Raw genomic sequence first — 288,358 nt, forward strand, 5'->3', positions numbered from 1 at the left:
CTGCTTTTAGAAGAAGTGAGAAGTAGCTATTCCCTTTAGAAATTCCTAAAGCTGTGTGTGTGGGGATTGGGGTGGGGGGTGGGGGTAGGCTGTGACGGGGGAGGCAGGGAAAGAAAGAAATCATGACCTGGATTTAAAGTCAAGAACCAGCAGGTGTTTTGAATGTTGGTTTCCTTTTATATTTCCCTGATACTGTTCTTTCTGGATTCTTTGCAAGACAAATATAATACACAAGTTACGAGTAAAGTTCTTAAAAAAAAAAAAAAGATGTAATTAACCATTAAATCAGAACATCATATTATTGCAGGTAACCCATTAACCCCAATCTTTTTCCATTTTATCTTTTCTGGACAAAATGTAGGTTAGTAAAAAAGGAAATAAAAACAGTATATCTTCACCATTAGAGATACTGCAAAAAAAATTTTTTTTAAATTTTAATAAATCTCAGTGTTTGGTGATTGGGACTGATCAGGGTGATTTACTTTCTAATTGATCTAAGAAGCTATTGATTTGGTTTCCAAAGAATACAAGGGCTGGGGGAGGGTCAGGAATAGGGCAAAAGCATTAGAATTGGTACAGGGTATAAACTGGAAAGAAAAGTGGGATATGTGCCTGGGGACCTTCCACTGCTGGAGGAAAATGGCACCATCACCTTGAGAACCCCATCCCTTTGTGGCTAATTCTGCGGCTGCCTCTAGGGAGCACTGCCCGATTGACCTCCTGACACATTTCATGGAATTTTGCAGGAACTTCACAGTGCTTGTAGCTGAGATAGAGGACTTCATGGACAGGGAGGCCTGTTCAGAAAGTGATATCCCATTTCTAGCCTCGGCTTTAAGGTAACTCAAAAGCTCTGCCTTCTGCTCATAAGCTGCTTTGGGGGGACTCTGGTGAAAAGTGTCTGCCTCAGTGTCTTTCTCTTCACTGGCTGACTGGGCACAGATATCAACTTTCCATAACACATTTCCTCCCAGACTGCCTACCTCTCTCTCTCCCCAACCCACTGATGGATGAACCAAGAATAACATCTCAAGTATTTCTGTAGGATCAAAAGTTGCTTTAGCCTATGACAGAGTCCTCCATGTCTCAGCCCCTTTCTGGATAATTAAGGTTTCTGTCTTTTGAGGTTACTGGCCCCTGGACCTCAGAAGTTAAAGAGTTTGTATGCTGTTTCCATCAGTGGGTTCAGAGTGACTTACTGAATTTGAGATGCCTCAACATGTAGAAGGATGGTATTGTGACAAATGGCAAGCAGAATTACAAATGAAGTTGACAGGCTAAAACACAGGAAAAGAATGTTAACAGAATTTCATTTATTCCTATGAAACTTAAAGTTCTACTCCATTAAAAAAATCTATAATATGCATATATGATAAAGGGAATATGGTCTAACAGGACTTTATGGGAAAAGATTTGAGGATGTTAACTGACAGTCTAGGGGCCAGTAGGAGCACTGGAGATGTTTGGGGAGCAACCCTGACTTAGACATTATAAATAGTAACATGTCGCCCTGTAAGAACTTCTATCTCCCAGGTCAGTTACATGAAGAATCCAGGCACTCTATTTTGAAAGAAATGTTCATGAATTGGATGGAAAGACTAGGAGAAAGGGAGCCAGAATGTAAGGACTGGAAACCATCTCCTTTGAGAAAGAAATCAAGAAGCTAAGTGTTTGCCCTGAGGAGTGAAGGCTTGTAGGAGACAAAGCTATCTTCAGATGTTCAAAGTGTCATCATGAGAAAGAGAATTGACTTGCTTTACATATTTGATTGTATTTTGGAAGACATAACTAACAACCCAAGAAAGTTGGTCTTGGCCCAGTTAAAAGAAAGAACTTATCAATGATTTCAGTAGGTCAGCACAGAAAAGTCATCTCTAGAATTTCTTCCCGTTGGCTTCTCATGAGGACCTTCTTCCATGGCACTAAGCCTGTCCCCCCATGGCCTCCAGCAGAAGGACTGTATCTCTGGGCATTGAGACCTCCCTTCCCGCTCAGTTCTTTTCCAAGATGCTCATGGGGCAGTGAGGAAGAAGGGGAGGCTCTGGACACCTGGAAAGGAGATGATGCTATGGATAGGACTGAAAAAAAGCAGCTCAGGCTCTCCCCAGAGTCAGTATGGTGAGGGGACATCCATCTCCCTGCTTCATTGTGCTTAGTTATGCCATAAAATGAAGGAAGGGCTAGATGTTGTTTAGTATGTTTAGATGATGTTTAGTATGAAAAAGTAGCTGTGAAAAAAAAAGTAGTTGTGAATAAAGTTGATTGGCTTAAAGACTTGCTTCTATAGTTAGAACATGGTGTGTTATATGTATACAAAAGTGAACAATTTCAATTCCAGCATTGAGAATCTCATGGAATGGCAAATAAATTTGCTGAAAACTGACTCATCTGATAATACTGCAGATACATGAGTGCATTCATTAAATAAACATTGATCGAGTACCAGATCTGTGATAGGTACTGTTATAAGCACCGGGAACTTGGAATACACTGGGGAATAAGACCAATCTCATGCTCCAATAAACAGCGTGGAGGCCATCAGTCTCTGGAGTGCTGGCGAAAGAAGTTAGCCTGGACACAGTGTGAAAGAGGAATAGGAGTGGGAGGAGAGAAGGAGAATTCAGACAACTCTTTTCAGGCACTTTGCTGAGAAGGGAAGAAAAGGAAAGGGACAATAGCGGGAAGACAGGGCTGTACGGTGAATGATGTAAGGTTGCCAAATAAAATACAGGGACCCCGATTAAGTTGAATTTCAGACAAACAGGAAGGCTTTGTTTTCAGTTTTTGGTATGTCTTAAATATTGCATGATGCTGCAGTCCATGGGGTCGCAAAGAGTCGGACACAACTGAGTGACTGAACTGAACTGAAATATTCCATGAGACACACACACAAAAGTGTTACTTGTTTTTCTGACTCTAAAATTTACCTAGGTGTCTGTGTTTTTACTTGCTAAACGTGGCAACCTTAAACTTAATGGATACCAGACATGTTGTGAGCTAATGGGGGTGACCCATAGAGTGAAGACAAGAGAAGAAAGTGAGGAGGCTGGGATTCAGTGGATGATGGGGGAATTGGCGTTTGGAGGAGCAGGAATATTATCCCATTGTGCAAGGAGGGGAAACAGAACACAGCCCAGATTCAGGTCAGTCTGTAGAGATGCAAAAACTGACAAATTTTCTGCTTCTGAGAAAAAATTGATTTCAAATGAGTAGGTTACCATTTCTTTAGATTTATTAGCTTAGGATTTTCTAATATGCAGCAAAAATATTTCGCAGTCAGAGAAGTCAAGTTGCTTGGTCATATATGACTCTTTGCAAATTTTCCAGGCAAGAGGACTGGAGTGGGTTGCTCTTTCCTTCTCCAGGGGATCTTCCCGATCCAGGGATCAAACCCAGGTCTCCCGCATTGAAGGCAGACGTTTTACCCACTGTACCACCAGGGAAGCCCAAAGATTGTCTAATTTTGTGCTTTTTATAAGATGAGCTCTGCTTCATTTTCCATGGCTTGAAAGATACATTCAAATTAATTGTGTTTGTTATTTGGGGTATCATGGGCTTCCCAGGTGGGCCAGTGGTAAAGAATCCAATTGGCAATGCAGACACATAAGAGAAATGGGTTCAATCCCCGGGTTGGGAAGATCCCCTGGAGTAGGAAATGGCAACCCACTCCAGTATTCTTGTCTGGGAAATCCCCTGGACAAGAAGCCTGGAGGGCTACAGCCCGGGGCTTTGCAAAGAGTCACACGACGAAGCACACGGACAATGGCTGAGTGGTAGGGAGCTATTTCTTTTACATTTTTTATGGCCCAGAATATAGTCCATCTTGGTGAATGTTCTGTGAGTTTGAGGGGAATGTGTAATCTGTTGTGGTTGGGTGAAATAGTCTAAGAAGGACAATTAAATTCAGTTGATTGATGGGGCTGTTCTGTTCAACTATGTCCTTACTGATATTTTCTGCCTGCTGGGTTTGTTGCTGATAGAGGAGTATCAAAGTCTCTAGCTATAATAGTGGACTTATCTGTTTCTCTCTGCAGTTCTATCAGTTTTTGCCTCGTGTATTTTGTTGCTCTGTTGTTAGGAGTATGCGCAGTAAGAATTGTTATATCTTCTTGGAAAATTGGCCTCTTTATCTTTTTGTAATGCTTCTCTTTATCCCTGATAAATTTCTTTCTCTGAATTCTGCTCTGAAATTAACATAACTGTCCCAACTTTCTTTTTATTAGTGTTAGCATGGTATATCTTTCTCCATCTCTTTACATTTAATCTATGTGTTTATATTTAAAGTAGGTTTCTTGTAGACAACATGTAGTTCAGTCTTTTTTTCCCCCTATCCATTCTGATGTTCTTTTAATTGGTTTATTTAGACCACTCACATTTAAAGTGATTATGACATGTTTGCCATATTTGTTACTATTTTCATTCATTTCTGTTTTTTTGTCTTCCATTCTTTTAATACCTTCTTTGCTTTTATGAGCATTTAGGGCTTCTCTTGTGGCTCAGCTGGTAAAGAAACAGATCTGCTGGTAAAGAATCTGCCTGCAATGCGAGAGACCTGGGTTCGATTCCTGGGTTGGGAAGATCCCCTGGAGAAGGAAAAGGCTACCCACTCTAGTATTCTGGCCTGGAAAAGTCCATGGACTGTATAGTCTATGGGGTCGCAAAAAGTCGGACATGACTGAGCGACTTTCACTCACTCACTCACTATATCATTCCATTTCTCTCCTCTCTTAACATTTCAGTTTTACTTCTATTTTTACTTTCTTAAGCAATTGCCCTAGAGTTTGCTATACACATTTATGACTAGCCCAAGTCCACTTGCAAATACTATACTGCTTCACAGGTGATACAAATACCTTGTAACAGAGTTTCAAGGTAACAGAGTTTCAGCTTTACATGTTGCATTGAAACAGGAAGACTTGATGGTCAATTAAATACATACACATGTGCTACCCAGACATACCTGTTCTCCTATATAGTGTTGCCCAAGGTTACTGTGGGGGCTTCCCAGGTGGCACAGTGGTAAAGAATCTGTCTGCCAATGCAGGAGACACAAGAGATTCGGGTTTGATCTCTGGATCGAGAAGATCCTCTAGAGAAGGAAATGACAACCCACTGCAATATTCTTGCCTGGAAAATTCCATGGACAGAGGAGCCTGGTGAGCTACAATGCACAGAGTCAGATATGACTCAGAATCAGATATGACTGAACCCATGTGCGTGTGTCCATGGTCGCACGCACGCACGCACACACACACACACACACACACACACACACGCTTGCCTGCAGCTTATTCAAATGGCTTTCAAATTTGGATGAAATTCCTTCCAGGCTTTTCCCTATGCTTCTTACTTTACATAGCTGAGAGACATAGCATATATATAATTTTCTATCCTGTTTTCTTTTTTTAGCATTGTCATAAACAGTATCTCATGTCACTAAAGACCTGTGTTTAGACCTGTTTTATGTCTAAATAGATATATTTTTCCCAAAATTCTTTATAATTCATTATCTTATAGCTTGACTATATCTGAGTTAATTTCTTCACTAAAAACATTTTTCCTTTAGTAACTTGATTACATTTTTTTCTTTGTAAAGTTTTGTGGTTGGCAATCCTGTTTCCTCTAACACTCCAAAGAAGGAATTCCTGGTTCCTTCACCATTCTTGCCTAAGTATGAAAAGTGTAATCAGTTCTGGAGATGGAACTTGGAGATCAGGGTATCAGCATAGTGGGGTGAGGCACCCCTTCTGGGTTGCTGACCTCTCATTGTATCCTTTCAAATGGTGAAAGGGGCCATATGTTTTTCTGCATGATATTCCTGTCTGTGGATCTACCATAATTTTAACCATGTCCCTGGTGTTTTGCTCTTGTAAATAATGCTATGATAAATATCTTTGTATATAAATGGTCTAGTTTTCAGATTCTTTCCTTAGAATAAATTCCTAGAGGTGAAATTACTGAGGTGAATAATCTGAATAGATTTAAAGAGTCATATTCCATATCATCAATTATTTTTTAGAATTCCTGGGCCAATTTATATCCTCCAGGTCCACCTTGAGAATACATCTCATTGTATCCTCACCAGCATTGAGTAATACAATAATTTTTTGTATACTTAATATTTTATAATTTGACCAATAAAAGAGTTTCCACATACTTTTCATAGTAATCATTTTATATCTGTATAATATCCTATAGTTGTATTACCTTTCCTTGACCTTGTTCTTTGCTATTTAGTGTTCTTTTCTCAATAGGTTACATTATCTTCAATAGTGAATACTGGAAACAACTATTACTTTTCCAGATTATTTCCTAAGGGTTTTTGCCTTTGAATTAATTTGCTTTCAATATATATGGAATTTAAGGGACTCTTTCATAGTGTGATGAACATAATTTTCTGGAAGTCATCAAGCAGACAAATCATTTTTCTCAAGGTGTAATTAAATGTGTGTGTGATGTGGGTGGGGGTAGGGGAGGGGGAGGGGCGGTCAGTGAAGGAGATGGAATCTCTTGGCCTCTAAGTTCCCTTCCAATTCTGTGTCTCACTACCTTGTCCCCACATCCTAGGCAGTCTTGCTGATGAAGATTTAAAGCAAAGAATTCCAAGCCTGGAGGGGATCAGATTTATTATTATTATTATTTTTTGGCCACGCACACAGCATGTGGTATCTTAGTTTTCTGACTAAAGATTGAACTCACACCCCCTTTTTTGGAAGTGCAGAGTCTTAGCCATGGACCTTCGGGGAGGTCCCTAGATTTATGAATATTTTTAATCCAAGCTGAGCTGCTTAGACTGATGTGACTGATATGACAACTCACATTATCTCCTTGGATTTCACTGAAACCCCTCAGATGCCTGTAAAAGTAATTTATGTAGATAACATTGAATGTTAAGCTAAACATCTCTGGGCAAAAAAATTTTAAATATTAGCCACATTGTATACCTTAAATGTATAAAATTTTTGCCAATTATAATGGACTGAGAAGCCTGGCAGGCTACAGTCCGTGGGGTCACAAAGAGTTGGACAGGACTGAGCAACTAATACTTTCACTCTCAAAGCTAAAAAAAGCAAAAACTGTTCTCATCCTCAGACTGTCGTGGAAGTCTGATTTGCCTTACATGCAAATTGCTCCCATCATGCAGGTCTTATCCACCAGACTCCTTGCCATCCCCCACCCCACCTCTAGCCCCACTCCTGGGGTTCTTCAAAGGGGATTGCCCATGGAAAGCTGGAGGTAAGAAGTTTGGTTCTATTGAGTTGGCAGCCTCCCATGTGACTTCATCCAGAGATGGGCTGGAAGGCTGACATCTCTGAATGCAAACTGGAGATGTTATGGTACTCTGGAAGGTTCCTTTTGCCCCCTGGAACATTTAACTCTTGCAGTGGTGTGTCATCTGTGGAATTATTTTAAAATATTAAAAAACAATTCTTAAAATTATGAAAACCCCCTGCTTCCCTGACATTTATTTAAGTGTTCTATAGAATCTGAAATATCCTCAGTATAAGCCCTGTAGGTTACTATGTCCGAGGTTTGCTCATTATCTTAGCATGGAACACAGCTGTCATTCAGCCTCGTGGCCCACTCTGTTGTTTGTTCTCACTGCTGGGATGGACTTTCAGAACTGACCAGTAGAAGCTACATTTTGGTTCCTTTCTGGGAAAAACACACTGAGATATCATCATAGTTCCAAAAAGATCCATCAGAGTTGCTCTCTCAACAAGACAGCTTCTCTGCATTTCCTCAAATCTGGCAAAACCCTGGTGTATCTGAAGGTGAGAAATCTGCCCTGGAGCCAGGAATTAAGTAATCGAGCAGAAATTTTTATTTTTCAATTCAGGTAAAAATGTACACTTGCCCAGAATTTCATTTATAGTGTGTGTACTCAGTTGTGTTTGATTCTTTTGTGACCCCATGGACTGTAGCCTGCCAGGCTCCTCTGTCCGAGGAATTCTCCAGACATGAATACTGGAGTGGGTTGCCATGCCTGCTCCAGGGAATCTTCATGACCCAGGGATCAAACCCGCAGTCCCTGTATTGGCAGGTAGGTACTTCACCCCTGAGCTATCTGGGAAGCCAGAATTTCACTTATAGATAACCTTAAAAAAAATCGCATTGAAAAGAAAAATGCTGATGGAAATCAATAGCAATGCAATCTTCAGATTCAAGATAAAGTTGAATAAATTGAATTCAGCATCTAACAATGGGAATGTTATGTGTATTCTTGAGTGAGGCATGGAAATGATGGATGTCTATCCTGGAACAGGGAGATAGAAACAATGAAAAGTCAATTTCAGTTTCTGGGACAACTGAATGAAATAACTGTATGCCAATTTAAAAAGCAAGTTATCCTGCAATACTTTCATTAAAAATGTGTTTCCCCTGCGACACAGTGTTACTGTAGCTGGCAGTATTTGCCCAGGGAAATACATTCACAAATCCATAAAGGGAACTTCTGAGGATTTCGGTGGCAGTGTGGTGTGGAGGTGGGACTTGGAGCCAATCTAGGGGTCCATTCCTGGGAATGGGGAAGTGAGCTGAGATTGCTCATTGGTAGAACCCTGTGTAGCAGCAAGACGCCCTGGTCTTACCAACATAGAAGAGCAAATAGGTCTTAAAAACATCACCAGTGTGTGAATAAAGTAAGAGGTAGAATGAGATCTAGCTTATGTGAATTGAAAGTACCTACACTAATAATAGTACTTTATATTTTACAGGAGCCCATTTAGGCTCTATAGGGTTGCCTTATGGGATTAAAACAGAGAGATGGGGGTAAAAGTGAATACAGAGTAAAATGAAGACAGGCTGGACTGACCATTGACTGTGTATCATACATTTCCCCCCAAATAAATAAGTGAGTACAGTTCTCTTAAGAGAAAACAAATACTTAAAATTTTGATTTATTCAGTGATCCTAAGAATCAACTTGATAAACTAATTTAGGCATTAAAGTTTGTTGCTAGTGCATAAGACACAGAAGTTACCTTCCTCTAAGTAGTTTTCTGTTCAAGATTTTAAATTCAAGGATATTTAATTTGATGCATAAAAAACCACTCTTCTCTGGAGTGAGTACTAAGATTCTCCCAGATACTTGTATATCTGCTTTTATTTCTCTCTCTCTCTCTCTCTTTTTTTTTTAGTAGATCTAAGTAACGTACTTATTTTTTTTCATTTATTTTTATTAGTTGGAGGCTAATTTTTACTTCACAACATTGCAGTGGGTTTTGTCATACATTGACATGAATCAGCCATGGAGTTACATGTATTCCCCATCCCGATACCCCCTCCTACCTCCCTCTCCACCCGATTCCTCTGGGTCTTCCCAGTGCACCAGGCCCGAGCACTTGTCTCATGCATCCAACCTGGGCTGGTGATCTGTTTCACTATAGATAATATACATGCTGTTCTCTCAAAACATCCCACCCTCGCCTTCTCCCACAGAGTCCAAAAGTCTGTTCTGTACATCTGTGTCTCTTTTTTCTGTTTTGCATATAGGGTTATCATTACCATCTTTCTAAATTCCATATATATGTGTTAGTATGCTGTAATGGTCTTCATCTTTCTGGCTTACTTTGCTCTGTATAATGGGCTCCAGTTTCATCCATCTCATTAGAACTGATTCAAATGAATTCTTTTTAACAGCTGAGTAATATTCCATGGTGTATATGTCCCACAGCTTCCTTATCCATTTGTCTGCTGATGGGCATCTAGGTTGCTTCCATGTCCTGGCTATTATAAACAGTGCTGCAATGAACATTGGGGTGTATGTGTCTCTTTCAGATCTGGTTTCCTCAGTGTGTATGCCCAGAAGTGGGATTGCTGGGTCATATGGCAGTTCTATTTCCAGTTTTTAAAGAAATCTCCACACTGTTTTCCATAGTGGCTGTATTAGTTTGCATTCCCACCAACAGTGTAAGAGGGTTCCCTTTTTTCCACACCCTCTCCAGCATTTATTGCTTGTAGACTTTTGGATAGCAGCCATCCTGACTGGCGTGTAATGGTACCTCATTGTGGTTTTGATTTGCATTTCTCTGATAATGAGTAATGTTGAGCATCTTTTCATGTGTTTGTTAGCCATCTGTATGTCTTCTTTGGAGAAATGTCTGTTGAGTTCTTTGGCCCATTTTTTGATTGGGTCATTTATTTTTCTGGAATTGAGCTTCAGGAGTTGCTTGTATATTTTTGAGATTAGTCCTTTGTCTGTTGCTTTGTTTGCTATTATTTTCTCCCAATCTGAGGGCTGTCTTTTCACCTTGCTTAGTTTCCTTTGTTGTGCAAAAGCTTTTAAGTTTCATTAGGTCCCATATGTTTATTTTTGCTTTTATTTCCAATATTCTGGGAGGTGGGTCATAGAGGATCCTGCTGTGATTCATGTCGGAGAGTGTTTTGCCTATGTTCTCCTCTAGGAGTTTCATAGTTTCTGGTCTTACATTTAGATCTCTAATCCATTTTGAGTTTATTTTTGTGTATGGTGTTAGAAAGTGTTCTAGTTTCATTCTTTTACAAGTGGTTGACCAGTTTTCCCAGCACCACTTGTTAAAGAGGTTGTCTTTTTTCCATTGTATATCCTTACCTCCTTTGTCAAAGATAAGGTGTCCATAGGTTCGTGGATTTATCTCTGGGCTTTCTATTCTGTTCCATTGATCTATATTTCTATCTTTGTGCCAGTACCATACAGTCTTGATGACTGTGGCTTTGTAGTAGAGTCTCAAGTCAGGCAGGTTGATTCCTCCAGTTCCATTCTTCTTTCTCAAGATTACTTTGTCTATTCGAGGTTTTTTGTATTTCCATACAAATTGTGAAATTATTTGTTCTAGTTCTGTGAAAAATACTGTTGGTAGCTTGATAGGGATTGCATTGAATCTATAGATTGCTTTGGGTAGAATAGCCATTTTGACAATATTGATTCTTCCAATCCATGAACACGGTATGTTTCTCCATCTGTTTGTGTCCTCTTTGATTTCTTTCATCAGTGTTTTATAGTTTTCTGTGTATAGGTCTTTTGTTTCTTTAGGTAGATATACTCCTAAGTATTTTATTCTTTTTGGTGCAATGGTGCATGGTATTGTTTCCTTAATTTCTCTTTCTGTATTCATTTGAATCAGTTCTAATGAGATGGATGAAACTGGAGCCCATTATACAGAGCAAAGTAAGCCAGAAAGATAAAGACCATTACAGTATACTAACACATATATATGGAATTTAGAAAGATGGTAATGATAACCCTATATGCAAAACAGAGAAAGAGACTCAGATGTATAGAACAGACTTGTGGACTCTGGGAGAAGGCGAGGGTGGGATGTTTCAAGAGAACAGCATTGAAACATGTATATTATCTAGGGTGAAACAGATCACCAGCCCAGGTTGGGTGCCTGAGACAAGTGCTCGGGCCTGGTGCACTGGGAAGACCCAGAGGGATCGGGTGGAGAGGGAGGTGGGAGGGGGGACCGGGATGGGGAATACATGTAAATCCATGGCTAATTCATTTCAATGTATGACAAAAACTACTGTAATGATGTAAAGTAATTAGCCTCCAACTAATAAAAATAAATGGAAAAAAAAAAAAGAAATGCAACGGATTTCTGTGTGTTAATTTTATATCCTGCAAATTTACTATATTCATTGATTAGCTCTAGTAATTTTCTGGTAGAGTCTTTAGGGTTTTCTATGTAGAGGATCATGTCATCTGCAAACAGAGAGAGTTTCACTTCTTCTTTTCCTATCTGGATTCCTTTTACTTCTTTTTCTGCTCTGATTGCTGTGGCCAAAACTTCCAACACTATTTTGAATAGTACTGGTGAGAGTGGGCACCCTTGTCTTGATCCTGATTTTAGGGGAAATGCTTTCAAGTTTTCACCATTGAGGGTGATGCTTGCTGTGGGTTTGTCATATATAGCTTTTATTATGTTGAAGTATGTTCCTTCTATTCCTGCTTTCTGGAGAGTTTTAATCATAAATGGGTGTTGAATTTTGTCAAAGGCTTTCTCTGCATCTATTGAGATAATCATATGGTTTTTATCTTTCAATTTGTTAATGTAGTGTATTACATTGATTGATTTGTGGATATTAAAGAATCCTTGCATTCCTGGGATTAAGCCCACTTGGTTATGGTGTATGATATTTTTAATATGTTTTTGGATTCTGTTTGCTAGAATTTTGTTAAGGATTTTTGCATCTGTGTTCATCAGTGATATTGGCCTGCAGTTTTCTTTTTTTGTGGCATCTTTGTCTGGTTTTGGAATTAGGGTGATGGTGGCCTCATAGAATGAGTTTGGAAGTTTACCTTCTTCTGCAATTTTCTGGAAGAGTTTGAGTAAGATAGGTGTTAGCTCTTCTCTAAATTTTTGGTAGAATTCAGCTGTGAAGCCGTCTGGTCCTGGGCTTTTGTTTGCTGGAAGATTTCTGATTACAGTTTCGATTTCATTGCTTGTGACGGGTCTGTTAAGATCTTCTATTTCTTCCTGGTTCAGTTTTGGAAAGTTATACTTTTCTAAGAATTTGTCCATTTCATCCAAGTTGTCCATTTTATTGGCATAGAACTGCTGGTAGTAGTCTCTTATGATCCTTTGTATTTCAGAGTTGTCTGTTGTGATCTCTCCATTTTTATTTCTAATGTTGTTAACTTGGTTCTTCTCTCTTTGTTTCTTAATGAGTCTTGCTAATGGTTTGTCAATTTTGTTTATTTTTTCAAAAAACCAGCTTTTAGCTTTGTTGATTTTTGCTATGGTCTCTTTAGTTTCTTTTGCATTTATTTCTGCCCTAATTTTTAAGATTTCTTTCCTTCTACTAACCCAGGGGTTCTTCATTTCTTCCTTCTCTATTTGCTTTAGGCGTAGAGTTAGGTTGTTTATTTGGCTTTTTTCTTGTTTCTTGAGGTAAGCCTGTAATGCTATGAACCTTCCCCTTAGCACTGCTTTTACAGTGTCCCATAGGTTTTAGGTTGTTGTGTTTTCATTTTCATTCATTTCTATGCATATTTTGATTTCTTTTTTGATTTCTTCTAGGATTTGTTGGTTATTCAGAAGTGTGTTATTTAGCCTCCATATGTTTGAATTTTTAACAAATTTTCCCCTGTAATTGAGATCTAATCTTACTGCACTGTGGTCAGAAAAGATGACTGGAATGATTTCAATTTTTTTAAAATTTTCCAAGACCAGATTTATGGCCCAGGATGTGATCTGTTCTGGAGGAGGTTCCGTGTGCACTTGAGAAAAAGGTGAAGTTGATTGTTCTGGGGTGAAATGTCCTATAGATATCAATTAGGTCTAGTTGGTCCATTGTGTCATTTATGGTTTGTGTTTCCTTGTTAATTTTCTGTTTAGTTGATCTATCCATAGTTGTGAGTGGGGTATTAAAGTCTCCCACTATTATTGTGTTACTATTAATTTCCTCTTTCATACTCGTGAGCGTTTGCCGTACATATTGTGGTGCTCCTATGTTGGGTGCATATATATTTATAATTATTATATCCTCTTCTTGGATTGATCCTTTGATCATTATGTAGTGTCCCGTTGCCATTTACTTTGTTGTTTTGGGTTCACGTTTATACAGCCTTTCTGTGTTTCCTGTCTAGAGAAGATCCTTTAGCACTTGTTGAAGAGCTGGTTTGGTGGTGCTGAATTCTCTCAGCTTTTGCTTGTCTGTAAAGCTTTTGAATTCTCCTTCATATCTGAATGAGATCCTTGCTGGGTACAGTAATCTAGGTTGTAGGTTATTCTCTTTCATTACTTTAAGTATGTCCTGCCATTCCCTTCTGGCCTGGAGGGTTTCTATTGATAGATCAGCTGTTATCCTTATGGGAATCCCTTTGTGTGTTATTTGTTGTTTCTCCCTTGCTGCTTTTAATATTTGTTCTTTGTGTTTAATCTTTGTTAATTTGATTAATATGTGTCTTGGGGTGTTTCGCCTTGGGTTTATCCTGTTTGGGACTCTCTGGGTTTCTTGGACTTGGGTGGCTATTTCATTCCCCACTTTAGGGAAGTTTTCAGCTGTTATCTCCTCGAGTATTTTCTCATGGCCTTTCTTTTTGTCTTCTTCTTCTGGGACTCCTATGATTCGAATGTTGGGGCATATCACATTGTCCCAGAGGCCCCTGAGGTTGTCCTCATTTCTTTTGATTCTTTTTTCTTTTTTCCTCTCTGCTTCATTTATTTCCACCATTTTATCTTCTACCTCGCTTATCCTATCTTCTGTCTCCGTTATTCTACTCTTGGTTCCCTCCAGAGTGTTTTTGATCTCATTTATTGCATTATTCATTTTTAATTGACTCTTTTTTATTTCTTCTAGGTCTTTATTAAACATTTCTTGCATCTTTTCAATCTTTGTCTCCAGGCTATTTATCTGTAACTCCATTTTGTTTTCAAGATTTTGGATCATTTTTATTATCATTATTCTAAATTCTTTTTCAGGTAGATTCCCTATCTCCTCCTCTTTTGTTTGACTTGGTGGGCATTTTTCATGTTCCTTTACCTGTTGGGTATTTCTCTGCCTTTTCATCTTGTTTAGATTGCTGTGTCTGGAGTGGGCTTTCTGTATTCTGGAGGTCTGTGGTTCCTTTTTATTGTGGAGGTTTTACCCAGTGGGTGGGGTTGGACGATTGGCTTGTCAAGGTTTCCTGGTTAGGGAAGCTTGTGTCAGTGTTTTGGTGTGTGGAACTTGATTTCTTCTCTCTGGAGTGCAGTGGAGTGCCCAGTAATGAGTTTTGAGATGGGTCTATGTGTTAGGTGTGACCTTGGGCAGCCTGTATGTTGACGTTCAGGGCTATGTTCCTGCGTTGCTGGAGAATTTGCATGGTATGTCTTTCTCTAAAACTTATTGGCTCTTGGGTGGTGGTTGGTTTCAGTGTAGGTATGGAGGCTTTTGGACGGTCTCTTATTACTTAAAGTTCCATGTAGTCAGGAGTTTTCTGGTGTTCTCAGGTTTTGGGCTTAAGTCTCCTGCCTCTGGATTTCAGTTTTATTCTTCCAATAGTCTTAAGACTTCTCCAACTATACAGCACTGATAATAAAACTTCTAGGTTAATGGAGAAAAGATTCTCCCCTGTGAGGGACACCCAGAGAGGTTCACAGAGTTACATGAAGAAGAGGAGAGGGAAGAGGGAGATAGAGATGAGCAGGAGGAGAAAAGGGGGACTCAAGAGGAGAGAGACAGATCTACGCAGTTGTCTGTTCCCAGAGTGTTCTCCATAGCCCAGACACCCACAAAGATTCACAGAATTGGATTGGGAAGAGAGGGGAAAGGAGGAAATAGAGGTGTTCTGAGGTAGAAAATGGACAGTCAAGATTGGGAGAGAATAATAAACACACTCCTGAATAAAAATGGGAACTGAATATTGGATTCTCAATGTCCACAATTTATATCATATACTGAAAAACAAATATTAAAAATCTAGAGTAGAGGTTAGACTCTTAAAAATATTATGTTAAAAACAAAAACCAAAACACACAAAAAAATTTTAGAAATATATATGAAGTTTGGTTTAAAAATAGGGCTTCTCTTTTTTTTTTTGTAAGGTTATAGTGTAATGAAAATGAAAATTAAGGAGTAGTAGAGGAGTAATAGAGGACTTTAAAAGGAAATAAGAGAAAAAGAAAAATAGAAGAGAAAAAAGGAAAAAAAGAAAAAAGGAAAAAAAAGAAAAAAAGAAAATTTTTTTCCTAATTAAAAAAATCATAAAAATCTATGAAAATGAAAGTTAAGGAGTAATAGGGATTTTTAAAAGAAAATAAAAGAGAAAAAATAATAAAGAAAAAACTTTTTTTTAAACTAAAAAAAAAAGTAAAAATATATCTAGGAATTTCTCGGGAGCTGTTGTGCTCAGTGTGGGTTCGGTTCAGTTTCAGATAGCTCCTCATTCCAGCTTACACTTCTCGATATCTGCAGGCCCCTTCCGGTGTAGTCGGTATTACCTACAGGGATTTTAATCTGTTGCACCGGTGCCTTCTGAAGCGGTTCCTTTTGTTTATTTGGTTTCTGTTTGCTGGTCTCTTCAGTGCCTAATTTCCACCCTGACACAGGCGGGCGGAGGTGGTCTCTTGTTCGGGTTGCTAGTTCCGTCGTGCTGTGGGGAGGGGCTGGTGCTGCTTTCCCCGTCTACGCTGCTCAGGCTCCCAGCTTGTTCTATATGGAGCGTGCCCTGCGCTGCGCGTGGTTCCAGCCCTCGGGTGTTCCACAAAAGCGCGAAACAAAAAGCTGCGCCTGCTTTTTGTGCCTTCCCTGTCTGAGCGGCTCAGGCAGCCAGGAGTTTGACGGCCGCACTGTCCCCGGGTGCGGCGCGCCTTCTCCCCTCAGCGGTCCCAGTCTCAGTTTCCGCCCGCGCCAGTCGGGTTTGCGTGCACCTTCTGCCCTCCGCGTCCCCAGCCCCAGTCCCCACCTGCATCGGTCGGGTGCCTGCGCCCTGTGTCTCACCGCGACCCTCCCTGCGGATGTCGACCATCCAGAATCTCAGGAGGTCTTCGATTAGAAACTGGAGGCCTGTTTGCAGTGCGGTAGGGGATGTGGTCCTTGGGGCTGAGCCTGCCCCTTTCCCCTCCCCGCTGCCTCCAGCCTCCGGCGGGGCTGGGTTGGTCCGCAGCCTGCGAGCTCTTCTCTGGACTTGCTCGGTCCCTTTGTTCTGCGAACGGCTGGCAGTGTGTTCGGGCCGGTTAATTTTCTCTCTCTCTTTTGCTGTCCCACAATTTAAGTTGGTTTCTCACAAAAGCTCCCTCCGATTGTCCTCAGGGCACTCAGGCCCGGTCCTTACCCTAAGTAATGCCACCTGCTCCTCTCCATTCCACCCCCACTTGCTGGTGGCGGGCGCGGGCATCTGGGGTACTTTTCTGCTGGGAGTTGCTTTTAGGCACATAATCTGTGGGTTTTATTTATTGTTCCCCTCCCAGTCAGGTTGCCTTCCGAGATTCAAAAACTTCCCCCAGACCCTCCAGTGTGAGGGTTTCCTGGTGTTTGGAAACTTCCTCTATTAAGACTCCCTTCCCGGGACGGATCTCCGTCCTTAGCTCTTTTGTCTCTCTTTTTATCTTTTATATTTTGTCCTACCTCCTTTCGAAGACAATGGATTGCTTTTCTGGGCACCTGATGACCTCAGCTAGCGATCAGAAGTTGTTTTGTGAAGTTTGCTCTGCGTTCAGTTATCTTTTGATGAATTTGTAGGAGAGAAAGTGGTCTCCCCATCCTATTCCTCCGCCATCTTGGCTCCTCCGTATATCTGCTTTTAAAAATAGACTTTTACTTTTTGGGTCTTTAGGTTTGAAGCAAAACTGAGTAGAAGGTACAGAGACTTCCCATAGATTCCTGCCTCCACAATGCAGAGCCTCCCCACTGTCAGCATCTCCCACCAGAGTGATACATTTGTGACAGAGCCGACATTGACACGTCATCATCACCTGAAGTCCATGGTTTATATTAGCGTTCACTCCTGGTGTACATTCTGCGGTTTTGGACAAAAGTATAATGACATGTATCCTCTGTTATTGCCTCATACAGAATAGTTTTACTGCCCTAAAAATCCTCCATGAGCAGCCCCTTCATCCCTTCCCATCTCCAACCACTGGTCTTTTTTTATTTTACTGTCTCTATAATAGTTTTGCCTTTTCCAGAATGTCACATGGTTGTAATCATTTAGTACGTAGCCTTTTCAGATTGAATTCCTTCACTTGGTAATGTGCATTTAAGGTTCCTCTCTGTCTTTGCATGACTTGATAACTTGTCAGTTTTTAAAAGAATATTTGATTTCATCATCTCCAAAGTATAATTATTCCCTATATTGCATATATTGCTTATAACAATACAAAATTTGAGAAAGAAGCTACTTGCTCAACCAGTGAAAACAGAAATATTTACTTACTCTTCCCGAATCAGTTTAGCTCTTATTACTCCTTGGTAGGAGTGAACATGTCACAGAAGAACTGTAACGAATGCATTTGTGGGCTTGTCTGCTTTTGCGGGGAGGGAGAATGGCTTCTTTGACTGTGGAAACAGCGTGACTGCATGTTTATCGTCCACCAGACAGTGTTGCCATCTGTGCTATGGCTTTTTTCATTGCTGGCACTGTATCAGTCTGGCCAAAAAAAAAAAAAAAAAAAAAAATCAAGTTTTTTTTTTAAACCTTAGCCTTTTCAGTAGCTTATTTTGTTTTGTTTCTTTGGCCATGCTGGGTGGCACGCAGAGTCTTAGTTCTCCAACCAGGAATTGAACCCACGGCCCCTGCAGTGGAAGCTCAAAGCCCTAACCACTCGACTGCCAGGGAATTCCCATTTCAGTACAGTTCAAAGAATGCATTTCCAGATATGCTATAAAGCAAGTGTGTTTTGTAGCCAGACAAGCATTAACGGAAGCCAAGTATTACATCTTATGTGTCATTTTTTTTTTCTCAGGTTTCGGCATAGAGGTTTAGGACACCTCGATGCAAATTTTAAAAGGTGCCCATTCCTCAAGGAAATCTGGGTAAGTGGATGTGAATAACCTGAACTACACTCGAAGAGCTTTCTAGATCCCAGTGGGCAGCAGCTTCTGCCCCACACTCGCTCTTGCGCTCATGCGCACTCCAGGCCCCAGGCACCCTGCCTTGGGTTCCCAAACACCCTGTGTTCCTCTCCCCAGGACCATTCAGAGTCAGGTGGGGAGCAGGGAGGACCTCGCGTGGCGGTGTCAGGCAGTAGGTAGGGAGTGGAACAGTGAGGGAAGTGGGCTCGAGGACCTAGTTGTGGCCAGAACACTGTGTGCATGCTCTCCTGAGTGTGTGCACAGCCTTGCGTGCAGTGTGGTTTTATTAGAGGGCTTTTCTAGAAGGGGGACTCCTGCCACCCCAGGACTGACATGAGAGCCCTCAAGTCCTGCATTCCCCACCCCTGGCTTCCCCCAGCTCTCACACAGTAAGTCTGGCTGCAATGGTGCTTTCATGCTGTGCACAGTTTGTGTGTGACCCTGGGGCTGGCATCTGTCACCTCCAGGCTGCATCTTCTCAGGCAGCATCTCCACCCTCTTGACCTGTTCTGAGAGGAGAGCCATCCTGGGCCATGAAGAGGTGCAGAAAGGCAGCCTTGGCCTTCCTTATTCCTTCTTTAGGTTCACCGCAAAATTGTCCCCAAGGGTGACTCACTCCATGTGCCCACAGCTTGAAGCTCCATAGGAAACCATCCTGCCTATCTGTTCACATTCAATGCTTCATTGCAAACCCTGGGCACCAGACTCCCCTTGATTTCAAGTTGAAGCTGCTCACTTTTCAAAAAGCCATACTCTTTGTATTAGTTAGTTGTGGTTGCTCCAACAAAGTACTGCAAACAGGGTGGCTGAGACCAATACGGATGTACTGCCTCACTGTTCTGGAGGCTGAACACCTGAGAGCAAGGTGGTGGTTCCTTCCGAGGGGCGTGGAGGGAATCTGTTCCGGGCCTCTTCCCACCCCTCACCCTGCCTCTAGCAGTTGCTGATGACCTTTAGAAATCCTTGGCTTGTGAATACATCACCCCGACCTCTGCCTTCCTCACATGCATCCTCCCTGTGTGTGGTATGTGTGTATCTGTATTGAAAATCTCCTTTTTACAGAAGGACACATCAAATTAGAGACCTAATTGACGTCTGTTCCAGGGTAACCTCATCTTAATTCATTACAATTGCAATGACCCTATTTCTGAATAAGTTCACATTCCAAAGTCCTAGGGGTTACAATTCCAACATGAGTTTTGGGGGACACATGGAATACTCATCCCATAATACTCTCTCTCAATAGCTTTCTTCATTTTGACCTGGTAACAGGAATCTCCCAGATAAAAAGATCTCCTTCAAGATGCAAAGAACAAGACAAATATTTCAACAAAGAGGTCAACAAATCATCACTGTGGAAATAAGCAAAGACCACCCAACTAAGAACAAGAAAATACTATTTATTCTGGGAGTCAGCCACCATCATTTATGTTTGGCAGAGACTCAGATGTAGGCAGGGGCGTGGGAAGGCTTGATGGTGAAAGGAGGGAGGCTTTGGATATTCAGGTGTGCTCCATCAGAGGCTGTAGGCCTGGGATGACTGTCGATGGACTGGGGAGGAGTTGGGGCATTCTGTATGACTGGTCAGGGGGCAGATATTTGGCTTCCTGTGCTTGATCCTAAACTATCTGAAGCTGTCCATTATTAACCAAACCCTGGCTGTCTGAGCCAATTGCTGTGGAGGTGGTTTGATTTCCTGGATTAGTTGCTGAGGCTGGTGGGTTGGCTTCCTGGACTGGTTGCTGCAGATTGTGGGTTAAAGTTCTGTTTTTATATATGATCTGGCCCTTGTCCATTTGTATGTTGAATCTCTCATCACAGAATCAGCTTTTGGGCTAGGTCTGCTAGGTACTTGTTTCCACAAATGACTTAATTATGTGTAGTTATAAACTTACGAAAACAGTAATTTTAAAATTTCCCAACCTTGAAACCTCAAATTTCCACAAGAGCCTCTTTCTTTGTCTTCATAGCTCTCTCGCTTCACTCTGGTGGTTTGCACAGGCCAAGCTCCTGGGTCTCCTCTGATGCACTAACTCATCAGATGTTTGCTGAGTTTTTGCTGTGTCCCCAGCTCTGGGCCAGTGGAAGGGATCAGAGGTGGAAGACATAGTTTATGCCTTCAGAGAGACCAGTGAGGGGGCAGGCGGGTAGACACTGTCATCCACAGTGCTCAGTTGTCCAAGATAAACAGAGCCAGATACTAAGGTGGTGAGGACAGGTGTTAACAGGAACTACTGCAATAGAGAACAGAGTCTAGGATAAAACTGCACAGAAGTGACTGGGTGTTTTACAGGGAAATGAGGGAGCAGGGGTGGGTGAGGGGGCCTCAGTAGAGTCAGGGAATTGAGAAATTACAGAGTGGGTGAGTGTGAATGCTGATAAGGTCAGCTCTGCTTGCTCTCTGGCAGTCATTGAAGTCAGGCTTCTGTCCCCCCAACAGAGACTGGAGGAAGAGGGAGACAAAGGCCCTGTCCTTCCTGATTATTAAATTTTAAAGGAATGGCTTTCAGGTCTTGAGGTGTAGGAGATACAGATGGGTGAATGGATGGATGGATAGACAGCATCAATATAGAGACATCTCGACAGAGACATTGATCTCGATAGAGATATCTCGAAGGGAGAGAGGAAGAATTCACAACTAAGCTCTTTCTAGTAAATGCCCTAAGTATGGTCAGGGCCTCTTGTCAGGCACTGGTTGGAAGAAACAGCAAGTTCTTCTGGCAGCCTTGAGCTTTCTCAGACAGGTACTTTAAAGGGGGCTAGGGCCATCCTAGGGATACAGTTCTTGAGCTGTTACAAACTGGGTTAGTGTTTGTTCAAGTCTTTAATATGGGGGGATGGGTTGGATGAAGTTATTTATGTTGAGAGTCTGTAGATTGTATAGACCAAGTTGAGGCCTAGTGGAGAAGAAGGCTCAAAGGAGTTTGGTCAAGGGGAGAGTGTGTGTGTGTTTCATTTTTATTTTATTTTTGACTGTGCTGGGTCTTTGTTGCTGCATGCAGGTTTTCTCTAATTGTGGAGAGCTATTCTTCATTGCAGTGCATGGGCTTTTCATTGCGGGGTTTCTCTTGTTGCAGAGCACGGGCTTTGGAGTGCGCGTGAGCTCAGTAGCTGCAGTTCGAGGGCTTAGTTGCCCCGAGTCATGTGGAATCTTACTGGGGCAGGCATCGAACCTACATCCCCTGTACTGGCAGGTGGCCTCTTTTGGTATATGTTTAATTTATTTATTTTTAATTGGAGGGTATCTGCTTTACATTGTTGTGTTGGTTTCTGCCATAAATCAACATGAATCAGCCATAGGTATCCATATGTCCCCTCCCTCTTGAACCTCCATCCCACCCCTCTAGGTTGTCACAGAGCACCGGGTTGAGATCCCTGCATCATACAGAAAATTCCCACTGGCTCTCTATTTTACATATTGTAGTGTACATGTTTCAGTGCTACTCTCTCAATCTGTCCGACACCCCCAGTGTGCCCACAAGTCTGTTCTCTATGTCATTTTGTCTATTGCTGCCCTACAGATAGATTAGTACCATTTTTCTAGATTCCATGTATATGCATTAATATATGATATTTGTTCTTCTCTTTGTGACTTAACTTTCTGTATAATGGGCTCTAGGCTCATTCACCTCACTAGAGTTGACTCAAATTCATTCCTTTTTAAGGCTGAGTAATATACCATTGTATATGTGTACCACAACTTCTTTATTCATTCATCTGTTGATGGACATCTAGGTTGCTTCCATGTCCTGGCTGTTGTAAATAGTGCTGCGGTGAACACTGGGTTATATGTGTCTTTTAAAATTGTGGTTTTCTCAGGGTGTGTGCCCAGAAGTGGGATTGCTCTGTTATATGGCAGTTTTATTCCTAGTTTTTAAAGAAATCTCCATACTGTTCTTCATAGTGGCTGCACCAATTTGTATTCCTACCAACAGTGTGGGAAGGTTCCCTTTTCTCCACACCTTTAAGGGGAGAGAAAGTCTTTGTCACAGTGCTGCCCTGGAGGTGAGCACAGGCCACTGAGGTAGGGTGTACATGTGTGCATGCTTGTGTGTGTGTATATGTGTGTATGTCCAAAGAGGAGAGGATAACTTGACTTGGAAGACAAATCCCAATAAACCAAATGAATCCAATCAGGAGAGAGGGAAGGGATGGAAGAGCAAGAGCAAGTCCAGGTTTATGGGACCTAAGATGTATGTGATTAGAGTGCCCTCTTCTAAAAAAAAAGGTACAAAATAAGAAATACAAAACTAGAAGGTCTTGGAGAGGGGCAAACAAGAAAGAGGACCAGAAATTAAAGCTTCTCTTGTTGTTGCTCAGTTGCTAAATTGTGTCCAACTCTTTGTGACCCCATGAACTGCAGCACACCAGGCTTTCCTGTCCTTCACTATCTCCTGCAGTTTGCTCAAACTCATGCTCATTGAGTTGGTGATGCCATCCAACCATCTCATCCTCTGTCACCCCCCTCTCCTCTTGCTCGCCATCTTTCCCAGCATCAAGGTCTTTTCCAGTGAGTCGGCTCTTCACATCAGGTGGCCAAAGTGTTGGAGCTTCAGCTTCAGCATCAAGTTTGATTTCCTTTAGGATGGACTGGTTTGATCTCCTTGCTATCCAAGGGACTCTCAAAAGTCTTCTCCAGCACCATATTTCAAAAGTATCAGTTCTTTGGCGCTCAGCCTTCATTATGGTCCAACTCTCACATCTGCCCATGACTACTGGAAAAACCATAGCTTTAACTAGATGGACCTTTGTCAGCAAAATGACATCTCTGTTTTTTAATAGGCTGTCTAGGCCTGTCATAGCTTTTCTTTGAAGGAGCAAGCATCTTTTAATTTTGTGGCTGCAGTCATTGTCCACAGTGATTTTGGAGCCCAAGAAAAGAAAATTTGTTATTGTTTCCACTTTTTCCCCATCTATTTGCCATGAAGTGATGGGACCAGATGCCATGATCTTAATTTTTTGAATGTTGAGTTTTAAGCCAGCTTTTTCACTCTCCTCTTTCACTCTCCTCTTTCACTCTCATCAAGAGGCTCTTTAGTTCCTCTCTTCTTTCTGCAATTAGAGTGGTGTTATCTGCATATCTGAGGTTGTTGATATTTCTCCTGGCAATCTTGATTACAGCCTGGAATTTCACATGATGCACTCTACTTATGAGTTAAATTAGCAGGGTGACAAAGCTTCTCTTGGTTCATGGCAAATCTGCCTCTTGGGAAGGGTATGTTTCAGACTGTGTGAACAAGAAGAGTGAAGGCTTGGAGGATAGAGAGAGAACTAAAAGAATTCATAACTGGGTGTGTGTGAAGGATACAGAAGAGAAAAAACTAGAGAAGATCCTATGGGTCAGGTAGAAATATGGTGTTTACTCTGTCAGATGTGGGTAGTCACTGGAGGATTTTAGGCAGGTGAAAGTGACTAAATTCCTTATTCACGGGTTAGACAGATCACTCTGGAAAGAAGTGCAGAGGATGGACTGAGTCAGGTAAGGCTGGTTGTAGACTCAGGGAGAGGTTGTCTGCCTGGCCCTCCTGCCACACACTGACGAAGACCCATGAATGTCACTGTATGTCCATATGTGACTTCAACACAGAAGTCAGGACTCTGACAGAAAGAAACATTCTTCATCAAAAACATTTTTAGACTGTTCTTTCTCTAAGTTTAAAAATATGCATTTGTGTATTTTTGTGGAAAAGAGGCCCAAGTTACCCTAAGACTTGTTTTTTATTAATCTTGCATGGCATAATGTTTCATTTTAAATAAAAAAATCATATATTTGGTTTATTTGTCCTTGGGTATCATGCATCTGAAAAGGAATAGATTTAAAAAGTCAGATAATTGTGCCACACCTTAATGTTTAAAGATTCTATTTTTTTTTTTTAGTTTTTTTTTTTCTTTTCATTTATTTTTATTAGTTGGAGGCTAATTACTTCACAACATTGCAGTGGGTTTTGTCATACATTGACATGAATCAGCCATGGAGTTACATGTATTCCCCATCCCGATCCCCCCCCCCCCCACCTCCCTCTCCACCCGATTCCTCTGGGTCTTCCCAGTGCACCAGGCCCGAGCACTTGTCTCATGCATCCTACCTGGGCTGGTGATCTGTTTCACTATAGATAATATACATGCTGTTCTCTCGAAACATCCCACCCTCGCCTTCTCCCACAGAGTCCAAAAGTCTGTTCTGTACATCTGTGTCTCTTTTTCTGTTTTGCATATAGGGTTATCATTACCATCTTTCTAAATTCCATATATATGTGTTAGTATGCTGTAATGTTCTTTATCTTTCTGGCTTACTTCACTCTGTATAATGGGCTCCAGTTTCATCCATCTCATTAGAACTGATTCAAATGAATTCTTTTTAACAGCTGAGTAATATTCCATGGTGTATATGTACCACAGCTTCCTTATCCATTCGTCTGCTGATAGGCATCTAGGTTGCTTCTATGTCCTGGCTATTATAAACAGTGCTGCGATGAACATTGGGGTACATGTGTCTCTTTCAGATTTGGTTTCCTCAGTGTGTATGCCCAGAAGTGGGATTGCTGGGTCATATGGCAGTTCTATTTCCAGTTTTTAAAGAAATCTCCACACTGTTTTCCATAGTGGCTGTACTAGTTTGCATTCCCACCAACAGTGTAAGAGGGTTCCCTTTTTTCCACACCCTCTCCAGCATTTATTGCTTGTAGACTTTTGGATAGCAGCCATTCTGACTGGCGTGTAATGGTACCTCATTGTGGTTTTGATTTGCATTTCTCTGATAATGAGTAATGTTGAGCACCTTTTCATGTGTTTGTTAGCCATCTGTATGTCTTCTTTGGAGAAATGTCTTTTGAGTTCTTTGGCCCATTTTTTGATTGGGTCATTTATTTTTCTGGAATTGAGCTTCAGGAGTTGCTTGTATATTTTTGAGATTAATCCTTTGTCTGTTGCTTCATTTGCTATTATTTTCTCCCAATCTGAGGGCTGTCTTTTCACCTTGCTTATAGTTTCCTTTGTTGTGCAAAAGCTTTTAAGTTTCATTAGGTCCCATTTGTTTATTTTTGCTTTTATTTCTAAAATTCTGGGATGTGGGTCATAGAGGATCCTGCTGTGATTCATGTCGGAGAGTGTTTTGCCTATGTTCTCCTCTAGGAGTTTTATAGTTTCTGGTCTTACATTTAGATCTTTAATCCATTTTGAGTTTATTTTTGTGTATGGTGTTAGAAAGTGTTCTAGTTTCATTCTTTTACAAGTGGTTGACCAGTTTTCCCAGCACCACTTGTTAAAGAGGTTGTCTTTTTTCCATTGTATATCCTTGCCTCCTTTGTCGAAGATAAGGTGTCCATAGGTTCGTGGATTTACCTCTGGGTTTTCTATTCTGTTCCATTGATCTATATTTCTGTCTTTGTGCCAGTACCGTACTGTCTTGATGACTGTGGCTTTGTAGTAGAGCCTGAAGTCCGGCAGGTTGATTCCTCCAGTTCCATTCTTCTTTCTCAAGATTACTTTGGCTATTCGAGGTTTTTTGTATTTCCATACAAATTGTGAAATTATTTGTTCTAGTTCTGTGAAAAATACCGTTGGTAGCTTGGTAGGGATTGCATTGAATCTATAGATTGCTTTGGGTAGAATAGCCATTTTGACAATATTGATTCTTCCAATCCATGAACACGGTATGTTTCTCCATCTGTTTGTGTCCTCTTTGATTTCTTTCATCAGTGTTTTATAGTTTTCTATGTATAGGTCTTTTGCTTCTTTAGGTAGATATACTCCTAAGTATTTTATTCTTTTTGTTGCAATGGTGAATGGTATTGTTTCCTTAATTTCTCTTTCTGTTTTTTTCATTGTTAGTCTATAGGAATGCAAGGTATTTCTGTGTGTTAATTTTATATCCTGCAACTTTACTATATTCATTGATTAGCTAAAGATTTTATTTTTGCATAGGACATTGATATAGAAATGCCCCAAACTGGATATGCCCTGTGTTACATAGTCTGTAGCAGTGCTGAGGACCACATTGATCCCTGAGGGCAAAGTTTTTTAAATGAAAAGTATGTCTACCGTGAGGCAGATCCTGCTGCTTATCACAGGAGACTCTTAGGTGGATGCCAAGCCTCGGTTTTCCCTCTCAGGTGTTCCTTTTTAATTTTCTGACAAGTCTTTGCTTTGCTAGAATAAAGACATCCTATGTTGAGGGTAGATCTGAGAGTTAGCATCTGGGTCACATAACCATCAGATGATATAACCATCTTTCTTTCCAGTCTCAAAGAAAAGAGTGATTGTTTGGATCTGATCTAACTTTGCTTTTGTGAAAGAAAAGCAAGTCACAGAACGCCTGAATTTCACTGTGACAGTGGCAGCGACTACATGTAATTCCTTTCAGTGTAGTCTAAGAGTCTACTCGTTGTCTCAGACGCCAACTGGTGCTCTGACTCTCCCCTCGTTAAAGCAGCAAATGCAGTCTGGCCACCGAGGTCCACACATGCATAAAAGAGATGAGAGCCCCACTGCTCTGGTTGCAAGGAAGAGCCTCACACCCACTTACTTACATGCAGAACCTCAAATAGCTTCCTGAGCTTTTGTAACCTGGTTTGCCCACATGTGTTCGATCCAGTTCTTACATTTTCCAATTAGAAGGCTGATGCTCAGCAAGGCAGCATGAGTCACTTCTGTTCATGTTCTCCAGAAATAAATCTTAATCTCCCTTCTTTCTTTTTGAGACTGTGCTCTTTCACTATTGCACAGATTTATTTAAAAAATATTTGCAGATATTAAAGCAAAGTTGGTTTCACACTGAATCTTTTCATCTTGAAAGAATTAAACCGTCATGTATGGTGGAAACTGCTTGAATTTCTAAAAAGGTGAAGCACCACCCATGTGTACATCCATGATGTAGCTCAGGCTTTTATAGATACTTGTGTCCATATCATCAACACTCTGGAGTAATAAGTTCATCCTGTTTCATTGATTAAACAACTAAGATTCTAAAATGATCTGGCTCTTCAGAAGAGAGCAAACTGTGCTGGGTGATCCCTTCAGTTCAGGGAAATTTATTCAGACTTTCTGAAAGAGCAGTAGGGTGGCTTTGAATCATTTGCCACTTCTAGAAAATATTTCTTCCCATTTTGGAGGCCTCTCACTTTTCCTTTTTGTATTATGATTATTTAGAGTTTATCCAATCTAAACACATATTCACTGTCAAAAGGCAAACATGTGTTCTTAAACAGTCACTGTCTGTCTTTCTTCTGATGACCCCACCCGTCTCTCCTTCTGACTCCCGCTGGAAGAGTTCACAGTGGTGCTGACATCTGGGCCCTAACTGATTGTCCCTAAGTTGGCCAGAGCCAAGGGGCTCCTCCAGAGGTCAGTTTTGTCAACCGGCTCCAGAAAAACGGAGGTTCTGGATGCAGAGCGACGATCAGAAAATTTGTCTAGGCCAGGAATTTATTCATTTGTTTATTCATTCACTCATTCATTGGATAAACATTAAGAAGAGCTTTTTATACCCCCAGAGCATGAGGAAGTACAAGCCGATCATGACGAGGCCTGTCGTTCACAATGACTGTGCTCAGGGCACCACACAAGAGCCCGAAGACCACCAGCTCCTGGTCCCCAGAAGACAAGCCCAGAAGCTTGCAGGCAGAGCAAGCATTAGAGCTGGGCTTTGAGGAATGGCTTTCGTTCTGGAGGTGGAGGTGGAAGGCAGCCACCCCTGCAGAGGGAATGGCAGCAAAGAAGTGGAAGATGTCAGGATGAAGGGAGAGACGAGCTGGGGGCGGGGAGATCCTGAAGGCAGTGAGAACAAAGTGAAGTATTCCTGACGTGGTGATGGGCTGGGGTAATGGGGGCCAGACCTAGGCTGCCGGCAGGGAGAATGGGCAGGCTTGACATGAGGAGCCGTCAAAGGAAGAACAAGAGCCCAGGAAGCGTCGGATGTGGGACTGAGGAAGCTGCCCAGGTGGCGCTCACATGTTGAAATGACAGTGATGCCTTGACTGAAATAAGGGACAAAACACAACACTTGTTTTTGGTGAGAAGGTTCTGAGTTTTGTTTTGAATGGGGTGACTATAAGACTGAAGTTTATGTTTCTCATGTACCACATACTTGGAATGCAAAAGAAAGTGATGCTCAAAATACAAGCAATTCCCCACTCCCCACACAGATATCCAAGCAAAGGAGCCATCAGGGATATGTCAGGTTATAAAGGACCCAAGTACCTTTTCAAATTAGGTGTGTTGGCAGCACTGGTCTTGTCTTTCTTGGATCCCTGTCTCCTTTCCTTTTTAAAAGTAACTGAAGGTTATAAGGGTAACAAGACTTTGGGACTTCAGTGGTCGTCAGTGGTTAGGATGCTGAGCTTTCACTGCCAAGGCCCGGGTTTGATCCCGGTCAGGGAACTAAGATTCCACCAGCCACCCGGTGTGACCGAAAAACAAAACAAACCCAAAAAACTCCAAACAAACAAAAAGGGGTGAATGGACTTTGAAATATTGGAAACCACATCAGCACTCTCCCCTCCTGCTATTACCCACAGCTTGGTGATTGACATTCTTGGGACTAGGATTCTAAGTCTCAGGCTTGCAAGTCCTTGGGCTCATCTGGAGTGAGCTTCATCAGTTTCTCCACACAGAGCAGGATGAGGGTGAGAAACAAGAGACTCCAACCAACAGCTGCGGCGATCCAGCCGTATTCATCTACTCCCGTGTGGCAGCACCGGGCTGCTTGTGGGCAGAAGTCAACGTCTGGGGGAGAGAGGGCAAGAAGGACAGGGTCACCCCAGCCTCCCTCCCCCCTAGGCTATTCATAACATCAAGACCAGTAATAACAGGATAGCCCCATTTACTAAGGCATGCCCTGCCCTGTGCTAAGAGCTCTACACATGTTCCCTTATTTTTCCTCACGAAGTGGATAGGCACAATTATTCCTCCTGTTTGACGTGTAGGAACTGAAGCTGTCACCTGCCCAGGGTCACAAGATGGCAGAACTAGAACTCAAACCCATGTTTGTAGGAGTCCAAAGCCACATTTGTAGCCTCTACATATTGCTGCCTGTTACTCTCCTTTGTTATGCCCAGAAGTAAACACAAGTGGTCATTCAATGGGGGCAGAGTCAAGGAGCCAAACTTAGAATAAAGCAAACTTCCTATTAATTAGACACACACCACAGTGGTTGTTTTATGAAGCACTAGGCTCCTTACCACTGCAAATCTTCAATGGAAGGTGAACAGAAAAATGCAACAGGTACGAGAATGAAGCTCCTGCCTTGGGCAGGAATTGGACTGGCTGATGTTTAGGATGTTTCCACTCCCAAACTTCTATAAGCATTTGAAGTCAGGGAGTCTTTGACTGTTGTCCTGAGGATGGGCCATTAAAGCCTTCTGTACCAAAGAGTGTGAGCTTACATGGGGACCATGGCCAAGAGAGCTTTGTAGACGTGCCTGGCAGACAGTTCTGGGGCCATGAACAAACCACACTGGGGCATGCGAGGGTCAGGCAGGCGCTCAGCCACTCAAAGCCAATGAGCAGAAAGCAAGGAGGCTTAACTGTCCCTCCCTGTTCCGAGATGCGCCCTGGGCTGGGGCAAGTGCCAGGAGAAGCTTACTGGGGCACTGCTCCAGGGTCTCAAGATTCTCTGGATGGTGGACGGTCAAGGTCGAGTTGCTGCCGCCGCTTGCTTCTGGAAGAAAATACAAATGATAGTCTCAGGCAGTAGGAAAAGCCATTCTCAGGCATAGAGTTGGCAGTCTTTGTTGTGAATCACTAGTGAGCATTATGAGTACTTTAGAAGTTCCAATAGAGGTAATGTTGAGATTTCATGCAGCAAAGTTCTGTTACAGCCTGAACTTTGTCTCCTAAATCTGGTAGTGCTTTGTTATGGAAATAGGGCTTTAAAGATGCAATTAAGGTTAAATGGTTAAATTAATCCAGTGTGACTGGACACGGGGATGGGAACTCACAGAGAAAAGACAATACGAGCACCCAGTGCAGAATGGGACGATCTGCAAACTGAGGAGAGAGGCCTCAGGAATAAACACACCTGGTGACACCTGGAGCCTCCTGATCTGTGAGAAAAGAGGCTTCTGTGGTTTCAGCCACCCAGGCTGTGGTATTTTGTTGGGCAGCAAACTCACACACTCCTCTTTTCCTACCACTTCCTATTCCCATTGACGTGCTTTATCTTTCTATCTCATCACCCTTCTGTCACCAAGGGCCTCTGCTTAAGCTGGTTTCTATGCAGATAAGTACATCTAAGAAGTGTTTTGTTTTGTTTTCTTCTAGCATATATTAACACAGTCACTTAAAAATCTGCCATGTCTTTTCATAACTAGCTTCAATTTCTTTCAAAAGCTTGAACTAAAAAACATCAAACTCTGACCTTGATTCTTTATTTCTGATAATTATGATGTTAGTACTCAGAAAAAGGGTGTGAAAAACGTCAACACCCTACAAGCAAGTTGAGAGGTTTCTAGTGTATACAGCACTTAGAATTATACAGCCCTTGATTAATAAACAGGGCACACAATGATAAAAAAAACTTTAGCAGAAAATATCAGAGTTTGGGGAGTGGGGAGGGATTACAGAGATGAACATAAGGACCCACAAGGGAGAGAAACCATGGGCCGTGTTCCCTACCATCACTGAGAATAAGAAAGTAGGCAGTCTGGGTCCACTCTGTCCAACATGGTGGCCTCAAACCAGAGTGGTATTTTAGTTTATTGAAATTAAATGAAAGCTTCAGCTACCTGGTCATACTAGCCACTTGCCAAGTGCTCAATCCTGTGGCTAGTGGCTACCATGTTAGAAAGATAGCACAGATATGGAAACTTTCCACAATCAAAAAATTCTGTTAGAAACAAACTCACAGACTTAGAGAACAAACTCCTGGTTTCTAGGGGGCAAGGATGTGGGGGAAGGGATAGTTAGGGAGTTTGGGATCAACATGTACACACTGCTATATTTAAAATGGATAACCAACAAGGACCTATTGTATAGCACAGGGAACTCTGCTCAATGTTCTCTGGCAGCCTGGATGGGAAGGGAGTTTAGGGGAGAATGGATACATGTATACATATGGCCTAGCTCCTTTGCTGAGCCCCTAAAACTATTACAACATTATTAATCAGCTATACTGCAATATAAAATAAGAAGTTTAAAAAAAGTTCTGTTAGACAATGCTGACCTAGGTAGAGCAAGACCAAGAGAGCATTTGAAAGAATCTTCCTGGAAATTGTATGACTGTTAAATCTGCTTCTTTGGCAATGACAGAAAAAAAGTTTGGAAACTCTCCAGACCCCACTGACTCTAGGTTAGCATGTCCTTCAAAGGCGCTTGCTGTCACATAGCAGAATAACTTAGGAGGAAACTCCTTGATTAACCAAAGCCATGAAATTTCTGCTCAGACTAATTTTAGACCACCCCCTCCCCAGCACTCCAGTGTCCTGCTAAAGTATAGTAACTACCTTGATGCAATCTGATTGCTACTGTAAATTATTTACAGCTAAATGCCTCAGAGCTTGGTTTTTATTTGCTTTGGAAAAATTGATTCCTCCATGTTTTAATTTCCCTTGTTACCCGAATAACTTCCTTGACCCTGACTTTCATCTCCCCTCTACCTTAGTAGGAAAGTGGTCCTGGTCCAGAACTGGTGTGTGGAAAAAAATCAAGTTAATGAAACACTAGTAGTAGGTTAATCCATATGAAATCACCATTTCTATAGGTCCAGAATTATTCAGTATCAGACATTTTATATGGTTCAAATTGAATAACCTAGTATAAATTCTGAAGAATTGAAACGTCACACACCTCCCTCATAAGCAAAGCCAGCCAGGAACTGGTCCCATTTGGAGTCACTTCCAAAGTAAAGGCTACTGGAAGGATCCAACCATTCATGGCAGTGAAACTGGTCAAGTGTTTGAGGCCTTCTCCTAAGCAAGGCACCTCCAGGGTAAACAGAAGACACTCTTACTTAGAGAGGGGTGATATTGCAAAAGTTAAAGGAACATGCTAACCTTTGTTGAGTGTTTGAAATGAAGTGAAAGTGTTAGTCATTCAGTCGTGTCTGACTCTTTTTGACCCCGTGGACTGTAGCCCACCAGGCTCCTCTGTCTGTGGAATTCTTCAGGCAAGAAAACTGGAGAGGGTTGCCATTCCCTCCTCCAGGGGATCTTCCCGAGCCAGGGATCGAACCTGGGTCTCCTGCATTGCAGGCAGATTCTTTACTGTCTGAATCACCAGGGAAGCCCCACTGGAGTGTTTACCACATGCTATTTCATTCAAAGTTCTTTATGTGCAGTTACCCTATTTCATCTTTACAACAGCCCTGTATGATTACATACGTACATCTTTACAACAGCCCTGCACTATGATTATCTCCACATTAGGTATGAGGAAACTGAAGCCCAGGGAGGGGAAAGAATTTGCTCGAGATCACACAACTAGCCAGTTGTGGAAGCTGAAGCTGAGTTGAGGCTCAGAGGCTTGAGAGCCCACCCTCTGAACCTCCCGAGGAGAGACTGTGAGGAGAGAGATGGATACTGCCTGGCGTGGGGGACAGTGAGGGTTGGCTTTGAGAGAGGGAGAATCTCTCAGGGAGCAGGGCAGGATCTTCTGAGGAGCCAGGTCAAAGCCAGAGGCAAAAGCCAGGACCATGAGAATGGGAGCAAGTTCCCTGATGTGCAGAGCCCAGCCTGGGAGGGCACTTCCTAACACCCCCCCTCAGTCTCCCTAAGAAAGTGGGATGATAATCCAACATCTCCTGAGCCAGGTGAGATGGGGGAAGGTTTAACAGCAGATGGCAGCTTCGTGTGTTGAGGTTTGGTGAAAGTTGCAAAGGATGCCCAGGGTCAAGGGATGGACGGAGGTCCTTAGATGAGAGGAGGGTATGAGAGGGAGGATGACAGCCACAAAATACAGAATTGCAACACAATTACCCTGAGCAGGCACCGCTGAGACACAGCAGCAGCCCAGATATGCCGTTGTCGGTGCATCTCTCGTCTCTGACGGGAAGGACTCCTGGTGGCTCCCATGTTGGCTGGCTCTGGTCTCAGGTAAACCCCCTTCCCACCCTACCCTCTCCAGCCTAATCCTTCAGATGAGAAAGCCCTGTTTCCTTTTTGCTTTGAGCAGGACCAACCCGAGCCAAGGAATCCTCCTCCTGCCTCCTTCTCTCCCCCACCCCCCCTCCCTCTTCCCAGCCTGGCGAGAATAAAGCTCACGGTTCTACCTGCCAAGTAAACCGGGTGGAAGGAGAGGAAGGCCAGGCTGAGGACCAGGGAGGCCCAGGGTGCCAGGTGGAGGCGCTTCATGCCGAGGAGAGAGGCTTCTGTGTGCACTGTCCCTGCAGAGGCGAGCTGAGGACCGCCTGCCATGCGCCCCGTGTGTGTCTCGTCCTGCGGGAGCTTGAAAACAACGCTGGCAGAGGTGAATTTCTGCTCTGTGTTTGGGGGAGAGGGAGGGGGTGGAGCAAAGGGAGCTTGGGCTGTCACACCTGACTTTCACCTCTCTAGGAGGGAAGCTGAGCTGTGTTGGCTGGGGGAGGAAGAGATGGTGACTTTTGCAGTTCTTACTTAGCTTCCATTTTGTCCCTGCTGAGAAAAAAGAGGACAGGGGAGGCAATCTGGGCCCTGCTGTTTCCTTGAAGATGAGTTTGCTATCTCTTTCACTTGCAGGCTTAAGTCCTATATTCCCTAGTCCATCCTGTCCAATATTTTCTGAGCCCCTACCCTCTTGCTAGGGGTTTCCCTGGTGACTCAGACGGTAAAAAATCTGCCTGCAATGCAGGAGACCCGGGTTTAATCCCTGGGTCAGGAAGATCCCCTGGAGAAGGGAATGGCAACCCATTCCAGTATTCTTGCCTGGAGAATCGCTATGGACAGAGGAGCTGGACGGGCTACGGTCCATGGGGTCACAAAGAGTCAGACACAACTAAGCAACTATAACGCACACACACACACACACACACACTCTTGCTAAAGTCTGGAAATACGTGCTTTCCACTTTGCTTCTCAGCAGCAGTGGGCATCACCTGCTGCCGCATAAGGAAGATAGCATTTGGGTTGGGTCTTGACGGATGATTAGGGTTTTGACAGGCAAAGAGGAGAAGGGGGCCTCATAGGCAGAAGGGATGGGTAAGCAAAGGCCTGGAGGTAAGAGATGCTCAGAAGTCCACTGTGGCCAAGAGGCTGAGTATCCCTTGTGTCAGGCTCTGGGGCTGAATTGTCAAGAGACCAAAGGGAAGTTTTGTGAAGATTTTGAACTGAGTAGTCATTTGATTGAGGGGGCTTCCCAGGTGGTGCTAGTGGTAAAGAACCCATCTGCCAGTGCAGGAGAGACATAAAAGATCTCCGTTCTCAGAATTGAAAGAGACATGTGTAACCCAATGTTCATCACAGCATTGTTTACAATAGCCAGGACATGGAAGCAACCTAGATGTCCATTGGCTGATGAATGGATAAGAAAGCTGTGGTGCATATACACGATGGACTATTACTCAGCTATTAAAAAGAATGCATTTGAATCAGTTCTAATGAGGTGGATGAAACTGGAGCCTATTATACAGAGTGAAGTAAGTCAGAAAGAAAAACACCAATACAGTATATTAACACATATATATGGAATTTAAAATGATGGTAATGATGATCCTATATGTGAGACAGCAAAAGAGACACAGATGTAAAGAACAGACTTTCAGACTCTGTGGGAGAAGGCAAGGGTGGGATGATTTGAGAGAATAGCATTGAAACATGTATATTATCATATGTGAAATGAATCGCCAGTCCAGGTTCGATGCATGAGACAGGGCGCTCAGGGCTGGTGCACTGGGATGACCCAGAGGGATTGGATGGCGAGGGAGGTGGAAGAGGGGTTCAGGATGGGGAAACACATGTACATCCATGGCTGATTCATGTCAGTGTATGTCAAAACCACTACAATATTATAAAGTAATTAGCCTCCAATTAAATAAATTAATTAAAAAACAAAAAGAGATCTGGGTTGTGTCCCTGGGTCGAGAAGATCCCCTGGAGGAGGGCATGGCAACCCACTTCAGTATTCTTGCCTGGAGAATCCCATGGACAGAGAAGCCTGGTGGTTTAGAGGAGCCTGGTCGGCTATGGTCCATGGGGTCGCAAAGAGTTGGACATGACTGAAGCGACTTAGAAGGCATCCATGCACAGTTATTTGATTGAAACACCATCTTCAGTCCAAGGCATTCATTGAAGGCCCACCATGTATGTGAAAGGCACGATCCAAGGCATTTGAGACCCAAAGATGACTAAGGTTCAATCCCTCCTCTTGATGTCTGCTCACAGTGCAGCCGTGAGGCCAGGCAGTGAGGAAAGAACTGGGAGGCAATATGGCAGGACTCAATGTGGGTCTCTTCCTGGGTGATGGGGATAAAAGAGGGAGCAGGACTTCTACCTGAGAGGAGCAGGGAGAGACTCACAGAGGAACTGACCTTTGGGCTGGGTATTGAATTTCACGTGTGCAAGTGAGAGTAGATGGACCTCTTGCGTGAAGGAATGACACCTACAAAGATGGAAGAACTGTTGTGTGTGCTGGCTGGCCGCCGTGGTTTTGCTATGGGCATTATGTTTCTGTGCAAGCTTGGGTCTGGTTGAGAGAGTGAGGGATGAAGTGTAGCTCATTCAAAGCTCTGTGGCGGCATTACAGGAAAGGGGACCCCTCCCAGGGCTCTAGAGTGGGCTCTTGTCTAACACTCAGAAGTGAATTGTTTGAGGAGATGCAAGTCCTGACAAAGTAAGAGACTTTACTGGAGTGGGGTGCCCAGGCGGAGAGCAGCAAGGTAAGGGAAACCCAGGAGAATGGCTCTGCCACATGGTTCACAGTCTCAGGTTTTATGGCGTTGGGTTTAGTTTCTGGGCTGTCTCTGGCCAATCATTGTGCTTGGCCTGTAGTTGACTCTGGGTCCTTCCTGGGGGCTCAAGCAACTCTCAACCAAGATGGATTCCAGTGCAAGGGCTTCTGGGAGGTTGGCAGGGCACATCCTCTCCTCCCTCCTCCTTTTGCCTCCCCCCACCCCCGAATTCTCCCAGTTGGTTTCAGCACCTGCCTCATGTTCCTTATGAGACCTCCTGTTGTGAGATAACTCATGCAAGTGGTTATCATTGTGCCTGGCCAGGGTGGCTGGTTTTAATCAATGGCTCCATTCCAGGAGGACTTGTAAGCCATGGGTCAAGCCCAGAATAAGGATATCTTATTGTTATATATTGGGCTTCCCTGGTAGCTCAGGTGGTAAAGAATCTGCCTGCAATGCAGGAGACTCCGGTTCAATTCCTGGGTCAGGAAGATTCCCTGGAGAAGGGATAGGCTACCCACTCCAGTATTCTTGGGCTTCCCTGGTAGCTCAGCTGGTAAAGAATCTGCCTGCAATGCAGGAGACTCCGGTTCAATTCCTGGGTCAGGAAGATTCCCTGGAGAAGGGATAGGCTACCCACTCCAGTATTCTTGGGCTTCCCTGGTAGCTCAGCTGGTAAAGAATCTGCCTGCAATGCAGGAGACTCTGGTTCGATTCCTGGGTTGAGAATATCCCCTGGAGGAGGGCATGGCAACCCACTTCAGTATTCTTGCCTGGAGAATCCCCATAGACAGGAGCCTAGTGGCGTCCATGGGATCCCAAAGAGTTGGACAGAACTGAGCGACTAAGCAGAGCACATTGTTATACATGAGCCTGGAGGAGACACTTTTTTCTAATCTACCCAAAGGTACAAATTAACAGTGGCCCTCTGCTCTTGGGTTTGGGAGCTGGGAGCAGAAGTGCTTTAGGAAGGCTTATCTTCAGGCAGTGTACCAAAGTCCAGTTTAGACCTACCACTCGTTTGACTGTTCAGCAATTACCAAGCTGCTGCTGTATCCAGGCCCTTGGGAGTGGGGGTTAGGGGGTGGGGGTCTGATGTGGGTAAGGCCACATAGCCCCTGTCCTCAAGAAGCTCAGGGTCCAATGAGGAAGATGGATGAATAGTGAAAACACAGTGAGATAAGTGTGGTGAGGAGGGTTGGGGCCTTGAGGATTCACAAAACGTTTCACAATGGAAGTGGCACTTTGACCTGAAACTTGAGAGATGTGTAGTTTGCCAGGCACAGGAGAAGGGACCAATGTGTGCTTGGCCTCTGAGGCATGACTATGTGCCTCTTGTTTGGGGAGTAATTACTGTCCTCGGGTATGGGCTGGGTCACTGTGTGTCTGGTTAGACTGAGAACAGATTGTAAGTGGGCCTACATGCCAGACTGAGGAAATTGTCTAACATATATTTGGGGCACCTACAAGGAACTTGTAGACGTGGTCACCTTTGTATTTCAGAAAAATACAGGATAAAGGGTGGGTCTGGGTTCAGAGAGATTATCCAAGAAGCTGTTGCAGAAATCCCAGACAGACATCAAAAGACAGACAGACAGACACACACATATGTGTGTGTATCCCCTTTATGAATAACTAGCTTGTTGTGGCGAAGGGACTTGTATAACTCAATGAAGCTATGAGCCATGCCCTGCAGGGCCACCCAAGAGGGACCGGTCACAGTGCAGAGTTCTGACAAAATGCGATTCACTGGAGGAGGAAATGGCAAGACACTCCAGTATTCTTGCCACGAGAACCCCATGAACAGTATGAATTGGCAAAAAGATGGCACCGGAAGATGAGCCCCCCAGGTTGGAAGTTGTCTGGTATGCTTATTAGGGAAGAGCAGAGGGCAATTACAAACAGTTCCAAGAAGAATGAAGTGGCTGGGCCAAAGCAGACACGATGCTCAGTTGTGGATGTGTCTGGTGGTGAGAGTAAAGTCTGATGCTGTAAAGAACAATATTGCATAGGAACCTGGAATGGTAGGTCCATGAATCAAGGTAAGTTGGATGTGGTCAAGCAGGAGATGGCAAGAGTGAACATCAACATTTTAGGCATCAGTAAAGTAAAATGGACAGGAATGGGTAAATTTAATTCAGATGACCATTATATCTACTATTGTGGGGAAGAATCCCTTAGAAAAAGTGGAGTAGCCCTCATAGTCAACAAAAGAGTCTGAAATGCAGGACTTGGGTACAATCTCAAACCAACAGAATGATCTCAGTTCATTTCCAGAGCAAACCATTTGGTATCACAGTAATCCAAGTCTATGCCCCAACCACTAATGCTGAAGCAGCTGAAGTTGACCAGTTTTATGAAGACCTACAAGACCTTCTAGAACTAACACCAGAAAAAGGGGTCCTTTTCATCGTAGGGGACTGGAATGCAAAGTACTCAAGAGATACCTGGAGTAACAGGTAAGTTTGGCCTTGAAGTACAAAATGAAACAGAGCAAAGACTAACAGAGTTTTTTCAAGAGAACGCACTGGTCACAGCAAACACCTTCTTCCAGCAACACAAGAGACGTCTCTACACACGGACGTCACCAAATGGTCAGTACCAAAATCAGATTGATTATATTCTTTGCAGCTGAAGATGAAGAAGCAAAAACAAGACCTGGAGCCAACTGTGGCTTAGATCATGAACTCCTCATTGCAAAATTCAGACTTAAATTGAAGCAAGTAGGGAAAACCACTAGACCATTCAGGTATGACCTAAATAAAATCCCTTATGATTATACAGTGGAAGTGACAAACAGATTCAAGGGATTAGATCTGATAGAAAGAGTGCCTGAAGAACTATGGATGGAGGTTTGTGACACTGTACAGGAGGCATTGATCAAGACCATCCTCAAGAAAAAGAAATGCAAAAAGGCAAAATGGTTGTCTGAGGAGGCCTCACAAATAGCTGAGAAGAGAAGAGAAGCTAAAGGGAAAAGAAAAAGGGAAAGATACATCCAACTGAATGCAGAGTTCCAGAGAATAGCAAGAAGCGATAAGAAAGTCTTCTTAAATGAACAGTACAATGAATTAGAGGACATCACTTGAATGGGAAAGACTACAGATCTCTTCAAGAAAATTGGAGATATCAAGGGAACATTTCATGCAAGGATGGGCACGATAAAGGACAGAAACAGCAAGGAGCTAACAGAGGGAGAAGAGATTAAAAAGAGGTGGCAAGAATACACAAAACTGTACAAAAATGTCTTAATGACCCAGATAACCACGATGGTGTGGTCACTCACCTAGAGCCAGACATCCTGGAGTGTGAAGTCAAGTGGGCCTTAGGAAGCATTACTACCAACAAAGTTAGTGGAGGTGATGGAATTCCAGCTGAGCTATTTCAAATCGTAAAAGATGATGCTGTTAAAGTGCTGCACTCAATATGCCAGCACATTTGGAAAACTCAGCAGTGGCTTCAGAACTGGAAAAGATGTTTTCATTCCAGTCCCAAAGAAGGGCAATGCCAAAGAATGTTCAAACTACCACACAATTGCACTCATTTCACATGCTAGCAAGATTATGCTCCAAATCCTTCAAGTTAGGCTTCACATAGCAGTATGTGAACTGAGAACTTCCAGATATACAAGCTGGGTTTTGAAAAGGCAAAGGAACCAGGGAGATGCTCTTGATACCGTTTTCCCCTTGGGTCCCCACAGAGATGACATTACTTAATAGATTGAACACTTTCTTAGATTTTTTTCCCCCCATTTTTGATCTCTGTTCTCGACACTTCCCTCACAGTACACCCTGCAGTGAGCTTCACAAACTAGGGCTGGTTTATCTAACAGGCACTGAAGATGACAGCAGTATGTGGGGTCTACGGGATTCTCAAGGGTCCCGAAAATGTTTGAGACCTGAAAAATGTTCTCCGATCCAAAATATGAACAACAGCAGCAACAACCAAATCTTTTCCAGCAAAAATATTTATTTCAGGAATTCCTGGTGATCTAGTGGTTAGGACTCGGTGCTTCCACTTCAGGGGGCAGCTAAGATCCTGAGTGCTGTGGCAAGTATTAAAAAAAAAAAGAAAAAAATTTATTTCAAAAGCAAAGTTATATAATTCATTTCAAACATTTAAATGGAAATAGTTTAATGTAGGATGTTGTGTGCATCCTAATATGTTTAATGTGAGCAGAACACGTCCATCCAAAATGGTCAGAGCTTGGGACATAGATTTGAATCAGCCCTGGATGGGACTGTTGTGATGAGGGTTTGAAAAGCACACACCCATCAACTTAGATGCATCGTATTAGATGCTTCAACTTAGACAGCATTGTATCAAGTCATACAACAGAAAGTAATTCTGGGCAGCAGTGGATGTAAAGGCGATGGCAATGACCCCCCGCCTTTTAAAAACACATTTTTAGTTCATTTGGGCCTGCCTTAGAATAGATATTTGCAAGTCAATTTAAAAACCAAACCAAACATTCTCTTATCAATAGATGAAAAAATTTTATTATCCTAAAATAGGATGGACTTGACTGGTCTCTGATAGCTCATTAATTCCCCAAAGAAGGGCTGTGTGGTCACTGTTTTATAACATTATTAGCTGTCTTTCATTTTAACACATCTATAAATAGTAAATCCATGCAGTTGGTTACCTTGCCTCATCTTTCATTTTACATCAGGTTTGCTTTGGAAACTATACCAGGAAGTTGCATTGCTCAAAGCTAGACATTCTGCAGGAACTTCCTCAAGATTTTTTTTTTTTCTCTCATGGTTGAGATGGGTGTTTGGTTACGCACACTTTTAAGTCCAGACTAATGTGCTTGTGACCAAGTTCCAAATTGGGGTTGGGGTGACCTAGAGGATTGGGTTCCAGGGCCCTCCAGGGCTGCCTCCAATTTTATCTTTTTTCCTTGATACAATTTCCTTTGAAAAAGAGAAGAAGGGGAACAAAGTGTTTCCTGTACTAAATGATTGAAAACCAGGATTCTGTGGCCTGGAATAGACTCTGTGTTTGGGAAGGATATTTTATGTTGAGAGAACTTTCTTTGTGATTATATATATATATATATATATATATATATATATAAAATTTATTTTATTGAAGTATAGTTAATTTCTGCTGTACAGCAAAGTGATTCAGTTGTACATATATACAATCTTTTTCTTATTCTTTTTTTCACTATGGTTTATCATAGGATATTTAATATAGTTCCCTGTGCTATATGGTAGGACCTTATTTATATATTCTATATGTAACAGTTTGCATCTGCTAATCCCAAACTCCCAATGCATCCCTCCCCAGCCCCCCTTGTGATTCTGATTGGCCCCTCTAACTGCCCCTCCATCTCTGGCTTTGAACTTGGGGCTTTCATTTCTGCTTCATCCACTCTGAGAATCATCACTCTGAGAACACTCGTGTCTGCTGTCTCCTAACTTCCCAGCAGAGATGAGGTCTTTGGTTCTTCCTATGTGTGGCTTTGTCAGTATCCCTTTTCACAAAACAAGGTCAGTTGCTAGTTGCTTATGGGACTAGAACACCTAGACCTTCCTCTGAGCAACACTTGGTTTATGGAGGAGCTTCAGTTCAGTCCAGTGGCTCAGTCGTGTCTGACTCTTTGTGACCCCATGGACTGCAGCACGCCAGGCTTCCCTGTCCATGACCAACTCCTGGAGCTTGCTCAAACTCTTGTCCATTGAGTCAGTGATGCCATCCAACCATATCATCCTCTGCTCTTCCCTTCTCCTGCCTTCAGTCTTTCTCAGCATCATGGTCTTTTCCAATGAGTCAGTTCTTTGCATCAGATGGCCACAGTATTGGAACTTCAGCTTCAGCATCAGTCCTTCCAATGAATATTCAGGACTGATTTCCTTTAGGATGGACTGGATTGATCTCCTGGCAGCCCAAGGGACTCTTAAGAGTCTTTTCCTACACCACAGTTCAAAAGCATCGGCTCTTCCGTGCTCAGCTTTCTTTATTGTCCAGCTCTCACATCCATACATGACTACTGGAAAAACCATAACCTTGACTAGATGGACCTATGTTGGCAAAGTAATGTCTGCTTTTTAATATGCTGTCTCAATGGAGGAGCTTAACTTCACCCAGTGTCATTCAGTTATGGGTATATGGTTTGGAGAGAATGAGGAGTACCCTAGTAAGAAAAATGGAGAACTACATAGAGTCCAATTTGAGATCATATGGTAGAGTTGATAAAAGGAACAATGTGACCAAGGCCTGGAGCCCACTATTTGGATCATTTCCAAGCAGTTACTGGGGTGACCCATTCAGCTTGCTCTTAATCCACAGTTGCACTAGAGGTTGGTGATACTGTGGCCAGGACAGAGGTGGGTTTAACAAAAACGAATGTGACTTCTGCTTGGCTAAGTCCATTTTCCTCCTCGGCCCTGGATTTTGTTATTTCCCTTCTTCTCAGAGTATATTTCTGAATTTTCATCCATATGGAAGTTTTCCAGTTATCATTTTGTTTTTGACTTCTAGCTTAATTCAGTTGTAATCTGCAAACATACTTGGATGACTTTAATTTTTTTTATTTGTTAAGAACCTTTATATGGCCATGGAGAAGGAAACGGCAACCCACTCCAGTATTCTTGCCTGGAGAATCCCATGGACAGAGGAGCCTGGCAGGCTACAGTCCATGGGGTCTCAAGTCGACATGACTTAGCGACTAAACCAACCACTATCATATGGCCAACTTTTATGAATGTTTGATGCTACTTGAAAAGTCTGTTTTGTGTAGTTGTGGGGATTTCAGGATTCTGCCTTAAGTTGATTAGATTAAGAAGGCTAATGGAAAAAAAAGAGTGTTAATTGTGAATAGCTCACATCTTCTATCTTAAATATAGCGGTGTGTCCATGTCAGTCCCAAACTGCCGATCTACCCCTCCCCTCCCCTGTAATGGTACGTTCTTTCTCTAAGTTGGTGAGCCTGTTTCTGCTTTGTAAATTTCTAAATAAGTTCATTCGTGTCACTTTTTTTAGATTCCACATATAAGCCATATCATGATATTTGTCTTAGAGTGAATATAATTTAAAAAAAAAATCTGTGTCAGACAACTTCAGTATCTGCTCACTCGATCTATTTCTACTGTCTATTATTTCTGCTGGTTTTCATTCGTGTTGTTGTGTTTCCTTGTGTATTTTTTATTGTATGAAAAATTATAATTGCACATGATTGTTTGTAGAAATAACTTGAGATCTGGGATGACCTAAGATGACACATGATTTTTTTATTTTTTTGGTTGCTTTAATCAGGTGCTTGTGGGTACAACAATATACCCTTACGTCAGTCCATGCTTAGTAATTGTGATGATTTATAGCTGACTTGTAGACTTCGTTCAGGTCAGCTTATTTTGGTCACCTTTCCTTCAATGGGGCAGCTCTTTAGAAATTTTTTTCCTAAAGGAAATAGTCAGAGGTGAGTGTACATACACATGCACAAAATGTATGTCCAAGGTTCTCCATCTCAACATTACAATATTTATGATGATAAAAGTTTAGAAGTGGCTTATAATGGAATAAAATGTTAGACACTTTTTAAAATTGATATCTTTGAATGACATTTATTATTCGGGGAAACACTTGCTATACAATACAAAGCAGAAGAAGCAGGATATAAAACTGTATATTCCGATATCACTCCAGTTTTGTAAGACCTACGTATACAAAGAAAAAAGTTCAAAAAGCACCCTACCAAGATGTTAGCAGTGAAGTGAACGTCGCTCAGTCATGTCTGACTCTTTGTGACCCCAAGGACTATACAGTTCACGAAATTCTCCAGGCCAGAATACAGGAGTGGGTAGCCTTTCCCTTCTCCAGGGGGTCTTCCCAACCCAGGGACTGAATCCAGGTCTCCTGCTTTGCAGGCGGATTCTTTACCAGCTGAGGCACCAGGGAAGCCCAAGATGTTAGCAGTAGTCATATCTAAAATTAAAAGAAAGTTTTTATTTTCCTATTCACATTTTTTATGTTGTTCAAATCCTCTATAAGGAATGTGTATTACTCTTAAATCAGGAAATAAAATCAAGTTATTACATTTTTAAAAATAGTAGTTCACAGGAAAGCAATGCAGTCACACTGGAGCAGATAGACCATAGTTTGCAACATCTGTCTGATTGCCTGGGGAAAATTTCAATGTCAGGAAATCTTTCCCATTTAAAAAATAATCTTATTGAAGTTTCAAGTTGCATATGCTACAGAGAACTGCTTACTGATAGTCTCTGTGCTTGAGGTGCCCAAGGTGTATAACAAGAAGTGCAGACACATCCAAGAAGACTGGAAATAAGACTCAGAAAAGAACAACAGCAACAACATAGAATCTCAGTGTTGGAAAGGCACCCACAGGCCTCCTGGCCCAATCCTTCACCCATAAGAATTCTCTTCTACAAAAAAGTAGTAGGTTACAGTTTTGTATTGCAGTGTTTGACCTCTCAAGGTTATTACTTGGACTTCACTAAAATGTGTCAAGTGACAGGTTTATTACTAACTTTGAAGGCAGCCATTTCCAAGGTGGGGTAGCTCCAGCTGGAAGAAAGTTAGTGAGTTACTAGCCCGGAGCCCAGAAGGGCGTGCTAAGGTGAGGTTAATCAGCGATGGAGGGAGAGCCTCTTTGACTCCCAGCCTCTCCGATTGGCAGTGTCTGGCTCCCTTCAGGTTCCAGTCTGACCATTTGTGCAAAACGCTTCTGTTGGCAAAACAGAACTTGTGGTTGGCTTCAGCCTTTGTTTGATAAACAGAGATGTGTGTTCCCAAAAAGTAATTTTAAGCTAAGGTTTTTGGGAAATAAGCTGCATGTTTGTAATAAACAGCCATTTTTTTTTTCCAGTGTTGTCTACGTGAAACTAAAAAGGACCAGGTAGTATTCAGCTGAGTGAGAGTTTGTTGGCCCTCTCGTTCCAACATCTGACTTCTCTCCTCCATGGCCTTGCAGCCTCTTCTGTGATATTCCATCGCTCTCTTTCTCTCTCATTTTCTCATCTCTCCTGCCCAGGCTGCCCAGAACCTCTTAAGGTCAGCAAAACCAACCCTGAGTCAGGAGTCCTGGATTCCAGTTTTCATGTTGTCACTTCCTGTGGGAACTTGGGGGAGTTACATCACCTTGCTGATGATGTTACCCGAGAGAGATGGTGGGTGTGGGTGTCCGTCTGGGAAGGAAATCCATGAAAATAGAAAATTCAAGCCTGGGGGAAAGTCCAAGGAAATGCTGCCTTCAATCCAATGTGGGAAGACCTTTGTCTGGGGTCCTCGGGACTCCCCAGAGGGAATAGAGGGATTTTGCTCCATATGGTGCCTACACAAGGGATGGCAAGTCCTATGAGAAACAAACTGGGAAGTTGTGGGGCTGAAGCGAAAACCTTGTGTCAGGAACCCTGGCTTCTGCACCCAACTGTGTCCCCGAGTAGCTCTGTGATCTTAAGCAAACCCCTCACCTCCCTGGGCTTGTTTGCTTATCTTTAAAGTAAAGGGATTGGATTAGATCTCTAAGTTTTCTTCCAGCAACATGATTCTATGACTCTGTGCTCAATATTGTATATTAAATAGAGAAAGAGAAATGAGCTAGTACCCTTACTTTTTTTTTTTTTAAAGAAAGTAGAGGTAGAAATTATGCTAGGAAGAAGCTCCCTAAGAGAATTTATTTGTAAAAAAAAGATTTTTCTTTTTAAAAAACTTCTGTTTATTTTTAATTGAAGGATCATTGCTTTACAATACTGTGTTAGTTTCCACCATCTATCAGCATGAATCTGCCACTGGTATACGTATGCCATCTCTCTCTTGGTATGTATTTATTTATTTTTGGCTGCACTGGACCTTCCTTGCTGCACGCAGGCTTCCTCCAGCTGCAGCGAGCAGAGGCTACTCTTCACCATGTTTCAAGGGATTCTCACTGTGCTGGCTTCTCTTGTTGTGGTTCTCGAGCTCTGGAGCGCAGGCTCAGTAGGTGCGTGGATTTATCTGCTCTGCGGAATGTGGGATCTTCTCAGACCAGGGATTGAACCCACGCCCCCTGCACTGACAGACGGATTCTTAACCACTAGACCACCAGGGAAACCCCCTACTAGAATTTAGAGTAAATATTATTACAGAAAAGGTGAGTCACTGGGGAAATGCTCCCCAGTGAAAAAGCTAGAGATGCAACAGGTAAAGTCTGTCCATGACAAACCTAGAGGCAGTATGTTCTCTTTGTGATGAAATTTTATTTTCCTAAATCTCACTCAAGTCAGACTGTGGCTTAAAGACAAGAATGAAAGGGCTGTAAAGTAGCTCTGCTCTGGAGAGAAGGGAAACGGAGTCAAGACCGAGGCATGCTGAGGTGGAGAAAAGGGGAACCAGAGGGTGCCATGATGGAGGGTCTTCTCGGGAACAAGGTGGTCATGGGTTGAGGGTGGGAAAGGCAGTGGGATGGTGTGGAGGGGAAAGAAAAACGTTGCTGTCCCTGAGAGAACCAGGAAGGCTCTTACTCAGGGCATGATCTAGAGGATGGAAAGCTGTAGAACAACAGTGAGGGCTCAGTGGACACTGGATGGCACCAATACATCCTGAGACCCATCACTGGAGCAGGTCCAAGGCCCAGTGGGAGCAGAAATGCTCACGGCAGGGGACGGTCCTGCCTCCAGCCAGCATACATAGTATGGTTATTGGTGTGCTGACAACATAGACTCATGAATGTTGCTGTCAACAGACTGTGCATGTTGTTATGTGTGTGAAGCTGAATGTCATTTCCTCTCTTTTGAACAACTTCGAATCATTCTCTCTCCATCTCCAGCGCTATCTCTGTTAGAACCTGTTGCGAAGACTCCTTGATGGTGGGTTCAGTGCCTGGCCTGAAGCGGACAAGTGCTAGGTAAGTGGATGGTAAAATCAGTTCTTTGAATGAAGGTGATCAGGCCAGGTTTCAGTTCAGAGAGATCAGATATTGTTTTAGAAAAATCAGGTTGCTACTGTTGCAGCTGACCTATTTTTGGAATTTCTGGCATAAATTTCATGCAAGCATTTTGACTTTTCTCCACTTAACCCCTTTTCATTTTTTTAAAGATGTGATTAACATTTTAAAAAAATTATTTATTTTTAATTAAGGGATGATTGCTTTGGTTTCTGCCATACATCAACACCCTTTTCATTTTTCAAATTATGATATCCTGTAAATTGATCTAGTAGAGCTGAACATGTGGTTGTGCCCAGTGTCATCCTAATCCCAGGTCCAGGGCTATGAGAACAAAGGAGGCCCTTTGTTTAAGGTCTGCCTTGAAGGTGTATGAGGTGAATGCTTCCCCCTTCAGCTTCTCAGGAGCTATTTTATAGACAGTCTGTAGGGCATGAAAGTGTCTTGCTAGAAGCCTGCATGGATGAGTATGTAGTGGCTGCAGCTGGCATCGTGCCCCAGACTTTCTAGAGAGGACAGTGGTATTAAACACTCAATCTCAGAAACAATGTTCATTTGGATAGTATAGGGGATTATTTGCTGTAAGTGGTAAAAGATCTACCTGCCAATGCAGGAAACACAAGACATGCAGGTGTGACTCCTGGGTCAGGAAGATCCCCTCATAGGAAATGGCAACCCACTCCAGTGTTCTTGTCTGGTAAATCCCATGGACAGAAGAGTGTGGTGGGCAAGAGTCCATGCGGTCACAAATGCGGACACGACTGAGCACTCATGCCTTTGCCCTTAATAAGGTTCAGTTCAGTTCAGTTCAGTCGCTCAGTTGTGTCCAACTCTTTGCAACCCCATGGAGCACAGCACGCCAGGCCTCCCTGTCCATCACCAACTCCCAGAGTTTACTCAAACTTATGTCCATGGAGTCGGTGATGCCATCCAACCATCTCCTCCTCTGTCGTCCCCTTCTCCTCCCACCTTCAATCTTCCCCATCATCATGGTCTTTTCCAATGAGTCAGTTCTTTGCATCAGGTGGCCAAAGTATTGGAGTTTCAGCTTCAGCATCAGTAAGGAACTACTTAGTAAGGTAGTTTCTCTCAAGACCTAATGCCAAATTTAACTGTTATTTGGGATTTTAAATACATATATATTTAAAATATTAAGCTTCTTTTCTTTTTTTCTTATTTATTTTTATTGTAGTATAGTTGATTTACAATATTGTTCATTCCTGTTATATGGCAAAGTGACTTAGTTATATCCTTTTCTGTAATAGTTTATCATAAAATTTTTTAAATTGGAGGATAAGTGCTTTACAATATTGTCTTGGTTTCTGCTGTACAAAAACGTGAGTCGACTATCAGCATATATATATATATATTTCCTCCCTCTTGAACCTCCAGGCCCATGCCAACTTCCAGCCCTTTATACTCTTAGAAATTACTGAGAGCCCCAAGGAGATCTGACTTATGTGGATTCTACCAACTTGATACTTATCATACTAGAAGTTAAAACTGAGAAAGTATATTAAATTTAAGTATATTAATTTAATATACTTTAAAAGTATATTAAGTCATCTGAAATAATATTGACCTGTTATATGTTGATATAAATATATATTTTAAGGAAAATAACTATATTTCCCAAAGCAAACAATTTATGGAGAAGAGAGGCATTGTTTTATTTTTGCAAATATCTTTAAGGCCTGATGATACAAGACAGTTTTCATCTTTTGCATCTGGTTTTTCATTCAATCTGTTGCTGTTTGTTATTTTTGAGTATATTAAGAAAGTCTGGCCTCACTTAGATTTTGTAGTTTTAAAAAGAGGGTAAATGTTTTACCAGATTTTTCAGAGAGCTGTGGATATTTTTCTTTGATACTACACCAAAACTTAACAAGTAGTAATTTTTAAAAGCTTAGTTGCAATGTGGGATCTGAAACAAAATCAGTGACTTTTTCATTAAAACCTACTGGCTAATCATTCACTTTCGATGAATCATTTGCCTGTTCATGATTTTATAACATCATCCTGTAGTCATTTGGAAAATATTGGTACATTCAGTTACGCAGATCTTCCAATGTTGTCACATTTCATGATATGATACACTAAGAGAAGATCATGTTTATTAATATCCTCACAGAATTAGCCCCATCAGAAAAGTTTTTAGTCTTAGGAAGCTGTCAAATCTTGGTGGCAGCTAAAAGTTTTCTAAAATTGTATCTTCATCATTGGCAACACATACTGTCAGTTGTTTTCCTTTGAAGTGACAGAATCATTTGGATCCTTTTTTGGGAAAATGCCTGCCAAATGCCAAAATCTGTCAGCTGCTCTTTCAAGTAAAAAATGCTGTGAAAATAGCAGCTAATTCAGCCTGCAAGTCAAATAATTGCTTTTCTTCTTTATGCTGTAGAAGTGTTTTTTGTCTACTTTCCATACTGTCATACAGGATATTAAAAATAAAAAACATTTCCTCTTTGGCCTGGACCACGGCTCCAGTCTCATAACTGGTGCACCCAATGCTATTTTTTCCTCCTCTTCGATCCACCCTGTCATTAAAAATGTATTTTCAAAGCTTCACACCTATCTAGGCCTTCTTGTTGCTCTTGGGACAAAGACACCATCTGTTTTTAAATTATTATTTATTTATTTGGCTGCACCAGGTATGCAGGATCTTTGTTCTTCGTTGCAGCATGTGGGGTCTAGTTCCCTGACCAGGGATCAAACCTGGGCCCCTGCACTGGGAGTCTTAGTCCCTGGACTACCAGGGAAGTTCCAAAGACACCATCTTTAACACGGGTCCTGAATTTCCTTGTCCTTCCCACCTCCCCAGCTTCATCTCACAGACTTCCTTCCTTCTCCCTACACTGTGTATTCTGCCTTCTCTCCCCAAGAACGCCTTCCCTGAGCCGAGGCTGGGTCTGGTTATGCAGCTCAGACAGCGTGTACCCTCCTTCAGGGTGTTCATTCCAGTATTTGACACTGTTGGTCCCTGTGGTTATTCGAAGATTTGATGACTGAGGTGAGAGTGTCTCAGCTCTGAAGCCATCATCTGGTTCAAGTCCCTTCTTTGCCATGTACTAGCTGAGTGACCTTGAATAGGCCCCTCTCTCTGCCTCAGTTTCTGAATCTGTAGAACAATCAATCAAGAAACAAGGATCCTAATCTTACCTATGTCTTAGGTTTCTGTCTTAAATTAGCCCATGGGAAGCAACATCTGCGTGTTAGCCATTCACATTAATTAGGATTGTTGTGTCCAACTCTGCCGGGCTCCACAGGAGCAGGAACTGTTTTGCCTGCTTTATTCTAAGCAGTACCTAGTACCCTCCCTGGCACATTTTCTTTTATTGTCATTAAAACTTTGATTTTAATTGTTTAACTGTCTTCAAATTAATAAATGGATGTGAATTTTAAAAATCAAGTAATAGGAAGGATTTATTTTAAAAAATGCTAAAGTCTCCTGCTATTCCATCTAGTTTGTTCTATAGGAAAGACTTCTTTTTTAAGATTTTTTTTAATGTGGACCATTTTTAAAGTCTTTATCAAATCTGTAAAACTATTGCTTCTGCTTTATGTTTTGGTTTTTTGATGGAGAGGCATGTGGGATCTTAACTCTTTGACCAGGGATCAAAGCCACACCTCCTACATTGGAAGGTGGAATCTTAACCACCGGACCACCTGGGAAGTCGCCCTAAGAGCTACTCTTGACTTTTTTCTTCTTGTGTTTACCTTCAACATGTTCAAATAATATGCTCACATTGTTATTCTTGATTTGTCTGTGTTAGGCATCATCTATTGACTTGTATACAGCTGTCCCTCTTAATCCCAGGTTTCCCCTTCTGTGGTTTCAGTTGCCCTCAGTCAACTGTGGTTTGAAAAAATAAATAGTGCACTGTTCTGAGTCGTGTCATAAAATCTTGTGCCATCCTGCCCTCATCCTTCTAGGATATGAATCTTTCCTTTGCCCAGCCTGTCACGTTGCCCAGCACACTTGGTTGGTTATCAGGTTGGCTGTCAGGGTATCAGAGTGCTTATGTTCTTGAAACCCTTACTTTACCGAGTCATGGCCGCAAAGCACAAGAGTAGTGATACTGGCAAGTTCCTCCTTAGTGGGTGGTTATAGGCGAGAAAACAGTATTTGTGAGGAATTGACAGGACAAAGAAACTTAGATTTGGGGTGTCCAGCTAGTGAAGACTCTAAACAGCGTTTGGGCTTGGGGCAGTAAATTAAAGACGTCACAAGGTTTATTCACATGGGCTTCCTGAGTTCCCTGTCTTTGGTGATAAGGGTGTCCTTCTCCAGAGGCAGGGAGAGAGAGCATCTTTCACATAAGAGATTTATTTCCTGCTTTCAGGGAGACTGGGTGGGGGTGTGTGTCAAAGTGTCCCACTTGAGTTGACTTTCTTAAGTAACTTTAATTCACAGAGTGCCAGTTGCTCAGTCATGTTTGACTCTTTTCAACCCTGAGGACTGTAGCCTGCAAGGCTCCTCTGTCCATGGGATTCTCCAGGCAAGAATACTGGAGTGGGTTGCCATTCCCTTCTCCAGGGGATCTTCCTGACCCAGGGATTGAACCCAGGTCTCCTGCGTTGCAGGCAGGTTCTTTACTGTCTGAACCACCAACATGCTATTGAGGCACAACTTGGGGTGACCTACCCTGGGCCCCAGCTGCACCCTGGCTAGGAGGAGCAGGAGTGCTTGGCTGATCAGGTGCTGGCAGAGGTGAACATTCTGATTATCTCATCTGACAGTACCCCAACACAGGTTAACGAGGAATGCCTTGTTACCACAGGTGGGCGGGTAGCCCAGGCGCCCCACTTAGCCTTCTCTGACACTACCCTGGGGATACTGCTTTGGTGTAACTGCGTGAGGGAAGAAGTCTAGGCATGGTGGCCTGTGGCCACATTTTTTTTCTGGGATGTTTGGCTGGGTTAGAGTGATCCTATCTGAAAGTCTTTCTGGCTAGCCTGCCCCCTTCCTGTTCCTTTGGCTAGAGAGAGCAGGCTTTGGAAATTTTTTCTTTTTTTTTTTGTCTGCATATCTTGCTGGATTCTGCAGCACTGCATCTAGAATATATGAAGCAGAATAAAACCCATAGGACACACCCCTGCCTTGTTCCTCAGACCTGGAGGTCCTTAGACAGTCTATCTTCTCTATACCTTTTGGAGCCTTCTAATATTTATTGTATATATATTGTTCAGGGTTTTTACTTTTTCTTCTTAATAAGTAAAACTACTTCTACTCTATCCTTCCAGAAGCAGAAGTCAAAGTAATATTTTAAAACTGTTAATCTAGGAATTTCCCTGGAGGTCCAGTGGTTAAGACTCTTCACTTCTAATGCAGAGAATTTGGGTTTGATCCCTGGTTGGGGAATTAAGATGCCGCATGCCACATAGTGAGGCCAAAAAAAAGAAAAAAAAAAGAATAAAATAATGTCACTTACCTACTTCAAATTTCCCAAAGGGCTTCCCAGTGTGTTTAGAATAAAATCCAACTTTCTTATTGGCCCATCAGCTCTCACATGGGTTGGCCCTTGCCTCCACCTGACACACCTCATATGACCTCTCCCCACCCCTCCCTTGTTCCAGCCACACTGGCCTCCTTTCTGTTTCTTGAATGTGTTGAGCCTTTTCAGACCATAAGACAATATCATGCAGTGGTTGTAAACACAACCACTGTGTCAAATGACCTGCCAAGAGTGACTGTGTGACCTTGGGCAAATGACTTAGTTTCTTTGTGCCTCCATTTCCTCATGTGTAACATGAGAATAAGAACACTGCTGTAGGGTTACTAAGAAAATTAAACGGGCTAATACAGGTAAAGTATCTAATTGTGTTCTACAGTCAAAACAATGGCAAGAACTCAATAGATATACTAGCTATTGTGATGATGTCGCTCCCCAGTGTCACACCCTTGCTCTCACATCCAGGTTCCTGCTGCCTAGAATACCCTTCCAGCAGCTTCTTTTTGCAAAACCAGCCCATTAAAAAATCTTTCACATCTCAGCTCAAATGCTATCTCCTCTCAAATGAGAGAGGTCTTCCCTGACCATCTATCTAAAATAATCTCTCTTCATTTTTCTAAAGCCTAGCTTTCTATAGTTGCACTCTTTGTAATCTGCAATATCTTGCTAACTTATTACTTGTTTACTGTTTGCCTCCTTACATCTGGACATAAGCTTCATGAGGGCAGGGCCTTGTCTCTCATCTACTGCCCTATCCTTGAACCTAGAACAGGATGGCACATAATCTGTACTGTTCCGTCGCTCAGTCGTGTCTGACTCTTTGTGACCCCATGGACTGCAGCATGCCAGGCTTCCCTGTCCATTACCAACTTACGGAGCCTGCTCAAACTCATGTCCATCAAATCAGTGATGCCATCCAACCATCTCATTCTCTGTCATGCCCTTCTCCTGCCTTCAGTCTTTCTCAGCATCAGGGTCTTTTCCAGTGAGTCAGTTCTTCACATCACGTGGCCAAAGTATTGGAGTTTCAGCTTCAGCATCAGTTCTTCCAGTGAATATTGAGGACTGATTTCCTTTAGGATAGACTGGTTGGGTCTCTTTTCAGTCCAAGGGACTCTCAAGAGTCTTCTCCAACACCACAGTTCAAAAGCATCAATTCTTCGGCACTCAGCTTTCTTTATGGTCCAATTCTCACATCCGTATATGACTACTGGAAAAATCATAGCTTTGACTAGATGGTCCTCTGTCAGCACGTAATAGTGAAGTGAAAGTGAAGTTGCTCAGTCGTGTCCAACTCTTTGCAACCCCGTGGACTGTAGCCTACCAGGCTCTTTTGTCCATGGGACTCCAGGCAAGAATACTGGAGTGGGTTACCATTTCCTTCTCCAGGGGATCGTCCCAACCCAGGGATTGAACCCGGGTCTCCCGCATTGGAGGCAGACGCTTTAACCTCTGAGCCACCAGGGAAGCCCCAGCACATAATAGACCCTCAAAAAATATTTATGAATGGATGAAAGAATTTGGGTCTTTTACAAGTACGTACTTACTACAAACAATGCTACAATAGACATGATTGTAATTAAATTTTGATTTGTATCCTTAAATTATTTTTTTAGGATGAACTGAGAGTTCTGAGATTATTGGGTCAAAGGACAAGCATACTCCCATTCAGACAGATTGTGCCAATTTAGAGTCCTGCCAGTGTCATACAGGCATGCTGACCTTCTGCACCTTTGATTTGGGGCTCTAGGAGAAAAAAATAGCAAGTCTGAAAATAACCTCTCCTTCCTATACTTCCACACACTAAAGAAATATCTAAGATCCTGTTCTATTTTATAGATTAGGACACTGAGAGAGAAATGAAAGTGATAGTCACTCAGTTGTGTGACTGATAGTCACACGATAGTGACTCTGTGACCCGATGGGTTATAACTCTCCAGGCTCCTCTATCCAAGGGCTTCTCCGGACAAGAACACTGGAGTGGGTTGCCATGCCCTCCTCCAGGGGATTTTCCCTACCCAGGGATTGTAACTCGTGTTTCTTATGTCTCCTGCGTAGGCAGGTGGGTTCTTTACCACCAGCACCACCTAGGACACTGAGACCCTGGGATTAAATAGCTTCCCCAAGGTCACACGTGGTCACAGGCAGAGATTGGGTCCTGACCCAGGCAGTTTGGATCTCAACTCTGCTCTTAACCATCAAGATGTACTTTTTCTGTATTTGCTTCTCTGTTATACCTGAGCACCAGGACCTTTGAGAGCTACTGTTCCACCCACTGACCAAAAGACACGGCACTCAGAGTTGGGGCGAAGAGCAGAATGGAAGTGGGGAGGAAGGGGGAGAAAGAAGAGGGAGGCACCAGTTGGGGCAGGGGCTTGGTCTGGAGCTCATCTGATGGGAGAGGCAGAGTCAACGCTGGCGATGCCTTTGGTAGTTTTCAGTTCTGAGCTTCCTGCTTTGGTTTGCCAATCCTGAATTCAGCCTTGGAAGCTAGCTTTGCCCAGGTGAGTCTGGACTCTTGAATGGGTCTGCCGGGTTGAAATGGGTGGTGTGGCCAAGTTCTGCTTCTTAAGAAGCCCAAGTGGTACCTTTCCTCCAGGGCTCTCCACTGCCCTAGGTGCAAAACAGCTGCTTCTTAGATGACTGTTTGCAAATTGCATTCACCCTTCTTCTCTGTTTCCTCCCAACTAAAGCTAGATTTTCGCCCTGTGTTCTCAAAGGCAATAGTTCTTATTTGGTCATACACAAAAATCACCTGAGGGGCTTACTAAAAAGGCAAATTTTGGACAACCTGGGAAATTGAACACTGATTGGATATTTGATATTAAGAAATTATTACTTAATTTTTACATGTGACCATAGTATTGTGTGTGTGTGTATAATATATACAGAGAAGAATCCTTATCTTTTGTATCTTTTGAATATTTCGATATGCACGTATTTTGAAAGAAAAATATGATGTATACGATTAGCTTCAAAATGGCCCAGAATGAGTAGGAGAAATGAGTGGGGATTAGAGGATACAAAATTCAACAACTGCTGCTGCTGAGTCGTGCGTACATGGCGGGGCGGACTTCTTTATGCTATTCTCTGTATTTGTGAAGATGCTTTAATTTTTCCATAATAAAGTGTAAAAAAACCAAAAGGTACCCTCCATATTCCAGGGTACATTTTACAGGCACCCAGTGTGGCTGTGGGGGGATCTACTCACCTCACCTGGAGAAAAGACTTTACAAAGGGAGCTCAGGTGGCCTCTGCAGAGAAACAGCCTCACTGACTCACCCTTCACGCCTCTGCCAGATAAACGGGAAAGAGCAGTCCTCAGTAAGGAAACGGTTCATCGCTCAGCTGGCCCTTGTCAACTCACCTGGGCCGCAGGAAAGCTGAATTTTAGCTGTAGTGTATATATTTAGATGGGTTTGTATAGTCTCCTTTTGAAGTGTTTTGTAAATTAATTGTTGGTAGGGTAATGAGTGTGATGTGTTCCCCCCCACTTTGGTTTTCCAAAACTATTTTTTAATGTTATCTCATTTCTCCAGCGAAAAGAAGTGTTTTAATGCTGTGTAATAGACAACGTGGCTCAGCTGGTAAAGAATCCGCCTGCAATGCGGGAGACCTGGGCTCGATCCCCGGGTTGGGAAGATGCCCTGGAGAAGGGAAAGGCTACCCACTCCAGTATTCTGGCCTGGAGAATCCCAGGGACTGTAGAGTCCATGGGGTCGCAGAGTGGGATACGACTGAGTGATTTTCGCTTCACTTCAATAGATATTAAAACGCAGGAGGGTTATCTCTAGGGCTCTTCCCAAACCCTCCCCTCACTGGGGGGTAAGTGTCTTCCTTAGAGAAGGAAGTCTGACCGCCGTGGTGCCCCAAGGTCGTGGCCGAGGGCACGGGTGGGGCGGGGGAGGGAGGGGGCGTGTGAGCAGGGCCGGCCGGCGGGGCAGGTTTGTCCTAGCCTCGGACAGGCCGGTGTTGATACAACACAGCCCGCCTCGGGCTCTGCGAGCGCCGGGGGAGGAGAAGCCGCGGGAGGGGCGCGGCGGTCGCTGGGGGGAGTCGCCTGCGGAGTCCGCGGCCGGGCTGGTCGAGTCCGCGGCCGGGCTGGTCCCGTCCGCCCGCCGCTCGCGAGCCCTGCCCTCCCCTCCCGGCCAAGGAAGCCGCGGGAGTCCCGCGCCCAGGACCCGCTCGGACAAGGCTGGGGTAGGAAGGGAGGGTGCTCTTGGGTCTGCAGGAAGCTCATGTCTTCTTCTGTGTCTTTTCTATGAAAACTTTGTGTTGCTTGCTAGAACCGGCCGTGTGAAAAATACATTCATCTGGGTGTCTGCAGGCAAAAATGGAATACTAGATTCTGCATTCGGGAGGGTCGGAGGAGATTTTTACCTCTACTCAGTAAATCCGGAAATGTGTTTTGAGCCTCTTCTTTGGGATTGAGCTAGACGGGTGATGGAGTGAAAAAGAGTTCTGATCTCGTGGGTTTTTCTGGCTAGTGGGCAGAACAGACAGGAAGCAAGTAATTGCAGATGATTGTATTCGGTTATATTCTAGGAGGGCTTCCCAGGTGGCTCAGTGGTAAACATTCCACCTGCCTGTGCGGGAGACATAGGTTTGATCCCTGGGCTGGGAAGATCCCCTGGAGAAGGAAATGGCAACCCACTCCAGTATTCTTGCCTGGGAAACCCCATGGACAGAGGAGCCTGGTGGGCTACAGACTGTGGGGTGGCAGAGTCGGATCTGACTTAGCCACTAAACAACATATTCTGGGAGCATAAAAAAGGGGGCTTAGCTCGCTCTGAGTGTTGGGGATCGGGAGAGGAGTATGGAAGAAGAGGATTCTTACCCCGAGAGGGGGGAATGACAGGACTATGTGGGGTATGGGGAACACAGGGTGGGGAGGAAGGGGTTGAGGTTCTTAATCTTGGGAAAGCCTGAACAAAGGTCCTGAGGGGGTTCTCAGAGAAATTCGGGGAAACGGGAAGGGAGGGGCGAGGCCAGAGGATGCACACAGCCCTTCCTTGACTACGTCAAGGGTTTTAGATTAACCTGTGGGAAAATGGGACAATGGAAGGATTAAAACAAGGGGGATAAACCCAGTGTTTATACATTATAAAATTATAAGGAAAAGGGACTCCTTCTGGGATGTGTGATGGTTCTTCCAAAGGTTGGGATCTGAGGAAGACAGTTTGGTTTGGCAGCAGTAGAGCAATCTGGAGGGTCTTGGGTGAGAGTGGGTGAGTATCCTTTTTCCTTATAGAGGACATACAGATTTATTTCATTCCTGCTGACTGCACAGAGTTCTGTTGTATCAGTTTAATCTTTCCCCTGTTGATGGATATCTAGGTTAGGTCCATTTATTATAATTAGTAAATACAGTGTTGTCAGAAACATCCTTGTGAGTCTATTTTCCCTTACATCTTTGAGTTTATCTGGGTGAAGAGCAGTGGAAATCTTGTGTCATGGATATGAATAACATAAAGTTTGGTGGATACTGACAAATTGCTCTCTAAAAAAAACTATACCAAAAAAATGCTCTACCAATGTACACTTCAAGTATCAAGTGTCTGAAAATGCCTGCTTCCTCACACTTTCTCCAAATGTGAGTTTATTAATCATATTTTAAAATCTTTTGCCAATCCGATAGGTGGTGAAAAGTAGTACCTTGTTGCTTATGTTTTTAAATTTAGGAGAGATGCCTGTTGCATTTTTTTCTTCTGTTGGATTTTAATATAACTCAGCAACACATTTGTTACCTCAAATATCTTTGTGTCCCACAGACCAAGGTTGAGCCAACATGGCGTCCATATTCCGAAGTGAGGAGATGTGTTTGTCACAGCTCTTCCTCCAGGTGGAGGCTGCATACTGCTGTGTAGCTGAGCTTGGAGAGCTTGGATTGGTTCAGTTCAAAGATGTAAGTACTGCATTCATAGGAGACCAAAAGAAGGTGGAGTTTCCACTTGTTGTTGGTGATTAAGGTCAGGGAGAAGCGCCCTGGGCTGGAGAAATGGAATTCAGTGGTTCTCGTTCTTCTGGCTAGAATTTGTGATAACATTGGGCAACTGACTTGCAAACATTTCTCCCTTCCTCCTTATGTGTCACCTCTATAGAAATGTTTTGAAACTCTAATATAATAAAAAAGATGACATTGTATTTTATTTCCTATGTACCTCTTCAAGACATTTGATATATCCAGTGGGCACATGGATTACCAACTTTATTATGAGGGCAAAAAGCACTGCTTCCTGACCAGTTAGTTTGAGGAAAAAGTATCTTGGGAATCCACAGTCCCTTGAGGCTGATATTCTCCAGCTAGATTGTACTTTTTCCCCTCCCAGTTTTATTGAGATATAATTGACCTATAACACTATGTAAGTTTAAGGTGTTTGGCATAATGACTTGACTTACATCATAAGACTTACAATTTACTCTCTTAACAACTTTTGTATATAATATACAGCAGTGTTCATCATATTTATCATGTACATTATATCCCTAGTACTTATTTGTCTAATAATTTAATTATCTAATAATCTATCTCATAATTAGATAAAATTATTTCTCTAATTATCTAATAATAACTTATTTATCTAACAAAAGGCAGTTTGTACCTTTTGACTGTTTTCAGCCAATTTCTCTGTTACCTCACCCCCCACCTCTGGTAACCACAAATCTGACCTCTTTTTCTATGAGTTTGTTTGACTTTGAAGTATGATTGACCTACAACACTGTTAGTTCCTGGTACACCACAATACCAGCATATCAGTATTTCTACACATTTCAAATGATCACCATAATAAGTCTGTTTACTGTCTGTCACCATAGGACTTTCTTAAGTAAGTCGGGGTATCACTTCCCAGAGGCAATTGAGATCCTCGCCAAAAGCTTTTGAATTCAATTTATAAAATGAGACTCACTAAGTCCATTCATTTTCTCACTAAAGTCCAGTCAAAACTTAGCCCTTCAGAGAAGGATCATGTCTTTGCAGCCCTAGTTCCAACTCAGGACCTGACATGGGGTAGTTCCTTAATAACATTTATTGGGATGAGCTGAGGGGTCACCAGCACAGAAGGATGCTGACTTTTTCTTGAAGACCAGGGTCCATTGCATGGAGCTGAGCTATTTTCAAGGTCCTATTGTATTCATGACTCCATTGAGGAATTCAAAGCAATTGGGATAGTAAATGCAGCTAAAACTTAAGAGAAGTTTACCGAGGCCAGAGCTTGAGGCATTTGGGGAACTGAGGGTAAGAATATCAAGGTTTGTTTTGACTGGAACTCTCCTGTCTTATGCATGGAAGTATCTAGTCCTAAAATGATTCCAGCAACATTCTGCAGCATTAATAATAATAATAGCCAAAGAGAATGTGTTGGCAGCCGTTGCTACTAATGTGTGCCTTGTGGCTTTCCCCTCCCTCTAGTTAAATGTGAAAGAGAGCCGTTTCCAGAGGAAATTTGTGAATGAAGTCAGAAGGTGTGAATCATTGGAGAGAATCCTGCGTAAGCCAGTTTTCTGCTTGCAGTCTGAATGTGCACTGGCAGGGAGGGAAATGGTTTGCAGGGGTGATGTCCTGCAATCTGCCCCTATGTGTGATACTGCTACTCTAGGTGGAGGCAGATCCTGGTTGGGGGTAGAGGGGGCTAGAGATGGGGGCCAGGTTCTGTGGCAGGTCCCAGGGCAATTCAGGCAGCTGAGCTGGGAAACACATCTGTCCTACTTGACCCCATTTCTTAGGTATGAGAAAACACTTTCACCTTGGGCTTTCTGGTGGGGTTTCATCCTTCAGGTTTTCTGGAAGATCAGATGCAAGATGAGATTGAGATTCAGGTGCCTGAGAAGTCTCCGCTGACCCCTTTCCCACGGGAAATGATCATCCTGGAGGTAGGTTCTTTCCGACTTTACAGAGGATGGTATCGAAGTCTGTCTCCTGCAAACCCTGCAGGCCTCTCATGGTCCTCTACACCATTGCTGAAGGCGTGGATGTAGGTTTATGTGTTGGTCCACTTTTCAGTGTTACTCCCCCAGGAAAAGCCCCCTGTGCAATTTTTAAAGTCACTCTTGCATCTGTTGGTGGCCATGTGTGTTGTTTCCATGTCTTGGCTATTGTAAACAATTTTACAATGAACAGGAGGATGCCCATTTCTTTTCCAGATATGATTTCCTTTCCTTTGGATAAATAACCAGAAGTAGAGTTGTGGGATCCAGTGGTTTGCTTCTTAATTGTCTGTCTGATGCATTGGGTCCACTCTGGATTGAGGCCTCTTCTCAGATTGGCTTCTGAGGTCAAGTGGGAGAAGGTAGCAGTTTTCTTTAGCTAAGGCCTGTATGGCTGGAGGACCCCTCCCTTTCTTTCCCTTCTCTGTCAATTTGCTTTTGTAAAACACTGAGTATCGCTGTGCACAAGACACCTTGGTGAAACATGGCCTTGCCTCTAGGAGCTTCTAGAGCAGGCTGTGGGGAGAGGAGAGAGGGTGAGCCAGGGGGAGAGGATGTCAAAAGGTTACTGTTGTTGTTCAGTTGCTAAGTTGTGTCTGACTCTTTGCAGCCCCATGGACTTCAGCATGCCAGGCTTCCCTGTCCTTTACTATCTCCCAGAATTTGCTCAGACTCATGTCCATTGAGTTGGCGATGCCAATCCAATTATCTCATCCTCTGCCACCCTCTTCTTTTGCCTTCAGTCTTTCCTGGAATCCAGGGTCTTTTCCAATGAATTGGCTCTTGGCTTCAGGTAGCCAAAGTATTGAGGCTTTAGCTTCAGCATCAGTCCTTCCAATGGATATTCTTTAGGGTTCTTCAGTCCTTTAGGATTGACTGGTTGGATCTCCTTGCAGTCCAAGGGACTCTCGTATCTGTACATGACTATTGGAAAAACCATAGCTTTTGACTGTATGGACCTTTGTCGGCAAAGTGATGTCTCTGCTTTTTAATATGCTGTCTGGATTTGTCACAGCTTTCCTTCCAAGGAGCAGCATCTTTTAATTTCTTGGCTGTAGCCACCATCCACTCTGATTTTGGAGCCCAAGAAAAGAAAATCATTTACTGCTTCCACATTTCCCCCCTCTATTTGCCTTGAAGGGACCTTGCCTGATGGGACCAGATGCCATGACCTTAATTTTCTGAGTGGTGTTGAATTTTACACCAGGTTTTTTACTTTCTTCCTCTTCACCCTCATCAAGAGGCTCCTTAGTTTCTCTTCACATTCTGCTATTAGAGTGGTATTATTTGCATATCTGAGGTTGTTGATGTTTCTCTGGGCAATCTTGATTTCAGCTTGTGATTCATCCAGCCTGGCATTTCACATGTTGTCAAAAGGTGGGCACATCCAAATCCTGGAAGGCCCTGTTGGTTTTTTTTTTTTTTTTTTAAAAGAACTTTTTATCCTCAAAAGAGAAAGGGCTCACGAAGAGAGGTGAGCAGGTATGGAAAAGCTTCATTGATTGAGCCTTACCTCTGGCTGGATTTTCTCATGTGTTTTTTTTGTTTTCTTTTAAGATAATTTAAAATTCTTGAAATTGTTGAAGCCACCAGTAGTGTAAATCTAGATTCTCTAACAGAAACATGAGACTGGCAAGACTGACAACTCCACTTGAATATATTTTGGATCTTGTCATATTAAAATCTGGATATTTGAGGAGAAAGTTTTAATCCATACAAATAGGATTTCCATAAAATCATCTCCAGTTTCAGTCTTACCACTAGTTTTCTAATACCAGCCTGGTTAGTTACCAGCTCCACTCCTGCTGCCATCCCCCTCACCTTCCCAAACACCTACAGATGTTTTTGTAAACTGTGAGCTGGCTTAATGGCTCATGTTTCCACCATAATCTTTTTATATGTTCTTTTTCAGATTCTTTTCCCTTATAGGTTATTGTGTGCATGCCCGGTCACTCAGTTGTGTCCGACTCTGTGACCTCATGGACTGTATCACTCTACTTTGTCACTTCCCTGCTTGAGAGTGTTGATGGTTTCCTTCTTGCCTGAGTCAGGGCCATCGTGGCCAGCAAAGTCTGCTCTTCTTGGCCCTGTCCTGCCTCTCAGGTCCTACAGGCTCCTTGGGCTGGTTCCTTAATTGTATCCTACTCTTACACATTGCTGAGGATCCCAAAGAGCTTTATTTATTGATATTTACTGCTGGAGAAGACTCTTGAGGGTCCCTTGGACTGCAAGGAGATCAAACTAGTCAATCCTAAGGGAAGTCCACCCTGAATATTCACTGGAAGGACTGGTGCTGAAGCTCCAATACTTTGGCCACCCGATGCGAAAAGCTGACTCATTGGAAAAGACCCTGATGCTAGGAAGGATTGAAGGCAGGAGAAGGGGATGACTCAATGGACATGAGTTTGAGTGAACTCCGGGAAATAGTGAAGGATAGGGAAGCCTGGTGCTGCAGTTCACGGGGTTGCAAAGAGTCGGATACCACTGAGCCACTGAACAACAACAACAACTGCATTAGGAACCAAAACTGAAAAAAGTAAAATATTTCTTAATTCATTAAAAATAATATCTCCAAAAAAAAATAAAAAAAATAAAAATAATATCTCCTTACATGTTAATATTTTTAATGAAAAATAATTATATTTTCAAAGAAAAAACTTTAGTGAAGGGTGATGTTGTTAGCAAATTTATTATGTTTGGCCTAATAGAAGACTGACTTCATGTGCTTTGAATCTGTTGTGATATGTTCTCATTGAAGTATATGAAGAGAATTTAGTCTTGAAAAATAGGTAGTTGGAAAAGGGAGGAGTGTTTTAATAATCTTTTCAAATAATTGTGGATATTCTTTGATATTACATTAAAATTTGACAAGTATGGGGACTTTTGCTTTTGTTTAACAGGTAACAAGTATTTTTGTTTTCAAATTGACATAAGAGATTCAGGTTCAATCCCTGGGTTGGGAAGATCCCCTGGAAAAGGAAATAGCAACCCATTCCAGTGTTCTTGCTTGGAGAATCCCATGGACAGAGGAGCCTAGCTCCTCTGTCCATGGGGTCGCAAAGAGTTGAATGAGCACTAAAATAACCAGTATCATTTGGAAACAAATATACTTGTTACCTGTTTAACAAAAGCAAAAATCTCCATGCTGATACGTGACTTGCCTGAATGCCTTGACTTCTCGTATAGCTCATTTTCCTTCCCCAGAGTGTTTTCTGGTCCTCCCCGTTTGGTAAGGGAACTCCTGAGAGTGTATGACCATGGCTGTACTTGTTGTTCAGTTGCTAAGTCATGTCTGACTCTTCACAACCCCATGGACTGCAGCATCCAGGCTTCCCTGTCCTTCACCATTTCCCAGAGTTTGCTCAAACTCACGTCCATTGAATTGGTGATGCCGTCCAACCATTTAATCCTCTGTTGTCCCCTTCTCCTCCTGCCTTCTATCTTTCCCAGTATCAGAGTCTTTTCCAATGAGTTGGCTCTTCACATCAGGGGCTGAAGTACTGGAGTTTCAGCTTCAGCCTCAGTCCTTCCAATGAATATTCAGGGTTGATTTTCTTTAGGATTGACTGGTTTGATCTCCTTGCAGTCCAAGGGACTCTCAAGAGCCTTCACCAGCACCGCAATTTGAAAGCATCAATTCTTTGGTGCTCAGCCTTCTTTGTGGTCCATCTCTCACATCCATACATGACACTGAAAAAGCCATAGCTTTGACTGTACAGATCTTTGTCAGCAAAGTGACGTCTGTACTTTCAGCTCTACAGTCTTGTTGAGTTTGACTGAACAGGCCTTTCAACTTCAAGCTACATTGTGATGCTCTGCATACTTGATATTATTTGTTGTGGTTAACGTACAGTAAATGTCATGGTGCTTTCTGCCTGGCTTACTTTCTTTTTCCTCCTGCAAAGACTGCTCTGGAAAAACTGGAAGGAGAGCTTCAGGAAGCCAATCAAAACTATCAGGCTTTGAAGAGAAACTTCCTAGAACTGACAGAATTCAAACACCTCCTGAAGAAAACCCAGGACTTCTTTGAGGTTGTAATTTGGGGACTGTGTATTCAAGGGTCCTTTTCTCTAGAACCTCAAATTTCTATTTTGACAACTGGTTGGTTTGGAATAAGAGTAAATTGTGATGTTTCTGTCGTCTGGCTGGGCTTTGGCTAACGAGGGTTAGGGTGGCATGTGGCATTGGTTGAAATGAATGCAAAAATATTAAGGAGCTCACTAATAAAGTACATGGCCCAAATGGCCCAGAGAGAAATGGAAGTCAGAAAAAAGCACAACAGTTAGTTTGAGCAGATTTGGGATTTTGGTAGGAAGAGACCTTGTTTTAAATACAAAGTTAAATCTTTATTTGAAACAGAAAACTAGATTAGGTCTAAGCATCATGTCATCTGAATTCTATTTGTAGAAAATTGAGTAATTATATAAAAGCAGACAAAGCCATGCAATGTGGGTGATTTTAAGATAGTCTAAGTACATTTAAATGAAAATAGTGATTCTTTGATTTTCAGACGGAAGCCAACTTAGCAGATGATTTCTTTGTAGAAGACACTTCTGGTCTCCTGGAGTTAAGACCTACGCCTGCGTACATTAGTGGAAAGCTGGGGTTAGTGAAACTCCTGCTGTAAAAGTGATGTGTAGATGGGTCCCTGGTCTGTATGCTCAGTGCCTGGCGTGTGGTAGATTTCCCTGACTGTTTGAGTGAATGAATGAATGGACAAATAATGACTGACAAGAGGACTATTTCACATGATTATAGGCCTCCATCCAGTAAAAAACCCAAGTCTAACCTGACTTGGTTAGTGGAGTTGTAGGTAGTATTAACCTTTTTGGTGGTGAGACTGACATTCTTGAGTCTGAAGAGTGCAATGTTTGTATTGTCTCCACGTGGGAAGGATGTAGTGATAACTGTTTATATGGAGTTTCTTAACTGTCCCTGTCTTTGGAACAGGGCTGTGGGATACATGTTTTTTTTTTTGCCTTGTCTCTAAAATACTGTTATAGATTTGGAGTGTGAAGTTTGAAGTGTAATTAGCAATGAGGTAGTTGGGCAGTCAAGTCTTCCACAAGTAATAGAGTACAATAATACCTACCAAAATGTGTGATGATTCAAAATGGTGGGATTTCATTTACTGTTGAAGTAAAATTGAAAGTGAGTTTTGGAATTCTAGTTCTTTATTCAACAGATACTTAGGGGCCTGCTATTTGAGGCATTAGACATTGAAATTGGAATGGAAAGGAAACTATGTTTTGAAAATTTTCGATCAGAAGATTATGTTACTGCATAACATACATTTACAATAATGGGCCAATGTAAGTAACCATTTTAAAGTTAATGTGGGGACTTCCCTGGTGGCCCAGTGGCTAAGACTCTGTGCTCCCAAAGCAGGGGGCCCGGGTTCAATCCCTGGTCAGGGAACTAGATCCCACGTGCTGCAACTAAGATCTGGTGCAGCCAAATAAATAATTAGATATAAAGTTAATGTGAAAAGTTCGAGTTAGAAACTTATCTAGATACCTAGATGATTGTATAAGTAGAGATGTGTATAAGTCAATACATATATTTCAGTCTTAGTACATTATTTGTATAAATGCATAGAGACCATTTTGAGCAGATTAAACACTTGCTTCTTTTAGCTACAATGATATAATGAATGGTCTGTCATATTGTTAATTGCAAATAAGTGAATGTATAGTATTGGGATGATTAAGGACATGTGGACATGTCAAAGGAAACAGGAGGTCAGAGGGGAGTTGGGGTACATTGGGACTGGGATCCAAAGTGCTAAGCAGGGCCATGTCCTTCCTTCCTGCTCAGAGGGCAGTGGGCTTCTACCTTCTGGCTGCTTATCTTCACATCCCATGGGGTCTTCTTCCTGTACCCACTTCCTGTGCCTCAGTAACATCTCTTCTTCTGACTGCTCAGGTTCACAGCCGGTGTGATCAACCGGGAGAGGATGGCTTCCTTTGAGAGGCTGCTGTGGCGAATTTGCCGAGGAAACATCTACGTAAAGTTCAGTGAGATGGACACAGTTCTGGAAGATCCCGTTACAGTGGGTATCTCAGGCTGCAGAAAACATTCTCTTAAGTTTCCTGTAGCCCCACCAGAGGGGTTTGCCCTGCCAGGGGGGTTTTGTTCTCTCAAATCCTGAATCTTTAGCTCTATGAAGTTAATATCAATTTCCTTTTTTTTCTCCTTTCTTTTCTTTTTTCTTCCCCATCCCTTCTTTTTCAAAAATACCTATGAAAGTTCAGCTCCAGGACTGAGTCTTGTTAGCACCTCATAAGTGGTCATTCCTCTAAATGACTTAACTGGACCAGTTCCTGGAAACTTGGCTGTACTGGTGCCGTATGGGTCGGCAGCTCTGTCTTCATCACAGAGCACTGATCACTGATGTAGGTCAGTGTGTTCCAAGCTCCAGGGTGCACTCAAGCAGAAGATGTTGTTCAATGGGAATTCTGATTCAGTGGGTCTATGGTGGTGCCCAGGGGCCCACATTGTTAACCAGCTTGCAATTAGTTCCTGGTAGTCAACAGACCATATATTTGGAATGAAGATTTTGAGGGTCTCCTTCACTGACTGCCACATGTTACTGCCACTAATTTTGTAGGATTTGCTTCTTCCACCTCTCTGGTTAGTATTTAAATCCAGTTTTTAATTCCAAGAAGCTTGGTTTATTTCTTAAAAAAATCATAATCTAATCTAGAAAATAAGGGTTAAAAAATGCAATTTTATTTCATGGAAAACAACTTCATAGTTAAATGTGATTTAAAATAAGAAAAAAGTTTGTATTTAAAAAGCACAACACTTCACCATTCTCATGTCTTTATTTTTATTTTTTTCTTGTGTTCTTTTTCTGTAGTCCATAGCTATAGGTAGGTGTGATTTAATATGGTGGTTAAAACATGGAAATCTTTTTTTTTTGTCTTCTGTTGATTTTAGATAATATAAATGCCCTCCTGTATTATAGTAGGTCCTATAAATATTAATATTTTAAAATGTGACATTAAATCATTACTTTTCATAATCATGTTTTGACATTCTGTAGTCCTGGTGGTAAAGAGAGTATTTATAAAGTAAGATGACTTTAGCCTGATGACTTTGAAGGCCACTGAGCAAATGGTGTGTGGTCAGAATGGATTCCTGGGTCTGGTGAATCCAGAGACAAGAAGATCTAAGAGATTCAGCAAAGGACCATGGGTGGGAGTGCACTCCATGAGTGAGGGACCTTTGGAAATAATGTAAAGCAGGCGGCTCCCCGAATCCTAAAATACCCCTTTCCTGCTCCCATGAGCAGCTACCAAACAGAGTTCATTTTGATATTATTTTCAGTTGGTGCCTAATGTTTCCATTGAGTTGATGTGACATTCACTGTTTTTAGACACTTAATTTCCAATTTTTCCCCAGAATATAGACACTATGATAAGCATCTTCATGCATGTGAATTTTTGTTTACTTCTGACCTAGTTCCATGATATGAATTCAAGGAAATAGGATTGCTGGCTTAAAGGGTGTGGGCATGTTCATGACCCTTGATGGGTCCTGACAAATAGCTTTTCAGTGGAGTCATACCTGATTCCAAAGATACCTGAGACGTAAGTCATGTGTGATGAGTGTGTTGGATTTGTTATCACTTTTCCAACAATGGGTTTCATCATTTTACCTTCACTCCCCACCCCAAACTAAATAAGAGTAAAAAAGTGCATTTCTTTGCTTACAGTTAAGGTTGAACATTTCCATATATGCTTGTGAAATACCCATTTTCCTTTTCTTATGAAATGTCAGAATTGGACTTTAAAAATGCGTTTAATCAGTGTTCCTTTGGGCATATACAGTAAGTATGTGAGTCAAACATTAGACCTGGCTCTTCATTGTTATTGTTCAGTTGCTCAGTCGTGTCTGACTCTTTGAGACCCCATGAGCTGCCACACACCAAGCGTCCCTATCCTTCACTGTCTCCCGGAGTTTGCTCAGACTCAGGTCTATTGAGTCACTGATGCCATCTCACCGTCATCCGCTGCTGCCTCCTCCTCCTTTTGCTTTCAATCTTTCCCAGCATCAGGGGGGTCTTTTCCAATGAGTCGGCTCTTCACATCAGGGGGCCAAAGTATTGGAGCTTCAGCATCAGTCCTTCCAATGAATATTCAGGATTGATTTCCCTTAGGATTGACTGGTTTGGTCTTCTTGTTGCCCAAGGGACCCTTAAGAGTCTTCTCCAACACCACAGTTCAAAAGCATCAATTCTTTGGTGCTCAGCCTTCTTTCTGGTCTGGCTCTCACATCCCTATATGTCTGCTGGCTCTGTCTTTGTTAAATGTCAAATACCATTCATCCCTGAAGTATAGATGTTGTTTATGAGTTAACTCTGGTGAGCTAGGTCAGCTACTTTTACTTTAAGCCTCGCATATCCTGAATTCCCTCTCTTCTGCATGTTTATTAACACATCTCTTAAACACAGGGCTCAGAGCTGGATACAAGGTTCAGCTGTGATCCCTCTGGTGTAGCAGACAGTGATGTTGTCCCTCTGAGGCTGTATCAGCCTGCCTGAGGCCCCACCCAGCCTACCTCCATGGCCTTGACCTCAATCATAATATTACGAACTTGAATCAACTGGGAGAAGTTGAAGTTTTCCAATTTTAAATTTAGAAAAAATAAATTCTAAACACACACATTTTACTGTTCTGATTTTCCAGAGAGAAGAAATTAAAAAGAATATATTCATCATATTTTATCAAGGAGAACAGCTCAGGGAGAAAATCAAGAAGGTCTGTGATGGGTAAGCAACTATTAAAGGTTCTTTTCATCAGCTGTTTGGGTCAGGATTAGTTCAGGGTCTGTGCAATAAATCCAAAATAAACTTTCCTGGTGGCTTAGTGGTAATGAATTCTCCTGCCAATGCAGGAGACATGGGTTCAGTTTCTGGATGGGGAAGATCCCCTGGAGAAGGGATTGGCAACCCTCTCTGGTATTCTTGTCTGGGAATTCCCATGGACAGAGAAGCCTGGTAGGCTATAGTCCTTGGGGTGGCAGAGAGTTGGACACAACTTAGCAATTGAACAACAAGGCTCGAGTAGAGCTTCTTTGAGGTTGCTTAAGGTTTAGAATAACTTTCCCACGTTTGATAATAGTGCTAGAAAGGCAACTGCTTTCTAGTAACTGTGGGAATAGGAACAGAGAGATCTTGATGAGTAAAATTTAAAAGGTCGAAAAAGACGTTTCAGTTGATTCCTTCACACCCCCTTTATCATCTGCTAAAGAACAAGCAAACTGCATGCTTAGTTGTTTCTGAGGTTACTGAGTCATCTTATGTGCAGCCCCTTAGAAGCAGAAATTCAGTAGAGAAAAGACACCAACACAGTAAGTTCTGGGGAGAAGAAGAGACTAGTCAAGCTTGCAGTCGTTTTTATATCACAGTTGGTGGGTTTTGTGGTTTGAGTGGAGCCCATTCATATAATAGAACCACAGGTTTAATTCAGATGGTGTGAGCAATGTGTTGGGAACCGTAGGATGAGATCCATTGTCTGGCTGCTCACTAGATGGTTACTGTGGGGGAAGGTGGTCATCTAACCAAAGTGGACAAGGGATGGGTTAGTAGAAAAGGATGTGCCTGTGCTTCTTGGCAGTCACCCACGTGTGTCCTGTGGAATGTTTGAAACACAGGTTTCGAGCCACTGTGTACCCCTGCCCAGAGCTGGCGTCGGAGCGCAAAGAGATGCTGCAGGGTGTCAACATGAGGCTGGAAGATTTATTCACCGTGAGTGAGGCGTTCAGGCGTGTGACATAAACACCTGCCATTTCCTTGCTCCAAGGGCCCTTGCTCCAAGGTTGGCTGGAATGTCTGCTATGCTTGTCTCGCTGTTGCTGCAGAAGGCTTCATAATTAGGAGATGGATGGCATTCACTAAGCTCGTGGTGATTCTGCTTGTCAGGGCTGCTTTGCCTGGGCTTAGAGTTAACCACAGCCCTTGTTAGCCTTCAGTTCCCCACCCAAGGCTGATAAAAGGAACCTTTTGTTGCCAGATTGGCCTAGGCCACCTCTATGATATAACTCACTAGCCAATGAAGGTGAACAGCCAGTCTTGCTGATTTTTTTCTCCATGGAATTGCCTGGTTGTGTGAGCCAAGCAATTAATTCTGTCAAGGCAGTGAGTCAGGTTTCACATATGAACACGCCCCCAGTTCATATCCTCTTAGTGAATCTGTCGTCACTTAGGATGACTCTCAAAACAGGACTTTTCTTCAATAATAGTCATAAGCTTTGTGAGTAATCCCTGAAAGCCACTGGCCTATATCAAATGGTGTATTCCAGATCAGCCCTGTCCAATAGGTGGTGGCAGAAATGTTATATAACGTGCGAATCCAGTATCATAGCCGTGAGCCACATGTCACCCCTGAGAATTTGAAATGTGGTTGGTGCACCTGGGGGAGTGGATTTTATTTGTATTTAATGTGGCTGCTGTATTGGTCAGCACAGTTCAGGTCCTCGATGAGTATCTTTAGAAATTAGATGTGTGTGTGCTCATCTTCCCAGAAAAAGCAGTATTTGATTCTCTAATCCTCTCTCTTCCCTCTTTGTCACTTGTCAGGGAGACTCTTTCCTTGAAGCAATTACCCCTGAAGTCCTTTCCCCTGAATATTTTGCTGGATTTTATGAAAACTGCATGAGGAGGGACTTACCTAGTGGTTCAGGGGTTGGAACTCTGTGCTTCCTCTGCAGGGAATTCGGGTTTGATCCCTGTTAGGGAATGAGATCCTGCGTGCCAGGTGGCACAGCCAAAACAAAGCAAAAGTCTCATGAGGAGGATGAAAGTTAGGCTAGACTTACACTTCGGTTTCAGATGTCTTGGGTAGCCCTGTGTAATGGTTACTGAAAGGGTTATTGGGTTGTATAATCAGAACAAAAACTGGCTCCGTTTAAACAAACCCTATGTGGGCCAGATCACCTATCATTCCTTCATTCATTAATTCTCTTGCCATTTATTGGAGAGGTTTGGTATGTAAGGCATTTCGATAGATGTATTAGTTTCCTTTGGCTGATGTAACAAATTACTGCAAACTGGGTGGCTTAAAATAATGAAATTTATTCTCTCGCGGTTCTGTGGTGAGAAGTCTGAAATCAAGGGGTCAGCAGAGCCAGGCTTCCTCTGAAGGCACTAGGAAAGGATCCTTGCTTGCCTCTTCTGCTACAGTTTGCATGTTTGTATCACCCCAAAATTTGAATGTTAAAAACCCAATGCCTAGGACTTCCCTGGTGGTCCAGTGGTGAAGAATCTGCCTGCCAATGCAGGGGACATGGGTTGAACCCCTGGTCCAGGAACTGAGATGCCGCATGCTGGGGGAAACGAGGCCCATGCAACACAACTCCTGAGCCCCTGCTTCCTCCAACCCATGCTCCCTAACAAGAGAGCAGCCCCTGCTTGCCACAACTAGAGAAAGCGCAAGTGCAGCAATAAAAAGCTTGTGTGCTACAACAAAGGCCCAGTGCTGCAAAAAATAAAAGGCAACAAACCCCCACAAAGACCTAATGACCCGGATGATGGTACTGGGAGATGGGGCCTTTGGGAGGTGATTAGTTCATGAGACTGGGGTTCTCCTGCATGGGATTAATGCCCTTTTAAAAAGACCCTAGAAAGCTGGCTTCCCCCTTGTGCCATGTTGGCTTAGACTTTGAAGTCTGCAGCTGAGACAAGGGCCTTCAACCATGCTAATCTCAGACTTCCACCTTCCAGGACTGGGAAAATTTTTTGTTACGAAGCACCAGTCTATGATATTTTATCATAGCCACTTGAGTGGACTATGAGGCATCTTCCCAGCCGCTGGTGGCTGTCAGCCATCCTTGCGGGTCCTTGCTTTGTTGATGCGTCACTCCAGTCTCTGCCTCCATCTCATCCATCTTCCCTGTGGGCCTCAGTGTCCAAATTTCTTACAAAACACTGGTCATACTGGAATAGTGCCCACCCTACTCCAGCGTGACCTCATTTTAACTTGATCACATCTGCAAAGACCATATTTCCAAGTAAGATCATGTTCCCAGCTACCAGCCTTAGGACTTCAGCATGTCTTTTGCGGGGACACCATTCAACCCATCACAATAGTACTCTAAGGAGTTTAGAAGAAAAGAAAGATACAGTCCTGGCCTCAGGGCTTTAACCTCTAGTGCAGGAGGTCAAGGCCTGGTGAGAACTGGGAGGCAGAGGAGTGCCCAGGAGCCAAGGACGCCTCCAGGTCTGGCTATCCTGCATTTTTGCCATGTTATCTGGCATCTCCCTGAGTGTCCTTTGTTTTGCTGGGTGCTGTTTTTTTGGCCAGGTGTTAACACAGACAGAGTCTCACCGTCAGAGCCTCCTGCAAGAGGCAGCTGCCAACTGGCACTCCTGGGTCATCAAAGTGCAGAAGATGAAGGCCATTTACCACATCCTGAACATGTGCAACATCGACGTCACCCAGCAGTGTGTGATCGCTGAGATCTGGTTCCCGGTGGCAGACACCGTGCGCATCAGGAGGGCGCTGGAGCAAGGCGTGGTGCGTTGTGGGAATGGGGGGGCGGGGAGGGTCATGTCCAGTTGAGTGGGCCCTCTGCCAGGTGTTCAGATTGCTAACCTCCTAAATCATGTGACCCTTACCTGGTAGGATTGTCTCTATCTTTACACCTTCAGTCCTTACCCAGTGTGTGGGCACGTGTCAGAGATGCCTATTCTTCTCAGTGCTTGACCCACAGGCAACATTTCTTTGATCTTAGCAAGAGTGTACTGGGCACTGATGTGCTGTCACTCCGTTAGCTTTGTCGGGCTGGAAAGACAGATAACCAGACACCTGCAACAATAGCCAGAACTCAGGGAGTGGATGGCGCCCCATGCCTGCTGCTGTGCTAAGCACTCACACGCCTTGTGTAACTCCTACCGTGCTCTTGAGTCCCTCTCTCTGCCCGGTGGGGGGGCCTGTCTCATCACCTATTTGCCCCACTGAAATTTGGGAGAGGGTCGAGGCCATTAGGAATATAGAAACAAAATTTGGAAAGTGAACAAACTCTTGAGAGAGTAAGTAGGAAGGAAGGGAGGAAGAGCAGAGGGCTCGGAACTGTGCATAACGTTTGCAGGAGCTTGAGGATGGAGATTGCCAGAGAATCAGGAGGAACTCGACTCTCTTTGACAACTCTCCTTTAAGATAAATTACATAAGTACTAACTTCAGATGAAATCATGAGTCTCAGGTTAAGAAACTGCCCCAAGTTCACCGAGTAAGTGACAGGAGTCAGACTGTGATCCATGTGCTTACACCCAGCCCATGGCTTTCTTCCTAACATCTTCTCATATGTTCTTTTCACAGGAACTAAGTGGCTCCTCCATGGTCCCCATCTTGACAGCAGTGCAGTCTAAAACAGCTCCTCCCACGTTTAACAGGACAAATAAATTCACAGCTGGCTTCCAGAATATTGTAGATGCATATGGCATAGGCAGTTACCGGGAGATGAACCCAGGTAAAGGAATCTGATGTGTTTCTCAACCAGGCAGCTTGAAAGGAAAATTGAATAAGATTTATCACAGCGGTGGCCTTGGCAATTCATTGCTTTGAACTGTGACATTCCTAAAATCTTACTTGGTTTTCTAATGCCCCTGAATTGTCTTTTGAGATGGTGATTAGCGAGATTTGCTGCTTGACAGGATTTCACCTGTTCTCAGGCAGACAAATTCAGTTTTCATTTTCTTACTGATTCAGTGAGGGTCATCTTAGGCATCTTCATAGTCACATAGTGTTGTGTGGGAGAGATGGCAATGGGCACAGATAGGACTTTTAGTCAGAAGACTGGATTCTCAGTGATACTGTATCACTGAGTCTGATTTGTAAAGTAAGGGGGTAGACCAGATGTCCATTAGCCAAGCAGTTCATGGTGCTGCTGTTCCCCAGCCTGAGTCTGAATCTAATTTGTGACCTGTATTGCAAGGTCCTGTGAGTAACTGCTGGAGGTATGTGGTACATGTGAATGGTGGTAGTGGACAGGGTACAGAAAGCACTTAGAGGAAACTGGTTTTAAATCCCATTAAACTTTGTGATCTTGGGGAAAGTCACTTTTGTTGGTGGTGTTCAGTTGCTAGATCATGTCCGACTCTTTGCAACGCCATGGACTGCAGCATGCTAGACTTCCCTGTCCTCCACTATTTCCTGGAGTTTCAAACTTCTGTCCATTGAGTTGGTGATGCTGTCCAACCATCTCATCCTCTGTTGCCCCCTTCTCCTCCTGGCTTCAATATTTTCCAGTGTCAGGGTCTTTTCCAATGAGTCGACTCTTCACGTCAGGTGGCCAAAGTATTGGAGCTTCAGAAGGTCACTTAGCTGCTCCATAACTCAGCTCATCTGTAAAGTGGGGAGTAATAATATTTACCAACTGAGGAGTTAATGTATGTGAGGGCTAAGTGAGTGTCAGGGGCGGGGATGGTGAGGGACGACAGAGTCAGAAAGACGCAAGGGACCAGCTTGTAGGTCATGGAGCCTGGTAGGGAAATCTTTGATGTGGGGCTGAAAGAATGTTGGGAGGACTCAGGCCGCTGTGATCTCACCTCTACAGCTCCCTACACCATCATCACTTTCCCCTTCCTGTTTGCTGTGATGTTTGGAGACTGTGGTCATGGAACTGTGATGTTCCTGGCAGCCCTTTGGATGGTCCTTAACGAGAAACACTTGCTCGCTCAAAAGTCGACCAATGAGGTGGGTGCCCATCAGCTGTCTCACTTGTTTCCTTGCAGGTTATAAGTAGAATATAAAAAATGTGTCTGTTGTTTTCACTGTGGAAATAACATGTTTTGAAAAGTAAGGGAAAGAGGGAAAGTTAAAAAAGGGACTAGAATTCAGCATAAAAATTCCTGGCCAAAGGTAAATCCTTTGGATGGTTTGGTACAGTACCGTCTTTGTTTATTGTATTTTTTCAATGAAGTATTGATCTTTTCCTTTACTTTTCTTTCCAACATTGATTTTTTCCCCCTTTGATTAGAAAAGCGATACATGTTTCTTGTAAAAATTGGGAAAATACAATAATCTAACTACCTAGAGAAAATTACAATTAATGCTTTTTTTCTGTGCTTATACACAAGTATATAATTTTCTAAAATTGAGATGAAATAGTCCATGTTAATTTGTAGCTTGCTTTTTTTTTTCACTCAAAATATCACAACTATTTTTTCATGGCAGAGCCCTTCTACAATCAGCCCATTCTCAGCATCTTTATGTAACACTGAGAAATCCTGAATATCATGTCTTCACATCAGTTCACACTTGAAATTTCCATATTTTCCATGAAGTCCCTTCACAGTATTGTGAAGATTGAGATAACTCAAGCCTGCATTGTGTCAATTTAATCAGTTCAGTTCAGTCGTGTCTGACTCATTGTGACCTCATGGACTACAGCACACCAGGCCTCTCTGTCCATCACCAACTCCCAGAGCTTGCTCAAACTCATGTCCATTGAGTCGGTGATGCCATCCAACCATCTTCTCCTCTGTCGTCCCCTTCTCCTCCTGCCTTCAATCTTTCCCAGCATCAAGGTCTTTTCAAATGAGTCAGTTCTTCACATCAGGTGGCCAGAGTATTGGAGCTTCAGCTTCAGCATCAGTCCTTCCAGTGAATATTCAGGACTAATTTCCTTTAGGATTGGCTGGTTGGATCTCCTTGCAGTCCAAGGGACTCTCAAATCTTCTCCAGCACCACAGTTCAAAAGCATCAACTCTTTGGTGCTCAGCTTTCTTTGTGGTTAATCAGTTAGTATCAATTTGTGTCCATTGTAGTACAATTTATAAACTGGATGCATACCTTTTAACTCTATCCTGAATTTTAAGAATACCTGCCATCTTTAATACTAGTTGACTTAAGTCAAGCTAGTTCAATGATGTCATAGCTAGTCAATCATAAACAGGGTTAGTGGGAGAATCAACCTATGTCCAATAGTGTTTTCCATGACAAGCATCTTGACAGATATGCTTTCCTATAATTAATATTGGAAGTCTCATACTTAAGCAGTTTTGAGAATGACTGATGTATATCAACCAGTCTTATAGAAAGTGCTTTCCTTTTCTTAGTGGATGTGCTTAGAGACTCAGCATTTTCAGTAAAAGTGAAGTGTTAGTCCTTAGTCGTGTCTGACTCTTTGCAACCCCATGGACTGTAGCTCGCCAGGCTCCTCTGTCCATGGGATTCTCTAGGCAAGAATACTGGAGTGGGTTGCCATTCCCTTTTCCAGGGGCTCCTCCTGACTCGGATCGACGCGAGGTCTACTGTATTGCCAGCAGATTCTTTACTGTCTGAGCCACCAGAGAAGCCCCCTCAATGTCACAAGTGTAGGTGTGACTTGCATACAATTTAGCAGCGTAAGTGGCAGCTCTGTTCTTGTCTCCTGGAAGGAGTGAGACAGCAGCTGCTCACTTTCAAGCGCATCTGTTACAGCTGACACTTTTCTTCAGTTACATTTTCTAACCAAGGCTGAATTAAAGGCTGTGAGGCTATGTGGTTTGTTTCCGCAATAACTGCCATTTCAGGACTTTTCTGGATCAGCTCTAGAAGCTCAGGAAGACCCGGGTGGGTGTGCCCTTTCTGTCTGGATCACTTTGACCCCCACCTGGCGGCCGACACGGCCCCTCTGTGCAGGACGCCTGTGTCTTGGCTGCAGCTGTCCGGTGGTGCTGGGGCCTCCTTAAAACTCGTCCCTGGGGTCTGGTTCAGAGCCCACTGACGGTTGTCCTCTGACTTCCTGGGGCCAGATTTGGAACACCTTCTTCCATGGGCGCTACCTCATCCTCCTCATGGGCATCTTCTCCATCTACACGGGCTTGATCTACAACGACTGCTTCTCCAAGTCTTTGAACATCTTCGGCTCTTCCTGGAGTGTCCAACCCATGTTCAGAAATGGCACATGGAGGTAAGTTGGGACAGAGGTGGGTCACTCACTGGTCATCCAGGTGGACTCAGTTCGCATGCCCGGGGCCTTCTGTGCCTGGTTCTGTTCAGAGGTGCGCCCACCAATTGAACAAATACTTCAGCGTTATCTATGGAGTGTGAGACCTTGTATCACTTCCTCAGTTAACTGTGCTGGTTACTGTAATGCATGGAAAGTTTTTTCAAAACTTCAGTCAAATTATGTAGGTATCCTGGAATGCATCCCACTCCCAGGCAGTGTTGTGTAAACAAGGGTGGGTCAGGTGTAAACTGGGCATCAGAGTAGCAGTCATGAAAGCAAGAAGACTTTGGGAGAAGAAGGTGGCATTGAAACTTTCTTGCTTGACCTGGAATTGGAAAGAGAGTGAAATTATGCATCTACATGCTTAGGAGGCTTTGCTTGAAGAGAGACTGATGCAGGTGTTGAGCTGTATAAATGATTGGTTTCCAGTGTTCAAAGCCCCAGGCTTAGCAGAAGGGCATTATCTTTGACTGCTCAGAGCAGCTTGACTGGTTAAAAGCAAATAAAGAGGTTTTGCACTGCTCGTCCCCTGTATTTGCCTTGCGGGTGACAGGGTGAGGAAGGCAGGGGATATTGTGGGCTGGCTGGCAGGGAGAAGTCTTGGCTTTAGGAAAGAGAGACCTGGAAACTCTCCGCATCCCCTCGCCTGAAGCGCACTTCCCACAGGCATCCCTGGTTATTGTGCTGTTAATCAGACACACAGTCATCAGAATGGAAACAGCACTTCCGGAGTGGAGATTGGGGAAAGGGAGAAAGATTTTCGAATCTGAGGAGTGGGTCAGTGTGACGAATTGAGGGAGGAGGACAGTGGAGGAGAGGGAGCTTCGAGGGAAACCCACGGGAATGTTGACGGCTTTGTGGTCTTTGGGGGGCCCCGGGCTGCCGGCATCACGTGAGATAACCAGGGAGCTTCCAGGTTCCTTTCCTGTTGTTGTAGTAGCTCAGTCGTGTCTGACTCCTGCGGCCATGTGGACTACAGCCCACCAGGCTCCTCTGTGCATGGGATTCTCCAGGCAAGAGTACTGGAGTGGATTGCCATTTCCTTCTCCAGGGAATCTTCCCGACCCAGGGATCGAACCTGTGTCTCCTGCATTGACAGGCAGGTCTTTACCACTGAGCCACCAGGAAATAGGGGCTACATACCAAGGCTGGAAAGCCTCAGGTGATGTTGCCCACGTCTGCCCCACAGATGCTTCAGGTCAGTTTCAGGTTTCCCTGTCTTGCCCTGGAGCATCCGGGGAAGTGACAGGAGAGCACTGCGAGAAAGGAGAGGCAGATGCCTGACCGGATGCACAGTCCTTCCTCCATGTTTTCTCTCTCAAGCACAGTAGGACTTTCTATTGAAGGCATGTCAAGGGTCTTATTTGCTTGCTAAATCTGCGCTGCATATTGTAAGTGGGGAGAGAGAAAACACCATCCATCTCATCCCAGGATTTCTTAGGAATGATTCAGCGCAGGGTTCCTTTTGATGTGGAGTGTCCTAAGTGCATGTGAGGTCTTGCTGCTGACTGAAGGGGGCTCAGAGGGGCTACGGTAGTGCTGGGGGGTGTGTCACTGAGGCTCCGTGAATCTCCTTTTAGTCCCTCTGCTGGGTCCAAGTGCCCTGTAGTAGAGGACAGGAATGTTAATAAATAAATAAAAATGAAGAAGAAAACATTTTGCAAGATTCCAATTACAGATGGCCATGTCTATGGTTTTTTTTTTTTTTTTTGCAATTAGTATCCTGGAGAGATGCCTGGAAGAACAAAACTTTCATCCATTTGAAGACAGCTTGCTTACTGCTGCTCTTCAGGTTTGCACTCATAAGCATAGTGATGGACTCAGAAACGTGTTAAATTGGCAAAACTTGATCAAATCATGCACGCAGATTTTCATTTGCTCTGGAGTGTGCCTGGGAAATGTCGGAGTCCGATGTTTGGCTGTCACTCTGCAAACGTGGGTCAGAATATTGTTCTTTTGTGTACAGGCAAATGACCTCTGCCCCCAATTCTAGGCTTTTGAGGCCATGACTGGACTAAGGCCCCAGGCTGGGTCCCACATCCACACATGGATGGGCTTCAGCAAGGAGGCGAAGGGAAGCCACAGGCATCCATCAGAGTGGCAGAGGGCACAGCAGAGGGTTTTGGTTACTGGCTGCAAGCTAAGTCTTGGGCCTGCTTACCCTGACAGTGGGCTAGAGACACTGTCACAACCTCCTTCACTGGGGACCGTGCACCACTCTCAGTAAGAGGCTATTAGGAGGGCTTCGAGGATTTGGCCTCAGGGAGGATAAGGGGAAGGTTAGGTCATTTTTGTGGTTTGGACAGCATCCTTATCTTGAAATGTCCATGTTTTGACATTAGATATGATTGTGGAATGGTCTTGTTTTTGTCTTGGTCCACCATGGTCACACTGTGGCCTTATCTGATGTTCTGTGAAATTGCTTATGTTCAACGGCAGATACTATGGCTTGGCTGTGGGCACCAGGCCAATTTCCTCTTTTTATTTTGTCACACAAACACATCTCTGATAGTGAAATCCAGGCATTTGCACTGAGGCATGCCTTTTGGACGGGTCTGGGTGTGAGATGGCCAGTCAGGCCCAGCTGCCTCCACTGTTGCTGAGGGCCTGGTCAGCGTACCCAGGCTTCCTGAACTCCCCGCACTGGGCTACAAATACCACCACCACACTAGCTGCAGGAGGGAGGGGATGTGTTTCTAGGCAGCCTAAATTACCAATGTTCTGTTCTTCATCCTTTCAAATACTCAATCTTGGGTCCCTCCATAGATATGTGCTCTTAAAAACAAACAAACAAAATTAAGCCCTAATGTTCTTAACCCCGTCAGGTTTGCACAGACAGTAAGAAGTTCCTGCTCTTTGACATTTGTACTTCTGAGTGAGAAAGGGACACAGATTTAAAGGCAGTCAGTGGACCATAATTTTAGTTCCCGGAGGTCAGGGACCACGTGTAAAAGCCAGTTCACTCCTCCAGGATCAGCTCTTGTGCCCCCAGGGGAGATTCCCCAGGCTGGTCCCAAGGCTGGATTTTATTTTTTCTATGCTTCCCTGGTTGTTCAGCTGGAAGAACCTGCCTACCAGTGCAGGAGACACTGGAGATGTGGGTTCAATCCCTAGGCCAGGAAGATCCTCTGGAGAAGGACATGGCAACCCACTCTAGCATTCTTGCCTGGGAAATGCCGTGGACAGAGGAGCCTGGTAGGCTACACTCCATAGGGTCGCAAAGAGTCAGACACAACTGAGTGTGCATGTACGTATGCTCCTGTCATCCCTTCCCCTGCCTCTTTTTTGATGTAGGATAGTTTTTTCTTTACCTCATCAGGCTGAGAGCCCTTGGGAAACTCAGACTGTGACCTCCTTGGGAGCCAGAGGGTAATTTCTGTAGCTTAGCACATAGTGCTTATTCAGTGAGTAAAAGTCAGTTTCTTTGTGACCCCATGGATTGTAGCCTCCAGGCTTCTCTGTTCATGGGATTTTCCAGGCAAGAATACTGGACTGGGTTGCCATTTCCTCCTTCAGGGAATCTTCCCAACCCAAGGATCGAACCCTGGTCTCCTAGCATTGCAGACAGTGTCTTTACTCCCTGGGCCGCCAGGAAAGCATGGTTATTTCTTAATTGGATGAACCAGTTGGTGAGTCACACCAACAGATAGGCTTTGATTGGCTGCTTGCAACTGGATGACTGATGTTCCTGTAGTGTTTTTCCTACCTCTGGTTGACCACTGGCTTTGTTTTTGTTTTTCCTTTCGCTCTCAATAGTATGCAGGTATTGAAAACGAATCCACTGTTGCAGCTGGACCCAGCCATTCCAGGAGTGTACTCTGGAAATCCATACCCGTTTGGAATTGATCCGGTAATAATGTCTTCTGAAGTTAAATATTATGTAAAATGTCTTGCTGAGGAGATTTCTTCCCCTCCTCTGTGTGGAGGGGAAGAAAGCGCTAGAACCTATGAAATCCACAAACATGTGTTGAGATAGAAGAGCAGGTCATGGAGGTGTTTGTGATATACTACCCCAGATTTGAGTCCACATCCTACCTGAACCCTATATCCAGCCACTGGGCCATTTTCCCTGCAGTTTCCCAAACATCTGCCTCTTTCTTCTCAATCATACCCTTGGTGGTTAACAATTGCTTCTTTAAAAGGCACTTGTTTACCTGGAAAATATGCTTATTAGATAAGCAATTTAGCATCCTAGCCAGGTTCCCAACTTTGGCATTTTCTTCCAATGATTAACATCTTAACTTTTTCCTAGAGAAGTATGGATTTGCTTTTATATTTGCTTTATTTTACTGCATAGAATTAGAGTTTTAAAAAATGTATTAACTCTGATTGGTTTGTTATATCTACCTCAGTTGGATTTGAGCCAAACAAAGGTGTTCCTTTGCCCAAACTTCAGGTGCAAAGCGATTTCGAGGTCACGCACGCATGTTAGTGCAAAGCCACTGGTACTGTGGCTTTAGCACATATCACCACCAGATGGCAGACTTGTGCTCCAAATGAGCACAAGCATCTGGACCTGAACTTGGCAGATACGGTTCGTTAACGTTTTCTCTATGCTCTTTTTGTTGAAAGAGAACCTGAGAACACAGTTTTACTTGCTGACAGTTGAGAGGAATAATGTTGCTGTTGTTCAGTCACAAAGTCATGTCTGACTCTGCAATCCCATGCACTGCAGCATGCCAGGCTTCCCTGTCTATCACCAACTCTCAGAGCTTGCTCAAACTCATGTCCATTGAGTCGGTGATGCCATCCCTCTGTCGTCCCCTTCTCCTCCTGCCATCAATCTTTCCCAGCATCAGGGTCTTTTCCAGTGAGTCAGCTCTTTGCATCAGGTGGCCAAAGGATTGGAGCTTCAGCTTTAGCATCAGTCCTTCCAATGAATATTCAGGGTTGATTTCCTTTAGGATTGACTGGTTTGATCTTGAAGTCCAAGAGACTCGCAAGAGTCTTCTCCAACACTGCAGTTTGAAAGCATCAATTCTTCGATGTTCATCCTTCTTTATGGTCCAATTTTCACATCCATACATGACTACTGGAAAAATCATAGCTTTAACTATACAGACTTTTGCTGGCAAAGTGATGTCTGCTTTTTAATATGCTAAGTTTGTCACAGCTTTCCTTGCAAGAACAAGTGTCTTTTAGTTGAGGGATCATACTGGCCCTAAAATTGGTTCTCTGATCTCTCCTCTCTTGGGGTTCACCCTCTCTTCAGTTTTGAGTTCTCCCACTTTCTGCCTGCCTCCCCTCTCTTATAAAAACAGCAAGCATCACCCAGGATTGGTTTTTACTTGACACTTGCATTTTATCAAAAGAGGTTAAGTCCTTGAAGGCTTGTTTGTAAGCTGCAAGGTGCTAAAAATAAATGCAAGTTGTTATTTTTGTAGACTGGAAGGCTTTATCTTTGGTTCTAGGAGTTTCACGAGTAGCAGGCAGGCAGAGGAGGAGTATAGATGGGTGTGATTTTTAAGGTCTGATTGACCTTCCTTTCCTTTGAATATCATTGCTTCTACCGTCCTGTCTGTTCCCTTCACAGCCCCCATCTGATGAATCAGCAAATCCTATCTGCCCAATTTTGCTCCTCACAGACAAAGGGAGAATAGTGTACTTAACCTTTCAAAACTGAGTAATCCAGTCTCTGCGTGCATGCTCAGTTGTGTCCAGCTCTTTTGCGACCCTATGGCCTCTAGCCTGCCAGGCTCCTCTGTCCATGGGCTTTTCCAGGCAGGAATACTGGAGTGGCTTGCCATTTCTTCCTCCTGGGGATCTTTCCAACCTAGGGATCAAACCTGCATCTCCTGTGTCTCCTGCATGGGCAGTGGCTTCTTTACCACTAAGCTACCTGGGAAATGGTTTAGTCTCTGCTCTGCATTCAATTTTGTCATCTGCCCACTAGTTAGAAAGAAAAATGTGAGGGTGAAAGGCAAGGCGGGTGTTGAAAATAATAAATTTTTCCCTAGTGACATTTAGATTTTTAAAATGTTTTAGTCTTTTTATTATAAAGAAAAATAATACATCTTCAACACAATGAACATGAGTTTGAGCAAACTCCAGGAGATGGTAAAGGACAGGGAAGCCTGGTATGCTCCAGTCCATTGGGTGGCAAGGAGTAGAATGTGACTGAACAACAACAATACATGTGTTTAAAACTCCATATAATGCAAAAATTATTAAAAAATGGGTTGGCTTTCTTGCCTTTCCTGTTCCTACAACCTGATTCCCCAGAGAGAATCTCTTTAATAGAACATTTCTGTGCTTATATTATTAATAGCACTTATATATATTAATGAAGGGTTTGATTTTTACATAATGTAAATTTCTACAGCTGCATTGATTAACTGTTGAGCGTCTATTTGTGAATCAAAGTGCAAAATATTTGAGCATCAGAGCTGAGGGGACTGTCTAAAAGTGTTTGTAAATATTTTATAATAAATGAACATTACACAGTGGTTAAAAGCCTGTGATTTAGAATCAGAAAGCCTGTGTTTAAATCTTGGCTTTTCTGTTACTTGTTATGTGGTTTTGAGCAAATTATCATCTCTGTGTCTCTGTTTCCTCGTCTGTAAAATGGGTATAATAATAGTCCTTATAGAGTTTCTCAGATGAGGAAATGGATTTTATAGGTAAAACACCCAGAAGAGTCTGGTGCATACAGAATAAATGCCCCATTTGCTGTTATATTACTTCTCCCTGAATGTGTAAATAACTTAGTCTCCCTGATATTTTGTAAATATGCTTATCTGTCAAATGGAATCACTTAAAACTATCTCATAGAGTTTTTATTAGAATTGAATGAGATAAATACACTTAAAGGGCTTAGTATGTACCTGGTACTTACCCGTGAACATTTTTAGCTTTTCCAGGCTGGGTCTAAAGTGTACAGGTAACCCTGCCGTCACCGTGTTGAGTGATCCTGTGGGTTTTGGCCAGCCAGGCAGGCGAAGGGATGAGCAGAGGGTGCAGGACAAGCCTGGTGCAGCTTCGATGCCAAGGTGGTTGATCAGGGTAGTAGAAGTGCTTTCCTGAATAGCTTTCTGAGGGCAAACATAGCTCTAGCGCCTTCTAGACTCTGGTCTCATGTTTTTCTTTCTTTAATTTTGGGGAAAATTGCTTTACAAGCTCGTATTGGTTTCTGCCACACAACAATGCAGATCAGCCGTACTCACCCACACACTGCCTCCCTCCCCCTCCCCATCCCCGCTTCTAGGTCGTCACAGGGCCCCAGGCTGGGCTTCCTATATCAGAGAGCAGCCTCGCAGCAGCGGTCTGCTTTGCACATGGTAGTGTGTGCATGTCAGTGCAGCTTCCGCCGTTTGGTCTCTGTGCTTCTTGTCTTGTTTCCCTTCCAGATTTGGAACTTGGCTTCAAACAAGCTGACGTTTTTGAACTCCTATAAGATGAAGATGTCAGTTATCCTGGGAATTGTCCAGATGGTTTTTGGTGTTATTCTCAGCCTTTTCAATTACAGGTAGGTTTTGTGATGAGCTTTCTGCCTGTTGGTCTGACCACGTCAGTGATGAGTGGTGGCAGAGCCACCAGTTTGGTCCTGTGTCCTTCTGTAAGTTTCCTTCCTAAAGTATGTGAAAGTGTAATTGCTCAGTCTTGTCCAGCTCTTTGCGACCTTATGGCCTGTAGCCCACTAGGCTCCTCTGTCCATGGGATTTCCCAGACAAGAATACTGGAGTGGGGGAGCCATTTCCTCCTCCAGGGGATCTTCCTGATCCAGGGATCGAACCTGGCTCTCCTGCATTGCAGGCAGATTCTTTACCATCCTGGGTCTCTTGGCTTGAGCTTGGACAAGCTGACTTGCCAGAAATGATACCTCTGTTTCTCCTGAGCTGAGTGCACCTTTCACCTCAGAAATATTTGAGAGTTCAGAAAGAGACTGCAAGCCTGCAGTGCTATCGTTGTTGCTGTTTCGCCTCATAGTTGTATCTGGCTCTTCACAACCCCATGGGCTGCAGCCACAGTGTTTTGTGTGTGCAACCCGCCAGGCCTCAGGTGATGCTATGTCTGGGCTTAGCCCCACTGCATTCGGGCCAGAGTGCCCTCAGATTCTGAATTCCACTTGGTATCATTTCTTCATACTGGCAGCAGCCTCTCTTTCACTTCTTTGGTGGTTAATTTCTCCATCTATCCTTTCCATTTTGCTCTATTTCTACCAAAGCTTCTCAAACTTGTATATTTGTGCTAAAGTAGTAAATGCTTGAAAACAGCCTATTTAGAAACCCTTCGTGGACATGGCAGCTTGTTGGTATCCCCAAAACCCATCTGCCAGAAGGTCAGTAGTGTACTGCAGAAATGATGCAGGGTTTAGAATCAGAGATTTGACATCCAGCATGGCAACCCACTCAGGTATTCTTGCTTGGAGAATCCCGTGGACAGAGGAGCCTGGCAGGCCACAGTGCTTAGGTCGCAAAGAGTCGGACACGACTGAAGTGGCTGAGCACGCACACAGCACACGTCCGCTGTGTGGTCATAGATATGTTGCTGGACGTGTCTGTGATCCACCAAAACCCACCTGCAGGAGGTCAGCACCGTACTGCAGGAGTGATTCAGGGTTTAGAATCAGAGATTTGACACACTTGTAGCTGTGTGATCGTAGATGTGTTGCTGGACGTGTCTGTGATCCACCAAAACCCACCTGCAGGAGGTCAGCACTGTACTGCAGGAGTGATGCAGGGTTTAGAATCAGAGATTTGACACGCTTGTAGCTGTGTGATTGTAGACGTGTTGCTGGACGTGTCTGTGACCCACCAAAACCCACCTGCAGGAGGTCAGCACCGTACTGCAGGAGTGATGCAGGGTTTAGAATCAGAGATTTGACATGCTTGTAGCTGTGTGATCGTAGACGTGTTGCTGGACGTGTCTATGATCGTTTTCTTCCGCAGAGTGGCAACAGAGGCGTCAGAATGGGTCAGTTATTGTAACAAACAGCTCCGAACTCTCAGCGCCTCCAGACCAGGACACATGTCATGGTGGGCCACTAGGGGTGCTGCTCATCTTATCCTCACACTGGGACCAGGGCTGATGGGCGGCCACCACCTTGAAGTTGCCGGTTGCTGTGGCAGGAGAGAGTGGTCAGTTACACACTGACTCTTAAGCTTCCACCCAGAGTAACACATGCCACCTCCGTTCCCGTTTCATTGACCAGAACCAGTCATGTGATGACCCATGTCTATTGGAAAACCAATAGACTAGACACATGATTCTACTTGAAAAATAAGAACTATTTAGTGAATAAGTGAATGACAGTGCCTTGGTACTACTGCCTGCCTGAAAGTGCTGTGAGAATTACACGGAGGTAAAACCAGGATAAAACCAGGAAGGACTTTCTGGGTGGACTATGATTAGCATCACGTGTCAGGCCAGCCTCAACTATCTCTCTCAATCCTGCTTTATCATAGGGTCTCCATTTTCCCTGCAATAGCTCTTATAATTAAAATGTCTTTCTGATGTTTTACCTGGGAGTCCCCCAGCTTAGTCTCATGGGACTCTCTCTGTGTCTGAGAGCAGGAGCTGACAAATATTCTGTGTAAAGAGCCAGGTAGTAACTATTCTAGGCTTTGCAGGGTAGGTGGTCTCTGTCCCTGCTACTCAATTCCAGTGTTGTAGTGTGAATGAACACTGCCACAGACAGCACGTAAACAAATGAGTGTGACTGTGTTCCAGTCAAACTTAATTAAAACTGAAATTTGGATTTCCTATAGTTTTCATGTGTCATAAAATATTATTCTTTTGCTTTTCCCCAAAACATTAAAAAATACAAAAACCAGGCTGTACAAAACTAGGTAATGGGCGCAGTTTGGCTCATGGGCTGTTGTTGGCCAACACCTGTCTTAGAGCATTCTTTTGAGAATAGCTGTCAAGCCTTGCGTCTGTATCCTTCTGCCCTTGACTGTGTAGATATGAATTGGGTCTGCACAGGAAGCTGTGGCCAGGTCACCAGCTGTCTGTGTGAGCCTGTCCTTTGCCTCATGACTTTACCTTCTAGACCCTGGTTCTCTCTGACCCTTTTGTACAAAAGCACCTTTCTTTCTCATTTTTCCATCCATGCATCATTACTACTTGCTTGGAGAGAGGATGCAGGGCTTCAAAAAAAAAAAAACAAACAAACAACTTGGTACTTTGAAGAGAATGGTGAGTGATTGGCATTCCTTCAATGTTCTGTCTTGTATGTGTGTTTTCCACCCCCAGGTTCTTCAGAAACACTCTGAACATCATTCTGCAGTTCATCCCTGAGATGATTTTTATCCTGAGTCTTTTTGGATACCTGGTCTTCATGATCATCTTCAAGTGGTGCTCCTTCAACGTCTTTGTGTCCCGACGAGCCCCGAGCATCCTTATCCACTTCATCAACATGTTCCTATTTAACTATAAGGACCCTTCGAATGTACCTCTGTACCAACATCAGGTACTTCTGGGCTTTCTTTTTCTTTTAAGCATTTCGATTATGTCAAATCTCTCCTGCTCTTGGGTTTTACAGAGAGTAAATTATCTGTAAGACTGAGCCATCTCAGCACCCAACGTGTTCGGTTCTTCAGATTTCAGAAGGCCCTGATTGAATGACTGTCCACATGCTGAGGGCAGTGCTCTGAAGCAGCTCCAGTGGTTTCTGTTTGGGTAATGCACCTGAGGGGTTATAGCCATGGGGTTGAAAATTGGCTTGTACGTTGTCTGCGAAGAAAGAGAAAAGTAATCTTTCAAATTGATTGGCTTGAAACTGTAAGTGGTCTAAATAGTACCTTAAAATGGAATAATCTTTTATTATAAAGGTAAACTCTAGTTGTTGTTTAGTTGCTAAGTTGTGTTCAATTCTTTGAGACCCCATGGACCATAGCACGCCAAGCTCCTCTGTCCATGGGATTTCCCTGGTGGTCCAAAGGCTGGGTCTTTGCACTCCTGGTGCAGGAGGGCCCGGGTTCGATCCCTGGTCAGGGAGCTGGATCCCACATGCCACAGTCAAATAAATAAATATTTGGTGGGCTTCCCAGGTAGTTCAGTGATAAAACAAAATCCTGCCAATGCAGGAGATGCGTTTGATCCCTGTGCCTGCCTTGAGTGGACACACCACACCACCGGACTGACAGGTCTCTCTCTGCAGTGGGAATAGCCCACGATGGGAAGGCTAATGGGTCTACTGAAACGTTTCTCATCTCTCCAAATGAAGTGTGGTTGATCGTGTGTATTGATTATGTGTAGTTGATCCATATATTGATCATTTGTATCATATAAAGTATGCTGTACAGTCACCTTAAAATGGTAAGAGCTTTCCATTTCGGTCTTACAGCAAGAAGTCCAGAGTTTCTTTGTTATCATGGCTTTGATCTCTGTGCCGTGGATGCTTCTGATTAAGCCATTTATCCTTAGAGCCAACCATCGGAAATCCCAGGTAAGCACCATCTACTTCAGTTCCCTCACTGTGGGTAGGAATACGGGTTCCCTGGAAATTTAAGCCAGGGGTTTATAGAGAATGCTGGGTTTACCAGGGCCTGAAGGGCCTGCTGAGGTGAGGGTGGTGAGGTAAGGAACTGGCCCACCCCAGGTATGCTTCCTTCTGCAGAGCTCAGCTTTTCTTTGGGGTCATCTTATTTCCAACATAATTATTGTTCAGTTGCTAAGTTCTGTCCGACTCTGCGATCTCATGGACTGCAGCACGCCAGGCCTCCCTGTCCCTCACTGTCTCCCAGAGTTTGCTCACACTCATGTCTATTGAGTCGATGATGCCATCCAACCATCTCCTCTGCCAGTCTCTTCTTCTGCCTTCAGTCTTTTCCATTGAATCGGCTCTTTGCATCACATGGCCAAAGTATTGAAGGTTTCAGCATCAGTCCTTCTAATGAATATTCAGGGTTGATTTCCTTTAGGATTGTCTGGTTTGATCTCCTTGCTGTCCCTGGAACTTTCAAGAGTCTTCTCCAGCACCATAGTTAGAAAACATCAACTCTTAGGCACTTTGCCTTCCTTATGGTCCAGCCTAATGGTCACATTTAAATCTTATGTGTTGTGAGCTGTGCTTGGGGTGTGTGTGCTGAGTCTATGGTTGGTTAATAATCTCTAGGTGTCAGAACATGGTTTTCTTTTCAGTTAAAAATAAGTCTTATACTACAGGTTTGGTGTGTACTGAACATTGTTTTTCATAAAGCTGTGGGCTTTTACTATGTTATGTTGGGCTTCCCAGGTGGTGCTAGTGGTAAAGAACCCGCCTGTCAATGCAGGAAACATAATATGACAAGGGTTCGATCTGGGTCAGGAAGATCCCGGGAAGGAGGGCATGGCAACCCACTCCAGTATTTTTGCCTGGAGAATCCCATGGACAGAGGAGCCTGGTGGGCTGCAGTTCATAGCGTCGCAAAAGTCGGACATGACTGAATCGACTTAGCATGCATGCACTATATTATGTTACAGATCGTGTGAGGAAACTAGAGGAGTAAACAAATTCAAATAAGTCCGTTCTTGTTTATTTGTGATTTTCACTCTATTTCTCAAACATCAGTTTCAGCCCACTTCATCCTTTTGTTTAAATTTCTCCCAAGCCTCAGGTTTATTCAGGGGGTGATAAAGAATTTACTGTTGGCCTAAATCAAGTAGGAATAAGGAAGATCAACTGTCTAGGGAGTTTTGAGTCTAGAAATGACACACAGATGCTGTTTGAAATGATCAGTCTCTGCTTCCCTCTGATAGTGCAGAAGATTAAATGGGCTGTTCTGAGATCACATGTATTTTAAGTGGTTGTGAATATATTTAGATAAACCTTTTTTTCTAAACTCTGACCTGGCTGACCTTTGTGTCAGGGATCTAGATCGGATGAGGCTGAAGTTCAGGAGGTTCGTCCCTAGGTGGCGCCCTCTTTCTAAATCACATGCCCCTCCCACTCTTTCCTGCCAGCCTTGACTAGATCTAAAGCCTGTCTGAAATATAATTTATGTGGGATATAAACATATAGGAAGGCAAAGCAAAGAGTACTTGCTTATTGTTTGGTTAATTGGTGAGAGACCAAAATGATGAAGGACATCTGAGGTGGACCAGTGTCCAAATAGGTGATTGGTGTTTGAAAGGAAGGTGGCAAATATCTTTTTTGCAGACATAGATGCAGCTGTTTTTCCTAGAAGCTCCACCTGCCCGTAATCCGAGGGCTGGGTTCCTGCTGGCTGTCCAGAGCCCCGGGAATCTCAAACCATAGCTTATCTTATTCTTTGCTCAGCAAAACTATTTAAATAGTGGTGGAACTTAAAGTGATGGATTTCTCCCTTCTCCCCATGGATGACTGGTACAATGGGGAAGGAAGTAGAGGTGTTTCTGTGGTCTGCCATCTTGGATGGTACCTCCTAGACTGGCTCGGGGGAACAGGAGCTCCCAAGGACTGCTTGGAGGTTTGTCTCCTTGGCCCTTGGAGTGTAGGGCTGCTGGTTGATTCCTTAGGCTGATTAGGTGGTCCTTTCTCATGTTAGAAACATTTCCTCCCACCTCCATTCATGAGATGATTCCATAATGGAATTATTTGGCCTCTTCCCAGTTCGCTCTATGAAACCTTAAAGAGGCCCAATACATAGACATTGTAAACAGATTTGTTCTGATGGTCCTCAGGGGATGTGAGCAGAGGTCCCATTTCCTCAGGCTCCTTTGTAATACTACTATGCTGGGTCCCTGCAGAAAGCTAAGAAGAAACTATGGCAGAAAGTGAAGAAGTACTAAAGAGCCTTTTGAAAGTGAAAGAGGAGAGTGAAAAAGTTGGCTTAAAACTCAACATTCAGAAAACTGAGATCATGGCATCTGGTCCCATCACTTCATGGCAAATAGATGGGGAAACAGTGGAAAAAGTGACAGACTTTATTTATTTTGGGGGCTCCAAAATCACTGCAGATGGTTACTGCAGCCATGAAATTAAAAGACTTTTGCTCCTTGGAAGAAAAGTTATGACCAACCTAGACAGCATATTAAAAAGCAGAGACATTACTTTGCCAACAAAGGTCTGTCTAGTCAAAGCTATGGTTTTTCCAGTGGTCATGTATGGATGTGAGATTTGGACTATAAAGAAAGCTGAGCACCAAAGAATTGATGCTTTTGAACTGTGGTGTTGGAGAAGACTCTTAAGAGTCCCTTGGACTGCAAGGATATCCAACCAGTCTATCCTAAAGGAAATCAGTCCTGAATATTCATTGGAAGACTGATGCTGAAGCTGAAACTTCAATACTTTGGCCACCTGATGTGAAGAACTGACTCATTGGAAAAGACCCTGATGCTGGGAAAGATTGAAGGCAGGAGGAGAAGAGGGTGACAGAGGATGAGATGGTTGGATGGCATCACCGACTCAATGGACATGAGTTTGAATAAACTCTGGGAGTTGGTGATGGACAGGGAGGCCTGGCATGCTGCAGTCCATGGGGTTGCAAAGAATCAGACATGACTGAGCGACTGAACTGACTGACTACACACATACAAGTACACAACTGATAAGGGCACGTATTAGTGATGTATCACAACATGAACACACTTGTGTGACCAGCACTCAGGTGGAGACTCGGAGCATCATCAGGCCCCGAAGCCCCTTTGTGCCTGCTTCCTGCCCCTCTTGCCCCAAGGTTGATCATCATCCTGATTTCTAACACTGGAGGTTAGTTTTCCCTGTTCTTGAACTTCATGTAAATGGAATCATGCACTGTGCCTTCTTTTGGATCTGGCTTCCTTCATTCGATATTATATTTGAGAGATTATATGTATATGATTGGCATATAGTATTCCCTTGCATGGATGTACCACAATTTAGTTATCTATTCATGTATTGATAGTTGTTTTTCAGTTGCTCAGTAGTGTCCGACTCTTGCCACCCCATGGGCTGAAGCCCGCTAGGCTTCCCCTGTCCTTTCACCATCTCCCAGAGCTTGCTCAAACTCATGTCCATTGAGTTGGTGATGCCATCCAACCATCTCATCCTCTGTTGTCCCCTTCTCCTCCTGCCTTCAATCTTTCCCAGCATCAGGGTCTTTTCCAGTGAGTCGGCTCTTCACATCAGGTGACCAAAGTATTGGAGCTTCAACTTTAGCATCAGTCCTTCCAATGAATATTCAGGATTGATATCCCTTAGGATTGACTGGTTTGATCTCCTTGCTGTCCAAGGGACTCGCAAGAGTCTTCTCCAGCACCACAATTTGAAAGCATCAAAGTATTGGTAGTTTTTTTTTTGCTTTTTTCCAGTGTTAGTAATTAATAGATAGTGCTGCTGTACACAATTTGTCTCTGTCTTTTTGCACCCGTGTTTTATGTGTTTTTAGAAAGGTGCAAGTAGCTAATTTAAAATTAATTACTATTTTATTTCAGACAGCATCCAGCTCAGACATTGTGAGATATTTATTAGGGGGTGTAGAACAGTATATTTTGAATGGGAAAAAGAGTCAGTGAGATTTATCAAGTCCCCCAGATCACACTTCTACACAATTGTTTATGCTTACTTGAAACAATTTCAGGATATGTCCAGAGAAGGCTAGCATTTAGGGGATGGAAATGGAAAAAATTTTCTTCTGTTTCTTCTTTGATATTTTCTTCTTTAAGTTGACAGAGAGAGAAAACAGGATTTCAAGAAGACAAAGTAATGTTAACTTGAGTTCTTTTCCTCACCATGGGGCAAGGAACCACAGGCCAAGGGAAAAGGCTGACCCAGAGCCCCCTCTTGTTACCCGGCACCCTGGAATTCCTGTCCAGAGGGGCTCAAGCCCACTTATGGGTCATACAAAGGGCCAGCCACACCACTGGGTACCGCTGACCCTGGTGTGGTCAAGGAGCAGCAGTTTGTGGGGGAGTGTGGGTGGGACGTAGACGTCTTGGGTGGGAGTGCCCACACATGTGCCCACAAGGCCACGGTCCCTGTGCTGTGAGATGAAATCAGAGGTGAGAAGGGAAGGGCGACATGCTATGGGCAGGGCCGGCTCTCCTGTGTGCCCTGGTCCTGGTGTGGGACGCTGAATTTGCACCTGGCTCTCCAAGCTCTTGTGAGAATTTATTTGCCAAGATAGAGGCCAGAATATACTTTGTTTGGGACTTTGTTGGCTTGATTTATACCTAAAAATAGTTAAACATGTGTCATGTGGACTTTCATTTGTACCCTGGCCTAAAGGTCTGCAAATATTAGGTGCAGATGTGCTGAAGACAGAAAGCTAAAGATGCTTTCATGCCTAATTTGCAATACCCTACCTGTGAAGCCATTCTAGGAACAACTTTGGCCATGGGACATTAAGTTTCAGGGTGACTTGAGTTCAATATTCTTTTCAGACTCAAGGATAAAATCAGGCCAAATTGAATGGCAACTATGCCTAGATTTTTTTCCCCTTGAATTCTTTTCTTAGCTATTAAAAAAAATTATTATTATAAGTTTTTATTTTTATTTATTTTGGGCTGTCCTGGGTTTTCATTGCTGCACGGGCTTTACTCTAGTTGTGGAGAGCAGGCGTTACTCTCTAGTTGCAGTGCTTGGGCTCCTAATTATGGTGGCTTCTCGTGTGGAGACCAGGCTCTAGGCACACGGGCTTCAGTAGTTGCAACTCATGGTCTCAGTTGTAGCTCCTGGGCTCTAGAGCACAGGCTCAGTAGTTGTGGCACATGGGTTTAGTTGCTTCCCAGTAGGATCTTTCCGAATCAAACCCATATTTCCTGCATTGGCGGATGGATTCTTTACCACTGAGTCACCAGGGAAGCCTCTTAGCTCTTTTTATAAAGTAATGCTTTTATTTTAAAAAGTGTGTCTGTGCTGGAAAAGTCATTGTCTAGTCCACCTGGGCTGTGTAACAAAATACCACATCCTGGGTGGCTAAAACAATAGATACCTATTGCTCACAGTTCTGAAGGCTGTATGTTCACGACCAGGGTGTCAGTATCGTCACCTTCTTGTGAGACCACTTTCCTGGTTCACTGCTGGCGTCGTCTCTGTGTGCTCTTACCAGATGGAGCTAGGGGGCTCTCTGAAGCCTCTTTTATAAGGGCACTAATTCCATTCACGGGGATTCCACCCTCATGACCTAAGTGCCTTCCAAAGTTTCCACTTTCTAATATTTTCATTTTTGGGGGTTATGATTTTAACATCAACTTTGTGGGGGTCACAAGCATTCAGACAGTAGCACTCATTAATCCCTCCTGGTTAGTTTTGCTTGTAGAAATCTGGCTGTTTGGGTCACAAGACTGTTGGTTTATTGTAAAGAGCATGATTAATCTGGCACCTTCTGGAACACCATGGAGAAAAGTACATGCCCCGGATCAGACTGCCTGCTGATTCTACTCTGCCACTAACTAGCCTTAACTAGCTGTCTAATCCTGTGGGTTCATTTCTTAACCTTTCTGTACCATAGTGTACTTTTCTGTACAATGGGGGGATAATTGTGTTTACATAAAAAACATTGTTACAAAGCCTAAATGAGATAATGGAGAGTTTAGCACAGTATCTGGAACATAGCTAATAGTAAGTGAGAGCCTTTATTTTATAGAGAATGTTGGCAATCCTAAAAGTGAATCTGAGATTTCATGTTCTTGTTTGCTGACAGCTGCAGGCCTCCAGGATCCCGGAAGACACCACGGAGGACTCTGAAGGTGACAGCTCTGGTCACAGTGCTTCTGCAGGTGTCCCCGGGGCTCAGGATGAGCACGATCAAGAGGTATTTAAGGGAGTTCCCTGGTGGCCTAGTGGTTAAGGTTTGGCGCCGTCTCTTCCATGACCTGGGTTTGATCCCTTGTCAGGGGACTGAGAGCCCAGAAGCTGTACAGTCAAAATATTATTGAAAAAATGGCTTATTTAAAGAAAAGGTATTTTTGGACTAGACACCCTATGAAGGCTTGCAGTTTGTACAAATTCTAAAGGTCAGTTGTAGCCAGGGAGGATGCTCACGTATTTAACAGCCAGTAGTGTGTGGGCACCAGCCCATTAGATTGGCCTTAAGCAGTAGAGCTGGGAGGGCTGGGAGGACCCTGCTGGTGGTGGCCCTGTCATCCCTAAGTCATGGGAAGTTGGGGAGGTCCCAGGGAAGTGGGAGCACTTGAGTTTACAGCTACCTACCAACCAGTCAGGGGGCATTTTTAAATTTTGCCCAGGTACTGCTCTGAGTACGAGGTGCATATCAACTTCAAGTTTAGTAACATAGAAGCTCCTAAATGTTACCAAGGACCCCTTGGCTCAGAACTGTGCTGCTGGGAATCTGCTGGTTTATTTTCCCCATCAGTGCCCTCACTTAACAACAGCAGAGCCCAAATCTGGTCCCTTATCTTGAAGCAAGAGGTGGGTTATTAATTGCCGGTCCTCTGCCCCAATGTAAGCCAGAGCAGCTGCCATCGCCTGCTCCTGCCTCAACCTTGGCTTTCTTGACTTTGTTCACTTATCTTTGTGACATTGCCTCGCACATGAATTCCCAAATTGTGTTCTTCTCTCATGCCTCCCTGTCCCTTTCTGTCCAAGGGCAGCCTCTCCCCTCCTTGGGAATGTGCCATGTTTCCCCAGAGAAGGCGGCTGACTGTTTTTATCCCATGACTGAAGTCACCCACAGCCCTGAACCCTGGGTTGGGGGTTTTAACTGGAGCTGTCTTCTAATTCTGGAGTGGAAAGAGGGTTCCTGTGAGGCCTGAGAGATGCTATAAGTAGCTCCATTTGTGGTATTAATTACTTTTTAAAAAAGTATTCATTTGTACCAATGGATAGTCAGAATTACTGAAAAATTGGATCATGGAAAGTTTTCCCAACAAGATTCCAGATATAGAGAGTAACCCTTGTTAGTGGTGATTGATACTAGCAGGTCTTTGAGACCTGCTGGCATGTTTTAGAATCCAGCCCACACATCTTCTGACTCATCAAGCCCCAGCCTGTCTTGTACAACCTCCCTCAGCCATCTTCCTCGTTCGCCTAAGGATATATCTGGTCGGTGTGCCCCTGCCAGCTCCTCCATGAACTGGCTGCCCTTGTGGGGGCAGCTCCAGGCTCTGCTGGACGGCTCTTTCCCCCAGTACAGTCATACCTGGGTCTCCCAGGGCAAAGCACATACGGGCTCGACACGACTCAGCCACACCTCTCTCTGACTAAGGTTCATTCTTCACCAGACGTTCCTATGTTACTGTGACCCCTCTCCAGGTCTCCCCCCATGTCTGTCCTCACCAGCGTTTAGCCCAGCTCCAGGTTAACATCTCCAGCACACTCCTCCAGACTCCCAAGTCCACCCAACACATCTGACACCAGCCACAAGTCTGGGGGTGGGGAGCCCTCAGATTCCCACGGGTTGAGTCATTTGTAGACAGTTCACAGGGCTCAGGAGAATGCTATACTTTCAATTGCAGTATTATTTACAGCCGAAGTCTGCACAATCCTCCGAAGAGGCACGTCAGTGGAACCTGGCCCTGGAAGGTTCCGGATGCAGGGCTCCCGTGTCCTTAGGGTGCACAGCTCTCTCGGCGTTGACCTTGACATGAGGCTGTGTTACTGTGTTGCTTACTCAGGAAGCTCACACTGCTTCTGTGTTTCATGTTTAATTGGGGTGTCATTACGTAGGCGCGACTGACCCAAGTGCAGTCCAGGTGGTTGCACTCAATCTCCAGCTCCCTCCCTGGAGTTGGGTTTGGGTCGATAACATGTGGCTCAAAGTCTCAAGTCTCTAACCACATGGTTGGTCTTTCAGGTGAGGCCAGCTCCCACTTCGACTACCAAGGGCCTCTGTATAGATACCTCATTAGCAAAGATGATGAGGTGTGGTCCCAGGGGCCAGTGCAGCTTGAAGATAGACTTTTCTTTCACTTGGGAAATCTCAAGGGTTTTGAGACTGCCTCCCAGGAGCCAGGACTGAGCGAGACCTGTCTTTGGCTAAGGTTCATTTTTCACCAGACATTCCCATGTTACTGTGACTCTCTCCACCTATTTCCCCCTCATTCAACTAGAAATGTCTTCACAGCAGAGCCCAGGCCTTCTCCATGTATCATTTGTAACATGTTCGCGTAGAAAGTACTTGATAGAGTAACATCAGAAATTCTGTCTTTCAGTTCAACTTTGGAGACGTCTTTGTGCACCAGGCCATCCACACGATCGAGTACTGCCTGGGCTGCATTTCCAACACAGCCTCCTACCTCCGGCTTTGGGCCCTCAGTCTGGCACATGCGCGTGAGTGAGTGGGCTGCCCAGCAGGGTGACCATCCCACGTCCCTTCCGAAACAGATGCAATGTACTTGGAGGCGAAAGTGCCTTCTGGGTTGTTTCTGGTGTGCTTGCCAGCAGAGTGGCTCTTCTTTCAAAGTGTTGCTAGAAGTGACTTTTTTTCAGTAGGTCTGGCTTTGTGTTGCTGAAATGGTTACCCTCTGTATCAGCTTCCTATTGCTGCTGTAACAAATTATCACGAATGTAGCAGACGTGACTGGGTGACTAAGCACAGCACACAGCAGCTTCCAACACTGTGAAATGGACTATCTTACAGTTCTGGAGGGTGGAAGGCTTCAAAACAAGGTGTTGGCAACTCTGTCTTTTCTGGAAGCTCTTGGGAAGAATCTATTTCCTTGCCTTTCCTAGTTTCTACAGGCCGCTTGTATTTATTGGTAATGAGTCAAGCCCCAAGAATGACTTAAATCTGGAATCTTGACTCACGGACTTACTTTGTAAAATCGCTCTTGATTTCTGCCCGCATCTCCAGTCTTGACTATTGGTGTTTACCTCCGTGCCCCCACTGGCTCTCTGTTATGCCACCCCCCTTCCCATTTCCTGTGCAGTGGCCTCGAGGAACTGCCCTGAGGCTCCTGAAGATACCACCCATCTGGGCCCCCTGTGTGTTTGCCCTGCAGCTCCCTCGCTGTAATACTCTTCCCCAGCCTGATGTCCCATTCCTCCTTCAGAACTCAGCGTGGTTGGCACCTTTGCTCGTGGTCCTCCTCCCTGGCCCCCAGTCTGGAAGGTGCCCTTCCCTAGGTTCTGGGGGTGCTCTGACCCAGTACAGACTGTAACCCTGCCTTGTTAGCCTGTCTCCCTACTAGATTGGGAGCTCCTGAAAAGTAAGGACCCTGGCTTTTAACTCTGCATTCCCAGCCCTGGGCATCATGCCAAGAACAGAGAAGCCAGGCCAAAGTGTGTGCTAAGTAAATAGAAACCAAAGCAGTGAAAATGAGCCTGGTTATTGATTTACAGCAGAAAAGCAGGTGCTCAGAGTTAGTGTGCTCTTGACTGCTTTGGCTGCTTATTTGCTTGTACACACCCCTGTGATGATAGTGTCTCCCTGGAAGAGGGAGTGAGAGGACTCTTTGGTGTCTCTTCTTATAAGGGGCACTGATACCATCATGAGGACCCTACCTTTGTGACCCCATCTAACCCTAATTATTTCTTTTTTTTTTTAAGGTTTTTTTGATGTTGACCATTTTTAAAGTCTTTATTGAATTTGTTACAACATTGCTTGTTTTATGTTTTGGTATTTTGGCTGCAAGGCATGTGGGCTCTTAGTTCCTCAACCAGGGATTGAACCTTTGGCCCTGGCTTTGGGAGGCAAAGTCTTAACCACTGGACAACCAGAGAGGTCCCCTATTCACTTCTTAAAGGCCCCATCTCCCAAGTACCATCACTTGGGGGTTAGGGCTTTAATATATGAATTTGAATTCAGTACATATTAAATCATACTACATGTATTCTTTTGTGTTTCACTTCTTTGGCATTAGATGTTCCTTCATGTTGCTGCTAGTAGCTATGATTTGCTCACTTTCACTGGTGAGTAGTGTGCCATCATATACTTGTCCTCTTGATGGAAACTCCTCCAAAACTGCTGTAGATGACCGTAGGCAAGTAACCTAGGGTGCAGATGCCCACGTTCTCCACTATGAGTGGAGTTGCTGAATTATAGGGTGTGCAGATCCAGGATTACTGTATGAGAGTAATCTGCATTTGCCCAATAAACCACATGGTTGAGAATGTTTCTCTTGTGTCTGGCAGAACTGTCTGAGGTGCTCTGGACAATGGTGATGAACATTGGCCTTCACATACGAGGCTGGGGAGGACTCGTTGGGGTCTTCATCATTTTTGCTGTGTTCGCTGTTCTGACGGTAGCCATCCTTCTGATCATGGAGGGCCTCTCCGCTTTCCTGCATGCCCTGCGGCTGCACTGGTATGAACTGCTTGTAGCGTAGATATGCTCTCAGGAAAGAGGGTGGGTGGGAGGGAAGGCTAGCTGACTGGGTTCAAATCCTGACCTGTTGTGTGATGTTAGCAACTCCTGTGCCTTTTTGGAACCTTAATTTAGTCCCTTCTTGGTGTAATATTAAATGATGTCTTATACACACACACACACACACACACACACACACACACAGACTGCTCTAGAAGACATGTTAGTTCCCATTCACTCCTTTTAAATGTTCATTTGTTATTATAATTGGCTTCAAAATAAGGGACACCCCAACTATTGGTAAGATGACGGATTGGAAAGGCTCACAGAGGGAGATGCTGAGTGAATCTGAGCTCTCTGGCCCTTGTTGCTGAGTGTGGGAATTATACTAACAGAACAGGCAAATAGTTCTCGGAAAAGGGAAACTCAAGGAGGGTACCCCCCAGGAGGAAGGCTCTCACTGGAGGTCCTTGACATTCATAGATGTGTCCAGAGATGATTGGCCATCACTGGACTGACGAATATGCAAACATTTGCTTAGGGTTCTGTTTCTTTCCCGGGTCTCTTTTCAGCCAAGAATTTTGGGTATGTCGTCTCTACTAAAGCATCAGGTTTCCCATATGTCCTGACCAGCCTCTCCTTAGCTTCACTGAGGCTTCCTCCCTCTATCTTTGGCCATTGTTCATAAGGAAAAGGTTTTCCATCTCACCCGTTGATTTGAGAGAATCATAGCCTTCCCTGCCTGAGGCTATACTATTATTTCTACCCATGTCATTAGAGAAATGCCCTCTGCAACATAATAACACAGAAATGACCATTTATGGTATCTGTTCTGTAAGTTATAAAAGTATAAGTCAAGGCTCTGTTGGTTCTGCAGTTATGTAAGCTCCACAGTTTAAGATCAGGATGGAAGCAAACCACCTTGTACAGCCTGGTGATGCGTTGTCTTGTGACCGTCTCCTCAGACAGTGCTGCCCAGAAAGGACTTCCCTGGTGGTTGGGGGTCTAGGGGAGGTTATGCTGTGGTCCCTGAGGTCACTAGTGAAAGCCTGGAGAAAATGGGGCGCGGAGAAGAAGGTGTCAGGGGGAGGCAAGAGAAGGATTTGAAAATAACCCCCCCCAAACCTCAGGATTCCTATGGTGACTGCCAGGGGTGCCTTCGTCACCTGGTGCTTGATTTTACACTCTCTCCGCTTCTCCCTTCCGGCTGCCAGCCTCTCATTTCTGTGTTCAATTCCCCTTCTCCTTGTCCTCAACAACAGGGTGGAGTTCCAAAACAAGTTCTACACCGGGGCTGGTTACAAGTTCTCTCCATTCTCCTTCAAGCAAATCCTGGATGGGACAGCTGAGGAGTAGCTTCACGTCTGGGGGCTGTGGCCACCTCGTCTGCTGGCCACCGCCTTCCTGTTCCAGTGTCCGTGCCAGTGAAAGAAGTTTCGTCTTGTCTTTAAAGTCAGCCTGCGCACGGCCATCAATGGAATGATTGTTCTCACTGACTGGAGGCAGGAAGCCCTGTATTATTTATCTGTAAGCCCTGGGATTTGATATGACTTCACCATGTCATAGAAAAACTACATGGGCAAGTCATTTCAACCTGGGGCCTTATTGTCAAATACAAAAATGATTGCGATGAGGGGAGTGGGAGTGCCAAACTCATGTTTTCATGTGATTAAATTTGGGGGCCATTCACTCTTTCTTTAAGATTTTTTTTAAAGAAAAGTATTCTGTAAAATTTAGTACTGATAAAATGATAGGCCAAAGCTAAACAATAGAGTTATACAAACAAATCCTAGGGAAGGATTATGTTTTTTTTTTATTCCTCATTTCCTCCTTCCTCAAACACCTTCTTTCCCTTGTCTGGGGTTAAGCTTTACAGGATTAGGAACTTTCTCATGAATTTTCACTCCAGGTGAGGAAGAACAGATAATATTCTCTGCTGAGAGGGAGGGCTGGCCCCAGTGTGGCTCTCTGAATCATTAAATCCTGTGGAATGAAGTGTGACAACCTTCAACAGTGATTTTGTTTATTCTCAATGCACATTATGCTGGGGTAACTGGGGAAAGGGATCATAGGCTTCAGCAGGTTCTAGAAAATGGCTTGCAGGGAAGGAGATGGCCGGACAGCCTATCCTGATGCTTTCTGGGTCAGTCAGCCCCAGAGTCATTTCTTAGGCACCCACATTGGCAAACTTCCAAGAGCCAGGTGTAGAATAATATGTGTTTTGTCAACTAGTCTGAAGGGCCTTTATCCAGGTTCATTACCATCTTTATGGTTAACTATGGGGTTCTCAGGTAACTCAGTGGTAAAGAATCCACCTGTGAATACAGCAGATAACAGGAGATGTGGGTTTGACCCCTCGATTGGGAAGATCTACTGGAGAAAATGCCAACCCACTCCAGTCTTCTCGCTCAGAGAATCCCATGGACAGAGGAGCCTTGAGGGCTACAGTGCACGGGGTCACAAAGAGTCAGAAATGACCGAGCACGTGGTAACTCTATGGGTAGAATTAAGTGTCATTAACACTGGTGTCATGCTTTATAGTTTACAGAGCACTTTTATGTAGCATCTAACTCGTAATCGGATTTCAGAGGATCTGACCAAATGCAAAATGGTCTTTTGGACAGATCTTTTTTTAATCTCCCATCGGCCTCTCTGCACTGTGGGGTTGACTGGTGCTCATGGAAGTGTCCGTTACCTTCCATGTCAAGTGTCATGGCTTGTCCAGCACAATTTAAGGCACAGTTAGGTGCTCCACAAGTATTACTTTAGTGATTAAAACAGGCTGAGTCCAGAAATAATAGTTGGAGTCAGAAGATGTATATCTGAGTTCCCACTCTGGTACTTCATCAGGTGTGCGCTCGGGCAGGAAATGGAGGTGTTCCTGTCATTGCCAAACTGTGAATGGCACTCTCCACCCCTGTGGGTTGGGGAGGGTGGTGCAGTCATAGAGCACCAGGTATGCAAGGTGTTCGGCCAGTGGCACTGGTGGGAGGAAAGGACAGACTAAAGCTGGGTGTGGTGGCAAATTAAGTTCATAAATGCCCATGCTGCCAAGGTCACCAGATGGTTTCAGACTTCTCAGTTCATCACTGCCCTTCTCAATGGCTATCTAAAAATATGTGATGCTTAGGTGAATCGCAGTGTTTTGCCCTGTAATTCTAAACAGTGATGACTGTGAGAACAGGCGTGAAGGAGCAAAGCTGTCCCTTCTGCCCCTTGCCTGGACCCCTGCTCTTTCAGAAATTCCCAGTCTCCCTGCGATTGACATAGCAGTTTCCTCCAAGGATTGGCAGTCTCTCTTTCTCAATGAGAGATGTAATTTCACCTTTAAAAAGGGATTGGGTGAAGGGCTGCTGAGAAGAGGGTGTGACCTGAATGTCATTCATTAGCCCAGGACGCTGCGTTGTTCTTCAAAGAATCTGTTCACAGAACTGAGCCGAAAGGAGGAGAGAAGATCTGAGAGCCGGGTTTCTTGGAAAGGGAAGTCCAGAAGCCCACAAGAGGCCCTGCATGGTCCAGCCTCTGTGTAAGACTTGGCTGCAGTAAGGTAGAGAAAGAGCTTGAAATAAGCAAGTTTTCCAGGAAGTATACAGAGGTAAGAAACTGTGACGGGCAACATAGTTCTGGGTTTTTTCTGCTCTGGGGGGCTTAGGGCATTTGACCATTAGTGCTTGGCTGAATACAGATGAAGTATAAAAATTTCACTCTTCTTACTGATGATATTGCAAAACAAATTACATCACACACTCAAATTCAGTTTTTAAAAGCTTTACATGGCCCAATCATCTCTGGCTAAAAAATTAAGCACAGCAAAATGCAATAGAATAAAATGTCCATCAGTCTCTTTGAAATTGTTTTAATGAAACCTGAACTCCTTCTGAGTCCTGGAGTTTCACAGTGAATCCTCAATGTGTGAGTTCTTTGAAGGTGGGCAATGGTTACTTTCCATTGAAATTTTTCAGGAGTGATAGTGAAGGATGTGAAGCGTTCTTCCCCATGTTAATCCATATTCTTTTGAATTGGTCTGATGGGTTGTCCATCCACCATGCATCCACCAGTCCCTCCATCCGTCACTCCATCTCTCCCTCCATCTGTCTGTCCTCTTCCTAGGCTAGAAGGGATTTAGAATGACTTAGGGAGCCGAGGAACAGAAAATGCTAACTCAGCTCTTCCAGAGTTCCATTTCAGCATTAAGATTGCAAGCTCTATCTCTCAGTAACATTCCTCAGTCATATCCATCCCTGAAACATTTTGTCCTGTTTATGAAAACATTTTATGAAACTTTGGCTGAAATGCAAGAAAACAGAATACTTTCCTTATCTGTTAACTTCAAGTTAGTATTTGAGTGTCCTCTTAATTTCTTTGAATGTAAGCCCCTTTATAATTCACAAATGTGAATACCAAAATCCTAAAAATATCCTACCCCTGCGGGCCAACCCCCGCCCCCAGCATGCCCCCACCAAAGGAAACTTGCTGTTGAAGGCCCTCTATAACTTACTAGGGCATGAATGAGGAGTTTTTCTGTTGCAGGTAGTTGGAATATTTGTTTTTTTCCCCCCCACCCTTTAGTAACCTGCACTGACATAGAGAATACATCTGAGCCTTGACCGTCTTTAAGGGCTGGTCTTGCATTTGAGCCAAGACGTCTTCAAGACAGATTGATATTACAGTCGGTGAAATTGAGCAGATTCACTCCTTTGAGAGAGTCACACATGACTGCCAGCTTTTTTGTCCAGCTTCTCACCCTTGCACCAACTAGGCTTTTCCACTTTCAAAAGGTCTTTCTTTCTGTAAAATATGCTGATTTTACAACTGAAAGCAATGTACAGCAAGAGCATTTTTAGTGAAAATTAATCCATTTTGTTTTGCCCTTCGTAAGTGTAAGGTGATTGAATGGGGTGGGTGTTACTGTTAAATATCCGATGGGAGTTTTTTTGGTCTTATTTTCCACTAGGCATGTGGCACATGCGAGGTCTTCCTAACACCACTTAAGTTGACTCTTCAAGTGTAACCAGTCTATTTTGGGAAGCAAGCTACCTTCCTCTCCCCCCCACCCCCCAATTTGGATAGTTTTTCATTTGAGTCCTAGGTGTTCTCATGTTGGCTGAATATTAGTAATAATTGCCTTTGGAGAAATACGTATTTGATAACTCTGTAGATGCTTAACTTACCCTGAGTGCATTTGACTTGTGACTGTGGTGAAATTTTGTTAATACTTTAATGAGAAACAGTAGCATCATGAGTGCTTGTGTTGCAGTGTGCACTGTGTCATATTACACAAGCATCGTTTCGTTTAATCCTCAATCCACTTAAGAAAGTTTATCGGCTAAAAACACACATACCTGGCTAGTCTGAGTATAGTGGTGTTTACAGTTAATCATAGCTAGTTACAGGCTTCTTTATTCCTTCTATACTCCCATTGCTTCACTTGACAAGCCTAAAGAAAATACAGAGACACACACACAAGAGAGAGCTTTTTTTTTTATCTCCATGGAAAACGTGTCTGGTGGTGAACAGATCAAAGCTGTAGAAGAGTTCCACATCATGGTCGTCAGGTCCCAGGCTCTGTTCTAGCTTATGCTCAGACTTAGCTGAGAGTTTCCATCTTTCCAACTTCATATTTGTATCACCACCCAAAATGGCTGCTGAAGCACCAGCCATCGTGTCTCCATGATCCAGGCAGGAGACAGAGGGGGCAAAAGAGGACTTTCTCAGAAGCATTCCCCAGCAACCTCAACCTGTATCTCAGTGGTCACCCAATCAGCAAGGTTCAAGGGAAGACTTGTTACTGGGAGGGCAGCAAGCTGCTTCTCCTGAAGGCAGATGGTATTATTTTTATTTTCAGATGAGGGAACAGAAAAGTTTCAGTTGCTATCTCACCATGGCTACTACCAGCTTCCGTTTCTCCCTCCCTGCTTCCTCTTTCCCTTCCTTCTTCCTTCTTACCTCCTTGTCACCCCTAATTTCTCTTCTCTCCTTTTCTTCCTTCTCTCCATCCCTTTCCCCCTTCCCTTTTCTTCCCTCCTTTATCCTGCCTTTTCTTTCCTCCTTCCCCCTTCTCTCCTTCTTCCCTCTCTCCCTCTTCTCTTCTTCCTTCTTTCCTTCCTACATTTAATTTATGGCTCACATGGTAAAGAATCCCCCTGTGATGTGGGAGACATGGGTTCGATCCCTGGATTTGGAAGATCCCTGGAGGAGGGCATGGCAACACACTCCAATATTCTTGTCTGGAGAATCCCCATGGACAGAGGAGTCTGGTGGGCTACAGTCCATGGGGTCGCAAAGAGTCGGACACGACTGAGTGACTAAGCATGCACACACACACACAGAGGATACCTAAAGATTTTAATTTCTATAACTTTGTCAGTTATTATAGAAATGAACAATTTTCCAGTTTTATTTGCAATTTCTTTATCCTCTTGGGAATTGCCTGGTTATAGTCATATAATGTGCTCGTTATTCCACTAGTGTCTTAACATTTTTTTTCTTGAATTTATGGTTTATATCAACTACAGACATCTACTACCTATATAATGGCTCTTCTTGTTCTTTTAATTTTTGAAATTGTGCTAAAAAATACACATAAAATTTACCTTTGCAGCAATTATGAAGTGAACAGTTCAGTGGCATTTAGTTTTATAATTTAGTTACACAATTTTGTGCAACCATCAGCACTAGCAATGGGGGCTTTCTGTGCCAGGCCACCTTGTAGACTTGTGGCCAGTCAATGACTTGATTGTTTCCAGGTCAAGAGCCTATCCTGACCCAGGAGGTCAAGGCCAGTGATGGAGGGCAGGTGGGGCTCATGGCACAGGGGACAGTGACTTAGGGAGCCCTATGACACATCAACTGTGCATCTTCATTGGTTCATTTCTTCCAGAATTTTCATGGTAACAGACATAACCTTTCTAAAAATTAAATAATGCAGAAAAGTGTAAAAGGAAGAAAGAAAAAGCCACCCTAAATTCTACCAGCCAGATAATTCTTTCCTCACCTTTTTCTCTTGGCCAAATCCTCGTCCTTCAGGACTGGCTGTCCTAGGTCCCAGGACTGGGCAGACCAGGGCCTCCCTTATGTTGCCAGAGCAACCTCTGTCTACTACCCCTGGACCACGTGGCTCCCACCTCAATACTTGACTTTATCTACCGTTTGTATGTGCTTTGGGGACAGGAACCCTTTTCACTATATTTTATTGTCTGATACATGGTGGTGTTCCATAAATATTTGTTGAAAGACAAAACACCATTTCAGACCTATCTCTGGAAATTTCTATGTAATTATATATTTAAATGAAATTTTATGAACTGGGATCATTGTATATATGCTTTAGGTACATACATTTTGGGAAATGCTTTTTAGCACCAAATAGACTTTCACCTAAGAGCTTTTAAGTGGCATTTTGTTATAGGAGTGTATTGTATTATAATTTGTTTGGTCACTCCTTGACAATCATCGTTGTTAATATAACAGTGTGTTGAGCTTTCATACACTTTATCTTCATCTACCATTTTGATTATTGCCTTAGGATGAATCCGAGAAGTGAAACTGCTTAGTCAATATTCTTTCATCTTTGCCCAGCTGCCTTCTGAAACGGCTGTAGCCATGTACTCTCCTATCAATATCAGTGCCTGTTTCACTTACACTGGGTGTTATTTTTTTGTTGTTGTTCTGGTTGCACTGTGCAGCATGTGGGATCTTAGCTCCCAACCAGAGATGGAACCTGTGCCCCCCCTGTGTTGGAAGCACAGAGTCATAACCAGTGGACCACCAGGGGAGTTTCTACATTGGGTATAATTGATCTTTTATATTTTTTCAAATTCAATAGAGGAAAATGGTAACTTGTTTTAATTTGAGGGCATAGTTCTTGTCATATCATGGAAAGCAAGTAGTATGATTCTCTTCTTCAGTCAAGAAATAGATGAGGACTTGCCTGGTCATCCAGTGGCCAAGACTCTGTGCTCCCAATGCAGGGGGTTCGGCTTTGATCCCTGGTCAGAGAACTAGATCCTACATGCCACAACTAAAGATCCCGCATGTTGCAATGAAGGTTGAAGATCCAGTGTGCTGCAACTAAGATCTGGTGCAGCCAAATACATTAAAAAAAAAAAAAAAAAAAAGAAACATGAAATCACAAATGTGAATCTCCTTTCCTGCAATCAGCTTTAATTTAAGAGATACTGTGAAGCAATTATCTTGGACCTGACAGCTTTTGCCAGGCCCTCTGTGATGAATCACTTTGCTGATAAGAGAAGGGAAGTTTGTAGTATGTTTATGACCCACGGAGCTACCTAATTGGTTAAAACAAACACGTTAAATTAAAACTCGTCTACTTGGTAGTAAGTGGCAGATTTCCTGGGTTTCTCCTCCTGCCACTCAATACTTTAGTGAGCAGACTCGCTGGAAGACCGCTTTATTACTCTTCTAAAATGTAAGCCTTTATGATTGTTAAAATTGTAAAACATGTTTAGATTGTTATGAGAAGTCATAAAACTTGACTGGTAGAGATTAAATGTTGATTGACGATTGAACTTACTGTTAAGCATTTTAGTTGTAACTGAACTTAAGATGAACTTACTAGGATTTTCAAAAATTATTTTCTCACCAGACTAAATTGTTTTATTCTCTAACACTGTGCTGTGCTTAGTCAGTCATGTCCGACTCTTTGCAACCCTATGTATTGTAGCCTGCCAGACTCCTCTGTCCTTGGGGATTCTCCAAGCAAGAATACTGGAGTGGGTTGCCATCCCCTCCGCCAGGGGTTCGTCCCAACCCAGGGATTGAACCCAGGTCTCCCACGTTGCAGGTAGATTCCTTACTGTCTGATCCACTCTAGCACTGTAGATGGCCATACTCACTTTTGGTTTTTAAGTCTGCTGTCATGATATGCATGGCTGTTCTTTAGGGGAAAAAAATTGGATATAATTGACATATAAAAAAATTCACCATTTTAGAGCATATATAATTCAGTGATTTTTAGTATAGTCACAAGTTTGTACAGCCATCACCACCATCTAATTCTCACTGAGTAATCTCATTGTCATATTTTGGTTAAGTTAGTACTTCATCTCATCTGGAAACATGATATTCAGTCAGAGCTAATTTTTAATGTGTACTGAAGTCCTGTTGATAATTAACCAAAGGTGATTTTTCTCATAAATATTTTAAAAGTTACCAGGCAAAGAACACCCCTCCAAAAGGTGTTTGGACAACAGTTGGAAAGAGAGCATTAGGTATTTCTGGAACATTCCATCTTTGTAAATTTCAATCTCTCATATGGTCCAAGAGACCAATTATTTTTACTTTTTCCACTCTGTGAAAATAACGGCCTTTTGTACTTTTCATGATCTCCTTTGGGAGAGAGCATTTCACGAACTCATTTCTGAGCATTATTGATTTCTCTTCCATCTGGAATATTTCTGTGTCTGTGACAGAGTTTTAAGGAAACAAATAATATCTACTTTATAGTGTTGTTGCTTTTGTGTGTATCTTTGGTGTCCCCAGCTAGATTAAGAGCTCCTTAGGGCAGGGGATGTGTCAGAGGCTCCTACAAACCCTCCACAGGAGCCCACACAAAGACACAGAGATGGCACTTGGCAAACATTGATGACCTTGACTTGCTTCTTGGCAACTGCTCTGCAGATATTTATGTTCTGGGAAAAGGGGATCTTTGAGTTCTGCTTCTGCTACTTACTAGTGGTCTGATATTGGGAAAGTTACATACAAATCTCAGAACCTCCTTTTTGGAACTATTTATTTTGAAAAATGTTACACATCTGCAACAGTGGAGGACAGTCAAACCCCAATGTACCCACTACCCTCCTTAAATAATTTTTACTATAAGGCCATTCTTTTTTCATCTACACACCCACCCCTTCTGCACTCTATTCCTAACCCACCATTGAATTATTTTAAAACAAATCCCAAACATTGTTGTATCTGTAAACATTTCAGCATATATCTCTAAAATATAAGGATTTTTTCTACCATAGCCATAATGTCATTGTCACACCTAATGATGTCATCACTAATTCTTTAATATCATCAAACTTCCAAACTTTCTTAAATTTCCCTGATTTTCTGTCATCTTTGTCATCTCATTCTCTTGTTGTTTTATAATTGACTTGTTTGACTGAAGATCCGGGCAAATTAACTCATTTATTTGGTTGGTTTGTCTCTTTTCTGTTAGTCAATCCGTTCTCCTCTCCTCTTTTTTTCTTTCCATTTATTTATCTAAGAAGTTGAGTCATTAACCTGTAGATCTTCTCACATTTTGGATTTTTCTTTTTGTATCCATGTTGTGTAGTTTGCAGCAATGAAATTAAAAGACACTTACTCCTTGGAAGGAAAGTTATGACCAACCTAGACAGCATATTAAAAAGCAGAGACATTAGTTTGCCAACAAAGTCTGTCTAGTCAAGGCTATGGTTTTTCCAGTGGTCATGTATGGATGTGAGAGTTGGACTATAAAGAAAGCTGAGTGCCGAAGAATTTATGCTTTGAATTGTGGTGTTGGAGAAGACTCTTGAGAGTCCCTTGGACTGCAAGGAGATCTAACCAGTCCATCCTAAAGGAAATCAGTCCTGGGTGTTCATTGGAAGCACTGATGTTGAAGCTGAAACTCCAATACTTTGGCCACCTGATGTGAAGAGCTGACTCATTGGAAAAGACCCTGATGCTGGGAAAGATTGAGGGAAGGAGGAGAAGGGGACGACAGGGGATGAGATTGTTGGATGGCATCTTCGACACGATGGACATGGGTTTGGGTGGAGCTCGAGATGACAGGTGGACAGGGTTTTGGTGGACTTTGGTGATGGACAGGGAGGCCTGGCGTGCTGCAGCTCATGGGGTTGCAAAGAGTTGGACACGACTGAGCGACTGAACTGAACTGTGTAGTTTAGCGTTGTTTCTTCATCCTTTGTATGAAATGATGTATGTGTGTTAGTTGCTCAGTTGTGTCCGACTCCTTGTGACCCCGCTGACTGTAGCCTGCCAGGCTCCTCTGTCCATGGACTTGTCCAGACAAGAATACTGGAGTGGATTGCCATTCCCTTCTCCAGGGGATCTTCCAAACCAGGGATCAAACTCTGCTCTCCTGTATCACAGGCAGCTTCCTGACCATTCGAGCTACAGGAAGTATAAAATGGTAGGTAGAGCTAGAGGCTCAGTCAGACCCACGTTCAGTTTCTTTTCATGAGACTACATCACAGGTGATGTTGTATATCCTTCCTCTTGTATCTCATCAGGAGCCATGTTGCATCTGATCATCTTTAGTGGCATGAGGGGCCAGCATCAATGGGGTCAGGGGTGTTATTAGTCTTATCTGTTTGAATAAAGTTCTCTATCAGCTTTTTACCTAGTTTATCAGCCATTGATGATCATTACTTGGATCCTTTATTTTGTTAGGAGTTGCAAAATCATGAACTTTAATTCCATCCTTTCTGTATGTTTTAGCTGAAATGAAAGAATACTTTTGTTTCACAGACTGGTTACTCTAAAATACAATCTGTACAAGAAAGGCAAGATACTTACTAGTTTTCAGAATGAGTTGTTTTCTTAGTATTCTCCAAAGATGATCAGTGAGATTACCATTTTAGCAATCCTATGAACAATGGATTTTGATATCTCTGGGCTTTAATTCTTTGCAGCGATTTTTCTTCTTTAAATATATACGTGTGTGTATGTATATATATATGTATCTATAATACATAATGAATTCATTGATATTTCCAATTCAAAATTAGAATGTAAAGTGTTCACATAACTTTTGATTTTTTGTATATTCTTTCTCTTACACTGAAATCTTGGTTCCTAATAAGAGTAACATAACTGCTTTATCCTACAATATGTACTTGTATCAAAATAATGATACCAATATTATTGCTAACAGTATAATTAGTGAGAATAGATTAGGGAATCTGTTTATCCTACCAGGGGTGTAGAATGAAATTACCATTATAAACCTATTTAAAATTTTTTTCCGCTAATTTCAGCTTTCCTTGTTTTATTCTTGTTTTGATGTTTAGGGTTAAGTTTTTTTTTTTTTTTTTTTTTTTTAAGGATTAAATACCCAAGGTGAAAATTAGTTAAGTCGCTCAGTCGTGTCTGACTCTGTGACCCCGTGGACTGTAGCCCACCAGGCTCCTCCATCCATGGGATTCTCCAGGCAAGAATACTGGAGTGGGTTGCCATTTCCTTCTCCAGGGGATCTTCCCGACCCAGGGATCGAACCCACGTCTCCTGCATTGCAGGCAGACGCTTACCCAAGGTAGAAGGGATAAAAAGAAAATCTATGGGTTTCTGTCAGAATTAAATGAAAATAAGGTGAGAAAGAACACTATAATATCTGATCATACTGTAAACCATAGCATTTATGGAGCAGTAAAGCATTGGCTATTGTGATTATTTCTCTGCCCACCCTCATTCCCAGTCAGAGAACACTATTGGTTAAACTGTCAAGAGCTCACCTGGCCCCCGATCCGGGTTGGTTACTAGCTTCTAGGACTCTTCTTTCATTTGGCCATTCAACCTCTTCATGATTTAACTTCTCCATGTTGCAGGTTTTTCACTTGTAAAATGGTGATAAATTACAATACCTACTGCACTGGTTTTTGATGAAGATTAAAGGAGAATATGCACTCGATTTTATTTCTTTCCTTCTTCCTTCCCCAGTTTCCTGCATCTTCCCTCTCCTGTCTCCTGTAGGAAAGCTGTGTGGGGAATCCAAACCGTTTGAAAGATGTCAGCCAAGCAGACAGAGCCAGTCACTGTCATTAGCCTTCGGGAGCTGAACCTAGGGACCTCAGAGCCACAGTCGAGAGGTAAGGGGACCACAGAAGCCTCTGGTCCTCAAGTTACTGTTGAATCCCTCCTCTTCTCTGTATTTACTATTTTTATAGCAACAAATTGGTTTTCCAACATTCTCCAGAGTGAATGATGATCCATACACCTTGCCTCCCCACAGAGGCTGTTCCTTTCACTCTGTTTTTCCTTGTTAGAGTCAAAGACGTTCACTGTGGAAGAAGCAGTGGAGACCATCGGATTCGGACGCTTCCACATTGCCCTGTTTCTGATCATGGGCAGCACGGGGGTGAGTGCTTAGAGCTGATTTATAGTTGGATATAGGAGTGTGTATCTGTTAATCCCAGACTTCTAATTTATCCCTCCCCTGCCCTTTCCCTTCTGGTAACCCTAAGTTTATTTTGTATGTCATGAGTCTATTTCTGTTTTGTAAATAAGTTCATTTGTCAATGCTCATTTTTTAAAAAAGGTTTAAATTGAAACACTGGGAAGAGTTTGACTAATTCTAAGTCAAATTAGACACATGGTTAACAGTTTACGCGTAACTATCACCTGGATACCTGTTGTAGTTACAGATTCACTGACCCCGCAGCTGGTACCCCTGCAGGCGTGTGGTGCCACTGAAGGTAGCCGAGTCCAGGCCCCACGTGTCTGGGCTGTGTGTGTAACTGCATCACGGGAGTCGCAGTCCGTGACAAGGACTCCGAGGCCTCAGACGCCTCCAAGGTCTTCAGCGGTCTTTTGCAGAGCTGCTCCTCCACGACTGCCCCTAGCTTCTGGCTGGTCCTTCTCCCATAAGGCTGTTAAATCAGAGTGGGACAGAGCCTTATCCCTAATTGACTTATTTCCTTCTAAGACTCTTGAGAGGAGTGGAGTCCAGATTAATACTGACCTAACTGCTCTAGATGAGTTTAACATATAAGTATTCTTCTGAGATCATCAGGTCACTTCTTACACATGATATTTTTTGGACTAAAAAGTACCAACTATTTGAATTCTAAACATGACTATAATACTCTCCAAGGAGAAATGAGCCATTATGATATATTTCAAATTCCCACATAGTAGCTAACATTAGCCATGACTGTTTCATCCCAGACCGTCAAGTTACACAAATACAAGAAGTACCATAATAAACACCCCATACAAATATTCTGTGATTATTCATAGAATGTGTCTCAAACAAATGCACCTTTCCCTCCCTTTAATTTCCCCTTTTTCTTTTAATGTCCTTCAGACCCTGTCAATGATATCATTATTCATCTGTTCCTCCAGGCAGAAAACCACAGAATGATCTTGGAATCTTCCTTGTTCATTATTGCGTTGAATTTCTATCATCTAATATTTACTTCTTCCTTTCCCTGGGAGATAAACTCATCCTGCAATGAATTACAAGATATGGACAGAGGAGGATATTTCTTTCAATAGAAAATATAAATATTTAGTGGTACATCTTACACTAATTTTACTTAACAGTCATTCTTTCCTGATGATGAGCTCTTATTATTTTGTATTCATTGCTTATTTTCTAACTTTCATGAATCTTGCCTCCCCATTGCAGCCTCTTGAAATCAGGGACTATTTCAACAATCCATTTGCAAAGGATACACCCTGAGATCTTGAGGATGACAAGTATAGGACAGCAGTGTTGGGCTGATGTAGATGCTGGTGAATAACTTGGGTCATCTGCCAAATAAGCGACCCCCACATAACATCCTCGTAGTGTTAAATGCAAAAACATGAAACATCACAAGGGAATACATGTCATAAATCTTGAGGGACCCTCTCAAAATTGTTCAAACCATAAATGTTACATCCATGAAAACCAAAGTTGTTCTGTGCTTCTTTATCCAACTAGCAGGACTGAGTGGGTATGTAACAGGTAGATCCTCCTTAAGTGGGGGGCAGGAAGGAGGAGGTTAGGACTGGAAGGATGACAGGCAGACCTGGGAAGCAGGGACAACAGGCCCGCACTTGGACACCGTGTTTTCCTTCCTTCTTTTTGAGGTTGCCGAGGCCATGGAGATCATGTTAATAGCGGTTGTGTCTCCTGTCATCCGCTGTGAATGGCAGCTGGAGAACTGGCAGGTGGCATTAGTGACCACGGTGAGTGCCCGCTTTCTGTGCCGAGAATGAAGCAGCTGAGGCCCCAGGGTTTCCGCTCCCCTCCCTCGTTCCCCTGGCGGAGGGCCACGGAATCCCTCTCCACCTGCTGTTTTGGTTCTCAAACTAGCATTTGAGGCCATTCTTCCTTTTCTCTTTTCCTCTAGGGAGATAACCTTGAACTGCTCATTTTCCAGACCCTAGCAGGAGCCCAGAAGAGACATAAATCAGAGAAAGTGAGCCTTGGCCAAATTTGGGGATTCACAAACTGATAAGAGTTTAAAAAAAAATCAAGTGGCTGACCTAGAGTTGACATTGAAAGAGATACATATTTGACAAGGAAGGCCGTTAGAAGAAGAGTAAAAGGAAGCAGGGGGCTTCCCTGGTGGCTCAGATGCTAAAGAATCTGCCTGCCCATGAAGGAGACATGGGTTTGATCCCTGGGCTGGGAAGATTACCTGGAGAAGGGAATGTCTACCTACTTTAGTATTTTTGTCTGGGAAAACCGTTGGACAGAGGAGCCTGGCAGGCTACAGCCCATAAAGTCGCAGAAGTGTGGACATGACATCACAACTGAATAACAACAACCAAAAGGGAGCACAATGTGTGACCCCAAAGTACACCGCTTTGGCATGTGGATTATTTTGAGCTGAAGGCACTTGAGACCAAGCAGACTCAAGAGAAACTTTTACATTTCCCTTAACTACATAAAGAATTTAGATAGGGGGCCTGGCTCTCAGAGACAGAGAGTTATTGCCAGAGATAACTTTCATCTGAATGACCTATCCATGTGGCAGTGCAGACATCTAATTACCAGACATCTGTTCTTCTCATTGTCCTGTGAATGACTTTCCTCCCCTTTGAAGTCCCAGGCGCCCTCCTGTCCCTCAGCTCAAAGTGGCATATAAGCCTCAACTGTCCAATGTGCCCTTGGGTCTTCTATTTTTGTGGGATTCTTTTATGTACAAAATTAAACTTGCTTTTCTCCTCTCAATCTGCCTTGCATGCTAAGTCGCTTCAGTTGTGTCCGACTCTTTGCCACCCTATGGACTATAGCCCACCAGGCTCCTCTGTCCACTTGATTCTCCAGGCAAGAATATTGGAGTAGGGAAGAAAAAAAAAAGAACCCTGGAATGGTTTTCCATGCCCTCCCCCAGGGGATCTTCCCAACTCAGGGATCGAACCTGTGTCTCTTACATCTCCTGCATTGACAAGTGGGTTCCTTACCACTAGCGCCACCTGGGAAGCCCCTCATTGTGTCAATTTATCTTAAATCAATTTAATTATTGGACCAGTCAAAGAGTATAGAAGGGTAGAGGGAAAATTTTAATCCCCCAACAAGAGGCAGAAAATCTTGCCATCAACTATCATCATCTTTCATAAAAAGAAAGGCCATGTGAATACCAATTATCAGAAAGAAAATTATTCCAGAACAAGAGCCCTTCATAGTTAATAAATTTGGATTTATGCAAAATGTGTCACATTGTTTTCATTTCTACCGTTTTGCTGAGGATTAGGTTTCGTTATGGTATGGCATCCGTCCCAGGCTTGGCGTTGAAAACATTGGCTTTTCCCTCCTTCAGTCATGTCCTAGAAAGAACAGTGCACAGAAGAAAAGGATGGCTTTTGTGGTTCAAGTATAAATATGATTTTTTTTTTTTAATTAGTTCCCTGTGGAAGAAATGCTCCTTTTTTCTAGGACCCCTGCTTCTACCTGGTGTCAGCGATTTCAGGGGTGGAAATCATCAACCTCTGACATCTTAAAAAGGAGTCAGGGGAGAGTTTTGTGAAAGCCTATTTTTCAACTTCCAACCCCACCCACATTTCCAGTCTTCTTTGTTTAGACGGATGAATGCTTAATGTGGTAAATTAGCATATTGTAAAAATGCTGCTTAGAGGATAACTTCTTCTCAACCCACCTCCAGATGGTGTTTTTTGGCTACATGGTATTCAGCATCCTCTTTGGCCTCTTGGCTGACAGATACGGCCGCTGGAAGGTAGGCTGGCTTTAAGGGTGATCTGGAATGTTCTTTTGTGTGTTCTTTTGTGGTGATGTGACCACTGTTTTTCTTGTGGGTTTTTTTTTTTTTTTTTTTTGTATTTATTTATTTGGCTGCAGCAGGTCTTAGTTGGGGCACACAGAATCTTTGATCTTCATTGTGGTGTGTAGGATCTTTAGTTGCAGTGTGTGAACTCTTAGTGGCAGCGTATGGGATCTAGTTCCCCGACCCAGAATGAAACCAGGGCCCCCTGCATTGGGAGCTTGAAGTCTTAAATCACTAGACGTCCAGGGAAGTCCTACCACAGCTTTTCCTTCATGGACATTTTTCTATCAATACCCTAGTGAGAGAATATGGAAATGTCCTTCTTTGACACCTTGTCTTTTAGCTTTGTCATCTTTCCCCGAGACTCTTGTCCCTGTAGCTGATCCTTGTACTCCAGGTGCAGCTGATGGATGTGCATAGTTAGAACACAGCAGACAGAATGTGGGGACTGCATGTATAAACATGTGTAAACATAAGCAGTTTCGCATTAGTTAACTTGGGTATAGCTTTGAAACTAACCCACTTGCTTGATGTCACACATACTGAGATTCAACATTGAGACACAGAACTATGTTTTCTGATGATAAACCCAGATCTACCTATCTTGTCTGATGTTTGGTGGGGAAGACCTCTCTAGGTGTAAATACAAATGAAGACAGACCTAGGCTTGGATGTGTGTTTCAAAGTGCACAAAATATCAGATTTTGACAAGTGAATATGAAAACACAAGTTTTGCAAAAAAAAAAAAAAAATGTAGAGAGCACAAAAAGGCATTTTACAAAAGGAGACATACAAATTGTCAAGAAACCTTGAAAAGAGTTCAGTCACAGGAGTTATCAGAAGCAAAATTACATAGCGAGATAGTTTTTTCATTGTCAAAGCCATAAGGTTTGACCAAATCGTCAGGTTCATAAGGAATTTTTCTTTTTCTTGAAGAACACTGCAAGTGTCCAGACACCCTCATGTACAATTGATATAATTTTTCTGACCATCAATTTGGCAGCATAAACCAGGAACCTTGAGAATACCCAGTCTCCCTGTCTGACAGTTTGCCTTCCAGAAATCTATTTTATTTAGATCATCAGAGAACCCCAAAGATTTATGCACAGTGTTTCTCAGCTGATTTTAATAGAAAATATAAAACCATTTCAACAGTCAATGTAGGGGAAAGGTTTATGCATTTCATTATATTATGTGTGTTATGGTATGTCTTTTCACTGGAGTATTTTGCAACTATTAAGGATATATTTTCCCTTAGAAGCAGTGAAAAGAGGATAAAACTATGTTAATAGTATTTTCTCTGGATTGGAGAAGCAAAAGTGATTTAAGTATTTTTATATCTTTTCTTTTTTCCATATCTTCTGCTATAAACTTGTATTATTCTTATAATTACAAAAGAAGCAAATCCCTTAAAATTTCTCCCTATACTCATTCTGCTTATATTCTCATACTCATGTTTAGCCCTGGTCCTGCCATCCCTGTTTGCTGGGAGGGTGAGTTTTGCGTCCTGGTTTACACGTTCAGTTTCCACCTATGAGGGTGGACACCTTGAACGAGTTTTGACGAGTGGTCTAAACTTAAAACGTTGGGGCTTTCAGACAATAAAATGATATGGATTATATTTTCTGATGATTATGAGAGATTAGCGAGTTCTCTAAAGATTAGCTCCACAGAGAAGCAAACATCTGATGAAATTAAAAATCACCTTCAGAAGTTAAGTTTCTTCCTGCCCTTCCATGGGAGCAGATCCCATTAATGTCTCCTTTTGTTGCTTCAGATTTTGTTCATCTCGTTCCTGTGGGGAGCTTACTTCTCCTTGCTGACTTCATTCTCTCCATCGTACATCTGGTTTGTCTTCCTGCGGACCATGGTGGGCTGTGGCGTGTCTGGCCATTCACAAGGGTAAAGATTTTAACTAAAGGCCCCCCGAGGGAGATATTATGAAAACCCATAGTCACATTCACTGTGGTTAAGAGACTAAGAGCATCAGTAGGTTGCAAATGTATAGACTTCACTTGTACTAATCTTTTTTGAGTTTTTTTCCCCTCTGGTGATGGCTGCTTATCCCACTGGAAATTCTTTGCCCTTGAAAATGATGTTTGATGGTGAGGCTAGCAGGGTGTTAGATCGAGGATGTGTTAATTTCCTTGTTCCTAAGGCTGATAAGCATTTTTTTTAGATAAATAATATTTTGTGAGACTAACTGCGAAGAAAAAGGGCCATACAAAGTAGGTAGTAAAAATGGTGTCAACCCAAACACAGTTTCACTTCCTTTCGACCCAAACACAATTTCTTGGGAATTTCTGAGAGACTTTAGTTTGACCATAAGCCGCTGTAACACTCAGGAATAACCATTTTAAAGTGCCTGTAACTGAAGACCATTGCGAAGTGAGTTTGCAAAGCAGGTGAGACATATTGAAACAGCTGGGCTGCTGCTGGCTTTTTCTCTGCCCTCGGTTAGTTGCGTAATGTCTCATCATACAGGGTGTGAAAGTTGTTAAACAAAATGTTCAACAACTTGGAAGCCTCCATTTAATTAAGGCTCCTCCAGCTATTCTCTCCTGCGTGCCTTGCAGCAAGTTGCCCTTAGAATATATTAGGAGAAGTCAAAGCACCTAATTATTACCCTAATGGTTTAGAGAAAGAATTGTTCTTCCCTAGAGGATAAGTTAAACATCACTCTGAGCTCTGGCACCCTAATGGAGTAGAAGTAGAATTTGAAAACATCCCTTAGGAAGCAGCTCAATAAATATGTTGAAACTCCATACCCTGGTTAATAACGGCAACAGAGAAGAACAATTAGAAAATGGATGGGTTGGAAGTCCGTTTATTCTGCTGTTCAAAAAATTAATATGGACTTAATTAGAAACCTGTGCTTTGACTGTCATCATTCGTTGGAAAAACTATTTACCTTCTCTTGGGTGTATTTTAATTTCCCACATATGTTTTGGTAAAGGGAATTGGGCTTGACAAAACATTTTGCTAGTGTGTCTTTCTCTTGGTGAAAGAAATAGGGCTAATATCTCTTAAATGGTAGAAGGCTTCAAATAACTTTGGGAATAAAAAATGTAAACAGAAGAGCACTTAGAAGTTTATTTTTTATTGTTTTCTTTTATGGGTTAATGATTATATTTTAGTGTATGATTGCATAGGGAAAGCTTCTGTTTCTCTTTACATACTCAATACTTAAATACAATACTGCTGACACCAAATGTGTGGATTTTTTTTTACACACCAGCAAATCCTGCAACATCAGCTGGGTGTCCTCCAACATCAGAACATCAACATTCAGTTCTGACCCTCACTGAGGTTAGTGTGGACCTGACAGGTTTAGGGCTCAGTCCCAAAACACTCCTTATTTGACTTATATTCAGAGTACACAGTGCGAAATGCCCGGCTGGATGAAGCTCAAGCTGGAATCAAGATTGCCAGGAGAAATAGTGATAACCTCAGATAGACAGATGACAACATCCTAATGGCAGAAAGTGAAGAGGAACTAAAGAGCCACTTGATGAAGGTGAAAGAGGAGAGTGAAAAAGCTAGCTTAAAACTCAATATTCAAGAAATGAAGATCATGGCATCTGGTCCCATCACTTCATGGCAAATAGATGGGGAAACAATGGAAACAGTGACAGACTTAATTTTCTTAGCTTTCTTTATAGTCCAACTTTCACATCCATACATGACTACTGGAAAAACCATAGCTTTGACTAGACTTTGTTGGCAAGGTAATGTCTCTGCTTTTTAATATGCTGTCTAGGTTGGTCATAACTTTTCTTCCAAGGAGTAAGCGTCTTTTAATTTCATGGCTGCAGTCACCATCTGCAGTGATTTTGGAGCCCCGCCTCCCTCACCCCCCCCAAATAAAGTCTGACACTGTTTGCACTGTTTCCCATCTATTTGCCATGAAGTGATGGGACCAGATGCCATGATCTTAGTTTTCTGAATGTTGAGCTTTAAGCCAACTTTTTCACTCTCCTCTTTCACTTTCATCAAGAGGCTTTTTAGTTCTTCACTTTCTGCCGTAAGGGTGGTGTCATCTGCATATCTGAGGTTATCGATATTTATTCCAGCAGTCTTGATTCCAGCTTGTGCTTCATCCAGCCCAGCATTTCTCATGATGTACTCTGCATATAAGTTAAATAAACAGGGTGACAATATACAGCCTTGGCACACTCCTTTTCCTATTTGGAACCAGTCTGTTGGTCCATGTCCAGTTCTAACTGTTGCTTCCTGACCCACATGCAGATATCTCAGGAGGCAGGTAAGGTGGTCTGGTATTCCTATCTTTTGGATAATTTTACAAAGTTTGTTGTGATCCACACAGTCGAAGGCTTTGGCGTTATCAATAAAGCAGAAGTAGATGTTTTTCTGAAACTCTCTTGCTTTTTCAATGATCCAGCAGATGTTGGCAATTTGATCTCTGGTTCCTTTTCCTTTTGTAAAACCAGCTTGAACATCTGGAAGTTCATGGTTCATGTACTGTTGAAGCGTGGCTTGGAGAATTTTGAGCATTACTTTGCTGGCATGTGAGATGAGTGCAATTATGCAGTAGTTTGAGCATCCTTTGGCATTTCCTTTTTTAGGGATTGGAATGAAAACTGACCTTTTCCAGTCCTGTGGCCACTGCTGAGTTTTCCAAATTTGCTAGCATATTGAGTTCAGCACTTTCACAACATCGTCTTTCAGGATTTGAAATAGCTCCACTGGAATTCCATCACCTCCACTAGCTTTGTTCGTAGTGATGCTTCCTAAGGCCCACTTGACTTCACATTCCAGGATGTCTGGCTCTAAGTGAGTGATCATACCATTGTGATTATCTGGGTCATGAAGATCTTTTTTGTACCGTTCTGCTGTATATTCTTGCCACCTCTTCTTAGCATTTTCTGCTTTGTTAGGTCCATACCACTTCTATCCTTTATTGTGCCCATCTTTGCATGAAAATTTCTCTTGGTATCTCTAATTTTCTTGAAGAGATCTCTAGTCTTTCCCATTCTATTGTTTTCCTCTATTTCTTTGTACTGATCATTGAAGAAGGCTTTCTTATCTCTCCTTGCTATTCTTTGGAACTCTGCATTCACATGGGTATATCTTTCCTTTTCTCCTTTGTTTCTCATTTCTCTTCTTTTCACAGATATTTGTAAGGCCTCCTCTGACAGCTATATTGCTTTTTTGCATTTCTTTTTCTTGGGGATGATCTTGATCCCTGTGTCCATACAATGTCATGAACCTCTGTCCATAGTTCATCAGGTATCTGTTTATCAGATCTAGTCCCTTAAATCTATTTCTCATTTCCACTGTATAATTGTAAGGCATTTGATTTAGGTCATACCTGAATGGCCTAGTGGTTTTCCCTAATTTCTTCAATTTAAGTCTGAATTTGGCAATAAGGAGTTCATGATCTGAGCCACAGTCAGCTCCTGGTCTTGTTTTTGCTGACTGTATAGAACTTCTCCATCTTTGCTGGCAATGAATATAATCAATGTGATTTCGGTTTTGAGCACTGGTGATGTCCATGTGTAGAGTCTTCTCTTGTGATGGTTAGATAGCGTCATCAAATCAATGGACATGAATCTGAGAGAATTCTGTGAGACAGTAAAGGAAACAGAAGTCTGGCGTGCTACATTTCGTTCGGTCGCAAAGAGTTGAATACAACTTAGCAACTGGACAACGCTCCTAGGACATAGCTGTGTTCACCAGCCTGGAAGCTCTCTGAACCTTATTTGTTAACGGATTTTTATGGAGGCTTCCTCATGTAGGCGTGATTGATTATTAATTTGTTTTCCAGCCCCTCTCTTCTCTCCAGAGGAGGGGGGATAGGGCTGAAAGTTCCAAAATTCTAATTATGGCTTAGTGTTTGAAGACCAGCCATCATCCAGGATGCATCAAGCATCACCTCCTTAGAATAAATGATGCTCCTATCATCCAGGAAATCCCAAGGTTTTCAGGAACTCTGTGTCAGGGACTGGTGTCAAAGACCAAATATTAGCAGGAACCAGGGCTTCCCAGGGGCTTCCCTTGTAGTTCAGTTGCTAAAGAATCTGCCTGCATTGCAGGAGACCTGGGTTCCATTGCTGAGTCCGGAAGATCCCCTGGAGGAGGAAATGGTGACCCACTCCAGTATTCTTGCCTGGAGAATCCCATGGAAAGAGGAGCCTGGTGGGCTACAGTTCCTGGGGTTGCAAGGGTTGGACACGACTTAGTGACTAAACCGCCACCAGGGCTTCCCTGGTGGCTCAGACAGTAAAGAATCTGCCTGCATCTCAGAAGGCCTGGGTTCAATCCCTGGCCTCAGAAGGCCTGGGTCAGGAAGATCCCCTGGAGGAGGGCATGGCAACCCATTCCAGCATTCTTGCCTGAGAACCCCACAGACAGAGGAGACTGGCGGGCTACCACCCATGGGGTCGCAAAGAGTTGGACATGACTGAGCATCTTTCACTTTCAGGGACAGAGACCAACATATGTATTTCTTATCATTTTACAGTGATGAATTTTTTTTTCTGAATTCTTTATCAAAGAAACAAGAAAAATTATGTTTTTTTTTTTTTAGAAAAGTTTATTTATTTTTGGCTGTGCTGGGTCTTCATTGCTTTGTGCAGGCTTTCTCTAGTTGTGAGCAGGGACCACTGTTTGTTGCGGTGCTTGGGCTTCTCACTGTGGTGGCTTCTTGAGTTGCAGAGCATGGGCTCTAGGAACACAGTAGTTGTGGCACGTGGGCATAGTCGCTCCATGGCATGTGGAATCTTCCTGGACCAGGGATCGAACCTGTGTCCCCTGCATTGGCAGGCGGATTCTCATCCACTGTGCCACCAGGGAAGTCCAATGACTGTTTTATAAGAAGAGTTATTTGGTTTTATAAAAGCATAATTGTGTTTTCCCCCTTCCTGTTTAGGCTAATCATAAAGACTGAATTCTTGCCTACAAAATATCGAGGCTACATGCTCCCCTTGTCTCAGGTGAGTTAAGACAAATTCTACCGAGTCTTTGGATCCTGTACAGTATGGTGTAGATGGTTTTTCTCCTGGTCAGTTAATGGTCCTTTGATCAGCACACTCCTGTTACTTGGTACCAGCCAAAGAGCATTAGGGATGCTTGACCATAGAAGTCAATTCCAAGGCGTTCTGAGCTAGGACGTCTATCATCCAGCAGCAGCATTTAGAGCACGGTAACCCCTTCCTCAGGATACAGTCCACTGGCTGGTTTCACTAGAATGACAGTCGCTCAGGAATGCATCTGCGATGAACATTCTCTCCCCATTGAGTCTTCAGTGGAGGCACATAGAGTCTCCCTGTGGACAGTAGTGTCCATAACTGGCCTGTGCCTGTGAGCACTTTTGTAATAGCCTCCTCCCAGCTGAGCCATTTCTCTAGGTGAGAAGATGAGGATGCTTCCCACCCCGCCTCAGACCCCTGCTGGCTACTGACTAGAGGTTTTGCATCTGAAGCTCCATCAGTCTAGGTGCCCTTGTACCATCTTTGATGTCATCATCATCCCAAAGCCCTGACTTTCAAAGGACCCTGGAAGGTGATGACACTTCCCGCCGAAGAATATATTAATATATTTGGCAATGAATAAAAGAGTAGGAGAATATTTAAAATTGTATTTTTAATTTTTCTGACACTAAATTTAGACAACAACAAAAAAAGTAGGCAACCAAATGCTGTCTTTATATCCCTCCCAGTTTTCTTCTTATCTTTGTCAAGATAAATGCCCACACTTTCAATAGTTAGGGGTAGGGTTTTACACTTAATGATATTTAATAGACATGATCTGGTTCAGGCTCATCTGTGAACATTTTCTCTTCCATCTGCAACTCGCTTTTGTCATGATCCCATGTCATGGCATGGTTTTATCTTCTCATTGCTGGTTTTATTTTTCAGGTCTTCTGGGGTCATCTAATTGATGAATCCAATGATTTTAGGTGGCTAATGGGTTGGCCAAAAAGTTCTTTTGGGTTTTCCATACATCTCAAGGGGAAAACCACACTTTCTGGGCAACCCAATATGTTTCTTTCCACAGCGCCCCCCCCCCCCCCCCCCCCCCCAAATATTTATCTACACCAAGAGCATCTTCTTGAACTTCAGACCCATGTAGTCAGTTACCTGATAGTCTCTTGAATATCCTGCAGGCTCCTCAAATATATACAACATTCATAGACCTAATCTTTGCTCCTCCTCTGGAGTCTTTTATGTCTGTATTTCCACTGCCAGCAAACACTGTCCCCTCAGTTGTCTGAGCCACACACTCAAGAGCTGACCTGAACCCCTCCCTTCCCCTCGCCTCCATTCAATCAATCACAAAGCCCCACTGATTCATCTCCTATTAGGGTACCTCCAACTGTAGTGTGTTTGTGCTTAGTCACCCAGTTGTGTCTTGTTCTTTGCAACCCCATGGACTGTGGCCCACTAGGGTCCTCTGTCCATGGAATTTTCCAGGCAAGATTACTGGAATGGGTTGCCATTTCCTACTCCAGGGTATCTTCCTGACCCAGGGATTGAACCTGCATCTACTGTATCAGCAGGCAGATTCTTTACCGCTGAGCCACTATGGAAGCCCTGGTGCAGTGTCTAACAGCAAATCCTATTGCCTTTACCTCCAAAATATGTGCCAAATCCATCAAACAGAAAAAAAAATTTTCTTCTTATCATTTCACTACTAAAATCCTTTTTAGTGCCACATATCCTGTTACCCGGTCTGCTACAGTGGCTTCTTACTGGCCTTCTTACAATTGCTTCTTCAGAAAGATCATCCCAGATCACGCAAGTCACTTCTTTTTCTCATAGCTCTTTCCACTTTCTGAAATATTCTTGTTGTTTTAAAAATAAACTTCCTTGGTGATGAAATAGTCACCCTGTAAGTAGCCCCGCAAAGGGTCTTTTAAAATATTATCTTCTCTCCATCTCTGTAAGGTGGAACGGAATTATCATCTATTCTTCATCTTCCACTGGGAAAATAATGCTCACGATAACACTTGGAATTGTTTTAATTCCCAACTCATGAGGGTGGCTGCCATGTTCTTTGTTGATATAATCTCAAGATAAATTTTTCAGGACAGAAAGCAGTATTGAGAAATATTTATACTACGTTACCATTTTAAGCAAGGAACAAAACATATCCTCATTAGCTTGTGTACATTTAGAACAGCTTCGGAAGGATGGAAGAAACTGGTGATACTGGTTTCTTCTGAGAAGAGGTACTGGATGGAAGGAAGCTGAGAGAAAAGAGCAATCCATTCACAGTGCTCTCCTTTGCACCTTGAGTTATGAGCCAGTGGCTATATTTTTTATTCAAGAAAAGAAAGTTTATGTCTTGGGCCCGAGGTGTTTTTAAACTTTGATGGCATTGCTGTCCCCTGTCTTGCCGAGCCTCCCACCTGTAGACAAGAAAATGGGGTCATGGAGAAGTGAAGTGGGGTCATGGAGAAGTGAATAGCTTCTCCAGCTCATCCAGGCCTGGAGGTGGGGCGGCTCCTCAGTCAACGACTCTGCCCCGTCTCACCCTCTTACAACGCAGGACGGGGCGCTCCTGGAGTAGGGGTGTGGAGTGCATTCAGTCAGTTCAGTTCAGTCGCTCAGTTGTGTCTGACTCTTTGTGACCCCACGGACTGCAGCGCACCAGGCCTCCCTGTCCATCACCAACTCCCAAAGTCCACCCAAACCCGTATCCATTGAGTCAGTGATGCCATCCAACCATCTCATCCTCTCTCATCCCCTCTCCTCCTGCCCTCAATCTTTCCCAGCATCAGGGTCTTTTCCAATGAGTCAGTTCTTCGCATTAGGTGGCCAAAGTATTGGAGTTTCAGCATCAGTCCTTCCAGTGAATATTCAGGACTGATCTCCTTTAGGATGGACTGGTTGGCTCTCCTTGCTGTCCAAGGGACTCTCAAGAGTCTTCTCCAACACCATAGTTCAAAAGCTTCTATTCTTTGGTGCTCAGGTTTCTTTATAGTCCAACTCTTACATCCACATGTGACTATCGGAAAATAGGAGGGCTTTAACCTTCCTTCTCTCCCCCAGGTTTTCTGGTTGGCCGGCTCCCTGCTCATCATTGGCCTGGCCTCTGTGGTCGTCCCCACCATCGGGTGGCGCTGGCTTATCCGCATTGCCTCCATCCCTGGCATCATCCTCATCATGGCCTTCAAGGTGACCAAGCTCATGGGCTCCCTCTTGACCTCCCCTCTGCTTGGCAATGTGGCCTTCTTGGCCCACAGATATCTTTCTCATGTCCAGGACCTTTCTCCTTTATTTAAGTATCTGTCTCCGTCAGTTTACATGAAAAGGGTATTTTGGCAGATTTAATGCACAAGCCATCATGAAGCTGTAAATGCAGGATATGTTTGGGGGAGAGCAGGCAGGCAGGGAATTCTAGAGTTAGGGGTGCTGGGGGGAGGCCAGCTGGAAAGACAGGCCTGTGTCCAGGTTACAAATAGCCTGGAGGATCAGGGGCCCTGGCTGTGTGGAAGGGGTGGTGTGCTGGGGAACAGGTACATGGGTATGTGGAGGCTTGGTGGGAGGGAAGATGGAAAAGGTCAGAAAAGCAGTTAGATTCGATTAATCAGATTAATCCTGGTGGGTGATGAGGATGACATGAACTGCCCTCTGGCTGGGGAATGGGGAAGAGGATACTGCTGGGGGAGATGCTTTGCTGAGAAAGAACCCACTGGTCTTCACTGGGGGGAGGCATCAAGGGCAGGGGGCCCTTCCAGTTGATTCTCAAGGTCCTCATGTCAGTGGAAGGCTGTGCTGTTTTCTGAGTGTGGTGTTCAGAGTATGCCACCATCAGTGGGTCGAAGGCCTCTACATTCAGGATGGTTCCTCCACCTGTGGTTCCTGCACTGTGAGAGTTATGGGGTTCCTGGGGAGGGCCTGGGTGATGGAGCAGCAGAAAGGCACCAGGGAGCCCTGGGCAGCAGCTCCAGATTGAGCGTAAGAGTTTCATTGTATTAAGTAGGTTGGGCCAAACTGCGTGAAGCTCGGCATCCATCCACTGTCATCCTAGATAGGACTATGAGAAGGAGAAGGCGACTTTTTGTTCTACCACGACTGCGCTGGTATACCTGCCGCATTGTTGCCGTGAAGCTTGCTACACCCTTCCCCATCTCCGGAAACTGGGATGGTGCAGTATATGGAACTGTGATAGCCGTATCTCTGGGGTCCACAGCAGCTGCAGCTCTGATGTTCTTTGTCACCTATGCCCAGTTTATTCCTGAGTCTGCTCGGTTCAATGTCTCCACTGGGAACACGCCGGCTGCCCTGGCTACGCTGGAACGCATTGCCAAGATGAACCGCTCAGTCATGCCAGAGGGGAAGCTGGTGGAGCCCATCCTGGTGAGTTCCTCTCCAATCAGGGGTCGCCAGAAATCCCCTTAGTGGTGGAAGGTGAGAGGGAAGGCGACCTGAGCCCTCCAAGGGCAGGATTAGGAAAAGAATGGAGGAAATTGAGACTAAATCCAGCTCCACCTTAAGCCTGGTGGAGCCAAGTTATGCAACTTCACTTTCTTTTTCCAAATTTTATATAGTTGATTTTACAATGTTGTGTTTAATTTCTGCTGTATAGCAAAGTGACTCAGTTATACATATATATTTTGTTCATAATTCCTTTCCATTTATGGTTTATCATAGGATATTGAATACAATTCCATGTGCTATACAGATAAAATAGTCCACATCTGCTAATCCAGGATTCCCAATCCTCCTTGCCCCTCTACCCCTCAACAACCACAAGTCTGTTCTTTATACTTGTGAGTCTGTTTTTGTTTCATAGATAAGTTCATTTATGTCATATTTTAGATTCCACATATAAGTGATATGATATTTGTCTTTGACTTACTTCACTTAGCATGATAATCTCGAGGTCCATCCATGCTCCTGCAAACAATGCTATTACTTTCTTTTTAATGGCTGAGTAGTAATCCACTGTGTTGTGTATATGTATACACACACACATATACACACACACACATATATATTATATATATACACCATATCTTCTTTATCTATCAATGGACATTTAGGCTGTTTCCATGTCTTGGCAATTGTAAATAGTGTTGCAATAGGTGCATGTATCTTTTTGATTTATAGTTTTGTCTGGATATATGCCCAGGAATGGATTGCTGGATCATATGGTAATTCTATTTTTAAAGGACTTTAAGGATTCTCCATACTAATTTCCTTAGTGGCCACACCAATTTACATTCCCACAAACAGTGTAAGAGGGTTCTTTTTTTCCCACATCCTTTCTGGCATTTATTAATTGTAGACTTTTTATTGATGGCTATTCTGCCTGCCTGCCTGCCACCACTTTCCTCATCAACAAAATGGAAATAATAGCACCTGTCTTACAGAGCTAGTCACATGATATTGCCACACTGTTTATAGCTGAGAGATTGTTCTATAATTTTATTTTCCTTGTGTTGGCCTTGTCTTACTGATATCAAATGTATAAACCTCATTAAATGAATTTTTAAAAGCAAAATTTGTCATTTAAATCTATTTTTAGGGTCATTACCTATTGAGAGTTATCGATGTTTTTTACTTTTTTATTGTTGTCAAACTCAATTTTTACAGTTCCTTTTTTGTCTCCCTCCACTTTGTGTTGGGTTAATTTGGTTTCTTATTTAATATGTAAATGATGGATCTGTGTGTGTTTAATTGGATATAATAAGCATGGAATAGATCTAGCTTTGCCATATCCAAATAGCTAACCAGTGGCACTGATGTATTTTTGAATAATCCATCCCCTATGTGTTTGAATTTATTGCTGAATATTATGTTCTAAATGAGCTTCCCACATGGTGCTACTGGTAAAGAACCCACTTGCCAATGCAGGAGACTCAAGAGATGTGGGTTTGATCCCTGCGTCAGGAAGATCACCTGGAGAAGGCAATGGCAACCCACTCCAGTATTCTTTCCTCGAGAATCCCATGAACAGAAGACCCTAGTGGGCTATGGTCCATAGCGTCGCAAAGAGTTGGACACGACTGAAGCAACTTAGCAGGCATGTTCTAAATATTAGGTTTGTTCAAATATATATGGGATTTATTATATACTAGAACATTAATTGTTGGTCTCATATAACAATTATAGTATTTTATAATAAGTTTTCATACTTATAAAGTATGTACTCATTATCAAAGTTCTTTTTCAGAATTTTCCACACCATTTTCTCAGGCTTATTTTTTTCTGTTGTTGCTATTGTTGTTCAGTCACTAAGTTGTGTCCGACTCTTTGTGACCCCATGTATTGCTGCACACCAGGCTCCCCTGTCCTTCACTGTCTCCTGTAGTTTGCTCAAATTCATGTTCATTGAGTCAGGGATGCTATCTAACTATCTCATCCTCTTCAGCCTCCTTCTCCTTTTGCCTTCAATCTTTCCCAGCATCAGGGTCTTTTCCAATGAGTCAGTTCTTCACATCAGGTGCCCAAAATATTGGAGCTTCAGCATCAGTCCTTCCGATGACTATTCAGGGTTGATTACCTTTACAATTGACTGGTTTGATCTTGCAGTCCAATGGACTCTCAAGAGTCTTCTCCAGTACCACATTTTGAAAACATCAATTATTTGGCGTTCAGGCTTCTTTATGGTCCAATTCTCTACCATACTTGACTACTGGAAAACCATAGCTTTGACAGAACAGACCTTTGTTGGCAAAGTAATGTCTCTGCTTTTTGATATGCTGTCTAGGTTTGTCATAGCTTTCCTTCCAAGGAACAAGCATCTTTTAATTTCATGGCTGCAGTCATCATCTGCAGTGATTTGGGAGCCCAAGAAAATAAAACCTGTCACTGCTTTCACTTTTTCGTGTTCTGTTTGCTGTGAAGTGATTGGACCAGATGCCATGATCTTATTTTTTTGAATATTGAGTTTTAAGTCATCTTTTTCACTTTCCTCTTTCACCTTCATCAAGAGGGTCTTTAGTTCCTCTTCACTTTCTTCCATGAGAGTGGTATCATCTGCATATCTGAGGTTGTTGATACATCTCCTGGCAGTCTTGATTCAAGTTTGTGATTTAACCAGCTCAATATTTCACATGATGTTCTGTGTATATAAATTAAATAAGCTGGGTGACAATATACTGCCTCGATGTATTCCTTCCCCAATTCTGAACCAGTCAGTTGTTCCATGTCTGGTTCTTAACTGTTGCTTCTTGACTCGCATATAGGTTTCTCAGGAGACAGATAAGCTGGTCTGGTATTCAATTCTTTTGAAGAATTTTCTACAGTTTTTTGTGATCCACACAGTAAAAGACTTTAATGTAGTCAATGAAGTATGCTGTAATTAGTAATATAATGTAGTAATGTAGTCTGTAGTAAGTAATTAGTAAGTAATGTAGTCTGCTTTAATGAAGCAGAAGTAGATGTTTTTCTGGAATTCCCTGCTTTCTTTATGATCCAACAAATGTTGGCAATTTGAACTCTGCCTTTCTAAACCCAGCTTGTACATCTGGGATTTCTCAGTTCATATACTGCTGAAACCAAGCATGAAGGATTTTGAACATAACCTTGCTAGCATGTGAAATGAGCACAGCTGTACAGTAATTTGAACATTCTTTGGCATTGCCTGTTTTTGGAATTGGAATGAAAACTGACCTTTTTCAGTTCTGTGGCCACTGCTAAGTTTTCCAAATTTGCTGACATATTGAGTGCAGCACTTTCACAGCATCATCTTTTAGGATTTTAAATAGCTCAGCTGATATTCCATCACCTCCACTAGCTTTGTTTATAGTGATGCTTCCTAAGGCCTACTTGGCTGTACACTCTAGGGTATTTGATTCTAGGTGAGTGGCCACATCATTGTGGTTATCCGAGTCATTAAGATCTTTTCTGTATAGTTCTTTGTATTCTTGCCACCTTTTCTTAATCTCTTCTGCTTCTGTTATGTCCTTACCATTCCTGTCCTTTATCATGCCCATCCTTGCATGAAATACTCCCTTGATATCTCCAGTTTTCTTGAAGAGATGTCTAGTCTTTCCCATTCTGTTGTCTCCCTCTATTTCTTTGCATTGTTTGTTGAAGTAGGCTTTCTTCTCTCTCCTTCCTGTTTTCTGGAACTCTGCATTCAGTTGGGTGTATCTTCCCCTTCCTCCCTTGCACTTCACGTCTCTTCTTTTCTCAGCTATTTGTAAAGCCACCTCAGACAACCACTTTGCCTTCTTGCATTTCTTTTTCTTTGGGATGGTTTTGGTCACTGCCTCCTGTAATTGTTACAAACCTCCATCCATAGTTCTTCAGGAACTGTCTACCAGATCGAATCCCTTGAATCTATTCATCCCCTCCACTGTATAATCATAAGGGATTTGCTTTAGGTCATATCTGAAAGGCCTTGCAGTTTTCTGTACTTTCTCTAGTTTAAGCCTGAATTTTGCAATAAGGAGTTCATGATCTGAGCCATAGTCAGCTCCTGGTCTTGTCTTTGCTGACTGTATAAAGCTTTTCCATCATCAGCTGCAAAGAATATCATCAATCTGATTTCAGTATTGGCTATTTGATGATGTCCATGCGTATAGTCGTCCCTTGTGTTGTTAGAAAAGGGTGTTTGCTGTGACATGTGTTTTCTTGACAAAACTCTGTTAGCCTTTGCCTTGCTTCATTTTGTACACCAAGGCCAAACTTACCTTACTCCAGGTATCTCTTGACTTCCTACTTTTGCATTCCAATCCCCTAAGGTGTTAATTTGGTTATTTTTTTGGTGTTAGGTCTGGAAGGTCTTGTAGGTCTTCATAGAACCGTTCAACTTTGGCTTCTTCTGCATTAGTGGTTGGGGCATAGACTTGGATTACTGTGATGTTGAATGGTTTGCCTTGGAAATGAACCAAGTGAACCAACCAAGATTGAATGATTTTTTTTTTTTTAGAAGAACTTTAAAGTGGAGTGGGAGTGAGATCTATTTAAGCCCCTGTTTTCATTTCCTTTGGATATATACCCAGAGGTGGGGTTGCTGAATCATATGGCAGTTCTGTTTTTAATCTTCTGAGGACTGTCCATATCACTTTCCACTTTCCACAGTGGCTACACCAGTCTATGGCAGAGCCTGATCTTGACCCAACTCTTCCTCCATGCCTCAGATGGGTCCAGGGCAGCAACAGCTCTCCCCACTCACCTCCCCACATCTTACTCCCTCAGGCATCATATGACCACAACAGGAAGGTGATGTCAAGGGTACCGGTCTTCTGTGTCCTGCACACAAGTCAGAGGTGGGCTTTTCTGGGTGTTCCTGACTTCCCAGGACATCACTGATGACAAAAGCATTGTAATCCCACTGCCACCTGACCTGGTGCTGGATGTGTTGTGAGATAGAATGTGCTTGATAATAATGCAAAAATGAGAATTAAATGCCCCAAACTTCCTCACATTCAGTTTTTGTTTGATAAGGTGTTCTCACTTTGCTTTGTGGAGTGTTTCCCCTAATTATTCCACATGCCTCAAAACCCACTTGTGAAACAGGAACCTTGAACTTTCTTCCAAGAACTAAGGATGCTTCTGTTATTCTAATTTATTTTCTGGATTCTGGAAATAAAAGTTTGTGGTTCAGAGGTCAGGACCCTACTATTAGGCAGTATCAGCTCTCTCCTACCTTTCTACTAAGATACTGACAATTCCATTTTATCATGCAAAGCACAGTGGGAAGACTAGTTGCCAGGCAACAGGGATTAAATGAAAGAAGCTATTATGCTTTGTAGAAACTGGCACATAATGTCTAACTGGCTGTGAAATTTTGATTGTCAATAGCATAAAAAATAAAATTGGATTCAGAGAGAGAAAAAAATTTAGAGACAAAACCATGGACACTGAACGATCATAAGAGTCTGATTGTAGAGTTTTTTGATGTGGACCAGTTTTTTAAAGTCTTTATTGAATTTGTTGCAGTATTGCTTTTGTTTTGTGTTTTGTTTTTTTGGCCAAGAGGCCATGTGGCATGTTAGTTCTCCAACCAGGGATCAAACCTGCACCTTCTGCATTGAAAGGTGAAGCCTTACACTGGACCATCAGGGAAGTCTCTGATGTGTATTTTTTTTTTTTTTACCCAGTAGTTGTTCCAGGACTGTGGAGCACTGAGGTGCACTTCTTTCCTCTTTCCCTTTTGCCTCCTCCCTCTTCCACCCCTCCTCCTTCCGTCTCCTATCCCACTGGGTATTAGTTCATTTGGGCTGCCATAATAAAACAGCATAGACTGGGTGTCTTAAACAACAAATATAATTTTCTCACAATTCTGGAGGCTAGATGTCCAACGTCAAGGTGCTGCAGAGCTGGTTTCTTCTGAGGCTCCTTTCCCTGGCTCTTAGATGTCCGTCTTCTCCCTGTGTCTTCTCGTCATTTTCCCAGTGTGTGTGTATTCTGATCTCTTTTTATAATGACATCGGTCATATTGGATTACAGTCCACCCTGATGACCTCATTTTAGCTCATTTAACTCTTTAAAGACCCCATCTCTGTTCTCAGTCATCTCTACAACCACCCCCTTCCCTCCTTCCTCTTACATCCTTCTCTTTCCTCCCCCTTTCTTCTTTCTCCCCCTTTGTTTCTCTTGACTTCATCTTGCTGCCTCCATCCCTCAAGCCCATTAAATGATTCTTCTCCACGGTGGTCTATTGAGCAAGGCCTTGTGAATACAGAGCTGTAAGCGATGGACCCTGCCTTAAGTCTCCTAGATCTGGTTAGAGTGGTGAGACTCACACAGGAGAGTATCAATAGCATAACAGAACCCAGATGCCTGGAACCGGGTGAGTGGCCCAGGCAGCAGGGTGTGGAGGATCAGAGCAGAGAGGTGACCGTGAGCCAGGTTGGCAGAACCACCTGCGGAGAGGTGGGGACTGAGAGGAGAGGCAGCCTTGGGGAGGAAAAAGGCCAGGCAGGAGGAATGGTGTGAGCTGAGACCAAAGGTAGGGATGAGCAGTGAATTCGGTCACATAGCTGCTTGTTAGGATGCTGTGTGGAGGAGGCCGGGCAAGATGCTGTGGGCGGTGGAGCCTCTGCAGCTTCACTCCCGAGATGCTTTGGGGTCTGTCTGAGGTCAGGCCATGCCGTGAAGGGGCTGAATAAGTCTATCCATTTGGGTTGTATGGCCAAAGGTTCAGAACCAAATGACTTACTGGGATAAAGTTTGTCTGTGTATATATAACTCAGCTTTCTGAATCTCCAGTGACACTTGGGGAGGTGAGGGGGCCATAGTTGTATCTAAACCCAAGGGACATGGCAGAGAGGCAGGTGGGAAAGAGAGAAAGACCCAGATTGGCTCTGTCTCCAAACAGCTGTATGATCTTGGGCAAGTCACTTACCCTCTCTTGGCCGTATATTCTGTGTTGGAAAATATGAGGATAGGGCTGGATCAGAGGTTTTCCAAAGATGAGTGACCAGAGTCCTGAGATATAAAGCAGATGAAAGTGGAGTGTCAGTGGCTCGAGTCCACCCCCAGTGAAATCTAGGAGCTGAGACTGAAAGTTACAGGGCAAAGGACCTCTGAGTTCTCTGGAAGCTCTTCCTGTGATAACAAAATCCAGGACTCCCAGACCACACTTCTGGTCTCCCTGGTCGGGGGGCCAGGGGTGAGATGTTGTAATCCCAGGTGGATTTGTGAAAAAAGAGTAGTTGGTTTTCAGCAGAGCACCCTCCACCTGAAATATTCCTAGCTTTACATAAAAATCCATTACTGCCTAATCCTGTATAACTCAGCCTTATTTTGATCCAAACATACTTAATAGGCACTGGCTATGGACAAGAACTTTTACTAAAGACTCACAAAGAAATTGGACACTGTATCCTCTTTTCAAATTTAGGCCACTTGTTTTTTACACGAGGCTCACACTTTTTAAATATTAGGGTTTCTTTATCTTAATGTTAAAAGAATCTCCATCAGTTTCATAGCTGTTTTTGTATCCTCCAATTTTCTGTACTCTAGTCTACCTCTCACCAATACTGGTGAGAAGGAGAAGGGTGAAAGGGTTAGAACCTTAAATTCAATGGGTTGTGCTTGGTACTTGCCAGTGATAATAAAAAGTATGCAAAGACTGATTGACTGAGACAAATGTGTTAAAGACAGTATTTATGGGTTTGGGTGGAGGAGATTCAGGGAGCGGAGTGGCCATCTCTCTGCATGACATTTCCACATTGTTCTTGCTTTCTCTGATCTAAAATTTTAGAGTCACCTTTGCCCATATTTAACCTACTTAATCTGTCCTGTCTCTCCCTTTCACTACCCCAGGAAAAGAGAGGAAGATTTGCAGACCTGTTAGATGCTAAATATTTACGGACCACGTTACAGATCTGGGTCATATGGTAAGAATGGTATTATTTCAAAATTAGGTTTAGGGAGGTTCAAGAGGGAGGGGATATATGTATACTTATAGCTGATTCACATTGTTGTATAGCAGAGGCTGATACACCATTATAAATAAATTTTACTCCAGTTAAAAAAAAAGAAAACCTAGGTCCAAATAAACAAATATTTTCAGCGGGAGAGAGTCCACTGAAGTAAATTCCTCCTGAGTTTTCTAGGGAGAAAACACAAGGCAGATACCAGTAATGCCTTATCTTTTTGCTTAACACCACAGACCGAAAAATAGATATAAAATAACAGTATAAAAAGAGAGAAAAAAATCCGAATCATCTATAACCAGGTTTTAAAAAATTTTTCATTTGAGTTCTCTACTAACCTTTTGCAGCCTGGTCTCTTCCCTCATCACTTTCCTGGAACTGATCCTTGAGGTCACTGAGAGTCAAATTCAAAGGAATAGATTCAATGGTTCTCTCTGTGCAAAGATTTTCTAAACAGGATACAAAAAGTATTAACTCTAAAAGAAAAGATTGATGAGTTTGCCTACATTAAATTAAGAGCATGAAAAGTATGCCACCAACTGAGAAAAGAAATTTATAGTATATTATGTCCAACAAATTATATATACATGTTACATATATTATTAATATATGTTACTATTATATAACTTATTTCAACAAGAAAAGCATACCTGACCTGGTAGAGAAATAGGTCAGAGACTTGAACAGCCACTTGACGAAAAATATGTATCAAATAAATACATGAAAGCATGGTCAACCTTAAAGTCTCCAGGGAAATACAAATTAAAACCAAATGAGAAACCATTGCAAATCCACCTGAATGGCTAAGTTAAAAAGACTGACTGTATCAAGCGTTGGGAAGGATGTGAAGTAACTAGAATTTTTATACACTGATGATTGGATTTCAAGTCAGCATGACCACTTTGAAAAACTGTTTAACGATTTCTACTGCAGTTGAAAGTATGCATAACCTATGGCTCAGCAGTTTCACTCCTAAATTTTTATTAAACAGAAGTGCCAAGTAAAATAAAATAGCATTATTTTATTTGTAACAGCTCCAAACTAAAAACAACCCACATGCCCATCAACAGTATAATGGATAAATTGTATTATATTCGTAACATAGAATACTATACAATAATAAAAATGAGAAAACTGGTGCTCTGCCCTCAACATGGCTCAATCTTACAAATGTAATAGTAAGCTAAGCAAGTCAGACACAGAATACATAATACGAGCTTCCAGTTATAGAAAGATTCAGAACAGTAGAAACTTAACGATAGTGTTTGAACTCAGGAAATTGGCTGTCTCTCTGCCTTTCCCAGATATAATCACTGAAAGTACGTTGATGTTTCTCCTTTTGAGACTTTTTAATTTTTAAAATACTCTCAGTATTTGGAAATTAAGCAAAATTTAAAGTTACCTTAATAGCAAGGTGATTATTGTCTTCTTTTTAAATATTTCATGATGAGAATTTCCAAGCTCACATGAAAGCAGAGAGAATCCCATGATGAAGTCTGATTTACTTGCCACTCAGATCTGAGAATCACAGATATTTACCCATATTTGCTTTGGCTGTTTTTCCTGTTCTGAAGTATTTCCAAGTAGGCCCAACGCTTCATTCCATTTCATTCCCAGGTACTTCATTAAGAGTCTCAACTACTTGAGGACCTTTTCTTAGATGATTCCAACCCTATAATCACACCAACAAGGTTAGCAATTGTGGGAATCACCTAGTGCTTCATTGGCTAAGACCCTGTACTCCTAATGCAGGAGGCCTGGGTTTGATCCCTGGTCAGGGAACTAGATTCCACGTGTTGCAATTAAAGAGCCGCAACTAAAGATATTATTTGCCACAACTAAGATCCGGTGCAGTCAAATAAATAAAATTAAACATGAAAAAATATTAACAATCATCACTAGTATCATGCAGTGTGCAGAATATATGTAATTTCCCCTAATTGTCCCCATATGTCTTTTACATGTGGCTTTAATAACCATTTCCGTAAAACAGGCATGAGGGGGGCTTCTGGGAGGCTGACTTTATTCTTTTTCTTCACTTTGATATATGAACTTTTCTGTATGTTATGTTTATATTTAAATAAAATAAAATTTTATTTTATTTTATTTAAATATAAAACATTTATATTTATTTTAAATATATAAAAATATTTAAGAATAGACCAAAAAAAAAAAAAAAAAAGAGAGAGAGAGAGAGAGAGCCAGAGGAAGGAAATATAAAGCAAAAGCAAAAACCTTGCATGGCTTCCTGACCTCCGAAAGGCAGAATTCTAAAGATGACCCCGGAGATTTCCAACACCTGGTGATTCCATCAAACACTCACTCGACTGTGGATGTGAAGGCAGAGCATAGATGTAACAAGTATGGTTATCCGACCTAAAACAGGGAGCATAGCCTGGATTAGCCAGGTGGACGCAATCTAATCTCCCGAGTCTTTAAAAGTAGAGACGTCTCTCCAGCTGGAATCAGAGCTGCAGCCGAGGAGAAGGGTGGGGTGAGACAGGAGCACAGGGCGGACGCGACTGCTGTTGCTGGCTCCGCAGACAGCAACAAGGGCGCCTGCAGAAGCGGAGGAGCCCTGGTCAGCAGCCAGCAAGGACGTGGACGTGCGTCCTACAGCCTGTGCAGCTGGGTTCTGCCAACCGTCTGGATGAGCTTGAAGATGGATTCTCCCATAAATAGTGGAGCAGCCCCGCCTACACTGGCGTTTCTGCCTCCTGAGACACCGAGCCGAGAAGTCAGCCAGACCCACTGAAGTGCTGACTTCCAGGACTGTGAGATAACTGTGAACTGTTTAAAGCACCAAGTTTGTGCTCACATGTTGGAGCAGCTGCAGAAAAGGAAACTGTTACCCAGTCTAAGCTTGTGCTGCTTGCTGCATGACAGGCAAGTAGAAGACAAGGTGTTGAGGCAACTTATAGTGACTTTATCCAGAATGCCAGCAGACTGAGAAGATGGTGGACTAAAGTTTTAAAGAACCATCTTAACCTAGAGTAGCCTTCAGGCTGCTCTTTAGCTGAGGGAAAGATGATGGTGGGAGGGTTCGAGATGAAAGGGTCAGGATGAGTTGCAGACTTCTTGGAGCCACTGGCCTTCAAGGGAAGCTTAGCCTTTCTTTGTTCTGTTTGCTCACAAGGCTGGATTACAAGGTTTCTGCAAAATTTCAAATCTGTATTGGTTATTTTTATTCTACTGCCCTTATCTCTGCTTATTTGCAAGGTTTCTAGGCTGAAAACGAACTTACCTACAAGTAGTAGGTATAACTAACCCGGGACCGCCTGGGATGGGTACTTAATAAGCTGTTTGGGCACAAGCAACAGTGCTCTGATAGCTAACTCTGTGTATTCAGGGCTAAAGTAACAGAGTACATGAGCTGAAGAATGAGGGGGGCAGTTTCAATGTGGTGTTAGTTCTGTTCTGACTCGGTGACAAAACTCTCTCCTGGCCTGAGGGGTCCTCTGAGCCCTTTCTGCTTTTTCTTGCAAATCCATTTCTCACCGTGCAGTCTCTGGTGAAGGCCACCCTCCAGTCTCCCCCTGAAATGTGACCCCACTTTCCCCTCCTCTTCTTTCCCCTTCCACACACCGTGCTTTCCACCTGGAAAGCTCTCCCTGCCTCTCCCCACCTCTCATGGGGCTACCCCTTCTTCAGGCCTGGAGACAGACTTTCCTGATGTCCATCTTTTCTTGCTTCCAGGCTGGGCATCTCTTTCGCCTACTATGGGGTCATCCTGGCCAGTGCCGAGCTGCTGGAGCGGGACCTAGTCTGTGGCTCGCGGTCCGAGTCCGAGGTGGCCGTGACTGTGGGGGTCTTGGAGGAGAGCCAGAGCCCCTGTTACTGCCACATGTTCGCCCCCTCCGACTACAGGACCATGATTATCAGCACCATTGGCGAAATTGCTCGTAAATGTCTCTCTCTGTTGGGTGGCTCTCTGTTTTGGGTGGGGGACAGGCAACTCAGAGCCTCACAGAGAAGAGTGGCCTGTCATACACTTGGCTCCTGCCTGGTAGGACTAGACGAGTCCCCAAATCATGCTGACGTGTCTCCAGTGTGGATGCAAGTGGGGAGGGAGGACGAGTCTGGAGACATGAAGCTTTAATTACTTTATCGAATCAATTCTAAGATGCATTTCCCCACATTGTAATATCTCTGCAACTGGGATGTGTCTTGCAGTGACTTGTTAGGTTTCCCTTTGGAAGCACTGTTTCTGCTTTAATAGGCATAAAATAATGGTACTTAATCATTGGCACCTTGGATTTCCCTGGTGGTCTAGTGGTTAAGACAGCAGGGGCGGTGGGTTTGATTCCTGGTTGGGGAAGTTCCACAGGCTGCATTAGATAACCCCCCCCCAAAATTCATGGCATCTTGAATTTGAAAAAAACAGCATAAAATATTTAAAATATAGATCGAACAAGTGGGCAGTTTACAATAGACATATATGCAGTAATACACATCCTGGACATAAAACATACGTTGCATACACCAATACGTGTTTGTCTCAGACCCACACGGGAAAAGGATGTGAAAAGAGCATGATGTTGATGACAGTGTGACTCTTCTTGGCTGCAATACCCCTGAGGTTTGAATTAAGTTGTTTCTTTATGAAATGACGAGGAGGAAACCATGCCAGTGTGGTAAATGCCATTTGCTGTCAAAGTTCTGAAAATTGTCTTTGTTTTTTTTTTTCCAGTGAATCCTTTAAACATCCTGGGCATTAATTTCCTGGGGAGACGGCTGAGCCTTTCTATTACCATGGGATGTACAGCTTTATTCTTCCTGCTCCTCAATATTTGCACCTCAAGGTATTTGCTCTCTGGCTGCTTTGGAACAATCTAGTTTTGAGCGGTGGTTTTAAAATGAGGTCTCTTGGGGACTTCTCTGGTGGTCCAGTGGTTAAGACTCTGTGCTTCCACTGCAGAGAGTGCAGGTTTGATCCCTGGTTGGAGAACTAAGATCCCATATGCCCCATAGCCAGAAAACAAAAGTGTAAAATAAATAAAATGAGGTCTCCTGACCCATGGCCTTCAATGCGGGTCAGGAACAAGTCCCTTTCCCTAGGAAAGTAGAGTACGAGCTGCCTCTGCCCTCCTACTCCTTTTTTCCCCCGTGAACAGGACTAGCCTGGGGCCATTCAGTTTGCTCACCAAGATATTTAGGATCTTTTTACAAAGTTTCCTGGAGAATGGGGAACTTGGTTGCTGACCAAATGAGCTGCACTGTTGTCAAGACAGTGATGTAGACAGCATACCTGTGGTGGGAAAATTCATTGCACTCTGAATTTGTGACTCTAGGGTGGCCTCATTCATAATCTGTATGACTTATTCTGCACACTGTACCGTTCTCCAGGAGTGGTCACAGAGGTGTGCCCGTCTGGGGTGGGGGGCAGGCTGGAACGGCACACTCTGGGGGAACAGGATTGAAGGTCTGGGTCAGGTTTTGCTTTCGGACCCCACGGTCAGGCCAGCTGATGAGCAGCACCCCGGGGTCCTGGCCTCTGTGGGTGTCTGTGTGTTGGCCGCTCAATGCACCGGGATGGGGGCCCCGGAAGGTCTTCCCGTGCTGCCTCTGATGTCTCCCTTCGGTTCCCTAGTGCCGGCCTCATCGGCTTCCTCTTCATGCTGAGGGCTCTGGTGGCAGCCAACTTCAACACCATCTACATTTACACCGCTGAGGTTAGTTTTGGGGAAGGGGTTGCTTACATCAAGGTGTTTGTCTGTAGATAACGCATCCCTGGCTTCTGCTGACTTTTGATGAGTTTCTAAAAACATCCTATTAAAATGACATCAGAAAGTGTATTTGATGTGGTCTTTCTCCTGCCCCGTGGGGTCTAGTGAAAGCCAGTCTCTGAGAAGAAAGATAGGACCTTTTCCCTTTCTCACTAAGTCACATTCACATTAAAAAAAAAAAAAAAACACCTCATTGCCCGCTTACCCTGCTTCCTGAAGAAATAGGGCCCATATCTGCATGTTGCTGATAAAATGTAAAGCACCCTATTTCTCTCTTTTTGAAATTAGAATGTACTTTTCAACTTTTTTCTTTTGAAAGATCACATCCCACTCTGTTGTTTTTTGTGTGTGGCTTAAATTCAAATATAAGAGTAATTTATCTTTAGTTTATTGAATTATTCCATATACTTAATACATCTACTTCTGAGGGGGCTCCTCAGAAAGCCCCAGTTTAAAGAGCAAACATTCCTAGAAATAAGCAATGTCTGAATAGGAAACAGTATTTTAACTGGCTTTGTCTTTCATTGAGCTAAAGAAAGTGGTACTGTAGGGACTGCTAAGGCTGCATTCATTTTCATATCAAGAAAGGTAAAAGTCTGTTCAAAATACTGATATTATATATCAAAATCATTAAAGCCACAGGAAAAAAATATTCTTTTCCTCTCATGCAGATTAAAAATAGGAAATTATAACATATTTGACATATATCAGTACATATATTTCGTTTAGTTCCATTGACAAAATCTTCTAAAATTATTGTGAATTTGTAAACTTAAAGGTCTATATGTATTGTGGTGTACCTCTAAAATTATATTTGGAATATTCAATTTAACATTTTGGAATGTGTTCATTTAAAGGGTTGTTTCTAAGTATTTTCCCCCTGATACTTATGGCTTAAAAAAAAATCAAAGATGTGTACCAGAACATGATTGTCTTGAATTATTTCATCTCCTAGAATTGTCAAAACACAAAAATATTGATATTAGAGCAAAGATCATCTCTATGTATCTGAATCCATTGTTTTCAATAGCCAGTAACCTCATTTTCCACAAAAAAAGAACTCCAGGAAAAGGCACTCAACCCCTACGTCATCTTTTATAAATACAGCGGTTTCCCCTGGGGCAGGATAGCATCTTGTTGCATCTGACAGATGGTGTGTAGAGGGGTCACATGCTTTACTTTGGTGAATTGATAAAAACTGATCAGTACTACATAGCATTCAGAGAAAATTCTCCAAAATTAAGAAGCATTCTTTCATATATTCTCCCTACATATTCTTCCTATAATCTTCTTTATTAAATATTTGCCTGTCAAGGATTCTGTATCAATAAAGTACAGATTTTTGGTGGTGGTTTAGTCAATAAGTCATGTCCAAGGGTTGCAACCCCATGGACTGTAGCCTGCCAGGCTTCTCTGTCAATGGAATTTTCCAGACAAGAATACTGGAGTGCGTTGCCATTTCCTTCTCCAGGGGATCTTCCTGACCCAGGGTTTGAACATGGGTCTCCTGCATTGCAAGTTAATGAGGTCTTGCTATAAATGAAACAAAGCAGACTGTGCCATATGGTTTTGCAATGCAAACACGGTGGATGATGTAGTTTGTATCTGACACTTCAGTCAATTCACTGTATCTATATTAAAGATTTGCTTGGATTGTTATTATTTGGGGTATATTTTCTTTCCATTCAGTAGAACCACCTTTATATGTTTATAGCTCTAAGGTGGAACTCTATCTGATTCCAAAGTTTAGTTTTCTAAAATCAGTTTTGGAATATTAAACACATATTTTGGAATTTTCTCACTGAAAGGATGATTTCTAAATGTTTATTATCTGATAGTGTTAAAATTCAAAGTTGTATACCTGAGAAAATGAACATCTTCTATTCTTATCCTATCTATATAGACTATTTGGCCTTTTATATATTATCAAAGCCTGACCCGGGGAGGGAAGAACAGAAGACTTGGGAAAGGAGGATTCTAAACTGATGCTTTCTACACTGCCCCCACGCAGGTCTACCCCACGATGATGCGTGCTTTGGGGATGGGGACCAGCGGCTCCCTGTGTCGCATTGGAGCAATGGTGGCACCATTTATATCCCAGGTACAGCCCAGCGGTCTCTATAGAAGGATGGATATGTCTAAGGGAGGTGGGGAAACAGTGGCCTGGGTCCCTTCAGGTTAAGGGTTTAACCAAAGATTTGTCTACTTGAGTTTCCTTGAGGTGCTGTTTTCTCATTGGTGAATTTGGTGGGAAAAGATGCTAAATCAATGCTTCCAGTCAACAGCATGTATTGCATCATATGAAGGGTTTGGATTTTGCTCGACATTGTTAGCGGAAGATCCCAAAGACACGGATGACCCAGGGAGCTGGAGCCGTTGAGTGACAGTGGGCTCCAACTCTGCTGTCAAGGGTGCAGTTGAAAAACAGAACACAAGCATGCTGGGAGGCTGAACCAGGGTGCGGTGAGGTGGCCCTGGGAAGGGGAAGTCCGGCACTCAGGCAAACCAGTTGTAGGCTGGGAGAAAATCCAGAGGTGGTCGGGACCATGATGGGGGTCCTTGTGTCAGGAGGGAATCAGGTAGATATGGTAACCCACATGGTCGTGGTTCCTCAGAGGGACCAAACAGCTTGCCCCTCGGCACTGGTCGTTCTGTTTGGCCACAAGAAGTGGAAATCAGCCTGACCTGGCTGCAGCCAAAAACAAGAGTGGGGTTGGGCCTTGGGTGGGCCTGATCCAGGCCGTGAGCCTTGTTGGGGACCCAGGCTCTGCATCCTCACATTTGTCTAGGGCCTGTGGTCACTGAGCATTCAGACTGTGCGCCCTCAAGACCAGTGTGCTGTGCTTGCCCATGGACCTTGCCGCCTTACAAATCCCAAACATCTCTCCTTAGATCCAGCTACCAGAAGATACCAATGTGCTCTCTAAATCCCAGAAAGATGCTCTCCCTGCATCCCACTGGCCAGGCCTGGTCAGGTGTTCATACTTGAGCTACATCAGTTACAGCCAAGAGTCAGGCTTATGCACAGAAGCAGCTGGGGATGGGCAGTTTTTGGATAAAGTTTTGGGTTGACATGGACTGAGCAGACTGTAATGTGTATTTCCTACAATTTAACAGAGGATTTTGCTGCCACTTTTCTTAAGGCTATCTTGGGTATGTTTTGCCGACTCATCTTTATTTATTTAAAAGTTTTATTATTTTTGGCTGCGTTGGGTCTTAGTTGCAGCACTTGGGATCTTTCATCGTGGTGTGAAGGCTTCTTTCTAGCTTTAGTGCACAGGCTCACTAGCCCCTTGGCTTGTGGGATCTTAGTTTCCCCACCAGGAGTTGAGCTCAAGTCCCTTGTTTTGGAAGGTGGAGTTTTAATTGCTGGACCCTCAGGGAAGTACCCACCTTGTCTTAATTTAAAATGAGGGCAGATTTGGTCTTGCAGTTTTGCTTTTCAGAGTTCTTTTGTACTTATTATTTTACCATTTCAGAAAAGAACAAAATGGTGAATGGCAGTAGTAACATATTGATCCTGTTGATCACACTGAGGTATAGTTGGTTTTCCAGACTTTAGAAATAGAGTCTCTTGGGCTTCCCTGGTGGCTCAGAGGGTAAAGAATCTGTCTGCAATGAGGGAGACCTGGGCTTGATCCCTGGGTTGGGAAGATCTCCTGGAGAAAGGAATGGCTACCTACTCCAGTATTCTTGCCTGGAGAATTCCGTGGATAGAATAGTCTGGCGGGCTACAGTCCATGTGGTCGCAAACAGTCAGACACAGCTGAGCGACTAACACTTGCTCAGGCCCTCAGTAAGTGTTAGCTAATAACAGTAACAATGATCAATAACAACCAATGCAATGTCACAGTCTTTGTAGACTGGGACCTGGGGACCGGAGTCGACAAGAAGGACGCAGGGGACCCAAATCTCGAGTGAAACAAGGGTTCTTTATTTGAGAAAAAGGCTTGTTCATATATCTTCATACAAGGCAGCTTTAGGCAGTAAAAAAAATTGAGCAAAAACAAAGCCAAGCAAATAACAATCTTCAAAGGGCCAGAAAGCATTCCATATCCTGAGTAAGAGGGGCATAACTGAATAGATTACCTTTAAGTAAAAGGTCACTGAAGGGAGTCACTGAAAGGAATCCAAGCAGGTGCCCTTTCTCATGATCTCAGTCCTGAGAACTGTGTGCAACTCTGCTCATTCCTGTTTTCCAGGAACTGATAAGGAATAGAGAGTCTTTGAGAAATGGCACACAGAAGAAAATAACATATTGGATCCCTTAAAGTTGAACGTCCCCTGACAATTACCCCTTTTTTATTTTTCATAACTGGGGGTGACTGTAGATACTTCTGTGAAAAAGGCCCTGATCAATTGAGTTTGTTTAGTTTGAACAATTTTAGTTGAAAGGTATCAGTATATTACAAATATAATCACCAGGATAATTATCAGCATTATAGCTCCAGATCCAATACTATGTGTAATGCTTTGAAACCATCTTCGAGGGTCTAGCCCAGATAATTGATCAGCTAGCTGTTCAGCTAAGGTTTCCAAATTGTTGGAAGAGGGTAGACTCTTAGAGAAGGTTTCAAGGATTTCCTTTTGCAACAATTGTACATTTATGTATATCTTGCAAATGAAATTTGATTTGTTTCCAATTGTAAGCACTATGGTTGAACCAAACAGGAGTGATACAAAATTGAGTAGAATTCCAATCACAATTTAATAATACTTGTTTTTGTAAATCTATTAATTGATCTCCAACCCATTGGATGGCTGTTTTTAATTCCTGAATTTTATCTTGAACTTTTTCATCTGTCTGAACCTGAGTGACCCATATAGTATGAGCATCTTTAGTCCAATTTTGAATAAAGTTTTGTGTTTGAATTGAAGTTTGTAAAGCAATGTCTGTGACAGCAGCAGTGATGCAAATGGCTATTAACCCCAAAATGCCAAGAATCAACCATCCAATGAATCGCTTAGATCGTCGGAGTAATTTAGTGAGTAACTGGGAGGCAAGTCTTGCCATGGGACCCTCTTTCCAGGGTCGTTGGAGATCTACTGGCAACCACAGACTACGTTGAGATCGAAGAATCAAAAGGGATTTGTTCTTTTAGAGAAATAGAGGAATTAAGACAAGTATACAATTTGCAATCTATACAAGTCACAGGATGTAAAGTCTTATTAAATTGTAAGTTTCCTATGGCTATAACAAAAGGAAGGGGAACACAAGCTTGTATAAAATATGAATGATTATAATGGAAGGAATAGTTACTATGACTATGACTGGTCCCTGTGAAATATCCAGTCCAAGTTCCAAGTTTTTCAGTGTTTGTAGCAAGTTTCCAGATGTCCCATTGTTCAGGCCCAATTTGTTTATTGAGGACGATTTGAGGGTGAGGAGGTAATATTCTGCTGTCAAGCCAGCCAAGGAGTCCTTTGTCATGGAAGTGTTCCATTGAACTGTTGGTAATCTTCCATGTTACTTGAGTAACATAATCACACATAGTACTGTTAATATCATCTGAGCAGTTAGATAACCACATACCATAGGGTCCCCAATCAACAATGGTGTAATTGGCCACAAACATTAATTTCCCTGATTTACCTTGATATCTGTCTCAATAAACAGGAGTATATTTAAAATCCTTATAAGTAAACCCCTTACATTCCAACTTTTGTCCTTTTCCTAGAGTTTTGGTAGTATTGACATGGTTCTCATAAAAGGATAGGGCAGTAAACAGTCTAAACAATGTGCGGAAGTTCTTTTTTGGAGGCAGGATGAAAGCCCACATTTGTCAACTAACATTAATACATAATTCTGCTGGGCCTATGTATAAAGGAAGGATTTCATAGCCTAGAGAAATGTTAGTCTTCCTTCTTCCTCAGGATGAGAGGGCCCCTCCAAGCTCCAAGGAGGAGGCATATGTACTGAGTCATTAGTGGATACAATCGGTCCTATATCTGTCCATTCTACAACCTGCAATAAAGGGGGGTTAGGTATATAAGCCCAATAAGTGTGATTAATCAAGTCAGCCTGAGTGGGGAAGCAAAAGCAAGCAAAGCAAGCATAGCAACAAAAATATTTTCAGGATTCCGAGGCATTCCCTGTTGAGAAACCAGATTTTCAGCTTGATTAGTAAGGGTTTTTATCTGTCCCCAAGTAGGGAGATCATAAGGTCGATGATGTCGAGTGTGGCATTTCCTGGAAATTTTTAAAGCCGCCATGGCTTGTACTGGAAACTCTTCCTCCTGGGGATTTTGCTGTTTCTTCTCTATCTTGAGTGCTGGTGGCTCTCCTGGGGTGGATCTTCCGAAGAGGGAGCCAACTGATTTCGTTGGATCCACCTGGAGAAATACAAGCATACCCCTTTCCCTGTAATATTAATTTTCCAGATTTCCATTGTTTAGTCAACCTGTCTTGATACCAAATGGGCAGAGGAGGGGAGGTGTCTTTCAATGCCTCGAAATGTTCTTCTGCTTTTGTCAAAATAGCTCCTTGCGGTAAGTTTAAAAAATTTACAACAAAGCTGTATTAATAGTAGTTATAGGATTAAAGAATATATTGTGTTGGAATCTAGTAAAGTCTGCTCTGCATAAGGAAGATGTAAGCGTTCCTGTGTATTCCCCCTTTTTAAATTTTTTTATTTGTAGTTTCAGTGTGTGATGTGCTCGTTCAACTATGCCCTGTGCTTGTGGATTATAAGGAATACCTGTAGTCTGTTTAATAGAAAATGATTGCAAAAATTGTTTGAATTGCCTAGAAATATAGGTAGGGCCATTGTCTGTTTTTATAGAACTAGGTGTTCCCATTATTGTAAAGCAAGTTAATAGGTGGGTTATAACATGATGTATAGTTTCACCTCAGGGAGGTGTGGCCCATATAAAAGAAGAATTTGTATCAATTGACACATGTAAGAAGGAAGAGGGAGAAAGTTCAGGGCAATGAGTGATATGCATTTGCCATAGTTCATTGGGTTGTAATCCTCGAGGATTGATATTTTGTGCAATGGGTCAAAGATGTAGGGTCCTACAAGTAGAGCAATTATTAATGATTTCTTTAGCACGTCGGTATGGAATTTTCCAGATTTGATGTAATGAGTCAGCATTATTGTGTAATAGAACACAACTGCTCTTCAGGAGTAGCAAAAGAGACAAGTTTATCAGCTTGTTCATTGCCATGAGCCATAGGGCCAGGAAGACTAGAATGTGTTTGAATATGGGTAATATAAATGGGGGAAGTGCGGTTCTTAACAATAGATTGTAGTTCAAGAAAAAGTTGTTGGATAATAGATTGATTAGAATTTATGATAGAAGTTTCTATATTTCTTAATACAAAAACTGAGTATAAGCAATCAGAAACTATATTAATAGGATACAAATGTAGGTGAATAACCTGAATGAGAGCATATAATTCATTTTTATGAGCAGAGTGAAATTTAGTTTAAAAGACTATATTCTTTGAGAGACCAGAATGAGGCTTTGGCATTTTTAGTCCCATCTATATAGAAAACATCAGTTTGAAGTATAGGTTGTGATGTGACAATGTGAGAGATAATAAATTCAGTATTTTTGAAGAAATTCCAGAGTGTGTTAGAAGGATAATGAAGTGAAATTTCTGAAAAATATTCCAGGAAGGCTATTTGGAAATCGGTAGAAGTTTGTAATGTGTTCTCAAATTGAGATTTATTAATAGGTACTACAATTTTATGAGGATTGGAGCCAATTAGAGTCTTAGCTCTATTTCTTCCATTGATAATGATTAGAGTGATCAAATCAAGATAGGGTGTAAGTGACCTTGTCCCTCTAAAATGGGTATAGATCCTTTCTATTGGGTATTCTTGTTGGGTAAGAAGTCCTGTGGGAGAATGGAGAGAGGGGAGTATAAATAATTCTAGAGGTAAATCAAGTCTAATACGAGTAAGAAATTGTTTTTGCAATTTATTTTGTATTAAGCAGTTTTTCTTGTGCCCCTTGTGAAAGTGAACGAGGGCTATTTAAATCGGGATCTCTTTTTAAAGTGTTAAATAAATTAGTCAGTTGATAATTTGTAATGTCTAAAGAGGGTCTAATCCAATTTATATTGCCTAAAAGTTTTTGAAAATCATTCAAGGTTGATAATTTATTAACATGAATCTGTGTTAGTTGGGGAGTATGTTGTCTATTAACAAATCTTAAGTAACAGTATGGTGTAGATGTTTGAATCTTTTCAGGGGCAATGATTAATTTAGAAGCTTTTAAGCATTGTTGAGCTATGTCAAACATCTGTTGAGTTTCTAAAATAGATGGAGCTGAAAACAATATATAATCCATATAATGAATAACAAGAAAGTCAGGAAATTGTTTTCTTACAGGTTGAAGGGCTTTGGTTACATAATATTGACACATGGTGGGAGAATTCATCATTTCTTGAGGCAACATAGTCCATTGATACCATTTATGAGGCCCGATATGATTATGATAAGGAAGAGAGAAAGCAAATCTCTCTTGGTCTAGAGGGTATGTAAAGTAAAAAAGCAATCCTGTAAATCTATAATAATAGTATGCCAGTTTTGAGGAATAGTGGTAGGTGATGGAATTCCTGGTTGTAATGCACCCATAAGTTTCATAGATGTATTAACTTTTCGAAGATCTGTTAAAAGACACCATTTGCCAGATTTCTTTTTTATTACAAAAATGGGAGAATTCCAAGGGGAACAAGATTCCTCAATATGTTTTAATTTCAATTGTGTATCTATGAGTTCCTTAGCAGCCTCTAATTTCTCTTTTGTAAGGGGCCATTGCTCTGTCCAAATAGGCTCGTCATTTTTCCAAGTTATTTTAATAATTGTATTGTTTGTTAAATGAGCAGTGGCCCCTAGGAAAAATGTGGAATATATATTTGAGTTTGCCATTGCATAAGTAAATTTCTTCCTATTAAATTAAGGGGTGCATCTATCACATAAGGTTGTAATGTTGCAGGCTGGCCTTCTGGTCCCTCATATGGATATATTTGGACATTTTGATAAACCTCTTGTATTTTGGTTTGAAAAATTCCTGCAATTTGGTGAGAAATTCTCTGTATAGACCAATATTTGGGCCATAAATGTTTGGAAATAATGGTAATATCAGATCCAGTATCAAGAAGACCAGAAAATGTTTTGCCATTAATTTTGATATTTATATTTGGTTGTGCATATTCAGATACTATTGATGTCCATAAGGACTGCTTTTGATCTGTATTACCAAGTCCACCTGTCCGTATACCATTAGAGGAGTTAATAGAAATGTAAGGTAAAAGAAGTAATTGGGCACTTTTGTCCCCCTTTTTGAATTGTCATAGTATCTGAGATGACATCATAATTTGAATTTTTTTTCTTATAATCTGAATCAATTATTTCAGGGTGAATAGTAATTTCTTTAGAAGTCAGACTAGATTGGCCAAGTATAAGGCCGAAGGTTTGTGAGGGTAGGGGTCAATAAAGTCTGGTAGGTATTCTAGAAGGGACTTCTTGAGGAAAAAGAAGAAAATCATTTAGGGCTGATATATTGACAGCAGCATTGCTGGATGTTGAAGATTTGAGGGAAAAGATGGAGTTTGCCCGTCGTTTTTTTTCGATGGAGACCCGGGGAGTCCCCATCTTTGAGTTTCCTGAAATAGGGTTCCCTTCAACATCATACTTAGATTGACATTTTTTTCACCCAATGTACCCCTTTATGACATTGAGGGCAGACTCCTGGAGGTTTCTTAGTAGTTTTAATTTTTTCTGTGTGTTTGTTAGGGCAATCCTTTTTTATTTTATTAAAAAAATTTTTTTTTCAAATGGTAATTCAATTTTTATTTATTTTTTGGGGGGGTTGGGGGAGACTTTTATTTATTTATTTTTCCCAATTATTTTTATTAGTTGGAGGCTAATTACTTTACAATATTGTAGTGGTTTTTGCCATACATTGACATGAATCAGCCATGGATTTACATGTGTTCCCCGTCTTGAACCCCCCTCCCACCTCCCTCCCCATCCCTTCCCTCTGGGTCTTCCCAGTGCACCAGCCCCGAGCACTTGTCTCATGCATCCAACCTGGACTGGCGATCTGTTTCACACTTGATAATATACATGTTTTGATGCTGTTCTCTCAGATCATCCCACCCTCTCCTTCTCCCATAGAGTCCAAAAGTCTGTTCTATACATCTGTGTTTGTTTTTCTGTCTTGCATATAGGGTTATCGTTACCATCTTTCTAAATTCCACATAATATGCATTAGTATACTGTATTGGTGTTTTTCTTTCTGGCTTACTTCACTCTGTATAATGGGCTCCAGTTTCATCCACCTCATTAGAACTGATTCAAATGAATTCTTTTTAATGGCTGAGTAATATTCCATGGTGTATATGTACCACAGCTTTCTTGTCCATTCGTCTGCTGATGGGCATCTAGGTTGCTTCCATGTCCTGGCTATTATAAACAGTGCTGCGGTGAACATTGGGGTGCACGTGTCTCTTTCATATGTGGTTTCCTCTGTGTGTATGCCCAGGAGTGGGATTGCTGGGTTATATGGCAGTTCTATTTCCAGTAGGGCAATCCTTTTTTAAACGGCTCTTATCTCCACAGACAAAACATCCTTCATTCCCCTTTTTAAAGGCAGCAGCCATTGCTTCAGTTAACAGTTGCATTTTCTGAGTTTCTGATCCTGAGTTGCGACAAGCCTTCAAATAATAACATTCCTGGTCTCATGATGGAGCGATGGCTCTTTGACATTCCTGATTCACATTCTCATATGCAAGCAGTTTTTCTCATTGCACTCTTGTCTCTGACAACATTATAGGAGATAGCAACTCCCAGTCTAGTTTAAAAATCAGCATAGGCTTCATTAGGCCCTTGTAATATCTTTGTGTAGTTACTTTTAGGTTCTCCTTGAGGAGTAATTCAATCCCAAGCTTCAAGGGCACCTTCTTTCAATTGTTCATGCAACAAATGAGGGCATTGTGTCTGAGCTTTCACTGAATCAAATTGCCCCATACTGATTAACATTTTATAAGTAATTTGGTTTTAGGGAGTGCCAGCTCGAGCATTAGAATTGGCATGATTTTGGGTCACATCATGAAACCACATTATCCATTGAAGCTTTTTTTCTGGTTTAAGAAGAGCTTTTATCAAAATTCACTAATCATAAGGAATAAAATTTCCAATAGAAGATGCCATAGCGTTTAGAAGTTCTTTAGTAAAAGCTGAATGAGGGCCGTATATAGTTACAGCCTTTTTCATATGTTGCATATGAGAAAAATCAGTACCTTCATATTGAGGTATTAGTTGCCCTTGAGCATAAACATTTCCTAACACAGGAAAGGCAAAAAGATCATCAGCCTCAGAGACTCGAGATTGCAAAGTCAGTAAATCAGAAAGCCTTCGCCATGAAGGAGAATGAGTGGATTGTCTGTTTTCATAAATATGAGTGTGTGTTAGGGGCTTATCATTTTCATCAAAAAAAGTATTGTTGGCTTTAGTGTCAGTGAGAGCATCAGAAGAGTCATCATCAGATTCATTTTGTCCTCTAATTGAGGGGACCTTCGGTTTCATGCCAGTTACAAGAGGAGGAGGAGGAGCGCTTGGGACAGCTGGAGCAGGGATGTTGGGAAAGTTTTAAAACATTTTATGTTGCTCTAATTGGGCCTTCTGTAAAGTCTTATCTTCTAATTTTTTTTTTTTATGTTGATCATTTTCCATGTGTTTATTAGCTATTTGTGTGTCTTCTTTGGAGAAATGTTTATTCAAGTCATTTGCCCACTTTGAAGATTGTCTTTTTGTTGTTCCACTTTAAGTGTTATTTATATATTCTGAATACTAGACCCTTATCAGATACTTGATTAGCATATTTCTTCCATTCCACAGGTTTTTTAAATTTCTTGATAATATCAGCTGAGGCACAAATTTTGGTCATATATAAAAGTCAACTGTTAAATCCAAGGTCATGTAGGTTTACTCCTATGTTTTCTTTTTTTTTTTTTTTTCTTCCATTTATTTTTATTTGTTGGAGGCTAATTACTTTACAACATTGCAGTGGTTTTTGTCATACATTGAAATGAATTAGCCATGGATTTACATGTATTCCCCATCCCGGTCCCCCCTCCCACCTCCCTCTCCACCCCATCCCTCTGGGTCTTCCCAGTGCACCAGGCCTGAGCACTTGTCTCATGCATCCAACCTGGGCTGGTGATCTGTTTCACCCTAGATATACATGTTTCGATGCTGTTCTTTTGAAACATCCCGCCCTCGCCTTCTCCCACAGAGTCCACAAGTCTGTTCTATACATCTGAGTCTCTTTTTTCTTTTTTTGCATATAAGGTTATCGTTACCATCTTTCTAAATTCCATATATATGTGTTAGTATACTGTAATGGTCTTTATCTTTCTGGCTTACTTCGCTCTGTATAATGGGTTCCAGTTTCACCCATCTCATTAGAACTGATTCAAATGAATTCTTTTTGATGGCTGAGTAATATTCCATGGTGTATATGTACCACAGCTTCCTCATCCATTCGTCTGCTGATGGGCATCTAGGTTGCTTCCATGACCTGGCTATTATAAACAGTGCTGCGATGAACATTGGGGTGCACGTGTCTCTTTCAGATCTGGTTTCCTTGGTGTGTATGCCTAGAAGTGGTATTGCTGGGTCATATGGCAGATCTATTTCCAGCTTTTTAAGGAATCTCCACACTGTTTTCCATAGTGGCTGTACTAATTTGCATTCCCACCAACAGTGTAAGAGGGTTCCCTTTTCTCCACACCCTCTCCAGCATTTATTGCTTGTAGACTTTTGGATAGCAGCCATCCTGACTGGTGTATAATGGTACCTCATTGTGGTTTTGATTTGCATTTCTCTGATAATGAGTGATGTTGAGCATCTTTTCATGTGTTTTTTTGCCATCCGTATGTCTTCCTTGGAGAAATGTCTGTTTAGTTCTTTGGCCCATTTTGAACTAAACAGACATTTATCTTCTAATTTATATTTGTATAATGAGCATTCTGCTTGTTGATGAAATCAGGGGGGCTAGAATTGCCTTGAAATGGCAAGATCATGGCTTTAATGAGGGCCCACAAGGGCCAGAAATTTATTGGAATATTTTCTCCCTGTCTTGCGGCTTGTTCAACATTTTTTTAACCTGGTTCCAAATTTCTAAATTGAAACTGACTTCATCAGGGAACCAGGGATTATATTTAACCACAAGCCTCTATCTGTTGATGTGAAACCGAAAGTCTTGAACCTTAAATAAATGATGAAGTATAGTAGAAAAGTGGTGGGGCTTTCCAGCCATTTGTCCTATAACCCCACACTTACTGACCTCCATAGGTCCTAACAGTCACTGTCTACTTGCCAAGGGCATTCACCAGGTCCCTGTTCGGGTGCCACTTGTCATGGTCTTTGTAGACTGGGACCTGGGGACTGGAGTCAACAAGAAGGGATGCAGGGGACCCAAGTCTTGAGTGAAACAAGGGTGCTTTATTTTCAGAAACGCATGTTCATATATCTTCATACAAGGCAGTTAGGCAGTAAAAAAAAATTGAGCAAAAACAAAGCCAAGCAAATAACAATCTTCAAATGGCCAGAAAGCATTCCATATCTTGAGTAAGAGGGGCATAACTGAATAGATTACCATTAAAGGTCACCAAAGGGAGTCACTGAAAGGAATCCAAGCAGGTGCCCTTTCTCATGATCTCAGTCCTGAGAACTGCGTGGAGCTCTGCTCGTTCCTATTTTCCAGGAACTGATAAGGAATAGAGTCCTTGAGAAACGATACACAAAAGAAGAAAATAACATATTGGATCCCTTAAAGTTGAACGTCCCCTGACAATGCAAGATACTAAATATTCAAACAAGTATTTCTCAACAACAAAACTACTTTTTAGGCCTAGTTGAATTATTTTTATCAGAATGAAATTGGAATGTTTTGCTTTCCTTACCAGGTTTAGAATGGGAAGTTAGAATCTAGGAAGATTTGATCGCTTGTAGAATATTTGCCTGGGGTTTGGGGTGGGGTGGACTGTTCCAAGCAGACAGTAGAGCTTGGTGTCACTCTCATAAGTTCATCAGTCAGTGGACGTGGTTGTCAGACTTTGGTGCATATCAGAATTACTAGGGTAACTCGATAACATGAAGATTCCTGGACTTCACCCAGAAATTCTGATTCTTAATATGAGATTCATCACCTAGAGTTTTAACAGAGGGAATCCAGTGTCATTGGTCTGTGGACCAGTGAGAGGTGTGGCAGCCAATGAGGAGTTTGGCTTTACTTTCACTTTTCTTTCTATTCCTTCCTTCTCTTCATTCCCATCCAACTCCGCTTCCCTCTGTCCTCATCTTTCTTTTGTCTTTCTTTTACTTTGGTGACTCATTTGACAAGTTATTTTCAGCATAATTGTCTACAAACTCTAGGCACTCACTTCACAGTTTGGCAGTTAGAATGCCAAAAGGGACTCCGTAAACCACAATCTATAACTGATAGAATAGAAGCAAGGATTTATGAGTGACTTCTGTACTTCTGCTGCAGGGAGCATAGGTTTGATCCCTAGTCTGGGAACAGAGATCCTGCATGCCATGAGGCTCAGCCAAATAAAAAAAAAAAGAATTCATTCCAATTTAATATTCAACCAACATTTGTTGCATCCTTACTCTATGCCTGGCATTGTTCTCTTACAGCAGTAAATAAGCCAGACCAGGTTCCAGTGGTGTGCCAGAACTGGCCTGCTCTGGCTTGTGAGAACTTAAATTTTTAGGGAGTAATTTTGCAAGCTAGTTGATGTCACGTTTCAGCTTGAAATTAGCATGGTGGTGGTATTTATCCCATGGCCACAGGCAAATACTATATTAGGACTGTTTTTGGAAAGCCTGTTAAACATTTGGCAGCATGCCACCACAAGATTCTTGATTTCAAGAGGCATAATTTCAAGAGGGTCTTTGTAACTGGGGTTCCCAGGTGGCTCAGATGGTAAAGGATATGCCTGCAATGCAGAAGACCTGGTGTCAATCTCTGGGTCGGGAAGATCCCCTGGAGAAGGGAATGGCTACCCACTCCAGTATTCTTGCTGGAGAATTCCATGGACAAAGGAGCCTGGCAGGCTACAATCCATGGAAGTGAAAAGAGATGGACACGACCGAGTAACCAATGCACACACACTTTACAAATATGCAAAAAATCAAAATGAGTCAAATGAATTATTGGTATATCTTAATTATTTGCATATCTGTAAAGCACTCAACTGGAAAGTAAGTTGGAAGCAATCATAAGGAATGACAGGCCTTCCCCCTCCCTGCCCCTGCCACACCCTATCCTTTGCCTCAAAATTACTTTCCTGAAAGATTAGTTGAATTAAAATCCATACATTCCATTAGAGGCAGTCCATTATGAAAGTCAAGGCTTCATATAGCCAATATTATATAGTATGTATAAATGCAGTGTAGCCTTTAAAAATTGTGAATCACTGTATTGTGCACCTGTAACTTAAATAGTGTTGTACATCAACTATGCTTCAATAAGACAAAATTACAGGAAGAGACAAGGCCTCTCTGGGGAGATGACGGGAGTTGAGACCTGAAGTGTGAGAAGCTAACAACGGGTAAAGTGGTAACAGCGGTCAAGTGAGATAAAGGCTGGTCCAAGGTCCTGGAGCAGGAAGGGCTCAGTGTGTTCTTGGAATAGAAAATAGCTATGGTGAACAAAACGCTGAGATATGGGAGAGTCAGGGCTTCCCTGTTGGGGCGAGTGGTAAAGATCCCACCAGCCAGTGCAGGAGACACAAGAGACACAGGCTCGATTTCTGGATCAGGAAGATCCCCTGGAGGAGGAAATGGCAACCCACTCCAGTATTCTTGCCTGGAGAACTCATGGACAGAGGAGCCTGGCAGGTTACAGTCCATAGAATCACAGAGTCAGGTATGACTCAAGAGACTTAACACCTGTCTCCCAGGCATACTGAGGACTGGATTTTTTTCACAGAAGTGGGAAGTAATTGAAGGGTTTAAAGCAGCAACATGACCAGCTTTTGTATTTGAAAAAGAGCACTCTGGTTGCTAAAGGGTTAATTGATGGGGGATTGGGAAAGGGCAAGAGGGGAGCAGGCTTATCATAAGGTACTCATTTGAAATGGGAGATTACAGAATTCTGGAAAACCCTTTTCCTGATAGTGTGGAAAGATTTAAAAGTTTAAAATTTAAAAGTTCTGCCTAAGAAAAAAAAACCAAGATAAGGATGAAAAACAAACCTTTACTTTCTAAGGGTTTCAAAAAATCCCTAATCGAATTGTCACAGCTGAGCAATGATTTTGTTGGCCTGTTGAATACCTGACTCTCCAGAGGCCTGAAAACACATTGAGTTCAACCCATCAGATAATACACGAAACTTCACCAGTTAATGGGAATGAAAAATCTATCCATTTTCTAGTTTCATAAGTGATTCCTCAGTTCAGTTCAGTGGCTCAGTCATGTCCAGCTCTTTGCGACCCCATGGACTACAGCACACCAGGCCTCCCTGTCCATCACCAACTCCCAGAGTTTACTCACACTCATGCCCATTAAGTCGGTGATGCCATCCAACCATCTCATCCTCTGTCGTCTGCTTCTCCTCCTGCCCTCAATCTTTTCCGGCATCAGGGTCTTTTCAAATGAGTCAGTTCTTCGCATCAGGTGGCCAAAGTATTGGAGTTTCAGCTTCAACATCAGTCCTTCCAATGAATATTCAGGACTGATTTCCTCTAGGATGGACTGGTTGGGTCTCCTTACAGTACAAGAGACTCTCAAGAGTCTTCTCCAACACTACAGTTCAAAAGCATCAATTCTTTGGTGCTTAGCTTTCTTTATAGTCCAACTCTCACATCCATACATGACTACTAGAAAAACCATAGTTTTGACTAGATGGACCTTTATTGGCAAAATAACATCTCTGCTTTTTAATAAGCTGTCTATATTGGTCACAACTGTTCTTCCAAGGAGCAAGCATCTTTTAATTTCATGGCTGCAGTCACCATTCGCAGTGATTTTGGAGCCCCCCAAAATAAAGTCTGCTACTGTCTCTCCTGTTTCCCCATCTATTTTCCATAAAGTGATGGAACAAGATGCCATGATCTTCGTTTTCTGAATGTTGAGTTTTAAGCCAACATTTTCACTCTCCACTTTCAGCATTGTCAAGAGGCTCTTCAGTTCATCTTTTCTTTCTGCCATAAGTGTGGTGTCATCTACACATCTGAGGTTATTGATATTTCTCCCAGAAATCTTGATTCCAGCTTGTGCTTCCTCCAGCCTAGCATTTTACATGGTGTACTCTGCATATAAGTTAAATAAGCATGGTGACAATATACAGCCTTGACATACTCCTTTCCCGATTTGGAACCAGTCTGTTGTTCCATGTCCAGTTCTAACTGTAGGTTCTTGACCTGCATACAGATTTCTCAGGAGGCAGGTAAGGTGGTCTGGTATTCCCATCTTTTGAATAATTTTGCAGTTTGTTGTGATCCACACAAAGGCTTTGGCATAGTCAGTAAAGCAGAAGTAGATGTTTTGCTGGAACTCTTTTGCTTTTTCGATGGTCCAATGGATGTTGGCAATTTGATCTCTGGTTCCTCTGCCTTTTCTAAATCCAGCTTGAACATCTGGAAGTTCACAGTTCATGTACTGTTGAAGTGTGGCTTGGATAATTTTGAGCATTACTTTGCTGGCATGTAAGATGAGTGCAATTGTGCGATAGTTTGAGCATTCTTTGGCATTGTCTTTCTTTGGGATTGGAGTGAAAATTGACCTTTTCCAGTCCCGTGGCCACTGCTGAGTCTTCCAAATTTGCTGGCATATTGAGTTCAGCACTTTCACAGCATTACCTTTTAGGGTTTGAAATACCTCCACTGGAATTTCATCACCTCCACTAGCTTTGTTTGTAGTGATGCTTCCTAAGGCCCACTTGACTTCACATTCCAGGATGTCTGGCTCTAGGTGAGTGATCATACCATCATGATTATCTGGGTTGTGAAGATCTTTTTTGTACAGTTCTGTGTATTTTTGTCACCTCTTCTTAACATCATCTGCTTTGTTAGGTCCATACAATTTCTGCCCTTTATTGTGCCCATCTTTGCATGAAAATTCCTCTTGGTATCTCTAATTTTCTTGAAGAGATCTCTAGTCTTTCCCATTCTATTGTGTTCCTCTATTTCTTTGCATTGATCACTGAGGAAGGCTTTCTTATCTCTCCTTGCTATTCTTTGGAACTCTGCATTCAAATGGATATATCTTTCCTTTTCTCCTTTGCCTTTTGCCTCTCTTCTTTTCACAGCTATTTGTAAGGCCTCCTCAGACAACAATTTTGCTTTTTTGTATTTCTTTTTCTTGGGGATGGTCTTGATCACTGCTTCTTCTACACTTTCACGAACCTCTGTCCATAGTTATTCAGGCTCTCTTTCTATCAGATCTAATCTCTTGAATCTATTTGTCAGTTCCACTCTATAATTGTAAGGGATTTGATTTAGGTCATACCTGAATGGTCTAATGGTTTTCCCTAATTTCTTCAATTTAAGTCTGAATTTGGCAATAAGGAGTTCATGATCTGAGCCACAGTCAGCTCCTGGTCTTGTTTTGGCTGACTGTATAGAGCTTCTCCATGTTTGATTGTGAAAAATATAATCAATCTGATTTTGATATTGACCATCTGGTGATGTCCATGTGTAGAGTCTTCTCTTTTGTTGTTGGAAGAGAGTGTTTGCTATGACCAGTGCATTCTCTTGGAAAAACTCTATTAGCCTTTGCCCTGCTTCATTCTGTACTCCAAGACCAAATTTGCCTGTTACTCCAGGTGTTTCTTGACTTCTTGCTTTTGCATTCCAGTCCCCTATAATGAAAAGGATATCTTTTTTGGGTGTTAGTTGTAGAAGGTCTTGTAGGTCTTCATAGGACCATTGAACTTCAGGTTCTTCAGCATTACTGGTCAGGGCATAGACTTGAATTACCGTGATATTGAATGGTTTGCCTTGGAAATGAACAGAGATCACTCTGTTGTTTTGAGATTGCATCCAAGTACTGCATTTCAGACTCTTTTATTGACTATGATGGCTACTCCATCTCTTCTAAGGGATTCTTGCCCATAGTAGTAGATATAATGGTCGTCTGATTTAAATCCACCCATTCCAGTCCACTTTAGTTCGCTGATTCCTAAAATGTCAATGTTCACTCTTGCCATCTCCTGTTTGACCACTTCCAATTTTCCTTGATTCGTGGAACTAACATTCCAGGTTCCTATGCAGTATTGCTCTTTGCAGCATCGGACTTTACTTCCATCACCATCACATCCACAACTGGGCGTTGTTTTGGCTTTGGCTCTGTCTCTCCATTCTTTCTGGAGTTATTTCTCCACTGATCTCTAGTAGCATATTGGGCACCTACCAACCTCAGGAGTTCATCTTTCAGTGTCCTATCTTTTTGCCTTTTCATATTGTTCATGGGATTCTCAAGGCAAGAATACTGAAGTGGTTTGCTATTCCCTTCTCCAGTGGACCACATTTTGTCAGAACTCTTCACCATGACCCCATTCATCTTGGGTGGCCCTACTTGGCATGGGTCATAGTTTCATTGAGTTAGACAAGGTTGTGGTCCATTTGATCAGATTGGTTAGTTTTCTGTGATTGTGGTTTTCAGTCTGTCTGCCCCCCCCCCCCCCCATGGAGAAGGATAAGAGGCTTATGGAAGCTTCCTGGTGGGAGAGACTGCCTGAGGGGGAAACTGAGTCTTGTTTTAATGGGTGGGGCCATGATAAGTAAATCTTTAATCCAATTTAAAGATTTGATTAAATTAGATTTAAAATCAAATCCCATACCTGTCAGAGACACTTGGAGGGCTCAAACATACCTTGTGTGTAGCAGGACCCAGGGACCCTACAGAGACTGAGACAGAATCGTGTTTGTGTGTCTCCGGAGGAGGTACAGGTCAGCAGTGGACTGCTGCAGGGGCAGGGACTCTGGGTGCAGTAGACCAGGGTATGGCATAAGCCCTCTTGGAGGAGGCCACCATTAGCCCCACCATAGAACCACCAGAGTTTACACAGGACTGGGGAAACAGACTCTTGGAGGGCACAAACAGAATCTTGTGTGCACCAGGACCCAGGAGAAAGGAGCAGTGACCCCACAAGAGACTGACCCAGACCTCCCCATGAGTGTGCAGGAGCCTCCAGCCGAAGTGTGGGTCAGCCATGGCCTGCTGCATGGTCTGGGGCACTGAGTGTAGCAATGCGTGCATGGGATCTTTTGAAGGAGGTTGCCATTATCTTCATTACCTCCACCATAGTTTGGCCTCAGGTCAAATAACAGAGAGGGAACACAATTTAATTAAATCTTTAAGTGATTCCTAGTAAGTAATAAACTTTCTGAGAAACTATGTTGTTGAAGATGCACGAGTGCATGATTCACTTTTGTGTTAGTCGCTCAGTTGTGTCTGACTCTTAGTGACCCCATGGACTGTAGCCTGCCAGGCTCCTCTGTGCATGGAATTCTCCAGGCAAGAATACTGGAGTGGGTTGCCATTTCCTTCTCCAGAGGATCTTCCCAACCCAAGGATTGAAACCTGGATCTGTTACATTGCAGGCAGACCTCTGCATTGCAGGCCTTTCCTTTACCACCGAGCATCCAGGGAAGCCTGGTTCATAAATGCATTTGTGTTTATTGTATTTGGTCCCACCACTTCATGGCAAATAGATGAGGAAACAGTGACAGACTTTATTTTTTGGGTATCCAAAATCACTGTAGATGGTGACTGCAGCCATGAAATTAAGAGACACTTGCTCCTTGGAAGAAAAGTTATGACTAACCTAGACAACATATTAAAAAGCAGAGACATTACTTTGCCAACAAAGGACTGTCTATTCAAAGCTATATTTTTTCCAGTAGTCATGTATGGATGTGAGAGTTGGACTAAAAAGAAAGCTGAGCACTGAAGAATTGATGCTTTTGAAATGTGGTGTTGGAGAAGACTCTTGATAGCTCTTTGGACAGCAAAGAGATCCAACCAGTCCATCCTAGGGGAAACCGGTCCTGAATATTCATTGGAAGGACTGATGCTGAAGCTGAAACTCCAATACTTTGGCCACCGGATGTGAAGAACTGACTCATTTGAAAAGACCCTGATGCTGGGAAAGATTTAAGGTGGGAGGAGAAGGGGACAGACAGAGGAGGAGGTGGTTGGATGGCATCACTGACTCAATGGACATGAGTTTGAGTAGACTCTGGGAGTTGGTGATGGACAGGGAGGCCTGGTGTGCTGCGGTTCATGGGGTCACAAAGAGTCAGACATGACTGAGTGACTGAACTGAGCTTACTGTATTTTCAGTGATTTTAAGAGATTTCAAAGGCAGTTTTGACCATATGTGATTTTTTTCCTTCTGCTTTAAACACACAAAAACTTCAAAGAAGAAATAAAATATTACTACCTAATATTTTACTGGAGATAACAGCAAATATAAATATGTTAATGAAGCCCTTACTATATGTATAAGCTTATATATAAATATGCATATACAGTATACTCAAATATAATCATAGGTGGTATACTTTTTATATCTTCTTAATGGATTTAAAATTCTTTATTGGAATAATTCTTCAGTTGTTAGCATGATATTTATGATGGTACTATCATAGGATTATTCTACATTGTGAAATCTATATTTTTAAATTTTATTTAAGTGTGGTTGAATTACCCTATTCTTAGTTTTAGGTGTACAGCAAAGTGGTTTGGTTATATATACACATATATTCATTCTTTTTCAGATTCTTTTCATAATAACTTAATCTGTATAGTTTATTACAGATTATTGGGTAGACCTCCCTGTGCTACACAGTAGGTCTTTTCTGGTTATCTATCTCATATATGGTAGTGTGTGTATGTTAATCCCAAGCTCCTAATTTATCTCTCCCCTCCTTATTTTCTCTTTGGTAACCAAAAGGTTGTTTTCAAGATTTGTGAGTCTGTTTCTGTTTTGTAAATAACTTCATTTATATCATTTTAAAAACTTAGGTTCCACATATGATATTTATCATTCTCTGATTTCACTAGTATGATAATCTCTAGTTTCATCCCTCTTGCTTCAAATGGCATTTGGTTCTTTGTATGGCTGAGTAGCATTCCATTGTCTATATGTACCACATCTTCTTTATCCATTCATCGTAGATGGACATTTAGGTCGTTTCCATGTCTTGTTTATTGTGACTAGTGCTACTGTGAACATAGAGGTACCTGTATCTTTTTGAATTATGGTTTTGTTTGTATGTAAGACTAAGTCTGTACACCAAGACTGGGATTGCTGGATCATGTGGCAATTACATTTTTTGTTTTCTGAGGAATCTCCATACTGTTTTTCTTAGTGGCTGCACCAATTTTCATCCTGGGTCAGGAAGATTCCCTGGAAAAGGGTGTGGCAACCCACTCCAGTATTCTTGCCTGGAGAATCCCACGGACAGAGAAGCCTGTTGTGCTAATCTAGAGGGTCACAAAGAGTCGGACATGACTGAAGTGACTTACCACAACAGTGTAAAACGGTTTCCTTTTCGCCACACCCTCTCCAGCCTTTATTCTTGTAGACTTTCTGGTGATGACCATTCTGACTGGTATGGGGTGGTACCTCATTGTAGTTTTGATTTGCATTTCTCTGATAATTAGTGATGTTGAGCATCTTTTCATGTGGTTTTGGCTATCTGTATATTTTCTTTGGAGAAAAGTCTACTTAGATATTCTGCCCATTTTTAAAAAAATTTTTTTTTTTTAAACATAGAGCTGTGTGAGCTGTTTGTATATTTTGGAGATTAATCCCCTGTTTGTCACTTCACTAGCAAATATTTTCTCCCATTCTATGGGTTGTCTTTTCATTTTGTTTATGGTTTCCTTTGCCATGAAAAAGCTTTTAAGTTTAATTAGGTCCCATTTGTTTATTTTTTTTTGTTTTTATTTTTATTACTCTTGGAGGTGGATCAAAAAGTTATTGCTGTCATTTATGTCAAAGAATGTTCTGCCTATGTTTTCCTTTAGGAGTATTTATAGTATCCAGTTTTACATGTAGGTCTTTGATCCATTTTGAGTTTATTTTTGTGTATGATTTTAGAATATATTCTAATTTTATTGTTTTACATGTAGCTGTCCAGTTTTCCTAACACCACTTATTAAAGAAACTGTCCTTTCTCTATTGTATTTTCTTTTATTTGTTTACTTATTTCTTTATTTGGCTGTGCCAAGTCTTAGTGGTGGCATGCAGGATCTTTGGTCTTTGTTGAGGCATGTGGAATTTTTAGTTGAGGTATGGGTAATCTTTAGTTGTAGTGTGTGAACTTTTACTTGGGGCGTGTGGGATCTGGTTCCCTGGCCAGGGATCAAACCTGGTCTCCTGTATTGGGAGCGTGGGGTTTTAGCCATTGAACCACCAGGGAAGCCCCATCTATTGTATAATCTTACCTCCTTTTTCATAGATTAGTTGACCATAGGTGTGTAGGTTTATTTCTAGGCTTTCTATCCTGTTCCACCGATCTACATTTCTGTTTTTGCACCAGTACCATCTGTTGTGATATTTGTGGCTTTGTAGTATAGTCAGGATCAGAGAGCCTGATTCCTCCAGCTGTAATTTTCTTTCTCAAGATTGCTTTGGCTATTCAAGGCCTTTTGTGTTTCCATACAAATTTAAAATTTTCTTGTTCTGTGAAAAATGCCATTGGTAATTTGATAGAATCTATAGATTTGATTGAATTCAGTTTGATTGAATCTGTAGATTGCCTGAGATGGTATAGTCATTTTAACTATTGATTGTTCCAATTCAAGAACATAGTATATCTTTCCATCTGTTTGTGTCATCTTTGATTTCTTTCATCAGTGTCTTATATTAATAGTTTTCAGTTTTTTTGCCTCCTGAGGTAGGTTTATTGTTAGATATTTTATTCTTTTTGATGTGATATTAAATAGGATTGCTTCCTTAATTTCTCATTCCACTCTTTTGTTGTTAGTGTATAGGAATGCAGAAGATTTTTTTTTTTGTTCTAAGTTTTGTATTCTGCAAGTTTACTGAATTAATTGAATTCTAGTAGTTTTCTGGAGTATCTTTAGGATTTTCTATGTATTGTGTCTTCTCTGAATATTGATAGTTTTACTTCATCTTTCCTAATTTGGATTCCTTTTACTTCTTTTTCTTCTGATTGCTGTGGCCAGGACTCCCAAAACTATGTTGAATAAAAGTCATGAAAGTGGATATCATTGCCCTGTTCCTGATCTTAGAATGCTTTCAGCTTTTCACTGTTGGGAATGATGTTAGCTGTGGGTTTGTCATATATGGCCTTCTTTAACGTAAGTTCCCTCTATGCCCACTTTCTGGAGAGTTTACATCCTAAGCAGGTGTTGAATTTTGTCAAAAGCTTTTCCTGCATCTATTGAGGTGATCAGATGGTTTTTATTCTTCAGTTTGTTAATATGGTGTATCACACTAATTTGCGGATATTGAAGAATCCTTGGAATAAATCCCACTTGATCATGGTGTGTGATCCTTTAATGTATTGTCAGATTCAGTTTGCTAGTATTTTGTTGGGTATTTTTGTGTTTGTGTTCATCAGTGATATTGATACATAATATTCTTTTTTAAAAAATATCCTTGTCTGGTTTTGGTATCGAGATGATGGTGTCATAGAATGTGCTTGGGAGTGTTCCTTTTTCTCTGGAATTTTTTGGGAAGAATTTCAGAAGGATAGGTATTAATTCATTTCTAAATATTGGATAGAAATCTCCTGTGAAGCCATCTGATCCTGGACTTTTGCTGGAATTTTTAAAATCAGTTTTATTTTTAATATCTATGATTGGTCTGTTCATATTTTCTATTTCTTTCTGGTTCAGTCTTGGCAGGTTGTATTTTTCAAAGAATTTATCCATTTCTTCTAGGTTGTTCATTTTATCGGCATATAGTTATTTGTAGTAGTTTCTTATGATCCTTTGTGTTTCTGTGGTGTCCATTGTTAACACTTTTGTGTCCATTTTTTATTTTATTGATTTGAGTCCTCTTTTTCAGGTGAATCTGGCTAAAGATTTGTCAATTTTGCTTATCCTTTCAAAGAACCAGATTTTAGTTTCATTGATCTTTTCTGTTTTCTCCATTGCTATTTCATTTATTACTGCTCTAATATGATTTCTTTCCATTCCTCAAAAACTTTAAGATTTTTTAAAATTCTTCTTTCTCTAGTTGTTTTAGGTGTAAGATTAGGGTGTTTATTTGGGATTTTTCTTGTTTCTTGAGGTAAGATTGTATTGCTATAAACATCTCCCTTAGAACTGCTTTTTCTGCATTCCATAGGTTTTGGATCATTTAATTTTCATTGTCATTTGTCTCTAGGTACTTTTTATTTTTCCTCTTTGATTTCTTCAGTGATCCACTGGTTGTTTCATAACATATAGTTTAGCCTCCATATATTTTTGATTTTTACAGTTTTTCCCCCCTGTAATTGATTTCTAATCTTACAGATTTTGGTTAGAAAAGATGCTTCTATGATTTTCAATTTTATTAAATTTACTGAGGCTTGATTTGTGGCCCAACATGTAATCTATCCTGAAGAATGTTCCATGTGCACTTGAGAAGAAAGTGTTTTCTGTTGTTTTCAGATAGAATGTTCCATAAATATTAAGTCTGTCTGGTCTAATATGTCATTTAAAGCCTGTGTTTCCATATAGGTTTTTTGTCTGGATGATCTGCCCATTGGTGCAAGTGGGGTGTTAAAGTCCCCCACTATTGTGTTACTGTCAAGTTTCCCATTTTATGGATCTTAGTATTTGTCTTATATATTGAGGTTCTTCTTTGCTAGGTGCATATATATTTAGAATTGTAATAAACTTCTTGGATTGATCACTTGATCATTATGTAGTATCCTTCTTTGTCTCTTAGTCTTTATTTTAAAGTCTATTTTGTCTTATATGAGAATTGCTACTCCAGCTTTCTTTTTAATATCCCTTTGCATGGAATACCTTTTTCCATCCCCTCACTTTCAGTCTGTATGTGTCCCTAGATCTGAAGCGGGTCTCTTATAGGCAGCGTATATACAGGTCTTGTTTTTGTATCCATTCAACCAGTCTGTATCTTTTGGTTGAAGCATGTAATCCACTTACATTTAAGGTAATTATGATATGTATGTTCTTAGTGCCATTTTGTTGATTGTTTTGAATCTGTTTTAGTAGGTCTTTTTTCTTCCCTTCCTCTTTTGTTCTCTTCTCTTGTGATTTGATATCCAACTTTAATGTTGTGTTTGGATTGCTCTTTTGTGTATGTGCATCTATTGTACATTTTTGGTTTATGACTCCCATGAGGTTTTTGATATAGCAGTCTGCTAAATCACTTCAGTCGTGTCCAACTGTCTGTGACCCCATAGACGGCAGCCCACCAGTCTCCGCCGTCCCTGGGATTCTCCAGGCAAGAATACTGGAGTGGGTTGCCATTTCCTTCTCCAGTGCATGAAAGTGAAAAGTGAAAGTGAAGTCGCTCAGTCGTGTCCGACTCTTCATGACCCCATGGACTGCAGGCTACCAGGCTCCATGGGATTTTCCAGGCAAGAGTACTGGACAGTCTATATCTATATATATATGATACACAGGATTGTTTTAAGTTGCTGGTCTCTTAATTTCCATGCATTTCCAATATTCTGCATTTGTATTCTCCTCTTCTCACAATTGTTGGTTTTGATATCATATTTGTGTGTGGATGATTTCCTACCTTTACTTTAGGTTTGACTTTACTGGCAAGCTTTCCTGTCTGTAATTTTCTTATTTCAAGCTGTGGCCTTTTCTTTTCCACCCAGAGAAGTTCCTTCAGGGTTTGTTGTAAAGCTGGTTTGGTAGTGCTGAATTCTTTTAACTTTTGCTAGTTTGTTAAGCTTTTGATTTCTTTGTCACATCTGAATGACGGCCTTGCTGGGTAGAGTAGTCTTGCTTGTGGGTTTTCCCCTTTCATTACTTTAAATATATCATGCTCTTCCGTTCTGGCCTGCAGAGCTTCTTTTGAAAGATTAGCTGATAATTGCATAGAGATTCCCTTGTATCTTATTTGTTGCTTTTAATATTTTTTCTTTGTCTTTATTTTTGTTAGTTTGATTAATATCTGTCTCAGCATATTCCTCCTTGGGTTTATCTTGTATGAGATGCTCTGTTCTTCCAGATTTGAGTGTTTCCTTTCTCATGTTTGGGAAGTTTTCAGCTATAATCTCTTCAAATCTCAATATTGTCTCAAGTTCTTTCTCTCTTTCCTTCATATAATAGGGTGAAGGATGTGAATGTTGGTGCATTTAATATTGTCCCAGAGGTCTCTGAGAGCATCCTCATTTCTTTTTATTGTTTTTTTCTTTATTCCTTGGAAGTGATTTCCACCACTGTGTCTTCCAGCTCACTTATTTGTTCTTCACCCTCATTTATTGTGCTGTTGTGCTATCATTCTACTTTTCGTTGTATACCTTCCATTTTTCAGTGTATTTTTCATTGCAGTTCTTGTATTCTTCTTCCGTTTATTTTTTAAGTCTTCTAGTCCTTTGTTAAGCATTTCTTGTATCTGCTTAGTCTGTACCTCCATTCCCTTTCTGAGATCTTTGATTATCTTTACTGTTGTTATTCTGAATTCTTTTTCAGTTAAACTGCCTATGTCTACACTTTTAAGTTTTTTTTGTGTGAGTTTTTTATCTTGTTCCTTCATCTGAAGTTTATTTCTCTGTCATGTCATTATGTTTAATTTGCTGTGTTTGTGGTCTCCTTTCCCCAGATTGCAGAATTGTAGCTCTGCTTGCTTCTGGTGTCTGCCCTCTAGTTGGAGAGGTTGGTCCTGGGGTTTGTACAGGCTTCCCTGGTGGGATTGACTGGTGCCTTCCCACTGATGTGTGGAGCTGGATCTTGTCCTTCTGTTGGGCAGGGTCATGTCAAGGAGTGTGTTTAGAGGTGGCTGTGTGTTCAGTATGGCTGTAGGCCGTCTGTCTGTTGATAGGGGTGTTCCTAACCTGCTGGTTGTTTGGCCTGAAGTGTTCCAGCACTGGAACCTGTAGGCTGTTGGATAGGGCCAGGTCTTGGTGCCAAAATGGTGACCTCCAGGAGAGCTCACACCAATTGGTATTCTCTGGGGCCTCTGCCACAAGTGTCCTAGCCCTCTCCCACCTCCCCAGGAGACCCTCTAAGATTGGTGGGTCCAGCCCTGGCTCCTGTGGAGTTACTGCTTTGTGCTGGGTCCCAGTGTATGTGAAACCTGTGTGTGCCCTCCAAAGGTAGAGTCTCTGTTTTCCGCAGTCCTGTACGGCTCCTGCACACAAGCCTCACTGGCCTTCAAAGCCAAATTACCTGGCGGTTCCTCTGCTCATGGATCTCCTAAGGGTGGCTGTGGTTCACACACTCCTGGGTTAGTGGGGGCAGCCCTTGGTGCCTGCTCGTGGGTTTTGTAGTGGAAATTCAGTTGTAGAGGTTCTATGCCCACCTCTGGAGCCCATGATGGTAGTGAAGATTCATGCCCAGCCCTGGAGCTCCTGTAGGCAGTAGCCTATTGCCTGAGAATGCTCACAGGGAAAGAAACTCTTATGGTGGTCCTGCCCCTCACCTCTTGTGTCCCCCAATAATGGCACTTTGCCTCTATGGCAGACCCAGTCATCTTTAGAGTACACCTTCAGTTGCCACAGTCCAGCCTCTTCAGGCCATCCCTGCTCATCCATCCCCGGTCCTCTTCCTGAAGCCTGAGCTTCAGCATCCAGCTCTCACTTTCACTGACAGATGAGCATCTCAGCCTGGGAAGCATAGGACAGCAATACTGACCTTCTCTGCAGGTTGCTCTCAGTTTTGCCTTCCATGAACCAGTTTCTGAGCTCTCCTCCAAGGCTCTGAAGCTCCCCCTTGGTCCAGGCTGATCTCCCCAACGATGGAGGGGGCTTCCCAGGGGATAGGAACCTTTTCTCCTTCACAGCTCCTTCCATAAGGTGCAAGCCCCATCCCAATTCCTTTCTTTATCTTTTTCCTTTTGTCCTACCTGGTTAATGGAGGTTTTCTTGCCCTTTTGGAAGTCTGAGGTCTTCTGGAATTCAGCAGATGTTCTGGGTGAATCCTTTCACTTGTACATATCTTTTTAATGTTTTGGTGGGATAAGGTGAGCTCCACGTCTTACTCCTCCACCATCTTGATCCCATCCTCATGTACTTTTTAATTGAGGTGTAATTGATGTATAATGTTATATTAATTTAAGGTGTACAAACATAGTGATTCCATATATGTATGTATTACAGAATGATCACAATCAGTTTAAAATCCATCACCATCACCATACATATGCATTTTTCTTTTCTTATAATGAGAACTGTTAGGGTTTACTCTCCTAGTAACTTTCAAGTATGTAATACAGTATTAAGTATAGTTGCCATGCTGAACTATACTTATTTATTTTACAGCTGACGGTTTGTACCTTTTGATCCCCTTCACCCATTCCAATCCCAAAGAAGGGAAGTGCCAAAGAATGTTCAAACTACTGTATAATTGTTCCCATCTCACATGCTAGCAGACTTTCCTGGTGGCTCTGACGGTAAAGCGTCTACCTACAATGCGGGAGACCCGGGTTCAATCCCTGGGTCGGGAAGATCTCCTGGAGAAGGAAATGGCAACCCACTCCAGTATTCTTGCCTGGAAAATCCCATGGATGGAGAAGCCTGGTAGCCTACAGTCCATGGGCTCACAAAGAGTCGGAGACAACTGAGCGACTTCACTTTTCACATGCTAGCAAGGTAATGCTCAAAATCCTTCAACAGTCTGTGAATTGAGAAATTCCAGATGTACAAGCTGGATTTAGAAAAGGCAGAGGAACTAGAGATCAGATGGCCAACATCTGTTTGATCACAGAGAAAGCAGGCAATTCCAGCAAAACAACTTCTGCTTCATTGACTATTCTAAAGCCTTTGACTTAAAGTGTTCCAGAGAATATCAAGGAGAGATAAAAAAGCCTTCCTCAGTGATCAGTGCAAAGAAATAGAGGAAAACAATAGAATGGGGAAGACTAGAGATCTCTTCAAGAAAATTAGAGATACCAAGGGAATATTTCATGCAAAGTTGGGCTCAGTGAAGGACAGAAATGGTATGGACCTAACAGAAGCAGAAAATATTAAGAAAAGGTGGCAAGAATACACAGAAGAACTGTACAGAAAAGATCTTCACGACCCAGATAATCACGATGGTGTGATCACTCATCTAGAGCCAGACATCCTGGAATGTGAAGTTAAGTGGGCCTTAGGAAGCATCACTATGAACAAAGCTAGTGGAGGTGATGGAATTCCAGCTGAGCTATTTCAAATCTTAAAAGATGATCCTATGAAAGTGCTGCACTCAGTATGCCAGCAAATTTGGAAGACTCAGCAGTGGTCACAGGACTGGAAAAGGTCAGTTGTCATTCCAATCCCTAAGAAAGGCAATGCCAAAGAATGCTCAAACTACTGCACAATTGCACTCATCTCACATACTAGTAAAGTAATGCTCAAAATTCTCCAAGCCAGGCTTCAACAATACATGAACCGCGAACTTCCAGATGTTCAAGCTGGTTTTAGAAAAGGCAGAGGAACCAAAGATCAAATTGCCAATATCCACTGGATCATCGAAAAAGCAAGAGAGTTCCAGAAAAACATGTATTTCTGCTTTATTGACTATGCCAAAACCTTTGACTGTGTGGATCACAATAAACTGTGGAAAATTCTTCAAGAGATGGGAATACCAGACCACCTGACCTGCCTCTTGAGAAATTCGTATGCAGGTTAGGAAGCAACAGTTAGAACTGGACATGGAACAACAGACTGGTTCCAAATAGGAAAAGGAGTACGTCAAGGCTGTATATTGTCACCCTGCTTATTTAACTTATATGCAGAGTACATCATGCAAAATGCTAGGCTGGATGAAGCACAAGCTGGAATCAAGATTGCTGGAAGAAATATCAATAATCTGATATGCAGATGACACCACCCTTATGGCAGAAAGTGAAGAAGAACTAAAGAGCCTCTTGATGAAAGTGAAAGAGGAGAGTGAGAAAATTGGCTTAAAGCTCAACATTCAGAAAATGAAGATCATGGCATCTAGCCCTATCACTTCATGGCAAATAGGTGGGGAGAAAATGGAAACAATGAGAGACTTTATTTTCTTGGGCTCCAAAATCACTGTGGACAGTGACTGCAGCCATGAAATCAAAAGACGCTTGCTCTATGGAAGAAAAGCTATGACAAACCTAAACATTAAAAGCAGAGATATCACTTTGCCGACAAAGGTCCATATGGTCAAAGCGGTCATTTTTTCAGTAGTCACATATGGATGTACGTTTTGGACCATAAAGAAGGCTGAGCACTGAAAAACTGATTCTTTTGAACTATGGTGCTGGAGAAGTCTCTTGAGAGTCCCTTGGATGGCAGGGATTCAAACCAGTCAATCCTATAGGAAATCAACCCTGAGTATTCTTGGACGGACTGATGCTGAAGCTCCCATGTTTTGGCCACCTGAGGTGAAGAGCTGACTCATTGGAAAAGAGCCTGATGCTGGGAAAGATTGAAGGCAGGAGGAGAAGGGGACGGCAGAGGATGAGATGGCTGGTTGGATGGCATCACCGACTCAGTGAACATGAGTTTGAACAAACTCCAGGGAACAGTGAAGGACCGAGAAGGCTGGCATGCTGCAGTCCATGGGGTCACAAAGAGTCATGACTCAGTGACTGAGCAACAATAACCCATTTCACTTTCACCTCCTGCCACTGGCAACTACCAGTGTGTTTTCAGTATCTGTGAGAGTGTTTGTTTTTGATTTCACATAAGGGAGATCATACAGTGTTTGTCTTTATTTGGCTTATTTCACTGAGTATTGTGCCCTTCAGGTCCATACATGCTGTTCCAAGTCCCAGGAATTCCTTCCTTCCCTCCTTTATTTATTTATTTGGCCATGCTGGGCTTTGTTGCTGCACACAGGCTTTCTCTGGTTGCAGCAAGTGGCGGGCTACTCTTCGTTGTGGTGTGGAGGCTTCTCATCGCTGTGGCTTCTCATGTTGCAGGGCAGTGGCTCTAGGTGCGTGGGCACTGGTAGATGTAGCATGTGGGCTCAGCAGTTGTGATGCATGGACTTAGTTGCCCTGAAACATGTGGGATCTTCTCGGACCGGGGATTGAACTTGTGTCCCCTACATTTACAGGTGGGTTCTTAACCATTGAATCACCAAGGAGGGCACAGATTCCTTGTTTTTTTGTGGCTCAGTAATATTCCACACATACTGCATTTACTTTATATATGCATCCACTGGTGGATCCTTAGGCTGTTTCCATGTTTTGGCTATTGTAAATAATGCTGCAATGAACATGGGATTGTAGATATTTCTTTGAGTTAGTGTTTTTGCTTCTTTTGGATAAATACCCAGAACTGGAATTGCTGGATCATATGGTAGTTCTATTTTTAATTTTTTTGAGGAATTACTATACTGTTTTCCATAGTGGCTGCATCAATTTGTAGCCCCACCATTGGTGAATGTAGGGTGTTAAAGTTCAAAAGTATTCCCTTTTCTCCACATCCTGTGATCTCTTGACTTTTTGATACTAGTCATCCTAACATGTATGGGGTGATATCTCACTGTGGTTTTAATTTGCATTTCTTTGGTGATTAGTAATGTCGGGTGTATTTTTATATACTTCTTGGCCATCTGTATGTCATCTTTTGAAAACTGTCTATCAGATCCTCTTTCCATTTTTAAATTGAATTTTTTTTTGTTATTGAGTTGTATGAGTTTTTTTTATATTTTGGATATTATTATTCATTCATTGGATATGGGGTATTAAAGTCCCCTACTATTTCTGTATTGCCATCTATTTCTCCTTTTAGATCTGTTAGCATTTGCTTTGTATATTTAGGTATTCCTGTATCAGGTGCATAAGTATTTAAGATGTTATATCCTCTCATAGGACTGACACCTTTATTATTATGTAATGACCTTTTTTGTGACTTCTTTTTTGTCTGATAAGAGTATAGCTAGCCTAGCTTTGGTTTTTCCGTTAGCATGGAATATCTTTTTTGCTTTGTGCTACTGTGAGGCTTACATAAGACATCTGAGAGATACAATAATCTATCTTTGTTTGATAGTGATTTAAGTTCAAATGCTTTCCAAAGCACTACATTTTTACTCCCACACACATTTTGTTTTTGATATGACAGTGTGTGTATTTCTGTCTTGTGTATCCATTAACACATTATTGTAGTTATTTATTTTTTTTTATTACTTTTGGAGTGGGCAGAGGGAGAGCAGGAAGATGTGCCAGCCAGTCTGTAGGTCTCTGGAGAGGATTATAGTTGGTCCCTAGATGTGTGTTTAATTGGAAGCCTGCTGCTCAGGTTGCAGCTATGAAGATAAACTAACAGGTCTCTTTCCAGAAAGAGGTTTTAGTCTGCTGAGTCTCTGCAGCTGTGCCCGGGAGTGTAGGCAGTTAAGAACTCTTTCTCTGCTTGTTATAATCTTGTGGGACATAGAAACAAACTCTGCTGGCCACCAGAGCCAGGCAATCAAGGGCTGTCCCCTGGGCAGCAGCCACAAAATTGGGACACGGTACATGTACACAAGCTACTTTCTGGGAGATGCCAGTGATCTGGAGCAAGACAGAAAGCGCATCCATGGCACCTGCCAGCCTCCATGTTTACGGACTATCTTTGCAGAGTAGGCTCCTGGATGGATGCTGTTAAATTACCTCTGTGTGAGCTTCGGGTGGATAGCTAGGTAGTCCTTGGGAGCACTCCAAGAACAATGCTCGGTTTATGATAATGCAGTCTCGTGCGCCTCATGGATGCAAGCCCTGTTGACTTTCAAAACTAGATGTTTTGGGGGCTCATCTCTCAGGTGCTGGTCTTAAAAGCTGTGGTGCCAGATGTGGGGTTCAAGTCCACCACTCCTCATGGAGAAGCTCAAACTTGTGAGTTCTCCTCTTATCTTGCCTGGGAAGGCCTATGGACAGAGGAGCCTGGTAGGCTACAGTTCAAAGGGTCACAGTCGGACACGACTGAGCAACTAAGCATGGACTGGGGGAGGGTTCATGTAAGATTGTGTCTCAGCCTGTCCTGCCCATTTTGATGTGGGTTTTTTCCTTTGCTTGCTGTGTAGGAGTTTTAAGCGAGTTTTAGGATGTTGTTTTGTATGTAGTTGTCGATTCAGTATGTCCATGAGAGGAGGTGAGTTCATCTTGAACCCAAACCTTCATCAACTTTTAATAGCCTGCTTTTGGCATGCAACAATATGTTACAGTCATTTTTCATGCCAATGAAAATAAAAGTCAAGCCCTTTTTCATGCTGAAAAATGTCATATGTGTACTCCAAATGTTACTTTAAATCACTTTATCAGTTCTGTATAAATGTCTAGACTATTTGATATCTATTATCCTTGTTCTTACATTTTTATCCCAGTATGCAATTACCTCTTTAGGATAATTCTTAGAAATTGGATTGGTAGGTCAGGGGGTCTGCTCATTCTCCATTTTGATACACTGTGCTATAAAATTCTCTTTGGCAAGATTGTGCCAAAGTGGTAGGCCCCACTGTTTCACATTCTTATCAACTGGTTTTGTTCATCTTTTTCATCTTTGCCAACCTTACCAACAATAAATGATATCTCTTTGTTATTATAATTCATATTTCTTCAATTAGGAATGAAACTGAATGTTCCTTTCATATTTTAATTGGATATCTACTTTAGCTCGCCCACTCCTTGTCTATCTTAAATTCAATTTTAAAACATTGATTTGTGACAGTCCTTCATGCCTATAAAGTATTTTAGTTACTTTTCTGATATACTGCAGATATTCCCTCCAATTTTTCATTTGTCTTTCACTCCTATTTATGCTCCCCTTTCTTTGTACAGGAACTTAAAGTTCATAGGCACTCAAATGTATCAATATTTTTACTTACAGTGTCTGGGTTCTGTGATTAGAATGATAAGGATACACATTTATTTTCTTCCAGTCTTTCTTTGGCCTTGTGTTTTTTGGGAGAAAGGGTGAGTAAGCTTAAAAAATTTTTTTTTTTTGCTGCATTGCATGGCATGTGGGATCTTAGTTCCCCCACCAGGGATCAAACCTGTGCCCCTGCAGTCAAAGCATGAGTCTTAACCTCTGTACTGCCGGGGAAGTCTCTAAACTTTTTATTGAAGTATAACAATATGTGAAATGTGAACTTCCAGATGTTCAAGCTGGTTTTAGAAAAGGCAGAGGAACCAAAGATCAAATTGCCAACATCTGCTGGATCATCAATAAAGCAAGAGAGTTCCAGAAAAACATCTGTTTTATTGACTATGCCAAAGCCTTTGACTATGTGGATCACAATAAACTGTGGAAAATTCTGAAAGAGATGGGAATACAAGACCACCTGACCTGCCTCTTGAGAAATTCATATGCAGGTTAGGAAGCAACAGTTAGAACTGGACATGGAACACAGACTGGATCCAAATAGGAAGAGGAGTACATCAAGGCTGTATATTGTCATTGTGCTTACTTATATGCAGAGTACATCATGAGAAATGCTGGGCTGGAGGAAGCACAAGCTGGAATCAAGATTGCCGGGAGAAATATCAATAACCTCAGGTATGCAGATGCCACCACCCTGATGGCAGAAAGTGAAGAATTAAAGAGCCTCTTGATGAAAGTGAAAGAGGAAAGTGAAAAAATTGACTTAAAGCTCAACGTTCAGAAAACTAAGATTATGGCAATTGGTCCCATCACTTCATGGCAAAGATGGGGAAACAGTATAAACAGTGGCAGACTTTATTTTTGGGGGCTCCAAAATCACTGCAGATGGTGACTGCAGCCATGAAATTAAAAGACGCTTACTCCTTGGAAGGAAAGTTATGACCAACCTAGCCAGCATATTAAAAAGCAAAGACATTACTTTGCCAACAAAGATCTGTCTAGTCAAGATATGGTTTATCCAGTAGTCATGTATGGATGTGAGAGTTGGACTATAAAGAAAGCTGAGTGCCGAAGAATTGATGCTTTTGAATTGCAATGTTGGAGAAGACTCTTGAGAGTCCCTTGGACTGCAAGGAGACACAACCAGTCCATCCTAAAGGAAATCAGTCCTGAATATTCATTGGAAGGACTGATGTTAAAGCTGAAACTCCAATACTTTGGCCACCTGATGCGAAGAGCTGACTCATTTGAAAAGACACGACCCTGATGCTGGGAAAGATTGGGGGCAGGAGGAGAAGGTGATGACAGAGGATGAGATGGTTGGATGGCATCACCAACTGAATGGGCATGAGTTTGAGTAAACTCCGGGAGTTGGTGATGGACAGGGAGGCCTAGCGTGCTGCAGTCCATGGGGTTGCAAAGAGTCGGACACTGAGCGACTGAACTGAACTGAACATACTTACGTGTGCTCAGTCATGTCTGACTCTCTGTGACCCCATGGACTGTAACTCGCCTGGCTCCTCTGTCCATGGGATTATCCAGGCAAGAATACTGCAGTAGGTTGCCATGCCCTCTTCTAGGGTATCTTCCTGACCCAGGGATCGAACCTGTATCTCCTGCATTGGCAGGCAGATTCTTTACCACTGAGCCACCTTTGAAGCCCCCATAACATACGTGTAAAAGTGTTCAAATCATTAAGTCTACAACTTCATTTTCACAAAGTGATATGTATCCCAGATTCTAATCCAGAAATCCCTGATCTGATGTGCCCTCTTTCAGGCCATCATAGTATCAAAGTGTGAAATCAAATGCAGGAAACAACTTTATGATTTCCTGAATGTCAGCCCAGTTGTCCCTACACTATTTATTGAATACCCTCTTTTTTACTTATGGGTTAGAACTGTCTGCTTATATTCCCACAATTACTTGGTCTATTTCTAGCTTTGCTATTTTAGTCCATTGATCTGTCTGATTTCATCATTGTCATATTCTTTTCTTTAGTCAAAAGGGGTTTATAGTATATTTACAAATTTGGCTGTGTAAGCCCCACCTCAATGCTATTCTTTCTCAGATAACCTTTAGAATCATTTATTTGGAATATGCCTCACTTGTCTGCCCAAATCCTATTAAGATTCTACTTGTTAATTCATTAAATGTATCAGTTAATTTAGGAAAATTTGATTTTTTCTCTTAATATTGTCTTCCCATGTAAAAACAGGTTTTTCTCTCCATTTATTCCATGTTCCTTGCTGGGATTTTATTGTTTTCTTCAAACAGATCCTGTACATCTTGTTATGTTTATTCTTAGGCATTTTAAGGCTTTTCATTATTATTGCAAATAGATGATCTTTTTTTCATTATAACTTCTAGTCTAACATTTTAATTAGTTATTTGTAGTTAGAGAGGCAATTAAGTTTTTTGTCTATGGATTTTCAAACAGACAGCTTACTGAACTCATTCCAATGGGTTTTCATTAGATTCTCATGAGTTTTTCAGGTTTATCATTATATGTGTCATGTGATTCCAATCTAGCCCTCCATATTGAATCTTTTGGTCAGCATGTTAAGATGCCATAGCTTGCAGACTGCAAAACTCATTTTCTCTTCTCTGCAGCCACACTACTTAAAAGAGTTCTTTCTCTTCACTCTATTCATTTCTTTCCCCCTACTCACTCCTCCTGTCCTAACCTGGCTGCAACCATCCTGACTGCACCAAAATGCTTCTTGCTATGGTTTCTCTGGTTCCACATCTCTAAATACAATTGTCCTTTTAACCCTCCATCTCTCAGGATGGCTCCCTCTCAGATTCTGATGGACACACGCTCGTGCTCTCCCCTTCCCTGGCATCCATCACCTTGCAGTCTTTCTCCTGCATCTCTGCTGCTCTTTCTGAATCCATGGTACCCCTCCTCTGCAGTTTATTATTGAGAAATCTTATTGCTCAACATTAGACCCTCATCTTTTCATATTTTTACTGTCTACATAGGTGATTTCACCCATTTTTGTGATTTTAATTACCAACTATATGCTTATGACATCCAACTTTATATCTCCAGATTAGGGCTTTCCTCTGAGCTGTACGTTCACACATCCAGTTGCCCCCTCAACATTTCTGCTCTAATGTCTCAAGCTCATCTTAAATTCACCACGGCCAGTATTAAAATCGTAACATTTCTCCCCAGATTCACTCCTCTTCACAGTTTCCATCAGTGCATGGCATCTGTGTCCAACCTGAAAACTGTTCTCTGCTCCATTCTCTCTCATTGTCATAGCCAGTCCCTAAACCATTGGCTTTTACATCCTGATAGACGCGAAGTTCTTAGCCTTTTCTCCTTTTCCAGCAGCACCACTGTGGTTTGGCCTGCCGTCGCCTTCACCGGGCGGCTGGTGCAGCAGCCGGCCCGGCTCCTCTCCGGGCTCTTCCTCGCCTTTGTTCCCTCCCCGCATCTGCGCAGATCTTACGTTGTTCTCATGCTTCAAACCCTTTTATCATTTGCCCTTGCCTTTCCTCAGTGATAAAGACCAAAATCCTCAACCACGGACTGCAGGACTCTAGCACTGAGACCCCTATCTGCTTGTAAAATTTCAAATACAAAAATGTGTAACTGAGAAAAGAAAAATTCTCTGTAATTCTATCACTAGAGATAACTGCTGTTATCTCTTAACAGTTTGGGGTGTATTCTTTCAGATGTCTTTTTAATGGATATATTATCTCTTTTATCTGTTATACCAGTTTTGCATGTGTGTATCTATAAACTTATTACATGCATGTAGATAGAAGTATGTCATAAATATCTACATCTTTCTACATATCTACCTGTTATGGTCACCTGCAAAGACAGATGGAACTGCCCCCCTCCCCAACTCTGCCCCCCAAATAAATATTTGGGGTTGGATGTCAAGACTGATCACACACACACACATGTACCAAGAGGGTATGAAAGGTTTATTGCTTAGTTACATAGTTGAGATCTCTGGGACAGCAGGCAAGGAGATTGGTTGGTTTTTCTTGCAGCCAGATTTGAGGGTTCCTGTGTGAGGTCAGGGGCTTGTGTGGCTTGAATCTCCTGTCAGCACCAAAGATGAAGCACCCAGTCTTTCTGTTCAGTTTGTTTAGCAGTTAGAGTACAAGGGAAGGGGGAAGGGTGAGGCTTAATGGTTGTCAGCTGTCACGAAGTAGAGTCAGACTCCTCTTTACACTATATGTCCTCATCTGTGAGTACACATGTAGACAGGTTCATGTTCAAACATACACACAGCTGCCCATCCATCAGTCTGTCCACACACCTACATACTGCAACTGTCTTTTCAGCATTAATGATTGTTTTATGTTAGTATGTGTAATCAACTTCATTATTTTATGTAGATGTGTAGACTTCCATTGCAGAGATGTGTATAATTGGATGACCATTACCTTGGTGATGAAGAAGTTATCTCTAATGTTATTTCTTTCTGCTTTTACAAACAATGGGACTGCTCAACATCATGCAAACCTTTGTTCCTCTGCAACCATGTTAGTCATTGAGCTCTTTGATGTTCCAAATATTGTAAAAACTGCCTCAGATTCTTTGAAGTGATATTCTAGTGGAGAATAGGCAAGAGACAGTTTGCTAATATATTCTATATATATATATATAAATACATACAAAACAGAGGAAGGAGGTGGTGGTGGGGGTGGTCTGGTGTGTAGGGTGGTTTAGTAAAGTCACTCAGTCATGTCTGACTCTTTGCAACACCAAGGACTGCAGCAAGCCAGGCCTCCCTGTCCATCACGAACTCCTAGAGTTTACTTAACCTCATGTCCAAGGAGTCGGTGATGTTATCCAATGATCTCACCCTCTGTTGGCCCCTTCTCTTCCTGCCTTCAATCCTTCCCAGCATCAGGGTCTTTTCAAATGAGTCAGCTCTTCGCATCAGGTGGCCAAAGTATTAGAGTTTCACCTTCAGCATCAGTCCTTTCAGTGAATATTCAGGACTGATCTCCTTTAGGATGGACTGGTTGGATCTCCTTGCAGTCCAAGGGACTCCCAAGAGTCTTCTCCAACACCACAGTTCAAAAGCATCAATTCTTTGGCACTCAGTTTTCTTTATAGTCCAACTTTCACATCCATACATGACTACTGGATAAACCACAGTTTTAACTAGACGGAACTTAGTTGACAAAGTAATGTCTCTACTTCTTAATAAGCTGTCTAGCTTGGTCATAGCTTTTCTTCCAAGGAACAAGCATCTTTTAATTTCATGGCTGCAGGCACCATCTGCAGTGATTTTGGAGCCCCCAAGAATAAAGTCTGCAACTGTTTGCACTGTTTCTCCATCTATTTGCCATGAAGTGATGGGATTGGATGCCATGATCTTAGTTTTCTGAATGTTGAGTTTTGAGCCAACTTTTTCATACTCCTCTTTCACTTTCATTGAGAGGCTCTTCAGTTCTTTTTCACTTTCTGCCATAAGAGTGGTGTCATCTGCATATCTGAGATTATTGATATTTCTCTGGGCAATCTTGATTCCAGCTTGTGCTTCCTCCAGTCCAGCATTTCTCATGATGTACTCTGCATATAAGTTAAATAAGCAGGGTGACAATAAACAGCCTTCACGTACTCCTTTCCCGATTTGGAGCCAGTCTGTTGTTCCATGTCCAGTTCTAACTATTGCTTCTTGACCTGCATACAGATTTCTCAGGAGGCAGGTCAGGTGGTCTGGTATTCCCATCTCTTGAAGAATTTTCCACAGTTTGTTGTGATCCACACAGTCAAAGGCTTTGGCATGGTCAATAAAGCAGATGTTTTTCTGGAACCTTCTTGCTTTTTTGATGATCCAATGGATGTTGGCAATTTGATCTCTGGTTCTGCTGCCTTTTCGAAATCCAGCTTGAACATCTGGAAGTTCATGGTTCATGTACTGTTGAAGCCTGGCTTAGAGAATTTTGAGCATTCCTTTGCTAGCATGTGAGATGAGTGCAATTGTGTGGTAGTTTGAGCATTCTTTGGCATTGCCTTTCTTTGGGATTGGAATGAAGACTGACCTTTTCCAGTCCTATGGCCACTGCTGAGTCTTCCAAATTTGCTGGCATATTGAGTGCAGCACTTTCATGGCATCATCTTTTAGGATCTGAAATAGCTCAGCTGGAATTCCATCACCTTCACTAGCTTTGTTCGTAGTGTTGCTTCCTAAGGCCCACTTGACTTCACATTCCAGGATGTCTGGCTCTAGGTGAATGATCACAGCATTATGATTATCTGGGTCATGAAGACCTTTTTTGTACAGTTTTTCTGTGTATTCTTGCCACCTCTTCTTAATATTTTCTGCTTTTGTTAGGTCCATACCATTTCTGTCCTTTATTGAGCCCATCTTTGCATGAAATGGTCCCTTGGTATCTCTAATTTCCTTGAAGAGATCCCTAGTCTTTCCTATTCTATTGTTTTCCTCTTCTTTGCATTGATCACTGAGAAAGGCTTTCTTATCTTTCCTTGCTATTCTTTGGAACTCTGCATTCAAATGGGTATATCTTTCCTTTTCTCCTTTGCCTTTGGCTTCTCTTCTTTTCACAGCTATTTTAAAGTCTCTTCAGACAACCATTTTGCCTTTTTGCATTTCTTTTTCTTGGGGATGGTCTTGATCACTGCCTCCTGTACAGTGTCACAAACCTCCATCCATAGATCTTCAGGCACTCTGTCTATGAGATCTAATACCTTGAATCTAATTGTCACTTCCACTGTATAGTCGTAAGGGGTTTGATTTAGGTCATACCTGAGTGATCTAGTGGTTTTCCCTACTTTCTTCAATCCAAGTCTGAATTTTGCAATAAGGAGTTCATGATCTTGAGCCACAGTCAGCTCCTCGTCTTGTTTTTGCTGACTATATAGAGCTTCTCTATCTTTGGCTGCAAAGAATATAATCAATCCAATTTTGGTATTGACCATCTGGTGATGTCCATGTGTAGAGTCTTCTCTTGTGTTGTTGGAAGAGGCTGTTTGTTATGTCCAGTGTGTTTTCTTGGAAAAACTGTTAGCCTTTGCCCTGCTTCATTCTGTACTCCATGGCCAAATTTGCCTGTTACTCCAGGTATTTCTTGACTTCCTGCTTTTGTATTCCAGTCCCCCTATAATGAAAAGGACATCTTTTTAGGGTGTTAGTTCTAGAAGGTCTTGTAGGTCTTCATAGAACTGTTCTTCTTCAGCAGTACTGGTTGGGGCATAGACTTGGATTACTGTGATACTGAATGGTTTGCCTTGGAAACAGATCATTCTGTGGTTTTTGAGATTGCATCCAAGTACTGCATTTCAGACTCTTCTATTGACTATGATAGCTACTCCATTTCTTCTAAGGGATTCTTGCCCACAATAGTAGATATAATGGTCATCTGAGTTAACTTCACCCATTTCAATCTATTTAAATTTGCTGATTCGTAAAATGTCGATGTTCACTCTTGCCATCTCCTGTTTGACCACTTCTAATTTGCCTTGATTCATGGACTTAACATTCCAGATTCCTATGCAATATTGGTCTTTACAGCCTCGGGCTTACTTCCATCACCATCACATCCACAACTGGGTGTTGTTTTTGCTTTGGCTCTGTCTCTTCACTCTTTCTGGAGTTATTTCTCCACTGATCTCCAGTAGCATGTTGGGCACCTACCGACCTGGGGAGTTCATCTTTCAGTGTTCTATATTTTTGCTTTTTCATAGTGTTCATGGGGTTCTCAAGGCAAGAATACTGAAGTGGTTTGCCTTTCCCTTCTCCAGTGGACCATGTTTTGTCGGAACTCTCCATCATGACCCATCCGTCTTAGGTTGCCCTACATGGCATGGGTCGTAGTTTCATTGAGTTAGACAAGGCTGTGGTTCATGTGATCAGATTGTTTATTTTTCTCTGATAAGGTGTAAGGTGGTTAGGGAGGGCATTTACAATAGGGCAGAGTCATGTGGGAGTGACCATAGAGTATGTTTAAGGAAGAGTGTTCTTCTGTAGGAAAAGCCTCCTGAATAATTTTTAGGTCAAAGGGCGTGTATATTTTAATTTCAATGAATCTTATCAAATTATTTTCATTTAAAAAATTTATATACTCTTGATAACTAACACAATTTTAAGCTTCACTCTTTCTTTCCATCATCACCAACCCCTCCCCCCCTTTTTTTCATGTTGAGTGTTTTTTTGCTTCTACTTTTTAAATTGGAGGATAATTTCTTTACAATATTGTCTTGGCCTCTGCCATACATTAACATGAATCAGCCACAGGTATACATATTCCCCTCTCTCCTGAACTCTCTTCCCATCTCCTGCCCCATTCCACCCTTCTAGGTTGTCACAGACCACTGCCAAACCCCCTTTTTAACCTTATTTGATATTGGTGGACAATAAATTATATGCTGTCTTAATGTGTACTTTGTTACTAGTAAGGGTGAGCATCTATCCTCTGTTTATTATCCTTTTTTTTTTTGTACGTGTAAGTTTCTTATTTATGTGATTTGCAGAATTTCTGCAGGCCATGAACTATTTATTATACTACAGATATTTTTCCCTTGTTCATGGTGTGCCTTAAGATGTTACTAGTTACTAGTCAAGTTTTTGGCATATAAAATTTAAAACTTTGTTGACAACCTACCAGTTATTTTCACCTAAAGAGTTAGTGTTTTGGGTCACGTTTAATGGCCTTCAGCACCAACTAGGCCATGTGTCTAAAACAGCAAAGCCTTTCAGTGTTTCATCTAAAACATTAATTAAAAAAAAAAAACCCAACATTAATTTCTTTGATTTACAGTTTACTAATGCTTAAGCCCTGAGCTAAAAATCCAGCTTTAAAAAGCAACACAATGCTTAGCTGTCATTCCTGGCCCTTAAGCATTTGTCTGCTTCAATTGATTCACATGCTCCTACTGTAGCAATTCAATTTCCATATACTTGGATCTATTTTGTGACTCACTGCTTTACTGATCTATTTTGGCATCAATATCATATTGCTAATGATTAGAACTTTGTTTAGTGGCTCTTGGATTAATTACCTCCTCAAGATTCCCTTACCTGCACAATGTTTTCAGAAGTTTCTTGAGCTTTTTAAACATGTTAATGATTAGAACCAACTTTTTTTTTCCCCCTCCAAATTGACTCAAAAATCCTACTGGGATTTTATTTGAGATCCATTAGAGTTACTACAGATTACCTTGAGAACTATTTTTAGAAACAGTACTATTTTTCTATCTAAGGACAAATTTAGTTTTTATGTCCTTTAGTAAAGTTTTAGTCTTCTTTAGGCTTACACATTTCTCAAGTTTATTTCTAAATACTTTATTTTTATTCCCATTAGCTGTGTCCAACAAACTTAATATGCTGTATTTTCATTCCCCTCAATGTTATTTTTTATTTTTCTTGATGTTTTGATGCATGGATTATTTAGGAGTTTGGAAATTTTGCTGTTATATTTGTTATTTCTAACTTTGATAGCATTTTAGTCAGAGAACACATTCTATGGTTTCAGTTCTTCTAAATCCTTAGAAGTTGATTTTATGGCCTGGAATGAGGTCTGTCTTGGTGAATGTTCCATGGTTAGAAAAGAATATGTATTCTGCTGTTAGGTGGAGTGTTCTATAGTGTGAATGAACTCCTGTTGGTTGATGGTGTTATAGTTTTTTATCCTTGCTGATCTGTCTCGCAGTTCTGTCAACTGTGGAATGGTTTTTACTAAACCACCACCACAGTGGCTTTTTCAGTTTTTACTGAAAGGAGGTAATCTGAAGCTCTTTGGTGTATAAGCCTTTAGGAGTGTTGTCTTGTTGGACTGAATCTTTTATCATTGGGTAATATCCCTCTTTGTACCTGGTGTATGCTGATCATTAGAAGTAGAGATTTACAGATCTTTGTTTTTAATACAGTGAATCTGGAGTGGGGCCTGGAAAGACTCATTTCTAAGTTTCCCAGATGATTTTTTAGTTTGGTGGTGGTTTTTGTTTTGGATATATATCAAAAATACATTGCTGTCATATGGTAGTCCTATTTTTAGTTATCTGAGAAATCTTGATACTGTTTTTCACAGTGGTGGCACCAACTTATATTCTCACCAACAGTGTATAAGAGTTCCCCTTTCTCCACATCCTTGCCAACATGTTATTTGTGTGCTTTTTGAGGCTAGCCATTCTGACAGGTGTGAGGAGACATCTCACTGTGGTTTTGATTTGCATTTCCCTGATAATTAGCGATGTTGAGCATCTTCTCATGTGCCTGTTAGCCATCAGCATTTCCTCTTCAGCCATTTTTGTAATTTAGGTATCAAGAGTTCTTGCTTAGAGAACAGCATCGAAACATGTATATCTAGGGTGAAACAGATCACCAGCCCAGGTTGGGTGCATGAGACAAGTGCTCGGGCCTGGTGCACTGGGAAGACCCAGAGGGATGGGGTGGAGAGGGAGGTGGGAGGGGGGACCGGGATGGGGAATACATGTAAATCCATGGCTAATTCATTTCAATGTATGACAAAAACCACTGCAATGTTGTAAAGTAATTGGCCTCCAACTAATAAAAATAAATGGGAAAAAAAAAAAGATTTCTTGCTTGCTAACAATAAAAATTGGCTTGGGTTAACTTAGGCATAGAGGACTTTATTGAAAGAACATCCAGTAACACCGGCCAGATTGCTGGAGTCCCACTAGCAAGCAGAGCCCGACACCCTCTAGGGGACTGCCCTCCCTGATCCTGGCTGTGGAGCACAGTTCTGTGACCTCAGCTGAACCCAGCAGGGTCTCACACCATCTTGGACTTTGAATCTGGTGCAAAGGATATGAAGTGGAGCGAGTTTAGAATTATTCAGGGGGTGGTAAGAATTTTGGTGTCAAAATAGAAGTGGCAGTAGAGGCAGGACCGAGACACTATGTTTATTCCCCAAAGCCTTCCTCCTGCTTCATCCTGTCAGAACTGAAGACGGCAAGTTGACTTTTAGCAGAAGGGGTATTGCAGGAAAGGAGAGGGTTACTGGTTAAGTGAGCTGAATTGGTATGAGAAGGGGTAGGAAAACAGGCGGCTCTCCCATCTTCCTCAGGTATTGATTTGCTCCGATGATGCCCAAGGGGTGGGTGCAGGGAGCAGTCTGACCTGGCCCGTGCATGTTAACATCATGCCCAGCTTCTGGAAGAGTCGCACAAAATGCCTACAAAAGCTTGGCCCAAATAAATACTTGATCTAGGATGTCAGAATTGCACAATTTACAGAATGGCTTCAAAGCCTTTCATTTATGTATTTGGTGGGATGAATCCTTACTTTCCCTTTGGCCTGAAGATCAGTTGAAAAGTGAGTGGGATGCAGTATATTGAGTCTTTCCTTGTGCTCTGCAGGTTCTTATGAGTGCATCGTTCCTGGGGGCCCTGTGTCTCTTCTCGTCTGTCTGTGTGGTGTGTGCCATTTCTGCATTTACTCTCCCCATTGAGACTAAAGGACGGGCCCTACAGGTAAGTGATGGGGGAATCTAAGTATTCTCAATACCTTTTGACCAAAGGAAATGAACTTGGAGTATGAAAATTCTTTTAGTGATAATGCCCAAGCCTGTGCTTATGTACTGGTACATTTGTTTAGCAGGTTCCAGTAGAAAAACTGGGTGTTCCAGTGTTCTTCCATGTAACTTTGAGCAGCACACTGATTATTCACTTTAAACCTTTGCTTCCTGTAAAGCTTGAACTGGCACTAAAATGAGTATTACTGATACCTCAGCATTCTACCATTTCCACTTTTCTCTCTGTATATAAGCACTGCTGCAGAGCTAACCATGGCCATAGGGTTAGAAACAGCTGTTTGCATTGCCCGTAGGATCACAGAGTCTTTACTGTTGGTCCCGCTATCTTCCCCCCAGTTTTCTCAGCTGCCCGTGGTAAGAGTGGAGGCAAAAACTTCCACACTGCGCCAGCTGCCATCCAATCCTGACAGACAGACACAAAGTACATAAAAAGACATCCCAGAAGTATAAGGTGTGCTTCTGGGGGCAAAGTTGTATCAGAGACAGCTTTTCCTAGCCCTCTGCCCTCACAGTTGGCTGTTTCCCTGCCTTAAACACAAAGCTTATTGTTGGTATGCAAGGGCATGTGTGTATGTGCACACACGGGAAAGGAAAGCTGAGGTTAGTGTATACAGTTGACCACTGAACAGGGGATTAGGACACCAAACTTTCAGGATGTCAAAAGCCACAGTCTTAAAAACTTAGTCAATCTTCAGTGTCCACAGTTCCTCACATCTGCAGATTCAACCAACCATGAACTGCAGATCATACAGTACTAGAATATTTACAGTTGGAAAAAAATCCATGTAAAAGTGGACCTGCACAGTTCAACCCCGTGCTGTTTGAGAGTTAACTGTAGTTTGGCTGATCTGAGTTGCCCCATCTAAATGGGACTGTGAAATCATTGTGCTTGTTTGGCTGAATGCAGCCTTCCCTCTCTCCCATATCCTATTTATAGTGAATCATGGGCACATGTTAATTATTTGTCCTGGTACAGATGTGTTTTGTTGTCTGAGTAGCTGGAAGACACTACTGAGTAAAGATGGGGAAAGCACAATATGCTAGTGTCAATTTTTTCTTGTCCTAGATTCAAGATGTGTTATTCTGTTTTCCCTTTAAGGTAATATGCATTTTAATCACAGATTAGATAACTTGCTAAGTAATTATAAATTTAGGGCTTTGTTTAGGTTTCTTACTTAGAAAGGTGACCTAATCATTGAATCCTTAAAGCCAGGGATTGTATTAGGTGATTCAGATGATTCCTTTTAATCTTAAATTACAGGATTATCACACTCTTCACACAGTTGAGGAAAGAAAGGCAAGGGAAAGTTGAGTAGCTTGTAAAAAGGAACATACTAAATACAGAGGGACTGGAATTTAAACTAGCTTGCAAAATTAAGTGGTGCTAAATCTTATGCTAATTTTCTATGGTGGTGGTTTTTTAAAGTAGTAGTAACACGTATAAAATGAAATCTGGCTCATCATCTCACATGCTTTATGGATTTCCGACTCAAGTCATATGAGCCACTGACAAAAACCATTCCCTTTTCTGTTGATTGAAATAATTTTACATGTCTGTTTATAAGACTTAATGTTAATAATACCAGTTCCTACAACTTTCATATGCAGATCCAATAAATGTATTTGTGTGGGAATGTAGCCCTTGATGGCTCTGCCACTCAGTGGCTGTATGTCTGCATCTCAGCGTTCTGAGCACTTAACATATGAAACAATCTAGTGACCAACACAGTAAAACTTCTAAAAATGTTTAAAACATGCCCCAAATTTTACCTTTCAACAGCACAGACAGCATCCCAAATAATTCAAATGAACCAACCTGGCCAATAGTTAATAGTAGTAATTCCACTTTAGAATTACTTTAAAAACTTATTTTGATGAACCTGGTAAACAATTTAAAAAAAAAAGGTAAGTATAATGTGATTTTTTTCCCTAAATGATATCTGTAATTTAATTATAAAAGTACTATTGCATTGTCAGGTCCACAGGTAAAAATGTTAGACCCTTAATTCCTTATTAAAGAACCTCCTGTTACTAGTTTTTCGTGTCAGATAGCTGAATGTGAAGACTTCAAAAAAAAAGAAAAATAAATGTATTATCTATTACTTCTTTCTCCAGCAAATTAAATGAAGATCTGCAAATCTATGTCTACCAAAGAAGAAAAAACGTATTTTTATCTTCACAAAGAGCTGTGGCACATTTAAAAACACCTGGTTTAATTTTGGTATACTACTTCGTAGTTAAGAAATTGATCATGTATTTTTGAAAAACAACATGAGCATGAAATAAGTTAGCTGTATATATAGTCTCTTAGGGAAGAGATCAATAGAGAAGTTTCATAAAATATACATTAAGGTTGGTGAGGGATATCTAGGAGAGATGGGGAGGGAGAAGCTGGCTTTCATTGCTTGGCATCAAGTCTGTTCATGTTTCTATGAATAAGTAGTAAGTATCAGACAAAACCTATACTTGATATTCTCCCATGAGGTATACAGCAAAAGCTGTACTGAAATTTTGTAGCTAGGACATGAGTTTGAGGTGGTATCATTAAGCCTTTCAAAACAAATAGAAGTCATCAAATTCACAATTAAAATTAGCATACTTAAATTGTGACCTCCATACTTTATAATGAAAATTACTTATTCATAAAAGAATGTGCTTAAATTCAGTGCAGTCTTGTGTATATAATAACCAAGTAGCTGGGAATAAACTTTTCCGAAGACTTCTATTTTGACTCTAATTTCATTAGAGTATAGCAAGCTTTTCTACATGATGTAATTATATATCTTTGGAGAACAACCACTTGCATGCATATCATACCTGTGCACATAGGTATGCTGTGGAAGAAAAACACCCACGTTTTTACATTTAGTCTTTCGTTGCTCTTTGGATTTAGGGTAGACTACTTAAAAGTGGAATCCATACCCAATGACTTAAATCCCCTACTCCTTCCAACCCCATTTTGCAATGGAAAAAAAAAAGAATTTGTTGCTACAATGATGAAGTGTCCCTGGACTAGCGAACTACATGTATGCAAATCATTCCTATTTGAACTATAGGCACAAATGGCTTGAAGTCAGGAAACTATAAAGGGCCAGAGAGTAAACATTTCAGACTTTGAGCTACATATGGTCTCTGTCAACAGCCCTCGCCAGCCTTTAAAAATGTTAACATTATTAGCTCTCAGGCTGTATAAAAGGAGGCCATAGGCTGAATTTGGCTAACAGGCCATAGTGGTTTTTCTGGAGTAAGTTTGAAAGCTCAAGATGGAGCCACTTCTGCCCAGGTGCCATGTCAGCAAACCAAAACTTAAGTAACTTTCATGTCCCTGTAAATGGTTCGCTTGACCAGAAACACGGTACATCCAGTTGGCCAGACAGCCAAGTGTGGCTCTCTACTCACCTCCTTACTCCTTATTTTTTATCCTCCTGCCATCAGCTCCCCTTTGCAGTTCTTTGGGCCCCTGCAAGTGGAGAGTGCCTGCTTCAAGTGTCAAAGTTTGTTTGAGCATCTGTAACAGTTTCTGGTGGGGGAGGATGGAATCCCAAGCTGACTTCCAATGGACTGTGGGACAAGATGCATAAGCAAAGAGCCCACTGAACAATTTGCGTTGTTTTTCTCATCATAACCAAGGGCAAGCCACTTAGGGATCTGAGCTCCGACCCCTTGTACACAGTTCTGATCCAAACAAACTTTATGTAAGGGGAAAAGTGCATTTGTGTATACTTATTTCCCAGAAAAGTTCCAAGACAGCTATATTGGGAACCCACAATGGGTGGCAGCCATTAGGGGATGCATAAAGAGAAGTCCACAGCAAAAAGTGTGGGGAGACTTGGAAAATAAGAAATCAGAACTGTTTGAACTAATGGCACAACAACATCTAAGTAGCACAAGTCATACTCTTAAAAGTCATTCGGGTGACTGCCGCTTTTATAAAGAAATTTTCTCATTTAAAGATTAAATAGATCAATTGCTAAGGGGAATCTTGAAGCCAAAGATGTAAAACTGGTGAGCATGGATCAAACACTTGAAAGATTTTAGAGTGCTTCCCACCTAAATCTAAGACTCATGTGCTTAGATGGTCATGGAATGGGTTAGATTGACACTAGGACACCTGACAACCTCAAGAAAAATTCTGTGCAACAAAGTACACTGTAAAATACCACCAGATCCCCAACCTCTTACATAGTCATCTGGTTCCCAAAGACCCAAGGCTTACCTAAGAATCGAGATCCTTGAGTTTCAGAAAATTGAGCAATCCACCTTCTGGCACACCTGCTTATTTTGTCATAATAATTGTGGTCCTGCATGGAAGCAACCTAGATGCCCATCGGCAGATGACTGGATAAGGAAGCTGTGGTACATATACACCATGGAATATTACTCAGCCATTAAAAAGAATTCATTTGAATCAGTTCTAATGAGATGGATGAAACTGGAGCCCATTATACAGAGTGAAGTAAGCCAGAAAGATAAAGACTACTACAGTATACTAACACATATATATGGAATTTAGAAAGATGGTAATGATAAGCCTATATGCAAAACAGAAAAAGACACAGATATACAGAACAGACTTTTGGACTGTGTGGGAGAAGGCAAGGGTGGGATGTTTCAAGAGAACAGCATCAAAACATGTATATTATCTAGGGTGAAACAGATCACCAGCCCAGGTTGGATGCATGAGACAAGTGCTCGGGTCTGGTGCACTGGGAAGACCCAGAGGGATCGGGTAGAGAGGGAGGTGGGAGGAGGGATCGGGATGGGGAACACATGTAAATCCATGGCTGATTCATGTCAATGTGTGACAAAAATCATTACAATATTGTAAAGTAATTAGCCTCCAACTAATAAAAATAAATGAAAAAAAAATTATGGTCCTGGAAGCTGCAGAAATGGCAAAGTCTAAGACAACCTAGCATTTCAATGGCCATCATCAGGGACATTCCAGTTAGATACACTATTTAAGAACTACCTGTGAAAGTGTTCCCAAACCAACCAGAATGGGATATCTATTTTAATTGCTATGCAGAAGACTCCAAAACACTGCAAAATTCCAAAACAGCTTCATTGAAAGATTCAGTGCTAAGGGCTATTGAAAAATCAGAGAAAACAAGACAGACTTGGCTCCAACAACTATTTTTCTTTACCTGAATACTGTCTCCTATTCATCTTAACTGAACTGCCTTTCCACTTTGAAGAGAAAGACCAAAAACATTAATCAAGTTGGTTTTAAAACTGCAACAGCTCCAAGGCCAGATAAGTAAGATAATAAAACCCCCTCCTCCGGAACTTGAATACCCCCTTATCTACTCTCAAAGGCGGCCCTTCCAGGGTGAATGGGACTCTGAGGGGTTTTCTGATAAACTCTTAACAGTTATTCCCTTAAACAGCCAAGGGCAAACTAAAATAAATGGAAAACCTTGTAAAATCCTAGTAGGCCAGAACTTACACTCTTTACTGTAAATTCTGCTCACTGGAGTCTGTAGATCTGGGATCCCAGGAAAACCCACAGAAGCTAGCCAAAAGTGAGAATTCTTACCCAAGTCAGCTCTTGTTGGTCCCTGGAGTTTCTGGTCCAGAGAGAAAATTCACGTCCTTCCCTTTCCAAATGAAGACTCTTAGGAATCTGGTTTGGGGAACTCATTGGTTATTGATCCTTTCTCTCCCAGGAATAGCTATTGCCTTCTTGGATCCTGAGAACTGGCTGGCCTTCCTGCCTGCTGACACATGGGGGCTGTTGGTTCTTGTGTATGGAGGCAGTTCAACTATCAGGCCACAAAATATAGTTGGACAGAAATGTGGGTTGCATCCCATTTGCAGCTTACCAACTGTTGCCAGCTTCTCCGGAAACTGTCCAAGTACTTCTTTCTTTTGGCTATCTTTGGGAGTGACTGGATCTAGGGAGGGTAGTAGCTCTTGGTGTTTGTTCAGTACAGCCAGGAACAGTCACTGTCTAGTCTGAAATTTGGTGTTGGGTGGATGGTCCCCTTGGTATCTTTCAGGTTGTAATCCTGTAATCCAATCCTATTTCCTGTTTCACAAATTGAGTCTTTGTAAGACCAGAAAAAGTTCACCTATCCTTTTTACTAACCAGAACCTCTCCCCTATCTCACAAGGCTTGTGAAAGTGAAAAGTGAAAGTGAAAGTAGCCCAGTCATGTCCAATCCTTAGTCCATAGAATTCTCCAGGCCAGAATACTGGAGTGGATAGCCTTTCCCTTCTCCAGGGGATCTTTCCAGCCCAGGATTGAACCCAGGTCTCCCGCATTGCAGATGGATTCTTTATCAGCTGAGCTTCTAGGTAAGCCCCAAGGTTTGTAGGTATTGTAAAAATGCTGGCTTCAGGTAACATCTTTCTTGGAGCAAGTTGCATGCTTTGTTGATGCCTGTGAGATGTTTGAGTGTCTTTGCTAGGAACTGAGGTTGGTCTCTTTGGAATGCAAACTTCAGGGAGGAAATTTACAAAAAAAAAGGGGGTGGGCAGTATTTGGAAACTAGGCAAATGAAAAAAATTTTAAGTAAGTCTCCTCCACAAATACTCGTAAGAAAGTTTAAACTATCTGAGCAAGTAACCTTAATTCATTCCATCTGCCAGAAACACAATTTGGATCCAACTATTTTTATAAACTAGTGAGTTTTGAATTACCATACCCATCTTGTGGCTAAAATTGTAAAACAAGCTGTAAGATCAGTACACAGCTCTTATGTCTACGTGTATGTCACAGATGTGGGATTTTGTTCTTCTGGATGGTGTTGCCAAAATTTGTGAAGAGCTCCATTAAACGGACTTAAAGACAAATAGAAATTTATATAAATCAAATAAACTCTCAGAAATATAGAAACTAAGCCAAATATTTTTCAAGTTCATGTGATCTAAGATCATCTTTTGTTAAAACAGTAGTTTAAGTTTTGTCAGTTTAATTAAAATAGACACAACTTTAAAGTTATCAACATTAACATAATGTGGACATACAACTTTTATTCTATCTAGGCTTACTAAATGGCTTCCCTCGTAGCTCAGTTGGTAAAGAATCTGCCTGCAATGCAGAAGATCTGGGTTCGATTTCCTGGGTTGGGAAGATACCCTGGAGAAGAAAATGGCAACCCACTCCAGTATTCTTGCCTGGAGATTCCCATGGACAGAGGAGCCTGGCAGGATACAGTTTGTGGGCATGCAAGAGTAGGACACGACTTAGTGACTAAACTACCAGGCTTACTAAAAGTCAAATAAGTTCCTGTTATTTCTTTTATAGAATTTGTCAGCAAGAAATTAGATGAAGATAGTAGCAGTTTAAAGTCTCATGAAATTTTCATGAGTAATCCAAACATAATTGTTAATAAACATAAATAAGTTTATAAAGCTTTTCAACAATAATCATGCTTTATGGTTTATTGACTTAAAAACTGTTTCCAAAATCTTTTTGGTACTTGAAACCTTAAAGTCATACTGAGATTAAATGATGGATATTTATTGAATCATTTCCAAGTAAGAGAAAACTCTGAAATATTAATTACTGAGCATAGACTTACAGAAAAACCAAAAGATATTTGGAACATGTTTTGTGTCACACTGAAAAATTTCCTGTGAGGAAGAATATACTTCCAGAAATTATTGCAAAAGCATTATCAGATAAGAAGTGATATTTAAATTGTTAGGTTATTTGTGCAGGTATATGTTATTAATATGTTATCAAGAAATTATATTAAATTCCAGATAATCTGACATTCTCATACAATGGTACCAGTCATAATTCCAGTTATTATCTTAAAATGTTAGATATCTATTTGTAGCTCATAGAAATAACCACATTTTCTTGTCAATTCCAAAACTAAACTCTTTTCAGCTCTCTAACCACTAGTATTTTAAAGTCTTGTCATTTATAGACAGTTATTATTTTACTCTGATCCTTTTACAAAAACGAGATTCATGCAAAGTACCCTACCAAGTACTCTTGACCACTGACACTGCTGTTAAAGTGTCAAACCTTTTGTCCCTATTTCACAATTGTGTAAACATGGAAGACCTCAAAAACTGAGGAGGAGAAGTAGCCCACATCAAGGCAGACTGCTTTCTCCCAAGAATGTTATTACTCATATACCTCAGCCCATTTCAAATTGAACATAATCCAACTTCCAACCAACTGTTAGATTTGCGGTGATGCTGGTGATCCCGTAGTTAGTTATTTTTGCCCATCATAAACTTCCCCCCTGTTTTCCAATGCCTTAGTGTCTTTGAAACAAGCTCACTTGATAAACACTTCTGGAGAAGTATAAACCAATTATATGAAACACATAAATAGGCCAACTGGCTTTAAGAAGTATCCCTCTCATCTATATTTCTTGACTTCCTTGATTCTAGTTAGTTTTGGACATGGAAACCCTGGTTCAGGAATACTTTTCAAAACCATTGGTATTATTTTGATGCTAATAACTTTTACCTCCCTACTAGGCTGTGTTCTCACAAAAGTTTTAAATGCATGTGGGGGTAGCCACTGACCAGCTAACGACTGTCTGACCAAAGAGAACAGAACATAACCAGTTCCAAGAATACAAGCCTGACATCTCTTCTGAACATTACACCAAAATCCAAAGTGGAAATAGTAACTGAAAGTCATACTAGGACAGATATTTTTAATTGAAACTCTCAACTGGTCAAGAGGATGATCCAAAGGTGGTACCAGGCCTATTCTAGGCCCAACATGAAGCCACTTCTGGTGGGGGTGCTATGTACACAAACCAAAACTTACTTTCATCTCCCAATAAATGCTCTACTTGACCAGACATGCCATACATTCAGTCAGCCAATCACCAAATGTCAAGCAATTTCTGGTCTCTATACTTTCTGGTTCTTTATTCTTTACTCCATAAAACTTCCTGCCGTCCACCCCATTTTGTTGTTCTCTGAACCCTTGCAAATGGAAATTGCCTTCTTCAAGAAGTGTTGAATAAAAGTTTGTTTGGATTACCTAAGTTGTCATCTTTAATACTTTTAAATAGTTTGTAGACCTTAGTCTAGTTATTAGAAAATTTTAGGCCAAAATATTTTTGAAGCAAAGATGTCTTGGCTACACATGTAGGGTTAGCCAAATAGCCCTTAGTGGTTCAGTGGTTAAGACTCCACCTGCCAATGCAGGGGACGTGGGTTTGATCCCTGGTTGGGGAAGATTACACATACTCAGGGACAATTAAGCCCACACGCCACAATTTGAGAGCCTGTGCATCATGACTAACACCTGAGGCAGCCAAAAAAAAAAAAACCAAAAAAAAAAAACAAAGCAAAAACCCATGACAAACTGTAACTCAAAACCCTAAAGCTGACCTTAGCAGTAAATAGTACTTAAAACCAAAGAATAGCAGTGATTGAAAACCACTGACAAAACTGATGCTTAAGCACCTTCCCAAGGATTTCAGGAACTTTCAATGTGGCAGTATCCAAGCTTAAGATACTATACCATGTTGTCTAGAACTGTCTAGTACTCAAGCTTCCTAGAAGACACTAAATTAGTCTACGGCAACCCTTATCAACATAATTTTAATTCAGATGCTGAATTTCAGAAATCTTTTATAAACTCATAAATATTGCTTACCTTAATCGTTTCAGGCACTAGTAGAAATGGAAGTTGACAAACGTCATTTACTTAACTTTTTTGGATTGGTTTCGCAGTCCGCTAAAAGACAATGCTAGGTGAGGTATTAACAATAGTAACATAACTCTAATCTCTGTACAAGCATATTTTGCTTTATGCAGTTGGTGAAATCCCTATGTTACAGTTTTGTTTTTGCTTGTTTAAAAGTCTTCCTTTTATTTGTGGACTAGTAGCTATGGTCTATAGGGTTGCAAAGAGTTGGATATGACTGAAGTGACAGCATGCACAGCTCATCCCTAAATAGACCAATTTTATAGGGGAATATACAAAGGACACAAAGGAAAACCACACTAGTTAATGTTCTGCTGAATGACAGAGAGTAATTTTTCCATTAAAAATTCCTTGTCGTGGTAAAATATTCACAGTAAAAATTCATCAAAGCTGATTTTTATTAAAATCAAAGCACCAGTTGACTCTCCCAAATTAAAAACAACAACAAAGACTACTGCCTCAGATATCCTTCACAAGCAAAACCTTCATAGGGAGAGAAACTGTGATCTGATTGGCTAGCATTATTCTCTTTCAAAAACATGAACCACCAATATGTGAATTTTAGTTAATTCACATCCAAGATGATGGGATAATATACATAGAGACATGAATTCTTAACTTACATGATATTATAAAAAATTAAAAAAAAACACATATGTGCATGGTTATTTTAAAGGAGGGCTTCTAAAGATCCCCTGGAGAAGGGAAAGGCTACGTAGCCACTCCAGTATTCTGGCCTGGAGAATTCCATGAACTGTATAATCCATGGGGTCGCAAAGAGTCGGACACGATTGAGCGACTTTCACTTTCTATTTGAACAAGCAATTTGCTGGTTGAACTCATGGTTATGTCCATAATTTTAACGGTCAATCAGATCAGTTTCTCTCATTCATAACAGATACAGATGAAAAGAAAAATAAGAAAAGAAAATAAGTACATCTTCTATTTAAATTTAAAAACCTTTTGCTCCCGTGAAGCAACCTACTGCTGGGATTCACGTTCATCTGTAGACCAAAAGGAGTTAGTTCCTCCTTTCATTGTCTAACTAGTCTTTCCATGGAACCTAAATTTAAAAGTTTAAGCAGTGTTAACAGCAAGAGAAAACTGAAAGGCAAATTCATATACTCACCCTTTTGACTGTGGAATCAATCTTTTTGAAAGTAGTCCTAAATTGTGTTATGTCTACACTATTGTGGAGTAGTAAAATGTGGAGCCAATTCTTTAGCTTGGAAAAGAAAGTAAAGCTACCAAAAGAGGACATTTTCCTTTTAGGACCTTCCAATTTTCCTACCCTTCAATTCAGAAAAGAAAAGCAGGGCCTGTTAATTCAAAGGACAAGATAACTGTATTGCCAGATAGTATTTGGAATTTAATATGGTATACATTATCCTTGTAAGTCACTGACTGTGTATTGGGTTTTCTTATTGATGGGAAAGATAAGATGCTTGGCACCTGGGAGAACTTTTGATGAGCTGGACTGAGTCAGTTCTAGCTGCCACATGGCCTGCTCATCATGTGATCCCCCTTCAGCACTGGGAGTCCTGCAGATATAACATGAGGCTCTTGGTTCTAGATCTAGATGGCAATCTCCAGGAGTTTTTGATCAGAGGTAAAAACTGGAGTTTTGAAAGTTTAGGTCAAGGGTGCTTGAGTTGCACTGACCTTTTGAAAGGAATGCTCTCCAAATGGGCATGAGGTATAGTCAAGCTCTTCTGATAGCTTATTTCTATTATAATTTAAGGACTACTTTGCTGGGATATGCTGGGATCCACCTGGACACATACGCACCTGTTAATAAGGTCACAGGACTTTAAAGACTATCAAGAAAATGCTGTTGGAGAGAGAAACTCTTTAATATATGTAGTTGTCAACTGCCTTTCATTCAGCAATATATATGTGTGTGTGTGTGTGTGTGTATATATATATATATATATAAAAGTAAGAAGAATATTGTTTTAAAAGATTCATATGGCACTGAAAGTTCTGGGTACATTAGTAGACATTCTGGCTCAGATGCATTCAGGAAATTACAATTTTTCACTCTTAAGTGCTACTTCCCTTTGTGATCATCCTCAAAATTTATCTGCAGTGGCCCCCTTTAACTAAGGAGACAAATGTGGAAGAAGAAAATGTCCTAAGGAACTATTCTAACATAAAAACAATAAACTGACTAGCAAAAGCTCCATGGCTACTATGCTAAAGATGCTGGAACAAAGAAGACAATCAAGTGGTAAATGCACTATTACCAAAATCTGTTTGTCTTTGGAGAATAAATGCCAAATATATACTCAAAACCATACAACAACAACTTCCCTGAAACACATATTTGGAAAAGTGAATTACGGTTTCTTAACGTTTAATACATAGTTGACATATGGACTAAACTGAAGTCTACACAAAGTGAGATGCTCTTGCCAATAAATTATCAGTATTTTCTCATTTTATCTTCAGCAGTATCTGAAAACCCAATGACTTAGCCACAGGGCATTTTCAAATTATCCATTTGAAGAAATAATACCAAGTGGATAAAAGTAAGTCCTCTAGGTTTAATTCATGGGACCTGACACCATCCGAAGGATAAAATTCTGTCAAGTCAGCTATATTTTTATTCTACTGGCCTAAGAGGAAAATTTCCTCAGCCAATTGATGTTTTATAAATAAAGGCTTACTTTGGCAAACTAAAAAATTTCATGTGTTCTGTCAAATGTTAGATTAGGAAATGGCACGACAATTTTCTTCTATCTTAATCTAGTTACCTCCCTTGATACTGAACAACAAGTAAAAGGAATACATGAAAGTCAATTAAACTAGCCAAGGCTGACCCATTAAGAATATGCTTGCCCTCAGAAGGCAGGTCTTCTATATCTCTCCATCAAGAGAATGAAAATGAAGCCCAGATTAAGTCAGAAACAATCAATTTGAGGTTCTGATTCTGAAAAATAGATGCTTTAGAAAAAATTTAAATTTCACTATAATTCCCTCTAACTGCCTGCTTCTAAATTCCACAAAAGACTTTCACTCCAATTTATAAAGACAGATGAAAACCACAAAAACTGGTCCCTTTCAGGGGAATTTGTATTTAATGCCCCAAAGGGCATAAGTTGAAGAATCTTTACATCAAATATGGCACACACTGCTGTATTTCATATTCTGGATGGCTCCACCAAAAGCCATACTGCAGACAATGAGTCTTGTTATAAAAGGATCATCTGCACAGTTAAAATGCAAACACCAGTCCACACACAGACACACAGCAAAACCAAACAAGTACACTTACTTCCTTCCCTGGTGGAAGGGAGGTTTTAGAAACATATGAAAAATGGCCTTGAAAACCTGCTATATCAAACACCTCTACAGACAAGAAAAAAACAAACAAACAAACAAAAAAAATCAAACATTTGTTTTCCTTTTTCTTTAATACAGTTGCCATCTTACATAATATACTATTAGGCACCTTCTTAAACAGCATCTAGTCTACTTTCTCGGTGCACCAGTGGGCATTCTAGGATAGAATTCTTATTACCACTGACATTCATGGAGTACTGTACTTATGTGCAGTACACCTAACTCATGTTGGTCCATAATTTAGTGGTATTTTCTAAAAATGGATTAATGCACACATCCAGACCACATTAAAATTTCAACTTAGAGTTTATACAAAGTCCTTTCTATAGTAGCTGTCACTCAGGACTGCGGTTTGAAATCCAGGAAGTGGGAAGAATGTCTTTTTATTTTGTTGTTGATGCTTCTTTCTTCCTTTCTCCTTCCTTCCTCCCTCTTTTCCTTTCTTTCTTAATAAGAAGGTTAAAAGAAATGGGTTATTAAGGAAATCAGAGTCTAGTAAACATTGAAAACTTAAGATGGTCACAAAGTCTTCTTGGTATTGATGTTAAATTAGTGGCAAAATGTTTTTCGAAAACAAACAAAAATCTAAAAACCAGCTCAGGCCAGTGTGCTTATTTAAGCAACTGGCGTTCCTCTATGCTCTTGAGGCGTTTCTTCCGGGGCTGTACAAAGTCATCGTCTGAGTCATCACTAAATTTATTATCTTCTGAATCATTTCTGAATTCTAGTTTAGGAAACCTTTTTTCTGGATAAAGATTCTTCAGAAGTTCTTCAAAATAGCTTTCAAGTTTTATACCAGCATTGGCCACTTCTGAATCAGGCTGTTGAATAAAAATAAAAATATCAATTAAAAAATGTTTAGTCAATAAAAGTAGTAGATTTCTTACATTTTCTCCCTTTTACCTGAAGATTATGAATATCAGTGGATTAAATGTTCACCTATAGCTTTGATGTAAAGTAAATAATAGTCTGGGGCAAGACAAAGTCTAGAGAAGAGCAGATAAGAAGTAAATAAAGTTGTTGACTCATCTAGATGACCAAAAAGATATCAAAGAGATGCTGTAATCAGAATCCAATAACAGGTATTTTTTTAGAACAAATAAAATATCTACCTCTGGAATGAGTAACTGATACAAAGGACAAACTATCATCAAAAAGCTTTAAGTCTGATAGATGTTTAGATGATAAAGTTTTTGAGAAAATTCTTAATTGAGAATTATTTAAACCACATTCTTAATATTTCAATATCACAAAGACTAGAGTCTGGAAATGCCATATTTCAAGAAATAAAGGTGAGAATGACAAAGCATGCTTCTGGATTAGATATTTTCTAAACTGTTTTTAAGTTGTTGACTGTAATTTGCATTTCCACTCACCATATAATAAGCCTTTGACTATACATGTGGATAACGTTTTCCTAATGACTTCTTTCATTCCCTGACATAGACTCGAACTTCTGAAAATTTATGCTACCACAGATAGATATCTTCATCTCCTCATTTGTTGGTAAGGTGTTTGATTTAACATTACTTCACATTGCTATTTTTCCCCCCTTCTCACCTCATTGAATTCAGCACAGTTTTGAAAGATCAATCTAAAATCAGCTACAAAATCTTCAGGCTTTGTATACATGCAATAATCTTCTTGTAGTCTTTTCTTGATGGTTGACAAGTCCATTGGATTTTTAATTATTTTGTAATAATCAGGCACCTTTCAAAAGAAATGTAATGCTATAATAAATAAATTCTACCTGGTCCTATATAAATTTTATAAGTAGTAGTATATAATTCAGACTGCTTTTCTCAGTTCTGTTTTGTCACTGATAAGGAAATATATTCAGCAAAATTTGCAAGCACCTACATGCTTCCAAACATTGGTAAATGTTTTGTGTCACTTTTATCAAAAATTTTCATCAGTTATTTTTAATGAAAAAAGCCTACTACATTTTCCCTCTTACTATTTTCCTTTTTCATTATTAAACAAAAAAGCAATCATTAGAAAAAGTATTACTTCAGGTAAGATTTGACATGTTTTTGCTGCATATGTTATAGCAAGTGGGCTCTGAATCTGGGTTTGAACCACAGTTCTGCTACTCAATAATACTCTCCTGGGTAAGTTACTGGGTTCAGTCATTTCACTGAACCTGTTTCTTCAAGTTTCAAACAGAAATAATTCTACTATTCTCACAGGACTTTGTAAAGATGAAATGAGATAATACATATTAAGGGGGCCTATTTTGCTGCTGCTGTTATTCATGCCAAATGTAACAGTAGGTCAACATTAGAAAAAGCACCAAATTCTAGGTCACATTTTTAAGTGAATTAACTTCTTATTGGCATATTTTTGCCCTGCTTGTTTTGGGCACAAAGGGCCTTCCCCCCTAAAGACTATTTATAGTGGACCCTCAAACTGTGCAGGTACACTTTTACACAGATTTTTTCCCATGAAATTCATACAGCAGTACTACAAAATCTGTGATTGATTGATGCTGCAGGCTGACTGTAAAGTCACATGAAGACTCCACTGTGCAGAAAGCTGGTACTCTCGACCTCTGTGTTGTTTTAAGGGTCAACTGCATTTCTTTTTCCGATCTTAACTTCTCAAAACTTGTTTACAAGGAAAGAAGTTCACTGCTTCTCAGCTCAGTGTAGTTATTTGTCTAATTTTCTAAAGTTGCATTCAATTAAAGAATTTTTTTTAACAAATCTATTAGCTTTTTTAAAGGAAATTCAGATGTCAGAGAATAGAACACATTTTGATTTGAGTAGCAGGTTATCTCCAACACTCTACAATAATGCACTAAGTGACAGTGAAACTGAAGCTTGCAAAGTCGTGTCTGACTCTTTGTAGCCCCGTGGACTATACAGTCCATGAAATTCTCCAGGCCAGAATACTGGAGTGGGTAGCCTTCTCTTCTCCAGGGGCTCTTCCTAACCCAGGGATCAAACCCAGGTCTCTCACAATGCAGGTGGATTCTCTACCAGCTGAGTCACTAGGGAAGCCCATAATGCACTAAAGTCACATCAAACTTGAAATATGAAGCTTTTGAAGTCAATGGTAAGCACACACATCTCTTCCTCTATTGCCAATGTCTACTTCTTAAGATATACCCATTTGAATGCAGAGTTCCAAAGAAGAGCAGGGAGAGATAAGAAAGCCTTCCTCAGAGATCAGTGCAAAGAAATAGAGGAAAACAATAGAATGGGAAAGACTCGAGATCTCATCAAGGAGATTAGAGATACCAAGGGAACATTTCATGCAAAGATGGGTTCGATAAAGGACAGAAATGGTATGGACCTAACAGAACCAGAAGATATTAAAAAGAGGTGGCAAGAATACACACAAGAACTCTACAAAAAAGATTTTCATGACCCAGATAATCACGATGGTGTGATCACTCACCTAGAGCCAGACATCCTGGAATGTGAAGTCAGGTGGGCTTTAGAAAGCATCACTACGAACAAAGCTAGCAGGTGTGATGGAATCCCAGTTGAGCTATTTCAAATCCTGAAAGACGATGCTGTGAAAGTGCTGCACTCAATATGCCAGCAAATTTGGAAAACTCAGTAGTGGCCACAGGACTGGAAAAGATGAGTTTTCATTCGAATCCCAAAGAAAAGCAATCCCAAGGAATGCTCAAACTACCGCACAATTGCACTCATCTCACACGCTAGTAAAGTAATGCTCAAAATTCTCCAAGCCAGGCTTCAACCATACATGAACTGTGAACTTCCAGATGTTCAAGCTGGTTTTAGAAAAGGCAGAGGAACCAGAGATCAAATTGCCAATATCCGCTGGATCATTGAAAAAGCAAGAGAGTTCCAGAAAAACATCTATTTCTGCTTTATTGACTACGCCAAAGCCTTCGACTGTGTGGATCACAATAAACTGTGGAAAATTCTGAAAGAAATGGAATACCAGACCACCTGACCTGCCTCTTGAGAAACCTGTATGCAGGTCAGGAAGCAACAGTTAGGACTGGACATGGAACAACAGACTGGTTCCAAATAGGAAAAGGAGTCAAGGCTGTATATTGTCACCCTGTGTATTTACTTATATGCAGAGTACATCATGAGACATGCTGGGTTGGAGGAAGCACAAGCTGGAATCAAGATTGCCAGGAGAAACATCAATAACCTCAGATATGCAGATACCACCACCCCTACGGCAGAAAGTGAAGAAGAACTAAAAAGCCTCTTGATGAACGTGAAAGAGGAGAAAGAAAATGTTGGCTTAAAGCTCAGCATTCAGAAAACTAAGATCATGGTATCTGGTCCCATCACTTCATGGCAAATAGAAGGAGAAACAGTGGAAACAGCAGCTGACTATTTTTTGGAGCCCCCAAATCAATGTAAATGGTGATTGCAGCCATGAAATTAAAAGATGCTTACTCCTTGGAAGGAAAGTTATGACCAAACTAGAGAGCATATTAAAAAGCAGAGACATTACTTTGCCTACAAAGGTCTGTTTAGTCAAGGCTATGGTTTTTCCAGTGGTCATGTATGGATGTGAGAGTTGGACTATAAAGAAAGCTGAGCACTGAAGAATTGATGCTTTTGAACTATGGTGTTGGAGAAGACTCTTGAGGGTCCCTTGGACTGCAAGGAGATCCAACCAGTCCATCCTAAAGGAGATCAGTCCTGAATGTTCATTGGAAGGACTGATGTTGAAGCTGAAACTCCAATACTTTGGCCACCTGATGCGAACAGCTGACTCATTTGAAAAGACCCTGATGCTGGGAAAGATTGAGGGCAGGAGGAGAAGGGGATAACACAGGATGAAATGGTTGGTTGGCATCACTGACTCAATGAACATGGGTCTGGGTAGACTCCGGCAGTTGATGATGGACACGGAGGCCTGGCGTGCTGTGGTTCATGGGGCCGCAAAGAGTTGGACATGACTGAACTGAACTTGAAGTCTGCACCTATAAATTAAAATATGTACAGAGATGGGATGGGGGGCAGGGGGTGTCTTTACCTGAAATGGAAAGTTTCTTTCCCAATAGCTTTAGGATATAGATACCTAAAACTCCTGAGAGAAACAATTGATATAAATCATCCCAGAGAATAGTAAGTAAAATACATGAGAAGAAAGAATACATGAAAAAAGAACAGAAGTTTTGGGGCAGTTAGTTAACATTAAAATGTAGTCAAGATTAAAGCATTTAGTATGTATTAATGGGGCTTCCAAGGTGGCTCAGTGGTAAAGAATCTGCCTGCCAATACAGGAGACGTGTGCTTGATCCCTCGGTCGGGACAATTCCCTGGAGAAGGAAATGGCAACCCACTCCAGTATTCTTGTCAGAGGAATCCCATGGGCAGAAGAGCAAGAGGAGTGACTAAACAACAACAATGCAGAAAGTTTTAAGATTTTGATTAATGTAAGAAATTTACTGTTGAAATATGGTACAGAAACTAGATTCTCATAAATCAAGTTTCAGAAAAATCATCCCACTGTACTAAAATGCATTTTAATACTTTAATGCACCATTAATACTTACGGTCAGAGGAACTGGGTCTTGAAAAGCCAGGCTCATTTCATGGCAGTAAAGAAATAAAAGTAGGCGTTCGCACTTCTAAGCATAAATAAATAAATAAGAAATAATGAAGTCACAACTAATTTTTAATAGCAATATTAATAGGTCTAAAGTATCAGAATGAAAATTAAAACCAGATGAATACACAGTATCACTAGAAACCTGTCTGAAGTTTTTAAAAATAAAATTTCCACATATCTCTGCAATTTTTATACTGAATTACTAATAGTCAATAAAATGACTCATAGTCAATAAAAGAAGAACATCCAGGTGTTAAGCGATCCAGAGGTGGATCTCTATCCATGGGGTGTTGGGTCCTAAGGTCCGTCTCTGAATGCAGAGGTTTCCATCATGCACTCTGTTATTTCTCTGCTTACAAGTCTACCCCAGTAACCACCGTGTCTCAGCGATACTGCATGTTTCAGCCCTCTTTTGCACGACAACTTTCATACTGATTGTTCTACTTACTAATTTAGCAAAGGAGCTTCTTTAGTAATAAGTAAGGTTAAATACATTAGCTGGCTTTAAGGTATAAATCCAGTACCACTGGGTGAAAGAATGAGTTATTTCTAGGAAGAATAAATAGAAAAACCCATCTCTTTGCTGCCAATTCTGAACAAATTTCAAGGAAGAAAACATATCTGTAGTAGAAAATATAACTGAAATTTATTAAAGGTAGGCTAAATTTAAAAGTCCAGACCACATAAAGGATATACAGTCTACCGTGTTCAATTACTGTATTTTAAGCTTCTAGGAAATGTATATATAGCATTGCTATTTTATTTCATTAAAAAAGTTATAACCTGCCATTATTTAAGATTTTTGTATTCCGTGGAAGAAAAGTACTAAATTGATAATACACTTCTATGATGACGGCACAGCTGCATTACAATGACGGGGCGTCTAACCAAAACAACTAAGTTTAACAGTTTGGGTTGGAAACTTACCCTTTTATCTATTGGTGTTAGTTTGACAAGGCCTTCAGTTTTCCTTTTTTCTGAGTTGTGAATGGGAGCATCACAGTCATATTCAACTTCGGGTTTAGATAAGTCTCGGCAGAAAGTGCAGATCCACTCTCCACTGTTGGGGGAGGAAGTATCTGACTGAGTTCCTGTTGCATCACTCCTCTCCTCACCACCTCCCTTTCCCACCCTGCTCCGTGCCATCTGTAATGCAGAATTATTTATTTGGCATAACTGTTAAATCACTGAGGATTTACCACCTATCGCCTATGTACATGGCACCATGCTGAGAGCCTACCAACAGAAATACAGTTCATGGGCCTAAGGGGTGTTAATCCAGTGAAGGGGGCATGAAACACACACACAAAAGAAAACAAATAAAACACACACATTAATCTATGGCTGATGTGAGGCACAAATGGCATTTTCCCCCAAATGATTAAAGAAAAAGAAACACTCTTGGTACTATTCTTGTAACTTTAAGTCTGAAATTATACAATGGTTGTTCTCTATTATTATTATCTCATGAGGTCTAAGAATTTACTGAAGATGTTTATAAATAATAAAACTCAAATGCCTGGCAAATAAGATGCACTAAATTATGACAGTTGTGCATAAAAACCATTGTTCTTCATGGTAATTCCCTTGTAATAATTTAAAAGGCCAGCTATGTTTTTTTTTCCTTGACGTAACAGACTAGGTTTTTGAGAGATGAGAGAAGCAAAGGAAAATGGTAGACAGGGTATGGAAAACCCTATGCTGAACATTTTCGCATATACATTTATGCCAAGTGGATTTCTATTTAAATTTTTACAAAGGTTTTGTGTTTAAAAAAAAGGCTTTGTGTTACAGGATCATCAAATGTCATTGCTGCTATTATATATAGTGAAAGACTGTAAGCAAGGGAAGCAAGTGCCATCTTACCTTGGAAAATTTGCCAGTGTGGGCACGTGACAAGAGAGGTGGAATACTTTGGGACACTTCTCACAGCACAGGAGCTCCCCTCCATTCTGACAAACCGCACACCAGTCCTCATTGGGGTCATCCTCTTTCCTTGTCTCCCCAGCATGAAGGGGAGACTTCTGGGAGGCATCGAGCCACTCGGACTTTCCGCTTGAGGGGTTTTCCTGGTGAAGTCCAGGTTGATCTCCTGTGCTGTCAGGGGCATCTGATCTCAACACAGACTCCTCAGACGCAGCGCTCTGACTGCTATTTAGAAGCAGGGAGGTCAGTATGCTTCTTGGATAGTTGGTCTGCAATGGAAAGAGTTAACTATGTATACGGATTTCTTAGACTGCCATCCTCTATCAGCACTACTGCAATTCTGGATTGTAGTTTGCTTACTCATGAGCACCTGGTTATTTCAAAGGAGTCCATGAATCTGCAGGAGAGCAGAGTGTGCTTACTGCCACCTGGCCCTAGTGGTAAAGAAAACATGGACCTCTACTGAAACGCCTTCCAAATGGAAGGTCAGCAGCAGTACGGGCGTGTGGGATAATACAGGGAAATCTTTTCGACGGCTTCAGAAGTGGGGGGAATAGGTGGTTAATGTAGAAGTCAACCACGTAAACTGTAAATACCTTTTGCTGGAGATGTTAATTCAAATTATACCCAAACACAAAACATTCCTACTGTAGATTTTTTTTTTTAATCATTCTTAGAAAGGTATACTGCTTTAATTCTTATTGGTAATTTCACCTCTCCAAGTGCCATTAATAACTTTAAGGTGAACCTAAATTTTATGTTGGAGCCTAGAATGGTGAAAATTTAAAATAAGAACTAAATGTTATTTCCTTTAAATGTTAAAATAAATTCTTAAGTAATAAAATGTAGATTCACTTAAAGGCATGGTTATTCTAATATCATTCTTTGGAGGTAATTATTTTCAAATTATTTAGCTTTTTCCTATGCTAGTTAGTTCTATATTTCTAAAGAGTATGCTTATACTGTAATTTTCCAGATTTAACTTTTAAAGATTTTCTATTTTATTACACATGTATGTATTTTTCATACTATGCAAGATTAGATTTTTCCTTCCTGACTCTCCATATCCTCCTTATACTTAACACACCATTTATGCCATCTTCTTAACATAGTTTTATTAAGCACTGATTTCTTTTTAGTTGGCAGGGGCAAGTATAACTGTTATAGCCAGCATTTATTCTAACTGGTCAGTATCACTGCTGTACGGGTTAAGTATCCTGAAAAATCAATTTTTGGTCAAATGCATGTTCAGGTTATATTTTGATTATATCTAGTTCTTATTTAAATTTGTATTTCAGTGTTTATTTATATCATTATGACTATATACTGTTCATTGCATAACCACAGTATGTACTATGATCACTTCCTCTTTTGTCTAACTTTTTGTTTTTGACTATGAGTCAATAATTGTTGTTGGTCAGTTAAGTCATGTCCAACTCTTTGTGGCCCCTTGAACAGCAGCACACCAGGCTTTCCTGTCCTTCACAGGAGTTGGTGATGCCATCCAATCATCTCATCCTCTGTCATCTGCTTTTCCTCCTGCCCTCAATATTTCTCAGCATCAGGGAAAAATCACAGCTTTGACTATGCAGACCTTTGTCAGCAAAGTGATGTCTCTGCTTTTTAATACACTGTCTAGGTTTGTCATAGCTTTAGTTCCAAGGAGCAACTGTCTTTTAATTTTGTGGTTGCAGTCACCGTTTGCAGTCATTTTGGAGCCTGAAAACATAAAATCTGTCACTGTCAATTACCTTACTCTAAAATTTAATCCATTTGCTTATTTTTCTAGATATTTATCTCTAAGTTATTCTCACAATCTCCAACAGGGTTATAAAATGCTTCTCCATACTGTCAAAGTTTTTTTCTCCCCCTTCACACATCCCTAATGGAGTCTTCTGTCCCCCTACAGGGTATACAAGTGGAGCTGTTAAACTGGGGACTAACTACCCTTTTCTTTGCCTCTCTTCTGTGTTAGATCCTATTTCTGGAATTCTATGTCTTCCTCTTTCTGGGTTTACTTCATTTTCGATGAAGCATATTTTCAAATATCTTCCTCAGAATGAGTACATGAAATTAAATTTTTGAGAAGCTGCATGCATGTCTAAAAATGTTTATTTCATCTTTATACATAATCATTTGAATGGGTACAGAATCCTCCCTACAAAACATCTTTCTTCACAATTTTGATATTTCTCTATTCGTTTCCAGCTTTGTGAGTCTGTGTGGAGGACTTGGTGACATTAAAATCTCTGATCCATTATGTAAGGTGTTTTCCTCCTCTGGAGGCTTTAAGAATCTGTTTAGAACACTGTCATTCTAAAATTGATGATGGTACATATGACTTGCATTTTTTTTCATTTACTTGTTCTGGTACTTGGTAGGCCCTTACAACTCAGATGCTCATGCCCTCAGTTGGGCTTCCCTGATAGTTGGTAAAGAATCCACCTGCAAGGCAGGAGACCCTCATTCAATCCCTGGGTTGGAAAGATCCCCTGGAGAAGGGAACGGCTACCCACTCCAGTATTCTGGCCTGGAGAATCTCAGGTAGCAAAGAATTGGACACAACTGAACAGCTTTCGCAAAGAGTTGGACACGACTGAGCAACTTTCACTACTCACTAGAACTGCCCTCCAGTTATAGGAAGTTTCCATGTAGTATTGCTTTGACAATTACCTTCCATGTAGTTTATTCTCTCTTTCAAATACCCAACCTCCTCATTTAATAAGCCTCTTGTTTTGCTCTACTGAGAGATTTCCTCAAAGTTTTCAACCTTTAAGTTGACTATTTTTCTGCCTTTAAATACAATAGCTTTTATTTCCTACAATCTATTTAAAAGTTCCTTTCATCTTATCCCTCAAGTAGGAGTAGTACTGCAATCATAATTACATTTTGAGCCCTGGACTCTTCATCTGATTCTTGTTTCACTATTACAACAGGAAAATCGTAATTTTCAGGTGGTCCACTGTTTTCTTGTTTTATTCGAATTGGCTCCAACATGACCACTGGGACTTTGTGTGTAGAATCAGCTCCTGCTGGTTTGCTGGAAGAGCCAGAGCTAGAAATATAAGAAAAAAGGAAAGAAAACAAAATCTAAGAAAGCTACTTTAAGTATCTTAAAAAGAGGTATAACAATAGCTTTATGGGAATAATGCTGTATCTTCATGGCAGTGATAACTATGTTACATCAGTAAAAATGATACATAACTGAAATGCATCTGTTATATGCAAAATAATTTCATTTATGTATAAAAGTGTTCCATGTGTTAATCTACTTAAATAGTTACATTATATACCTGGAAAGATGTTTAAATACATTTAAATAAACCCTGAATTAAAACTGACTTCAATATTCTAAGGTTCTAAAATTAGGCAGCCAGATCTTAGAACCATCTTAGAATTAGCACTCTTTTTAGTCTTTCCCATTTCCTTCTCTAGGAAGGAAAAAAGAGAACTCTAGGCTCAAAGAGTGAAGAGAATTAACTAGGGACATAATTCATTTGTATGAGAGTTAATTCTTAGGTAGGTTGGTAAGAAGTCTGGGGTCCTAAGGAGAAAGGGGCCTGGGGCTCTTGAGGAAAAGAAAAAGACAAACTTTTTTTCCTACATTCTTGCATCTTAGTCACAGAAAACTTTTTTTGTGTGTGTTTGTGGCAGAGTTTTATTAAAGTATAAAAAGGACAGAGAAAGCTTCTGATACAGACATCAGAAGGGTGAAGGACAGTGCGTCCTCACTAGTCTTAGCAAGGGAGCTGTACACTTTTTCAATTGGTTATTACAGTCAAGGTTGTAAAGGTCTTACCAGGCCCACTCCCACAATTTACATTTTAAGATGACAGGATTAGAACTAACAGAATACTATACAAAAAAAGATCTTAACCCAGATGGTTTCTAATAACCAAGATGGTGTGATCACTCACCTAGAACTTTTTTTTCTTTAAGCCCAGAGCTAATGATTACACAACAAAACAACTTATCTTGCTCTAGGGTGTTTTTCTTTAAACTCTGTACCAATAATTATATAACAACAGTGTATCCTACTCCAGGACATGTTTCTCCTTCTTAAGAACCTTATGACTAATCCTGTCATCTTAAAGTGTCTGTTGTGGGAGTGGGTCTGGTAAGCTCTTTCCATTGTTAGTTCTAATCCCATTATCTTAAAATGTAAATTGTGGGAGTGGGTCTGGTTAGACCTTTACAATCTTGAGTCAGTCTTTTGATTTCTTGTTAATAACCAACTGAAAAAGTATATAGCTTTCTTGCTAAGACTAGTGACTGGGGCACTCTCCACCCCCCTTCTGATGTCTATGTCAGAAGCTTTCTCTGGCCTTTTTCACTGTAATAAAACTTCTGTCGCAGAAAAGCCCTGAGTGATCAAGCCTGGTCTCTGATCTGGAAGCTAAATCTTCTTTGGAGATAAGGAATCTGATGGTAAGCTATCAGAACTGCTATTTTAAAAAACAAAAGTTTTTACAGATAGGTACTATGTTCTCTTAAATGCAAATGTCTCCCCTTCAGAGTATGTTTCCTCCATACGATTAGGAAATAAGAATTGGACTCACTATTCTTACTTCCTAATCATATGGAGGAAAAACATACAACAACCACTACAATATTGTAAAGTAATTAGCCTCCAACTAGTAAAAATAAATGAAAAAAAATAAAGTGAGCAACAAGGGAAAAAAAAAAAGAATTGGACTCATTATTAATCAGAAATTTGCAAGCAGTATGAGTGGTGTGTAACGGAAATTAAAATACAATTTTAACAACTGTAAATTAATTTATTTTAAAGCAAATTCAACGCGTAGTATTTAGAAAAGTCAGAACACCAGTTTTAGTATAAAATTATTACTTGTTTTCCCTAAGTTTTTATCTGTGCATGTCCCTATACAGTGCAGTGTGTTACCCATACATCATTTCTGCTTTTTCCTTGCTAGGATGCTAAACTCAGATGTATTTTCTAATTTTCAACACATGCACAGATCTTTTTGTATCTTTAAAGATAAAGATACAAAATTGATTAACCCATTAATTTATTTCATTAACATGTAGTATATAATTATTATACACTGGACAGTAAGTTGTGTCAGTTTACCTTCCTCGGCTCCCAACACTGGAGGCACTCGGTGAACGTATTGGTGGGTGGACACTGGTCATAGTAACAGGTCCTGAGGAGGAAGAAATCATACACATTCATAAAATGAATATCTATTTAATTCCTATTGAATGTTCTCACAGTACTACACTGAAACTGGAAACACATAATGAAATTATATTAAACAAAAAGTAATTGCTGAACTCCCAGCAGAGCTGCAGTGCCCTGAAGTAGCAGGGCTGTTCAACCTCAGCACTGCTGACAGTTCAGTTCAGTTCAGTCACTCAGTCGTGTCCGACTCTTTGCGACCCCATTTAGGGCCAGATAATTCTTTGATGTGGGGGCTGTATGTGCAATGTAAGGATGCCAAGCAGCCCCCTGGCCTCTACCAGTCATTAGATGCCAGTAGCATCTCTACATACACAGCATCTAGGGGTGTAAGAATCAGAAATGTCCCCAAACACTGTTGAATGTTCCACATGAGAGTAACCAGGGTAGGAGCTTAGTGAGGACACTAATGTCAGCAAAAGCTTCAGACGACAATAAAAAGTTGGTCGGGCTGATATAAAAGCAGTCCAAGAAAGAAATCCACACAGAGACTAATTAATGGAAGACACTGGAGCGATGTGTAGAAGGTACTTTGCCCTGTGCTGGACACAGAGTCAGTACTGAGTAAAGTTAGCTTTAGTAATCCTGCTAAAATGGTTTCCAGAAATGTGTCAAGTTATACTCCCACCAGCAATGTATCAGAGCATTTCTCCCATTACATCCTTACCAATGAGTATTTTCACTGTTGAAATCTTGCTTATTCAATAGTTAGAAATCATGTCTTTTGATTTCATGACTACTGGTGAGATGGAACCACGCATCTTTCTTCCTCCCGTCCCCTCACTTTAGGGAGTTATTTCCTCTTTAGGGAGTAATCTACTCATGGAGAAGGAAATGGCAATCCACTTCAGTATTCTTGCTGGGAAAATCCCGTGGACAGCGGAACCTGGTGGGCTACAGTCCCTGGGGTCACAAAGAGTCGGACATGACTGAGCACATGCGCTGCAGGGTCCTTTGGTGATACTGTGTGCTTTTCTTATTCATTTGTATGAACCTGCTACATAATTAACAGTTTCTCTGCCATCTTTTGTCAACAATTTCCTTTCAGTTTGTTTATGTTTTAAATAAGTACCTCTCTTAAAATTCTAAAACTGCTATATTATGTGGGACTAGTGAATGGCCTAAGAGATTCTCCTCTTTCCTTATTTGGTCTAAGGCATCTAATTTGCCAAGGTCTCTGGGAGTAGCAGCATTAGTCAGAGGGCTTCTCTCTTGGAGGAAATAAGTAGTTCTGTCCAAAATTCTTAAAACACAAACACCAAACCAGGGTAGGAGCAATCAACAAAAAAAGTGATTGTTACTGAGACATTTTAACTCTAGGCAAATTATATACAAAAAGAGACGATACTATAGGCAGCTTATCTAAAAGAGAAAGTAAAATAGCAATTTCCTCCTAGGAGTGTGTGCTATGGTGCCTCTAAGTTCTCTTGAAACTGAAAATGTTAAGAGGCTTAACCTTTGCTTCCCACTTTGAAAGTACAATAATTTCAAAGATTACCTAAAACACAGATCCATTTTAATCATCCAAGAGAAAAAGGGAAGGTGGAGGGTGAGCCTTTTAAAATTATTATTATAAGTAAAAACTGAAAAAAACTAGTAAAATTTTTACAAGTCCACTTTACCTGCAAGGCCTGGAGATGGCACTGATGAATTTGGTGACTGGACAGTTCTGTTTGAGGGTGGTCGTGGTTGGCCATGATCAGTACTAGTATCTTTCCTCACAATGTTGTCCAGCATAATAGTACTTGAACAGTCAATCTGGTAAGAAAAGAAATTATTTCATGGCATTCTGACTCGGCTACTTTATTTTATTATTATTATTTTTTTTCATTTATTTTTATTAGTTGGGGGCTAATTACTTCACAACATTGCAGTGGGTTTTGTTATACATTGACATGAATCAGCCATGGAGTTACATGTATTCCCCATCCCAATCCCCTCCCTCCCACCTCCCTCTCCACCCGATTCCTCTGGGTCTTCCTAGTGCACCAGGCCAGAGCACTTGTCTCATGCATCCCACCTGGGATGGTGATCTGTTTCACTATAGATAACATACATGCTGTTCTCTTGAAACATCCCACCCTCGCCTTCACCCACAGAGTCCAAAAGTCTATTCTGTACATCTGTGTCTCTTTTTCTGTTTTGCATATAGGGTTATCATTACCATCTTTCTAAGTTCCATATATATGTGTTAGTATGCTGTAATGGTCTTTATCTTTCTGGCTTACTTCACTCTGTATAATGGGCTGCAGTTTCATCCATCTCATTAGAACTGATTTAAATGATTTCTTTTTAACAGCTGAGTAATATTCCATGGTGTATATGTACCATAGCTTCCTTATCCATTTGTCTGCTGATGGGCATCTAGGTTGCTTCCATGTCCTGGCTATTATAAACAGTGCTGCGATGAACATTGGGGTGCATGTGTCTCTTTCAGATCTGGTTTCCTCAGTGTGTATGCCCAGAAGTGGTATTGCTGGGTCATATGGCAGTTCTATTTCCAGTTTTTTAAGAAATCTCCACACTGTTCTCCATAGTGACTGTACTAGTTTGCATTCCCACCAACAGTGTAAGAGGGTTCCCTTTTCTCCACACCCTCTCCAGCATTTATTGCTTGTAGACTTTTGGATAGCAGCCATCCTGACTGGCGTGTAATGGTACCTCATTGTGGTTTTGATTTGCATTTCTCTGATAATGAGTGATGTTGAGCATCTTTTCATGTGTTTGTCAGCCATCTGTATGTCTTCTTTGGAGAAATGTCTGTTTAGTTCTTTGGCCCATTTTTTGATTGGGTCATTTATATTTCTGGAATTGAGCTTCAGGAGTTGCTTGTATATTTTTGAGATTAATCCTTTGTCCGTTGCTTCATTTGCCATTATTTTCTCCCAATCTGAGGGCTGTCTTTTCACCTTGCTTATAGTTTCCTTTGTTGTGCAAATGCTTTTAAGTTTAATTAGGTCCCATATGTTTATTTTTGCTTTTATTTCCAATATTCTGGGATGTGGGTCATAGAGGATCCTGCTGTGATTCATGTCGGAGAGTGTTTTGCCTATGGTCTCCTCTAGGAGTTTTATAGTTTCTGGTCTTACATTTAGATTTTTAATCCATTTTGAGTTTATTTTTGTGTATGGTGTTAGAAAGTGTTCTAGTTTCATTCTTTTACAAGTGGTTGACCAGTTTTCCCAGCACCACTTGTTAAAGAGGTTGTCTTTTTTCCATTGTATATCCTTGCCTCCTTTGTCAAAGATAAGGTGTCCATACGTTCGTGGATTTATCTCTGGGCTTTCTATTCTGTTCCATTGACCTATATTTCTGTCTTTGTGCCAGTACCATACTGTCTTGATAACTGTGGCTTTGTAGTAGAGTCTCAAGTCAGGCAGGTTGATTCCTCCTGTTCCATTCTTCTTTCTCAAGATTACTTTCGCTATTCTAGGTTTTTTGTATTTCCATACAAATTGTGAAATTATTTGTTCTAGTTCTGTGAAAAATACCGTTGGTAGTTTGATAGGGATTGCATTGAATCTATAGATTGCTTTGGGTAGTATAGCCATTTTGACAATATTGATTCTTCCAATCCATGAACACAGTATGTTTCTCCATCTGTTTGTGTCCTCTTTGATTTCTTTCATCAGTGTTTTATAGTTTTCTATGTATAGTTCTTTTGTTTCTTTAGGTAGATATACTCCTAAGTATTTTATTCTTTTTGTTGCAATGGTGAATGGTATTGTTTCCTTAATTTCTCTTTCTGTTTTCTCATTGTTAATGTATAGGAATGCAAGGGATTTCTGTGTGTTAATTTTATATCCTGCAACTTTACTGTATTCGTTGATTAGCTCTAGTAATTTTCTGGTAGAGTCTTTAGGGTTTTCTATGTAGAGGATCATGTCATCTGCAAACAGAGAGAGTTTCACTTCTTCTTTTCCTATCTGGATTCCTTTTACTTCTTTTTCTGCTCTGATTGCTGTGGCCAAAACTTCCAAATCTATGTTGAATAGTAGTGGTGAGAGTGGGCACCCTTGTCTTGTTCCTGATTTCAGGGGAAATGCTTTCAATTTTTCACCATTGAGGGTGATGCTTGCTGTGTGTTTGTCATATATAGCTTTTACTATGTTGAGGTGTGTTCCTTCTATTTCTGCTTTCGAGAGTTTTAATCATAAATGAGTGTTGAATTTTGTCAAAGGCTTTTTCTGCATCTATTGAGATAATCCTATGGTTTTTATCTTTCAATTTGTTAATGTGGTGTATTACATTGATTGATTTGTGGATATTAAAGAATCCTTGCATTCCTGGGATAAAGCCTACTTGGTGATGGTGTATGATTTTTTTCATATGTTGTTGGATTCTGTTTGCTAGAATTTTGTCAAGGATTTTTGCATCTATGTTCATCAGTGATATTGGTCTGTAGTTTTCTTTTTTTGTGGCATCTTTGTCTGGTTTTGGAATTAGGGTGATGGTGGCCTCATAGAATGAGTTTGGAAGTTTACCTTCTTCTGCAATTTTCTGGAAGAGTTTGAGTAAGATAGGTGTTAGCTCTTCTCTAAATTTTTGGTTGACTCGCCTACTTTAAATTTAAAAGCTATTTTATAAGAAAATTTTAGTAGATGTAAATATCCTTTTGAGAAGTTCTGATGTATATTTTCCCCATAAACAATCTTGGAAAAAAGGTCTCATACTTCTTAATATTTCTTCATAGTAAATATACCGAGGTCACACTATTTCACAGCTCATAAGCCAGGAGAAAGGCTTAAAAGTGAAAACAAAATTATTTTAAAAATTTTATTTAAAGATAATAGAAGTACCAATTAAAAAAAAAACTTGGTGAGACAAGCAGCAAAATTTCACATTTTACAAATTTCTTTAGTGTCTGGCTTAATAACAGCCAACTGGAATCTGATATATTTTCTCGATCTGCTCAGATGTTGAGTGTTGCTAAAGAATATGAAGAAAATCTGGTTTTACACAGGGAGGACCTGTAGAGTCTCTGAAAAGGTTGTACAGACCCTCATGTTCCTGGCCCATACTTTGAGAACTCATGCTCTGGTATGCACTAGATAGATGAAACAAGTCCACATATCACACATTTTAAGAACATTAACTTCACTTAAATATATTATTAATGTTTGATAGGAAAAATCTGATCCCCTGTAGATTCTTGCTTTAACACATTTATATTTATTTGGCTTAGCAATTGACTGCTAAGCCAAACTACTGATATATTTCTACTAAGACTTCTACTAAGATTCAAATTTTTTAAATTTTATTTTTTATTGAAGTATAATTGAATTACAATGTTTTGCTAATTTCTGCTGTACAAAAAAGTGATTCAGTTATACATATATACATTATTATTCATATTCTTTTCCATTATGGAAAAGGGTACTGAATATAGTTCCCTGTGCCGCAGTTCTTCGTTGCTAATCCTTGTTGCTTGTGTATTCTATATATATCAGTTTGCATGAGCTAATCCCAAACTCCCAATCCAACCCTCTCCTACCTCCCTTTGGATGCAAATATTTTTAATGCTTAAATATACCATTTATTTCCTAAGAATGTCTTTGTGATTAAAATCCAGCTTAATAGTTCCAGCCTTTCTCAATCAAGATTCTTCAAGAAAATTAAGTCCTACATTCCAAGGGCATAGACTGTATATAATGAATTTACTTCTTGCCTCTGCATCTAGAATGGTACTAGTTATGAAGAAACCTTGGAAGGACGGAGGAAATAGTCCCTTAAAGCAGTTTCTTTCTTCTGTGGTTCAGATGAGGAATCTCAGTTGAGAAAGGCTGGTACACAAAGGGTCATCTGTATTTGAGGGCTGTAGAGGAAATTTTACTTTCTGTGGGTCCTCTTTCAGTTGGGGGAGGAGGGAAGTAAATGGGGTTATTTTCCTTATATTCTTTGGGCACTACCTTGGCCAATACAATACTTATGGCCAGAGTGCAATAAGTACTGGATTGACTAGATTTGTTAGATCTTAATGTAATAAAAGTTATTTACACTGTGGAGGAATCCTAAAAGCTAAAATAAAATTATAGGAATGAACAAAAGTTTTCCTATTATCTATGCATGAAAATAAAACACATATACTCTACCCATCTAAATAATATATAATTATTTAAAAATGAAGTAACTCCAGTAAGGTTAATGATTCAACTTTTAGGAAATATGAGTTGATCTCAGTAATTTGAAAAAGTAAATAATATAAAATTTTAGATTTCCTTCACAATCCTACAAGATTTCTTAAATGTTCTTAATGTTTGCATGAGTGATTACCTAAGCTTGTAGGATAAAAAAGGTAAAACATATATCAGCTCATGTGTAATTGATTTGTTTCTTCAATGTTATATTTTCTGTCTTGAAAAAAAATTTTCTTTTTGAGCCATGCCACAGGGCATGTGGTATCTTAGTTCCCTGACCATGGATCAAACCCACACCCCCTGCACTGGAATTGCAGAGTCTTAACCACTGGACTGGCAGGGAAGTCTCAAAACAGACTGATTAAAAAGTCATACTGACAACGAGTTTAGAGGTAAATGTTATTTAACTTAAATAAAAAAGAAATCAGAGGTAATACTGCACTTGTCAGTAAAATGTTATCATTTCTCTTATATCATTTCTCCAACCCTTCTGATGTCTTAAATGTTAGCCTTACTCTCTAACCCTATTTTAATAAATTACATTCCAGAAATTCTCCTCCCATGTTTTCACTTCCCTCCTTCCCTAGCTTAGATTCCATAATTAATCACCGTAATCATTCACTAACTCATTAACTCCAGTGCCCTGAAAGACATTCTGTGGTATATGTGTTAATACTAATCTTTTTATGATTCCTGCTGTTACAAAATTTTTAAAGGATAAAAACAACTTCCAAACACAAACACACAGCCTATAATCCAACACACCCATGGCCTTTCACCAGATTCAAGTTCACTTAAAATTTCTGAAACAACAACAACAACAACAACAAAATTTCTGAAACAGATTCTTTAGTAGAAATTTTGTGTATACTTACATCTGGAAGAGAAGGGAGATTGTAGGGACCTCCCACCGGTGAGCTCAAATCAATCACAGGTGAGCCGAAAGCCTTCGCATCATAACCTGCTGCACTAGTAATGGTGGGGCTGGAGGGAGTAGAGGACGTGCTGTTGGCAGTCGAGGGGGCCGCATGCCCACTGCTGATCTGCCACTGTGGTAGCAAGAAGTAAGAAGAAAGGTGGCTTATCAGCAAGCCTGTTACATAAAATGTCCATCTAATCCCTGTTCCGGACACAAGACAAAGTAAAAGACACATTCTACTATTTGAATTCAACTGTAATTTTCATGGAATGGGGAGAGGACACTGGTATATATAATTTTCAGTAATTCTCTCCAAACATAAATAATAAAAAGCACTGATTTCTCCCAGAAGACAACAGTATACACCAAAAAACCATAGCACCCAATCTTGGAAAGCTTATAAACATCAGGAAAGAAATATAAACATGTACATAGCAACTACAAATAAAGATAGAGCACTGAAAACACATATTTTCTTCTGTCCCTACCTGATACTAAAATGACCGTTAAGGGAATTTTTTTTTTTTTTTTTTTCAAAACAACACATTGACCCTAAAGACAAAGAACTAAAAAACAGGACGATCGTTGAGAGTTTGTTTAAGGATTAAATCTTATGTTCCCTTCCTACTGTAGCTACCCCAAAATAATAAGGACTTCCTTCACCTCCACAAAATAAGACTGGAAATTATGTTTCCAGAATAGGTAAAACAGTGTCTTTGGACTCATGGGCACCAGGCTCAGTTGAAGGCAGAAGTATTACACTGAAAATGAAGATTAAGAAGCCATACACACACTGAATGCTGATCTTCAATGAGCATTAGGCCCTGCATTTCAGGCATGAAACAAAGAGATCTTTTGGGAACTGAACCATTACCTAAAGACGGCGACATCAGTAACTCTCCTAATAAACATGCCAAGCAGCCCTCACACAAGAGCAAAATTCGGCATTAAACAATAGCCCCACATTCCAGCTTTCAGTTTTTTAAAAAACACCCATTCCTTATATACAAACAGGCAACTAAGCATCAAGAAACATCTGAGAAAACTGCCATTTATGTTACAGGCTGAGATAAACCCATTAATACTAGGAATGCTAAAGTATACAGAGATGAACCACCCTGCTGTCTAAAATTTACTTTGAAACCTATCAAAAGTAAGAAGGTTTGACTGATGGATGAATGGATAAATGGATATACAGATAACAAATGAGACAGCAAATAAAGCAATCTGTCCCCTATACAACTCTTTCAACTAAGTTTGAAAATTTTATGATAAAATACTTGAGGAGAAAAAAAGCAGCTAAGAGGTATCTTAAGACCACACAGAGGAAAAAACTCCCAAACACAGTATCATTTATATAGGGACAACACAATACAGAGAGACAGTGACAGAAATATTCTAACTTTGAAAAACCTAATTTATATTTTCCACTAAGTAAAAAACTAAGTAAAAAACTGTGAATATGAATGCCAACTTAACCACCTACCACCCACCCCTCACACCTATCCATCCATCTGTCTCTTCTTCCTTCCCACCCCAGAACAAGCACAGTTACAGTTCATGTGTATCTTTCCAGGTTTCTTCTATGTATATGAAATTAAACAAAAAAAATAAAAACACTCGCAAAAATTTGATGTTTCTTCCCATATATACTTAGGAGATCATATATAGATTACTGCCTTTTCTTATTAGCTAGAAAGCATTTCCATTGTACCAGTATATTATAATTTAAGCAATTCTATTAAGACAAACTCTCCACTATATTTTCCTCCTAGTTTATTTATTCATTCATGTTTAGACTTTTGACCAGAAAACATTTTGAAAAACACTCTTAGAGTGTGTGTCTACCCATTAAAAATAATACACAGAGGACTTCCCTGGTGGCTCAGTGGTAAAGAATCTGCCTGCTAATGCAGGAGACATGGGTTTGATCCCTGATTTGGGAAGACCTCACATACCGTGGAGCAACTAAGCCTGTGTACCACAACTATTAAGCCTGTGCTCTAGAGCCCAGGAGCCACAACTATTGAGCCTACGTGCTGCAACTACTGAGCCGACATGCCCTAGAGCCTGTGCTCCACAAGAGAAACCACTGAAATGAGAAGCCCATGCCTTGCAGTTAGATAGTAGCCCCCTCTCCATAACTAGAGAAAAGCCCGAGCAGCAGTGAAGACTCAGCACAGCCAAAAATAAACAAACAAGTGAAGGCTCAGTAGTTGTGGCTCCTGGGCTATAGGGCACAGGCCTAACAGTTGTACACACAGCAACTGGAGCAGCACAATAATTGCCCCAGTGCATGCGAGATCGTCCCAATGAGGGATCAAACCCATGTTACACAGCTATGAGGGAGATAAACATGAGTACCCAGAATGTGGTAGGTACTTCTATACACACTACCATCTAAGTCTCAGCACAACTCTGCAAGGTACTCACTCATTTAATAGTAGGGGCAAATGAGATTTAAGAGAGTAAACTTGTACAAGGCCACAAAAAGTATTAGGAAAATAATCAGAATGTAAGATCTAACTGTTTGGTCTCTATTCACCTCATCTCTAATGATGAAATATAGATAGGTATAAATTTTATTGAAAATAATTAAAATGTCAAAATGTCATTTTAGAAAATTTATATCAAGGTCAAAGTAATTATAAAAACACAGATACAGCATGTGTACTTTTATTTATTTATTTATTTATTTTTCAGCATGTGTACTTTTAGAATATGACTTTAAAATCATTTGATTAAAATGAATATCACAGAATTATGGGGAATAACATCATATTCTTTATTTTGGTCTTGGCAAAAAAATTAAACTGAAATCAATCTACTAGTTGTAAGCTGGAAAGAAGTGACGCAAGTATTTGGAGAACTTTAGCTTTTTAAAACAGTAATACCTAAAAAGCATCTTACCTGAAAACATTAAGAATATAAATATTAAACCTTCTAAAATTTAATGTATAACCTTAAATATTAAACTTTATCAGGTGTATATGTACTGTATACTGCTTAATACCGAATACAGTCTTATATACAGGTGTGTATGTGTACATATATACTGTTTAATACTTCATATTAAAACTGTGTGATACTAAGTTTGTTTCCAAGAAGTCTCCTTGAAACACTCTGAAGATTCATTGATTGGTCTCTTTTGAAGTATGCCATCTGTATTTGTTAGAATACTTCCATACTCACCTAAAAGCTACACACGTTAATACTGAAAAATTCATACCCATGACTGATTATTTTGGGCCTTTACTTCTGTATAAGCAGCTTGATTTTTTCTTGTTAATTACAAAGCATCGAGATCCTTTCTCCTAGCTTTGTCTCTTTAGGTCTGTATGTAATAAGCTTTGTAATTCACAAAGTAATTCACCTGTTTTATGGCTTGTTGAGCCAAGAAAGCCATCTGCAAGGGGTTGGGCTTCATTGCTTGTCGTGGCGTATTCTGGTTTGATGGGTATCTTAGTTGTTGATGATGAGGAGGGAGAACTGGTCCATTGGGCTTGGGGCTATGATTCTGAAAATTTATCAAACGTGGAGGAGGTTGCTGGAAAAAAGATATAACATCAATTCAGTGGCAATCAGCTCCTGAAAGACGAATTACAGAACTCTATTTTATAAATTTTATAGAAAGAAAGCAATTATGCCACAGATGAATCATTTATTAATATTACAATAAGGGTATGGGGGGAGGGGACAGCCGCCCAGAATGTGTATAAGCATTTAAAGTAAAGAAGTTTTACTAGGAAAAGACCCTTGGGAGAGGATTTTCCAATCAGAGTTAGATCTAGACCACAATGGGAAATGGGGAAAACTTGTCTTTGGGATTCTTCTAAGTCCCTAATGACTACCTTCTGCAAAGAATTGCCCTCTTCAAATCTAAAATAATATGATAGTAGAATAACAATTACTGATAGATACTGAGTAGTTATCACATGTTGAGTACTAGTTAAAATGCTTTACATGTGTTAACTCATTTAATCTTCACAAAGATCCTCCTTGGAGGCAGGGATTATCTCTGTTTTACAGAAAAGGAAACTTGTCCAAGATTAGCAAAGATAGGAAGGAATGGAGCTAAGATTTGAACTCAAGTTCTCCGGCTCTAAAGTCTGTGCAGACCTGTAAGGTCTGTACTCTATGCAGACATAATGAAAACACATGATATTAACAACATTTAAAAATGAGTGAATTTTAGATCTTATTGAGATCAAACTACATGCCAGACATTGCAATTGGCGTTTTACAAGTTATCTCATTATTACTCCCTTCAGTCAGTTTAGAAGCTCAGTTGTGTCCAACTCTTTCCGACCCCATGGACTGCAGCATGCCAGGCCTCTCTGTCCATCACCTGGAGTTCACTCAAACTCATGTCCATTGAGTCTTTGATGCCATCCAACTATCTCATCCTCTGTCGTCCCCTTCTCCTCCTGCCTTCAATCTTTCCCAGCATCAGGGTCTTTTCCAATGAGTCAGCTCTTCGCATCAGGTGGCCAAAGTATTGGAGTTTCAGCTTCAACATCAGTCCTTTCAATGAATATTCAGGACTGATTTCCTCTAGGATGGACTGGTTGGGTCTTCCTTGCAGTCCAAGGGACTCTCAAGAGTCTTCTCCAAAACCACAGTTCAAAAACATCAATTCTTCAGCACTCAGCTTTCTTCACAGTCCAACTCTCACATACCATACATGACCACTGGAAAAACCATAGCTTTGACCAGATGGACCTTTGCTGGCAAAGTAATGTCTCTGCTTTTTAATATGCTGTCTAGGTTGGTCATAACTTTTCTTCCAAGGAGCAAGCGTCTTTCAATTTCATGGCTGCAGTCACCAACTGCAGTGATCTTGGGAGCCCCAAAAAATAAAGTCTGTCACTGTTTCCACTGTTTCCCCATCTATTTGCCATGAAGTGATGGGCCCAGATGCCATGATCTCAGTTTTCTGAATGTTGAAGTTTAAGCCAACTTTTTCACTCTCCTCTTTCACTTTCATCAAGAGGTTCTTTATTACTCCCCTACCCCTGCCATTTTACAAATCAGGACACTAAACATTAAAAAGCTGGGATAACCAGAAAAAGTCACACAACTCATTAAAGACAGCACTATGGTTTTAATCCAAAACTAGTCTGTCATTTCATTAGTCAAACATGTTCTGGTGTTTAACTGGGGGGTGAGGTACTAATTACAGTTTAGAGGGTGAATTTCTCTAAAAGAAAACAGATTTGAAAGGAAACCCTTCAAGGACAGCACTGGTTGATTACAGGACAGTGTAAGGACAAGCTTAGTTTGCTCACAAATGCTACCCTTAGAAATTGACACCAGTGTTCCATAAAAAAGGTAACCTTAACACTGCAGTCTCATCTTGACTATCCAATTCTACGGTTGGCAAATTATTGCAAAGTAAATACTTATTTTCAGACTATATTAACTGTATACAACCAGAAGTTCTCAGAAAGGGAACTTATGAACCCCCATATTCAAAGAGGGGACAAATAAATGTATTTATAAAGCTGAAGTAGCAACATCTTAAGGCGGACAGCTATAAAGTATAGCCTTGCACTTTTTTTGTTTTTTTCCTTCTCTCATTTTTGGAATTTATCTCCTTTCCTGGGTAAATGTCTTCTCTTTCTCCTCTCCTGCAAATTAGCTGGCACTGGGTTTACACTTAGTAACTTACAAGAGTGACCAGCAATTACAGACCTAATGGAAAGTAGACTTAGACACTATTTCAAGATCAAAGGAAATTCTGTGGATGAAGAACAGAAAAATATGAGAAAAAGAGAGAAAATGCCAAAATTTTACAAAAGCCTGAAGCCACAGCAATTCTTGATTCTTCTATTAAAGTTTTTCACTTGAAGCGTTTTATAGCACAGAAACACAAACAAAAAAATAATTGGGGAAGTATAGTGGAAAACTTCTAAATTTTTCCAAAAGACTATTTTTTAAAAAGTGGAAAAGCACCCAAAATGATCCTTAAGGGAGAACAAAAGCAGATAAAGTCTTGCCTACTCCTGCCCTGACTGGGATTTATATATTGATTCAGTCAAGAAATGACATTCAGGGGAAGGAAAAAAAAAAAAAAGACATTTGATGCCAGAGTACTATACTCCTGTGAGAAATCAGTGTGGAACTGGACGTCCACTCTCCCATCAAGGAATCCCAGTGTAGAAAGATCTAAGGTGATTGATTTTTATCTCCTCTCCTAAATTGTTATCGTTGACTGAGTTAATTTCTAAGAACTCCACGACAGGAAAAGCAACTTGAAAAAACAGGACTAGAAACTAGTTATGAACATAAAAGAAACAGCAAAACCAGTGCTATTTTAATTAAATGGAATTAACCTGCGAGAAGGAAAAAAGGGAGAGAATAGAGAAATAATTAAGAGCTTAAGTAAAGTGACATATATTTATCATTATCCTCACCCTTATCATGAACACTTTTATTATTATAGGTTGTAATTTTATTCTAGGTCAGTAGAACCATGAAGGATAGCAAATGTCCTTCTAACATCCACTCACTCTTTAGGAAAACTAATATATACATATAAATGAGAGTATCTCTGCAGAACAGAAAATCTGACCCAGGAGTGAGAACCATTAGGTATACAATAACAGACTCAGATTTAACAAACTTCAAGCTATCCACTGCAGTATGACAGAGTATACTGGACACCTCTCAATAAAGAGATGCAGAGTGTTTATTAGTTTGTACCACACAGTCATATAACTATGTAGTCTAGCTCTGTATCACCCAGTTCTTTAATCATTCAGATTACATGGCTACTTTCAAAGAAGGAAGAAACAGGGAACTCCTAAGTAAGTGATTTTTAGAGCAGGCCTTTAAACTGACCCGTGTCTTCAGGCTAGAGGTAGAGTATGACAAAGAGGCACACATATACACCTGTCTACAGACAGATATTTTACCAGATGTACATGCAAATAAACTGCTAGAGAACTAAGAAAGCAGGTAAGCAGGGCAGTGTAAAAGTTGAAAGAAGAGGGAAAAAACTGATGAGTGAAAAATGTAGGAGCAGATATTTGGTAGAGAGAGGATAAAAATGAGAGATGATAGTACCAGAAGAGGGTTCAGGGGTCACTGAGAAGGGACAGAAAAAGAGCAGTGTGCGAAGTAATGACGTAAAGATGAGAAAATTACAGCTGATATTCTAACAACACGGGTTTAGACTGTGTAGGTCCACTTAAACAAGGATTTTTTTCAATAGTGAATACTTCAGTACTGCACAATCTGTGTTTAGTTGAATCCTCAAATGCAGAGCAGTGGATGTGGAAGAACCATGGCGGGTGGCAGGGGGTGGCTGACTGTAAGTCATATGTGGATTTTCAACTGTATGGAGGGTCAGTGCTTCTAACCCCTGAATTAACTGTTCAAGGGTCAAATGTGTTGATAAGTGGGAAAATTAGGCTGTATAATAAAGATTGTACATTATATATATATCACACAGCAGTACACCACAGAAAGAAATAATAAGATCAAACAAATTTCTGAGATAAGCAGGCTAAAGGCTCTATCAAGGTCACTTCTGTTTGGTTACTGCTTCTATAAATAGCTGTTTCTGAGAATGTGACTGAATCACACAGCATCTAGTAACTGCCTCAGTTCCTCACTTTTTAATGAAAAGGGAATTAATACAAATGATGGATTTATCCTGTTTCAGGTTAATAAAGTAATAAAAATCACTTTACCATCTTTCAGATACTCAAGATAAATATTAGTCATGTAAATGCTTAGCACTAGTCACTCATTAAGTATTTTCTCTCTTTTCCTTATCAAATATATGTCTAAAACAATTTCGGTGCTCTGCAGTCTATCTGCAATATGTTACTCTGCAGTCTTGGGGGGAGTAACAAAAGAATTCCTCCATTTTCTTAACAAAATTTCAACCCTGCCAGTGGCACTCCTGGGATCAAAAGTGTACACATCTTTTCCCACAGAACACTCACCAAACAAAGACCTTTTAAATTGCTTGCTATCTGCTTCCTTTAAAAACCTGGGTTAAAACAAAGTTCGAGAGCAATAATCAGCTGGTCATACTAATTAATATTCTCTTGGATTTGACATGTCTTCTTAATTAAATTACCAGACAGCCATAAATCACAAATAAAATCACCTCAGGCCTACACAGAAGCAATTTAACAAAATCAGGATTCACACATGCCCATTAGTCTTATTCAGGGTTGAAGCAAGTCTCCTATGAAGATCATCTGTCTTGTATAACTGCTACCAAAACATGCTATTATGCCCATTAATTTCTTTTTCATAAAAGAACTGCATTATGTATGCATTCTTCTTAGTGCTAGAAAAACACTAGTAAAAAATTTTTCCTCTAATGACATGTTTCCTTTTAATCAAGTAATAGATATTATTCCTGATTCTTTTTTTGTTTGGTTGATCAAAAACTGAGCTAAGTCCTATTCTCAAGCATAATGAGAATTCTTAGTCTAGTTCTGCATGCTTTGAACATTACTAATACTTATTAATCCCTGTGCCATTTCATTTGAGTCACTTACTGTTCAGTTCAGTCGCTCAGTTGTGTCTGACTCTTAGTGACCCCATGAATTGCAGCTCGCCAGGCCTCCCTGTCCATCACCAACTCCCGGAGTTTACTCAAACTCATGCCCATCGAGTCGGTGATGCCATCCAGCCATCTCATCCTCTGTTGTCCCCTTCTCCTCCTGCCCCCAATCCCTCCCAGCATCAGGGTCTTCTTCACATGAGGTAGCCAAAGTATTGGAGTTTCAGCTTCAGCATCAGTCCTTCCAATGAACTTCCAGGACTGATCTCCTTTAAGATAGACTGGGTGGATCTCCTTGCAGTCCAAGGGACTCTCAAGAGTCTTCTCCAACACCATAGTTCAATACCATTAATTCTTTGGTGCTCAGCTTTCTTCACAGTCCAACTCTCACATCCATACATGACCACTGGGAAAACCACAGCCTTGACCAGACAGACCTTTGTTGGCAAAGTAATGTCTCTGCTTTTTAATATGCTATCTAGGTTGGTCATAACTTTCCTTGAAAGGAGCAAGCGTCTTTTAATTTCATGGCTGCAGTCACCATCTGCAGTGATTTTGGAGCCCCCAAAAATAAAGTCTGACACTGTTCCACTGTCTCCCCATCTATTTCTCATTAAGTAATGGGACCAAATGCCATGATCTTAGTTTTCTGAATGTTGAGCTTTAAGCCAACTTTTTCACTCTCCTCTTTCACTTTCATCAAGAAGCTTTTTAGTTCATCTTCCCTTTCTGCCATCAGGGTGGTGTCATCTGCATATCTGAGGTTATTGATATTTCTTCTGGCAATCTTGATTCCAGCTTGTGCTTCTTCCAGCCCAGCGTTTCTCATGATGTACTCTGCATATAAGTTAAATACGCAGGGTGACAATATACAGCCTTGACGGACTCCTTTTCCTATTTGGAACCAGTCTGTTGTTCCATGTCCAGTTCTAACTGTTGCTTCCTGACCTGCATACAGGTTTCTCAAGAGGCAGGTCAGGTGGTCTGGTATTCCCATCTCTCTCAGAATTTTCCAGTTTATTGTGATCCACATAGTTGAAGGCTTTGGCATACTCAATAAAGCAGAAATAGATGTTTTTCTGGAACTCTCTTGCTTTTTTGATGATCCAGCGGATATTGGCAATTTGATCTCTGGTTCCTCTGCCTTTGCTAAAACCAGCTTGAACATCTGGAAGTACATGGTTCATGTATTGCTGAAGCCTGGCTTGGAGAATTTTGAGCATTACTTTACTAGCGTGTGAGATGAGCGCAATTGTGCAGTAGTTTGAGCATTCTTTGGGATTGCCTTTCTTTGGGATTCGAATGAAAACTCATCTTTTCCAGTCCTGTGGCCACTACTGAGTTTTCCAAATTTGCTGGCATATTGAGTGCAGCACTTTCACAACATCATGTTTCAGGATTTGAAATAGCTCAACTGGGATTCCATTACGTCCTCTAGCTTTGTTTGTAATGATGCTTTCTAAAGCCCACCTGACTTCACATTCCAGGATGTCTGGCTCTAGGTGAGTGATCACACCATCGTGATTATCTGGGTCATGAAAATCTTTTTTGTAGAGTTCTTGTGTGTATTCTTGCCACCTCTTCTTAATATCTTCTGGTTCTGTTAGGTCCATACCATTTCTGTCTTTTATCGAACCCATCTTTGCATGAAATGTTACCTTGGTATCTCTAATTTTCTTGAAGAGATCTCTAGTCTTTCCCATTCTGTTGTTTTCCTCTATTTCTTTGCATTGATCGATGAGGAAGGCTTTCTTATCTCTCCTTGCCATTCTTTGGAACTCTGCATTCAAATGGGTATATCTTTCCTTTTCTCCTTTGCTTTTCACTTCTCTTCTTTTCACGGCTATTTGTAAGGCCTTCTCAGACAACCATTTTGCCTTTTTGCATTTCTTTTCCATGGGGATGACCTTGATCCCTGTCTCCTGTACAATGTCACGAACCTCTGTCCATAGTTCATCAGGCTCTCTGTTTATCAGATCTAGTCCCTTAAATCTATTTCTCACTTCCACTGTATAGTCACAAGGGATTTGATTTAGGTCATACCTGAAGGGTCTAGTGGTTTTCCCGACTTTCTTCAGTTTAAGTCTGAATTTGGCAATAAGGAGTTCATGATCTGAGCCACAGTCAGCTCCCGGTCTTGTTTTTGCTGACTTAGAGCTTCTCCATCTTTGGCTGCAAAGATATAATCAATCTGATTTTGGTGTCGACCATCTGGTGATGTCCATGTGTCGAGTCTTCTCTTGTGTTGTTGGAAGAGGGTGTTTGCTATGACCAGTGCATTCTCTTGGCAAAACTCTATTAGCCTTTGCCCTGCTTCATTCCTTACTCCAAGGCCAAATTTGCTTGTTACTCCAGGTGTTTCTTGACTTCCTACTTTTGCATTCCAGTTCTCTATAATGAGAAGGACATCTTTTTTGGGTGTTAGTTCTAAAAGGTCTTGTAGGTCTTCATAGGACTGTTCAACTTCAGCTTCTTCAGTGTTACTGGTTGGGGCATAGGCTTGGATTACTGTGATATTGAATGGTTTGCCTTGGAAACGAACAGCGATCATTCTGTCGTTTTTGAGATTGCATCCAAGTACTGCATTTTGGACTCTTTTGTTGACCATGATGGCTACTCCATTTCTTCTAAGGGATTCCTGCCCACAGTAATAGATATAATGGTCATCTGAGTTAAATTCACCCATTCCAGTCTATTTTAGTTTGCTGATTCCTAGAATGTTGACATTCACTCTTGCCATCTCCTGTTTGACACACTTCCGATTTGCCTTGATTCATGGACCTAACATTCCAGGTTCCTATGCAATACTGCTCTTTACAGCATCGGATCTTGCTTCTATCACCAGTCACATCCATAACTGGGTATTATTTTTGCTTTGACTCCATTCTTTCTGGAGTTATTTCTCCATTGATCTCCATTAGCATATTAGGCACCTACCAACCTGGGGAGTTCTTCTTTCAGTTCACTTACTGTAAATCAGTTCAAATTTTGAGAAACAGGGAGTATAAATTAAGAAATAAAAGGAACTGAAAATAGTGAGACAATTTTTGTGAATTAAAATAAGAATGGTACATGGGGGAAAAAAAAAGACTTGTTCTAAATGGAGTGGATAGAAGCTTCATCTATAACAATAGCAGAAATGTATACTGTCTAATATTGCAACTCTTCTAACTAATGTACGGTAATTAATCCACAGGATCATGATTTTGATTCATGCTCTGAACTTGTTACTGTATTGTTAGTCCTGTTGAGTTTACGACTATATGAAAACATGTGTAGACTCTTCCACCCACTCTACATCACAAATAGAATTTATATGCATATGTTCTTCAGACCCTTGAGAGGGATAAGTAGAAAATAAACACATGCTTTTCCCATTTCTCCACCAGTGATTGAAATCTTTATTATGAATTAAGAAATTATACAAATAAAAAGATGACAAAGCTTAAAAAAAAAAAAAAAAAAAAACTGGTGCATGGAACATTTGCTCAAAGAAAGTTTGAAAAAGGCAGACTTCTAACAAACCACACCCTTGCCCTTTTCTATTTTATTCTGTCCTAGTTTCCAGATGCACTGGGTTTTCTAAATGCTGCATCTTCACAGAGGACAGATACCAGAAGCATTAGTCATCCTGAAGCATTAATGTAACAATTATGAGTTACAGGTACACAAGTTTCCCATCAATCATATGCATGGGTTATTCAGGAATGCAATCATTTATCCTCTGTTATAAAGATGACAAAAAGCAGATGAGAATAGATGTCCCAGATGAATAAACCATTAATTTCTTTTTCAGAAGGGCTACGAACTAGAGTTAAATTAGGGACCCTTGATGTGACAAATTTTTATAAATTAATATATTTAAATCATGGAGGAAGGACACCTTGGTTATTTTAGCAGCTGCTGAATACAACTGTATTATAATTATCTAAGTTAGGACAGGCCTGCTTCCAAATTTACCTGGTGAGAGATGGAAGGTTGCTGGATGGGCCCCTGCATTCTAGGGTTTGGTAAACCCACAGGTGCTGGCCTCCGTTGCACCTGTTGCCTCTGAGCCATTACCTGTTGCTGCATATGCTGGAGTCGTAACTGAGCTAGGCTGATCTGGGTTGGAAACTTGGATAACTGGTTTGAAGATAAACCACCTGGTGGCTGTGAATTCTGTTCCACGACAGGATTCTGCTTAGGCATTTGTGGTTGACTCTCTTTATCTTCAATTACTAAAGAACCTAATCAAAGAGAAAAAGTTAAGTTCTAAAGATTTTCTGATAGTACCATACCATATTTTGTAAAAGGCTATCTTTGCTCATTTTCAGGATTTCCAAGGAAATTTTTGTCTCAGGAACCCTTTACACACTTAAAGATAGAAACTCCGAAGAGTTTCTGTTTATGTAGGGTCTATCAAACAAAATCTACCACATTCAAAACTAGAAATGAGAATTAAAAAATATTTTTCCATACTAATTCATTTAAAAGTGACAACCCAGAGTAACATATTTTTATGGAAAAAAAACAAAAACAAAAAAACTTTATTTTTATTTTAAAAAAATTTAGTGAAGAATGGCACTATTTTACATTTTCAAACATCTCTTTAAATGTCTGGCTTAATAGCTGAACTCTCATAACTGTTTCTGCAGTATCTAATATATTGTTTAAATTGAAATACATGCAGAAAACCCAGCCACATATGAGTATGTACTTGGAAAAGGGATACCTATTACCACCTGAAGGAGCTTCAGACTACACTGTGAGAACTGCTGTTGTATAATCAAAACAAAACACGCAAACCTGACACTGGATGTGAGAACAATACCACAGAGTATTTCTGATCCAGTTATCTCTCTACGACTTAGCAATTGAATGACAACAGCTAGTTCTTTACACCTTCACGGAGCAAACTATGTTAATCCTCTGATGGCAAACACCATGCTTTATAACTACACTGTTATAAAGAGATTAAAGGTACCTCTCACAGGTCTGGTCCAAGAGTAGGGCAAAGCTTGATTTCTTCAATAGCAGAGACTCAAAAATTCCTGATTTACTAAGCATATGCATCCTTAAAAATATGGTTATCATTCATTAAATACTTACTCTGTATTAGGTACCATGACAGGAGATCTATGTATATTGTTAAAATCCTTCATACAGATAAGGGATGTAAGGTTCAGAGAGACCAAACAACTTATCCAAAGTCACAAAGACACTAAACTGAATTTTCGTCCAAGACATTACTTTTCCCTTGTACTCTTCTATAACATGTTTCTCAGAAGCCATAAATAAACAAGCTTGGGAAAGTTGTATCCTTCTCAGAAGATTTAAAATGTGAATCTCACTTTAAATGACAATTTATAGAGCTATAGCTACAGTAAAGGATACTGTCTTACAAATCCTCACAAATAAGAGGTGTTTTTGTTTTTGCTGATTCAGATTTACCTAAACTATATTCACTTATGTGTGTACAGTTACATATTCTCTTAATTTTACCTATGTCTACATCATGTGGACTATTTTTTAAGTGGTATGCTTATAAGTATATATAAGTCAACAAGACTGTTTCTGTGGATATAAAACTGTGATAGATTCTCTGTATAGGTACATATGTGGTGGAGGGTAGAGTAGGGTAAGAGGTAGTTATATACATGCTTTGTATTAAGATGCTTCTTTAGTTATATAGGTGAGAATATGTATGATTCCAGCTGCTGACTATGTTATCAATAAGTATGTACTTCTAAACTGTGCTGAGGAGTCTCGCCTTATCACTTCTTCAAAGGGTCACCTTATTACCATTCTTTCTGTTCTCATGTATGGATGAGATTTATGTAAGCATATTTCTTCCTTTCTTGGAGTGTTCTGAGAGCATTGGCTCTCTTTCCAGCCAGTTCTTTCTTACCCAGAATCTAGCTGAGACAATGGGAGAGCAACCCTATTTGATGATTTTGAAACAAAGTCAATGAGCCCAAAAACTGCCAAAAGATGGTTACTGAAGAATGTATATGAAATTCTTATTTCTGTTTCTATAATTTCCCCGTGAGAAATTAAGAAAGGAGGCAAAAATTGAAGATTTTTTTTACTAGCACATCATGTAACAAGGACTGCCTGCAAGGACATGTGATGTTACAAAATGATAATAAAACCCCCCCTTTTTGATAACTCAGTAGGCTCTAGTACTTCAAATTTGGGCAGTTATCTGTATGCATGATACACTTCAATTAGAAGGTTAAAAATTATTTATTTATTACATAAAAGGCAAAACAAAAACAAAACAGAGAGAGAGAATTCCTCCCTAGCAAGAAAAAGCAAGTAAATGAACTATTAGTACCTGACAACTGGGTCTCAAGAGTAAGTATATAATAATTGTATGAGAAATACTATTTTAACAGAAAAACATTCTAAAAAGTACTATATTAATGGCAGACACATGTCAAAAGTTTTAACAACTATTCTGATAAATATGTCACTAACAGTACAAGCAAGATTCTACTTGCTTGAAGAAGAACGACAACTCCTAAATCCAGAAGTCTAGACACACAGTGAGTCAATAAAAGGATGTTTCATATCACTCACATATTTATATGTGTGTTTATATTCATGCATGTGTCACACATATACATACACTAATGAAATACTGGGAAAAATCTACATCTTTAAAACAAGATAATAAAAATATTTCGGGGGTGGAAGGCAATACAGTTTCAACAAACTCATAATCATTAAGAGTTCCAGAAACAAATGGCACTTTGAGAAAATCGACATAACAGCCTACCTAAATTGATTATATTTTGAGCCCAGAAACTAGGATCACAGTGAAACTGGATGGTATTGTTGGTCACTGGGGAAGCATCACACCTTGCTCGAAGGAGGTGCCGTAACCGGTACGTAATCTAGAAGAAAGCAGAGAGACAACTAAGCATCCAAGTCTTTCTTAGGCAAATAATTTATCAAGTTCCCAACAAATACATAAAAAATGCTCTCTGTATCACATATATGCCAACACAAGTGTTCATGTGTAAATTATAAAAAGTGGACAAACAACACAGTTTTCCCTCAAAAATGTGTTAGAAATACAATTCAGTTTTACTGTTGAACACAAAACAAACCTATCCTAAAGTGATAGGTTAAAGTTAGTTCACTGAATTAAAGAAGTTTCACAGATGCACCAACCATATATTTGTAAAGTAAAATCACATTCTTCTTTTGTTTTACTTACTCTTTCAAAGAAGAATTCAGAGTGGAGATTAGGGGGCTAATGGATTACAGAAAATACAAATGAATCTCTGCTCAGGATATTAAGTACAGCCTTAACCAGACCTGCTAGTAGGATGGCTCTTCCTGTCCTGTGCTGTGAATCTCAATCATCACACCACCTCCCACCCTCCTCCACACTGCAGTCCTCAGTGAATGCTCAGTCATTCTCTCTCAGTCTTTAAAGAGTTCAGCTCTTGGCTTATGATCACCATCTCTAATATTATTCCTGCCATAATCCTAGATGGGCTACAGGACTGGAAAAGCTCAGTTTTCGTTCCAATCGCAAAGAAAGGCAATGCCAAAGAATGTTCAAACTACCACAACTGTGCTCATTTCACATGCTAGCAAGGTAATGCTCAAAATCCTTCAAGCTAGACTTCAACAGTGCATGAATCGAGAACTTCCAGATGTACAAGCTGGATTTAGAAAAGGCAGAGGAAACAGAGGTCAAGTTGCCAACATCTGCTGGATCATAAAAAAAGCAAGGGAATTCCAAAAATAACATCTACTGCTGCTTCACTGACTCTGCTAAAGTCTTTGAACTGTGGAAAATTCTTAAGGAGATGGGAATACCAGACCACTTTATGTTTCTCCTAAGAAACCTGTATACAGGATAAGAAGCAATAGTTCCAACCAGTCATGGAACAACTGACTGGTTCAAAATTGGGAAAGGAGTACATTAAGGCTGTATACTGTCACCCTGCTTATTTAACTTCTATGCAGAGTACATCATGTGAAATGCCGGACTGGAGGAATCACAAGTTTGAATCAAGACTGCTAGGAAAAATATCAACAAACTCAGATATGCAGATAATATCACCCTAATGGCAGAAAGTGAAGAGGAACTAAAGAGCCTCTTGATGAAGGTGAAAGAGTGAAAAAGCTGGCTTAAAACTCAACATCCAAAAAAATATGATCATGGCATTTGGTCCCATTACTTCATGGCATATAAAAGATGAAAAAGTGGAAATGGTGGCAGATTTTATTTTCTTGTCTCCAAAATCACTGTGGACAGTGACTGCAGCCACAAAATTAAAAGACGCTTGCTCCTTGGAAGAAAAGCTATGACAAACCTAGATCACATATTAAAAAACAGAGATGTCACTTCGCCGACAAAGGTCCATATAGTCAAAGTTATGGTTTTTCCAGTAGTCAAGTATGGATGTGAGAATTGGACCATAAAGAAGGCTGAGCAGCAAAGAACTGATACTTTTCAACAATGGTGCTGGAGAAGACTCTTGAGAGGCACTTAGACTGCAAGAAGATTAAAACCAGTAAATCCTAAAGGAAATCAACCCTGAATATTCATTGCAAGGACTGATGCTGAAGCTGAAGTTCCAATACTTTGGCCACCTCAAGCGAAGAGCCGACTCACTGGAAAAGACCCTGATGCTGGGAAAGACTGAGGGCAAGAAGAGAAGGTGGCAACAGACAATGAGATACTTGCATGGTATCACGATCAATAGACATGAGTTAGAGCAAACTGTGAGAGATAGTGAAGGTGACAGAAACCCAGTGTGCTGCAGTACATGGGGTCACAAATAGTCAGATATGACCTAGCAACTGAACAACAAATTCTGGATGATTTTAATATACAATTAGATGACCTTTCTTTCCAGATTATTCCCTCTAGTGCCCAGATCCCAATAATCCTACAAATCCTAAAGGTCCTATAAACTTTTGCTCTTAAAATTTTTCCTGTCCTTTGACTTTATCTTACCTCCCAACCTTACAATATCCCTCTGAAGTGAAGTGTTAGTTGCTCAGTCATGTCCAACACTATCTGTCAATTTCTCCTTATCTAGCTTAAATCCCAGGAGTAATCCTCATAATCATTTCCTTGCATATATCCTCAACACCTTTCTCTCACATGTCAAATTACACACACTCCCTTCTCCTCAACCTTTCTCTGAAACACCAACCAACAAACAACACTGGTTAAATCTAACTTTCTAATGACTGTAATTGGACTGGTAAAGGGACTGATCGGGCTTCAAAAACACAGCCTATTTACTAAGGTTCACAGGCTATCATATGATATTCCTCTGGTCCTTCACATCCATACTCTCTCAAGTGACTATTTCAAATGACTATCTCTTACCAAACCTCCAGCATCTCCTGAAAACAAAATAAAACAAAACAAAAAACCAGGAACAATCAAGAGACCTTCCACAAAGTTCCATCACCTACCAGTACTAGTGGTCCCTCCTATCACAGTGGATTAACTGGCCAGGCTTCCAGCTTGCGAATCATGCACTCATGCAAGCCCAAGTGTTAGTTGCTCATTCATGTCCAACTCTCTGCAACCCCATGGACTATAGCCCACCAGGCTCCTCTGTCCGTGGAATTTCCCGGCAAGAAAACTGGAGTGGGTCGCCATTTCCTTCTCTAGGGGATTTCCGGCCCAGGGCTCGAATCTGGGTTTCCTACATTGCAGGCAGATTCATTACCATCTGAGCCACCAGGGAAGCCATTACACTTGCATAATAGGGCCCAACACCCTTGCTGATTCAAAGACACTACTCAGCAATTTTCTCCCCTCAGGCTTTCAGTAGCTTTTCACACAGGTGATCACTTGGCCCTCATGGAAGCAAAGCATTTTCTTCATTTGGCTTCTAGCGAGCTACAGTCTCATGGTTTTCCCCTTATTTCACTGGCTGCTACTTTTTAAGGTAACCGAGTATAGGTGTGCGTTCCAGTGTCACATCTCAGTCTCCAGTGTTGGTTCTTCCTCCTTTCCCACACCAGCGTGCCTTGCAACTGCTCTCTCTCCTACACCCACAGACTTTTTAGAGATCTCATCCAGTCTCACCATTTATCCAACTCAAATCTGTATCTCAGCACTTACTCATCCTACTGCGTGTTCATGCACTGTGTTCCTCTCAGGCCTCCTTGTTGTCCATGTCACAAGTAACTCCCATCTCAGTCTCTCACTTGCTGTCTGTACCTGTGCTCCACCTGAATACTCTCTGCGAGTATGTGCCTGGCTTGCTTTGTCACCTTCTTCAGGTGTTTGCTCAAATAATCACCCTCTTTAGGTAGAATTCCCTATCTGAAGCCACAATCCTACCCCAGTGCTCTCAGATTCTTCTCAACTTACTGTTTTCCCTACAGCACTCAACACCATGCAATGGTCTATATATTTTACTTGTTTTGGTACTGTCTATCTCTCTTCACTGAAGTGCAGCTTTTTAAGGGCAGAAATTTTGCTTTGTTTTCTGTTCTCTTAGTATTTAGAATGCTGCCTTAAATATAAAACAGGCATTCAATAAATGTTGAATAAATAAGTTTGCTTCCTTTAATTGCTAAATTATCTCAAATAGCTACACTAAATTTTGAGTAAAAATGTTTATTCTGGGACAATGTAGAGTACATGGTTCAGTGTTTGGCAAACAGCACTCAACACAACGCTCTTTTCCCTAAGTTTTTCTTGTTTCCTTAATTCTTTGCATCTTAGTAATTCTCACTATAAAACATTCTCAATAAGATGCTAATCAAAAGAATGATACTCCCAATTTTTCCTTTGTAATATGCTTTATCATTTTCTAAAACTGAATAATTTATTTTGAAGTAATTTTAAAATTGGAGAAAAGTAAAAAAATAACCCTTCACTCAGATTTCCCAACTGTTAATATATTAAGCACATTTATTTCAGGGTCCACTCAGGGACTCCTGTGCACACACACTACCATTACCAGTGTTTTTACAAACCTTCTGATAGCAAGCTGAAGACATTAGGTTCTGTCTCCTCTAAACACTTCAGTGAAGATACTCTAAATCAAAGACCCTCTAACATAAGCAACAAAGTACAAATTCAGAAAGCAACTCTGTTGCAACACAACCACTCAACCCAGAGACTTCATTCTAATGCCAACTGTTCCCACAGTGACTTTTCCAGGATGCTCACTAGAAATATAGGTTGCATTCAGTTGCCATGTCTCTTCGGTCTTTCCCAGACATGTATGTCTTTGATGATTTCAGGCTTTACACTCAGTAGGATGACTTTCAACCTGGGTTGGAGTGTATTTCCTCCAGTATAGGTGAAATATTCTTGTTAGGAAAACCACACAAGTGATAATGTGTACTTCTCAGGGCATCATATTGAGAAGCTCAGGATATAAACTGTCCAACCACTGCTGATACTAATCTTCATCACCTAGTCATTCTGATGCCCAGTTTCTCTACTGTAAATTCACCACTCTCCCTGTTTATAACTGATCAGTATTTTGCAGAGAGGTATTTTAGGGTTATACGAAACCCCTATTCCTCACCAATGCTCCATTCACTACGCTAGTACCCAGCGATAACTCCTTTTGAGTTTCCTCTAAGACACTGGGTGGCTCAGCTGGTAAAGAATCTGCCTGCAATGAGGGAGACCAAGGTTCAACCCCTAAGCTGGGAAGACAGCCTGGAGAAAGGAATGGTAACCCACCCCATATTCTTGCCTGGGAAATCCTAAGGATAGGCAGAGGAGCCTGGCGGGCTACAGTCCATGGGGTCAAAGAGTTGGACATGACTGAGTGGCCAACACTTTCACTAAGACAGTGACCAAAGTGCTTCTTTATTTTCACTATTCTTTCTCTACTTATTTATATTCTCACCATAAACTCTTCCCTTCTTTGTCATTTGCCTATTTTTCTCATCATGGGCTCATTTATTCCTACTTAATCCAATGTGTTGTAACCCATTGTTTATTTACTTTGAGCCTCAAATTTGTGGGTGTGCCCAGGGTGACCCACTTAGGCTGGATCCTGGTCTTTTTGACAAGTCTTCATCATTTCATCAGTGCAAGATATTCTGGGTACTACTTTCCCTCACTTTGTTTGCTATTTAGAAACCCACATCTAAAAGGATAGTGGGTTCACTGCTACTGAGTATAGCAAACATATGCACATACACATACATACTTATCCATCTATAATTATTTCCAAATCTGTGTACACGCATAAAACTCTGTTGTTGTTCAGTCACTCAGTCGTGTCCGACTCTTTGTGACCCCGTTGACAGCAGCACGCTGGGCTTCCCCATCATTCACCATCTGCCAGAGCTTTTTCAAACTCACAGCCATTCAGTCAGTGATGCCATCCAACCATCTCATCCTCTGTCGTCCCCTTCTTCTCCTGCCTTCAGTCTTTCCCAGCATCAGAGTCTTTTCAAATGAATCAGCTCTTTACATCAGGTGGCCAAAATATTGGAGTTTCAGCTTCAGCATCAGTCTTTCCAGTGAATATTCAAGGTTGGTTTCCTTTAGAATTGACTGGTTTCATCTCCTTGCAGTCCAAGGAACTCTGAAGAGTCTTTTCCAACATCACAGTTCAAAAGTTTCAATCCTTCGGCACTCAAGTCTTCTTTATGGCCCAACTCTCACATCCATACATTACTATTGGAAAAACCATAGCTTTGACTATAGGGCCTTTATCAAACTCTGAGTTCATAATTATACCCCTATCTTAGGGATCTTTATAGCTTTATCCTTTTTTCTACCTTTCTAAATATTTTCTCTAGTAGGAAACAAAAAAACAAGCAAACAAACCAACACTTGGCTGCCACTGCCCTCCATGTATTTACTTACTTGCTCAGCCCATGGACTGAGCCTCTGCTGCGTAACATAACCAAATCCACATGCCACGCTGCTTACTACCTGTGTGTTCCCCACTCACCACTTCACGCCTGTGGCTGGGGCTGCCTCTGTGTGGTCTCCCAACTCTACTACCCTGAGTCCTCATAGTCACCACGCCAAAGGCTGCATGCCAGGAAGTAGAGTTGATCATTCTTATCTTAACAATCCTTTTTGGCACACTATAGAAACTTAGCACTTCAAATATATGAGTTTTAGCATGGAACTTGAAAAATAAAGCTCTCTTGCCCCCCAAAATTATTAAGTCAGAAACATAAGTACTTCCTTAGATGGTAATCAGCTTAATTAGAGGAACTATAAGGTAAATCACTTGAAAACACTTTATTTTTCCTTTGAGATACTATGCTGTAAATTCCTTCTTTTGCTGATAAGAAACTAGAAGACATGGGATTTATTTTTAACTCAGATAACTAGTACCTATTTGCTAATTAAGTTGTGGCATGGTCTAAAAGTAATGCTAAATTTGGCCAAACTCTGTTCTTAGATAACAATTTCTGCTGTATTTTACTGACATTCAATGTAAATATATAAAACCTCTTGTCAGATTATATTACCCATCTCAAATGTAAACCATTATACTTATTGAAACCCTTGATGCATGTTTGAGATAATTCTGAGGAGTCATAAACATTGACTAGTATAAAAGATAAATAACGGGTCATTAAATGTATTTTTTGATGTCTTCAGATGTATCTGAACTTAAGTTCAGGTTTCACAATGAAAACTTAGCTACTGTTCAAAAAGCAAAAGAAAAAATTTTTTAAAAATATGAAAGATGTTAAAATAGTTTTTGAGGTGGCAATACTGTATACTGCCTCCTTTCTACTGAAATTAAAATAAAGAAATTTAGTATTTGAGTTTCCAATCCTGTAAAATGTAACAGAAAGTTTTATCTATATTTATTTATAGCTTCTGACAGTTGATATTATCTAACACCTTATTTATTTACTGTCAATCTTTCACTGAATTTCTATATATCAAGCACTGGGTAACATAAAATTTCTACCCTTAGAGAAGTAAAAAAGTCAGACTTCTCTGGTGGTCCAGTGGATAAAAATCTGCCTGTCAATGCAGCAGACATGGGTTTGAGCCCTGGTCCAGGAAGATCTCAAATGCCAGGGAGCAACTAAGCGTGTGTGCCACAATTACTGAAGCCTGCATGCCTGGAGCCTGTGCTCCACAAGAGAAGCCACAGCAATGAGAAGTCCACACACTGCAACAAATAATAGCCCCTGCTCACTGCAACTAAAGAAAGTCTACAGCAATGGAAACCCAGTGCAATCTTAAAAAAAAAAAAAAGGGGAAAAAAAATCTAATGAAATTCAAAGAAAAATATGCAAATGTAATAACAGTAGATAAAAATAAGTAACAGTATGATGGATATATGCATAAGGGCTTTGTAAACACAGGGAAGGTTAATCCAACTCAGTGTTGATCAAGGAAGGCTGCCAAAAGGAATGGAAGACAAATCTAAACTAAACCCGGTAGTCCCTAAAAAGAAACAGCATCCTAAGAAAGGGTAACAGTAATCCAGGCAAAAGAACATGATATATTCTGAGCACTGAAGACTAAAAGTAAGGAACTGCAAAGAGATATTTAAGAAACATAAAGAAGGTCTTTGAAGGTTAATTATATAGGAGGGAAAGGGAGTAAAAAAGATTGTGGAATTCCCTTTTACTGCTTATATACTCTAACTACTTAACTACTTATATACTCTAACAGTTTCTTAGTCACTAGCATTACAAAAATACCCATTGCTAGTACACTCTCTTGGTCTCTTCTGTAAGTATGTCTTACCTTTCTTCTAAATAACACAAGGATAAACTGAATGTTTAACAGATGAGAGAGGAAACCTAAGGAAATACTGTGAAAACGTTTTCAAATATATTTAAAACTGGACTTCTGAAAGGATTCTCCTATTCCAACCGGTTTGGTCTTTTACTGCGTATAACTCCTATTGCAAAAAAAAAAAAGAACTAAGAATCTCAAGCTAAGCTTGAAATTTCAGGCCAGTAAGACTTTTCTTTTTAATTTTTAAGTATATAAAAGCCATTATTTAAAAAATAACCTGAGAAAACATGTCTATATTTACGAAGCATCGAAGCTCTAAAGGACAGAGTTGCATAGTACAGTGACTTTCAAATTTTCTTAGGATAAAAATCCTTCTAAATGTTTACAAGTAATCACAAGCTTTAGCTCTGCATTCATCACAGGTAAATTATTTTACTACCTATATCTGCTGCCAGTGATGCAGCAAGGCCCACCACAATTCAGTGAGTCAGGAAGCTGGTAATACTGGTTCCTTATGTTTCCTTGTGTCTATTTTCTCCTGTGTATAATACAGAGAACAGTCTCCCTCTCTATTTCAAGAGCTCATTGTGCAGATTAAGTAATCCTATCCTCTAACTCTACTGTTTTCTTATAATCACAAACAAAATAGTAGAATAAAATTAGAGAAACATTATTAAACTGATAAGGAGACTATCTGTGCAAATATGCTTTCTTATGTACAAATAAAAATATTCATTATGGGTCTAGTAGTGAAAAGGACAATTCTCTCACTTTCTCCTTTATCTGTGTTTTGTTTGACTTATAGGAAAATATAAGTAACAGAAAAAGTATGAACTGTATAGAAGCTGTTTTTCATTAGACTAATGAAGCAGTAAAAAAAAGAAAAAACAGCTCAAGATTGAGAGAACATATCATTGATAATTATAAAAGAAAAAAAATCTTAAGAGTTGAATGTAATTCATGATTAGGAACAGTTTTAGAAATAGTTACAAATTAGTTTTCTAGTAAGTCACTCAATATTTGAACCTAGTTTACACAAGTTTATCCTGAAATGCATTTCCTTATTTCAATATAATCATAGAAAATTTCTTCCATAAAACAGAGTAGGTGAACAGAAAACAGATTTGGATGTCATAATTTGATTTCAAAACATAAATCTCTGTGGAATCTTTAAAACAAGTAGAGCAGGAGTTTTTAAGAATGCCTATATAGGACTTCCCTGGTGGCTCAGATGGGAAAGAATCTGCCTGCAGTGCAAGAATGCCTATATGGTGTGACTCCCACAGCTAAATGTCTTCTACATCCTTGCTACTAAAGATGTGGTCTATAGACCAGCAGCATGAGCATCACCTGGGAGCTTGTCAGAACTACAGATCACAACTACTGAACCAGAATCCTCAGGTGATTAGTATGCAGTAAACACATTTTCAGTACCAAGGTTCTAGACTACTCTGAAAATAGTTGGACAAATGACAGCCACTTTTCTGTAGCAATGGGGTTGAAATATCCAGCACCATACATCACTGACAGGGTAAACAATGCAGTGTTGACAAGAGGAACAAAGCCTCTGGGTTTGGCTCTCCAAGTTGGAATTTTGAGTGGCCTTATGCGTGTTAATCCATGCTTTGGTTTCATCACTCATACAATGGGGGTGGATAGGTACAGCCATCTCATAAAAATGATGTAAAGTTGTAAATAAAATGTTACATGAAATGCTTAGAATTAAGTGCCAGGCACACTACAGGTAATCAGGAAATGTTTACCATTATCTAAGCTCAGTTGTCACCAAGGGAAAATTTGGAAAAGAACCAAATAGAAGTGACAGTGGCAGAGTAAATTGAAGATACACCTAAATCATGGGAGCTTAAAGATTTTTTAAAATCAAAATATTTTGATTGATAAAGATTAGAAAAAGGTAAAAAGCATTTAAGTATAGATTAATAAACATTTATAAATTTTGAGCATTCTAGTAACTCCACTCTACCTCTCTATATTAAACCACACAGTCGATCTTACCAGTCGCTTGCTATAAAGTAATGCTGTGCTGCTGCCACTGGAAACTGCCCATTTAGAAAAATGCATGACATGTTCCAACTGTTTAGAAAGTCCAGCCACTTCCTGCTGCTGTTGCATAAGTTTCATTCGATGATCTTTTGCAAGACTCTGAAAAAAAGTTTCAAAATTAGTTCTGCATGTAACACATTTTAATGATTACCAAATTAAGATAACCGCCACCTCTAAGAACCAAGTAACAATAACTTATCCCTAGGTACAAAAGATCACTTTCACTGAAGTAAAAATCATGTCTCCAGTGTCACAGTCGCCCCGATGCTACCTCATCTCTGCTGCCCAAGCCTTGTGTTGGGTTTTACATATTCTGGGATTTAGGTTTCTGTTCATCCATCTTCCAGTATCCAAAAAGGCACAAAACCATGGATTAGCCATCTTTGTGACCCTATGGACTATAGCCCACCAGGCTCCCTGCCATGGGATTCTCCAGGCAGGAATACTGGAGTGGCCTACCATGCCCTCCTCCAGGGGATGGTCTTGACTCAGGGATCAAACCCACGTCTCTTATGTCTCCTGCATTGACAGGCGTGTTCTTTACCACTAGTGCCACCTGGGAAGCCCTTTAACAAAAGCAAGTGCCCATTAAATTCAACACTAACAAATAAAATAGGTATACCACCCAGCAATTGAGTAAAGCTACCAGATCACATGATTTACTCAAGCAGATAATTTCCCCTTTCATGCACTCTTATCCTGATTGCAGCTACTTTGTGCCAAGTCACGCCACATGGTAGACAACATTTATGCTTTCTATGTAGTAAGGAAAAAAAAGGGGGAAGCATATAATTTTTGTCTATTGAAAACTGCCATGAACCAACTGATACAGTGACTAATGGAACAAATGCACTCTCAGAAAAGCCACAGAAAAGCACACTACAGAATTTTCTCCAAGGGAAGTACACAAACAAGAACATAGGTCAGTCCAGAGGAGAAGAAAGCCCCAATAAATGTGGGCTATTTTAAAGGTCTCTACCCCCACGGTCTCCTTTACCTGGCAAGGAAAGGAGGAGAAAACAGGACCTTTCACTGGCTCTAAGAAATGTTATGTAAAATTGCTATACTCCAATATAGAATTATATTCTCAACAGAAAAAGTGAACCTACACCTTTGCTTCAAATTTGGAAAATACATACATGCTAAACTGAATTAGAGGCTTCCCTGGTGGCTCAGATGGTAAAGCGTTTGCCTGCAATGTGGAGGACCAGGGTTTGATCCCTGGGCCGGGAAGATCCCCTGGAGAAGAAAATGGCAACCCACTCCAGTCCATGGACGGAGGGGCCTGGTGGGCTATACAGTCCATGGAGTTGCAAAGAGTCGGACATCACTGAGCGACTTCAAACTGAATTAAGTCACTGCAGTGACTACTGATGGCTTTGTTGTGTCTAATCTTAAGTTCAGAGATGATTTGCTAGGCTCTCTCTGACCACACAAAACCTAAGTGTTTCTTGAAGACATTCTAGAAATAGAAATTCTGTTGACTTTTAGAGATGTTGCAAATTGAGAATCAGAAGCCCAAATGGTCTTCTATAGTAATAACTATTTGGCTGACTTTTTTTCAAGTTATTAGAAAACACTGATTTATTTGCCTTAAAGGAGGATCCTATGAACCAGGAGAATGGGTATGAAGACTGACAAGAATACTTAAAAGTCACTGTAAAAAATTAAGTCAATATATAAAGCTGATTTAAAATAATACTGATGACCAAGTTTACTTTTAGAGATTTGAAGATGTGGTCATCTTGTGTTCTTTCCTGGATTTTTAAAAAGCAAGCGACCCTTATTTACAGTGAAATTTGGAAACAGCTACGGCAACGTGTGCACTATTCACTCTGAGAAAGAATATCAATGTGACATCTGATTTTAAGTAGAGCTCTGACATCTTTTAAAATAGTTTAAATGCTTCTAGCTAAACAAACCAACAACCTCCCAATGCACCCTAGAACCTTGAAAAGATAGTTATGATAAATGAGGTCTGATTCCTCCCAGCCAGAAAATTTTTTCACTACGTATTTGTTTCCAAAAGGAGAGAGAATCATTTTGGTCTCTGCTTCCTGTATGTTTGATAAACCACGGGAATGATTATGCTTTTCCAAGAGGAAGAGATCTTGCTGACAAAGACCTTACAATTTTGTTGACTATAGGTAAAGAGATTGAACTAACTTATTTCTATGAGCTTTCTTCCCCTTAAATCTTCAAACATTAGGGTTCTTTTATTCTCTTCTTAATTTGCTTCTCTTCTCTTAAAATCCTTTTGTACCAATATATTAAAAGAATACCAAAATATCATGCATTAGTATTGCATTAAGATATCATGTAGAAGTTGTAGCTTCATATTATTTGAGTCAAACATTAACTCTGGATCTTGACCTTTCATGTGTGTAAAAAAGCTGATTAAGACAGTAATATTTTTCTTACCTGCAGTGAGAAAAAACTATCCTAAGTGCCTTGAGCATCGCTCCCTGAGTATTGCTTTCACAATTAAGACTGTTGAGGGGAGGAGACACATCCTTTTATCTAATTTCTCCTAAGGTTAAACGTATATATTGAGATTTAAGTATAGTTTAGGGTAACTTATTGAAAAACTTTGCTGCACTGCTTTGGGGACCCAAAGCCGTCAGTTCAATGAATCTCTAAAACAGCTCATCTTGTTTTAACATTTACCAAGCTCCTCCTCCAAGCAAGGCATTATGCTTTGTGCTATGAAGTAAACAATAAGGAGTAAGACATTCCTAGTGCATTTTAAAGTCACAAATTGTCAGCTACAAGGCAGAGCCTAAAATATTACTGAATCATAAATAAAAACAATTATATGAAAAAGGCTGTGATTCCAAATTCACAAATACATAAGAAAACACTTAACATAATCACTACATTTTGTCCCATTAACAGTAACTTACCTCAAGCTGATGCAGTAAAGCTTTACCTTTTTTATTTATTTCTACCATCAATGTAAATATGGCAACTTTAATATCCTGTTCCACCTGCTTCTGATTTTGATTTACTTCAATTATCCTGAAAATTAAACAAAAGGGGAAAATCTAAAATCTAAGGCATATTAGTTTTATAATACGCAATATTGATTTTCTAATGTCTAAATTAGACCAGAAAGTTTTCAGCTCTTAAAAGCTTGGCTATTCCTAAGGGTCCTTCAGTTTAAATTGACTTTCTTAAAGATGAGAGAGCAAAAATATAATTCTTCCAAAAGACAGTCACTTCAGTTCAATCTTAAAAATGTATAAAACTGTAAAAGAATGAACACATTTTTAAGGAAATAATATTCAGAAAAATTATGATGACACATAGAAAATTTCTCAGCCTGTAAGAACAGACAAAGAAAAAAAAAGATTTATAAACAAGATAAGGAAAACCGTTGACTCTGAATTCTACTGTATTCACTGCAACTAAAAAGTAGAAAAGCTTAAATGTGTCACAATTATCTTAGTCATCTGAACTGCTGCCCATTCATTCTATCTGAATAAAAACCAAAAGACCATAATAATAGTTAACTACTTTTAATAACACATTTGTCTTGAAATAAGCAGCCAAATAACATTATGTTTTTACATACCACCATACATTTTTTCCTTTGATCAGAGAAAATGTTTTTATGGAGATCAAAATGGATGAGAAAAATATACACAGCATCAAACCAGAATACCTTATAGAAGCAGATAAAAATGAGGCATCCACCATCAAACATTATGAGGTAAATAAAAGGCTTCATTTCTTCTGTCTGCTTCTTCCATAGTTATCTTCCAAAACTTAAGATCAAAGGGGCAGGGATTTTATTCTCTGTTGGAAATTCTTTTTTTTAAAAATTATAGTTGATTTACAATGTTGTATCAGTTCCAGGTATATGGTAAAGGGATTCAGTTACACATACATATATATATATTATTATTATTCAAATTATTTTCCCTTATACATTATTACAAAATATTGAGTATAAGTTCTCTGGGCTATTTATTCCCTGCCATGTTGGAAATTCTTCAAGATAAGTATTGAACATCAACATTGGCTATCAGATCAAGGAAGTAAACAACCTCAAAAAACAAACAAAAATCTCATGATGGTAGAACAGAATGAAAAAAGGGACAAGTAATACCATGTTTGCATATGAGTAAAAATGAATTAATAGCAAAGCCAGTCCAGTAAATTTAACATTTTATAATCAAGTAGGCTATAAAGATATTAATAATTAGCAACTAATTCAAAGATTTTAAATTCTTACCATTCAAAAAATAAAATCCTTCCATATCATAATGTATTATTTTTAAAAACTAGTATAAACAACTTAAAAAAAAAGTAAAACAAATTTGGAAAACTCACAATGTCTGATTTTAAGATTTACTATAAAAAGTTCTAGTCATGAAGCAAGTGTGGTATTAGTAAGAAAGAAAATGGAACGAAGTGGAAAGTCCAAAATAATATTATACATACATGGTCAAATGATTTTCTACAAAGGTGCCAACGCAGTTTAACAGCAACAGGATATAGTCTTTTCAACAACTGGAACAAGTGTTGGAATAAATGGATATCTTTTTTTTTTTTTAAAGTAAACTTTGGCTCAGAACTCATACCATATACACAGTGAAAGAAAAAAGTCAAAAGGGTGAATTTCATCAAAGGTGGATAGTTTATACATACACACACACACACACATATATAATTAGTTATTTTGCAATTGCTACTCTTTGCCATTAGATGGGAAAAAATATCTATCCTTATCATTCCATAAATATTCATTATATACTTCCCATTATTCAAATACAAAAATTTTAAACCCAGCAGTTATGTCCATTTTGCCAAATACAGTACTTGGTTGGAATATGGCAAAGAAAATAGTATTTGGTCAACTACAGTTTTTATACGAAAGAGAAAGGTAAAATGAAATGAGAGCTGATAGCAAAAGAATAATAAAAACTAAAAGACACACCACAGAACTTTTATTACCACAAGGTATAATAATAAATAGATATAATAACACCACCACCAGGTTATCAAGAAAAGGTTAAATTATACTTAAAATCTTCTTTAAGAAAACCAGGTAAACCAAGGAATTCCTTGGAAAAAAGTACCAAATGTCCCATCCTAGCCATGCTGCAAAATGATCAGAGTAACATATTGTAACAACTGATCTTAAGGAAGATGAACTGTAAGAGGCTGATCTATTTTTTCCCTGTGAACAGCACTGAAAACTCCTGCAAGGCCTCCCTTTATTCAGGCTCTCTCTTTCTTGATCTTTTTAAGCAGTGACATGTTACTTCTGTGTGCACAACAACAAAGGAAAGGAGTCATGGAGTTTCACAGGTGTTGTAAAAATGTCAGTGTGGGTCCCAAATGGATAAAAAGGGGTACCAGACAAATTCCCTCTTCTCCACAGAGGTCAGTGGTTTTCTTCCCCAATCACTGAACTGTAAGACATGGACAGCTGATGATTTGATCCCTTGGAGGGCAAAAGTATAACAGGTAATATGTAGAAACTCTTTTAAGTATTGTACCTGTTAAAGAGTAAAACGTATGTGAAACAGTTTTACAAGCCCTGTCTCCTGATGTTCTATGATATGTTCTTCTTCCTTAAAATAGCAAGTATTTATCTAATTGTTAAAATACTTTACAGTTTTTATATCCTGGCATTTCTTGGGAAATTAGAAAACAGCAAATAATTAAAAATTATTATTAATATTTACCTGATAAATGAGCTGTTAATAATAACAACAGTTTTTAAATTTCATGGCCGAGAAGAATACTCTCAAACTTTCCAGAGATTCAAAGTTTCTGGACAAGTCTTATCAGCTCTGTGTTATTAGACCCATCTGACAACTCATTTGGATGTACTTCACCATGAGTTGAGCAAACTGTCTGTTCTTAAAATTAATATACTTAATACATTGTATAAAAAGATGATTTAAATAATACCACAAATATAAATTTACCTGTTTTGGATCTGATTTCCTGTGAATTTTATATATTTTGTTTTTTCCATCAGTTTGGTAATTAGTGTATCTATGATCACTTTCTGATTCTGAAAAGCTTCTTCTATAAATTGGTATCTGAAAAAATAATAAGCAAATTATTTCACGCAAATATGTCTTTCTAAAATGAGGAAAAGCCCTAAAGCAAACAAATAATAGAAGACTAAGATAATGGGTACGCTTAGTTGCTCAGTCGTGTCAGACTCTTTGCGACCCCATGGACCGCAGTCTGCCAGGCTCTTCTGTCCATGGGATTCTCCGGGTAAGAGTAATGGAGTGGGTTTCCATTTCCTTCTCCAGAGGATCTTCCTGACCCAGGGATTGAACCTGGGTCTCCCACATTGCAGGGCCATCTGAGCCACCAGGGAAGCCCACTTGTATGATAATGGGTATAAAGGATGTAAACAATAATTAAAAAAAAAAATACCAAATATATCCATAGAAGGCAGCTTTTCCCTTCATTATCCCTTAAGAACAAGGGAGTCTTTATAGATATTACTAAATTAAAGGACTCTTCTGATCCACCTTTTCACTATGACTATTTCATTAACTTCTGCATTGTTATCTATGATATCCTTTTTGCTACTGACTTTGGGTTTAATTTACTGTCTTTTTTAACTTGAGATAAATGTTCAATTTATTTTTTATCCTTAACATAGAATATATGCATTTAATGATAATTTCCTCTAATCATGGCTTTAGCAGTATACCTCAAGGGTATTTTCATCATCATTCAGATAAAAATATTTTCTATTATCTATTGGAACTTCCTTGATGCTTTATTTAAATTGATTTCTAACTGCTTGGGCTTCCCTGGTAATTCAGCTGGTAAAGAATCCTCCTGCAACACAGGAGACCCTGGTTTGATTCCTGGGTCAGGAAGTTCCCTTGGAGAAGGAAAAGGCTACCCACTCCAGTATTCTGGCCTAGAGAATTCCAGATTCTCTGCTTCCTTATTCAGCCTGGAATGTTTTAATTTGGAACCTCTATCCATCCATGTTTATTATAACTACAAATATATTTAGAGATCTACCAACCTATCAAAATATTATTAAATACCACTTGCTCTTTGTTCCTTTTTTCTTCTTTGGTCTGAGTTTAGACTAATTATTAATTTTTCCACTTCCTCTGTTATCATGATAATCATATTGATTTTTACTACTCTTTTAGTAATTACTTTCTGCATTAGAAAATTTTGACTTATCATCTAAGATTAGTTTATATTTACTACCGTCTTCCTAAACAATGCTAAGCACATGAACTCCATATCCTAACACATCTGCTGTGTGATATGTAACACACACCCGACACACACTAAGACATTATTGTTAAGTCAACACTTATTCTGATTTACTCATACTTGTTTTAACTACTACTCTTTCCATCACGCATCACCTACTGTTTTTCTTCTGCCTAAAGTGCTTTTGTGAGTGTTTACCAGGGATATATTCTCTGTTTATTTTGTCTGAATATGTCTTTCTCATTAACTCTCATCTCTGAAGAATACGTTCACTGGGTATAGAATTTTAGTTTTATAGTTATTTTCTTTTTCCACTTCAAAAATATTACTTTATTTTTAAATTATCCCACTGAGGAGTTATGAGACTTCTAGAATATGAGCTAGATATCTTCACATTACAAAGTGCTAAGCCATTATACTCGGCCCTCAAATGCTGCTTCCTTCCTATTCTCTCTCTCCTTCTTGGAGCCAAATTACACAGTTACATCTTTTTGATCCATTTTACATCTTTCTGTTTATCATGCTAATTTAGATGTTTTCTTAATTTTCTTCCAGTTCATGAATTCTCATTTACTAGCATGTCAAATCAGCTCTTAAACCCTTTACTGATTCAATCAGTTATTATAATGTTAATTTTTAGACATTGTTCACATTGCCTTGTATCACACTGCCTAACATATTTGGTTATTTCTAATTGTGTGCTGAACCCATTTTGCCAAACTCATTATTAAATAGATTTGAGGTCTAGGGTGATGTCTTCTTCCAGGGAGGATACACATTTTATTCTACCAGGTATCTTGAGGCACAAGCAGTATGATTTCAGTTTAATCCAACTTTAGGTACTGGTTAGATTTGATTCTGCATTTTAGTTCTGGTGAGGAACTATTTACTAACTAGTTGATCTTTATCATAATAGTGTCGACTTTCAGGATCCCAACGCAAGGCAAGGAGAAGCCTTTAACCCCTGTGACCCCGGAACTCTAATCCCTGTCTTTTAGCTCTGAGAACTTGTTAAAAGCACCCATCAACCTCTAGGCAAATGCTTCAAAGGGGAAAAAAGCCTGTACCATTCTCTGTCCCCACTGCAACCCAATCCTGATCTAGTAATTATTGTTGATGTTCAATTGCTAAGTTTGGACTGACTTTTTGTGACCCCATGGACAATAGCCTCCAGGCTTCTCCTGTCCCTGGAACTACCAGGTGAGAGTACTGTAGTGCGTTAATAATTCTTTATTACCAACTCTAAAATATCCATGGTTTCTATATTTTGTCCATGTTTTCTAGTTACCTTCACCGGTATAGTGAAAGTGAAAGTCGCTTAGTCATGTCTGACTCTTTGCGACCCCATGGATAATACAGTTCATGGAATTCTCCAGGCCAGATACTGCAGTGGGTAGCCTTTCCCTTCTCCAGGGGATCTTCCCAACCCAGGGATTGAACCCAGGTCTTCTGCACTGCAGGCGGATTCTTTACCTGCTGAGCCACCAGGGAAGCCCCTGAGCTACACTGGTATAAGCTCACTGATAGGGTTGGTCCAAATTACCTAGTCTGCCACTACTGGAAGCCTAGACTTTTTAAAGCCAATTGTATTTATATCAGCGTATCATAATCGTACTGTTTAATTCAGTTGTTACTAACTAAAATGCCAATGGAGGACAGATGTAAAAGTTAGCTGTAGTAGGAACTATGATGAATTAGAGAAGTATGACTATTTTAAAGAGGACTAAAGTTAATTCCAGTCAAATGCTGACATGAAAATATATGGCGCCTAGGGCTACAATAGATTCAATTTTCTTTAAAAACAAAACAAAAAACCGAAACAAAGGACCTATAAATTTTTTAAATGTGAAATCTCATCTACAAAGTGGCAACTAATTTTATATATTTTTTTAAAGTGTGCAGGTCACTGGTTTTCAACTGGGGTGATTTTCCTCCCCAAGGCATTTGGCAATGTCTGGAGACATTTTTAATTGTCACAATTGGGAGAATGCTACTGGAATCTAGTAAATAGAGGTAAAACACCATACAATTAAAACACCATACAATGCACCAGATAGAATCACTACGACAAAGAATCACTTGGCTCCAAAGTCAATAACATCAAAGTTGAAAAATCCTTTAATAGGTCAACATACTGCTAGCCAAAGGAAACATTTACAGACTGCCATTTTGCTGTGATGTTAGCAGTCATCTAGTTCTCCTAAAGCTATATTATAAATCTATGCATACAATCAAAGATGCAGGTACCTATGTTCTTTATGTTCTAGTAACTGGCAATCCCGACATGTCAGTTTGTCACATGTTTCACAGTAAAGCTTCAGCTGCTCCTTCTTATGATAAGGACAAAATACTGGTCGTTGACTGGTCACACCAACTGCCTCTGTAGAGACATGCGGGAGGGAGCAAAGAGAAGAAAATTAACGTAATTAAACAGTAAATAATTATTAGAGTGTTCATTTAAATTCAAATCCACTGAGATGTAAGGAGGTACTGCTTCATCACATCACCATCACCACTAGGTTTTACAGATAGTAAAATATCAAGTAGTTTTTTCATTTCTGGAGGAAAAGATAAATGAACTTTTCACTTTAGAATGTTAACATTAAAATTAATTCATGAGAAAAAGAAAGTGTGTAGCTTAAAAGATGTCTTATGAAAAGTTATGACCAACCTAGACTGTATATTAAAAAGCAGAGACATTACTTTGCCAACAAAGGTCTGTCTAGTCAAAGCTATGGTTTTTCCAGTAGTCAAGTAAGGATGTGAGAGTTGGACTATAAAGAAAGCGGAGTGCCGAAGAATTGATGCTTTTGAATGGTGGTGTTGGAGAAGACTCTTGAGAGTCCCTTGGACTGCAAGGAGATCCAACCAGACCATTCTAAAGAAAATCAGTCCTGAATATTCATTGGAAGGACTGATGCTGAAGCTGAAACTCCAATATTTTGGCCATCTGATGTGAAGAACTGACTCATCATTTGAAAAGACCTTGATGCTGGGAAAGACTGAGGCAGGAGGAGAAGGGGACGACAGAGAATGAGATGGTTGGATGGCATCAAAGACTCAATGGACATGAGTTTGAGTAAACTATGGGAGTTGGTGATGGATAGGGAGGCCTGGCGTGCTGCAGTCCATGGGGTCGCAAAGAGTCAGACATGACTGAGCAACTGAACTGAACTGAACTGATGAAATAAAAGAAAAAATCTTAAGAAAATAGCCCAGATAAGTGAGGGAAACCAACTGGAATTCTCCTTATTCCAAATGTAGTTTTTGTTTTTAGTGTGCAATGCAGAAAAATCTAATAAAAATGTACAAAAGAGGTGATGGAAAAATTATTTCCCCACTTTTGCAAAACTCCTAACAGAGGATACCCACTGACACAGAGATAATCATAAAATGTACATTATTACATTGCATTCATCCACATAAAACTTCTTAATTAGTTACCTAGGGTGAAGATAAGACCAGGTAATGCTTATGTTATAACATTAAATGGAAACGCAGAATACAAATAAATAGAATGACTGATTAAACAATACTAAGGTAAGCTGATAAAGGACAGAAATGGTATGGACCTAACAGAAGCAGAAGATATTAAGAAGAGGTGGCAAGAATACACAGAAGAACTGTACAAAAAAGATCTTCATGACCCAGACAATCATGATGGTGTGATCACTCACCTAGAGCCAAACATCCTGGAATGTGAAGTCAGGTGGGCCTTAGAAAGCATCACTACAAACAAAGCTAGTGGAGGTGATGGAATCCCAGTTGAGCTATTTCAAATCCTGAAAGATGATGCTGTGAAAGTGCTGCACTCAATATGCCAACAAATTTGGAAAACTCAGCAGTGGCCACAGGACTGGAAAAGCTCAGTTTTCATCCAATCCCTAAGAAAGGCAATCCCAAAGAATGCTCAAACTACCGCACAATTGCGCTCATCTCCCACGCTAGTAAAGTAATGCTCAAAATTCTCCAAGCCAGGCTTCAGCAATATGTGAACCATGAACTTCCAGATATTCAAGCTGGTTTTACAAAAGGCAGAGGAACCAGAGACCAAATTGCCAACATCTGCTGGATCATCGAAAAAGCAAGAGAGTTCCAGAAAAACATCTATTCCTGCTTTATTGACTATGCCAAAGCCTTCGACTGTGTGGATCACAATAAACTGTGGAAAACTCTGAAAGAGATGGGAATACCAGACCACCTGACCTGCCTCTTGAGAAACCTGTATGCAAGTCAGGAAGCAACAGTTAGGACTGGACATGGAAAAATAGACTGGTTCCAAATAGGAAAAGGAGTCCGTCAAGGCTGTATATTGTCACCCTGTGTATTTAACTTATATGCAGAGTACATCATGAGAAACGCTGGGCTGGAAGAAGCCCAAGCTGGAATCAAGATTGCCGGGAGAAATATCAATAACCTCAGATATGCAGATGACACCACCCTGATGGCAGAAAGTGAAGATGAACTAAAAAGCCTCTTGATGAATGTGAAAGAGGAGAGTGAAAAAGTTGGCTTAAAACTCAACATTCAGAAAACTAAGATCATGGCATCTGGTCCCATCACTTCATGGGAAATAGATGGGGAAACAGTGGAAGCAGTGCCAGACTTTATTTTTTGGGGCTCCAAAATCACTGCAGGTGGTGACTGCAGCCATGAAATTAAAAGACGCTTGCTCCTTTGAAGGAAAGTTATGACCAACCTAGACAGCATATTAAAAAGCAGAGACATTACTCTGCCAACAAAGGTCTGTCTAGTCAAGGCTATGGTTTTTCCAGTGGTCATGTATGGATGTGAGAGTTGGACTGTGAAGAAAGCTGAGTGCTGAAAAATTTATTCATTTGAACTGTGGTTTTGGAGAAGACTCTTGAGAGTCCCTTGGACTGCAAGGAGATCCAACCAGTCCATCCTAAAGGAGATCAGCCCTGGATGTTCATTGGAAGGACTGATGCTGAAGCTGAAATTCCAATACTTTGGCCACCTCATGAGAAGAGCTGACTCATTGGAAAAGACCCTGATGCTGGGAGGGACTGAGTGCAGGAGGAGAAGGGGATGACAGAGGATGAGATGGCTGGATGGCATCACCGACTCGATGGGCATGAATTTGAGTCAACTCCGGGAGTTGGTGATGGACAGGGAGGCCTGGAGAGCTGCGATTCATGGGGTCACAAAGAGTCGGACACGACTGAGCGACTGAACTGAACTGAAGGTAAGCTGAGGGGAATTAAAAATAAAATTAATGAAGTAAAAATATGTGGAGGGCAACTAGATAAATTTAGGGATAAACACAAAAAGGTAAACTACCGTCTAGTTTATCAAAAAGAAGGGAAAACATAAAATTCTGGAATAAAAGGAAAATAAATAACCAGAGAAAGTTAGCAATGTATTAAAAGAATTTTAAAAGCACAACACAACAAGACCAAATGGAATGAATCCCAGCAAAGCAAAGATGGCTCAATACTGTCATAGCTTCCCTGTTCCCGTCTCCTTGAGGTTCAAGTCATCTGGGCAACACAGTAGATGATGGGTAGTCAGACATCCTTGTTTGGCTTGGGACATCCTGGTTTGTGCCTGCTCTTCAGGAATAATTATATTATTATAATTATTATAGCACCTGATTTAGATAATTAACATGTCACCCATTTATAGGCTTCTTTTATTTATGAGGAATTTTGATTCTGACCCACAGTCATCCTCGTAGCCCTAAGTCTCATCATGATCAGCCTGGATGATTGAGAAGTCTGTAGAGAGCACCACATAAAGACAAGCCTCTCAGACTTTTTCATCTCTAGAGACCTATACTTCATTTTACCTACTTATACCATTTCACATACATCATGGTCTCACCCTAGATTTTCTATTGTCTGTTACTATTCCATTTCTGTAATCATAAATTCAAATATCCCACTCTAATAACTTCTACTTTCTAACTTTCCAATTCTTCAACTACTCTCATTATACCTCACTGATATCTCCAGTCCCTAACCACTTCTATCCCAACAACTTCACTTTCTTTCTACAGTTAAAACCCCAAATTCTTCATGTCAACACATGCCATTATCCGCATCATTTACCCCTTGGAAATCCAACTAAACTCCAACCATAAATAGTTCAATTCTTCTCTATAAACATCACAATCCAGAGGACTGACAGAGGAAGTTTTAAGTGCTATATCAATTGCAACCTTGATGCTACCAAGTAATCTTATTTCCAAAGCTAGAGCCCTCTTTCAATTGAAGCTATTTCAAGTATCCTCCATGTCCCTTACCTTTTAAGTCCTTAGTTCTTCTAATCTCTTTTTCCATAGACACTAGACTTCACAGAAAAACAAGTCTTTCTAGAAAGTACTAATCTATTAAATTTACCTGAGACTATACCTGGCCTTTTCTCTTTTCTCTTCATTGGTGTTCTTGGAAATTATATCCCTTTTCCTGTTTCTCAGAACTCCTAGCCCCATCTTTTACTACACTTCTTGCATCTTACTCTCAGATACAATCAGTGTTCTCCCTCTGGAAATGTGTGCCATGTGCTTTGGTTATCTCCACCCTTCTCATTTATGTGATGAACTTCTATTCACCTTTGAAGTCCCAGATTTGGCTTTCAATGTAAATCCCCAAGTCTGCGTTTAGTACTCCTTTCATGTGTGTCTACAGAACTTATGAGGTTAAACTATGACTGCTAATCTGTTCATAGTCTTCATCATACTGATACCTCCTGGAGGGTGGGAAGTACCTGTCTTACTCACTCCTTCATCTCTTAAATCTAGCAAAGTTCCTGGAATATAGAATAGACATTCAAACCCTTGTTGACTCAGTGAACAAAAAGCAGTGAACTAATTTTTAAACAAAAATATATGTGAGCCATAAAGATGAACGAAGAGCTGATAAATATTACAACATGGATAAAACCTGAAAACACTGAAGTAAGTGAAATAAGCCAGACATTGAAGGACAAACACCATATGATTTCACTTGTATGAGATATCTAGAGTAAGCAAATTCATAGAGATAAATCATAGATTAGAGGTTAAAAGGGGCTGGAGAGGAGAGGGGAATGGGTAATTATTATTTATTGGGTAAAATTTATTTTGGGGTGCTATGGAAGTTTTGGAAAGAGTGGTGATGGTTGCATAACACTTTGGATACAATTAATGCCACCAATTTGTACACTTAAAAATGGTTATAATGTCAATCTTTAAGTTACATACGTATTTTACTATAATAAAAATGTATTAGTTAAGTTTACATTATAAGCAACACAACAAAAATGCAGAAACCATCATTACATAAAGAGCAAAGCTTCTTTAGTTACCTACATAATAAATATTACAGAACAGGTTTAATAAAAGAATATCAGTGAGAAAAAGAGTTGTAAAACTTCTTTTAACTCACCCACCCCTTAACATCTTAAAAAGAAAGAGATAGAGAAATTTTAAAAGCAACTTTTTTTTAAGTTGTACATTCATACCAAATCAAGGCATTTATAGGAGGAGGGTTGTGAGTATAAATAATGCAGAGGAATTCTAAATCTACTCAACATTTACAAGTATTCAAATTCAACTACAATAGACTTTCTTGTATTAAAAGAAAGAGTATATTTAATGTTTACAACTGTATCGAAACTAGTATGGGAAGGAAAGAATGACCTGGGAAGGACAGAGAAAAAATGAGATTTAAAAACTAATTTATTACCTGGAGATACTTCCTCTTTCTGTCTCACAGTGTGGTCTTTTGTGAATTTCACCCTCTGATGAGCTCTGATGCATGTCTTGCAGAGCCATTCAACACACTCCACACAAAACCCATTAGCTTCTGCATTGTCCTCACAGCTTGTACATACCTAATGAAAGAAACATGTCCCATCAATTTTTGAGAATAAAGAAAAAGTGGTCACACAACTAACCACACATAAACGAACCCATACTTACCAGATGAGTAGTCTTAGGCAGGTTACTTAGAATGCTCATCTTAAAATAATGGCAATAACATGAATTTTACTAAGTGGTTATGAAGAATAACATGGGGAAAGTCAAACATTATTGGAATAATCACACTAATACGAAACTACAGATTGAAAAGTACCATAAAGGAAAGGTATAAGAAGGTATAAAAACATATGATGGGTGAAAGTCATTTGTGAGTAGGGTTGAAGTGTTGGGGAAAGTGAGATCACCCAGGCAAGGCTTTCTCTAAAGAGATCATATTTGCACCAAGATAAGAAAGCTGAGTCATCAATTACTGGTGAAAGTCTTCTAGGCAGAGAGAAAAGCATGTACCAAAGCCTCCAGCAAGAACATGGCAGGTTCAAAGAACTGACAGAAAGCCAGTACACTAAAGTGGAGAGATCAAGAGGAAGACTGGCAAGAGAAGGAGCTGATGGCAAGGCCGGCAGAAGCCAGACAATCACATGACACTTGGTCTTTGTCTGAAGAAGTCTCCTAATAGCTTTTAAGTAAGTAAGTGATGTGGCCAGAAAGTGCATTTTTAAAATCACAGAAAGTGCACGACTGTCCCTGCAATGTAGAGACCAGATTAGAAAAAGGGCAAGTGTTTCTGCACAGAAGGAAGTAGGAGCCCTTTGCAGTGCTAGAAGTGGAGATGAATGAAGGAGATTTGGGAAGTAAAGCTGACTGGTTTGGAGGATGCCCTGGATATGTGAGATGAAGAGACAGCAAGGGACAGTACCTTTTGCCCAGCTTGTATAACTGTGTAGATGTTGGCCCTATTTTCTAAGAACAGATGCTAAAGTAACACAACACATAAACAGTCCTCATAACACCATTTATGATTGGGAAAAAATGTTTTCCCCTCAGTCAGTAGTTTACATTAGCCAAATTCCAAATACCTGGATAATACTTCTACAACCCAAACTTGCTCTTTCTCAGTTCTTGCCTTCTACCTTTCTAACATCATTTGATGCCACTCATATGTCCTAGAAATCATTTTGATTCCTTGACACTTCCAGATCCTCTTATCTCCCGGATTGCCTCTCTGGATCCCACCACTACTCTTTCTCCTCTGGATTCTGTAAATTTTTGTTAGGTTTAAGGATTGGTCTCATCTACTACCTCAGCTTCAACTATCACCTCTATAAGGATGTCATCCGAAACTTAATCTCTACATTCTGGAGCAAAAAGGAGTAAGGGATTTCTATACATACTTTTAGGAAAGGATGTCCACTATAAAAAGTAAAACTAAAAAAGCTAAGTGTTAAAGCATACCATACTACTGCTTATCTAAGAAAGACACAGATGAGCTGGAATGACTTATTTGCTTAAATCTTTAAAATAACATAAAATTACTTAGATTATAAAACAATATTAAAAGTGCAAGGATAAACCATAAAAGAAATCAAATGGTTAGCTGTAAGATAAGAGAAAAAACAGGGTAGGTGAAGATGGAGATAGAAGTTTGAGTTCCCTGAAAACATTCTGTGTCATAGATTTTTCTTTGGAACCAGTATATGAATATTTTATATGTAGTTTCACAAATTTCAAGTTAAAAAAAAAAACTAATTTCAGTTTAATCGCTTAGTCGTGTCTGACTCTTTGTGTCCCCATGGACTGCAGCATGCCATCACCAACTCCTGGAGCTTATTCAAACTCATGTCCATCAAGTTGGTGATGCCATCCAACCATCTCAGCCACAGTCCACTCTTGGTCTCATTTTTCCTGACTGTATAGATCTTCTCCATCTTTGGCTGCAAAGAATATAATCAATCTGATTCAGTATTGACCATCTGGTGATGTCCATGTGTAGAGTTGTCTCTTGTGTTGTCAGAAGAGGGTGTTTGCTATGACCAGTGCGTTCTCTTGGCAAAACTGTTAGCCTTTGCCCTGCTTCATTCTGTACTCCAAGGACAAATTTGCCTGTTAATCCAGGTATCTTCTGACTTCCTACTTTTGCATTCCAGTCCCCTATAATGAAAAGGACATCTTTTTTTGGGTGTTAGTTCTAGAAGGTCATGTAGGTTTTTATAGAACTGTTGATCTTTAGCTGCTTCAGCATTAGTGGTTGGGACATAGACTTGGATTACTGTGATATCGAATGGTTTGCCTTGGAAATGAACAGAGATCATCTGTCGTCTTGAGACTGCATCCAAGTACTGCATTTCGGACTTTTTTGTTGACTATGAGAGCTACTCCATTTCTTTTAAGGGATTCTTGCACACAGTAGTAGATATAATGGTCATCTGGGTTAAATTTACCCATTCCAGTCCATTTTAGTTCATTGATTCCTAAAATGTTGATGTTCATTCTTGCTATCTCCTGTTTGACCACTTCCAATTTACCTTGTTTCATGGACCTAACATTCCAGGTTCCTATGCAATATTGCTCTTTACAGCATTGGACTTTACTTCTATCACTAGTCACATCCACAACTGGGTGTTGTTTTTGCTTTGGCTCCGTCTCTTCATTCTTCCTGGAGTTAATTCTCTACTGTTGTCTAGCAGCATATTGGGTATCTACCAACCTGAGGAGTTCATCTTTCACTGTCCTATCTTTTTGCCTTTTCATCCTGTTCATGGAGTTCTCAAGGCAAGAATACTGAAGTGGTTTGCCATTCCCTTCTCCAGTGGAGCATATTTTGTCAGGACTCTCCACCACGACCTGTCCATCTTGTGTGGCCCTATATGGGCTCATAGCCCTAAAAGAAAAACTAAAGCCCTAAACAAAACCATAAACAAAAGCAAAATGAAACAAATGAACCTGCCTATCAAGTGGGTGACTTAACCATATAGGGAAGAATTACTTATTTTAAGTAACCTTAAAACATGATGATTTGGTTGAATATCCCCAGTACATACATTTAGTAATTGTTACCTTGTTTTCTGTTTTGACAGAGATAATTCTATAATTTCTACTTTCAGTACTAACTCTATTTGTCTTCACTCTTACTCTGCAAGCCTCATTTATGCTTAATGAGCTTGTTCTACATTAGATTCTAGCAATAGGTGGTACTGGAGGAAGATTGCAATGCCAGAGGAAAAGATCATCTTAGTTGGCTTCCTATTTGCTCAACTTTTCATCTACAATTCTAGATTCGACTTAAAAATGTCAATATATCCTTGATATATTTTTCCTTTTTCCTTCCTCTTTTAAAAATAAAAAGCATTTGCTGAATCATTCTCTTGAAAACCATAGAAAAATGGCCAACGAAGTGCTCAAGAGCATCTATATTATGTTCTCCAAATACCATTTTAGACTAAAAGGAACCAAGGCTCTCAGAAGAACCAACTCCTGCTGGTTGAAGGTATAGAACAGAAAATGAACAAGATCTTGTCAAAACAGAAAGCAAGAGAGATAGCAATGACTACTGGGATTGTGTCAGAAGGACTCAGGAATCCTCACTGCCAAGATGGCACAAATTGAGCACCAAAAAGAATAACTACAGCACATTTCATGTTAAAACTCCATGAGTTAGTTCATAACAATAAGCACACATACCACTTGTTAGTCACCTCTGAAGAATGCTAAGAAAATAAATCACTACTCTAAAAATTAGCAACTCAAGGGAAAGAATTGAGCATTTATCTACCTTTCCTGTAAACCTAAGAATACATGAAGGATACTTTTCTCTTCCTACTCCAGCTGAGAAATAAAGGAGAATGACAGAATGAAAATGTTATCTTTTTCAAAGTCTGAGCGAAATATGGAATCCTGGCAGTGATCATTGATGGCCGTTAACATCAGAAAAAAAGACAACCAAGCATCACAATCTTTCTGCTTGAAAGACACACAAACATATGGATGGAAGTATTCTTACGTCCTCTCGCCCAGTGGGACTCAAATATAAACCAGCCTCTACATTTTTGTCACCAGTTTACACAAAATACAGCAGAGAGGGAAGCATGTCAAATGACTTAAGAGGTGCACAAAATTCAGAATAAGGCTAATTTTACTGGACTAACAACCCAGTTTACCCAGCAAATACATTAAAAGGGAGGAAAAAGAAAGCCAAGCAGGGAGAAGGGATAATTTGAAATTAATTAACGATATGCTTGAGACAAACCAACCAAATGCATGATAAGTTCTCCAGTATTCTAGGCTGCCACATTAAGAGGAAGCAAGAGACCCAAGACTTAATACACTTACCTGATTAGACTTTTCTACTGTACTGCTGGGAACCTCAGTAGTGTCCTTCACAAAAAAGTTATCTATGATGTGTCTCTCTGCACACTCTTGGCTGCAAACAGGACATCGAATGACTCCAACTGGGAAAGACAAAATTGTATTTTTAACTTTTTTTTTTTAATTGACACATAATTGACATAACACAGTAAGTTTAGGCTGCACAATGAAAGGAACTGATGTCTGTATATATTGCAAAACAATCACCACAAAAAGTTCAGCTGAAATCTGTCATTGTACACAATTACAAGCTTGTTTTATTTTTTGTTTGGTGGTGAGAACTTAAGATCCATCCCCCTAGCTCCTTTCATATATGTGATACAGTTTTATTAACTATAGTCCCCATACTGTACATTATATCCCTATGACCTACTCATTTTATAACTGGAAATTTATAACTTTTGACCCTTTTCACCCATTTTGCCCACCCCCAACCCCCTACCTCATGCAACCACCAATCCTATTTATATCCATAAGCTCACATTCTAAGTTTTAAAACAAACATATGGAGTCCTAACCCAACACATCTCATCCAAACTGTGAATGAATTCTTTTACAGGTCCACTCTCTTCAAATTCATACCTGTTGTTACTTAACATAAAGCAATTCACTTTTATGTACATATATGCATTTTATACTTGTGTGCACTGTGTGTGTATACATATAGTGTGTGTGTTTATGTGTATGTCCCACACTAGTATATTAAATGATGAGAAAATGCTCATAACTTTAAATGAGATGCTCTTCCAAATAAATATCCCCTCAGGCTATTCTTTTTAATGTTTAGCAACTTCTCTCAGAGAGATGTGCAGAATCATATGGACCCTCCTAAAGGAATTAAATTAGACTTCTGGTTCTCTGTGGACCTACAAGATCAGGATTGCTAAAAGTGGAACACAGACATACTTATTTTATTTAAAATATCCATGGGAATTCAGAAAACACCAAATTTGCTTCCTTTAAGTGCAAACAGTGTTCCTTTGGGGGAGGGGAGATCTTTCACAGTGCTCGTCCCCATGTCCCCTTTCCTTTTGTGGGAGCTGTGAAACAATAAATGAATGAATTAAAATCTAAATTTTTAAAATCTTAATTAAAAAAACTAAAACTATTTCACAATAACAAAAATATATTAAGTACTTAGGAGTAAAGTTTTGAAAATGTGTAAGGTTACTGTGTAGAAAAATGTTAAGCTTATTTAGAATCATTAACAAAAAATACCTAAGTAATGAAAACACCATGTTCTTGATGGTAAAGATGCCAAGTCTCTCCAAACGTATCTTTAGATTCAATGCAGTTACACACATGACAGATGTGGCACTAGAAATTGGTGGGAAAGGGGAGGAAAATGTCCTGGTGCTACAGCTCTCTACAGTGGGAGAGGGATGAAATCACATCCCTACCTGGCTTAATTCAAAATTTTGGATAGGACAGATAAGAAGTTTGAAACTTTCATGAGGAAATATAGGAAAGTATCTGTGTAACCTTAGAGCTGGAATAAGTTTCTTAATCAAGAAAACAAAAAGCAAGAGCATAAGGGAGAAATGAATGAATTCAACTTCAGTAAAGTTAATACCTACAGTTAGGCAAAAGATTACCACGAAGAAAATGGGAAAACAAGCCCTCAATTGGGAGAAGGTATAGATAAGAACATAGAACTGACAAGAAATCAGTAATTCAAATCTGTAAAAATGTGGCAATGAACTTCATAGAATAGAAAGACTGAATAAACATGCTGTTCCTTATTCCAGATAAGCACAGCTAAAGACTACACATTTATACAAAACTAAGAAAGGCAGAAAGGAGGCAGGCTGTCTAGAGACCTCAGGACCCGAGGAATGACAATGGTGAGTTTGCTGGGTTTTCTTTTAGCCTCATATATGCTAAAGTGGGAGCTCATGTAGCTGTCATCTCAAAAACACCAAAAGGTATTTAAAAAAAAAAAAAAATCACAAAAGGCTGCTCCCTCTATTCAAAGGACCAGGAGCAGGGCAGTCTGGCAAGACAGAAAAGTGCAGCTAAACACCACAGAAAATACACTGTTTCCTCTCCCACCAGCAAAGTTCCAGTGGGAAGCTTCAGCTTCAACCCTGGCCAAGCAGAAACCAGCTGCCGCAACCACTCCCTGCTGCCTGTGTCAGAGAAGCCTGGTGGGGAGCTAGGGCTTTGGTCCTCACTGGGTGGTAACAAGGCCCCCAGCAGTGTCCATGGAGATGACATGAGGAGCCTGAGCTGTTATGTCCAGAACAGTAATCAGGTACTCCCCTGACTCCAGGCTGAAGGCCTGGTGTAAAGTCCACACTTCCATCACTATTTATCAGTATTTATCAGTATTTATCAGTAACCTCCCTTCTCCTTTGATGTGTCAGTGAAGAACACATGAGAAACACTAAATAGGCATCCATACCCCTATCATCCAGGGAGGTATTAGCAGTGCCCAGTGGGAGCATCAACTTCCACACCACTGACCAGTGAGGAGGAAGTTCTCTCACCAGGACAGCAAGGGATACAGCACAAGAAACTAAAGACTTCAACCTCCACCTCATAGGAGGTAAGAAATAATAAATGTAAGAGCAGAAATCAATGAAATTGAAAAGCTGAAAGTCAATTCAACAAAAAGTTTGTGATTTGAAAAGGTCAATAAAATTAACAAACATCCAGCAAGACTGATAAAGACAAAGGAGAAGACACAACTTACCAAACATAAAAATAAAAATGGGGATATCACTACAGACAACAAGACAGCAAAAGGATGACAGGAAGTACTAAGAACAGTACTCACACAAAATGACAATACAAGTGAAATGGACCAATTCCTCAAAAGGCACAAACCACTATAAAATAATTTGAATATCCATTCAATTATATGGAAATCAGCTCTAAACAAAATTAAATACTAACAAACATGTATAGTCCTAGTATCCTGAAAACTACAAAATTTAGAAACCAAAAAAGATCTAAATATATGGCGAGACAATGTTCATGGATAGAGATAATCAATGTAGTAAAAAGTAATGTGATCTACCAGTTTAACAGAATTCCTAATACAATCCTAACAACATTTTCTTTTGCAGATAGAGACAAGATTGTTTTAATATTTATATTAAAGGGCAAATACACTATAATAGCTGAATGGATAATGGAAAGAAGAATAATAAAGAATTACTATCCAATTTCAAGACTTATATAGCAAGAGTAATTAGGAATGTCCGTTATTGACCATAGGACACACAGATAAATGAAAAAGCATAGAGACTTGAAACAGACCTACACAAGTAGGGTCAACTGATTTTTGACAGAGGTGTAAAAGCATCTTTATGCTGATTAACTACAAAATGTTGATAAGAGATACTGTTCGTGGACTAAAAGATTGTTGTTGTTGTTCAGTTGCTCAGTCATGTCTGACTCTTTGCGACCCCATGGACACCAGGCTTCCCTGTCCTTCACCAATTCCTGGAGCTTGCTTAAACTCATGTCCACTGAGTTGGTGATGCCATCCCACCATCTCATCCTCTCTTACCCCCTTCTCTTTCTGCCTTCAATTTTCCCCAGCATCAGGGTCCTTTCTAAGGAGTCAGCACTTCACATCAGGTGGCCAAAGTACTGGAGTCTCAGCATCAGTTCTTCCAATGAATATTCAGGACTGATCTTTAGGATGGACTGGTTGGATGTCCTTGCAGTCCAAGGGGCTCTCAGAGTCTTCTCCAATACCACAGTTCAGAAGCATCAATCCTTCGGCACTCAGCTTTCTTTATAGTCTAACTCTCACATCCATATATGACTACTGGAAAAACCATAGCTTTGACTAGATGGACCTTTGTTGGCAAGGTAATGTCTCTGCTTTTTAATATGTTCTCTAGGTTTGTCATAAAGCTTCTTCCAAGGAGCAAGTATCTTTTAATTTCATGGCTACAGTCTCCATCTGCAGTGATTTTGGAGCCCAAAAGAATAAAATCTGTCAGACTTAATTTTCTTGGATTGAAAGATGCATCACAGTAAAGATGTTAATTCTCACCACACTGGTCTGTTGGGCTAGGTGTATTCCTATCAAAATCATAGCAAGATCTTTTTGTAAATATACATAAGATTATTCCAAGATTTATGTGGAAAAGGAAAAGAACTAGAATAGCTAAAACAATTCTGGGAAAAGAAAAATATAGTGAAAAGAATCACTATCCAGTTTTAAGACTTACATGCAGTAATTTAGACAGGATGGTATTGGCAGGATACATGCATAGATGAATGGAATAGAATACAGCAACAAGAAATACACTCACACAAGTAAGTGCAACTCATTGTGACAAAAGCGTGAGAACAATTCACTGGAAAAAGGAAAGACTTTTCAACAAATGGCTGAAACAACTGGGTACTCATAGGAAAAACTGGACTTCAACTTAACCTTTGCTTTTTATACAAAAATTAACTCAAGGCGGATCAGTTTTAAATATAAAACATAAAAGTAAAATCTTTGGAAGAAAACAAGAGAAATCTTAAGAACATAGGACTTGTTGAAGGTCTTAGATATATCAAAAACCCAATCCATAAAAGAAAAATATGGATGAATTTGATTTCATCAAAATTTAAGACTTTTGTTCTGCAAAAGACCTATAAAGAAGATGAAAAAACAAGCTACGCACTGGGAGAAAATATCTGCAAACCACCGATCTGACAAAGGATTCACATCTACCATGTATAAAGAACTCTCAAAACAAAAACAAACAACCCATTTAGAAAATGGACAAAAAACATAGAGGATATGCAATACCAATAAGGATATGCACATGGCAAATATGCACATGATAAGATGTTCCCCATCACTAGCCATCAGGTAATAAATACAAATTAAGATCATGATGGGTTATCAGCACAGAGCTATTAAAAAATGTGGAAATATTAGATCTCTTACACATTCCCACTGAGAGTGTGAAATAACAGAGCCATTCTGGAAAACAGTCTGGCAGTTTCTTAAAAAAACACTAAACATAACATTTATCATATGAATCAGCAATCTCACTCCTGAGCAGAAATAAATTTAGGTTCACACGAAAATCTGAACTGCTACTGCTGCTATTTAGTCACTAAGTTGTGTCCGACTCTTTTTCGACCCCACGGACTTCACAAATCTTAATTGTTATTCAGACGAGCCCAAGACTCAAAAGGACCCAAATCTCCTTTAATAAGCTAATGGTTAAATAAACTGTGGTACATCCATACCATGGGATAACAGTTGCAATCAAAGGGAACTACTTATTGATAGAGCAAACTGGATGGATCCTAAAGGCATTAGCGTGAGTTTTTTTAAAGAGTCAATTTTGAAAGGTCTTATGACTGATCTTACATAACATTCTCAAAACGACAAGAATACAGAGATGCAAATGCCCATCAGCAGGTAAATGGATAACCAGGTTATAACATATCCTTATGTTAAAATACGACTCCACAATGACAGGAAGTCTACTGATAAATGTAGCAACATGGGTGAATATCAGAAAATGGCTATGCCAAGTAAAAGAAACCAGACACAAAAGAACACACTCACTGTATGACTGCATTACATGAAAACCTAGAAAAGTCAAAACTCTTAACAAGAGAAGGCATATCAGTGATTGCCAGGGGCTGGGTAGGGGAACTCACTGTGAAAGGGAACAAAATGTTTTGAAGTGATGCAGATATTCTGTGTATTCATGTATTGATTGTGGCACTGATACCAGACTGTGTACAATCATCAGAACTCATTGAGCTGGACACTTAAAATCATGGAATTTTATTTTGCTTATGACTTATCATTCAATAAAGTCGGACAAATGAAAAAATATATTATTGGGCATATAGGAGCAAATGTTCAATATACTTCAGTTTGCCTTTTACAATAAAAAGTCCCTATCATAAAAAAAAAAAAATACAGAGATGCAAAACAGATTAGTGCTTTGCCTGAAATTAGGGACAATGCGACCTGGGGGAAGAGGGTATGTTTGACTATAAAGAGGTAACAAGAGGGAGAGCTTTGGTGATGGGATTGTTCGGAACTGTTCTGCATCTTGACTGTGAGGTTATATGAATATACACATGTGATTACTTTGTAATCATTACTTTGCCAACAAAGGTCCATCTAGTCAAGGCTATGGTTTTTCCAGTAGTCATGTATGGATGTGAGAGTTGGACTGTAAAGAAGGCTGAGCGCCAAAGAACTGATGCTTTTGAACTATGGTGTTGGAGAAGACTCTTGAGAGTCCCTTGAACAGCAAAGAGATCCAACCAATCCATCCTAAAGGAAAGGAGTCCTGAATATTCATTGGAAGGACTGATGCTGAAGCTGAAACTCCAATACTTTGGCCACCTGATGTGAAGAGCTGACTCAATTGAAGAGACCCTGATATTCTTGGAAAGACTGAGGGCGAGAGGAGAAGGGGACGACAGAGGATGAGTTGATTGGATGGCATCACCAACTCAATGGACATGAGTTTGAGTAAACTCTAGGAGTTGGTGATGGACAGGCAGGTCTGGCGTGCTGCAGTCCACGGGGTCACAGAGAGTCAAACACAACTGAGTGAACTGAATTGAACACATGTAATAAAGTTGCATTAGAACTATACTCACTATTGTTAACAATGTTCATTTCCTGGATTGATATTGCACTGTAGTTATATAAGAAGTAATCACTGGGAAAAAAACTGGGTGCAAAGGACCTCTAACTTCCCATCAATATATTATTTCAAAACAAAAGGTTAAAAAAAAAAACCAAAACAAAATAACTAAGCTTTATTTAGTGCTCTTCTTGTATGTAGTGTTGTATCCTCATACAGAGGAGGAATGAAGACAGAGACTCAGATTAAGCTGACCTAGGTTACACAGTAGTGGGGTTGTGATTTGAACCCATGGTCAAGTGACCACAGAATGCAGGCTCTGTACTGCCACACTTTACAAAAATGTCATAGAAAGCTATGGGGTCACAGACTGCATCACTGTGACAGATAGGGCATTAGTCCATGAATTAAGAACCCCATTTGTGTATGGTGGTGAATTTAACCCAAGTGAATTTAAAACCAAGTAAATGTTACCTCAACAATACTTTGTTACCCATAAAAAGTTAGCAGGTAAACATAATTTCTATTCAAGTCTGAGAACACTTATAAGTTCCTCTACACAGACACAGATGTAGAGAATGGACTTGTGGACATACATGGTGGAGGAAGAAGAGGTTGGGATGAATTGAGAGAGCAACACTGACATATACACACCAACATGTACAACGGAGAGCCAGTGGGGGGCTGCCGTGTAACGCAGGGAGCTCAGCTTGGTGCTCTGTGAGGACCTGCAGGGGTGGGGTGCGTGACAGGCTCGAGGAGGAGGGGATGTTTGTACACCAACAGCGGATTCAAGTTGCTGTACACCAGAAACTAACAACACTGTAAAGCAATTATCCTCCAATTAAAAATAAAATAAAGTTCCTTTGTATGGACTGATAGAGATGAGGATCTGGAATATATCCTTCCAGAACTTAGTGATTAAAACCTGATTAACTAAAGAAAAACAATTCTGTGAGAAGTGTGAAGATACTTTCTTTAATCATTCATCACTGTGTGCTTAATGGCCATAGTTGTTTCTTTCTGGTATTTATAAGGTTGAAAAAGTTCTAAATGGTGTATAGATTCCTCTAAGTGTTTTCAAATACTACCTTTGATGACCCCTTCACCACCCCCCCGACACCACCACTCCCTGCACCTTCCTGCACAAGAAATTCCCCTAATCCTGCTCTGATTCTTCTCTCTTGGGCAGCTATCCTTCTATTTCATTTATATTTATTATTTATCATCTGGCTATCACAAGTAAAATGTAAATCATTTGCTTAGTTCACTGATATTCCAAGCACCTAAACATGTACTTGACACATAGTAGTACTTGATAATATTTAGTGGATGAGTGAATGAACTTCCTTAGTGATGCATACGCCTTGCGATTCACACTTTCACCATGAAGAAACTCTTCAGCACTGGGAAACATGCTCAAAAATGTTCACAGCACTATTTTTCATAAAAGTCCACAATGAGAAACAATCTAAATGTCCATCAACAGTAGAACAAAAATACTATAGTATATACAAATATTATAACAACTATTATTAACAAATAATAACAAATATAGTAACAAATATTATTTGTTAAAATAATAATTTGTTAAAAATAATAACAAATATTATTCCAACTATACAAGTTGGAATCAAGATTGCTGGGGAAAATATCAATAACCTCAGATATGCAGATGACACCACCCTTATGGAAGACAGCAAAGAAGAACTAAAGAGCTTCTTGATGAAAGTGAAAAAAGAGTGAAAAAGTTAGCTTAAAGCTCAACATTCAGAAAACTAAGATCATGGCATTCAGTCCCATCACTTCATGGCAAATACATGGGGAAACAATAGAAACAGTGACAGACTTTATTTTCTTGGACTCCAAAATCACTGCAGATGGTGACTATAGCCATGAAATTAAAAAATGCTTACTCCTTGGAAGAAAAGCTATGACCAACCTAGACAGCATATTAAAAAGCAGAGACACTACTTTGCCAACAAAGGTCCATCTAGTCAAGGCTATGGTTTTTCCAGTAGTCATGTATGGATGTGAGAGTTGGACTATAAGGCAAGCTGAGTGCTGAAGAATTGATGCTTTTTGAACTGTGGTGTTGAAGACTCTTGAGAGTCCCTTGGACTGCAAGGAGATCCAACCAGCCTATGGGCTGGTTAAAGGAACTCAGTCCTGAATATTCATTAGAAGGACTGATGCTGAAGCTGAAACTCCAATACTTTGGCCACTTGATGTGAAGAATTGATTCATTGGAAAATACCCTGATGCTGGGGAAGACTGAAGGCAGGAGGAGAAGGGGATGAGATGAGACAGAGGATGAGATGGTTGGATGGCATCACTGACTCAATGGACATGAGTTTGATTAATCTCTGGGAGTTGGTGATGGACAGGGAAGCCTGGAGTGCTGCAGTCTATGAGGTCACAGAGAGTCAGACATGACTGAGTGAACTGAACTGATATGACAATGAAGTCAATGTATGTAAACTACAGATGGCTGAATTCTCAAAAGTATGTTGAGTGAAGAAAGTCCCAGAAGAATATATATTATACTCTATGCTGCTGCTAAGTCACTTCAGTCGTGTCCGACTCTGTGAGACCTCATAGAAGGCAGCTGACCAGGCTCCTCCGTCCCCGGGATTCTCCAGGCAAGAATACTGGAGTGGGTTGCCATTTCCTTCTCTAATGCATGCATGCAAGCTAAGTTGCTTCAGTCGTGTCCAATTCTCTGTGACCCTATGGATAGCAGCCCACCATGCTCCTCTGTCCAAGGGATTCTCTAGACAAGAATACTGGAGTGGGTTGCCATTTCCTTCTCCAATTACACTCTATATCAAAGTTCAAAAATACTATTTAGGAAAGCATGTATAGCGGATAAACTATAAAGGAAAACAAGATAATGATTAACACAAAATTCTGGATAATGGCTATGCCAAGGAAGGAGGAGAGAATAAGCAGCTCCCCTGCAATACTAATTTTATCCCATCTATCTTTCATGAACCAAACCACTTTGAAGGCCTAAGAGCACATGGAAATAAATGAGTGCAAGCCAATGAAGCTTTATGCCTAGTCTAGGGATAAGAGAGCCTGAGGACTAGTAACCCTCACAGCTACCCAGCTCTAGTGTATTAAATATCATCCCCACTGTACAGATCAGGAAACTGAGCCTCATGACTTGCCTGTGGTCATTCGACTACTAAGTGCCAACTGCGGAATTTGAAATCTGCCTAAGGATACATCTTGCGTACATTCTACATGGAAAATATTTAAATGAAAAGGATATGCATGCATGCTAAGTCACTTCAGTCGTGTATGACTCTTTGCGACTCACTGGACTGCAGCCCACCATGCTCCTTTGTCCATGGGAATTTCTAGGCTCCAGATAAGAATATTGGAGTGGGTTGCCATGTCCTCCTCCAGGGGATCTTCCCAACCCAGGGATCAAACCCGTATCTCTTATGTCTCCTGCATAGGCAGGCAGGTTCTTTACTACTAGCACCGCCTGGGAAGCCCATGGGATATAGCACAGACTATAAAGCTATATGCCCTATATATTATTCCTCTTTATTGACTGTTTTATATCCCTGAAGCAATCTTTATGAGCCTCTATTTCCTCTTCTGTAAAGTAACAGCAGCATGATAATCATGACAACGGTTACCATATTGACAATTTGTGCTTGTTATTGTGCTAAATATTCCATGCTCAATAGAACAAAATCTGAGGCAGAACTGTTATGAACATTTTATTAATAAACGTATAAAAAGGGCCTAATGATGTTGGGCTGGTATCTGGTAAACCTGTGCATCACACTCTGTGCTCCCAATTAAAATCAGATTAATAGTTGAGTCCTTCTGAAAGGCCCAGCACAATATCACCTACCTCATTCCCTCAGTCACAGAGGTACCTCAACCTAAAACAAGAAACAATGAGGCCAAATGCTGGTGAATCTCAAATTTGCATCTTTACCCATACTTCATTCCCAAGCTCAAGATGTACCTTGTCAGTGTAAGAAAACAAAACAAAACAAAACAGGCATTGTGTATTATACAGTAAACACCTGAACACTTACATGAAACACCTGAACACTTACTATTCTGGAAAGGGTGGGAATACTGCAGAAACATAATACAACTCCCAGTTTTGAAAAGGGAAAATGTGAAATCTGAAAGGCAAGCAGGGAGCCAACTTTAATTCAAGAGAAATAGAAAGCAAACATACCAGTACAAATTGCTTCTCTTTGCTGATACCAGAATATATGCTAGGTACAAGCTAAATAAGGAAATCAGCTATTTATTAATCAAGTTGAAACAACTAACATTTCTGTATTTATCTGTGTTTTAAAGGAAAAGGGCTGTTGAAGTTATTACATAAATTTTTGTGTTTGCTAAAAAAGATCATGAAAAAAATAATGAAAGACTGCAAGGAGCTCAAACCAGTCAATCCTAAAGGAAATCAATCCTAAATATTCATTGGAAGGACTGATGCTGAAGCTCCAATACTTCGGCCACCTGATGTGAAGAACCAACTCATTAGAACAGACCCTGATGCTGGGAAAGATTGAAGGCAGGAGAAGGGGACAAGAGAGGATGAGATGGTTGGATGGCATCACCAAGTCAATGGACATGACTTTCAGCAAGCTCCAGGAGATGGTGAAGGACAGGGAAGCCTGGTGTGCTGCAGTCCATGGGGTCACAAACAGTCAGACATGACTGAGGTATCAAACAACAACAACAAAGGTCACAAAAGAACATGACTGATATGAGAGATTAATGACAGATCATAAAGAACACATTTATAAAAGCGGCTGGATTTAAGCTTTAGTAGATCTGGTTTTATTCTTTTCTACAGAATAAATGTTTACAGTTTGAAGACATAAACTCCATAAAAGAGATGAATGTGGATTCAAAGCCTCTTACCGCACACTGGATCACAGACATAAATAAGCTGACAGTTAGGACCATGAGATGGATCACACCAGTCAGGCAGGCATGGGAGAAAAGGAGAGATCTATGTAATGGAAAATGGTGCTCTGTCCATGGTCCTGTCAATACTATTGATGGCTTGCTACTTGAGTGTATGAATGTATATAAAACAAAAGACCCAATTAAAATGCTACCTACAAGAAACCCAATCTAAATATACATACAGGTTTAAAAAAAAATCAAAGTATGGAAATATAAACATATTCAAATAAAAAGCACATGAAACCTGGAGGACTGTATAATTTTATAAGACAGAGTAGACTACAAAACTACAACTATTATCAGATATAAATTTAGGACAGTGTATAATGATAAAGAGCTTGGTTCCTTATGAAGACACACAATCCTGAATGCTCAAGTACCTAATTAACAGTGTCAGAACACATAATGTAAAAACTGATACTTAAAGTGAAAGAAAACAAGTCCACACGATGGTTGGAGATTTCAACTCTCCTCTCAGAAATCAATAGAGTAGTAGACAGAAAATCAGTAAAGACAGATTTGAACAAAACAAATAACTTGATCCAACTGATGTTTAAAGAATGCCCAGTGTTAGTAGAATACATATTCTTAAAGTGTGAATGGAATATTCACCAAGATATAATATATGCTGGACAAAAAAATAAGTATAAAAAATAAACACACACAAAATATGTTCCATGTGAGAGAGCTAATTCTTAGGCAGATTGATAAGAAGTCTGGGGTCCCCAAGGAGGAGAAAGTTGTCTGGGGCTCTCTAGGAGGAGAAAAGGACAAACATTTTTGTTTTCTACATTACTGCATCTTAGTCACATAAGACTTTGTTTAAGCCCAGAGCTATTGATTGCACAACAAAACAGCTCATCATGCTCAAGGGTATGTTTTTCCTTAAACTCTGTACCAATGATTATATGACAACAATGTATCCTTCTTAAGAATCTTAACTAATTAATTCTGTCATCTTAAAAAAAAATATATGTGTGTGCATATATATATGCATATTTTTCGTGGGGGTGGAGGTGGGGCGGGTGGAGACTGCTATGGGTCTTAGTTGTGGCATGTGGGATCTAGTTCCCTGACCAGGGAATGAACCTGGGCCCCCTGCATTGGGATTGTGGAGTTTTAGCCACTGGATCACCATCATCTTAAAGTGTATGTTATGAGAGTGGGTCTGGTAAGATCTTTCTATTGTTAGTTCTAATCCAGTTATCTTAAAACGTAAAGTGGGAGTGGGTCTGGTTAGACCTTTACAACCTTGAGACAGTCTTTTGATTTATTGTTAATAACCAATTAAAAAAGTATATAGCTCCCCTCCCCCTTCTGATGTCTATGTCAGACGCTTTCTCTGGCCTTTTTCACGGTAATAAAACTTCTGCTACATAAAAGCTCTGAGTGATCAAGCCTGGTCCCTGATCCTGAAGCTAAACCTTCTTCAGAGATCATGAATCCAACATCATTCACTGTAAGCTATCACATGAATACAATGAAATAAACTTAGAAATCACTAACGGAAAACTGGAAAACTCCCAAATATTTGTAAGCTGAATAACTTACTTCCCACCAACCCACGTGTTAATGAAAAAAGGTCTAAAAACCAATGATCTAAGAATTCTCTTCCAGAAGCTAGAAAAAGAAGAGCAAATTAACACCACAAAAAAGTAAAAGGAAGGAAATAAATAAGGAGCAGAATACAATAAACAGGAAAATGGGAATAAAGAGAAAAAAAAATCAATGAAACCAAAGACACTTTGGGGTGGGATAAAATTAATAACTAACCAAGAAAAATGACCAAAATGCAAAGTAAAACAGGGCATTTCTACAGAGTCCATGGAGCTTTAGTATGGGAATATTATCTGTGGTGACCCAAGGATGAAAGAGCAGATAAGGAGGGTCTTGGAAAGCAGGAAGGAAGAACCAGGCCCTTATTGTCCTTCCCGCCATGTTGTAACTATTAATGGATTTCGGGTCCTCCTGAGCAGTGTAACCTGTCTCCCCTCCTACCCCACAGGGAGAAGGTAATTGCCCTACTCCTCCCCACACCCAGTATCCAATCAGCAAATGACCTACAAGACCACATCCCATTCCTTGTACGCTGGGTTTAAAAGTGGACTAAGGAGCCTGGTTCTCTCTTGAGCTAGTCTGCTGTTCTAACAGCATCTCCCACTCTAATAAACTTTATTTCCTTCTCATTCTGTCTCATATCTGGAAGTTCTTTTCCAACCCATGCCCAGACCATGACATTATCAGCCTGATTAAATGGGTTGATTCTTTAAAAAACATAATTATCAGGATCTTCTCAAGAAGACCCAGAAAACCTGAATAGCTCTATATCAATTTTAAAAATTGAATTCATAATTTAAATTCTTCCCATAAACAAAGTTTAGACCTAGAAGAGACCAGTGGATTCCAAACACTTAAAGATAATTCTAACTCTAAACAATTCTTTTAAAAATAGAGAAGGGGCACTGCCCATCTCATCTTATAAGCCCAATATTACCTTGATACTAAAATCAAGGAAATAAAAGTACAGACCAAAATCTCATTAACGAAATATCAGAAAATCAAATGCAGAAATACATAAAAATAATAATACATCATTTAAGTAGGGTTTATTACAGAAATGAAGAGTTGGTTAAGCATCCAAATCAATTAAAACAATTCACTATATTAATAGAATTAAGGAGAAAAACCATATCTTTGAAAAATTCAACACCCACAAAAGGTAAAAAAACAAAACCTCTCAGCAACCCAGAAACAGAATGAAACTTCCTCAACCTGATAATGACCATGTATTAAAATTCTGCACCTAGCATATTTAATGATGAAATACTGAAATACTGTTTTCTGGTGTGACTTGGAAGAAGGTAAGGGTGTCCACATTCACAAGTTCTATTCCAAATTGTTTTAGTTTCTTTAGATAAATATTTTTTGTTTTTAAAGTTTACTTTTAGTATAAAATTATTTTTGAATATGTAAAACATTTACTCATCAAAAGTAAAAAAATATATTAGAAAGTATACCAAGTTTCTCTTTTGCCCCGATCCCTCTATCCATTGCATTCCATCTGCTCCACTTCCCTATAGGTCACCATTTTTATTAAACCATGTTTGCGGTTTATCCTTTTAAGTAACTTTTTCACTCCATAAAAGTTGTTTTTGCAAAAATTCTTTTTGGAAAAAAAAAAAACTAGTGAACTACTATATACATAGTGTATAGCATCTTCTATGGAGTATTGTTGCCTAACAAAATTTAACCTGCTTTTAATCGGTTAAACTTCTAGTTGAGGGGAATTACCTGAAGAGCCTATGAGGGAACACCACACAAATCCAGAATGCAAAATATTTTACAATCCAACTGATTGCTTCTCTCCAACATGTACAAAATAAAGACAGGAGAAAATAAAAGACAGGAGAGGGAACTATTCTAGATTAAGGAAGACTTAAGAAGTATGACATCCAAACATGATGGTAATCCTTGACTGCTTTCTGGTTTAAAAACAGCTTAAAGCCAAGCTTCCTGGGTGGTGGGTGCAGTGGTAAAGAATCCATCTGCCAATGCAGGAGACAAGGGTTTGATCCCTGATCCAGGAAGATCCCACAGGCCATGGAACAATTAAGCCCATGTACCAGAACTATTGAGCCTGTGCTCAACAACAAGAGAAGCCACAACAGTGAGAAGCACATGCACCACAACTACAGAGTAGCCCCCACTTGTCACAACTAGGGGAAAGTCCACACAGCAACAAAGACTCAGCACAGTCAAAAATTAATTAATTAAAAAAAAAAAGCACAAACAGCTTAAAGCACATTTCTGGGGGGTAAATGTGAAGGCAGACTTGTATTAGAAAGAACACAAGGGAATAATAGCTATTTCAGTTGTCCATGGAAATTATATTGGGATTATCAAGGTTACTTATTTTTTGGAGATGCTAGTTAAACTATTTTAAGGATGAAATGTCAAATCTGTGATTTACTTCAAAGTAGCAAAAATAAATTTAAAAAAATTAGTATTAAAAGCAGGAAAAATATGTTGCCAATTTTTAAGGCTTTATGTATGCTTTCTCTTAATTAAAAAAAAAAACTGAATCTAGTTACAACAGAAACAGAGTGACTCAGGTCACTACCAGGTGGTAAAGAATCTACCTGCCAATGCAGGAGCTGCAGTAGACATGGGTTCAATCCCTGGGTCTGGAAGATCCCCTGGAGAAGGAACTGGCAACCCTTCCACTATTCTTGCTGGCAAAATCCCAGGGACAGAGGAGCCTAGTGGGCTGTAGTTCATGGGGTCACAAGAATTGGACACAACTGAGCATGCACACACAACAGAAAAAGGCATACAACATAGAACATGATAAAAACTGAACTCTCTCAGGAAAGTCCTAAGAGATGAAATAAATACACCATCAGTTTTCATCTGCATCTTAAAAAACCCATTATAAAATCCAGCACAATAAAGCACTCTCAAAGCAACAACAGCAACAGATATTGTCATATATATAAGCCCTGTTTTTCTCAATATAGTAAAGATTTACAAAAGGAAAAAAAAAAGTAGCAAAGAAAAGCAGCAAAGAATGTCATTTAAAAGAAAAAAAAAAAAAAAAGGCAGCCATCAGGGATTGGGTTCTCTACCAAAACAAGCATTAAGCTGGAAAAAACGATCAAAATCAACTATCCCAGAACTATGAAACTGGTTCAGACATTTACAGCAATCAAGGAAGACTTTAATGAAGGAAGGTGCTGCTTGGGTAGGAGAGCTGCTTGCATAAACCAGCCACCATGCCCAAATATCTCAAATTCTGCTGCAGAGTAGGGACAGCAGCCCACATCCCTGGGGTGGCGGGCTGGTGTGGGTGGACAGTAAGGATCTTGTACTCTAAGATTTGGGGGTTATGTGATTTAGTTAACATGGGGGTTCCCTGATGGTCAGCTGAGATGCTTGACTTTATTCAGCTCCCCTGCAGTAGCTTCTCTGGCAGCACACATCAGAACATTTAAACAGGAATACACACTTTTAAATCTACACATTTAAGAAATCTGAGAGGTCATAGGCTGAGATAACAGGTCAATAACACATACAAGTAAGGCTTCGCATAAATAGTTTGGAAAAGTTGCTATACAGATACCTCAAGACCTCAACAAGCAACAAAATCAACCCCTGAGGAGGAGAAGAACCTGATTTCCAGAGTTACCACAATACTCAAAATGTCCAGTTCTCAACAAAATATTACAAAGAAATCAGGAAATATGGGTTCATTCATAGGAGAAAAGAATTTGACAGAAATGGTAGAGTTGAACAGGCAGAAGAAACAAACATCAGCAAAGCTGAAGATATGGCTATTATCTTCCAGTCTGAGGAATAACAATGAAAAAAGAATGAAGAAATGCTCACTGCAGCACTATTTACAATAGCCAAGATGTGGAAGCAACCTACATGTCCATCAACAGATGGATGGATGGATAAAGATGTGGTATATATACACAATGGAATATTACTCAGCTGTAAGAAAGAATGAAATAATGACATTTGCAGTCACATGGATGGACCTAGAGACTGTCATATTGAGTGAAGTAAGTCAGATGTAGAAAGACATATCATATGATGCTGCTTATATGTGGAATCTAAAAAATATGGTACAAATGAACTTATTTACAAAACAGAAATAGAGTCACAGATATAGAAAACCAACTTATGGTTACCAAGGCGGGGAAGGGAGAGAGGGATAAACTGGGAGATTGGGATTGACAAATATATAGTACTATATGTAAAATAGGTATTTAATAAGAACCTACTAAGAGCACAGGAAACTCTACTCAATATTCTAATGATCCATAAGAAAACAATCTAAAAAAGAGTGGATATATGCATATGTATAACTGATTCAATCCTCTGTACAGCAGCAACTAACACAAAAATGTAAATCAACTATACTCCAATAATTTTTTTTAAAAAAGGAAAGGAAAAAAAGAATAATGTGAACAAAATTTGAGGGACCTGTTAGATACCATCAAACATACCAATGTAAACATCATGGCACTTCCAGAGAAGAAGAGAGAGAGAAAAGAACAGGGAAAAAATGTACAGAAATAATGACTGAAAACTTCCTAAATCTGATTAAAGACATGAATCTATATGTCTAAGAACCTCAACAAACTCCAAGCAACATAAACTTAAAAAGATCTTGTTAAGAAACATAATAATGGTAACTCTCAGTTCAGTTCAGTAGCTCAGTCATGTCCGACTCATTGTGACCCCATGAATCGCAGCACGCCAGGCCTCCCTGTCCATCACCAGCTCCCGGAGTTCACCCAAACCCACGTCCATTGAGTCGGTGATGCCACCCAACCATCTGATCATGTGTCATCCCCTTCTCCTCCTGCTTTCAATCTTTCCTAGCATCAGGGTCTTTTCTAATGAGTCAGTTCTTCACATCAGGTGGCCAAAGTACTGGAGTTTCAGCTTCAGCATCAGTCCTTCCAATGAACATCCAGGACCGATCTCCCCTACAATGGACTGGTTGGATCTCCTCTAGAGCCCTCTAACTTTTCTACTCCTCAGGGATTACTAAGTTTTACTCACTGACTGCTGGAGCAGTCCATTTGTGACTTTTCCAAGCCATTTTGCAATGTATGAATTCCTTATGAAGTGTGGTCTCTTCCATACTATTTAGTGACCAGCCAGTAAACTGAGAAAAATTTCCTTAAATGCCTGAATCCAAAAGGAGGGAGGTACCACCTCTAAATCTCAGCAAAGCCAGAGTCCAGCCCTCCAGGGCTAGAGGATACACGAGTCTGATGAAGACACACGGCCTCCAGGTTTTGGAGCCCTCTTACCTTTCTGCAGCTGCCTCTCCCTCTACCCAGCACTCCTGTGGTTCTTTTGAGTGTGTGAGCAAGGTCCAGAGTCTGAAATTGCTGATTCTAATAATTTGTTTGCTTTTTAAAAAAAAATTGTTTCAGTGGAGGGACTGATCCCTAGAGAATCTTGAAGTGTGCATAACTCTAAAGGAAATTTCATACAAGTAATATAAAAAAGAAAAATCACAGGCCACCTATCTCCTAAACATGGAAGCAAAAATCCTAACAGTAGCAAACTAAATTCTGCAATGTGTCAGGACGATAATTTAACATCATCAAGTAGACTTTGGCCTGGGAATGCAAGCTATTCTACTATTAGAAAATTAAATATTTGAATTCATCACATAACAGATTAAAGAAAAAATTATTCTCACCAGATGCAAAAAAAGGTGTATTTTCTGGGTTGGAAGATACCGTGGAGGAGAAAATGGCAACCCACTCCAGTATTCTTGCCTGGAAAATCCCATGGATGGAAAGGCCTGGCAGGCTACAGTCCATGGGGTTGCAAAGAGTCGGACACAACTGAGCCACTTTGCAGACAGCTTTAACTGCAAGTTTCCCTCCGCATTCTCTTCCCACTGATAAGACCCGTTAACAAACCATTCCTTCTTAATCAAAGGGACCAGACAGTTTCTGCTGATCCTTCAACAGTGGGTTTCAGTTCCTTGCCAGCTTACAGAATTATTCACACACGTCAGGGAATCAGGGGACATCCTACTTTCAAAACAGTACATACAAAGCCTGCCTCCTAGAGTACCTGGTGGCTGATTGTCCCTATGTGGCCTTGCATGGCATGTGGTGTCCTTCTCCACCACAGGTTGTGAGTATATGTGACTAATACACCACTGAACATCTCATTTGTCTAGTATTAGGTGTGGTGTGTTGGGCCATTCTTATGATGGGAGTCTCTCCCTCACCAATAGGATAGGAGTTGTCTATTAAACAATACACATTAGATGTTTAGTTTAGTAAGTTAATATCTATAATCTTATAAAAGAGATGTATGAAATCTTTATAGCAAACCTTAAATGTAAAACTTTTCTCTGTGAGATCAGGAACAAGACAGAACTACCACTGGCACCACTTTAATTCAACAGTGGACTGGAGATTTTAGGCAGCATGGTAAAGCAAGAAAAAGAAAGGTTTAAGGATTGGAAGTGATGAAATAAAAGTGTTGTTATTCACAGGGTATATGATTATTCACAGATGATATGACTGTATATGTAGAAAAGCCAAAGGTATAGAGAAATTACTAGATTTAGTAAGATTCAAAAGTTACCAAAAAGAAATATATATATATATATATATATATATATAAAATACTTACAGGAACAATTACAAATATTTAATGAGTTACTTAAGAAAAATGTAATAAGAGTTATGGATTTGAAAACATTACCAACATATAAATTCTCCCCAAATTGAAACAATTTTCCACAATCAATATCCTACCAGGCTTTTTGTGGAACTTGAAACTGGATTCTAAATTTCATATGCTAATTCAAACAGCTAAAGATAGTCAAAGGATGTTTCTGAAGAATTAACAATAGTAGGAGGGGAGGTTTACACAAGGACCTCTTACCTGATATTAAAACCTGCTGTAAAGACATAGTGTTTCAGAAAGTATGGCATCGGTTGGGGGAGTGACAAGTAGACAGAAAGATGAGAACTGGCTGAAAAACAGAGATCAAGTACTGAGAAACAGACTCATGCATATACAGAAACCTAATAACTGATAAGGATGGCAGTGAGCTGGGAAAAGAATGGTATTTTCAACAATGGTGCTGGGGCAGTTAAGAAAAAGTTAAACTAGACCCTAACCTCTTGTCACATATACAAATCAACTCGACCAGAAACATAAATGTGAAGGGCAAAACTACAGAACTTTTGAGAGAAAACAGGAAAATAATTTCATCACTTTGGGGTATGGAAAGATCTTAAAACTAAAGGAAGATTCATTAAATTAAGTTTGGCTGGGAATTCCCTAGTGGTCCAGAGGTTAGGACTCCATGCTTTCACTGCCAAGGGCCCAGGTTCAGTCCCTGGGCAGAGAACTAAGATCCCACAACTCATGTGGCACAGCATACATCAATCAGTCAATAAGCAAATAAATATACAAAGGTCCTGTTTAAGAGACCCTATAAAAAAGAAACAATGGCAGAAGGTATCTAGAATGTTAAAGAACTTCTATTAAAACAAATCAATATAAAGATAGGAAAGAGACTTGAATAAGCACTTCACAATAACGGAAATTCAAATGGTTGATATGTGTATCAGATTAAAAAAAAGTTAACAAGAAACACCCATCAGATTGCCAGAAAAATAAAAGGAAGGATAACATCAAATGTTGGTGAGCACCCACATCTTAGCCAACAGGAACATAGGCTAGTTGCTGGTGGGTGTATGAGAGCTGGTAAAAAAAATTAAAAAAAGAGCTGGTGAAAGTTAAATCTAATCTCTGCATACCCCATGACCCAGAATTCTACTTTTCAGTAAAACACACACACACAAAACTTGAGACTCCTGTACATGAACAGCAAGATACATTAATGAGAATGTTAATAGCTGCAACAAATAATAGCTGTCCAAAATGAGCAACATTTCAAATGCCCAGTAACAACAGAAAAATTGTGGCATATTTGTACAGTATGTTATTAAACAGTATCAAAAATGAATGAACTATAGCTTATATGCAGTAACATGTATGACCACTTCAATGCTTAATGAAAATAGCAAGAAATGAAATATACCAATGTTGTTCCTTTTACACAAAGTCCCCAAACAGACCAAACTATATTTACCATAGATGGGGAAACAGTGGAAACAGTGGCTGACTATTTTTCTGGGCTCCCAAATTACTGCAGATGGTGATTGCAGCCATGAAATTAAAAGACTCTTACTCCTTGGAAGGAAGGTTATGACCAACCTAGAGAGCATATTAAAAAGCAGAGACATTACTTTGTCAACAAAGGTCCGTCTGGTCAAGGCTATGGTTTTTCCAGTGGTCATATATAGATGTGAGAGTTGGATTATAAAGAAAGTTAAGTAACGAAGAATTGATGCTTTTGAACTGTGGTGTTGGAGAAGACTTGAGAGTCCCTTGGACTGCAAGGAGATCCAACCAGTCCATCCTAAAGGAGATCAGTCCTGGGTGTTCACTGGAAGGACTGATGTTGAAGCTGAAACTCCAATACTTTGGCCACCTGATGTGAAGAGCTGATTCATTGGAAAAGACCCTGATGCTGGGAAAGATCGAGGGCAGGAGGAGAAAGGGATGACAGAGGATGAGATGGTTGGATGGCATCACCGACTCAATGGACGTAGGTTTGGGTGAACTCCAGGAGTTGGTGATGGACAAGGAGGCCTGGCGTGCTGTGGTTCACGGGGTCGCAAAGAGTCGAACACAACTGAGCGACTGAACTGAACTGAACTGAACTGAACTGAGGAAAGTGACTATCTATGAGATGGGAAGGGATAATGGGAAAGGGAGACCCAGGCAACTTCTGGGGTACTGGCAATGTTCATTTCTTGATCTAGGTGGTAGTTAAATGAGTGTTCACTTAAACTGTTTATTGCATGTGTGTTTTCATCACAATTTTAAAAAGTTTAAATGTCCTAATTTGGGGGGAGTGGGGAACCTATTCAACAAAACTGAAAAAGAACGAACAGTTAGGAAATAGTTGAAACAATCCTAAGAAATAGAGAAAGCCTGATCTAAGAGGATTTAAAAAAAAGGGAACAGATTTCTGATAGATATGAAAAGAAAGCTGACATAAAGTCAAGGAAGAAGCTTTGACTTTTAGCTTAGTACTTTTTAAATGTATACTGAATATATAGGAAAAGAGAACACAAAAATAATGGATTATTTCACAATCAAGTTAAATATTTAAACAAGTTGACTTTTACTAACTAAATAGTGTCATAGGTATGATTTTTAAGAGACTTTTTCTACTTTTAAAACAATTTAATCTGCCATGACCTATTAATCATCATGCTTTCCAGTTCTTTTCTTTAATTCTGCTAATACATGACACCAAGTATTTTTAAGTTGTATAGGGTTATCACAAAAAACAGGAGGCCCCTTGTCCAAGTGCACAATGAGAGATGATGGATAAACTCCCAAAACTCTTTCCCTCTTTATCGCCCTAACATTTCTATTAGTTTTCCATTAAATCAAAATATGAGCATTTACTAATATTCACAACTGAATCACAGAACATATTACATTTATATTTCTCAGTTTTGGTGGATGTAATTAATTAACAGTTTCTACATTTTATAATTTGCTTAGTTTTTAGGTATTCGTCACTAAATCAGCCCAAACTTTCCAACAAATCCCTTTCAATATGTTCAAGTATATCAAGTGGTCTATGAATTTCACTTTTTTTACTCAGATGTATCCTTCTCCGAAGTCTTTCTCCAGCTGCTCCCTGGTGGCTCAGTGGAAAAGAATCCACCTGCAACGCAGGGGACTCATCCCTGGGTTGGGAAGAACACCTGGAGGAGGAAATGGCAACCCACTTCAGTATTCTTGCCTGGAGAATCCCATGGACAGAGGAGCCTGGAGGGCTACGGTCCATAGGTTTACAAAGAGTTGGACATGACTGAGCAACTGAACACACATACATACATAAACATGCACAATCTTCCCTCAAGTCTGCTGCAAGCTACCATCCTGGACTTTGCTTCACT

General features: G+C 40.6%; 4 protein-coding genes across 7 annotated transcripts in view; 2 read left to right on the forward strand and 2 right to left on the reverse strand.

Annotated features, from left to right (window-relative positions):
- Positions 1-27,901: 27,901 nt before the first annotated feature.
- On the reverse strand, positions 27,902-33,885 carry TMEM213 (transmembrane protein 213). The gene is made up of 3 exons (XM_020878268.2): positions 33,682-33,885; positions 30,061-30,135; positions 27,902-29,201 (listed from the first exon to the last, which is right to left on the reverse strand). The coding sequence occupies exons 1-3, from the start codon at positions 33,824-33,826 to the stop codon at positions 29,032-29,034; spliced, it is 390 nt and encodes a 129-aa protein (XP_020733927.2). The 5' UTR covers positions 33,827-33,885; the 3' UTR covers positions 27,902-29,031.
- A 13,157-nt stretch (positions 33,886-47,042) lies between these two features.
- ATP6V0A4 (ATPase H+ transporting V0 subunit a4) lies at positions 47,043-101,579 on the forward strand. 2 transcript variants are annotated; one of them, XM_020878266.2, is made up of 21 exons: positions 47,043-47,122; positions 58,386-58,519; positions 60,026-60,104; positions 60,392-60,486; positions 64,446-64,571; positions 65,051-65,145; positions 66,466-66,592; positions 69,234-69,316; positions 70,201-70,294; positions 72,849-73,061; positions 73,865-74,015; positions 75,102-75,241; positions 77,284-77,441; positions 81,237-81,330; positions 84,827-84,945; positions 87,675-87,891; positions 88,768-88,869; positions 95,006-95,116; positions 97,476-97,593; positions 99,397-99,568; positions 100,831-101,579. In XM_020878266.2, the coding sequence occupies exons 2-21, from the start codon at positions 58,403-58,405 to the stop codon at positions 100,922-100,924; spliced, it is 2,505 nt and encodes an 834-aa protein (XP_020733925.2). In that variant the 5' UTR covers positions 47,043-47,122; positions 58,386-58,402; the 3' UTR covers positions 100,925-101,579. The 2 variants fall into 2 exon arrangements, with proteins under 2 accessions (XP_020733925.2, XP_070321287.1); XM_070465186.1 differs by lacking the exon at positions 47,043-47,122 and adding an exon at positions 56,664-56,814.
- Positions 101,580-102,554: 975 nt separating this feature from the next.
- Positions 102,555-190,603, forward strand: SVOPL (SVOP like). The gene is made up of 16 exons (XM_020878273.2): positions 102,555-103,163; positions 112,271-112,386; positions 112,564-112,655; positions 114,374-114,472; positions 116,395-116,466; positions 118,292-118,416; positions 123,407-123,470; positions 126,531-126,656; positions 127,713-127,841; positions 135,711-135,784; positions 139,520-139,725; positions 140,514-140,625; positions 141,414-141,495; positions 143,561-143,650; positions 187,767-187,880; positions 190,058-190,603. The coding sequence occupies exons 2-16, from the start codon at positions 112,305-112,307 to the stop codon at positions 190,067-190,069; spliced, it is 1,479 nt and encodes a 492-aa protein (XP_020733932.1). The 5' UTR covers positions 102,555-103,163; positions 112,271-112,304; the 3' UTR covers positions 190,070-190,603.
- Positions 190,604-200,976: 10,373 nt separating this feature from the next.
- The window catches only part of TRIM24 (tripartite motif containing 24), a 109,637-nt gene continuing 22,255 nt past the window's right edge, over positions 200,977-288,358 (reverse strand). The window contains exons 2-19 of one of the 3 annotated variants that reach the window (XM_020878281.2): positions 265,240-265,358; positions 260,837-260,984; positions 255,396-255,528; positions 251,870-251,986; positions 248,831-248,945; positions 245,880-246,026; positions 235,953-236,070; positions 233,252-233,418; positions 224,036-224,209; positions 220,619-220,792; positions 215,229-215,364; positions 213,499-213,571; positions 211,293-211,461; positions 208,347-208,675; positions 207,408-207,540; positions 206,425-206,499; positions 202,485-202,634; positions 200,977-201,745 (exon numbers count right to left, since the gene is read on the reverse strand). In XM_020878281.2, the coding sequence (XP_020733940.1) occupies positions 201,536-201,745; positions 202,485-202,634; positions 206,425-206,499; positions 207,408-207,540; positions 208,347-208,675; positions 211,293-211,461; positions 213,499-213,571; positions 215,229-215,364; positions 220,619-220,792; positions 224,036-224,209; positions 233,252-233,418; positions 235,953-236,070; positions 245,880-246,026; positions 248,831-248,945; positions 251,870-251,986; positions 255,396-255,528; positions 260,837-260,984; positions 265,240-265,358 (2,687 nt within the window). In that variant the 3' untranslated portion in view covers positions 200,977-201,535. Of the gene's footprint in view, positions 201,746-202,484; positions 202,635-206,424; positions 206,500-207,407; positions 207,541-208,346; positions 208,676-211,292; positions 211,462-213,498; positions 213,572-215,228; positions 215,365-220,618; positions 220,793-224,035; positions 224,210-233,149; positions 233,419-235,952; positions 236,071-245,879; positions 246,027-248,830; positions 248,946-251,869; positions 251,987-255,395; positions 255,529-260,836; positions 260,985-265,239; positions 265,359-288,358 lie in introns of all 3 variants that reach the window. The other 2 variants (XM_020878278.2, XM_070465208.1) reach the window with 2 other exon arrangements.

Source organism: Odocoileus virginianus, chromosome 1 (assembly GCF_023699985.2).
Source record: "Odocoileus virginianus isolate 20LAN1187 ecotype Illinois chromosome 1, Ovbor_1.2, whole genome shotgun sequence".
In the NCBI taxonomy this organism is placed as follows: Eukaryota; Metazoa; Chordata; class Mammalia; order Artiodactyla; family Cervidae; genus Odocoileus; species Odocoileus virginianus.

Coding starts and splice junctions, on each gene's coding strand:
- TMEM213 (XM_020878268.2), bottom strand. CDS start 33,826: ATGGCAGGCGGTCCTCAGCTCGCCTCTGCAGGGACAGTGCACACAGAA. Junction 30,136..33,681: donor CCACCCGGTTTACTTGGCAG/GTAGAACCGTGA, acceptor ATTTTCTTCCAG/AAGCAAGCGGCGGCAGCAAC. Junction 29,202..30,060: donor GACCCTGGAGCAGTGCCCCA/GTAAGCTTCTCC, acceptor TCTCTCCCCCAG/ACGTTGACTTCTGCCCACAA.
- SVOPL (XM_020878273.2), top strand. CDS start 112,305: ATGTCAGCCAAGCAGACAGAGCCAGTCACTGTCATTAGCCTTCGGGAG. Junction 114,473..116,394: donor AGGTGGCATTAGTGACCACG/GTGAGTGCCCGC, acceptor ACCCACCTCCAG/ATGGTGTTTTTTGGCTACAT. Junction 118,417..123,406: donor GTGTCTGGCCATTCACAAGG/GTAAAGATTTTA, acceptor CTTCCTGTTTAG/GCTAATCATAAAGACTGAAT.
- ATP6V0A4 (XM_020878266.2), top strand. CDS start 58,403: ATGGCGTCCATATTCCGAAGTGAGGAGATGTGTTTGTCACAGCTCTTC. Junction 88,870..95,005: donor CCAACCATCGGAAATCCCAG/GTAAGCACCATC, acceptor GTTTGCTGACAG/CTGCAGGCCTCCAGGATCCC. Junction 97,594..99,396: donor CCTCAGTCTGGCACATGCGC/GTGAGTGAGTGG, acceptor TGTGTCTGGCAG/AACTGTCTGAGGTGCTCTGG.